The following is a 288,358-nucleotide window of genomic DNA, read 5'->3' on the forward strand; positions in this document are numbered from 1 at the left end:
ATTTAATTCTTATGTGAATCCGACAAAGTAGGTATTTTATTATTTTAATTTTATAGGAAAATATACTGAGGCACAGAGGTTGTGTACATTTTCTATAGATAAACAACTCTTAGATGGTAAAACCAGAATTTGAACAAAGGTCTGACTCAGTTTCTACTTCTCTTACTTTGCTGTGTAGTGAAAAGAATTTAATTAAGGGGAGAGACAGAACAGTGCACATGGAGGTTGAGACCAGGTGAAGTGGGGAGTGGGATGCAGGAGGCTGCCTAAGAAACCACACTGAAATTATTGGCTTTATGACCTAAATCTACAGATGAAGGTTATGAAAGAAGTAAATGAACAAATTAAATGAAGTTTTTTGTTTTACTCTGGTTTTGATTTTGACTTCTTAGATATTTTTCTTTCATATTTTACTTTTTTTCATATCATGGAAGCTAAGATTACTAAGTTTTAGTAATGAAAGACTTCTGATGGATATAGGTGGCACTTTGCCCTTAAAGGGGAAATGATTCTGGGTCAGATGTGGTTGCTTGCACCTGTAATCCCAGAACTCTGAGAGGCTGAGCAGATGCATTGCTTGAGCTCAGGAGTTTGAGACCAGTCTGAGCAAGAGTGAGACTCCACCTCTACTAAAAATAGACAAGTCACCTGGGCATTGTGATGGGCATCTCTAGCCCCAGTTACCCCAGCGGCTGAGGCAGGAGAATAACTTTAAATCAGGAGTTTGAAGTTACTGTGTGCTATAATGATGCCACAGCACTCTAGCCTGGCAATGGAGTGAGATTCTGTCTCAAAAAAAAAAAAGGATTCTGATGTCACAAGCTACACATCTGGAATACCAGGGCTGCTAATCTAGGAGTACACAAGAGCTCAGGAAGGAGACTTTCCACCCATGTGTCTGTTGTCCCACTGCAGTCACTGCATGTGGCATAGTCTACCCACCAGGAAAAGACACCACTTCTTCCTTATTTCTGCCATACCATTTATATGCCATGTATGATTTTTATAAAAAACTGAAATAATAATAGATTATTATATTAAAATAATAATAGATTTTAAATCCCCCAAATCAAGGACAAAAGGCAATTTTTGAATTCAAGCACATATCAAACTGGTGCCATGACCACACAGAGAAGACCTTTCTCAAGATTTTGAAGCATAGGAATTTGGCAACACATACTTTTTATGAGATATACTCTAAGGACAAAGGATACTGTGGAAAATATCAAAAGACTTCTGTTATTATGTCATCAATGAAAAGAATTTTGGAAATTTACTTCTGATATAATGGCACATAAATTATAAAGTAGAGTGAAAATGTAATTGGGGGGTGGTGTCTGTGGCTCAGTGAGTAGGGTGCTGGCCCCATATACCAAGGGTGGCAGGTTAGAACCCAGCCCCGGCCAAAGTGCAACAAAAAAATTGCTGGGCGTTGTGGTGGGCACCTGTAGTCCCAGGTACTTGGGAGGCTGAGGCAAGAGAATCGCCTAATCTCAAGAGCTGGAGGTTGCTGTGAGCTGTGACCCCACGGCACTCTACCGAGGGTGACAAAGTAAGACCTTGTCTCTAAAAAAAGAAAACAGAAAATGTAATTAGAAATCAGGAATTTCAGTGTAAGAGAAATGAAGTATAAATATAAAATCAAAGAGGTTAAGTAAAAGCCATGTAATCCTAAATATGAATTAGAAATGATAGTTCACATTCAAGAAGTAAGTTTTCTTTTGTTCTTTTTGTTTACTTGTTTGTTTATGCATATTTCTTAGCCCTATCCACAGATTAGACGTGGTAACAATAAACACCCTGTCTATACTGTGATCTCTAAATATAAATTCCTAATTAAAAGGAACTAGGTATATGCCTAGTAGAGGAATTATAGGATTGAAGGGTAGATATATTTTTAGATCTCTAAGTGTTCTCCAAACATCTTTCCAAAAGGAATGTATTAATTTGAATTCCCACCAGCAGTGTAGAAGTGTTCCCTTTTCTCCACGTCCATGCCAACATCTCTGGTCTTGGGATTTTGTGATATGGGCTAATCTTACTGGAGTTAGATGATATCTCAAAGTAGTTTTGATTTGCATTTCTCTGATGATTAAAGATGATGAGCATTTTTTCATATGCCTGAAGGCCGTGCGCCTGTCTTCTTCAGAGAAGTTTCTCTTCAAGTTCCTTGCCCAGCCTGCAATAAATCACATCATAACAAAGATATTTGTACTAGAATGTTTATTGCAGCCCAATTCATAATTGCTAAGTCATGGAAAAAGCCAAAGTGCCCATCGATCCATGAATAGATTAATAAATTGTGGTATATGTACGCCATGGAATATTATGTAGCCTTAAAGAAAGATGGAGACTTTACCTCTTTCATGTTTACATGGACAGAGCTGGAACATATTCTTCTTAGTAAAGTATCTCAAGAATGGAAGAAAAAAGTATCCAATGTACTCAGCCCTACTATGAAACAAATTTATGGCTTTCACATGAAAGCTATAACCCAGTTGTAACCGAAGAATAGGGGAAAGGGGAAAAGGGAGGGGAGTGAGGGGGGAGGTGGGCAGAGGGAGGGTGATTGGTGGGATTACACCTGTGGTGCATCTTACAAGGGTACATGTGAAACTTAGTAAATGTAGAATGTAAATGTCTTAACACAATAACTAAAAAAATGCCAAGAATGCTATGTTAACCAGTGTGATGAAAATGTGTCTAACGGTCTATAAAACCAGTGTATGGTGCCCCATGATCGCATTAATGTACACAGCTATGATTTAATAAAAAAAAAATAAAAGGAACTAGGGTTCTTTGGATCTATGGTTGTTTCTATATTTGTGGTAGGAAATGTACAAGAGGACCCTAAAATTTATTGTCATATCAGAAGTCAAGAAAGTTGTCAATTATTAATAGAGTCATGTCAAAAAGACTCAGGCGCCAATTTGAATAGGCTCAACGAGTAGTATTTTGGGACATTTTTCAATAAGCATGATACTTTGAATAACTTGAACCATATCTATTAAATATATAAAATCTAAGTTCATAATAAAACCAAATGACACTATGTGAGAAAAATGTATTTGTCAGCAATAAATGATGATATGAAACAAAATTTACCAGTTTAGAAACTGGTAAATAAAGAAAAAAATCTAGTGTTTATCTTGATTCTCTTACACAAATAGTAACTTGGCATAGGTGATGAGTAAAGTTTCTGGCCAACCATTTTTCAGTCTGATGCAGACAATAACAAAGCTGGGTGGGGCACCCGAGGCTTGGGCCGCATGTAGTCTTCTGGATCCTTGAGTGCAGCTTTTTGACTGAATCCAAATTTACAAACAAATTATTTTATTAAAAGGGGTATGGTAGAGAAAGATGACACTTTTCTGGTCTCCTTTGGTGCTTAAAAAAAAAAAAATCCTGAAATCAGAATTGTTTTTCACCCTTATTGGCACTACTGGCCTATTTTCTACATTATAGAAAACATAAGTGAGAGAATGTGCAATTAGCAGAACCAAATTCACACAAAATTGGAAAGAAAAATTATTTTTTCAACAAATTACAAGAAATAAAAGTGTCAGATTGAGGGATAACCTGTAGATTAATAAAACTAAAAGACAAAGCAATCTATTACAATGTATTCAGGCGTCCTCAAACTTTTTAAACAGGGGGCCAATTCACTGTTCCTCAGACCGTTGGAGGGCCAGACTATAGTTTAAAAAAAAAAAAACAAAAAACTGTGAACAAATTCCCATGCACACTGCACATATCTTATTTTGAAGTAAAAAAAAAAAATGGGAACAAATACAGTTACACCACCTCATGTGGCCCACGGGCCGCAGTTTGAGGACCCCTGGATAGACCTTAGTTTTATCTGAGTTTGAACAATTTGTAATAAATTAAAAAAAACTCTCTTGAGATATGGGACAGATAGAGCCACAGTCAGTCAATTGAGTAAAGTTAACCCCCTTAGTCCTTATTGTTTCTGGTAAGGTACCATCAAAGTATTGTTCCTGTACTTTAAGGAATCTATTTTTTAGAGATAGATGCTAGTATGCTCATAGATAAAATGCCATGATAGGCATAGAATAAAAATTACCTGGTAAGGTGGTATACATATGAAAAAGATTGGACATCAATTATCTTATAAAAATGATTTGGGAATTTTTCTTCTTTCTTCCATTATCTAAAATAAGTACTGAGGTTAGTGACCTTTAAGTGTTTGGTAGACTACCCCTGTGAAATCACCCATGTCTGGTATTTTTTTGTGAGGTGAGACAGACATGGATTGTGTCTTACTCGCTACTTTCCCATAGAGTGACCTTTCGCAAGTTACTTGAATACAACAGAGCCTCAGTTCAACTGTAAAATGACAGTAATAATGCCTAGAGCCCAGAATTATTGTCAAGATTAAATGAGATACCATGCCTTTTCTTATTATTTTTCTTCCCATCATCATAATAGGGTATTTACATATGATATGTCTGCTAGAATAGATTTATCTCCCCTTCTCTTTGCCTAATTAATTCATAACAATCCTTCACATGTCAATGCAATCAAAATTTCTTAAGCAAATCAATTCTGCTTCCTTTGCCTTCATACCCAGGTCAAATTGCCTTATTATGGTTCCTATAAAACCATTTTCCTCTCCTTTGTAGTTTTGATCACAAATGCAAGTTCACATTTATTAGTTAATATTTGATTCTTATCTGTCTTTCCTTTGACTCTAAGCTCCATGGCATCAAAGACAGTGTTTGTGTTTAGTGTGTAATTCTACTTAGCAGCTAAAATCTTGCTCGGCAGAATGTATATTCAACAAATATTTGTTGAATAAATAAACAAATCAATGAATAGGCAAATGAATTCAGCACAGTGCTGGACGCAAAGCCAACATTCAATAAGTGCTGGTTCCTACTGTTACTTCTGTTGTAATTATTTTTCTGATATTATACTCCTGAGAGGAAAGGGATAGGACTAACAAAAAAAGATAAAGGGTGTTAAAAGTAGGGTATCAAAAATAGCATGAAAATATTAATGTGTGATTTAGGATACCCATTCTTTTTTTTTTTTTTTTTTTTTTTGTGGTTTTTGGCTGGGGCTGGGTTTGAACCTGCCACCTCCGGCATATGGGACCAGTGCCCTACTCCTTGAGCCACAGGCACCACCATTCTTTATATGGTGGCTGAAGCAGAAACCCTACTATTCAACTTGAGCCATCATCTTTGAGGTCAAGTGAAAGCTATGGTTTGGTGGGCACTCATCCTGGGAAGACATATGCCTATGGGATGAGACCCTCTCAAATCCAAGCTGACCTGGTCAGCAGTTTGGGCAGAACAAGACTAGGAAAGGTAGGAAGTGCATTTTCCATCTTAGTCTCTCTGTGCTGGGATGGTTATCTCTTTTAAGTTCTCAGGGAGTGTGTTGAGTTGGTGCTAAATATGTTGAGCTAAGTTAGTCAAGAGGGAATGACACTTTGTCAAAAGATGCTTATCACAAAAGAGCAAAAGGTTAGGCTTTTTGTTACAAAAGTCTTGAAAGTATGTGAAACTAATGAATTGATTCACAGTTTTATGAAGACTACTATTTTACCAGAGTCACCAAAGTTCACTCCCTACTTTGAGGCATAGAAAAAAAACATGAATGTCATTTTACTTGGCTTCTGAGAAAGAGTCTGAAAAGGATCTCTAAACCATCTGCTAAAAGTTTATTTTGATTCTGCAAAAGGGAATGTTTTGCAAATATTTTACAAAACATCTAATGTAGTGGTTCTTAAATTTGGAGAATTATAGTTCTCTTCAAGGATAATGAGATCCAGACCCTTCTCTGAAAAAAAAAAAAAAATTTCATTATAAATGGCAAGCTTCCACAGTTAACTTAAGGATATTCATGGAGTTCTTGGAACTTAGCTAGATGTCCTGTGGTAGGAATAACCATTGTAGAACAATGGATTTATGTGTGTACTATAGATTAAATTCAGTTTTTCATGATGTGATAGATTTTTGTACTTGTCAATCAATGGCCATGTTGTTCATTAAAAACAAAAAACAAACAAAATACTGGAGAACTACCTAACCAAACAGCTGAATTAATGATGATATTTAATCATTTCAATTTCTTGCAATAGTGGAACAGCTATATCTATATCATAAATAGTGGAACAGCTATATCTATATCCTAAACAGCTATATCTAAATCATTTCAATTTCTTGCAATAGTAGAACAGCTATATCTATATGCTATATTGTAATTTTCAAAAGCATTTAGATCAAAAAGCATATACTTTACTGATACATATTGTTTAATATCTATATAAAATGTAAAATAAGTATATATTTTATGGATATATAAAAATGCAGCATGAAATAATAAAACACTGATAAAAATTGTAAACACTTCTGGCCAGGAAGGGAGGGAATTGAATAGGGGTAGAATAATGTTTTTAACGCCAATGCTTTCTTCATGACAAAGAGAGAAAGAACTGGGACAGTTCTTAGTATGATATAATACTAAAATATGACAAATCTGGACTGGTGGGTATAAAAGAGGTCCTTTTGTGATTGTTCTTCACATTCTATGTAAACATCAAAATAAAATATTAAAAAAATGAAAATAGCACACTGCCTTGCTAAAAAGGATGTCATGAAAAATGAATGAAAAGGTAAGTTAAAGCATTTTGAAAAGTGCAAATCTTGTGAAAAGTTTAGACAGGTGATTCTTCCACCTACGTGTAATTCATCTAATTTAAATTCAACCCAACAAATATTTATTAAACAGGGCTAATATCCTACTGAAACAAAGAACCAAGTAAGTGTAAGATAACAATCATAGACTTCATACTCCATGTGTTCTCACCTATGATATTGGTCAATAGATCAGGAGGTATTCTCCTCACACTTCCAGGAGTTCACAAAGGCATCCTGGGGGATATAATTAGGAGTGAAAGAAGTGTTTAATTTATTAGGTCTCTGAGTACTTAAAACAGTTCAACTAGAAGTATCATTTTTTTAATATACATATTACAAAAGATTTGGTTGGTAATATTGATCCACTATTAAAAATTTACTAAAAATCATTAGTTTAATCTTTTCTCCATGTTTCAAATACCACGATGGTAATTTGTTTTTGTTACTAAGTTTTCATTTCTCCTCATGCCACTGCTGCCCCGATTTTATTCTGGGGAATATCCTTTACAGATTGGATGCTGTTTGTTAAGATGTCAGTGAAATACTCTAGTCAGGCAAAAACCGATCTAAGAATCAAGCCCTATTGAAGGTGCTGTGACCAAAATGCACATTTGAATCACATTTGTGACCAAAATGCACATTTGTCCTGAGACTTTGACATCAGCACTTGATAAAGAGGGGACCAAACTCAGGACTGATCATGCAGCATACAAATATGAATCTTTCAGATTTCACCTCACAGGAGCAGGGACCAGGGACCAGGGTTTTCCTGGTACTTTGGAGCAGATAAATGGAGAAGAATGGAGCTACCACAGAAGACAGCAGAGTCAGGAAATGGAAAGACAATAGATTCTAATGTCACTTGAGCCTCTGGATATAGCTGTGACTTTTTAACCACATGAAATATTAAGCTCCCTCTTTGCTTTAAAAACACTGAAGAATATTGAGTTTTTAAAATTTTTACTTGCAAATGAAAAATGCCGACATCAAGTAGCTCTCGATGTTGCCATACCCCCATTTACCTTCAGTGATGAGGAACTGTCATGTGTAAGTTCCATCCTTAGACTGATGTGTAAAAAATTATTTTTTCTTTACCAAAAATTTGTCTCCTTCTAATTTATGCTCCTTGTTCCTGTTCTCTCATTTGGTGTCAAATGAAATATATCTGGTCCCTCACCTGGGCCTGTAGATATTTGAATATTATACTATTTCCTCTTTTCAACCTGCTCATCCCCTGGCCAGAGTTTTTTAATTATTAAGACTTCAAACCTAATTATCTTATCTACAAAATATTTCTAATGAGGGCATATCAAATAAGTATTATTTAGCATAATTGTTAGAATAAATTATCTTTAGATATCTCTATACAAGTTAAACTTTTTTCTTCCTTTCCCTTTTACTAAACCTCCAAAACAGATTATAAAATGGGTAATGATTAAAACATTCCATTTATACAGAGTAGTGTGAGTTCGTGTCTCCTAAAGTAACATGGAAACAGCTGTCAAACCCACTCACTTCATTTTTCACAAAATAAGAACAGCTGTTGAGCATCTTATAAACATCTAGGGCAAGTCATGAAGAAATTACAAAGGGAGTGTTTTTAAAGCAAGAAGTATATGTTCCCATGCTTGAAAAATAATAATAGAAAGTGGTAAACTCAGGCAAGATCATACAAGTTTGTATATGGGTTCCAGAGAAGACAAGAGACTTTCCCAAAGTCACAGAGATAGCAATAGATCTCAGGTCTTCAAGCTTCACCTTGTTTCTGCTTTGATGCCAATTTCACCCACAGCATATGATTAATAATCAAATAAATGGTTAGGATATCAAGTGTATTAAATTTGGAGGAGGGAAAGAAATGGAATTGGTAGGTAATTTTTGAGTTTGGCCAATAGCTGAAATTTAGCCAAGAACCTCATTCTGCCTTAAATTCCTAATCTAACTGAAACATAAATAAGATGAAGTTCTATGAACCAAAGAAAATTCTATCAGAGTCAAGTTACTCAAGCATTCATCCAAGCATATATTTGCAAAAGTCTTGCGTACTATAGACAAGACACCATGTTGAGTATATGCGCTGTGAAGGCAGAAGGTGTGGATGTGGGGTGGGAAAGAGATGGTGCCTATTCTTAAGAAGTTTACAAACTCTGTTGAAGTCCCTGAGACATATTTTTCAGTGATAAGTAACAATAAGTGCAGTGTTATGTTCTAACTCATTCTCACTGCTCAGGTTATGGGGAACTATTATTTGTCTCTAGAACATTGACCACACTGGCCTTAAGTGTTTATTGAATATATGTCTGGCTGAAAAGCTTAGAATATCAAATTATGACCTTAAATGCCTTCTTATCTTTATTTTTTCAAATACCACTCATTCTTCAAAATTTATCCCAATTCTCTACTTATCTACAAAGCTTTCTTTGAAGTCTTCTCCACTGACATTAACCTTTTAATGTATTATTGGGAAGGGTTTTTTTTTGATGCTTAAGCATTTGCTACATAATATGATTACTTAACTGCTTTCTGGGTTAAGCCTTATTTCCACAGCTACATTGAGCACCTGGGCAATAAACATCTTACATTGCTCTCAGTTTCTAGAACACAATTTAAGTGTTCCAGTATTTCAAAGGAACAAATGGATAAATGCTACATTTTACATGGCAAAATCTGAGTCTATTTGAGAACATTTCCTTTTGGCCATCTAAACCCAGTCTTGGGATGAAGTTGTGAGGAAATACAGTATATAACCTCTGTAAGTTGACCATGCAAGGGATATTAAAAAACTAGTCAACACATGGAGGTGGTCAACATAAGAAACTAGGACTATTCTACTGATATGTATTTGTACTTCACTTTCTTGTATAGCTTTTATTAGAGAGTATCATGTGAAATCACACATAATAAAACCACAGTAAAATCATACATATAGTATCATACAAAATCAGCACATTTGCTATTTTTTATGGTTTAATCATTCTTTCTGATAAAAGAGTCAATCTTACTCTGTTTCTTATTTTTATTACAAAAGTAAGCATAGAAAGATCTCTCAACAACGGCTACACCACTCAGCATAGCTGGTCATTTTTCCACAGCAAATGACTTCACCTGCATTATCAGATGCCTGAAATATCATCTTTTGGAGTCTCTGCCATTTTCTGTGTCATCCTTATTTGCTGTTTCCACTTCATCAACTGTTTCACGCAAATTTTATGCTGGTCTGTACCCTGGTCACTATCACTTGGAAAACTGCCTCTAGGTCAGGTCCATTAGAGATTGCCAAGTCATCATCTATTGTAACAAAATCTTCAAAATATACTCCTTGGAATTCTGCCATGGGAGATGAACTTTCTGATAGAAAAACACCATACTTTTAGGTAGTGAAAAATTCAATGCTTCTGTGTCATTTCTGGCTGAACTTTATTCCAAGCAGAACTGATCTAGAGGACAGTATCCAGAGCATTAACTCATAAAGCAGATGTAGTTGCTTCCACAGATAGACCACAGATTTGTGTTCTAGTGATGATACACTGCAGGAGCTGGTCTTGGTAGTGCATTAAAATATTTTAATGATGTCTTGATTAAGAAGTTGGATTTTTAAGGGCATGTTTGGAGGTAGAAATTTCAGTGTCACATTTGTGAGATGATTAACTTGTGGTGGCCAGGACAATTGCCTACTATCAGTAGAATATATCATTTCTTCTTCTTCATTTCTTGGCTAATACCCCGAACCCATTCCTCAAATAGGGCACCAGTCATCCACATGCACTTGTTTGATCTCAAAGTGGTAGGGAGGTATCTGGACTTCAGGTTCTTGAATGCACATGGCTTTCCTGATTTACCACTCACTGAGGGCATTAGCTTCTCTCTGGTTGGCCTAGCACAAAGAAAAACTATGAAACATTCTTTGGAAAGTTTTTTACTCTTACATTGGTCACCCTTCATAATAAGATTCCTATCAGGCACTACCTTGAGAAAGAGTATGCACTTGTCAGCATTAAAGATGTCATCATCTTTGAAGTCTCCAGCCAGGTCTAAGAACTCTTCCTCAGTTTCTACTGGAACTTCATTGGATCCACCACACAAGATTTTCTGGAAGGTCTCATGTTGCAGTTAAATTTCTCAAGCCAACCACTTGATGCTCGAAAATCTGCCACCCTGAATTCCTATGTGAAGTTTTTAGCAACTTCTTAGATCAACAGCCTAGATATTTAGGCATTAACTGCTCTCATTTATTTGAACTAGCTTACTGTGGCTTCATTGACTTCATCAAGGAATGTTTTCCTCCTTTCTGCTATTGGTCTCTGTGTTTCTTATCATATCTTTCTAAGTACTCATATTTATGTTTTTGTATATTGCTAACTGTGGTCTTGCTAACACCAAAATGTTCTTCCATTTTTCTTTGGCTTCTGCTTTCCAGAAAATATAGAAGATCAACCTTTTTCTTCAATGCCAGCACTTTGAGTTATTTCCCTTGGGCCACCATATCTCAATTAACTATAAAATTGTTCAGTAATAGTAAAACATATCTACAATTCAGACCAGTCTTTACATTGAAAAGTGTCTTCCTCAACACATGATAAACGACAGGACGTTAGACCTAATTCAACACATGGTAATAATAAAACATACAAAAAACCTATACTAAAGAAAAATACAACAAAAACTCAGGAACAAAGCCCATCCCTTATGACCCTTGGTATAGCATAGACTCAAATGGTCAAGTTATAGAGGGAAAATTAATATTGTGTGTCATAGGTCAAGTAATCAAGGTACAACTTACAGAGATGGAAAATATATAGAGGTCAGTCTTGCATTGAGTACATGTTGTGCACATTTGGTCCATGAAAATTAGGTCATTAATTAAGAAGTTGGTCAATATACGGAGGTGGCCAACTATGGTGGTTCTACTGTATATCTTAAGGGCAGGGATTAATTTTTATTTTTATTTTACCACATTTTACCTTGTAGAGGCAACATTCATTTTTCATCTACCTCACTTCCTACTGGCCTTTGTGGAGTTATGAAATTTGGTGATAAGAAATAACTAGAATCAAATTAGTCAAAATTATATGAGATTATCAATTGTTGAAGCACAATACCGTCCAGAAAAGTATAGTCTAAACTAACAGAACAGCTGTTGAAAACTACATCCAACTCATCAGTGATAGTACCTGAAAATGTAAGATTTCAATAATATGGTCTGTGTAGGGGGTATGAGAGATTTTCAGTGCTTTTAGTGAATGTGTAGAGTTTGTTCTTTGAAGAATACTTAAGTAGACAGTGTGGTTGACTATAAAAGCAATGAGCTAAATCATTAAGTGGGAGGAAGAAAATTTAGGCTGTAACAAAGCTTAATAGAATTTTAGTAGGCTACCAATAAGATTTAGACACATATAGGCCAATTATATGTATGTACAAGGTCTGATAATCAAGTTCATGAGCTTTCCATTTTGCGCTTACATTGGCAGCACTGTACAAACAACTTAGTAAGGTTTCATAATGTTGGTATAACAAAGTCTCAGTTTTGTTCATGTTGATGTGTGGTAGTGACTTTCTGAGTTGTGTTCATTATTGTGTGTTTTTGTGTGCCATTAAGAGAATGTCAGGGTTTGAATTAAAGCAACAAACAAACACATGTAAATTTCTCATTAAACTTGGCAAGAGTGGAAGTGAAATCAGAGACATATTAGTTCAAGTTTAAGGAGATAATCTCATGAATAAAATGGTGGTGTATAAACAGATTAAACCTTTTTTTGAGGGGTGAGAAAATGTCACTGTTGAAAAGAGCTCAGGGCAGCCAATAATGGGCAGAACTGACAAAAACATTGAATTGCATGTCAAAATCATTGGCTGACTTTGAGAAGCATAGCAGACCAAATAAGCAATGGTAGAGAAACAGTTAGGAAAATCTTAACTGAAAATCTTGGCCAATTGTTCATGGCTCTTGCATAACAACGGTGCACCAGCTCTCTTGGCACTGTCTGAGGGAAATTTTTAGTCAGTAAACAAATAACTGTCCTGGAACACCCTCCCTATTCACATGGTTTGGCCCCCAATGACTTTTTCCTTACTCAAAGATAAAGGAAATTTTGAAAGGTAGACATTGACATTTTTATGACATTCAGGATGTCAAGACATAATAGAAGGACAGCTTTAACATCCATTCCAGAAAAATAGTTTCAAAATTGCTTTGAATGGTGGACTGGCATCAGTGCATAGCTTTGAAGGTGACCATGGTATATTTAGCAATGAGGTATGTAGTACTTTTCCTAGGACAAGCTCATGAACTTAATTGTCAAACATCATATGTCTGTTTTTTCATGATATTGCATGACTTTCAGCCACAAAAAAAGTCAAAGAAAGAACTTACATGTTTGATCACTTAGATCTAACTGGTAATACCCTCTTTTTATTTATTTATTTATTTATTTATTTATTTATTTATTTATTTATTATTGTTGGGGATTCATTGAGAGTACAATAAGCCAGGTTACACTGATTGCAATTGTTAGGTAAAGTCCCCGTTGCAATCATTTCTTGCCCCCATAAAGTGTGACACACACCAAGGCCCCACCCCCCTCCCTCCGTCCCTCTTTCTGCTTCGTAATACCCTCTTAACTAGTGTGGAAGCTACTTGGAGAATCTCTCCTTAGGCAGAGTCAATTTTGAAAGATGACATTAGTCAAGATTAAAGACCATGAGCTGCCTTCAGAGAAAGCACCTCAAGGGAGAATTTTAATTTATTTTTGTTCTACTTAGTCTCTTATGGGATTATCATATGTTAACTGAAATAGAGCAAGAGAGAAAACAAGACAATGGAGTCCACTTAAATTCAGTTCAAGCTGAAGCATATCCAGATGAATGCTAATTAAATTATAAGTAGCCACATGTGTTTGTTTGAAATGAGTGAATCTTTTGTAAGTGGCAGATCTTTGTAGACTACTGTGAAAAAGAACATCCATGACTATAAATAAAGCAATGTACCTTTCAACCTCTCTACAAAAACAAAGCCAAAATGATGTAGTTTACCAGGGTTGAGTGTCAAGAGTCCTGGATTCCCAAACCCGTTGACCCTCAATTACACAGCTGAGCTAGAAAGTTCAACCGAGGCTTGGTGATAAGTGAAGGTAAAAGTGAATGGAAACTAGAAATAAAACTGGAGCCACACAAGCAGGGTGAATAGAGCAAAGTAACTTGCTCAAGTTTCAATGTAACAGAGAAATTTCATTTAGGAAGAACAGAGAAAAAGTTTAGAGCACTTCCAAAGAGAGATAGAAATGGGTCCCGCTAATGGTGGGAAGAAGAGGAGAGAGATGGAGACACAACAGCCAGGCAGAGGTATAAGTACCTTCTTTCTCTGCATTTGAATTTGGTTATAAATCTTTCATTGGCCTCTCTGTGCCCAAGAATTATTGCTCTTGTGTATTGGTCATAACTATTGTCTCTCTCTTTTGGTTATTGGTTACCTAGGTTACCTCACGCCTACATTCTTGTGGGCCCCCCAGACTTCCTTGTTCTGTAGGCCAGGCTTCCCTCCCATTCTCCTTGAAGCCCCATTCTTTGTGTTCCTTCTCACAGAAACCATGGCAAGAATAATCTTCACTGGCCCCTTCTCAGTCCACCATTGTCCTGTGTTCCTTTCTGCCCCTTAGCCTTTTCAGATGTGAGTCACATAATCAAAATTCCTTTCCTTTCACTTTGAATGCTAATACAGATTGTGATTCAAAGCACAAAACATTTGATAGTGAGAGGTGATGCTAAAAATAACAATCCAGCAAGGCGTGGTAGCACACAACTATAGTCCCAGTTACTCAGGAGGCTGAGGGAGGAGGATCACTTGAGTTCAGGAGTTTGAAGCTGTGGTGAGCTGTGATTGTATCAGTGCACTCTAGCCTAGTGACAAAGCAAGACCCAGCTTCACCACCACCACCACCACCACACACACACACACAAAAAAAAAAAAAAGAAGAAAGAAAGAAAAGAAAAGAAAGAAGACAGGGAATATTGAAATGTTTGTTGACTTTAAATGATCTTTATTATATTTTTGGTCCTATTCCAAGACTATTTTCAAACCCGAAAGTATTACTTGAAATGCAAAAATAACATATGTTTACTACATACCCTAGGAGCCAGTGGAAGATTTTCACTTTGATCTTTGAAGGTTTGCTGAAAAACCAGCTGACAATAGTCAAATTAACTGGAGAAAAGGCCTACAGATTTATACCGTGCACATGGGGGAGAACCTCAGAGTGATTACTCCAACCCTCCAGTGGGTTCAGAAACATATATATCATTTTGAGGTTACAGAGAGAATGGAGGTCAGATCATAGCAAAACTGTTAATAGGAGTGGAAGAAATAGAGCAAAGATGGTCTTGTTATGTGGGTGAAATCTCAGAGGTAGCAGCCATCAGAGAGAATAGATAAGTGTTTCTTTTAGAACTTTAAAGGTATCAGACTCTCAGTCTTCCCTAGATCTAGAGAAAGGAAGGTCTAAAAACCAGGCTGGATCAAGGCAGAGGTTTTTTTTTTTTTCCTTTTTTTTTTTTTTTATTGTTGGGGATTCATTGAGGGTACAATAAGCCAGGTTACATTGATTGCAATTGTTAGGCTATGTCCCTCTTGCAATCATGTCTTGCCCCCATAAAGTGTGACACACACCAAAGCCCTACCTCCCTCCCTCCGTCACGCCGGTCCCATATGCCAGAGGTGGTGGGTTCAAACCTAACCCCTGCCAAAAAAAAACCACAAAAAAAAAAAAAAAGAAAAGTCAGAGTTTTTATATGCACATAAATCTCCTTCACAAAAGACAGTTTTGCAAGCGCTACTTCTGTTTGCAGACCCTCAAAAGTATATTTTTGGGGGTAAAACAGTTTTATTTCATTCATATTGATAGTTTAAATATTAAAAATAAAGTATAATCAATAAGCTTTCATCAATGCTTCAATCACTTTCTTAGCTATATTTTTCTTTATAAATGAGTCATTGGTATCTTTTCTGAGGACTGTATTTCCTTTTTCTAATAACATGATATAGGTATTAGGAGAATTTTTCTCCCCTCACCTCAAGTTCAAGTCTGAATCTATTGAAATGAATTTACAATAAACAGATTAACAGGAAAAATGGTGTATAAATTTATGAATATATACATGAGAACAGTAGTCTTGCAAATATGAGACTCTTAAAGGGGGGGTCAAATGACAAAGTTTTTATATATTCTAAGATTTCAGAAAAAAATATGTGCTTGAGGCCTGAGAGGGGGAGGTGCCATGACAGCTTATGGGCTAGTGAAGGGAGAAAAGAATGGTGAGCAAAGGTTGGCTCATTAGGCTGAAGAAAATCTTTCAGGTGTAAACTAAAATAAAATCTGAAAGCTGATTGGACCCCGTCTTGGCCAAAGGGATACCCTAAATCTGAGTTGCTAGCCATGAGAAAGGAGATTAGACATGCTTCATCATGTCCCCATGCTTTCTTAGAGATGTCCTGTGTCACTCATTAACAGGCCTACTTGGTCTGGGCAGATGCCCTTAGTTTGTTTCTGATTAACAGACACTCATCCTAACTCAAGCATTCCTTTTCGCTGATTCCTGGCCTATTAGACAAAGCCTATTATTTTGTTTTCACATAACCTTTTTCAACTACCTGGCATATGCTACCTTTGTTTGTTTGTTTGTCTGTTGACTAGGGTAATTCCTATTTATTCTTTTAAGTTCATGTCAGGCAGTCTCTCTTCTGTGGAGCTTTCCCTGGCTGTTCCCAGCCCACCTCTCTCTTACCTTGAGTGCCCTCCCACATTTTCCCACAAAAGACATCGGGCTTTTCTCTTTCATATTCTGCTCACACCGTCCTACCATCCCTCTCCCCCACTGGACAGTGAGTACTTCATCTTCCCAGCCTCTCACACATAAAAGGCATGCTATGAAAAATTGATGGATAGTTGAATCAATATTCTTTGTTAAACAAAATACCAGCATCAAACATTGTATATATCCTAGTATTATCTTTTGGAGAATGAGAAAAAAAGGTTGCTGAGTTATCTTATTTTTACAACTTTTCATTCCATATATATTATCAGAGCACATTTTATATATACTTTACTGTATATATGCTAATAGAACCTTTAAAAAATGTTATCTTCTGGTAGAAAAATTTTTTCTCTGCCAGTGTTGCATAGCTGACTCATATTTTGCTACTAACTGAATGTCAGTTTATATAACTTTTTTTTCTACAAAGAGTTTCTATGACTATATGTTCCAGGTTATTATTACACATTCAGTTGTGTTACTAACATGCTCATTTAGGAGCTTTCATGTGCTGGACATTGAGGTTCTACCCTCAAAAAGCCCATAGTCTAGAGGAATAAATTAATGTATAGTAAACAATCCCAAATAAATAGTGTTTTAAGGCGTAATTGTGAATGCTTCTCCCAAGAAGATTGCTTGCTAACAACTGGAGTTAGGATACTTGTTTCCTGAGTATAAATCATCTTTATGCAAATATCCTCATACATAAAACATGCATTAAGTTTAGCTGAGCTATAGTAGAACTGGATTACTTTGCATTGGAAGTAAAGATACAGAGAGTCTGGGAGGAGGATGCTGATGGGACCATAGGACTAGAGGCTGCCCAAGGGGAAGGGCAAGAGAGAGTGAGAGACCCAGCAAAAGAGAAGATTCAAAGAAAGTTAATGGGGATAAGAGACATTCTGAATGTCCAATAAACATTTCTTGAACACTATAAAATCCTCACTTATTTTTGCCACAGACTTGTCAGTGAGGGAATTACTTTCATTAAAGCCTGGTAGACCTGACCGGGGTTGGAAAGATGAAGAGACTTGCTAAGTACGGGGTGAGGATTGGCAGAAGGAGAAGAAAGGCTGCACAGAAGGGGAGTCTACTTCCTTTGGGGCCTAATACCTGCACTGTTAGTAAGCAGGCACAGATATGTCCATAATGAAGTTTTTTAATAACTGGCATTCATTTTGATTTTTCAAGCCTGTGCCACATACTACCCGCTAAATGTTTTGAATGTATTAAATGTATTAACAGAATACATCTGTTAATAATATGAATGAATATACATAATAGTACAATATGGTAATACAATAAGAAACTTATTTGGAAAATACATGGTCATAGAAAAAGCCATCGGAAAGGACCAGTTGTATAAAAATGAACCAAATTAAGATGTAGTCAACAAGTGCTTCTGTTGTTCAAATGGTCCATGAAATACTGAGACTAAGGATGATGGGGTAGAAGATTGTCTTATGAGCTTTTTTTAAAAAACAAAGAATTTCTACAAATATATGTTAAAGAATATTATTACACATTCAGCTATTAGGAACTTTGATGTGCTGGGCATGGAGGTTCTAGCCTCAATGAGCCTGCAGCCTAGAAGAATAAACATTAATGTATAGCAAATAATCCAATATAAATAGTGTTTTGGGACTTACAATTGTGAATGCTTTTGATTCTTAAATTATTCAAACATTAGACTCTAAAGTAAACTGAATCATTAACACAAGATTTAAAGAGAAGGGAAAAAATCTCATTTATCTCATTTCCTGAGTACAAATCATCTTGTACAAAGAGCACAGGAATACATGTTTGCTACATATCTTGCTAGCCAAGATTTATTATGTCTTAGAGTAAGATACACATATATAGCCAAGAATTATGTCTCAGAGCAATGATTTAGGTATCAGAATGCCTAGGCAGAGGCTTTGACTTGTCATAATCTAAATGTATAGACTTTAGAAAGTCACTAAGCTCATCTTCTCACATAATGAAAGGGTTGCATAAGAGTAGGGGTTTCAAATATTCTCCAAAAAGGCCTTAATTGGTAAGGACTCTATTGAGCAGGACTCTGTGTCTTTTTTTTTTTTTTTTTTTTTTACTTTAGCAGAAACAGTCTTTATTGGTTGCAACACAGTGTAAAGAGTGGATAGGACACTCCAGGGGTGGTGGAGTCCGCAGACCCAGTCACCACCTTCAGGAAGACAGGACTCTGTGTCTTTAACTCACTCTTCTTTGCCAATTAAAGCAGCTCTGCATTTCCATATGGTATATGTTGTAATTATTTTCTGCTTTTTTAGGAAGGTTTACCACCATAATTAGATTTTGTCTAAGCCATGTTCCAACTCAGACACTGATATGCCTATGGGAAAGCATTCAGAGCTGAAAACTAGTGAATATGTCAGTGAAAGATCCACCTTGTTTTTAAGATACAATTCTATAAGCTCCTAAGGAAATCTTTATAGATTGAAATTTATGCTAGACTATGTATTTCTTAAACATGTTCTGACTGTATATATTTACTTATTTTTCTCTAATAGTACTAAAAATATTTATTATTCCTTTTCAAAATTCCAACAACTAATAGCCAGGATTTCATGGAAGCAGAATCTAATTAACATACTTAATGCATTCATCAACTATTAATTAGAACATTCTAGCAAATTGCCATCACTATACCCAAAAGTGGCTGAGTGCCTTAAATATTTTGGAAAAGTCAGGATTGCATTATAGACATGTTTTATATTTTTAGGGACCTAAAATTGGAAGTTAAAAAAAAAAAAAAACTTCACAACCTAATTTTTTTTGCTCTCAAGTAATTTGAAAAAGTTGATCTCCTAAGAGATTCGGGTCACCAAATGGCATCCTCAGGGGCCAGAAAAAAATCTTGCTATTTTCATGCATATTCTTCACATTTCTCTAAAGACTGCTATTGAAACTGTCCTTTACAAATTAATAAAGGGGTACAAGGTGATAACTGGAGAAAGGGCCTGAACTTTGCAAAGGTACAGGCCTAGCTAAAAGTTATGATAATCACCAACCTCTGTTCCTTAGTTTATTTTCCTTTAACTGTTACTTAGGAGTCACACATCTGATAGTCATAAATATTCTTAACTTTCAAAACCTAAAGGTAGATTTCGAGCTATCTTCCAGGTCCTGCGTTCCAATGGATTGGCCGATCTACCCAGACCAGTGGCTACTACCAAGAAACTGACTCCACTTCTCTGATGATTAAGGATGATGAGCATTTTTTCATGTGTCTGTAGGCCATGTGCCTGTCTTCTTCGGAGAAGTTTCTCTTCAGTCCCTTGCCCACTCTGAGATGGGATCACTTGTTCTTTTCTTGCTAATACGTTTGAGTTCTCTGTAGATTCTGGTTATTAAACCCTTGTCGGAGACATAACCTGCAAATATCTTCTCCCATTCTGAGGCTGTCTGCTTGCTTTACTTACTGTGTTCTTGGCTGTGCAGAAGCTTTTTAGTTTGATCAGGTACAAGTAGATACCCTACTTTGAGATTTCATCTAACTCCAGTAAGATTAGCCCATATCACAAAATACCCAAACCAGAGATGTTGGCGTGGATGTGGAGAAAAGGGAACACTTCTACACTGCTGATGGGAATGCAAACTAATACATTCCTTTTGAAAAGATGTTTGGAGAACACTTAGAGAACTAAAAATAGACCTGCAATTCATTCCTACAATTCCTCTATTAGGTATATACCCAGAAGAACAAAAATCACACTATAACAAAGAAATTTATACTAGAATATTTACTGCAGCCCAATTCATAATAGCTAAGTCATGGAAGAAGCCCAAGGGCCCATCAACACACCAATGGATCAATAAATTGTGGTATATGTACACCATGGAATATTATGCACCCTTAAAGAAAGATGGAGACTTGATCTCTTCCATGTTTACATGGATGGAGCTGGAACATATTTTTCTTAGCAAAGTGTCTCAAGAATGGAAGAAAAAGTATCCAATGGTACTTGGATGGTAGTACTCAGCCCTACCATGAAACTAATTTATAGCTTTCATATGAAAGCTATAACACAATTATAGCTTTCAAAAATATGGGGAAAGGGGAAAGGGAGGAGAGGGAAGGGAGGAGGATGGGTGGAAGGAGGATAATTGTTGGGACATGCACACACATGGTGCATCTTACAAGGGTACATGTGAAACTTACTAAATGTAGAATATAAATGTCTTAACACAATAACTAAGAAAATGCCAGGAAGGGTATGTTAACAAGTTTGATGAAAATATTTCAAATTGTATATAAAACCAGAACACTGTACCCCATGACTGCATTAATGTACACAGCTATAATTTAATTTAAAAAAAAAAGAAAGAAAGAAAAAAGAAACTGACTCCACTGATATTGTGACCTCTATCCAAGAAACAACTCAGCAAAGAAGACAATTTCTATCTCTATGGTTTTGCCCTGAATCAAGCTAATTATTAGACCAAATTGCACAACCTTTTGTCTGTCACTCTTCAAAAACTCTTTTCCCCCCAATTTTTGGGGAGATGAATTTGAGAAATCCCTTGTACATTCTCATATGGTACCTGTGATATTAAACTTCTCTGCCTGTAACTCTGCTGTCTCCATGTATTGGCTTCCTCTTGAGCAGCAGGTAACAAACCTAGCTGGATTGTAACACTATTTCCTTAGCTTAGTTACACTCTCTTTTCTGTTAATCATGAGCTCTTCTCTTTATAAACTTGTGTTAGTTAGGTTATGCCATGTTACAGTCAAGTAGGCATGGAAATGACAAGTCTGGTAAATGATACAAATGGCAGTCTCACTCTTTCATACCTCTTCATGACAGACATTGCTTATCAATCTTTGCACTGTTTCCCACTGCATCTTAGGTTCAAGACCTGAGTCTACTCTTATCTTTCCTTTCTAATATCATACATAACCCCAAGATTGACCATATGCACAAAAAATAATTAGTATGATGTAAGCACTCCAATTTGTACAAATAATCAACACATTGAAAATGGCATAAATATATTTATGATCTATGTAAAAAGACTTAATAAAAAAAAAGAAAGAAAGAAAGAAACCATACACACAAAAAGAATTCACATATTCAATTCACTTCCTGGATGATGTGTCTGGATTCTCCCACTCTTCTTTTATCTCTCTCACTAAATCTAGAAATAGTTACATTTTGGTTGACTCTAAACACAAACTTCACAACCTTGTTAGAAGCAGGCATAAATCAGCATATTGTCAGAGCTCCAAACCAGCAGCATGTAGTGTAATTAAACCCTTCCTTGTTCTTTACCAAACCCAATCTCCTTCCTACACACTCTCCCTCTAACTCTGATTTCTTCAGGGATGCCCTCCTCCTGAATGTTTAAATGCGGGCAATTACTTTATTCAGAGCAAGCCAACCGTGCAGAAATTAACTCTGTTGTTTACACCCTGCCCTCCCTGAACCCTACTTCAGGATACATGTTAATTACAACTGTCAGAGGCAACTAGTGAAGTAAATGGGGTATGGAGACCTGGCAATGGGTGTTTGGCTTATTTGAGCTCTGTGGGTTTTTCCCTACTCACCATCTGAAAGAGGCAAAGAGTTTGATTCTAAGGCAAGACAAACTATGCAAAGAAATGATTTAGCAAAAATACAGGAGTGCAGGCTTCTCAGTCAATTAAACTTAGATTCCAATCTGATCTCTCTATCACTTTCTAGAAACTCTGTCAATTTTGCTTTCTCTTCTCCTGAATGATATTAATAATTATTTCTCACAGCATTGATGCCCCTAATTAAATGAGATAATTAATGTGAAGTTCTCAAATTCTGGGGGTCGAAGTAATCATATTATAGATTGTTATCACATTCTATCAATATTTAACTTCATGTAGAGATGACAAGATCTTCTCATTAACCAAGAATGCCAGAAGGTCAACAATGTCTGGGCACACTAGCAGAATGATAGTGGCTGTCAAACATCATCTTGTAAAATAAGAAAAATAACGCATATCTCACACACAACCTATTTTATCAGTTCTAAGATAATAGTTTTCCTATATATTTTTATCATTTCTGAAATTTCAATAACTTAAAATTGATACATACAGCTAATGTAGTACTGCAACTATTTACTATTTTGTCTTGAAAAGTTATGTTGAAATCTACTAGGTATCTCAAAATCAATGGTGTTCTAATTACATAATTAAGTAAAATAGTTTTATTAAAAAATGGATTGCTTTTTGAGCTTCTAAGAAGATGCTTAGGATCACAAAATAAAAGCAGGACAATAACACAAGAATTGAAACCATAAAGTCTCTTGTACAAAAACTCCCTCCACCAAATCATGACACAATGAAAGTTCTCTTTGGACATCTAACTAAAATACTCTTCTGATTGTAAAAAAAAAAGGCTTTTAGGAGGTGGAGCAAGATGGCAGCCGAGTAACAGCTTCCTTGCACCTGGGCACCGTGAGTCTGGGGAGATAGGACTCCAGGCACCTCTGGCTGGTGGGTTCTGTCTATCATCACCCCTGAGAGGATATAGGGAGTCAGCGAGAGACTTCTGGACCCCAAGAGGAGGACTAAAACAGTGGAAAACCGGCAAGTGGTTGCGTGTGTTCAATCCGTCTAAACCCGCCCGCAACTTCCGTAGGCACGAGAACTTAAAGAGCAAGAGGAAGTGAAAGGAAAATTAGGGCAAGGAAACAGATAAAAGAAATCACTCAGGAGGAAGAATCAGCAGAAAACTCCAGGCAACATGAAGAACCAGTCCAGAACAACCCCAACAAGGGACCATGAGGTAGCTACTGCAGAGGATTCCACCTATAAAGAAATGTTAGGAAAGACAGAAAGGGAATTTAGAATACACATGTTGAAAACAATGAAAGAAATATAGAAACAATGAAGGAAACTGCTTATAAAGTGGAAAATAACCAAAAGGAAATTCAAAAACAGAATCAAATAAGAGATGAACGATATGAAGAATATAAAAAGGATATAGCAGAGCTGAAGGAACTGAAACAGTCAATTAGGGAACTTAAAGATGCAATGGAAAGTATCAGCAACAGGTTAGACCATGCAGAACAAAGAATTTCAGAGGTAGAAGACAAAGTTTTTGAGATAACTCAGATAGTAAAAGAGGCAGAAAAGAAGAGAGAGAAAGCAGAACGTTCACTGTCAGAATTATGGGACTTTATGAAGCGTTCCAACATACGACTTATAGGAATCCCAGAAGGGGAAGAAGAATGCCCCAGAGGAATGGAAGCCATACTAGAGAATATTATGAAAGAAGACTTCCCAAATATCACCAAACATTCTGGCACACTGCTTTCAGAGGGATATCGGATCCCAGGTCGCCTCAACTCTAACCGAGCTTCTCCAAGACACATTGTGATGAACCTGTCCAAAGTCAAGACAAAAGAAAAGATTTTGCAAGCTGCCAGGAGTAAGCGCCAGTTGACCTACAGGGGCAAATCCATCAGAGTGACCACAGACTTCTCTAATGAAACTTTCCAAGCAAGAAGATGATGGTCATCTACCTTTAATCTACTTAAACAGAACAATTTCCAGCCCAGAATTCTGTACCCTGCTAAGCTAAGCTTCAAAATTGACGGAGAATTCAAATCATTTATGGATATACAAACATTGAGGAAATTCGCCACAACAAGACCAGCTCTACAGGAAATACTTCAACCTGTTCTGCACACTGACCACCACAATGGATCAGCAGCAAAGTAAGAACTCAGAAATTAAAGGACAGAACCTAATCTCCACACTGCTGCAAAAGATAAAACTAAGCAATGGACTCTCACAAAATAAGATAAATAGAATACTACCACACTTATCAATTATCTCAATAAATGTTAATGGCTTGAATTCCCCACTGAAGAGACATAGATTGGCTGACTGGATTAAAAAACACAAGCCATCCATTTGCTGTCTGCAAGAAAAACACCTGGCTTCAAAAGACAAATTAAAGCTCCGAGTCAAGGGTTGGAAGACAATTTTTCAGGCAAATGGAATTCAGAAGAAAAGAGGAGTTGCAATCCTATTTTCAGATACATGTGGATTTAAAGCAACTAAAGTCAAAAAAGACAAAGATGGTCACTTTATATTGGTCAAGGGAAAACTACAACAAGCAGACATTTCAATTCTAAATATTTATGCACCCAATTTAAATGCTCCCAGATTCTTGAAACAGACCTTACTCAGTCTGAGCAATATGATATCTGATAATACCATAATAACAGGGGACCTTAACACTCCTATTAGAGAGCTGGACAGATCCTCTAAACAGAAATTAAACAAGGATATAAGAGATTTAAATGAGACCCTAGAACAACTGTGCTTGATAGACGCATATAGAACACTCCACCCCAAAGATAAAGAATATACATTCTTCTCATCACGCCATGGAACATTCTCCAAAATTGATCATATCCTGGGACACAAAACAAATATCAACAGAATCAAAAGAATTGAAATTTTACCTTGTATCTTCTCAGACCATAAGGCACTAAAGGTGGAACTCAACTCTAACAAAAATGCTCGACCCCACCCAAAGGCATGGAAATTAAACAATCTTCTGTTGAATAACAGATGGGTGCAGGAAGAAATAAAACAGGAAATCATTAACTTCCTTGAGCATAACAACAATGAAGACACAAGCTACCAAAACCTGTGGGATACTGCAAAAGCAGTTTTGAGAGGAAAATTCATCGCTTTAGATGCCTACATTCGAAAAACAGAAAGAGAGCACATCAACAATCTCACAGGAGATCTTATGGAATTGGAAAAAGAAGAACAATCTAAGCCTAAACTCAGTAGAAGAAAAGAAATATTGAAAATCAAATCAGAGATCAATGAAATTGAAAACAAAAGTATCATTCAGAAAATTAATGAAACAAGGAGTTGGTTTTTTTAAAAAATAAATAAAATAGATAAACCATTGGCCAGACTAACGAGGAATAGAAAAATAATCTCTAGTAACCTCAATCAGAAATGATAAAGGGGAAATAACAACTGATCCCACAGAGATACAAGAGATCATCTCTGAATACTACCAGAAACTCTATGCCCAGAAATTTGACAATGTGAAGGAAATGGATCAAATTTGGAATCACACCCTCTCCCTAGACTCAGCCAGGAAGAAATAGAGCTCCTGAACAGACCAATTTCAAGCACTGAGATCAAAGAAACAATAAAAATTCTTCCAACCAAAAAATGCCCTGGTCCAGATGGCTTCACTCCAGAATTCTATCAAACCTTCAAGGAAGAGCTTATTCCTGTACTGCAGAAATTATTCCAAAAAATTGAGGAAGAAGGAATCTTCCCCAACACATTCTATGAAGCAAACATAACCCTGATACCAAAACCAGGAAAAGACCCAACCAAAAAGGAGAATTTCAGACCAATCTCAGTCATGAATATGGATGCAAAAATTCTCAACAAAATCCTAGCCAATAGATTACAGCTTATCATCAAAAAAGTCATTCATCATGATCAAGTAGGCTTCATCCCAGGGATGCAAGGCTGGTTTAACATACGCAAGTCTATAAACGTTATCCACCATATTAACAGAGGCAAAAATAAAGATCACATGATCCTCTCAATAGATGCAGAAAAAGCATTTGATAAAATCCAGCATCCTTTTCTAATTAGAACACTGAAGAGTATAGGCATAGGTGACATATTTCTAAAACTGATTGAAGCTATCTATGACAAACCCACAGCCAATATTTTACTGAATGGAGTAAAACTGAAAGCTTTTCCTCTTAGAATTGGAACCAGACAAGGTTGTCCTCTGTCACCTTTACTATTCAATGTAGTGCTGGAAGTTCTAGCCAATACGAGTAGGCAAGACAAGGAAATAAAGGGAATCCAAATGGGAGCAGACGAGGTCAACTCTCCCTCTTTGCTGATGACATGATCGTATACTTAGAGAACCCCAAAGACTCAACCACAAGACTCCTAGAAGTCATCAAAAAATACAGTAATGTTACAGGATATAAAATTAATGTCCACAAGTCAGTAGCCTTTGTGTACACCAATAACAGTCAAGATGAGAAGCTAATTAAGGATACAACTCCCTTCACCATAGTCTCAAAGAAAATGAAATACCTAGGAATATACCTAACGAAGGAGGTGAAGGACCTCTATAAAGAAAACTATGAAATCCTCAGAAAGGAAATAGCAGAGGATATTAACAAATGGAAGAACATACCATGCTCATGGATGGGAAGAATCAACATTGTTAAAATGTCTATACTTCCCAAAGCAACCTACCTATTCAATGCCATTCCTATCAAAATACGAACATTGTACTTTCAAGGTTTGGAAAAAATGATTCTGCGTTTTGTATGGAACCGGAAAAAACCCCGTATAGGTAAGGCAGTTCTCTGTAACAAAAATAAAGTTGGGGGCATCAGCATACCAGATTTTAGTCTGTACTACAAAGCCATTGTGCTCAAGACAGCATGGTACTGGCACAAAAACAGAGAGATAGACACTTGGAATCGAATTGAAAACCAAGAAATGAAACTAACATCTTACAACCACCTATTCTTTGATAAACCAAACAAGAACATACCTTGGGGGAAAGAGTCCGTATTCAATAAATGGTGTTGGGAGAACTGGATGTCTACATGTAAAAGACTGAAACTGGACCCACACCTTTCCCCACTCACAAAAATTGATTCAAGATGGATAAAGGACTTAAATTTAAGGCATGAAACAATAAAAATCCTCCAAGAAAGCATAAGAAAAACACTGGAAGATATTGGCCTGGGGAAAGGCTTCATGAAGAAGACTGCCATGGCAATTGCAACAACAACAAAAATAAGCAAATGGGACTTCATTAAACTGAAAAACTTCTGTACAGCTAAGGAGACAATAACCAAAGCAAAGAGACAACCTACACAATGGGAAAGGATATTTGCATATTTTCAATCAGACAAAAGCTTGATAACTAGGATCTATAGAGAACTCAAATTAATCCACATGAAAAAAGCCAACAATCCCATATATCAATGGGCAAGAGACATGAATAGAACTTTCTCTAAAGACGACAGACGAATGGCTAATAAACACAAGAAAAAATGTTCATCATATCTATAGATTAGAGAAATGCAAATCAAAACAACCCTGAGATATCATCTAACCCACATCAGTGTGAGAATGGCCGACATCACAAAATCTCAAAACTGCAGATGCTGGCGTGGATGTGGAGAGAAGGGAACATGTTTACACTGCTGGTGGGACTGCAAACTAGTACAACCTTTCTGGAAGGAAGTATGGAGAAACCTCAAAGCACTCAAGCTAGACCTCCCATTTGATCCTGCAATCCCATTACTGGGCATCTACCCAGAAGGAAAAAAATCCTTTTATCATAAGGACACTTGTACTAGACTGTTTATTGCAGCTCAATTTACAATTGCCAAAATGTGGAAACAGCCTAAATGCCCACCAACCCAGGAATGGATTAACAAGCTGTGGTATATGTATACCATGGAATACTATTCAGCCATTAACAAAAATGGAGACTTTATATCCTTCGTATTAACCTGGATGGACGTCGAAGACATTATTCTTAGTAAAGCATCACAAGAATGGAGAAGCATGAATCCTATGTACTCAATTTTGATATGAGGACAATTAATGACAATTATGGTTATTGGGGGGGAACAGAAAGAGGGAAGGAGGGAGTCGGGTGGGGCCTTGGTGTGTGTCACACTTTATGGGGGCAAGACATGATTGCAAGAGGGACTTTACCTAACAATTGCAATCAGTGTAACCTGGCTTATTGTACCCTCAATGAATCCCCAACAATAAAAAAGAACTCCTTTAAGGAGGGGGGAAAAAAAATGCATCATCTCCTGTAAAAAATGAACAAAGCCATGCGCTCAGAATACTAACAAGATCTAATCACCCAAATTGTCAACAAACTTTCACTTTGAATTTTTCACTGTATTCTGGTTCTCCCACCTTGATTTTTCACTGTCATCCGTATTTTCTAACTATAATTTTTGATCACTTGTTATGTTTTAAGTACCTTGCTAAATGCCTAATCGATGCCATTTTAGTTTGCTGTCTATAGTGGATAAAATTAAAGATGAGGATGTTGAGGCTCTGAAAACTGAGACTCAGAGGGGGAAGTGATGGCCCTAGTCCCCTAAGATATGGTTCAAATTCAGGACTGACTCCAAAACTCATTCCTAAGCACTACCAGAGTGCCTCAATGATGGAGAAACGACTTCACTCAGCAAAGAACTGATACTGTCCCCATAGAAATAACCTCATCAATAAGACACAGCAGACAACAGAGATTGGAGATATCCAAGTAGCACCAGAGACGGTCAGCAGGTAAATATTAATAAGATGAGGGCAACCTCCTTCTACTGCAGTTTCTTCTCCTGAGATCTCCTAGGTGTGTGTATCACCACAAATATACTTACTCAGACTCCTTTGAGGATGGGAACAGGTATTTATGGACATTCTTCAAAGACTGAAAGGGAGTGCTCATGGCTGCATAGTATACCAGTAGAATTTTCACTTTCCTAAACAGCATTTTATAGAATGATGCCTTCCTTCTAACACTGACTACTCCAGTGCTATACTCACACATACCCCACCTACCAAACTTTATCTTCTACTGCTTGACACTGATACTCTGAAAGACTATGGAAGACCATGCCTTTTTAATTAGAATACGTTGCTTTCTACACTGGACTTCTTGGGAGGAAAAAGGGGGTTGACACTTACCAGGAGAATGCTACCTGGTAAATGTCAGCAAAATGTCTCTCCTCAAAATCAGGTCTGGCCAGTCATCACATCTGAAATTCTCACAGATGACTCTTTCCTTTGGAAAACAGATATGGCTGGGTAAGAGCTCTCAATAGTTTTATTAAACACCCAGCATCAATTTCTCCTCCATTCTTTATAGAACTTGATATCTATTCAGGTTTCAGTACTTCTCTTATATGACTTAAGGGAAGGTGACCTTACCCTTTACTCCAGGTACATATTCCTATTGGTCCAAGCCTTCAGTCCATGGTCTACATGGAGTGACTGATATTGCTCCAAAAATGACCTCATTTGGCCCACCTGAGAGTTCTCAGTATATGTGTTACGTTTGGAGGAATGGCTTCTAGTCTCTTTTCTGCAGGAGGCAAACAATGAGCTACCTGATTTGCTCCAAATTTCATTATCAGCTATGTTGTCCCCCACAAGATAGTCAACATTGCGATGAAATGAATACTAAGAAAGACAGCATGGAGACATGGAAAAAAACAGGTCCATAGTAACATTACTAAGTATAACCTGCTTCTGAACTTTGAGTTATACACATGTAAGCATCATGTTGTTCATGATGTTCATTAATGAGTTTATTTCTTGCATCCAAAACCACGTACCTGGACTCAGTGGTTGGAGAGGCATATATGAGTAATTAGCAACATGGAAGATGAAACAATAGTAGAACCTCCAGACTTGACCACTTCCCTACCTTGGCTACCTCAAGTTGACTTAATTTTCATAGACCAGACGTATATCACATGTACGTATCAGTATAGTAGTCCTAGTTCCTTATGTTGACCACCTCTGTATGTTGGCCAGTTTGTTATAGTCCTCTACCAGTGGTCAACTTACAGAGGTTTTATGTATCTTAGATGATGGCAGCAACATTGACTCAACCCAAATGGTCAGGCTAAAATTATTTTCCTTATTTATCACTTAAAAATTATCAGACACTTTTGTTTCCAAGATATTATGCATTCCATCAAATATACTGTATGTCTTGCCTGGGGCATACCATAACTGCCCAAATAGTTATGGCCCCACTCCAGTTGTTCACATTCATATCACAGAGATTTTTTAAAACCTTTAATGACTTTCCATCACACTTGAGTCAGAAGCTACATTTCTGATCAGCACACACACAGTCTTGTGTGACCTGCTATCTACATTCGCAATGCCATCTTATATACTCTTCTCCTGGTGCCTGTTCCGGGTCAGCCAAACTGGCCTTTCATTATTTTGCTTAAGTTTATCCCTGCCCTGGGCCTTTGCACTTTCCTCTTTACCTTTAGAGGTTTTTACTTGGTTTTATATGGCTGGCTTATACTCATCTTGAAGTTTCAACTTAAATAATTACTTCTTCAGGGAAGCCATGTTTCATCCATCATTCTCCTCTGCCCTGATCACATCATCCTGTGTATTTCCTTATTGTTCTTATTAAAATCTAATTGTATTTGATTGTTTATATATTTTTTGTTTGTTTGCTTAGGTCTGTGTCATTGTCAAGATAATCACCTATATGGAAATATCTTAATGGTTTGCCTACCTAAGACACTAAGTCAAGTGGTAACTTACAAGGGTGGGCTTAAAACTTGGCTGAAAATCTTTGATATTCCTCCAACTGAGAGGGGAAATCTGTGTTCCCTGCTCTTAAATTTGGTGAAGCTTTGACAAATATTGTACAGTAGAAGTAATGCTTTGTGACTTTTGAGAGTCAGTCATAAAAGGCTATGCAGTTTCTGCCTTGTTTGCTGAGAGTACTCTTTCATGGAGCACTCAGAAACCAGGTAAGAAGTCCAATTACGGGAGGGGCCTATGGCTTAGTCAGTAAGGCGCCGGCCCCATATACCGAGGGCGTTGGATTCAAACCCGGCCCCAGCTGAACTGCAACCAAAAAATAGCTGGGTGTTGTGGCGGGCGCCTGTAGCCCCAGCTACTCGGGAGGCTGAGGCAAGAGAATCGCTTAAGCCCAGGAGTTGGAGGTTGCTATGAACTGTGTGATGCCATGGCACTCCACTGAGGGCCATAAAGTGAGACTCTGTCTCTACAAAAAAAAAAAAAAAAAAGAAGTCCAATTACGCTGCCATGCTGGAGAGACTACACATAGATTCTTTGGTAAATAGTCTAAGATCATTTTCTTCACTGATCCCAGTCCAGTGAAGCATTCATCTTGCAAGAGGATCTTCCAATTTCAAGCATTCCAGACCCCAGCTTTTAAAGTAATCTCAGGTAATTGCTCAGAAATTGTAAAATAGTGGAGCAGAGAATAGATGCCCTGGTGGTACCCTTTCTGAATTCTTGACTCAGATAATCTACAAGCATAGTAAAATAATTGCTTTATACTATGCCCATTAGGATGTTTTGTAATATAATAATAGGCATCTGAAACAGTCTCCACCAAGTGCTTAGAACTATTTGCTGAATTAGAATGGCCACTCACCTCGTAGGAATGCTTATCTAGAGACCTGGGTTATAGTGCAAGATCTGCCACTACAGTATTATCTGACTGTAGGACAATCTTTTCCATCTCTGAGTCTCAGCTTCCTCATGTGTTCCTTGAGATAATAGGACTCTGTGGCCCCTTTCGCTTAATTTTTAGTCCATAGAGGAGAACTAAGGGTTCTAGCAGCAGTGAAGAAGGTATATAACCAGTACAGAATCTTCCTTCTCTGGGCATTAAAATCAGTTTATAACCCTTAGAAGCTCTGGGAAAATTGAGGATAATGAGAGGATCGAACAAGGCACATTTCCCTGACACAAGGAAATAATTTGTCTTTGCCCTTAAAGACATATAGAGAGGTAGAGCTTAGCAGACAGAAGAGGGAAAAGGCTGCACATGAATGACTTCTAAAGGTTTTCCAGTTCATAATTGAAACAGTTTCTTTGTTTCTTCCTAAGAAATGTCTCTTTCCACTGTATCAACTCCAGAAAACAGAAGATGGAACTACAACTGAAACAGAAATGTAGCAGAAAGACTGGTTGTTCTATGAGTTGTATCCAAGCTGGGAGGCCTGTGCCAGTCACCACTCTGACCTTTTATTGTGTAAAATGATGATAATGGTCCCTCTGGCCCTCTCTTCATTAGGAAATGGATGGGCATTCCCAAAAGAGACACAGGAAAATCAAGTGGAATGGGAATAAGATATAGGTCTCTTGATTTATATAACCCAGTGCATTTTACTTAATCAGTCCCCTTCTCTGACCATTTTACTAGATCTAGCCCCTCGCTGACCCTGTATGTACATGGGTCATCACAGAAGTTTTGAGACAGACTGTGTTGTGGTCCATTACTTCACTTCTAAGAAACTTGTGTTATCTCAAAATTTTCATAATGACCCACATACCACCTAGCATGGGTATTAGGTTCCAAAGAAGTGAAAGCATGGACAGCCAGATATCAGAAATGTAAACACATTTTTTACCACTGTTGAACTTTTTCTGGGATGATTCTCTAAGGCTATAAATTTGGAATTCAATTTAATGGAGAGCTAAAGGATGATAAAAGAAGTTATGGGAGAGGTTCATTCCCATCATGAATAGAGTAGGTAGAATGGTCATCTTTGCTTCTAGCCTTATTGGCTGCTGTAGTTCAGACTTCTGACTATGGAAAAAGCACAGTCTGACAAGTGCAATGATTTCTGTAGGAAATGTCATGCAGAAGAATCAATAAAGCAAATGGATCAGTGTGTGTGTGTGTGTGTGTGTGTGTGTGTGTGTGTGTGTGTGTGTCAGATGTTGCTTATATATCCCAGCCCTTCCTTATACTAAGTTCACACGGAGCCTTGTAATCTTTCTCAATACTACAGCAACAGCAGATTCATTTGAGCTGTTACCTGAAAACAAAATTATTTGTTATCTCTGCACCCAACTTCCTCACCAGAAGAATAAAGTGATTTTGAATATGGCCTGGTGTTCAATAATTTTTTTTTCTTAAATGAAGCCACCTCTAAAAGACACGAAAATGATATGTCTGAAATAAGAGGCATCCAAGGGAATGGAGATATTGTTTTTAAAAAGTTACACAATTATATACAGAAGCTAGGCTTCCAGATTTGTGTTTCAGTGCTTTTTGCATTTTACTGTGATGCCCCTAGGAATTCTTTTTAATAAGGATCCAATGGTCTATGGTTAGAACAGGCTAGAATAGCTGTAAGAAACAATAATTTCACATGATATGATTCTGTATCATTTTGCCTATTTGAATTCAAATGAACTTTCTGGAAGAAGTAAGTATATTACACACAAAAAATATTTTCCTGGGCGGCACCTGTAGCTCAAAGGAATAGGGCACTGGCCCCATATGCCGGAGGTGGCGGGTTCAACCCAGCCCCAGTCTAAAAATGCAAAAATAATAATAAATATATATGTATATTTTTCCCAATTGAATAGCTGATATACATGGTTCATTTTAGCATAAAATATATAAGAAAGTTTTAAAAATTAAAGTACTATGCAACATAAAGTATTATTACCATTAATAGTCTGAGCTTACCTTTAAAATCATGATTTACTTGAAAAAGTCCAAGAAGAGATGCTTCTGTTAAGATAATAGGAGGTGGATGTGTATTGAAAAACTGAACAGTTCTACGTGATCAATGTGGTTAAAATGAATGTAACTCTATTCAGTCTTCTGTTCTGAGAGAATGCAATCATAAATCAGAATATAAGCCAAAGAACGAAATACTGTGTGAATATACTGCAGGTAAACAGAGCCTATTGTTTGTCTGAGTAGCCCCATGAGAAGGAGGCAAATGCATGATGGTGATTGTACAGCCTTCCTGCCACCATCTCCATATCTCACATGTAATGGAGACATTACAAATTCATCACAGCACTAATTTCTGTCAAAAACTGACATGACTCAGAATCTTCCTTGATAAAGTAATCTGGACTATTTGAATGGCCAACTGGACTTGACATATGACATGAGATTTATGCATAGGAAACTGGGTACTAATGGTGGACTAGGAATTAAGATACCTGTTCTAGTCTTCTCTCAGCCACTGACCTACTCTGTACCATCAGCGAATTTATTCCCCTTTCTAGGTGCTAATTGCCCCGTCTTTAAACTGAAGGAAAAAATCCCAATATTAACTATATTAGAATCATTGCACGTTTTTTTTCCCAGAAGAAACCTTACAGATCAGTGGCATTTGGCAAGCCACCCAATGTAAGAGTTTAGAAAGTGGAAGTGGAGAAGCAAGAATGTTTGATACCACTTCTGTGGAGTTATGTTAAATTTAATAGTCAAAAGAAGCAGGATAACATATCAAATTATTGCCACTTTCCAATCCTATCCTGTTTCAACTTTATGCTGTTGTATTTTAGGTCATTACATTTCACACACAGAAAGGGTTATTATTAAACATATCTCAAACAAGAAGCAGTACAATTAAACAAAGTATGCATCTCAATTATTGACAAAGTTTTGCCATCGTAATGGTAGCTCGTGTATGCCAGCAGCAAAGAAGCCTGGAGAATGAGTGGTGGTGAAATCACAAAAGGGGCTTTTCACAGCTTGTTGAGAATTAAATATTCTTCTTTGCTACAAGTGGTCCAAAGCCTGGAAGAGGTAGTGGTTAGGTGGTGTAAGGTCTGGTGAACATGGTGGATGACAGGGAGCTTCCAAGTCCAGCCTCTGCAGTTTGAGCAGTGTTGTTTGTGGAACGTGGAGTTGAGTGTTGTCTTGTGAGAGGATTGTCCTATCTCTATTGACCAATCTCAGCTGCTTAATCACAAGCATCTCCAATCATTTCATCCAATTAGTTGCACTAGACATTCACTGTAATCATTTGCTCAGGTTTTATGAAGCTGGATGATATCAGTGCTAGACCACCAACCATACACTATTAGCTTTTGTTGAGAAATATTAGGTTGTGGACTGTGCTTCAGAAATTCATCTTTACAGAACTATTGTACCAAATGCCTGTGACTATCAAACAGAGTCTTTTTTTTATCATATGTAACAATAATATGGTCTACCTTTATGTCATGACAGCAAAGAAAGGCAAGCTTTGAGGTGTTTTCTCTTCTGATATTTCCTTAATTCACATGGAACCCATCTATCCAGCTTCTTTACCTTGATGATTCCATTTAATAGTCCAACAGGTAATATTGTTGGCATAATACCTTGCTGGTAATTCACATATGGGTTGAAAGATTTGCTTCCACTATAGCTTTCAGCTCATCATTATCCACCTTGGTCTCAGGTTGCCCACATGAGTTATTTTCAAAATTAAAATCACCAGAACAGAACTTCTCGCACTGTCAATGTACCATGCATTCATTACTCACATCCTTCTCAAATACTTTGTTGATATTTCTTGCTGTCTGTGCTACATTGGTTCCACAGTGGACACATTTTTGAAAATAACATGAATGTTTGACTTACTTACTTACCTATTACACAAAAATTGCTCTAAAATTTTTTTGGAAGATAATAACAGCAAAAACATGCATTTGAAGGATGGGGATGTAACTTCACAGTAAAAATAAGCCAAAAAATGTCAAGGTAAAATGTTAGAGATATCAACTGTCAAACTTTGTAGAGCTATTACTAGGTAATGAATGAGATAGGTTTTGTAGGTTTGTTCTTATGCTGAATTCATTGGTAAGTTGGAAGACGTAAATTTACCTATTACCCATAATAGCTTCTGTTTATAAATACAAATCAAATGTCAATTGTATTGTTGTAACTCAAGGACTTACTTAACAGCACCTATTCGTAAGTGTGAGTTGTACATAAGACAGATGTTTGTAACTCGGGGACTGCCTGTACTTAAGGAAATTGCACATTTCATACTTAATAACCTTAATAGCTTGAGTAAGATTTCTTGGGGGAATCTCAGAAGGAATGCAAAGGGCCTGATTAAAATCTGAAATTCTGGGTTTGCTACTCACTAGCAATGTGACTTTGTTAAAATAATTCCTCCTTTCATCATTTTCGATGAAAAGCAGAAATTTTTAATTGTGAAGGAGTTTAGTTGATTGATTTTTAAAAAAATTTTGGGCTAATGTGGGAGTACAAACAACCAGGTCACAATATTTGAATTTGTTAGGTAATGTCCTTCTTGCAGTTATGTCCTGCACCCAAAAGATGTGCCACACACTCCTGCATTGTGCCCATTAATTTGAAAATCACCATCAAAATAATGAAAAGAAAGCCACATATTGGGAGAAAATATTCGCAGAACACAAATCTTACAAAGTACTGGTATAGATTATATAAATATAAATAACTCCCACAACTCAATACTAAGAAAATAAACAAATTGAATAAAAAAATTTTTAATCTTTTGATTTGAACTGACATCTAAGAACAGATACAAATGGCAAATAAGTACATATAGCAGTGTGTGTACTCAACACCAATCATTATAGAAATATAAATTTTTAAAACATAACGTGATACCACTATACAACTATTAAAATGACTCCAGAAATTGTTTTTGACTGACAATGCCAAGTATGAGCAAAGATGCAGAGCACTTGGGACTCTGGTATATTGCTGGTGCTGTTGGGGCTCAGGGAGCCCGGTTCCCTCAACCCAGTTGACCTGGTTTGATCACTCAGCTGAGCTAAGTTCAACTGAAAGCAAAAGTGAAACTGAAAATAAAACTGAAGTGGCCCAGGACCTATGGGTAGAAAGTCATGTAACCTACACAACTTCCAGGGACAGAGATTTTTATTTAGGAAGAACAAAGAGAAAGTGTAGAGCACTTCCAAGGAGAGAAGGTGGGAGAGACCAGACAAGAGGCAAAGGCCTGCAGGGATATTAAATACTTTCTCCCTTTGAAATTAACTGCATGTCTTTCACTGGCCTCTCTGGGCCCCCAGGCAGTATTGCCTTTTTCTATTGGCCATTGATGGTCTCTTTCTATTGGTCATTGGTTAGGGTTACTTCATATCCACATTCTTATGGCCCTCCAGACTTCCTGGTTCAGCAGGCCAGGTTCCCCCCACCTACCCGCCTTAAAGCCCCTTTCTTAGTGTCTCTTCTTGGGTGGGAATGCAAAATTATAGGTTGGCAGTTTCTCATATTGTTAAACGTAGACTTAACATACTATCCAGAAATTCCACTCATAAACATTTATCCAAGCAAAATGAAAATAGATATCTATGCAAGGACCTATAAAGAATGTGTAGAGCAGCTTTATTCATAATCACCAAATATGAAAATAGCCCAAATGCTCATAAACCCATGAATGGAAAAAATAAGTATGGTATATCATAAAAAGAAACAAACTACACCATGCGGTTCAAATTCAAATGCATTAGGCTACGTGAAAGAAACCAGACTCAGAAGGCTACATACTGTATCTCATCGATATGACATTCTAGACAAAGTTGAATCAAAGGGCTAGAAAACAGATTAGAAGTTGCCAAAAGGTAAAGAGTGAGTATTTATGACAAAAGAGCACAAGAGAACTTTTTGGAATTATGGATATGCTCCCTATCTCTTTTCTAGTGGCCATTATATACTGAATTTGTTTGTCAAAATTAATAAAACCATATACAAAAAAGTGGTAAATTTTACTTCACATATATTAAAACTCAGCAAAACTGAATTTTTTGTGAAAAAAATAATAATTTCTACTCTAGGATGTGACCTATTACATCCTATGTTTCATACTTCCAGCCCCTAAGAGGGATAGTCTATTGTGCCATAAACCAATGAGCAACAAGATTCGTTCTCTCAAGTGAATCTACAGTATGTTTCCTAGAAAGTAAAGCTGATCCATGGCAGCTATTGGGTGGAAAGGTTTCAGAGACAGGACTTGGGCATCTATGCTGCTTCATGTTCAAGATGAATAGGCAAGAGATTCATGTTTAAGACAGCACAAAGCAGAGGGACCTTAAGAGAATTATTTGCTTAGAATCTGACTGTGTACTTACTTCCAGTTTCACTGGTGCTCTGAGAGGCTTCACACCCTGTCTTTGGCTTCTCTGACTTCTTTGTGACCTTCCCACAGATTGTCCTTTTGGGGGGGCCAGGATACGGTTCCTTGGAGCCAAACCATGGTCTGTTCAATGTGAAGGAATTTTAAAGGCATGGTTTAAATTAAGAGATCTCTGAAGTCACTTTCATGAGTCTATACTTTGTTTCCTGTGTCTAAAGCTAACTTAATATCACCCAACCAGTTTCTTTTCTTTTTTTCACCCAACCAGTTTCTGTGAGAACTTTCTTTGCCCATGTTCTCATCCATTCAATTTTCTAGATCATATAATTGAGTCCTGTGGTGAATTCTTGCCTTTTCTTCCTTTGTGAGATTTCCTTGATCTGTTTTCCCACCATCTTCACCTTCCTCTTTTACCTCCCTGCTGTCCTCTTTTAGAATTCTTTTTACCACTTATCAATGCACACTTAACCCTTCGTGCTCTCAAGATGAACTCTGAAGACTGACAAATTTCTAAGAATCTGTTCAGGTGTAGCTGTCTCAAGCAATTTTCCAAGAGGACTAAAATACCCTCTGGAGTTAGAATTGGTTTGAATCTCACCTCTATCAATTACTGGACATGCAACTACAGAAAAGTTGCTTAACCTTTCTGGACCTCAGTTCTTTCATATTTTAAATGAAATTAAACCAGATCATGTGTGTACTGAATTAGCATAGCTGCTTGGATATGATAATCGCTCAAAAATGTTATCATTGTCACACGAGTGGATTAATAAAATGTGGAGTGTTTGTATACCATGAGTTACTATTCAGCCATAGAAAAATTGGTAAACTAATATTTTTTTGTAACAACCTGGATGGTGAGAGAACCAGACCGACACCATCTTGGGAATTAGGCGCCATCTTAGGAGTTAAGTTTCGTTTTCTCTGCCATTTTGTTTATAAGTTTCACTTTCCTGGAAGAGTGGGCAATTCCCCGAAATCACGCAAATGCAACCTCCCAATCAGAAACCACCTTCTGCATCAGACCGTTTAACAACCAATCCCAGACTGCCCCCTGTCCTGAAACCTAGCCCACCCCACCCACTACCCCATATTATAAAAGCCCTGTGCCCCAGATCTTGGGGCTCCTGGCTTGGATCTGTTGCAGCAGAGCCCCCAGGAGCCCAAGCTTGAGCTTGCAATAAAAAGGTTCTTTTGCTTTTGCATGGGAATCAGCTCCTTGGTGGTCTTTGGGGACTTCGTGATCTGGGCACAACAATAGAACTGGAGACCATTTTTCTAAGTGAAATATTCTAAGAATGGAAAAGCAAATACCATGTATACTCACTATTAAATTGAAACTAATTTATCAATACTCATGTGAACATTTGGTAGTAAATCTCAACAGAAAGCAAATAGGTGAGAGAGGGCAAAGAGTAGGGGTAAATTCACACTTAACATGCCCAATGATGGGCATGCTTATAACTTTGACTCAAGCTGTACAAAAGAAAATCATGTAACCAAAACATTTGGACCCCCATAATATTCTGATATTTTTTAAAAAAGGAAAAAAGAAAGTTGTCAGTATGTCATTATTATCCTGAGCTCAGCATGCCCTTGCCCTGCTCCTAAAGCCTACCCACTGGTTACAGTGCAGCTCAGTCATTACCTTTTCCAGGAAGCCCTCCCTGACTTTTCCTACTTCCTAATTTTTAAAGTGATATAATATTTAACATATTACAAAATGATATATTAATGTATGCTTTCCCACAAATGTGAGAGCCTTAGCAACAAGAAAATGTTTTATCTGATCTCTCTTTCACTCTTACTCTCCAAAAACAATTCATCCAACTTACTTTTGATATTTTCTTCTAAAATACATCTCATATCCTGCCCCCTTAGCACTCAATCTCCAGTGAGATGACTATTTGTTGAAATAAGTTAATAAATAGTTTTACATAGTCTCTCAAACAGGTGGTCAAACTATATACCCCCCCAAAATTAGAGGGACTGAATGAACTGAAGTGGCCACCCAGGGGCACCCAGATACAAGCCTTGAACACAGGTATCCTCCTTGAAAGCTGAACACCTCAAAGACTTCTGTAAAGGGGAATTTGTTCTGTTCTGAAGTAACCATTTCCTAGATGGATAACTCTATTTAGTGTATAACCCTTCCACCTTTTATTGAGTTCAAGTCCACCTTTTCAACAACTTGTCTAGTAGCTAGTACAATTCTTAAACCACTCAGGATAAGCCTCATCCTTCACCCCCTGACATTCTTCCTGACACTTGAAGTCAATGATCTTATCTCCATCTATTCTTCCTTTGAACATGAGCAATGCTACCAGGATTATCAGATTGTAGCTGAAATAATTAACAATGGTTGGGAAAGTGTAACACAGAGGATTTCAGGCAAGGACAAAGAGTTGGTTTCTTCAGCAAAAGAAATGAAGGAGAGTTACACATCATATGATAGGGTAGAGGAATGTAAATGAAATGCTGGCTGTGGGGCATCTAATTGGGTGTTCCTTGCTACCTGGTCACATTGCCCAGCCGGAAGGGGACAGTAAATGAAATGAGCAGAATCTAAATTTAGAGAAGATCAGAGAAAATTCTTCTCTATACAGTGTGCAATTATCCACTACTGCAGGATATTTCTGAGGTAAATTTAAGAAAGAAGAATTTAGAAAAGAATTAGGCACTTACATGAATAAGAACACCTTGTGAAGTTACTAACAGGGATAACAATTACATGGCCAATTAGTCCCCTGGTGTTAGGGTATGCACTGAGCTCACACTGGGGTCAGAGAAGGAACTGCCTATGGAATAGTACAGTAGCATACAATTTTCCAGGTGCAGTATTAGATTTTTCTTTGACTAATTCCTCTGAATAATCTAAGGGGAAAACACTTTCCTGGGTATGGTGTGAATTGCTTCAGGTTGAGCTTTTGGATCTGGGTCAGAAATAGAAATGGCCTCTGAAAAACCTTCATACAAGCTAAGATCCAAAATAATCTTGAAATAACTTTTAAAAGTGGTGGTAGAGAAGGATAATACACTAGCAGTCTAAAGACCTGGGTTTCTAGTCCTATTTCATATTACCTGGGTGGACTGACTTGGAAGAGAATCACTTACCTTTTATATAAAATGGTAGGCATTGGGCAGCGCCTGTGGCTCAGTCGGTAAGGCGCCGGCCCCATATACCGAGGGTGGCGGGTTCAAACCCGGCCCCGACTGAACTGCAATCAAAAAAATAGCTGGGTGTTGTGGCGGGAGCCTATAGTCCCAGCTACTCGGGAGGCTGAGGCAAGAGAATTGCTTAAGCCCAGGAGTTGGAGGTTGCTGTGAGCCGTGTGACGCCACAGCACTCTACCGAGGGCCATAAAGTGAGACTCTGTCTCTACAAAAATAAAAAAAAAAATAAAAAAAAAGAAATGTTAATTAAAATGGTAGGCATTATCCTTGCCCTGTCTACGTAAAATGTAAGCCTATTTTTCCTAATCAAGCTCTATGGAAAGTACATGATAGTAGCAAACAACAGTTTTGCTATTGTCACCCAGGAGGAGAATCTGACTCTCACACACTTAACTTGGGTGCCCATGTTTCCTCACCACAGACAATCACCTCCCATCTTCATGTGTCATGAGGGCACTGAAGCTGACAACTCTGTCACACACAAGTCTCAGCAAACTCTTTGCATCCAAAGCTCCTATAACAAACCTTCTCTGTGAGTCTTGAAAATAGGAAAGGCTGAGGCTTAGATTCATGAGAAATCTCTATGTCAGTGGTTCTCAACCTGTGGGCCGCGACCCCTTTGTAACAATGAACATACATCACAGCATTAGGAACGTTGAGAACCACTGCCTATGTGAACACTTTTCTGTTTGACTCACATGCACAAGTTCCCTCAGGGAGAGGTCAAAGGGCAATGTGTACCACGAGGGAAAGTCAGCTTAGGGATATATTTTTACCTTCATGCATTCCCTTCCCTTCCTCCTGCCTTCCCATTCAAATGAACAAAAGAACAAAACAGTGGGCACCAGAATGAGAGAGATGGACAAAAATCACTCAGCCTTTGCTATGTGCAAAATGAGGAAAATGAATAAACACATGAAAAATTTATAATCTAGCAGCACCCTATAAAGGTATATTGGTGCTTCTTCTGTGTTCTAACTAAAGAATACAGACACCAGAGCAGCAATCTCCCACAAAACCCTTGTCAGATGCGCACTGTTACAGTTAATTTTGGGCTATCATAATAACCACAAAAGGGAACCACATCAAAACTCTCTGACTCAACCACTACTCTCCCCTCTTCAACAACACTGTCTCTCAACTGCCAAGTAATACAGTTAAATGTTAGGTTAGTTGCTTTGGTTTATTTTTTAATTAATTTTGGGTTTATTCTTAATACCAGAATTTCTTCTTCACTAGGTCCTTGGTGTTGAATATTCGAAGAATGAATCCACGGACCACAGGTCAGTGGTAAGACAGGATTTATTTTATAGAAAAGAATACAGAGAAAAACACCAGAGCTCCTGGTAGAAGGAAAAAATCAAGTGGGAAAAAATCTCTCTACCTAGGTTCTTAGAGGTACATATAGTCACATGGGTCCTTTGTAGTTACATCTGGCCAGGACTTAGTCCAAATGAATGGATACAGTCCCTTTTGCTGGGGTAAAATGAATGAGCACATCAATGAATGGATATACTCCCTTCAGCTAGAGGCAGGTGAATGAACGCATTAGAGAATAGATACAGTCCATTCATGAAATTCTCCCTGCCTAGGAAACTTACATGAAATTGATTAGGCCAAGGAAATAAGGGGTACCCTTGAATGGGGGAACCCTGTATCACCTTTGGGCCTGTGAAATGGTCACAGAGGTGTAGCTCGGCCAGAGGAGGGCTTTGTAGGTTCAAGGGTAGTTCTGGGGTTGGCATCGGCATCGGCATCAGCACAGGCTGGGCCGTGGTCTCTCTTAATTATGGAATATCTGGAAGACTACCATGCTTCAAATGAAGAAAGGCAAACTAGAGAAACAAAGCAACTGTTCCCTCCATTTCGTGAGTGCTGCTACAGGGGTGCACATTCAAAGTAGATGGCTCTAACAAGAAAGAGTATAGAGAGTTAATAATGAAAAGGGTGAAGAGATGTAACTGTGGACACGAGAGGTTTTATTTCCAAAAGCATTAGCTGCTCAAAAGCATTAGCAAGGAAGACGTCTTCCCAGTTGTTTTCATCAAGCTAAAATAACTCTGATAACACCTAATGAGAATAACAAAAAAAATTAAAATACCCAAAAAACAAAATAAGCATTAATTTTACCCATCAATAAAATGTAGAAATACTAAATAAATTGAAAGTGAATCTAGTTTAATGTCATTTTGAAAGAATAATATACCGTGAACAAACAAGGAGGATTCAGGCAGATAGCAGTGGTACAATATCAGGAAATCAGTGAGTGTAACTTGTCCACAAACAGACTAAAGAAGAATAGCATTATCAATAGAGGCCAAAATTTAATTGACAAAATTCAACACGTTATAGTTAAAAGCTCTTGCTTATCTATGAAAAGAGTGTCATTACTTTACCCTGAAAAGAAAAATGTTATCGGAAATTCACTATATTCACTGTCAAGGCTATACTGGAGGCAAAACTATAATGACATTTCAACTGAAATCTGGAAAAAAATTCTATCACTACAAAGCTCTGTATGTTTTCAACTTTGAGACAGCAATGTCATATAAAAAAATGGACAAAATAAGATAATTATTTGAAAAGACAAGACTAAATGTTTTGAACTACTGGGGTATTGGAAATAAGAAAATTTATATACTGTGCCTAAGGGAAAAATGAGATAATTAATAAAGTCCTGCCAGAGTTTGGTAAGCTGACATTTAAAAAAAGTAATAATAACTTGCCTACAAATCAGTACAAACAAATTAGAAATACAATTTTTTTAAATCTTATTTATTTACTAACCAAAAATAGAAAATGTATTGACTTGAACTAGAAATGTGGGGAATATATTTGATTGTTTGATTGATTGATTGATTCTATGTTGCTGTTATCTGGATTTTTTGTTGTTGTTGTTGTTGTTTATTTCAGATTAATAGAGGGTACAAAGAATTAGATTACAATGTTTGCATTTCTTAGGTACAGTCCCTCTTATAATTGTGTCTCACCCCGAAGAGGTGCGGTCTATACCCTAACATTGTGCCCATTATGTGGGAGCACAACCATCCTCCTAAATGAATATCTATTATAGACATAGAAAAAGATTGCAGAAGTGAAAGAGTTGCTTTTAAGTGGAAAATTTCAAAATTTCAAACATTTTCATTTTCTTCAATTTTTAAATTTGACACTATTCTCACTGAACCTCAATAGAAATTATTCTTTCTTCATAACGGAACAAAATGATTATAAAAAGAACAAATGAGAAAACAATTATCAAGAAAACTTTCGAACAGGAACAATGGTGGGTGATGCACACTGCCAGTCATGGAAAGTTTATATAAGAATTTAGTTATTTATATTATGGTAATGGCACCAGAATAGACAGACAGATGAATAAAACAGAAGTGAAATCCCAGGAACAGACGTAAGTATATAACAGAATATACTTAAAGATAAATGTGACATTTTGAATCTACAATTAAAGGATGAATTTTTCAATAAATTGCACTCAGATAATTCATTAACTATTTCAGAAAAAGGAAGCTGAATGTCAATTTCAAATAATATCTTCAAGTAATTTGGTACTATTCGAATAGTTAAATATTAGCAAAGAACTAGGGGAATAAAACTAGAAAAACATGTTTAAATAATTAGAGGGTAGGTGGAATTTCAAGGCACCAGATAAAGAAATCATAATTGAAAAGAATAAAAAAAATGGGGGTACATATGAATTTAAAATCATGGTAAAAAACAAAAATAAAAATATATTAAAAAAAAAAAAGCCACACAGCTTTGAAGAACATTAAAAGGTAACCAAAAAAGTGAGACACTTGCAGCATCAGTGACAGAAAAAGGCCAAACTCATAAATAGAAAAAAAAAATTATAACTTGAAAATAAAAGAGCCAAACCAATAAAATATACAAAAGAAGATTACATTATAGGCAATTTATGAAAGATAAAATAAAAATGTTGATGAATTGTATAAAAAGTAAGCACCTTAATAACATAAAACAAATAATAAGATATCCTTTTTCCACCTAACAAATTAAACTAAAATAAAATACATCAATATCCTGGGACAGATTTCATAAAGGACACATGCTCATACACAGCTGCTGGTATTTAAATTGCATTAAAAGCATCTAACCCAGTAATCCAATCATAAGAGATTCGCCTAAGAAAATTACTATGAATGTATACCAGCAGTTCTTCTTAAGAAAATTTATAAAATATTACTTAAATAATGAAAAAGTAATGGAGAAAAGCCCAAAGTATCCAACAGTAAAGGATTGATAAATACATATTGACACAATAACATTATACCATTTAAGAACATATTCCAGAGTATAGAACAGAACAATGTTTGTAGTAGACTTTTAAGCTTTAAAATCATGTTAAAACCAAATATATATGGTTTTAATCACATTAAATTGGTAATTTAAACTGCTTTGACCTATAAAAATAGCAATTTTACATGCTTCACACTGCTAATAAATTATTTAATGATTTTTTTTTTTGATTACCACATTTACAGTGAAAATAAAATTCTGGAAAAAATTTACTAAATATTGAACAGTGTTATAGCACCAACTAATTGATATGTGAAATTTTTTCCCCTTAAGGGTTTTTCTGTAGTTTATACACTTTCTATAAGTTTTAATGTCATTAAAAGATATTTCTAAAAAAAAAACGAAAGGAATACAAAAATACAGTGAAATTGTACTTTCCTAGCCATGTCCACAGATTCAAATGATACTCCTACTCACTGACCTTTTTCTAGAGTGATATCTAGCACAAATGATGTACACCCAGGAAGTTGAAGGATGTTGTTTTTTTCCAGCTCTAATAGCAGGTCCAATCTGTTTAGTTTGTTTCTTCACAGAAGTGGAACACAAGTGACCAAGGGAACAGCCAACCATGAATGCCAGAACTAGCCCTCACCCCACACACTCAGAGGTTACTACCATTAATCCTGAAATATCATTGCTTAAGAGATTTAAATATAACTCAATACAAAAAATTCCAAGAGAAGGCATTTAACAGGGATAATGCCCATCTAAAATTATATGGGACTATAGATGTTCATAGGAATGAGCACCAAAGAGATAATAACAGGAAGGCAATATTTTTTGACAGTTAAGGCCAAAAGGAAAGCACAAAGATTGTCATTTTCTGACAGTAAAAATTACATAAATCCATCTGCAGAGACAATTGTACTTTTTGTGGGACTAAACTAAAGCAAGAATTTACCAGGTACAAAGGGCATTAAAGGGATGCAGTGTCTCACTCCTCAAAAGAGTAGACCATGGGCCAGAAGCATTGGCATTGCCTGCCATGTACCTTGTTAGAAATGCAGAATATGGGCGGCGCCTGTGGCTCAGTGAGCAGGGCACCAGCCCCATATACCGAGGGTGGCGGGTTCAAACCCAGCCCCGGCCAAACTGCAACAAAAAAATAGCCGGGCGTTGTGGTGGGTGCCTGTGGTTCCAGCTACTCTGGAGGCTGAGGCAGGAGAATCGCCTAAGTCCAGGAGTTGGAGGTTGCTGTGAGCTGTGTGACGCCACAGCACTCTACTGAGGGCAATAAAGTGAAACTCTGTCTCTACAAAAAAAAAAAAAAAAGAAATGCAGAATACTGGGCTATTGGGCCATCCATCCTAGACATCCTGACTCTGCAGACTCCTCATTTAATAAAATTCTCAGGTGACTTGCATACCCATTCAACTTTGAGAAGCACTGATGCAGTGGACATAATACCTTCAGCTGTGATTTTGCAGTAGTACAGGAACACTGTTCAACTCTGGGGCAGGAAGTGATTTTATTAATAGACGAGAGCTTTTATCCCTACTACATTTCTGGTCCTCCACACCCAGAACCAGGGTCATCGGAGTCTTTTGGGAAAACTGTTGAGGGCACAGAACCACAGAAAATAACTAGAGAACCATTCTAGAGAAACAATTGGGTCAGAAGAGTTTTCTTTCTTTCTTTTCTTTCTTTTTTTTTTTTTCCTTACAGTCTTTGGCCGGGGCCAGATTTGAACCTGCCACCTCTGGTATATGGGGCCAGTGCCCTATTCCTTTGAGCCACAGGCACCACCCAGGACAGAAGAGTTTCTAGCAAGCATTTGAGCAGCCTTTTCTTATGAGATAAGGAGTAGTAGAAGTGGTCTGACATTAAAAAGGGCTTGGCTAATGCTCATTGCTAGAAATAAAAGAGAAAATGTTTTCCTAATATAAATAAGAATTTCCAACAAAATGTGTACAAATAGCCCACACGATCAGAACACTAATACTACTTTTACTACCATTTCCACCAGGCAGAACTGTTAATTCTGCTCTATGAGTTGTTTTTTTGCATCTTGCTTGGTTTTAGGTATTTCACCTGTATATCACTAATTTTGACAACCTATTGTCAACTCATATTAAATGCAAAGATATTAGGTACTTTATATAAGTTCATATAGTTGCAAGTGGTTCAACCAGCATTCAAATCCAAGCTACACCACTTCCACAATGAAGCCAAAGTTCGAGATGCTAAAGAGGGTTATCTGAATGCCATAGAAGGGCAAATTTAACACTTTCCAAACTTTCCTTGTTGAATCAAAGCCATACTAAGTGCTTTTGTAAAAACATGGGTTCTAGAGCCTCATTTACAAAGTCTGTTGAAATTAGGCCAAGTTAAGAGAGCAAGCTGGAAAACACACATATCTCTATTTTGAAAGATCCCTTGATATTTGAGCTGATCTATCATTTTAGACTCAGCTTTCTCCATTCTAACTTAACACGGGTGTGAGAAATGAAAATGCAATGCTTTAGGGCGGCGCCTGTGGCTCAAGGAGTAGGGCGCCGGTCCCATATGCCAGAGGTGGCAGGTTCAAACCTAGCCCTGGCCAAAATAAAAAAAAAAGAAAATGCAATGCTTTGCAGTTATTAGTTCTTCCCATATCCATCCCTGACTGTTATTTACTAATAAGAGGAAGCCCATCTCCTACAGATTCTCTAAGCTACTGATTCTCTACAATTCCACAACAGAGTAGTTGGCTCAGAAGAGACTCTAGATTCTAGATTACCTGTGAAATTGGCCCTCTAACCAAGGCATCCTAGTCATTATCTCTGTATTTTTAACCTTCCCATTCCCTAGAGATATTATGAGTCACTTTAAAGAAGACTAAATGTTTTTATCTTCTTGCAGAGAACAGAGGTGTTTTTAATAATAATTACACAAAATTTTAAAAAAGCAAAGGGCCAAACAATTTCTCTAAAAAGACATGTTCTCAATGCATTAGCAGTGTAAAAGGAGACAAATAGATTTCCTTTCATTTTGCTAATCATCTTTACTCTCATAAAGCTCAAGCTGGCAATTTCAATGACATATTCAGAAAAGTAACCACAGTATATGTTCTTTGAATTCTGACTGCTGAGTTGCCTCTGAATGTACTAATGAAGAAAATATGAAAATTCATTTGAATTCAAAATCATAGCTTGAAGCCTTATGTTCACAAATCAATTCAGTACACTATGCTTAAATAGTTTCTGAATGGATAAAGAACATATTAATACCCAGCACATTTAAAAAGTGAATAATGATCTAATTTCCAAATAATCACCACCTATGGCTAGTTTCATTTTCTTCTCAAAAGAAGATTGTACGTCTCTAGATAAGTATTATCTTTTTTTATTTTAATGGTTCAAGAACAATGTTACAATCATTCCGAATAATTTCTTATTGAAAATAGATATAGTGGGAAAAAATAAGAACATTTTTAAAAGATCTCTGTTAAATCTCAGTTCTATCGCCTTTTACCTATTTGAACTTGGACACGTTCCTTAGCTTCTCTGGGAAGTTAAGGTAATAGTATTTGCCCAAATTAATGTTATGAGCTTCACAAATAATTTACATAAAATATTTGACACTTGTCACATTGTAACCATTTGGTAAATGGAGTTTTTCTAATTCTGCCTTTTCACCATATTGGTAAGAGAGTGAAAGGATGTCTCTCATGTACAAAGTCTGCACCTCCAAATGAGTGCTGCCTTGTAAAGAGGCTTCCTGCATTGGTAGGCCACCAGACTGCCTCTCTAGTCCCAGAATTATAGGGAAAATGTTGCAGTCTTTTCAGAATATGAGTGTTTGAATTAGGTAAAAATTCTGTTTAAATCTAAGTGGGTTTGTGCTTGGTTTACAGTGCTTGAAGACAATTTCAGCATATTTTATGTATGTGTATTAGAGTCTGGCTTCTCTTGATAAGAGTTACGCATGTATCTTTCAATATCCTCAAAGAGAGAGCTTCTTGGCCCCCAGCATCCTACCAGAGCACATACTTCCCACAGTGCCGTAAAAACAGATGAAACTTGTGAACAGAACTGCCATCTTTGCCACCACTGAACAACGAGGACCTGAGTTTTGTGAGACGATGCCCTCTCCCCCATCTCCCGCACTGCTGTATAAAACTTCCCCCAGACTATGAAGCTAGGGAAGTGCCCCACAAGACGGAGTCTGAGCAGCTGAGCCGAAGCAAGACAGTCTGCTTAGCTCACATTCTTTCCCACACCCATCTTTGAGTATTAGTTAAGGTTTCACTGTGATTTTGAGGACGTTTGTCTCAGGGGACTCTGAGGAGTCGTCACACATAGACAATAGGTGTTGAGATATTGGAAGAGTAACAACTTGGATGATATGTTTTCTCTGATGATTCTGTTAGGTTTTTTGTTAAAATGAAAAACAACTTTCTATTGTTTAAACATTTTGCATTGTTAGAATGGAGACTATTTTGATGTTACCTCCTGTCAGATAAAGTTAAAAGTTTCCAGGTTGTTTTCCTTCTATTTCTTTATAAAAGTTTATTAGTATTGTAATTAAGGTAAAAAAGAATTAAGGCTGCTCTGACTGTTCTCCAGAATTACTGGCCTTCTGACAAATGTAGCTTGTTTGGACCTAAACCCCATCTTTGCATACTGGCTGTAAAGTGACAGGATAGTCAGACCTACTTTGTAGTAACAACTAGAGGCCGCCCCCTTCCCCCCAGTGGTCTGGAAATTGGCAGGAAGCATCTTTAAATTCTATTTGTACAATTCTCATCTGAACCACTATGCATCCCAAGGGAGGAACCTTATAGTTACAGGAAGAGAGTTTATATTTCTTTTCAAATTTGGAAGTAGAAAATTTGTTTCTAACCCACCAGAAACATCCCCAGATAGAATTTGTCTCATATAAATAAAAGCATCAACTACATACTGCCCCAAAGAAACCTTTGCCCCAAGGTTCCTAGCCTGTGCTCAGCCCCAAACATGTTGCAATTAACCTGGTCTCCAACAAGCCTGGTTTGCTCCTTCAGCTACAAAAATGGGCACTTTCTTCACCCTCAGTACCTGTGGGCTTACACTGAGAGGACTGGACAAGATGTTTTAGGGGGCCCTTTCAGACCTGTTACGTGCCAATGACTCCATTTGAATTTTCCATTTGTTTGAGTTTTTGAAGAGTTCAGACATTCATCTCGCTTGATACCGTCTCTTTACACTGTCCACATAACTCAGCCTTATTAATCAGTGAATTATAAAGTTCATACCCTGTTCTTTTGCTCAATTCCAAGTTGGGTTGAGCACTATTAGGTAAATATATTTAAGTACAGGGCTGAAGATAAGATACTATGCTCATATGAGAAGAAACAAGTCCATTCCTAGGGACCTAGAACTGGAGTCTTACTTGCTACCCCCAGACATGGGTAGTAAGAAAAAGTCCATTAGTTTTTCAAATATTGCCATTGCCCTATTCCCTCTTTTCCCTTCTAACACACAGTTCAAGTAAACTTTTGTTACATTTCTCCCTGTGTACTTTGTACAATGTTCCATAGGGTCTCGTTTTTTTTCTTTCTCTGCTGTATCCTGGTTTCTTTCCTCTCTCATTAATTCTCTCTTCAACTGCATCTAATTTGCTGCCAATCCCATCCACTGGATTTTTAATTCAGGTGCAATCTCTAGTTTTAGCATCACTTTGAATTTTAAAGTCTCCATTGTTAATAGTTACAATTTCTTCTTCAATGGATACTTTCAAGCCTGTCAGAGTCTCCCCCCCCCATTAAATATACTAAATTTAGGGTGGCGTCTGTGGCTCAGTCGGTAAGACGCCAGCCCCATATACCAAGGGTGGCGGGTTCAAATCCGGCCCTGGCCAAACTGCAAACAAAAAATAGCCAGGCGTTGTGGCGGGCACCTGTAGTCCCAGCTACTCGGGAGGCTGAGGCAGGAGAATCGCTTGGGCCCAGGAGTTGGAGGTTGCTGTGAGCTGTGTGAGGCCACAGCACTCTACCGAGGGCAATAAAGTGAGACTCTGTCTCTACAAAAAAAAAAAATATATATATATAATATAATATAATAATATTAATAATAATATAATATAATATTAATATAATATAATAATATTACCACTGGATGTCATACGGACTCAGTCTCTAAGGCTATTGTTTCTGCTGGTTCTTGTAGGCCTATTTTATTTACCTGGGGTTGTGGGATATTTATTGGCTTTAAAAATTATTTGCAGGGATTTTCTACGACTTAAAAAAAGGAATATTCTCTTAGAGAGGATATATATTTTCATTTTGTGTGGCACCTGGAGATGGATATAATCTGGAACTACTTTAAACTAAATTCAAGCACAGAGGGTTTCTGGAGCCATATTTACAATGTAAAACTGGACTGAAATTTCACTAGGGGACCAGCACATAATGTTCTACCTGACAGAGATGGGTTAATATCACACTCATCATTTGCTCATCCAAGACAATAATCATCCCCACCTTATGGGTGAGGGTAGGTGGGAATGACTGTTGTATTATTGTTTTCTCCCACCTACACTCATATCTAAGCCGTGTTTACCAGACTGCCCCCTTTAAGCTGGTCTTTAGTTTCTACTTGCTTGTCCCCACAGGTCTGAAATACAAGCTCTTTTCCTTCACCCCTATTTCCTCTGGATGGACAAATGCTCTCAGTGTTAAATGAGGTTATGGTGCTTTCTTACTATTCTGACATGCTCTCATCTCCTGGATCTTGGACTGCTAATTTTTCACAATCTCTTGGGTTCACAATGGTGTTAAGGAGAATTTTTAAATGTATTTTGTCTAGCATTTTTCTTTGTCCTTTGTGAGCTATGTAAAGGGTGCACACCTGGGGCTGCTTGTAGCTTTCTGGATCTTTGGTGCCTTTTGACTGAATCCAAATTTTACAGAACAAATCCTTTTATTAAAAGGGGTACAGCAGAGATAGATGAAGCTTTTCCTGTCTTCCTTGGTGCCTAAGAAAAGAATAATCTATAAATCAGAAGGCCACGGGGCTCCACCCCTTCTGGCTCATAACTGGAAAAAATATGGCAATAAGAAGAGTGACCCTGCAAAGCGCCTGCACTAATACCAGCTACACATTATGGGGAGGCCCCTGAGACATAGAGAAGATACCCCGCTCGGGGACAGTGAGGCCGGGATGCACACTCAGCTTCCTAATGTAGTCTTAACTATAATGAAACCATGATATTTACTGGTCCAATCCAGGCAGGAAAATGAAAATTGCTTCATTAAATAGAATGTGCCTATATGTCACTCTGTTGTCTGGCCATTATCTTTTTAGACTGATGCTTCCATGATTCTTCTCCCTGAAATGCCATGTTTGCTAGAGTTTTTGTCTCCTCCTACTAGAACTACACCTTACACCTCACGTTGTTGGCACATCCAAATTTTCTTCCAGTAAATGCCACTGCCCTATGCCCCTTGGTATGGGAAGCACTAGACACTTGGCTTGTTTTATCTGACCTGTCAATATTATTATTTTACAGTGAGGCAAAAATAAATTCGAGGCTCTGAGGAGTTAAATAATTTGGTTATCCCAAAGCTGGTATCTGATCTAGGCAGGATTTGATTCCTAATCTGTTTGTTTCCAATGTCTTTTTTCCTGACTCTTATCCTGTACTTATCTCCTGTCTCTGAATGTAAACACACTTGGTACAAACTTCCTGAGGTTCTCTTCCTTGTAGCACTGTTATCTTAGGACATGTCTTATCACTCCTAGTATACAATAAACCCTTTGACACACAAGATTATATCTCATATAGCAAGGCTCGGTGATATTTGCCTGTAGTAAGTGTATAATCTGCCTTCTGATGGTTACATAAACTGTTAAATACCAGTTGAATGATTTTTTTCCAAGGACTTAAATTTTTGAAATTTGGCTTTTTGGTTTCTTGAGATTCTTCATCAATGTTTAATAACTCTGTGCATTAGTACAATATGTACATTATTTATTCTTGGTGAAATGTTCTGCATTAGCTTGATGTCAATTGATTTTTAAAAGAGTCTTCAGCAGTGTTTTAATTACTGATTGTGAAATAAACCCCAGTTAACAAAATAGTGATCTGAAAATTACCAAGACAATACCATTAGTTATTGGGCACTTGGAAAGAGGCCCTGAAATTTATAAGGAAAAATGTTGGTGTTTCATGAATGCTGGAAAACAATTTAAGGTCATCCTTTCAAGTATCACAGAACCTATAAATGTAAAAAGTCTTTAAAAAATATTTAATAAGTGGGGAAAATCACATATACTTTTGTGATGGAGGATAATGCAAGAACTCACAGAGCTATCAGACGTATTGGGAGAAAGCAGGTGAGAACAGAGACTGGCAGAATGTCAAAACAGTTCATTCTGATGGGTTGCTACACTGGTTAAATTGTATAGGTCATTGTGTTAGCCCTGCTGGTAGTGCTCATCCTAAATAGGTGAAACTAATTACTCAGTAGGGCGACATAATGCACCAGCCTCTAAACTTATTTATAAAACCTTACGAGGTATCCTTTGAAAGAGGAACCTGGTCTCTAATTACATGAGAGAGAAATGTCTATTAAATTGAAAATATAGCCATTTGGAGGGACATTTAGTTTAACACACTACTTCTTATCCTACATGCAAAGCTAGCTAGCACCTTTAATTGTTAAAGCCTCCAATAAGACTCTAGGGATAAAAGGGTTTGTATGCTCTCCAAGGCTATACTGCAAAGTAGTAGGGCCCCTGGTGATACATCCTAACAACTCAACTGCCCTGCTCCTCCTTTTGCAGCATGCAAAGCTCGAGGGTTTCTTCCTCATCCTCAGTCTTAGTTTCCTAATCTATAAAAATAATTTGAACATAAGGATCTCTGAGGTTCATTGCAACTCTAAAATGTGTAGCATGATTGTCCACAACCATCCACCAGACTATTCTTCTGTTCCTCTTTTTATAAACTTCAGATCCTTTTTGTGACAAATAAAGGCCCTGTGGGCAGATCTGAAAATGTGGAGAAAGAAATGTATACATGTAAACTATAATGTGACAAGGAAAACTGTGCTGAAGACTGCGATGGAATAATGAGAGAACTGTTCAGGGGTATGCAAGATGACAATGAAGATGACAAACATTTACTGAATGGTTCTAAGTACTTCTCTAAGCACTTTGGAAACATAGTTTCAATTAATTTCCCAGAAAATCCTAACCGGCTAGCCCTATAACCATCCTCATAACACAAATGAGGAAACTAAAGAACAAAGAGTTAGAGGATTGCTTAGAATCATATAACTATAAAGTGGGAGAGCTGGGATTTTTACCCAGAGACGCTAGCTTCAAATACTCCTCTCTTCTCCAGACCAATTTTCTTCCTCTTTAAAGGTGAGTAATGTTTGAAATCAAATAATGGTATTGATGTTAATAAGAAGATAATATGGAGCATTGCCACTGTCTCTACAGGGTTACCAAGAGAAAAATAGACACAAAGGCTATAGCAAACATAAAATTGTTTGGTGGTCTTGGAATCCCAAGACCCAAGAAGCTCTGATAAGCTGGGCTGGAACATATGGCCTGAGATGGAGCTCTAAGAACATGTAAACTTGACCCTGCAGATCTACCAACCCAGATCTGTAATTTCAAAGCATATGAGTAAAGCCTCAAAACAAAAATTATGTGATCCTCTTGGGGTCAGGACACAATTATAAGAGGGACTTTATCTAACAAATGCAATCAGTGTAACCTAATTCTTTATGCCCTCAATGAATTCCAAACAATAAAAATGAAAAAAAAAATTAAATGAATCCTGGAAAACTGTTTGGACTAATTCTAACATCCCTCTGTTAAAATAGAAAACAGAGAGAGGGGAACATCTAGACACATTTCTTTGGAAGTGATAACATGCTCATCAAAAGCTTCCCAATTCATATCCTAGAATCTGGCAAATTAGATTTATATATTTTCCAGGAGTAGGGTACAGGATAAAGAATAGGGTGAGACAACAAAGACTTTCCTTGTTCCCTAGAGGTTTGGGAACATCTAAAATGTTTCTTGTTGAGGATAAAACTTGAAGTGAGCGTAGGATTTGTGAAGTTTGATATGAGAGGTGGGTATGACCAACAGAAAAGGAAATGTGCAAAGACAAGGAAACTGTAAGGCAAATGGAAAGAAAAAGAGTACATAGAAAGTAGTATTACGAGATAAGATAGAAGCAAAACAGAATGGATTCCTGCCAGAGAGGACTAGATGAGGAAATTACTACTGTCAACAGAAAAGAAGCCCCACTCTGTAAAAGAATTTAAAGAGGTTTTATTCTGAGCCAAATTTCATGGCCATGACCTGGAGCCACATACAAGAATTCCAAATGGAATTGTGGTGGTAGAGTCACAATTTAGTTTTATACATTTCAGAGAAATTATAGTTAAAGTCATAAATCAATATGTGGAAGAAACACATTGGTTTTGTTACCAGACAAAGGGATCCAGCCGCCTGTCACTTTGAGCCAACTGCAGAGCCGGGGGGAATTAGGTCTGACAAGCTTTATTGTCAGAAAGCCAGCAGATCTGGAGAACAGTGAGAATAGCCTTTCAAATTTGTTCTGTGTTACAATTCTAATTTTTTTATAATGAAATACAAACAAACCTAGAAAATTTTAACTTTATCTGACAGAAAACAACATCAAAGTAGTTTTCACTTTATAAGAAATGTTTAAACAACATAAAAGTAACCTTCTCTCTAACAATATAGTAATAAAAGTAACCTTTAACTTAGCAAATTATCTAAGAAACATCAAAGAAAAACATATCATCAAAGTAACTTTTGCTCTAACAATATCACAATACTTGTTGTCTATGTGTGATGACATAGACAAAGTCTTCTGAGATAAACATCTGCACAATCATGGTAAAACCCAGATAATCATGGGGTGCTTTGTGAAAAAAAATGTGAGCTATCACCTAACCCCAGTGAGAATGACCCACATTACAAAATCTCAAAGCTGCAGATGCTGGCGTGGATGTGGAGAGAAGGGAACACTTTTATACTGTGGTGGGACTGTAAACTAAATACAACTTTTTGGAAGGAACTATAGAGAATCCTTAAAGAACTCAAACTAGACCTCCCATTAGATCCTACAATCCCATCACTGAGCATCTTCCCAGAAGAAAAAATCAATCCTTTCTTTTTACCATAAGCACACTTGCACTAGACTGTTCGACACACCTCAATTTACAATCACCAAAATGTGGAAACAGCCTAAATGTCTACCAATCCAGGAATGAATTAACAAGCTGTGGCATATGTATACCATGGAATATTATTCAGCCACTAAAAAAAGATGGAGACTGGGTGGTGCCTGTGACTCAGTGAGTAGGGCGCGAGCCCCATATACTGAGGGTGGTGGGTTTGAACCCAGCCCCGGCCAAACTGCAACAAAAAAATAGCCAGGCATTGTGGTGGGTGCCTGTAGTCCCAGTTAACCTGGGAGGCTGTGACACCACAACACTCTACCAAGGGTGACAAAATGAGACTCTGTCTCTAAAAATAAAATAAAATAAAATAAAATAAAAAATAGATGGAGACTATACATCTCTGTACTAACTTGGACAGAGGTGGAACACATACTTCTTAGTAAAGCATAACAAGAATGGAGAAGCAAGAATCCAATGTACTTAATTTTGATATGAGAACAATTGATGACCTAATATATGGGGGGTGGGGGAATGGGGGAGCAGAGAGAGAGGAGGAGGGATGAGGGTGGGGGGTCATGGTATTTGGCACAGCACACCTCTTGGGGGAGGAACATATTTAAAGAGGGACTTTGCCTGACAAATGCAATTAGTGTAACCTGGATCTTTGTACCCTTTCTACCCCAATGATAAAAAAAAAGGGTGAGTAAGCGACTAGGTAAGCTATAGCTTCTGTTTCAGCTTAACTTCTCAGACTCCATCTTGTAGGTCATATTTCTGGCTTTAGTTTGGCCTGAAAAGATAGAACATATCAAACTGGGGACTTACAAGTTATAGGTGAGTTTAAAGATTATTCAGCCAACAATGGGCTGAAAAGAGGCTTTGTCTAATAAATCAGGAGTCAGAGAAAAGGAATACTTGAATTAAGGTAAGGATCTGTTAATCAGTGACAAAATACCAGACTCATGCCCAGACCCAAATAGTTTGTTGTGTATATTGAGGACCGGCAGGTATATCTTGCATAGACTTGAGCTTGTTAATGAGTCACAAAGGTCATCTCTAGGAAGGTAGGGGGACATGATGAGGCATGTCTGATCTCCTTTCTCATGGCTGGAAACTTAGTTTTAGGGGATCTCCTTGGCAAAGAAGGCGAGTCTAGTCAGTCATCCACTAGGAGGGGGGCTGCTTAAGATTGTATTTTTGTATACACTCTATAAAGTCTATCTCTACACATCACATTGGAACTTGGTCGGAAAAGGACAGCCTGTGCTTTGGAAAGCAACAAAGTTGTCAGAATTTTTCTATTTTATTTCATTTGACCAGCTACTGTACACAGCATAGAATCAGCCTGACTGCTTTGAGGAATCCCTGAGGCTGGTTCTAAAAGCTGAGTCTCATGGGATAGCTCTCCCTTCACTCTGCAAGTTGTCATAGTGAGAGGGCATCCCCCAAAGGTCAAGTAGAGTCTGCCTCATTCCCTTGCCAACCTTGATCATAACCTGGTTTGTTAAAAAGCTATTCCCTACATGCTCATCTCCTTTCTTGAGGCCTGAATAAGCAGATAATGCCTCAGGTGGTTCAGAAAGCAGGTCCTAAAGCACCAAGCATTTATCATCTCCCTCCTCAGCAAATGAAAAAAAAGAAAACCCAAAGACATGCTCTTTTTTCTACTGTAAGGAGGGTCCAGGATTGCCCAGTATTTACATAGAAGGGAGCAACTAAACAGAAGGATTGGCAAGATGACATTTCAAAAGTCGGTTAGAGAGCTTGGAAGATCTTCATTATCAGTCAGTTAACTGGTGACCTAGGGAGAGGCTGGATTCCCAACACAGGCAAGCAGTTATTATGCAGGCAAGGGACAAGAACGAGGAACACGTGCTATTTTTGATGATTGATTATTCCTTACCTTAGTCTCTGGCTGATCTGTAAATACCAGTCTTGGCAATAGAATAGAGATGAGAGGTACATTTTGGGCCTTTCAACACAGGAGAACTAGAGAGGTCAATAAACATGTGACGATACAGCTGGGTTCATAGAAGCTGGTGAACTGGAGGAAGGACTTCTACACTAGAATTCAAAATTCACTACTTGACAGAAATTCAGGGATTTTATACTGGCAAATTATAGTCAAAATGCAGCCTGAAGGCACATGTTGCTCTAATCATGTAGAAGTTTCAAGAAATAATCTGCATCAGGTGCCAACATTTAAGTATTTGGAAATTTCACATAGTAATCTAGTTTTCCAGCTTTTCTTAGTAATTGTCTGGAGCTGAGTACAATCTTCCAAATCCCTTTTCCACGGCCCTCACCATTTCTATTGTTCTCTGACAATAAAGCGAGGTCATTTTGCATTTATCTTGTTTGCACTGGGCTTTTTTCTTCCCTTCTCACAGTTGAGAGTTTTTCTCCATCCTCTTATCTTTAATAAAATGTAAGAAAATGAAAGACCAAAAGGGCTTCGTTTTTATACCTGACTCATTTACATGATCTGACAGGCCCTTGCAGGCATTAGGATTTATTTTCCCCTTCAGGGATAGCTTACTTTCCAAGTATGTGCCAGGCATTCTTCTAGGATCTTCTACATATATTAACTCACAAAGAAAGTATCTAGCTACTGTACAGCATTATTATTATGTCAATTTTCTAGATGAAGAAACCAAGGTGTAATATTGATAAATAACTTGATCATGCTCACACAGTGAATGTGAACCAGGGCTCAAACCCCAGTATTCTGGGCTTCAAAATCTAGTCGCAACCATTCTAATATACTGCTTTTATCAAAGCAATCCAATGGCAATAGAAAAAGACATAGTGAATATTAAATGTATCCTTGCCATTAGAAAGCAGGATGGGTTGCTATTGTGAGGGGACATTTAGGTGCCCCTACATTATTAAACAGTTTGTGAGGAGCAAGGTGCCCTTTGCACAAATAGAGAGATAGTAGAAGAAAGATATAAAGTACATTCTTCCTGAGTTCTAAAATTATAGCACATTTGTTTCCCATTATTTATGCTCAATTTCCCAAATTTTGTGTAATGAATTTTTACTGTTATTATCATCAGACAAAATAAGAAGTTACATTTGAGAAAATAGTGTGACTGCTCTAACTCAGAACATTAATTCCTTTATACCTCTCCACCTGAGCATCCTAGAGAGAAACCAGTAAGTAGGACAAAGGTACCAACCCACAGCCCTCTGCAAAAGCTGCTCAGATCCCAGCATTCTAATTCCCACCTCCCTTGGTAGCAAATGGGTTCAAGGAAGATGAACTGTAGATAAGACCTTTATCAGTATAGAGGACTAAGACTGAGAATTGTGGCAATAGCTATCTAGAAAACAAAATGCAATAAAAACTCATATATCTCTGGCTGTGTAATTATCCCTGGCCTCTTTCTCCAGCACAGATAAATGTGACCACTCAGTCAACAATTGGTTATTTTGGACCTTCCTTGGAAATAGCTTCCCTACCCATTTACAGAAAATAGATTTTCAGGTCTCATTCTCAGATGCTCCTTAAACAACCCAGAAATGACCTCATTTTCTCTCTAATTACATACCTTTTGTTCCACCCTTCCCCCAATTTATACTCTATGATAATAAACTACATGCTTTAAGTCTGACTTCTTAGTGCCAAATCTATTAAATATACAATAAAATCTGTGTGTGAAGGAGCAACTGAAGAAAATATTGTTGCATTTTGCAAGATAAAAAAGCACTTTCTCCTTGTCTTTGCCTTTACTGAGAGTGATTATGTAATTTTGGGTGGCAACTGGAAAAGAGTCTATAGGTTTCTAGGCTCTAACAGAACTACAGATCTTAGGCAAGTATTTGTATTTAAAATGTTTAATGCAAATGACATCATATCACCTTATGGGAAGTTATAAAAGAAAATAAAAATTAGGTCAATGTTAATGTGGGCATACCCGATCCTGAATTGGAATAAATTAAAAATATCTCTCTAACTTTAAGGATTATTCTCAAGAAAAGGAGGGGAGAAAGTGAGTTAAAAAAAAAAAAATCTGGATATGAGGGGGCGGAGCAAGATGGCAGCCGAGTAACAGGTTTCTTGCATCTAGGCACCGTGAGTCTGGGGAGATAGAACTCCAGGCATCTCTGGCTGGTGGGATCTGCCTATCATCACCCCTGAGAGGATACAGGGAGTCAGTGAGAGACTTCTGGACCCCGAGAGGAGGACTAAAACAGTGGAAAACCGGCAAGTGGTCGCATGTGTTTAATCGGTCTAAACCCGCCCGCAACTGTAAGTTCAGTAGCAGCAAGACTGCAAAAGGCCTTACCTGTGAACTGTTCTGGTGTCTTTGGAATTGGCACTCAGTTGAACTGCCTTGGGGAGAGCCTGAGCAGGAGTGTGGAGAACTTTGGCCATTGTCTAGGGCTCCAGTCTGAGCCGCTGAGCCAGACGGAGCTAATGGTGTTTGGCGGTGGCTCACAGGGAGCCATTGTGAGCGATTTGCCCTGGCAAGCTCCGCCCTCAGGGTCGCAGAGCTAGAATTGGGTGGGAGCTGGTAACCCAGCGACCAAGTAGCCTAAGGGTGGGGTCTGAGCCGCCTTGCAGCCCTAACCCCCGGGGGCAGAGTGAGACCAGTTTTGGCACACTGGGTAAGTGGATATCCACTTCAGCAGTGATTCCAGTGACAAGCACTTTCCTGGGAAAGCTTCTGCTCAGAAAGTGAACAAGTTCAAAGTGCCTTTTAAGTGGGCTGAAGACAGATTTAGGGTGTCTACCTGCTGGGATTTGAGAAATCAGCAGCCTCCAGTCATATCAGAACTGTGATTAACATCTCATACCCCAGAAGACCACATGTTGCCCAGATAATATTCAATAACATATACATACTGCTTTGTTTTGGGTTGTGTTTTTCTAATTTTTTTTTTTTTTGGTTTCATTGGTTTTTCTTTTGTTTGTTTATTTTGGTGTTGTTGATGTTGTTTTGTTTTATAAGTTTAACCTTTTCCATACAGATCCTTTTTCTTTCTCAATTTTTCTAGTTTAATTATAATTTCCCATTGCTGTCTTTTTCAATACTTAGAACTTCATTTTTGCTAGTGTTTCTACTGCTATTATTTGGTTTTTCACCCAATTTTATCCCGTAAAGTTTTCTGTTTGCTTGTTTTGGTTTGATTTATAGCATTTTCGTCTTTCCTCTCTACTGGGTGGAGGTGGGGTACTGTGTCTGATCAGGTTAGCAAAGAGCTGCTGACCTCAAGGGAACCACCAAACTGGGCACTCCCAGAAGGTGGGATTTTTTTTTAAGTTGTGTCAAAGTACCCTACTGTACACCTATATTGCCCTGTCTCCCTCTTTATGTGCCTCACTTCTTTTTGTCAATATTCCCTTTACCCAACCCCTCTCCTTTCTCTATCTTTCCTTTTTTTCTTATCACTCGGTCCTCCTTTCTTTCATCCCTTTTTTGCTCTTCAATCTTCTCACCCCTCTGGTCCTGTAACCCTTAGTCCACAGGCACGAGAACTTAAAGAGCAAGAGGAAGTGAAAGGAAAATTAGGGCAAGGAAACAGATAAAAGAAATCACTCATGAGGAAGAATCAGCAGAAAACTCCAGGCAACATGAAGAACCAGTCCAGAACAACCCTGCCAAGGGAACATGAGGTAGCTACTGCAGATGATTCCACGTATGAAGAAATGTTAGGAATGACAGAAAGGGAATTTAGAATACACATGTTGAAAACAATGAAAGAAATGATGGAAACAATGAAGGAAACTGCTAATAAAGTGGAAAATAACCAAAAGGAAATCCAAAAACAGAATCAAATAAGAGATGAATGATATGAAGAATATAAAAAGGATATAGCAGAGCTGAAGTAACTGAAACAGTCAATTAGGGAACTTAAAGATGCAATGGAAAGTATCAGCAACAGGTTAGACCATGCAGAAGAAAGAATTTCAGACGTAGAAGACAAAGTTCTTGAGATAACTCAGATAGTAAAAGAGGCAGAAAAGAAGAGAGAGAAAGAAGAACGATCACTGTCAGAATTATGAGACTTTATGAAGCGTTCCAACATACGAGTTATAGGAATTCCATAAGGGGAAGAAGAATGCCGCAGAGGAATGGAAGCCGTACTAGAGAATATTATAAAAGAAAATTTCCCAAACATCACCAAAGATTGTGACACACTGCTTTCAGAGGGATATTGGACCCCAGGTGGCCTCAACTCTAACCGAGCTTCTACAAGACACATTGTGATGAACCTGTCAAAAGTCAAGACAAAAGAAAAGATTCTGCAAGCTGCCAGGAGTAAGCAGCAGTTGACCTACAGAGGCAAATCCATCTGAGTGACCGCAGACTTCTCTAATGAAACTTTCCAAGCAAGAGACAATTGTCATCTACCTTTAGTCTACTTAAACGGAACAATTTCCAGCCCAGAATTCTGTAACCTGCAAAGCTAAGCTTCAAAATTGATGGAGAAATCAAATCATTTACGGATATACAAGCATTGAGGAAATTTGCCACAACAAGACCAGCTCTACAGGAAATACCTCAACCTGTTCTGCACACTGACCACTACAATGGATAGGCAGCAAAGTAAGAACTCAGAAATTAAAGGACAGAACCTAACCTCCACACTGATGCAAAAGATAAAACTAAGCAATGGACTTTCACCAAATAAAACGAACAGAATACTACCATACTTATCAATTATCTGAATAAATGTTAATGGCTTGAATTCCCCACTGAAGAGACATAGATTTGTTGACTGGATTAAAAAACACAAGCCATCCTTTTGCTGTCTGCAAGAAACACACCTGGCTTCAAAAGACAAATTAAAGCTCCGAGTCAAGGGTTGGAAGACAATTTTTCAGGCAAATGGAATTCAGAAGAAAAGAGGAGTTGCAATCTTATTTTCAGATTCATGTGGATTTAAAGCAACTAAAGTCAAAAAAGACAAAGATGGTCACTTTATATTGGTCAAGGGGAAAATACAACAAGAAGACATTTCAATTCTAAATATCTATGCACCCAATTTAAATGCTCCCAGATTCTTGAAACAGACCTTACTCAGTCTGAGCAATATGATATCTGACAATACCATCATAACAGGGGACTTTAACACTCCTCTTACAGAGCTGGACAGATCCTCTAAACAGAAATTAAACAAAGATATAAGAGATTTAAATGAGACTCTAGAACAGCTGTGCTTGATAGAGGCATATAGAACACTCCACCCCAAAGACAAAGAATATACATTCTTCTCATCACCCCATGGAACATTTTCCAAAATTGATCATATCCTGGGACACAAAACAAATATCAAGAGAATCAAAAGAATTGAAATTTTACTTTGTATCTTCTCAGACCATAAGGCACTAAAGGTGGAACTCAACTCTAACAAAAATGCTCGACCCCACTCAAATGCATGGAAATTAAACAAGCTTCTGTTGAATAACAGATGGGTGCAGGAAGAATTAAAACAGGAAATCATTAACTTCCTTCAGCATAACAACAATGAAGACACAAGCTACCAAAACCTCTGGGATACTGCAAAAGCAGTTTTGAGAGGAAAATTCATCGCTTTAGATGCCTACATTCGAAAAACAGAAAGAGAGCACATCAACAATCTCACAAGAGATCTTATGGAATTGGAAAAAGAACAACAATCTAAGCCTAAACTCAGTAGAAGAAAAGAAATATCTAAAATCAAATCAGAGATCAATGAAATTGAAAACAAAAGAATCATTCAGAAAATTAATGAAACAAGGAGTTGGTTTTTTTAAAAAATAAATAAAATAGATAAACCATTGGCCAGACTAACGAGGAATAGAAAAGTAAAATCTCTAGTAACCTCAATCAGAAATGATAAAGGAGAAATAACAACTGATCCCACAGAGATACAAGAGATCATCTCTGAATACTACCAGAAACTCTATGCCCAGAAATTTGACAATGTGAAGGAAATGGATTTGGAATCACACCCTCTCCCTAGACTCAGCCAGGAAGAAATAGAGCTCCTGAACAGACCAATTTCAAGCACTGAGATCAAAGAAACAATAAAAAATCTTCCAACCAAAAAATGCCCTGGTCCAGATGGCTTCACTCCAGAATTCTATCAAACCTTCAAGGAAGAGCTTATTCCTGTACTGCAGAAATTATTCCAAAAAATTGAGGAAGAAGGAATCTTTCACAACACATTCTATGAAGCGAACATAAACCTGATACCAAAACCAGGAAAAGACCCAACCAAAAAGGAGAATTTCAGACCAATCTCACTCATGAATATAGATGGAAAAATTCTCAACAAAATCCTGGCCAATAGATTGCAGCTTATCATCAAAAAAGTCATTCATCATGATCAAGTAGGCTTCATCCCAGGGATGCAAGGCTGGTTTAACATATGCAAGTCCATAAACATTATCCACCATATTAACAGAGGCTAAAATAAAGATCACATGATCCTCTCAATAGATGTAGAAAAAGCATTTGATAAAATCCAGCATCCTTTTCTAATTAGAACACTGAAGAGAATAGGCATAGGTGGCACATTTCTAAAACTGATTGAAGCTATCTATGACAAACCCACAGCCAATATTTTACTGAATGGAGTAAAACTCAGGCTTTTCCTCTTAGAACTGGAACCAGACAAGGTTGTCCTCTGTCACCTTTACTATTCAACGTAGTGCTGGAAGTTCTAGCCAGTACAATTAGGCAAGACAAGGAAATAAAGGGAATCCAAATGGGAGCAGAGGAGGTCAAACTCTCCCTCTTTGCTGATGACATGATCTTATACTTAGAGAACCCCAAAGACTCAACCACAAGACTCCTAGAAGTCATCAAAAAGTACAGTAATGTTTCAGGATATAAAATCAATGTCCACAAGTCAGTAGCCTTTGTGTACACCAATAACAGGCAAGATGAGAAGCTATTTAAGGACACAACTCCCTTCATCATAGTTTCAAAGAAAATGAAATACCTAGGAATATACCTAACGAAGGAGGTGAAGGACCTCTATAAAGAAAACTATGAACTCCTCAGAAAGGAAATAGCAGAGGATATTAACAAATGGAAGAACATAACATGCTCATGGATGGGAAGAATCAACATTGTTAAAATGTCTATACTTCCCAAAGCAATCTACCTATTCAATGCCATTCCTATCAAAATACCAACATCGTACTTTCAAGATTTGGAAAAAATGATTCCGTGTTTTGTATGAAACCGGAAAAAAACCCCGTATGGCTAAGGCAGTTCTTAGTAACAAAAATAAAGCTGGGGGCATCAGCATACCAGAGTTTAGTATGTACTACAAAGCCATAGTGCTCAAAACAGCATGGTACTGGCACAAAAACAGAGACATAGACACTTGGAATCGAATTGAAAACCAAAAAATGAAACTAACATCTTACAACCACCTAATCTTCGATAAACCAAACAAGAACATACCTTGGGGGAAAGACTCCCTATTCAATAAATGGTGTTGGGAGAACTGGATGTCTACATGTAAAAGACTGAAACTGGACCCACACCTTTCCCCACTCACAAAAATTGATTCAAGATGGATAAAGGACTTAAATTTAAGGCATGAAACAATAAAAATCCTCCAAGAAAGCATAAGAAAAACGCTGGAAGATATTGGCCTGGGGAAGGACTTCATGAAGAAGACTGCCATGGCAATTGCAACAACAACAAAAATAAACAAATGGGACTTCATTAAACTGAAAAGCTTCTGTACAGCTAAGGAGACAATAACCAAAGCAAAGAGACAACCTACACAATGGGAAAGGATATTTGCATATTTTCAGTCAGACAAAAGCTTGATAACTAGGATCTACAGAGAACTCAAATTAATCCACATGAAAAAAGCCAACAATTCCGTATATCAATGGGCAAGAGACATGAATAGAACTTTCTCTAAAGATGACAGACGAATGGCTAACAAACACAGCAAAAAATGTTCATCTCTATATATTAGAGAAATGCAAATCAAAACAACCCTGAGATATCATCTAACCCCAGTGAGAATGGCCCACATCTCAAAATCTCAAAACTGTAGATGCTGGCGTGGATGTGGAGAGAAGGGAACACTTTTACACTGCTGGTGGGACTGCAAACTAATACAACCTTTTTGGAAGGAAGTATGGAGAAACCTCAAAGCACTCAAGCTAGACCTCCCATTTGATCCTGCAATCCCATTACTGGGCATCTACCCAGAAGGAAAGAAATCCTTTTATCATAAGGTCACTTGTACTAGACTGTTTATTGCAGCTCAATTTACAATCGCCAAAATGTGGAAACAGCCTAAATGCCCACCAACCCAGGAATGGATTAATAAGCTGTGGTATATGTATACCATGGAATACTATTCAGCCATTAAAAAAAATGGAGACTTTACATCCTTCGTATTAACCTGGATGGAAGTGTAAGACATTATTCTTAGTAAAGCATCACAAGAATGGAGAAGCTTGAATCCTATGTACTCAATTTTGATATGAGGACAATTAATGACAATCCAGGTTATGGGGGGGAGCAGAAAGAGGGACGGAGGGAGTGGGGTGGGGCCTTGGTGTGTGTCACACTTTATGGGGGCAAGACATGATTGCAAGAGGGACTTTACCTAACAATTGCAATCAGTGTAACCTGGGTTATTGTACCCTCAATGAATCCCCAACAATAAAAAAAAAAAAAAAAAAAAGAATTTAAACAGTAAAAAAAAAAAAAAAAAAATCTGGATATATTGAGATTATTGAATTTACATGGGGACAATAAAAACAAACAAGGAAGAATATCACACCTCCTATCTTTGAAGAACAAGAACATTTTACTTGAGATTTTCTCTATGAAGCCTCTCAGAACCGCACATTTAGAATTCCTTTGTTTTCTGCAAGTCTAGAGAACCTTTGCATTTCTATTATAATACATTTTATTATGTGCATTTATTTACCTCTACTATTGGCTTGTAAGCTCTATGATTATATTGCAAAATGTGTGCTTTCAAAAGTGACATATGACACAAAGTGAGAGATTATAAAAGATCGAAGATGTGAGCCTGTGCTTTTGAGAACTGCTGGGTTGAAGAAAAGAAAATTATCTGTCTAGTCCAGATGTCCAGGCAGCTCTTAAATGCCACTTGGCAGGGTAATGTAGGAAGGGGACCATGTTCAGGAAGACATCTGCTTGAAAGGAGGGCTGACCTTCCACCTGTGACCGTGCACCATCTTTCTGCCAGCTGCATTTTGCTCTGCTAGCAGGATGCTTGTTTTCACTTGGCTGCTGACAGCCACCCCAACTTGTCACTCACCACTTACCCTCGTGCATTGAGCTCCAGGAATCTGGTCTTCATTCTGCTTCTCTAAAACCCCATTATTGTTTCCACCCCAGCACCCTTTGCCTTACTGTTCCCTCTGCTTGGGAAGCACGCTCCAAGATGTTTGCATGTTAGACTTCATTCCTTATTTGTGTTTAAGTTCTAATGTCAGTTTCTCCAAGTGACCAACTCTCACGACCCTACAGAATTAGCACTCCCTCCATGGCACCCTGCTTTGCCTTGCTGCTTATGTGTTTATCATTACTCGTCATTACTATGAACTGGTTTACGTGTTTATTCATTAATTTTCCATTTCCCTCCTGAATGTAAGCTACAAGAAAACCTGCTTTCTCTGTTCCTGGCCAGCATCATACTAGTGCCTGGAATACAGGAGGTACTAAATAAATGTTTATGTGGCAAAAAGTGGGAAGGGGGAAATAGAAAAGGGAAACATTTATTGAGCATCTGCTATGTACCTGGCACTGTACTGAGTGCTTTCAAATGCACTAATTCATTTGATTTCTACCATAAACTCTTGCCTTAAAATCCTTCTCTATGAAATTTTGAAAGCAAGCAAAAAGCTTCAGAAAGCTGGAATAATGTGTCCGAGCAAATGCTGAATGCATATTTGTGGAAGAAAGGTAGGCCAGCAAGCAGTAGCTGGAATGTGGTAGAATTCCTATTTGACCCATCAGGTCCATCTGATTCCAACGCTCATGTTTGTTTCCTTTCATCATGTAGTTTTCATGGACATCAACTTCTTTTTTGACAAAATGAGCAATGTATTCTGGGACTCTAAGTCTGACCTTTTGAAAGTGTCTTGCTGACAGTTGAAATCGATACTTATGTGTGTCAGGTTGTAACCTTCAGCACCACTCTGACACACTTCCCATGCTACACTGGCTCCTTTGATCCAAGCTAAACACTGTCATCTTCCATTTCACACAGAATGGACTTCAGGGTGAAGTTTGTTAGCATTAAGTCTCTCTCCAGTTAGGAGTCTCCCATCTAGACTTGGAGAATACCCATGACTTCAATTAGAATTCTTAAAAAATCAAAGAGCAGCTGTTTCCCCTTTGGCATCTGACATCTCCTAGGTCTTCTTTTTAACAATCACATCACCTGGATGCTGTGCTCCTGTTATATTCTGCATGGAATCTTGAATTGCTTCATGTGACCGCCACGGTCCAGGATGGTCTTCTCACTGACTGCTCCTCCACTTCAACTCTTCCAGTTCTTCTCATGGTATATTCCAACAATACATTTCCATTTTGTTTCCAATTAGTCGTCTCTGATCTCTAACATCTTCCTGCTTTGGCTTTCTGTCAAAATATTCTCCAATCACTTCTTCATCTGATATAATTTTACTTTGTATTTCAGATTTATTCCCCTAAATATAGCCTTGCCTGATCATCTAAATTCTCTTGGCCAAGTTCAATATCTCTTTATCAGTGAAACAAAGTACTTTGTAATATCTCTGCAGTAATTAACATTGCTTCTTTGTTGGGCTATTCTCGCTACTAGATTGCCAGCAATTTGAGGCACAGTATCTGCCTTATGATAGAAATAATAGCAGAAAGAGTTGACATTTATGTAGTGCCTAAGGATAGTTGGCATTGTATCAGATACTTTACATATCTCATGTCTCTTAGTTCAAGCAATCATAGTATAGTGTATTTTGAGCACATGTTGTTTGGAGGCATTGTACACTTAACAATGAATTTCTATGAAACTATATAATACCTATTATTATCCCCATGCCATAAATGAAAACCTAAAGTTTAGATACTTCAAATAATTCACTCAAGACACAGAACTAGAAAACATCAAAGCCACAATTTGATTCCAAAGGGAATGCTCACTCTAATATCATCTGTATTTTGTTTCTATCAATTTCTGCTGGACAAATGCATTTATTTCTAATGCTCAAGGTGATGTCTGAGACCATCCAAAAGCCAATGTTATCACCTTTTTCATCACAGCTGTCTGAAAACTCTCTAAGAAAACCAAACTAATGTTTTTATATTTCTGAAACTCATCCTGTTTATCCTGATACTTGGGTATCAGGATAAACTGAAAGGTTGGTACTCTCTTTTCTTGCCTAAACAAATATTTTCCCAAATTTCGGGTTCATATTTTAGAACCTCAAGTTAGAAAACCATAGTGAAGTTTTCTAACTTCACTGTCACTATCTGTATCATGAATCTTCATATATCACCAGCATGCAATCAACAGAATAAATAGGAAGAAATTAGTATCCTAGATTTCAGCTCTGGAGTCTGACTGCCTCACTTCAACTACCAGGCCAACTTCCCAAAGGCAATGTCACTTTGGGCCCAGTACTCAAGTTTCAACTTCCTTTGCTGTAAAATGAGAATAGCAATAGTGCCTAGTTTCATAGAGCAGCTGTGAGAATAAAATCAGAGAGTCCATTACTGACTTTAGCATAGCTCCTGTTTCATATTAAAAGCTCAATATATATTACCTCATAATATTAACATTGTTGAATAGATAAGCAATTATTAATATTAAGAGGGACAAAGTTTTTGAGTTTACAAATGGGAAAGCAAGTCAAGCAAGACTTATTTAGAGGCGTATTATTCAACTGAGAATTACAAAGTTTTTATTCTGACTCTCAACTTCAAGCAACCATTATTTAGATTTTTATATGTGACAGGTGTATGCAACTTCAAGGTATGAGCTCTTATTTAGTCTTCTTTCACACTCTTCACTATTACTAACCACATGCTACTAACATTTTGCCAAGTAATAAATTACAGAACTTTCCAAAAGACATCTTTCAGGAAAGTCTTAATATTTAGTGGAATTTTTCTCTGCCATGGGGTTGGCTTCCTTTGAGATTTAGAATAGGGCTAGAAAGTAGCAGTAGTATATTCATCAAGGAAGAGGAAGAAAGGAGGAGGAAATGAGGAAAGAGAGGTCTATTATGAATAATTTTAGAAATAGAATCACCAGACTTGCATATTCCAAGCATCTGGGGAAAGAAATCAGACTTGTTACAGGAAATAGCTGTTTACTGAAAGATGAAGGCACTTTGTTTTCCTAATCCAGGGCCTGCTAAGCCTTATGTTTCTCAGATTCACAGAAAATGCAAATCAATGAAAGAACAAAATCATTTTTTTCCCAAATTATCTCTTATCTAACCCAAGACAAACTTTCTCCAGACATAGAAACTGCAATGAACAGTTTCCACTTCAAAGGCCAAAAACACAAAGTTTAATGAATCTTCCAGTATTGTATAATACAAATTTATGACTCTTCTTTGATAGGACTACCATTAGCAAAGTTCCAAAATCAGTGAATTTTATCATCCTCTATCTAGATGCCCTTTCTGTTCTCCTCCCACATTAGTCATTCATCATCTCAACCATGGCTCTCAGGCCACACACCACCCAAGACAGGTGAAGGCCTCACCAAAGGGCAATATTTTACCTTGGGAAGTTTCTCAAAACCCCAAATTTACATTCTTCCTTCAAAATTCTGATTATTTTACTGTAAGAACCATAACTCTACTATAAGTTTCTTGATGGTAAGACTTTATGCATGTGACCCTCCTATCAAGGATATGCATAGCAGGTGATGCCAGTAGCTCTGTGAGTAGGACTCTGGCCACATACACTGAGGCTGGCGGGTTGGAGAGGGACTGGGCCTGCGAAACAACAATGACAAATGCAATAAAAAAAAAAAAATAGCCAGGTATTGTGGGGATGCCTATAGTCTCAGCTACCTGGAAGGCTGAGGCAAGAGAATCACTTAAGCCCAAAAGTTTGAGGTTGCTGTGAGTTGTGATACCATGGCACTCTACCACAGGTGACATAGTGAGACTCTGTCTCAAAAAAGAAAAAAAAAAGGAAAAGAAAAACAAGAATGTGTATAGCAGAAGATCAATACATGTTTGGTAGACATGTAGATAAATTGAAAAATATAAAGAAATTCTCTAAATTTGAGAAAGGAAGAATTTAGACAAAATAACTCCTGTTATGGCCATATGGTAGTTCTCCATTGACACTTTTATTTTAATAGGATGTCTATATTTTCCCAAATGCAGCATTTCTAGAGAATTTATGTGGGGCAAGGTTCTTTCCTAGGGCACCCCAGCAACACTCTGTAGACAGCTATGCATACCACACTTTTGAGAAGCCTGTCTCCTAAAAAGTGAAGGTGGGATTACATATTGGAATTTGCTCTGATTTTGATGAGCTCATGCTTTCTCCTAACCACTTTCAATGGATATATTAACACAGAATAACAACAATAATAATGATAATAAGAGTAAAGGCCTAAGTCCCACACTCTATGGAAACCTTTCATTTGTTCTTGCAATCCCATTAGTAGGTACCTACCAAAAGAAAAAATGGCATTTGGCCATAAGAACATTTGTATTTGAATGTTGATAGCAGCTCAATTCACAATTGCAAAGATGTGGAATAAACCCAAAGGCCCTTCCTCCGTGAGTGGATTTAAACTGTGGTATGTGTACAACATTCTGCCATAAGAAGATGGGGATCTTGTATCTTTTGTAACAGCCTGTAAGGATTTGTAACAGCCTGGAAGGAAGAATCACAAGAATGGAAAAACAAACATCACATGTATTCAATACTAGGTTGAAAGTAGTAGATTAAAAACCATATGCTCATATGAGAGGAAAACTCAAATTCAAGAAGGAGAGAGAGTTTGGTAAGTTCTCATCCAGTGGGTACAATGCACAGATATATGACATACTTCCTGGACAAAGGACTACTTCATTCTGGACTTTAGCGGACAAATGCAAACAATGTAACTTACACATATGTACCTTCATTATTAATCTGAAATAAAAAAATAATAAATTTAAATATTAGGGATGAGGAAAGAAGCTTCGCTAGATAAGAAAGAGAATTTGAGTTTAAAATACTTAATACAGAACAGTATTTATAGAGCTAATTGATTAAGCTAAAGGAAACTAGAATTAAAAACTCTCAAGGGGAAGAGAACTATGAAATATCAATCTTAAAAGGATTATAATAGGCTAAAGACTGTTATAAAAGAGTTTTGCATCATGAATGTGAAGACCTGAATTTCAGTTTTGGCTCTACAAGTAATTTTGTCCCAGCGTCTGAGGCTATTCATTCTATCACTCTACACCACTCACCTCATCTACAAAGGAGAAAGTCAACTGCAGAGTGTGTGGGATTGCTCATTTTAATAGGAAGGAGGCTACATTACCACTAAAGAAGCATCATTCTAGAAAAGTTAGTCAAAACTCAGTGTGAACAGGCATTCTCATTCCTCTGCCCTCACAGTGAGAAGGATCAGAGGGTCAGATGAGGCTCCCTACTTACAGGTTTGGCCAAGCTCTCTTTGATCCACTCTCTGCTCCCTTTGGGATTTTGTAATACCCAAAGTTTTGAGGAGACCAGTGATTAACACTCTTTTTGAAGCCTACCGACAGATAACATGGTAACCATGGCTTTGTGGTGACATGAACAGTTGTTCAAAGTCAGAACTATTTCGGTTTTCCCTTCCTTTTCAATTTAAGTTTCTTTCCAAAGGGCTATAAACTATTCTGGTTGATGCAGTTTCCTTTTATCAAGGTTCTTTCAGATGAAAGACAAGGCAAATATCAGCTAATGTGACAATGGTATTTGAGTACTTTGCTGTCCTGTTTGCTGACCCAAGAAACATCTGAGAGGATGCCTTAAGCTTGCCTCTACGGTCTTAGTGTTTATGATGTAAACTTTTTAGAGCAATGCCATCTAATAGAAATATAAAGAAGTTTATATATGGTAGACACAAAAGTAATTTTCAATTTTCTAGTAGCCACATTAAAAAAAATAAAAAGAAATAAGTGAAATTAACTAGTACATTGCATTTAATCCCCTATACCTACAATATTATCATCCCAAAATAGAACTGACATAAATGTTGTGATATTTTACATTATTTCCTATGAGTCTGCAAAATCAGTGTGTATTTTTCACTTATGACACATTTCAATTCAGACTAGCCCTATTCAAATGCTCAGTAGCAACACATAATGAGTGGTTACTGTTTTAGACAGAATAGCTCTAGACTAAGACTGCTTCTATCTGTTCAGTATATATTTTATTAGCAGTGATTTCAGTGGCTTTTTCTAGCAGGAATGAAAATTTAACAGAGTAGGATATCAATAAATATTTTCTGCTTTGGAAATAAGAAAGCTTGTTATTTACAAAGACTTTGTGATTTCTTAAATTATTTTTTTTTGGGGGGGAGATGCACCATGAAATAGCATGAAAGAAGCATTGTATTATACTACAAAGAAACAGTGATGAGTCATGACAGAGATGACTATTAGAAATAGAAATAATATTCTTTTAAGCAATTTATAATCTAATAGAGAAGGTAAGACAAATACTTTTAAAAATCTTTAAATGTCAGTAAAAATGAGAGAAAACAACCAATACATTCAGAAGAAATTAAAGAAACAAAGTTCCACCTCTCAGATAGTTAAATATTGTACAAATTGCTAATGTGCAAGGTTGGAGGGAAGGTGTATAGAGCGTCTACTCTGATATGCTAATAGAAGTAAAAGTGACATATATTTATGGGGACAATTTTACAAATATCCATGAAAATATATCTTTCAACATAGCCATTCTGATTCCACATCTTGAGAAAATTAATGGAGAAGGGCATGAAAATGAACACAGAGGATATTTACTTCACTGACAGGAGACAACTGAAAATGTAGAAACAACTTAGGTTTCTACTAGAGGACAATAATTCAGTATAGTATAAATATATTTATGCAGAGTACATAGGTACTTTTGATAGAATATTAGACAGTTGTTTAAACCCTAATGCAGCTTTTATATTTCTTGAAATATATATGAATTTATTAGGTGAAAAATAAGGTTATGGAAATGGATATGCAAGATATAATTTAAAGTACATACACACATCGCAGTGGGGATATTTAAGTTCTGCTTTATACTTTTTGGAAAAATAGTATTGAATATTTTGAACATTGAACAAGCATACAATGTGTGAATTAGAACAAGCAGTAAGTCTCTTTACAATGTGAAAAAGAACTATACTCTGGAAACTTGAAGAATAACCAAAAGAAAAAATAAAAATTTTCTCATGGGCTGTTGAAGTTAGAAAAATTTTCTTCAAAGAGCAGAGTGCTGACTAAGAAGAAAACACAAATTATTCTCCACTCAAAAGTGCTAGATTTTCCTGTGACTCATTTGTTTCTAAAGTGACTTAGATGCAAGGGCTTGGGCTTTTTAAACTTGAAATTTAGGAGGAAAAATCCAGTATCAAAATAGAACTGTATCATGATTTCCCATTTGACAGGCTTAAAGATTGCAACCTCCACTGGGATGTGTACTCAAGTTTACCTGCCAAGAGTGAACCAGGGGCAGAATAGAAGTGTTGAACAGAGAAATAAAGTAATAGCAAAATCCTTAAACATAAAGTCAGCTCAGAGAAAGGTCGAAGGAGGATATTTCACCCAAAGACCAAAACACAGGCAGGACCTGGGGAAAAAGAACACGTTGTCTTTGGCTCTGTGAGACCCAGTCTTTTTTTTTTTTTTTATTGTTGGGGATTCATTGAGGGTACAATAAGCCAGTTACACTGATTGCAATTGTTAGGTAAAGTCCCTCTTGCAATCTTGTCTTGCCCCCATAAAGTGTGACACACACCAAGGCCCCACCCCCCTCCCTCCATCCCTCTTTCTGCTTCCCCCCCCATAACCTGGATTGTCATTAATTGTCCTCATATCAAAATTGAGTACATAGGATTCATGCTTCTCCTTCTTGTGATGCTTTACTAAGAATAATGTCTTCCATTTCCATCCAGGTTAATACGAAGGATGTAAAGTCTCCATTTTTTTTAATGGCTGAATAGTATTCCATGGTATACATATACCACAGCTTGTTAATCCATTCCTGGGTTGGTGGGCATTTAGGCTGTTTCCACATTTTGGCAATTGTAAATTGAGCTGCAATAAACAGTCTAGTACAAGTGTCCTTATGATAAAAGGATTTTTTTCCTTCTGGGTAGATGCCCAGTAATGGGATTGCAGGATCAAATGGGAGGTCTAGCTTGAGTGCTTTGAGGTTTCTCCATACTTCCTTCCAAAAAAATTGTATTAGTTTGCAGTCCCACCACCAGTGTAAAAGTGTTCCCTTCTCTCCACATCCACGCCAGCATCTGCAGTTTTGAGATTTTAAGATGTGGGCCATTCTCACTGGGGTTAGATGATATCTCAGGGTTGTTTTGATTTGCATTTCTCTAATATATAGAGATGATGAACATTTTTTCCTGTGTTTGTTAGCCATTCGTCTGTCATCTTTAGAGAAAGTTCTATTCATATCTCTTGCTCATTGATATATGGGATTGTTGGCTTTTTTCATGTGGATTAATTTGAGTCCTCTATAGATCCTAGTTATCAAGCTTTTGTCTGATTGAAAATATGCAAATATCCTTTCCCATTGTGTAGGTTGTCTCTTTGCTTTGGTTATTGTCTCCTTAGCTGTACAGAAGCTTTTCAGTTTAATGAAGTCCCATTTGTTTATTTTTGTTGTTGTTGCACTTGCCATGGCAGTCTTCTTCATGAAGTCTTTCCCCAGGCCAATATCTTCCAGTGTTTTTCCTATGCTTTCTTGGAGGATTTTTATTGTTTCATGCCTTAAATTTAAGTCCTTTATCCATCTTGAATCAATTTTTGTGAGTGGGGAAAGGTGTGGGTCCAGTTTCAGTCTTTTACATGTAGACATCCAGTTCTCCCAACACCATTTATTGAATAGGGAGTCTTTCCCCCAAGGTAAGTTCTTGTTTGGTTTATCAAAGATTAGGTGGTTGTAAGATGTTGGTTTCATTTCTTGGTTTTCAATTCGATTCCAAGTGTCTATGTTTTTGTGCCAGTACCATGCTGTTTTTGTGCCAGTACCATGCTGTCTTGAGCACTATGGCTTTGTAGTACAGACTAAACTCTGGTATGCTGATGCCCCCAGCTTTATTTTTGTTACTAAGAACTGCCTTAGCCCTACGGGGTTTTTTTCCAGTTCCATACAAAATGCAGAAACATTTTTTCCAAATCTTCAAAGTACGATGTAGGTACTTTGATAGTAATGGCATTGAATATGTGGATTGCTTTGGGAAGTATAGACATTTTAACAATGTTGATTCTTCCCATCCATGAGCATGGTATGTTCTTCCATTTGTTAATATCCTCTGCTATTTCCTTTCTGAGGATTTCATAGTTTTCTTTATAGAGGTCTTTCACCTCCTTTGTTAGGTATATTCCTAGGTATTTCATTTTCTTTGAAACTATGGTGAAGGGAGTTGTGTCCTTAATTAGCTTCTCATCTTGCCTGTTATTGGTGTATACAAAGGCTACTGACTTGTGGACATTGATTTTATATCCTGAAACATTACTGCATTTTTGATGACTTCTAGGAGTCTTGAGGTTGAATCTTTGTGGTTCTCTAAGTATCATGTCATCAGCAAAGAGGGAGAGTTTGACCTCCTCTGCTCCCATTTGGATTCCCTTTATTTCCTTGTCTTGCCTACTCGTATTGGCTAGAATTTCCAGCACTACGTTAAATAGTAAAGGTGACAAAGGACAACCTTTTCTGATTCCAGTTCTAAGAGGAAAAGCTTTGAGTTTTACTCCATTCAGTAAAATATTGGCTGTGGGTTGTCATAGATAGCTTCAATCAGTTTTAGAAATGTGCCACCTATGCCTATACTCATCAGTGTTCTAATTAGAAAAGGATACTGGATTTTATCAAATGCTTTTTCTGCATCTATTGAGAGGATCATGTGATCTTTATTTTTGCCTCTGTTAATATGGTGGATAATGTTTATGGACTTGCGTATGTTAAACCAGACTTGCATCCCTGGGATGAAGCCTACTTGATCATGATGAATGACTTTTTTGATGATAAGCTGTAATCTATTGGCCAGGATTTTGTTGAGAATTTTTGCATCTACATTAATGAGTGAGATTGGGCTGAAATTCTCCTTTTTGTTTGGATCTTTTCCTGGTTTTGGTATCAGGGTGATGTTTGCTTCATAAAATGTGTTGGGGAAGATTCCTTCTTCCTCAATTTTTTGAAATAATTTCTGCAGTCCAGGAATAAGCTCTTCCTTGAAGGTTTGATAGAATTCTGGAGTAAAGCCATCTGGACCAGAGCATTTTTTGGTTGGAAGCTTTTTTATTGTTTCTTTGATCTCAGTGCTTGAAATTGGTCTGTTCAGAGGTGTATTTCTTCCTGGCTAAGTCTAGGGAGACGGTGTGATTCCAAATATTGATCCATTTCCTTCACATTGTCAAATTTCTGGGCATAGAGTTGCTGGTAGTATTCAGAGATGATCTCTTGTATCTCTGTGGGATCAGTTGTTATTTCCCCTTTATCGTTTCTGATTGAGGTTACTAGAGATTTTACTTTTCTATTTCTAGTTAGTCTGGCCAATGGTTTATTTATTTCATTTATTTTTTCAAAAAACCAACTCCTTGTTTTATTAATTTTCTGAATGATTCTTTTGTTTTCAATTTCATTGATCTCTGATTTGATTTTCCATATTTCTTTTCTTCTACTGAGTTTAGGCTTAGATTGTTGTTCTTTTTCCAATTCCATAAGATCTCTTGTGAGATTGTTGGTTTGCTCTCTTTCTGTTTTTCGAATGTAGGCATCTAAAGTGATGAATTTTCCTCTCAAAACTGCTTTTGCAGTATCTCACAGGTTTTGGTAACTTGTGTCTTCATTGTTGTTATGCTGAAGGAAGTTAATGATTTCCTGTTTTATTTCTTCCTGCACCCATCTGTTATTCAACAGAAGATTGTTTAATTTCCATGCCTTTGGGTGGGGTCGAGCATTTTTGTTAGAGTTGAGTTACACCTTTAGTGCCTTATGGTCTGAAAAGATACAAGGTAAAATTTCAATTCTTTTGATTCTGTTGATATTTGTTTTGTGTCCCAGGATATGATCAATTTTGGAGAATGTTCCATGGGGTGATGAGAAGAATGTATATTCTTTATCTTTGGGGTGGAGTGTTCTATATTCGTCTATCACACATAGTTGTTCTAGGGTCTCATTTAAATCTCTTATATCTTTGTTTAATTTCTGTTTAGAGGATCTGTCCAGCTCTGTAAGAGGAGTGTTAAAGTCCCCTGTTATGATGGTATTATCAGATATCATATTGCTCAGACTGAGTAAGGTCTGTTTCAAGAATCAGGGAGCATTTAAATTGGGTGCATAAATATTTAGAATTGAAATGTCTGCTTGTTGTAGTTTTCCCTTGACCAATATAAAGTGACCATCTTTGTCTTTTTTGACTTTAGTTGCTTTAAATCCACATGTATCTGAAAATAGGATTGCAACTCCTCTTTTCTTCTGAATTCCATTTGCCTGAAAAATTGTCTTCCAACCCTTGACTCGGAGCTTTAATTTGTCTTTTGAAGCCAGGTGTGTTTCTTGCAGACAGCAAATGGATGGCTTGTGTTTTTTAATCCAGTCAGCCAATCTATGTCTCTTCAGTGGGGAATTCAAGCCATTAACATTTATTGAGATAATTGATAAGTGTGGTAGTATTCTATTCATCTTATTTTGTGAGAGTCCATTGCTTAGTTTTATCTTTTGCAACATTGTGGAGGTTAGGTTCTGTCCTTTGATTTCTGAGTTCTTACTTTGCTGCTGATCCATTGTGGTGGTCAGTGTGCAGAACAGGTTGAAGTATTTCCTGTAGAGCTGGGCTTGTTGTGGCGAATTTCCTCAATGTTTGTATATCCGTAAATGATTTGAATTCTCCGTCAATTTTGAAGCTTAGCTTAGCAGGGTACAGAATTCTGGGCTGGAAATTTTTCTGTTTACGTAGATTAAAGGTAGATGACCATTTTCTTCTTGCTTGGAAAGTTTCATTAGAGAAGTCTGTGGTCACTCTGATGGATTTGCCCCTGTAGTTCAACTGGCGCTTACTCCTGGCAGCTTGCAGAATCTTTTCTTTTGTCTTGACTTTGGACAGGTTCATCACAATGTGTCTTGGAGAATCTCGGTTAGAGTTGAGGCCACCTGGGTTCCAATATCCCTCTGAAAGCAGTGTGTCAGAATCTTTGGTGATGTTTGGGAAATTTTCTTTTATAATATTCTCTAGTATGGCTTCCATTCCTCTGGGGCATTCTTCTTCCCCTTACGGAATTCCTATAACTCGTATGTTGGAACGTTTCATAAAGTCCCATAATTCTGACAGTGAACGTTCTGCTTTCTCTCTCTTCTTTTCTGCCTCTTTTACTGTCTGAGTTATCTCAAGAACTTTGTCTTCTACCTCTGAAATTCTTTCTTCTTCATGGTCTAACCTGTTGCTGATACTTTCCATTGCATCTTTAAGTTCCCTAATTGACTGCTTCAGTTTCTTCAGCTCTGCTATATCCTTTTTATCTTCTTTATATCATTCATCTCTTATTTGATTCTGTTTTTGGATTTCCTTTTGGTTATTTTCCACTTTATTAGCAATTTCCTTCATTGTTTCCATCATTTCTTTCATTGTTTTCAACATGTGTATTCTAAATTCCCTTTCTGTCATTCCTAACATTTCTTTGCAGGTGGAATCCTCTGCAGTAGCTACCTCATGGTCCCTTGTTGGGGTTGTTCTAGACTGGTTCTTCATGTTGCCTGGAGTTTTCTGCTGATTCTTCCTCATGAGTGATTTCTTTTATCTGTTTCCTTGCCCTAATTTTCCTTTCACTTCCTCTTGCTCTTTAAGTTCTTGTGCCTGTGGACTAAGGGTTACAGGACCAGAAGGGTGAGAATGTTGAATAGCAAAAATGGGATGAATGAAAGGAGGACTGTGTGATAAGAGAAAAAAGAGAGATAGAGAAAGGAGAGGGGGTGGGTATAAGGAATATTGACAAAAAGAAGAGAGGCACAGAAAGAGGGAGACAGGGCAATATAGGTGTACAGTAGGGTACTTTGACACAACCTTAAAAAAACCCCACCTTCTGGGGGTGCCCAGTTGGGTGGTTCCCTTGAGGTCAGCAGCTCTTTGCTAACCTGATCAGACACAGTACCCCACCTCCACCAAGTAGAGAGGAAAGACAAAAATGCTATAAATCAAACCAAAACAAGCAAACAGAAAACTTTACAGGGATAAAATTGGGTGAAAAACCAAATTATAGCGGTAGAAACACTAGCAAAAATGAAGTTCTAGTTATTAAAAAAGGCAGGAATGGGAAATTATAATTATACTAGAAAAATTGAGAAAGAAAAAGGGATCTGTATGGAAAAGATTGAAATTAAAAAACAAAAGAACATCAACAACATCAAAATAAACAAAAAAAAACAAAAAAAAAAAAGAAAAAAATACACAACCAAAAACAAAGCAGTTTGTATATGTTATTGAATATTGTCTGGGCAACACGTGGTCTTCTGGGGTATGAGATGTTAATCACAGTTCTGATACAACTGGAGGCTGCTGATTTCTCAAACCCCAGCAGGTAGACACCCTAAATCTCTCTTCAGCCCACTTAAAAGGCACTTTGAATTTGTAAGCTTTCCCAGCTTTCTCGCTGGAATCACTGCTGAAGTGGCTATCCACTTACCTAGTGTGCCAAAACCGGTCTCACTCTGCCCCTGAGGGTTAGGGCTGCAAGGCAGCTCAGACCCCACCCTTACCAGCTCCCACCCGTTTCTAGCTCTGTGACCCTGAGGGCAGAGCTTGCCGGGGCAGATCACTGACAATGGTTCCGTGTGACCCACCGCCAAACACTATTAGCTCCGTCTGGCTCAGTGGCTCAGACTGGGGCCCTAGACAACGGCCAAAGTTCTCTGCACTCCCGCTCAGGCCCTCCCCAAGGCAGTTCAACTCAGTGCCAAGTCCAAGGACACCAAAACAGTTCACAGCTTAGGCCTTTCTGGTTTGCAGTTTTGCTGCTACTGAACTTACAGTTGTGGGTGGGTTTAGACGGATTGAACACACGCGACCACTTGCCGGTTTTCCACTGTTTTAGTCCTCCTCTTGGGGTCCAGAAGTCTCTCACTGACTCCCTGTATCCTCATAGTAGTGATGATAGGCCGATCCCACCAGCCAGAGATGCCTGGAGTCCTATCTCCCCAGACTCACGGTGCCCAGATGCAAGGAAGCTGTTACTCGGCCACCATCTTGCTCCACCTCGTGAGATCCAGTCTTACTGGACCTGTGGCTGACCGTTGGTGTCCCCACAGTATTCGTTATGTTGCAACCTAATCCCCAATGCTAGAATGTTAAGAGGTTGGGAGCTGATTACACCATGATGTCCTGATGGGAGCTGATTACACCATGAGCGTGGAGCCCTCATGAATGAAATTACTGCCCCCAAAAGAGTCCTGATGGAGCTTTACTGCCCTTCCACAATGCAAGAACACAGTAAGAAGGTGCCATCTACGAAGAATGAAACCTCCGCAGACTCTGAATCTGCCAGTAACTTGACATTGGACTTTTTGGCCTCTAGGTCTGTAAGAAATAGATGTTTCTTGTTTATATGCTTCCCAGTGTGTGATACTTTGGTTACAGCAGCCCATATCCATGTGCACTGAGACAGTACATCAGTTGTCCTCAAACTGCGGCCCGTGGGCCACATGAAGTGGTGTGAATTGTATTTGTTCCTATTTTGTTTTTTACTTCAAAATAAGATATGTGCAGTGTGCATAGGAATTTGTTCATAGTTTTTTTTTTTTTTTTTTTAAACTATAGTCCGGCCCTCCAATGGTCTGAGGGACAGTGAATTGGCCCCCTGTTTAAAAAGTTTGAGGATGCCTGCAGTACATCTTGCCCCACAATCATGGCACCCCACCTCCCCCATTCTTTTGTATCTCACTTCCAGAAGCCAGGATCAAGTCCACATGATCTCCCACCTGGAAAATATCCATTGCTTCCCATCACATCACAAGTCTCTTCCTCTCAATCTTTCTAGGCACCGTCATTTCCTGACTCTAAACTGCTAAGAGCTCCTCAGCACCTTCTGAGTAGCCCAGAGGCCACATATGCATAACCAGAAAGTCAGGCCCTGAAAGGTCTGAAGTTTCTGTCATTGCTTTTACTTTGTTTCCAATAGTGGTTAAAAAAATTGTTGGTCACATTTGAAATGTAGATTATTTTATGCAGTCTCAACTCATACTCCTGAAGAATTAGAAGACGAACATCACTGAGCTCTCATTCACAAGATGCAGAATGTCCTTGAACTGATTGTTCATTGCCTTTTTCACCCAATGCAGCTTCCTTGACAATTCACTTTCCTTCTTGTTTGCTTCCCTCTCCTCCTCCCTCTACCCACCATTCCCCCAGCTTGTTTCACTCATTTATATCAGCTGTTTTGTCATTACAGGAACAGAATTGACAAGCCTTTCATAGTGTAACAAAGGGCCGTCACAACATAACACAACCTACCTTCCCAGATGTGTTTCCCGTATGACTTCCTCGCGTATTGGTGTATTCTTTATGTACCCTCGACATGATTGTCTCTCTTCCATACCTCACATCCTGCCCTCATATCTCAAAAGCAATTCTTAAGTTTTATCTATAATGTTGCTACTTTGTATGTTAGATATTCTCAACAGAAATGAATATTTTCTCCTCTAACTGTGGTCAGAAATTAGCATCCAAGTCTTCTATCTGATAACTAGGAGCTAGCTTGTGTGTGCGCTCTGCTACCTGGTAAGTGTTCTGCCCAAAAATTCTGTATTGCAGAGAATAATGGTGAACAAAATATTATTGAGGGATCCATATACAAATGGGTCGGTGTGGGTCTATGTTTCTTATCTGGACTAGCGTCATTAATAGGTCATTCATGGAACAGGGAGCAGCCAAATCTAAAAAGCAAGATCTGGGTATGGATGGATAGGTTGACTGGGTGGTTGCAAGAAAGTCACTCAAGTGACAGCCAAGGAACAGCTTCTTCCTAAAGCAAGAAAGATTCGATAATGGTCAAGGCTATTTTCAAGTAAATGTATTATTATGATTACAAAAGACCTTTGCTTATTCTACTTTCTTATTGAAACTGGAAAAAAAAAAAAGTTTAGTTTCTGGCCGGTTTATAATATTAAGTTTTCTAGTTCCCTTGCTTGCTGAAGAACATTCCTCATATTTTTTACTTTCAATAGAGACAAGCTTTTTTCCTGGGAAACAGACATATCAATTTTCTCTTGTGCACATAGGCAGTCAGTAATGTCTTTAGTAGTTCTGATTTGTTTCTCAATTATCATGTGTTATCCATCAGCCTTCACTAAATGTCTACTCTGCTCACTCATTCTATAGACAGAGTTTAAATATTTCTTATCTCGGTCACTCATTGAATAGGTTCTCTGCTTGTCTCTGAGTTAAAAAGAAAACCTAGGTTAAGACGCACAAGTGGAGAGAGGTTAAATGATTTATCCTTGGTCATATTTAGCCAGAGGCAGCCCCGGAGCTAAATTTCATCCCTGCCTTTATTCACAAGAATATTCCACTACCCTATAAAAAGGAAAACTGTCTTCACTTCAGACCCTGGAGGTTATTAAACCATTCACCCTAAATTTAAACCAGGAATTTTCTGAAATACCTATTAATTACATAGGATTCAAATGGCCATAGTTCATAAGTCATCAAACTCTAGCATTTGAGTCAAATTTGGCCTGCCTCTTAATTTTATAAATAAACTTCCTGGTATACAGATACGGAAATTTGTTTATTTATTATTTGTAGCTGATTTACTGTGAAAAAGTACTTGACTAGTTGCAACAGAGACCACAGGGCTACAAAACCTAAAATACTTATTATCTAGTTAAAAAACAAAGAAAAAAAAACAAATAACAAGGCTGGGCTAGTGGTTCACATCTGTAATTCTAGCAATCTGAGAGGCCAAGGCAGGTGGATTGAGCTCAGATTGCTTGAGCTCAGGAGTTTGAGACCAGCCTAAGCCAAAGTGAGACCCCATCTCTACTAAAAGAAGAAAAAGTAACTGGGTATTGTGGCTGGCACCTACAGTCCCAGCTACTTGAGAGGCAGATGCATTGCTCAAGCCCAAGAGTTTGAGGTTGCTGTAAGGTATGATGATACCATGACACACTACTCCAGGCTACCCACTGAGATTCTGTCTCAAAAACAAACAAACAAAAATTTACATTTGTCTGCCTTCTTCATTAAATGAATAAATTCCAAATACCAAAAGCAGATAATCCCCTTTACAGAACATCGAAACCCACAAGGTAAAAGCAAATAAATATATAGACAAATAAATAGATGGATGAGGATTAACTTGGGATACACAGACCTACAGTAGTTGAGACTGGCCTTGCCAAGGTCATAGATATGGGAACTGAATCTAGGAACTTGGATTTTCTTGGCGGGGGCTCCTGCCTAACCTTGCTTGTGGTTACTTTCGGGATTAAAATGTGAATTTGTTGGCATCCCATTTTATCTACCCATCTTTTGTTCTCCACAAACTTTAAAGAGAAAGTATGACCCCTGCATGCCTCTCTGAGCAATTGGTGAGTCACATGAATTCAATGTCTGTGCAAAGATACAGTGAGGTATCACTCACTCAAGACTGCATCCAGTGGCCCTCACCTATCCTGCAGGATTCTGCTGCTCTTACACTCACTAAACTGACAGTGACTGTGCAGTGACAAAAGGCTGACATCAATCTGACGTGTAGTTAATGGAATAACAGATTTCTGCAGCTCCCAGAGGCAGCAGGAAAAGGAAATGGAAGAGATGGATCACAGTAATAATCACTTTCTGGTTTAACCATCAAGTTAGTTATGTGCATGATTATGGAATATTTGGGGGGTGGGGATAAAAGAAAAAGATATATGCAACTTCCCATGTAAGGTACATAAAAAAGTTTACATTCATCCCAGTGAGGTACAAAAGCCAGGGCTTTGATAACTGACAGCAACCATAATGTCTACTTTGCCACAATGTTGTGTAAATTTAATGTAGTACAGTACCTTATTGCCAACGTAGTATTTTATATACTTTCATTTGAAGATACCAAAAGGTACTATTAGCCTGAGCTACTACCACAGTGGTGCTTGATGTCAGTATTGATTTAGCTAGCATTAATTTTATGTTGCATGGGGGTGTGGTAGGGACTTGAACACAGCTCTTATAAAGGAAATAGGACATTCACTAATTACATTCTCTAAACCTCTTGCGATCTCTACTCATCAATATGCACAATTTAAATAATTTCCCTCATACGGGATTTTGCTTTCCCTTGCTAGAATTTTGTATAATAAATGTGACACAATCCTGGGTATGTTTTTTATATATCACTTACATCAGTGGATATCAAACATTATTTCAGAGTCAGTTATTGGTTGTGGGAGGGCAGTGGGAAAAATGCAAATTCCTGCTCCAAGTGTGGGGTTTTGAATGCAAAATGCACTTCCCAATTGGCCCTTGGAAAATACTGTCATAAATATGACTGGTCAGAAAGAGTCCTATTGTTTCTACCCCCTTAACATCTGTAATTCTTTTCTAATCTTCTCCACCTCCCCATAGTCACAGCATTGGGCTCCTTAGATCTCCCACTAGGATTCTGGGAAGAGCCTGCAAATTAATTGACCTGCCTTCAGTTGTGTGTAACTCACTTCTTTAAACGGCCCTTCCTGAGCTGGTTCCTACTTTCCTGTCTGATTCTAGATTCTACCCCTGTGGATAATCACAACCCTTCATACCAAAAATACCAAATACCAAAAGCAGGTAATCCCCTTTACAGAACATCGAAACCCACAAGGTAAAAGCAAATAAATACATAGACAAATAAATAATGGATGAGGATTAACTTGGGATACACAGACCTACAGTAGTTGAGACTGGCCTTGCCAAGGTCATAGATATGGGAACTGAATCTAGGAACTTGGATTTTCTTGGCGTACTCTGCCTACTCTGCCTACTTCAGGCAAAGCAAACCACACAGTCTTGAGAAATTCATTCATAGTTCTGTGTTTTGGTTCTCTCATTAGTCACAGTGTTTGATTATACATTTATGTGATCATTCATTGAAGACTAGTGTCTACACTACACTGTAAGCCCCGTGAGCAGGGCAGTGTCTATACAATCCTAGTGTCTAACACATTCTATGCCTTAGATATGCACTCTTAAAATCGGTGCTATTAAGTGAATGAAATGTAATATAAGCCAGTGTGTATGCTTCATGTCCAAAAATATGTTAATTCTCTTGTTTAGGATTATTTCTCTTTATCCTCCTGCCTACTTCTATCATATTATGTAAGTCCTAGTTCAAGTGTTCTAAGCATGCTATGCCCCTCTTTTCTTTTATTTTAAGAAAATTTCCAGCCATATAACTTTCCAGCCTTGAGATGACTAAAGCAGTCTACTGGTTCCTCCACTGTGCTTGTACACGCTTCTCTAGTTACATTAGTACCTTACATTGCAATTGTTGGCTGACTTGTGTCAGCTAGGATGATATGACATGAGAGAGCATGGGTTGTATTTCAATAAATTTTAATTCCCAATATCTAACAAGTGCCTAATAAAGAAGATGTGCCCAAGTAATGTTGGTGACTGAGTAATGATGTGAGTGAACATGTCAGCGAATCAATGGGTGAATCAGTTAATGAATTCATGACCATAGTCCAGAGTGGCAAACTTTTATGTAAGCTGCTCTTGATAGCAACTGCAAGCTGAACTGGACCTCAGGTGTCCATTCAAACTGGGAACATGTTTGGGTGTCTCCCATAAGGATCATCACCAGTATCTGGAGGACCCCTAGGGCTGGGAGCACTGTAGAAGAAGGTCATAAGTTATTCTCTTGGAGTCAGTCTTCTGAAAACAAGGATCAGTACATGCTACATGTTTCCTCATAGACTTTCAGTTAGCTCTCAGTGCCTATAAAAGAAAGTTCCAAGAATTTACTCTGTCATGTAAGAGTACTTAATATCAAGGTACAAAATATTTTTTAGTCTTTTGCTCTCTCATGTCATATCATGTCCTAGCTGACACAGGTCAGCCAACAATTGCAATGTAAGGTACCTTTCACTCCTATAAAGATGAATGGATGTCATTTGAGACTATTACAACTCCAATATTTTAGCTCATCTCCTCCAGTCAGTCATAACCTGGCCCCAGTTGTAGCTCCATTTCCCCGACAAAATCCCATTCATCCCTCAACGTATCTAGTGCCACCTCCTCCATGAAACCTTCCCTCTCTCTGCCTGTCTATATAAGCATTCATTCTTTTGATGTGTGTATAGTATGAGTGAGTGGCAAAGTATACACATTTCAGACTCGGACTCCTTGGGGTTGACTCAGTTCTACAATCAATCTGTTCTCTAATTTGGAGAATTCACTGCCATTTTAAACCTCAGTATCTTCACCTGAAAGTGGGGTCTGTAATAGTAATAACCTCAAAGGAGATTTGTGAGCTAAAGCCAGGAGGTGCTAATCCATCCAGGCATCACACATCATGCCTGATAGGAAGCAGGCCTTCTACAAATCAGCTATTTCACTTCTCTTTGGACTTCCTTCGTTCTTCCATCCCCACTGTTCTTTGCCAACATGCGAAAGTCTGACCATCATTTTCACTGAAAATGTCATTAAAGATACTATACTGTATCGATCTTTCATTCTGTTTTATTCCATTTTGATACCTTCTCTAAAAAACCTTTAGTACTTTATCTCATGATGTTCCACAGAAGTATGTTTATTTTTAGTATTCTCAGGATATTGGTAGCTGGCTGACAATTTCTGAGCCTTGGTTTCTTCAACTAGGACCTGAGATAATAACCATTATGCTAGGAGGATGTGACAATTTAATGACAAATGCATAAAGAATGCCAAAGGCTATAGTAATCTTCCTGGCATGCCCTACCCAGGGTAGTCATTGAGGACATGAAATCCTTGAGGAGTTTTGGGAGTAAACATTGTACCCCAGAGCTGTGTATAAAAGTTGGGAAGAACTTAAGACTTACTGTAAAGTCACTTTTCACTTTAGAGGTAAGGATACCAGCAATTGCATTTGCTTCTCTGGGCCTGGAAGTTCACAAAGAAAGTGAATCCAAGTCTGCCATAAAGTAGTCCTCAGTTTATATCTGACCCCAGCATGCCAGCTTCATGCTCTATTTTCCTTTTTTTCCAACATTGCCTCTTGATTGGAATGCCGCTGTGATCCATAATCATGTCAGTGATTAGCAAATATTTTGAGAAAATGAATAAATGCTTGATGTAACTCTGGGTGTTATGTGTTTCCTCTTTTATCATTTACTGCCAGAATGTCATTCTCATGTTGCTTTCTGGCTGATCCAGCTCCAAGACAGAGAAAAGTTGTTTTAGAAAGACACATTCAGAACATATCAAGGAGCTGAAAGGAGGCAATAGAGTCTTTCCTTGGTCTTGTGTGTTCCATTTCCTTTTCCTCAAGCAATAAGCAAAGAATAAATTCTACTGACTACCTAGTAAATAGGACAGGGGTCTTTTATATTTTGTAAGTCTGCTGTAATTTTTTTTCCTTGTGGGAAAGGGAAGTTTGAAGTGATAGTAGGGAAAGCTCATTTTCTTCTCTCTATAACTGAGACACATGTGGGATTTACTGATAGGATTCAGGATGCAAGTCATTTCAGCAATTGGACAGAGCCACAGACTGGTCCAGGAAACCTTAAATTAAAACAAAGAGGTTTTTTTTTTTTTTTTAATTCCCATTTTCTAGGCCTCAGGGATAATTTGCCAAGACTAGAATAGTAATTGGGGAAAAAATAGTGAGATCTAAAAAGAATGTGCATTTCAAATCACTTCCTAGGGAGGTTAGAAGAACTTGGCAAAGGCTGAGGTTAGAGCTGAGTGCTGAAGCCCAACTTACAGGAGACTGTACCTTGGCAGCCCAAACTGACTGAAAAAGACATTAAGGGGCTTCTGCCCTTTCTTGTCCCTCTTCCTGAACTTAGCTCTGCTGAGACCTAAGGACACCAATCATGTCTCATATGTTTGCATGAATGTGGATACAAGACAGAGAGAGAGAGAGATCACTTTAGAGAAATGGGATGATGTGTGCAGTTTTAGTTAAGAATCTTCAACTAGGAGACAGGAAAACTCAAATTCATGTTCTGGATCCACCACTAATGGGCCCCATGACCTAAGACACTTTCTTCCTCCAGCTTACCTTCAGTCCTCCTGTCTGTAATGGGAATGAATTAGATTAATGGCTCATGATCCTTGATGCACATTAAAATTACCTAAAAGATTTTTCTTTAAATACCAATGAATATACTAACAAGATCAATTAAATTTGAATCTTGGAGTTAAAGTTGATGCATCAGGATTTTTTAAAAGTTTCCCAGGTAAAGGCAGGCTTGAGAATAACTGGGGTAGATAATCTTTAAAACATGGAGAGTGTCAGAGTCAATTGAGGAGCTTGATAAAAGTCAAATGTGCTAGGATGCCACATCAGTTCAAGAGATGAAGTAAGAACAAAGAATTTACATTTTGAACATGTTCCCCGGGGAATTTTTATGAACTGAAAAACTTAAAATACTTGCCTAAATGATCTTTGAAAACACTTTTAGCTTTTACAAATTATAATTCTGTGGGCTTCTAAACTGGAACAAGTCCACACTAAGGGAAGAAAAATTGAAATACAAATGTCTAGATTCTAATCAACTACAGAGCAACAATGTTGGCTCCAAAGTTTGGAAGGGGATGAAATTGAAATCCAGTGAGAAGGCCGGGCGTAGTGACTCACACCTGTAATCCTAACATTTTGAGAGGCCAAGGTACTTAACAGTTTAGCAAATGTGGGTATTCAGAAATATTTGTCCACGTTAACTTTTTTGTTATCCATTAGGCAGGGATAAATATAGCAGAGACACTGCCAACATATCCATTAATGAAGGCAAAACACTTAACATGTGGCAGTGCCTGGCACAGAGTAGGCAAACGGTAACTAAAACTAATCATCGCCATCACCCAGATTGCCACATAAACCATGTTTTCTCCTTCTCTGTGAATTTCTAAATATCCACCTTCCAGAGGTAAAAGGAAGTCCTACCTCTTCCATGAACATTCCTGGGATGGCTCCTGCATTCATCCCTATCTCCTAACACAGCATCAAGGGCAACATGGTACATTTTGGCTTATAATGTGCATTGTGCAATGTGTATCTTTTCTGTATAATGTTCCATACATGCACAGTGGACACATTTCTTTAATGGAATGGTATGCTTCTGACAACATTTTGATTTAATTTGTTTGGGGAGGAGAAAAAGAGAATAAAGAAGAAAAGCAGCAGGACATTTACTATGAAATGTAACTTTCTTTGCTCAAAAACAACTATTACATCTTCCTTCTCTGCACCGCATTATCATTTGAGAAAACATCCCTCTTCCCACCTTAGATTCCATAGATATATGTGCATTTAGCTGACTTCACGTCTAGCTCTCGGGATGGGAGGAAACTCGGCTGGGCCAATTAGCAGCTCCCTGAAAAAGTGATATGATTAGGAATAGGATACATGTCCTAAAAAAATCTCAAATAGAATAATCTCCAAATTAGTGCTAGACAAGTGAGAAAAAAATAACCCATTTCTACTGGGGATAGACACATGACAGTTTTGGACTGATGCTACTGGTTAGTGTACTGCCATCACACAGTAAGAGTCTAATAATAAAGCTAAAGAAGAAGGTAACATTTGTGATAATATGAAACATGTGAATCCCTCTGTACTTGAAGTCAGTATAGTGTTTTCTTTTTATGGTGTGTCTGTGGATATTTATTAACTATGAAAACACATAAAAAAATTGATATATTATTTGTGGTTGAATATATGTGCTTTCAAATATCAAAACATGAATTGGAAAAATACTTGCTAAAATAATAACGGTGGCTCTGGAAATGGAGGGAAATGTTAGGAGCTAGGAGTAGCTTTATGTGCAACCTGGATGGAGTTGAAACATATTCTTCTCAGCAAAGTATCACAAGAATGGAAAGCAAATATCAATATTAATATGTACTCAATATTAATATGAAGCCATATTCGTGCCCACATAGGAGAAAAAGTCACTTCAATTCAAGTTGGGGGAAGGGGGATATTGGTGGGTTCCCACTGAATGAGCACAATGTAGGGGTGTATGGCACACCTTTTGGGTGTGGGCCATAACCGCAAGAGGGATGCTAACAAATTCAAATTTTGTGACTTGATTGTACCCTCACGTTAACCTGAAATAAAACAGCCAATATCATGTTAAATTTTTCAAATACGGAAGATAATAAAGCCTCTCCTTTGTTTTGATTTTAGGGGGCGGCACCTGTGGCTCAAGGAGTGGGGCGCTGGCCCCATATATGGGAGGTGGTGGGTTCAAACCTGGCCCTGGCCCAAGAAAAAACAAAACAAAACAAAACAAAAACTGTTTTGATTTTAGGCAGTTTAATCCAAATTTATGTCATTTGCCAGGAGTGATTAAGTGTCTCGCTAATATAGATGGGGACAAGTCTCTAGACAAAAGTCTATTACATCATCATGATCTAAATTTGTCATTATCCCATGATCTCTCAAGGAAAGAAAAGAGGCAGAAATATTTGCTATATACCTATGATGAACCAGGGTTTATTCATTAAATACTAATATCTGCAATGACTCTATGATGAAGGCATTCTCATTCCTATTTTACAGAAGAAAAAAGTTAGACTAAAGCATTCAGAAGATTTTCCTAAGGAAGTGACTTAGAGAAGAGTAGAAAACCTCTGAGAATTTGCAGCTCTACAAAAGCAATGTCAAAAGATTTTGGCAGTGCAAAAACTGTCAAAAACAACATTTTTAGAAATCAGGAAATTACCCAAAGGCTTGCAACAATCTGAAGAGTATTTATTCAAGGAACTGGATACATAGTGGTAAGGACAGCAATATTTGTGGCATTTTAACTTAAACTAATCCCACCCCCAACTCCTTAGCACCATGGTATCCTGGAAAATCAACTTATAACTATATTAGCTGTGAAAAAACAGCAGTACAGCAGCCACTATAGGAACAATAACAATAGCCCTGGAGTTCCCGAAAAGGCCTATCCTCAGATAATTGTCACACTTTGACCTGTCTGGTAGCTATTATACTAAAAAGCTCTGTTTTCAGGCCTTATTTTTACATGACCTGTTTCAGAGCTCACTTTGTATTAAGAGTCCTACACACAGGCATTTATTTAAAATAATCAGTGACAACATTTAATATTGCAAATGTTTGAGGTGAACTTAACAGTGTGGCTCATGAGACTTGACCAAAAGAATGGAATAAAAAGTATCCAGTGTACTCAATACTATTACGAAACCATTATACAATCATCTACACTTTCATATGAATGTTAAAACTATAGTCCAGAAAGAAAGAAAGGAAGAGGATGGAAAGGGGAGGGGAGGAGGGAGGGTATTTGGTAGGACCTTATTTATTATACATAATGCAATTGTACATTTTAAAACTATTAAAATTAGAGTATAAATTGTCTTACCACAACAAATAAGTGATGGTTACGTTAACAAGTTTGGTGTAAACTTCCCACATTGTATATCAAATTAGCACATTGTACCCCATAAATGCATTAATGGACATAGTTATAATTTAGTAAAAATTTTTTTTTTGAAAACAAAAGTTCATAGGGAACTTTGAAAAGCTCTGACACAGGGGTGCCAATCTTTTGTCTCTAATGCACATTGGAAGAGTAAGAGTTGTCTTGGGTCACACATTAAATACATATACTAACAAAAACTGATTAGCTAAAAAATAAAAAAGATTTCTGTGTGTGTGTGTGTATATATATATATATATATATACTTTTTATTTTTATTTATTTATTTATTTTGCAGTTTTTGGCCAGGACTGGGCTTGAACCCACCACCTCCAGCATATGGGGCCGGCACCCTACCCCTTTGAACCACAGGCACCACCCCATACTTTTCATGTTATCTGACAGATAAGCAAAAAAAGTCCTCACAAAAGCAGCATGTGGCCCATGGACCCCAGTTTGGAAACCCTTGCTCTGACATAATCCTGGGAATTTGGAAGATCATGCACAAGCAGAGGTCTGTGAACGTGCCAAGGAAACACCTGAGAAAGACTTGCGGCCGACCTTTAGGCTTTTCCCAAGTAGAGAGTGAATGTTTGGGCAGTTGTAGACCACCTGCTGGAGCACTACATGTATACTCCAACAGACAGCTCAGAGACTATTAGCTCCAGGATTTTTAGGAACTATCTATCCCCAAAGCTAAGGAAGCAGAGACTTCAGTGAGCTTACCTGACAAAGAATACAAAACATTAGAGAACTAGTGCAGAAAAGTCACTCAATAAGCAACGACAATAGTAACAAACTCGGGGGGTGGGGGAGGTGGAAATCTCATTTTCAAGGTAATCACATTATTTAAAATATTCAGTTTCAATACCAAATTAAGAGACAAGCAAAAAAACAGGAAAGTATAAACCATACCCAGAAAATTTAAAAAGCAATCAGTAGAAATTGTCCCTAAAGGAACCCAGACATTAGACTTATTCTAGGCACATTAAATCAACTATCTTGCATATGTTCACAGAGCAAAAAGAAATGGTGCATGAAGATCTGAAGCATGAAAAGTGTGTCTCACTAAATAACAAATATCAAAAAATGAAGCCTATTATAAACAAAAAATTCTACAATTGAAAAGGAAGGTAATTGAAATAATAAAATTCACTAAAGGGGCTTAATGGTATAATTAAAGTGTCATAAAAATCATCGATTTGGTTTAGAAAAAATTCTGAAGTATTGACAAGAAATTAATGCTAGTGTTCAGCAAGGTTCTAGGACACAGTAACAGTATGCAAATACAAAATATTTGTCTATATGTTAAGAAACTCAGAAATAAATTCCATTTATAGTGGCATCCAAAATATAATACTCAGAAATAAGTTTAACGAAAGAAGTGTAGTACTTTTACACTGAAATTATAAAACATTATTGAATGGAATTTAAGACATCTAAGTAGATGAAAACATATCTCATGTTAATGGATTGGAAGACATATGTAGTTAATGACAATGCTCTCCAATTTTTATATTCAATAAAAATACTACCAAAATTTTAGCTACTTTTTGGGGGGTAGAAATTGATAAAGTGACAACTCTAAAATTCAAATGGAAATAATAGGGACCCCAGGTAGTCAAACCAATACTGAAAAAAGAACTAAGTTGGAGGACCCACACTCCCCAATGCTAAAACTTACTACTAAACAACAGTATTCAAAATAGTGTTATATTGTCATAAGACTCAACATCAAAGATCAAAAGAATAGAATTCAGAGTTGAGAAATAATACCCCATCTTATGATTAGCTGTTATTTGACAACAGCGCCAAGACAATTCAATGGTGAAGAATTTCAACAAATGATACTGGCCCAAATGCACAACCACATGCAAAAAATTGAAGTGTGGATTGCTTCTTCATCCCATACAAAAACTAACTCAAATCATAGAGCTAAATATAAGTTCTAAAATTATAAAACTGTTAGAAAAAATATTCAGTAATTTTTCATATATTAGATTAGGCTATTGTTTCTGAGATACAATGCCATTGGCTCAAACAACAGCAAGAAATAAAAAGAAGTTGGGCTTGATCAAAACTGAAAACATTTTTCTTCAAAGGATATCATCAAAAGAGTGAATAGACAACAAACACACAGAATGAGAGAAAATATTTACAAATCATTTCTTTTTTTATTAAGTCATATACACATAGATCATGAATACATTTATGCATATCACAAATCATTTATTTGAAGAAAGACTTTTGTATAAAATATATAAAGAATTCTTATAACTCAACAACAAAATTATCTTGATGAACCCAATTTAAAAATGGGCAAAGGATTTGAATAGACATTTCTGTAAAGAAGTTATACAATGGCTAAAAAGCACAAGAAAATGTGCTTGATGTCATTAGCTACCAGAGAAATGTAAATCAAAACTACAATATTACTTTATATCATCCAGGAAGGCAATAATAATACCACCACCACAAAGGGATAATAAAAAGTGTTGGTGAGGATTCAAAGAAATTGTAACTCTCATATATTGCTAGTGGAGATCTCAAATGGTGCAGCCACTTGTAAAACACTTTGCCATGTTTGAAAAAATTAAACAGAGTTACCAAGTGACCAAACAATTGCATTCTTGGATATACCCAATGCAACTGAAATATATCTACACAAAAACTTCTACCCATGTGTTTATACCAACATTAAACATAACAGATAATGAGCAAAAACAACCTAAATGCCCATCAGTTGATGAATAAACAAAATATGATATCCTTCAGATCAAATATATTCTGCCACATAAAGAAATAATGATGCGCCTGCTACAAAATGCATGGACCGGGACATGGGCTAAGCAAAAGAATCCAGACTCAAAAGGTCACATATTTTATCATTCCATTTTAATGAAATTCACAGAATAAACAAATCCATACATTAGTGTTTGCAGATGGGGTACAGGAGGAGAAATAAGGCATCACCATTAATCAATAGGGTTTCCTTTGTTAAGGCAATGAAAATAGTCTAGAAATAGATGTGGTGATAGATGAACATTTTTGAGTATTTTAAAGAATGCTGCATTGTAGACTTCAAGAAGGTAAACTCACACCTCTTGGGGGTGGGACATTGTTATAAGAGGGGCTTTACCTAGCCACTGCAATCAATGTAACCTAATTCTTTGTACCCTCAATGAATCCCAAACAATAAAAAATAAAAAAGAAGGTGAGCTCTAAGGCAAATGAATTACATCTTCATTAAGCTGTTCCTTTTTTAAAAAAGTAACTTACTCAATAACATAGAACTAGCAACGAAAATTAATCTTGGATTTAAAAATATGTTTACATAACTAAGTTCTGTGATTTATTACATCCTAATACTTTCTAGGTTTGTTAACTGTACCTAAGAGACTTTAGGTAGAATAAAGTATTTAGAGGGCCATCATACTATATTTTAGTTTCAGCCTTCATGCACTTCTGAAAAAAAAATAGTGTTTTATGAAGAACATGAGCCTCAGAGAATTATAAAAGATGCTCAGAAATTCCTGCCCATGTCTATAAAATGGGAGAGGATATGGCTTACCCAAGGTACACTTTCCCTCTGAGAAGTCAAGAAACCTTGGAACAGAAACCACAATGAGACTTGGTTGTGGAAATTAGAGTTGAGAAACTTGGAAAAGAACACACGCTGCTATTGTTCAAGTACTGAAGGTCAAATTGTGCCCTCAGAGCATCAAATGATAGTGTAACCTGACTTATTGTACCCTCAATGAATCCCCAACAATAAAAAAAAAAAAAAGGAGTTCTAGGCGGAAAGCCAAGTGACGGCGGGCAAAGTATCCGGGCGTTTTCTTGGTTGCTTTCTTAAATTGGAGCTTTTTCAATGAAAAAGCAAGAACATTGAGCATTGTTGATTTTTTTTTTTTAAAGGCAGTTGAGAAGTTTGACAGCTCAGGGTAGAAAGAATAAGAGGTGCAGGAAACTAGTAATTACTGCTATCCAGAGACAAAGACATGTGCGTGTGTGCTCCACTCTTGTGCGTTTGCCATTATTGAGTTTCTAGTTCATAATTTAATTTCTTCCTGCCTGCCAACAAAGGCAACTTTCTCCTATGACACTGGCAAAGGGGAAGTTGCAGAACAGAATAGACATCAAAGTTCATTGTCAGGTGGAAATTTGCCAAATGCATAGATCTAGTTTTCAAGGAAAAAAAACAAAAAAACAAAATGACTTATATTTATTCAAAGTAGTAGATATTTGTATCTTGGAGGTACATATAATTTATTCTTTTTCTCCTTCAAGTCTAAATTCCTCCTCTACTTTTCAAATATTCTCCATATATAAATGATGCCTACATATGTGTTTTCATCATAAATGTGATGCCACTTTTAGATGTTCTATTGGTGGAGCTATATCCAGAACATGGTCATGAGCCACAAGGAGTGGGGGGAGGAAAAGGTCAAAGGGAAGCATGAACAAATGCCACAAAAGTTAACACAATTTTCTCATAGGAGAGTATTGTACTCTGAGGGTTCTTCTTATATTTAGTTTAGATACAATTATAACATATGTGGCCATTTCATAATATTCAAGTGGAAGTGAAAAAGACCATACTAGGAGCCAACGTGAAGATTTGCCCAGCTCTTGAGTCTTACAGAATGGAGCTAGAATTCTATGTTTATCCTTTATTACCTATACAGTCTTAGGGCAGTTTCTTAAATTTCCTGAGGCTCAGTTTTGTCAAATGCAACAGTACCATTTTTTTTAAATTTCTGAAAATTAGAGAATAAAAAATATGTATATAAGAACAAATCTGGAGGCATCACTTTCCCAGACTTCAGGCTATAGTGATTAAAATAGCATGGTGTTGGCATAAAAATAGAGACATAGACCTATGGAACAGAACTGAGAACTTAGAGATGGAATCAACCTCATATAGCCATCTGATCTTTGATAAAGCAAACAAAAGCATACACTGAGGGAAAGAATTCCAATTTAATAAATGGTGCTGGGAGAACTGGACAGCCACATGTAAAAGACCCACAACTTTCACCACTCACAAAAATTCACTTACAATGGATGAAAGATTTAAACCTAAGACACAAAACTATAAAAATTATAGAAGAAAGTATGCAAAAACTCTTATAGATATCAGTCTAGGGAAAGAATCTATGTAGACGACCCCAATGGCAATCACAGCAACAATAAAAATTAATAAAAGGGACCTGGTCACGTTAAAAAGTTTCTGCACAGCTGAGGACATAGCAAAGCCAATGACAACCTACAGAATGGAAGAAGAGAGTTGCTACACAACTGATAAAGGACTGATTACCAGAATCTACAAAGAACTCAAGAAAATCAATAAGAAAAGATTGAACAACCTGATACAAAATTGGGCAAGAAAATCAGCACATTGTACCCCATAAATGCAGTAATATACACAGTTATGATCTAATAAAAAAGAATACATATAAATAAAAATTTAAAAGAATAAAAATATGAAATTGGTCAAGATACATGAAGAGAAACTTTTTTATGAACATAGACTAATGGCCAAAAAATACATGAAATCAACTAATCATCAGGGAAATGGAAATCAAAACCACAATGAGATATTACCTAACCCCAGGGAGAATAGCTTACATCATGAAGACCCAAAGTAACATCCTTTCTGCATGGATGCAGTAAGGAACACTCACACACTGTTGGTAGGACTGCCAACTAGTTCAACCTCTATGGAAAGTCATATGGAGATTCCTCAAATTACTAAAAGTAGACCTATCTTTTGATCCTGCAATTGCTCTATTAACTATTTATCCGAAGGGGGGAAAATAATTCATAAAAAAGGCACTTGTGCTCAAATGGCAATAGCACCACAATTCACAACAGCAAAGATGTGAAAACAACCCAAGTGTCCATCAATACATGAATGGATTAATAAATTGTGGTATACGTATAGCACAGAATACTATACAGTCATAAAAGATGGAGATCTAGTATCTTTTGTAACAACCTGGATAGAATTGGAAACCATCTTAAAAGTGAAGTATTACAAGAACTGAAAAAATACCACATATACTTAATACTCAGTAGGAACTAGTTGATCAACACCCTATGTGCTCCTGTGGAAGCAAATATTGATGAAATTCAAGTAGTGGAGAGGTGGATAACAGGATAAGTAAATTCCCACCCAGTGGGTATATTGCTTGGGTATGTTTCACACTTTCTGGGTGAAGGACAAACCTATAATTCTAACTTTAAATATACTAAAGCAAATTATGCAACCAAACCACACATACCCCCATAATATTCTGAAATGAAAAAATAAAATGGTCAAAATAGTAAAAAAAAATTATGTACATACACACATACATATACTATTTTCACACTGAGGATAAGAGTCACATGTAACATATATATTATATATATGTGTGTGTATATATATATATATATATATATATATATATATAAAACCCAGGATGTATTTGAGAACATGGAGTTCTTCAATATATGAATAAACCATAGCCATTATTCTAATTCCGCGGTTTATGCTTTTTTTCAGAATGCAATAGAACTCTTTCTATGAAAATATCCAAGACACCAAAGACAAACTTGGTCAGTCTGGTTAAAATACAGTGGGAGAGAATTCGAATGGCCAGGAGCCCTCCATTAAAACCCTTAGGCTCGGGCGGCGCCTGTGGCTCAAGGAGTAGGGCGCCGGTCCCATATGCCAGAGGTGGTGGGTTCAAATCCAGCCCTGGCCAAAAAAAAAAACCCTTAGGCTCCCATTCAATGTGGTCTCTGAGGAGTTTGACAACCATGAACACCACATGTCATCATATCCAGCCCCTCTTTTTAACCAAGAGATCTGGGAATAAGAGGAGAGGAAGGAAACAAGTTTCCCAACATTATGAGGACTATTTATTTGTTGGTAAAGTAATTAATAAAACCCAAGTCCAATTCCTATCCTCGGGTCCAGTCCCCTGGTCTCATCACTGCCAGGTTTTCTCAGTCCACTTTCTACATATTGTCACTGTTAACAATGACACAAAACTAACAGCTTGAAAGAGAAACTGCATCAATAGAAATAGGTACTTAGAACATAGGGACACATAACAAGACATAGTGAGGGAGAAGACAGGAAAACTAAAAAGATAAAGGGCATTAATCTATGTTTCCATCAGAGGAAATTTAGTTTAATGACAAACATAACTACATGATTGTATGGAGGACAAGAACATAGATTTCCCATGATAACTTTAGTACCAAGGAAAATTCCAAAAGTTGTATAATAAATAAACCCCGTGTAAGAAGTTAGGAGAGTCTAAAGGGTATTATGCAAGGAATAGAGATAAAATTTAAAAGATAAACAGTTTGACGTTTTGAGGACAAGTCTCGGTAATTTGAAAAATTCACTTTTTATCAATCACTACATGTCTCAATGCTATTAGTTCATTAGTAAGCTTTTTCTATTTGTGTGAATATATTTATAAATAATTTTTTATCAGATAATACCCATTGGTTGAGAAGATAAAAATTATCTCCAAAGCAGTTGTATACTTGTATATTAGGAGCTTTAAGAAAAGCTCTTATCTGTTAAAGGACTGATGAGGAGAGATAAGTCTCTCTTTGTGTCTTCCTTTTTTTTTTTTTTTTTTTTCCCGGGCCGGGTTTGAACCTGCCACCTCTGATATATGGGGCCGGAACCCTACTTCTTTGAGCCACAGGCACCACCCATCTCTTCTTATGTCTTCTAATGATGGATTTATGTGAATCTATAATATCTTTTGATATTAAGTGCTAAACACTGTCCCTCAATTTCTAACCAAACACAGTAATCCCATCTTCTACAGCACATTCTCCAACTTCTCACAGCACACACTCACCTCTCTTAACCTGTTTTAATCATTTAGCATCAACATGCCTGTAACAGTCCTTAAATTGCCTGTTTTGTACTCTATACAAATTGTAAATTACTCATTAATATTTTGTGCATGTATCTTACTATGCACTTAAAGATCACTTCAATAAAGATTCAATGTATGCTATCTCTTTACATCATCTAGAACATATAATACTCATAAAATATTTGAATCAATAAATGAATAAATGAATAAATATACAGTGAATAAATTTAGCAGAAGTATTCAAAACATTGAGTGAAAGTAACCCTAATCTAATTAATGCTTCAAAGATGTTTACATGTATATGAAATTAATTCACACTTTTCATTCATGAGATACTGGTTTGTTCTACAAGGTCTTTGTAATTCAGAAAATGAAGGCAATGAGAATAAGTGTTGAGTTCTTGACCAGGTCAACGACTGACTCAATTTTGAGCAGATCATATCACATCTATGCCTTACTCTCTCCATCAGTTAAATAATTAGGCTGGGTCTATGAGGTCCCTCCCAGTTTTGACATTATTTGGTTTATGATACAATGGCAAATGAGGGAAAATAACCAACCACTCCCTAGCAAGGTAGAAAAAGGTCCTAGTTTGTTAGTTTTACTCAAGGCTTATGATTTCAAAACCTGACTACTCTTCAGAATTACTCATGGAATATTTAAAAATATGAAATTATAGATTGACACTTATTATATTCATATTTCATTTGTATTTTAAATTTTGCAAATTTCCAGAGCTATACTCTTGAGTCTGTGGTTTTCTTATATGTAGATACCAGCATAGAAAATCCAACTCTGTAATAATAAACATAAATGGGCACAGCACCTCACAGCACAGTACTCTGGATGAAAGCCTGGACTCTTGGTGTAACAAGAAAGAATTGCCAAGAAAACTCTGAAAAAGAACAACAACAAGGGAGACTAGTCATACAACAGATAAAAACCCATTCTGAAGACTCTATAATTAAATTACATTGGCACATGATTACACAGAAACACCCACAGAACAAAGTTAAAATCCAAACTTTATGCACCAAACATAAGAAGATTTCACATATGGTAAAGTATCAATTTCTAATGACTAGAATAAAGATTCACTCTCAAAAAAAAAAAAAATAAGATACTGAGGAAAATAGACACCTGTGGAAATAAGATAAAAGTTGAACCCTTATTTCACACCACACACCAAGGAAAATTTACAATATTAAGTTGCAAGGGGTAAAGGAATTTATATTAAATACTTGAAGAAAACACAGTGTACTTTAAAATAATGATTTTGATAACTTTAAAATCAGAGTGTGAAAAGCCTTTATAACAGATTCAAAATATAGCATCCACATATAAGTGACCTTTAAGTTCTAATAGGTGATTTAAAAAAATACTTTGTCACAACAATTTTAAAATAACAAATAATAATAAAAATATTTCAACTCATATTATAGACCAGCAGTACCCAATCATTTTGGTGCCAGGGACTAGTTTTATCAAAGACAATTATTTCCACAGAATGGGGCTTGGATGATTTCAGGATGATTCAAACACATTACATCTCCACCTCAGATCATCAGGTGCTGGGGTCCTGCCCCAGTGGGCAGGGTCCCTTAATACCTGTGGATCTGGAGGCGACTGACTGAAGAAATATAAAGTTAGAAATGACAAGAAAGAGACAAGACACACAGAATAGAATTTTCAAAGGTGGGAACTCAAGGGAACACTGCCCACTTGTGGGGTTCTGATGGTGGCTCCAAGTACCAGTTCTACTCAGCTTTTATTGAAGGCTATTTGTTCATTAGCCCAAAGGGTAACCTGAGGAAGGGAACAAAGATGCCAGCAGTTTCTCTGAGTAAGCATATCAGCTCCTACCATTTCTATAACCATTAACCTTAAGGGTCTGAGCAGCCTTGAGAAATCTGGAACCTAAGCCTGGTGTGGGGGCAGCCTCCTGTCCAAGGTCACACACACAGATTCCTAGGGAGGTGATAATCTTCACTAGTTCAATGTGGAGTAAAACACCATTGGCATCTCCTCTGAAGAATTGGTGGGAGAAAGGAATTTTCCTCTCATCAGACCGCTGCAGAGGGTCTTACGCTGCAGTAAGGAATATAAGACCTCCTACCTGTATTTCAGGGCTCCAGCTGTTTCCCTTGATCTCTGCCCCAGCCAAAGACAAATCTCCACAATAGGCATTTGCTTTGTCTGTTTACTGGGCAGGAAATGGCCTAGTTAATGTATCTTTCCAGGCCTTGCCATAGCATCTTCTGTGGCCATTATTCCTCAGAGTGTTTACAGACCCAACAGAGATGATAGTAAGCTATATCCCCAATAGGCAAGAGCTCTAGGAAAAGCAGGAAACTCTCAGATAAGAAATTTAGCAGGGGCTGGTTTAAAGGTAAACTAGCTGACTTTTCTTTGTTCTGCCTTACTCAGCTTACTTTTTTATTTTCCCCTTTTTCTGGCGGTGTTTTCCCTTGCCAAGAATGGAGTTTTTGGTCCCCATTCCACCTACAATCAGGCATTAGATTCTCAGAGGGAGCACAAAACCTAGGTCCTTTGCGTGTGTAATTTTTAGTAGGTTTTGTGCTCCTAAGAGAATCTAATGCTGCCACTTATCTGACAGGACGCAGAGCTCGGGCAATGACACAAATAATGGGAAGGGGCTGTAAGTACAGATAAAGCTTTGCTCTCTCACCTACCACTCACCTACTCTGCAGCCTGGTTCCTAACAAGCCACAAACCAGTACTGGTCTGGTATTGAGGATTGCAGTCACAGACAAAACTATGATAGTCTATCTAAAATATAAAGACCAATCAGAAAACTAGACAAAACAAGCAAAGAACACAATAGGAAAAAAAATGGACAAAAAATATGGAGAGTCCACATAGATAAAAACGGTGACCTCATGCAAAACTATTCAACCTGACTCTTAAGAGAAACACAAATTTGAATAACATGAGGAATTTTTGGTACCAAGAAGGGCAGAAAAGTAAATGTTGGTGACAACTCCTATAAATAACAATTATAAACAATGCAGAAAATATAAAGAATGACTATTTGAAGACATTGGAGTGCAAATAACAGCAATCAGAAGGTCAAGGGAATTCAACCATGAAAGAAAGCAATTCACTTGGTGTTGCAGCCCCTATGGCCCCTATGGCCCCTATGGCCCTGGTCTTGATCTCCGTATGAAGGAACCAGCCATGACACGGATTTGAAGTACAAGCTTGCAGGAGGCGGGCTAACCTTGATTGCAGGATAGCCCCAAGCAACCTCTGCAGTAACCTTTTATTGAGGCAGTACAGGACAGGTGAGGGGAGTATTAGACAATGACTACATGCCTAAGGATCGCCATGGGCTCAGGTTCTTTCTCTGCAAGGAGTACCTGTGAACAAATTGCCCATGGGTCCGCCTCCCAGCTGCAAATCAACTTGCTCAGAGGTCTTCCGGCTTTTGGTGTCCTCTACAACTTGGTAAGACCTACATAGGATTTTGCTCCTCTGGAAGATGCTTTTCTGTCTGAAAGGTGGAAATTGGCTAGAACTAAAGAGACAAAGAACCTGAAGTCAACATTTACCACAGCACAGATTCCATGTTCCTAAAGCAGTTGGAAATATCTCTGTGTGTGCGTGTGTGTGTGTGTAAGATGCAGAAAGATATAGCCTAAAAAAATTAGTGCTGATCTATCCATTGTAGAGATAGGGTATTTTATTTTAGCTCTATATTTTTCTAATGCTCACATTCACTACTTTTGTAAAAACAAAAATGAAAACTAACATGGATTTGGGATTCAAGTTGTCTCAGCTACTGAGTGATCTTGAGAACATTATTTAGTTTTATCAAGTCTCTTTTCTTTTCAGCTGACAGAAATTGTTGTGATTTAACCATTTATTATTCTTATGATGTTTAATGGATAATATGCATTTAAATCTCTTAGCACAGTGTTTAACACTGGCACTGAATGTTAGTGATCATCATCTTCATTCTCATCATCATTATTGGTGTCTATTACATTTGTCCATTGAACAAATGAGTGACTCAATCAATGAACAAGATCTGCCTAATAACCACAAGAGGAATTGGCCCAGCATTTGGTTCTCCCATGCAGAGCAGCCATACTCAGTCCTCTGAATAGCTGCCAAGGATTTTCTGGCTGGGCTGGCTGAGGTAGGTTGACAAGATGACACTGATGAGAAACAGGCTAGCAAGCACTAAAGAGCAAAATCACCTGCACAGTCACATGCCTCTGCCCCTCTGGTCACAGCAAGGCAGCACACATTAGGGAGGCAAAGCTGTTAGTGAACTTAAGGAAATTAAAATTAAGTGTAGGTCAAAAACAGAGGTTAAAAGGGACTGTATACAAAAAAAGAGTGATAGCAGTAAGTGGGAATTCAACCTATTGGGTTCTTATTAAAGTAATCTTATAAATGCCTTTCGTTTACCTCCCAAAATGTTTCAGTTGAGTTAATTGGCACAAAATTTTCTCTTGTATATACTGAAATTGTAGTCAATCTCCCTTGAGTTTAAAGGAGAGATTAATGAATGAGAGGGAGAGCAAGAGAGGGGAAAGGGACGTATTTTAATTTTACAAAGGGATGCCTTTTATGAAATTAATCTCAGAAGACTGGTCTCCCCTCATGTATGACATGTAGGAGGAGATTTACTATAGAGACTGCAATTAATAGCTGTAGTATGACAGTAGTAATTGTGGCAACATAATGGCAGAGTAGCTGTAATGACAAAGACGGAGAGTAAATTTGAATAAGTTCTCCATTTACTAATAACTGGATCATCAAGTGACCTAAGAATTGGTGCTCTCTGCAATTTACAGAGGACAGAGCTTACTGACCAGACCATTGTCAAAACTCCTTCAACTTGTCCTTAGTGTGCCAGCTTAAAACCCAGAAGGCCTATATCTTAGTTTCTCCACGTTGTTCTTCTGCTACTGTCCTCCAAACATGCACCTATTTGCCTGTAGAATTCTAGTCCAAATGTGGAAATACAAACTGTGTATGAAATACCTCAGAGCATTTCCTACACTTCAGCCTCATCTACAACTTTCCAATGGCCACGTTCACCAAGAGATCTTATACAGATCTCAAAATCAAGGTGTCCTAAAACCTTACCACCACACCCTACCCTTAAACCTGCCCCTCCATCAGAGTTTTTGTGTCTGTAAACAGCATCACCATTCTTCCAGTCACTCAGACTTGAATCTTGAGAATCAGTTCACATTTCCTTTTGGGGTTTCTCCAACACTCCTGATCAAACCATTTCAGTTTTCTTTTACTGATTCTTTTGCTTCTCCTAGATAACTATTGATAGTCATTTTGCAAGGGGATCTCTGCCAATCACATTGTTTTAAATATTAAATGAATTTATCTGCTGGTAACAGTCACATGAATACTTCCAGTTGGTCGTATCAGCTGAACTCCAAAATTATTATATATGACTTTTCAGTATCATCTTTCAGATGTTTAATAAGCATCTCAAATTTAACATATTCAATGTCAAACTCCTAATTTCCCTTCCTTGCCACAGCTACTATTCCTACAGTCCTCCCCACCTCAGTCAATAAATGTCATTCCTTCAGTTATTTAGACTGTTTTACCCACATAAGCCCTCCTTACTCTTCCTCAACAAACACATACATACTCCTGCCTTAAGGCCTATGCCCCTGCTGTTCCCTCCATCTGGACTACTTTCCCCCTAGATCTAACATCACTCCCTTTCCTCAAATGTTCCCTTATCAACATAATTTTTCTAGCCACCCTACAGGAAATAACAACCATCACCATCATTCTCTACTCCTTACTTTATATTTCTCCATATACTACTCAATATCTGAAAGTGTTTATATTTGTTATTAAATTTTTCTTTCCATTTACTAGAATTTGAGTACCATGAACTTAGGAACCTTATCTATTTTGATAGAGTGGGATCTGGTATATAATAAACACTCAGATATTTTAATAAAATGCCCTTGAATGGCTATCACACATTCGTTGAAATCTAGGGAATATCACTTATTATAGAAAAGGGCTGTTTTCTTGGAGGGAGTATGTGTTTGCCAAAAATGATCCAAAATGAGCTGAGGGAAGTAGTGAAAAATAGAACTCAGGCTCTCTACCCACCATACAGGTCTGGATTTTGCCAGACACCAACTTTTCTTCCTCTGGTAGCAAAAATAACTCTGGAGAGTTGCTATATTTAGAATGGAAATGTATGGGAAGCTCAGGCTCCTGAGTCTAAGGCCCAGGTGGATGATCAACAGCAACAAACAGCCAGCCCCGTGAAATCACAGCTCAACACTGGCAGGCAGGACTGCTCAGCCCCCACATTGATGTACAAACCACTTTGGGACAAGGCAACAAATAACTCTCTAACCCAGTAGAAGCAACCTAAGCCAGAAGGCAGTCTAAAGGGGCAGCATTTTCTGAGCCAAATGTCTTTGTTTGAGTAAAAAAAAAAGTCACAGGACTGTGAAATCAGAGCTATCATCAGTGGGGAAAAAAAAAAAACACAGATTACACTGTCCAATCTTTGAAGAAGAAAGTGAAGTCCAAAAAGAAGAAAGGACTCAGCTAAGGGCACACAGGGGTTCAGTTGCAAAACATGTGCTTTTGGGATTAAGACCCAAATCTTAAGCCTGCTGCATAATCTTCCAGTCTCTTTTTGGTCATAGTCCTAACTCACTACATTCTATCTTTTAGTTTCCCTGATGTCAACCTTTTTCGTGACACAGAGGGATGCTGATATTTATAAGACACATTGGGGGAATGATGCAAGACTTCTTGTATTTGGAGGTCACAGGCACTAGCATCCTAGCCCACTGCATAGACCCTGGCCCCCTGACTAGAATGTTCCACTGGGAAGCACCACCCTTCCCTCCATACAAGTACATGCTGTCCACTCCACCTGGAATGCTCCTCAACTTATTATCTTATACTTACCTTTAACTTACCCCCTCAAAAACCTTTCATCCAAGTTTTCTCTACAGAAGTCATCCCTGTGACCTGTTCTTCTAGATAACTGAATTGTCTTCCTGTGCAGCATTAGTCGCTTTGTAAATACATGTACATTTGTGTGATTATTTCATCAACATGTATTTTCTGGTGAGGGAGTGGGCTGTCAGATTATGAAAACAAGGACTGTGTTTCTTTTGCTCATAATTATGCCTCCAGGCATTAGCAAATAGCTTATAGGATGTCCTCAATAAATATTGACCAAATGGTTAGAGTTCATATCTCAGGATTTCTTGATGAGTATTTGCCCTTGTAGACCTTTTTCTAACCAGGTATCTTGAACTTATTTAGCCACCAGGACTTTTTTTCCCTGTGGACAATTCTATTAATATTTGCAGGAATAGTATTCTTTACAGCACATTTTTGGAAAGAGTTGGAAGACCTAGATTCTCGTCCAAACTGTTAATTACTTTCTGCAGCACCTGAGGGAAGTCACAGACCCTCTCTGCTCTTCAGTGGTCTCATCTGTCAAGATAATATCCCCTTTCAACCCTAGTACTCCATCATGATATGTTAGAATACTTTTCTTGGGTATTTCTATTACTTTTCTCCAAGGTACATACGCTACCTATTTCCTTCTGACTGTGTCAATTAGGCTATCTGTTTCCAACATTCCCAAGTCCCTCTCCTTTTCTTTTCTTTTTTTTTTATTTATTTTTATTAAACCACAGCTGTGTACATTAGTATGATCGTGGGGCACCATACACTTGGTTCATAGATCGTTTGACACATTTTCTTTTTTTTCTTTTTTTTTTTTTTTTGTAGAGACAGAGTCTCACTGTACCGCCCTCGGGTAGAGTGCCGTGGCGTCACACGGCTCACAGCAACCTCTTAACTCTTGGGCTTACGCAATTCTCTTGCCTCAGCCTCCGGAGCAGCTGGGACTACAGGCGCCCGCCACAACGCCCGGCTATTTTTTGGTTGCAGTTTGGCCGGGGCTGGGTTTGAACCCGCCACCCTCGGCATATGGGGCTGGCGCCCTACTCACTGAGCCACAGGCGCCACCCGACACATTTTCATCACATTAGTTAACATAGCTTTTGTAGCATTTTCTTAGTTATTTTGCTAAGACCTTTACATTCCACATTTACCAGGATTCACATATACCCTTGTAAGATGCACCACAGGTGTAATCCCATTAATCCCCCTCCTTCCCCCTCCCTCCCCCCTCCCTCCCCTCCCTTTCCCCTTTCTCCCTATTCTTAGGTTAGAAGGGAACACTTTTGCACTGCTGGTGGGAATGCAAATTAATACATTCCTTTTGGAAAGAGATACGGAGAACACTTAGAGATCTAAAAATGGATCTGCCATTCAATCCTGTAATTCCCCTACTGGGCATATACCCAGAAGACCAAAAATCACACCATAACAAAGATATTTGTATCAGAATATTTATTGCAGCCCTATTCATAATTGCTAAGTCATGGAAAAAGCCCAAGAGCCCATCAATCCATGAATGGATCAATAAATTGTGGTATATGTACACCATGGAATATTATGCAGCCTTAAAGAAAGATGGAGACCTTACCTCTTTCATGTTTACATGGATGGAGCTGGAACATATTCTTCTTAGTAAAGTGTCTCAAGAATGGAAGAAAAAGTACCCAATGTACTCACCCTTATTATGAAACTAATGTAGGACCTTCACATGAAAGCTATATCCCTCTCCTTTTCAAAACTGACTTGTCCCATTTACTAGGAGATTCTGATTTCCTCTACAGTTACTCCATTCAACTCAGTCATATTTAGCCTAAGCGGCAGTTAGTGGCTGGGTGAGTAATTCTTCATGGGCAATCATTATTATTTTAGTACATTTTCTTGGTTTCTTAATCCAAATTCAAGAACCATGGCAAGGTCAGTAGAGAAAGTATTTTGGAAAAGAGAAGACCATTTAGTGACACAAGAATCACTTTATATAGTCCTCTACATAAGTGTGATGCTTATAACAGGTAATATAATAAATAAACTAATGGAATCTAAACAGTTTATGGCTCTCTGAGTCTTCCTAGACAAAAACCCAAACTCTGCTGTTTCCCCAAGGAGAGGAAGGCACCCAGACAGTAAGCCTGTTGAGTGAACAGGAAGATGGATTGAGCTAATGTGAGCCTGGCAAAGCCTGCAAGGGCACTGCAGAGGAGAAGACAGATACCAACCCAGTTCAGAACACACAGTGGGAACATCAGGAATACTGTTGCAAAGAACAGAGGTGGAATCCAACCCAGATACCTCACAGCTGGAAGTGAAAGCTCTTCTCACTGCTAAAATGTCATAGTAAATGACACACAGGCATGGAAATTCACCAGTCCCCAGAGGAAGAAGTACCCTTGCACACTCACTGAGTTTGATTTTCTCATGTGAAAGCCCCTTTTGGACTCAAATTAGAAAGCATCCCTTCAAACATCTCATCTGAAGCAAGGCCTTATAGAGCCAAAGAGCTCTTCAGCCCAGTGGTAAGTGAGGGCTCCAGATCACCTAGTTTGAACCCCCATTTTCATGAGTACTCCTCAGATTCCAGAGCACCATCTAGTTGCAGATCTGCTCTCAATGAGTCCTTCTCTATGGCAGGAACTGGCAAACTTTTTCTGTAGTGGGCCAGGAGTAAATACATTAAGATTTGTTGGCTATTGTCTCTGTGTTGCAACTGTGCTAGGATAGCATAAAAGCAACCATTGATAACATGCAAATGACTTAACATGGCTGTGTCCCAATAAAACTTTATTTAAAAAGAGTTGGTGAACTGCATTTGACTCGTAGGCTACAATTTACCAATCCCTACTTTATAGCAATACAGAAAAATATATTCAACACTTCTTCTCTTCATTCACTTAAGCCTAGTACTGCATCAGGAAAGATCTCTAAAGTCTCCAGACTCACAGAGTTGTAGTAAGTGCCCTATGTCCATAAGTCCTTTTCTTTCCCAGGTCACACCTTACTCTAGTTTTCCACTAAATGTCATCATAGCCAAATCCACAGCCCTTATTAATTTAGGGTTCTATTCCAGGATATTCCAGGCACAGCTCAATGTGCTGACCTAGCCAGTTGATAAGACAGAACTATGTCTTCCTCCTTCCACACCTAGGACCCTTGTAATTATTTTGGACCTACCCTGATAATCCAGGATAATCACCTTAGTTTAAAGCTAGCTAATTACCAACCTTAATTCCACCTGCATTTTTAATCCTTTCTTGTTACATAATATGACACATTCGTAGATCCCAGGGATTAGGACGTGCACCTCTCTAGAGGCCATCATTCTGCTTACCAATACACAGAATGTGATTTGTAGTCTACAAAGTCAAAGGGGGGAAGTAAGAGACAGCAAAACATATGGGTAAAAGAGATGAGTACAATGTAAGTCTTAAGAATAAAAATTTTGTAATTATGCTATCTGGGTTTAAATCCCAAGTTGCCACTTAACTAGCTGTGTGACTGTCAGCCACTTACTACCTCAGGATGCCCATTAATTAAATGGTAATTATAATAAAGTCTTATAGTGTTTTGAGGAATGAGGGATTCATGTTAAGAAATTTTTACAGTGTAAGGGAAACAGTACAGTAGGCACTCTATAAATGTGATCTATTAGGGGATGTATATGCATACATCAGAATCTCTCTATATAAGTAGATCATATTTTACTGTACTTCACTTTATTATAATTCATATTTTTTAAGCAAAGTAAATTTCAAAGGATTCTGTGTAGAGTGAATTTATCAGTTTTGCTCAGTTCATGTCACTGTGTCACAAGAATTCATATTTTTCATTATGATTATATTGATTGGTGATAGTGATTTATGATCAGTAATATTCGATGTTATCATTGTAATTGGTTTTGGATGCCATGATCTATGACCATAGAAGAAACAGACTTTGTGTTGTGTGTGTTCTGTCTGCGCCATTGACCATTTGTTTCTCTGTCTCTTTCCCTCTCTTTTGCCTTATCCATAAGTCACAACAATACTAAAATTAGAAAAATTAATAAATCTACCATGGCCTAACTGTGTAAGTAAAAGACTTACCTCTCTTTCACTTCAAGTAAAAAGCTTGACATAATTAAGCTTAGTGATAAAGGTATGTCAGAAGCCAAGATAAACCAAAGCTAGTCCTATTTCACCAGACAGCCAAGCTGATGATGCAAAGGAAGAGTCCGTGGGGGAAAGTAAAAGTGCTACTTCTTTGAGCACATGAATAAAAAAGGGATACAGCTGGATAAAAGGGATACTTCTTTGGACAGAAGATCAAGCCAGCTGCAATATTCCCTTAAGTAAAAGCCTAATCTGAAGCAAGGTCCTAACTCTCTATGACTACCCCCAACTCTGACAATCATGGTAGATTCTGGGGAACCAGCAAAAGTAGCATCCTAGGTAGATTAATGAGCAAAGCCAATTGCAGAAGAAGGAAACTTGCAAGGAGAGAGCTGAATAATTTCCTAGATCTGCTCCAGGACTGCTAGAAGACTCAAAGTGCTGACGGGGCAGCTTTATCAGACATCTTTTTCTTCAGTTTTAAAACACTCTAATTGCTCTGGGTTCCTGGGAGGCTGGTGGCCTCTCAGAACTGTTGAGGTCAGCCTGTCTTTCTTGCTCCCTCTGCCTGTTTTTTTTTTTTCCAGAAAACAAAATAAACTATATAAATGTAGTCTAGAGGAGTATCTTTTAAACATAGCAGTGGGCACAGGGAAGAAGGAGAAAGACAAGTGGAAGGAGGAAACTGCAGAAAGCGACACAAATGGTTGAGAAGAGTGTGAGGACACCTTCTCCTCTCCACAATCAACTTGAACTGAAATCATTCCCTTTATCTTTACCATACTCCTAACCTGTATTCATTTTAATAATACAGTTTATTGAATGCTCACTATATGCCAGAGATCATTCTATATATTCTACATATTTTACTTTTTTTCTGAGCTCAAGTGATCCTTCCCCCTCAGACTCCTGAGTAACTGGGACTACAAGGTAAGTTTTTTGTAGAGACAGAGATCTTGCTTTGTTGCATAGGCTGGTCTTGAACTCCCAGTCTCAAGCAATCCTTCTGTCTCAGCTTCCACAAATGCTGGGATTACAGGCATAGGCTATTTTTCCTGGCCTATATACTTTACCTGTATTAACTCATTTAATCTTCACAATACCTTGGAAGTAACTATTATACCCATTTTATAGATTAAAAAACTGACACAAATAAAAATTATGCAAGTTGTCCAAGGTAATACAGAACTAGGATTTTTTTTCTAAATACACACTTAAAATCATAAAGTATATAAAATCTTAATTTAGAAATTATTTTTCTACTTTTATATATCAAGAAACAAATTCTCTATGAAAACATCTTGCACATCAGTTTTATAGCCATGTGTGGAGTCACTTTTTGAATCATCAAAAATAATATTCCTGGCTTCTTTTTCACCTATGTTGTTTGAGCAGCAATATTTTTTGAATCTGTTTCTTATTCAGATTTATATTGATTTAGAAAATGTTATCAAACCCCCCAAGAAACTATTTGAACAATATTTGGACTTTTCCCAACATATTCATGAAGTATATTTTTGCAATCTCCTTTATGCAACTTAACTGTATTGTTTCATAATTTTTTATCAAAATCATATATATGTTTAAAATGCAAAATATTACTACAAAACCTACATTTTTTTGAAAGTATTATATGTAGAGTCTTTTTCCAAACTCCTTATTCCCCACACACATTCATTCCCTCCCTACTCCCTTTGCTGGTTACCTCTCCATTTCCACGTGATACACTTATTATGTTATTGCTTGATTTATCAAATCTATTATGGAAAATGAGCACTTAGCATTCTTCTGACACTAGTCTCCCACCTGTCTCCAATGTTCTTCTTCTACTGTTATATGATAACTTTTGGTTAAATAGCCAGAGTTTATATTAATGTGGATAAGTATGTATTATTTCCTGCCAAGAAATTATGAACTATAAGGTGAGATAATTAAGTACACAAATTCATCCTAAAAAAAAAATGTGCTACATCCCTCATTGCTGATTATCACCATGGTCCCCTTCAAAATATTCCTCTTGGGAAGCTATGCTCTGATACTAGTGCCTTCTCCACCCTTCCAAAGTACTTTTTCTAGGATGAAATCGTGAACCTAATTGTCCAACCTCATATGACATTGTCTATGTTTGTGTTTCTTGGGATTAATAATTCCCTTTTTTTCTTGTGTTATTTCTCTGTGCATCGATCATTATAAACCCTCTCAAACCCTGACTTTGTAAAATACACTTCTCGTGTGGTCAACTGCATTAGTTGCTTACTTGTTTCATCATTTTCTGAAGGACTTGTCACCTAGACCCATCTATCCTCCTACTTCCATACATGAATGGAATGGCCCAGGAATCCTAAACAATTTCTGTCCTAGGTCATTTCTTAGCTGTCTTTTAAGGTAAGTTCATTATCTCACTTCTGAATTAGACCTTCCATTTTTTAGATCTCATTTATTCCTTCTTTTGTATCGCTACTACACTTCATAGAATATATCCTCCCTCAACTCCTGAGAAACGAATGTTATAGGCAAATTTCTCATGTTACTTTGCGTATGTACCTTTACACTGACTGATAATTTAAGTACGGAAATATAGGTTGACATTTTCTCTCAACTTTTAAAAAATTCCATTCTAAGCTGAGAAAGGGAAGGAGGGATGGGGTGGGGGGACAAGGGGTATGGTACATCTTTTGGGGGAGGGACACAATTATAAGAGGGTCCTTATCTAACAAAAGCAATTAATGTAACCAGGCTCTGTGTACCCTCAATGAATCCCCATCAATAAACAAGAAAAAATTCCATTCTAATTTTATCATTTAGAAATATTGTTTCTGCTCCTGATTTCCTCATTCCCTCCTCTTGCTTGCGCACTATGGGCTCTTTTTATGTTATGGTTTTCAAAATTCACAATAACACAGTTCTTTCAATTTAGAAACATCTTATTCATGTCTAAGAAACTTTTTCCTACATTATTTCTGACCTTTATTCTTACATGGAATGGTGGCATCTAGAAATAGTTTGCTAATTTTATTCTTTTACTTTCCAACTCTTTGCTTTTTGTTCTACTTTATAGATTTCCTTAGTTTTTATCTTCCATCTACTTAGGTTTTCTTAGGTTTTCTTTACACTAGGCTTTTCCCAAGCCTAGTGTAATGACCCAGCATAGACTTCCTGAGCTCTATTTCTGACTTTATAACACCAGTAAATAACATGAAATAAAAAAAAAATTGCATCTTATGTTAACTCTAACTTTGTCTCCCTTTTGTACCCATTCATTTCTTCTAAAACCTGCAAGCAGCACTTCCCTGTCTATTTAGTCTTCTCTGTTCGAAGGTCATAACAATTAACCCTATAGCCTCAAGTACATATCCTAAAGCAATTCACTTCTGCTATTTCTCACTGAGATAATATTACAATCAACATTCAGCCATCATTGTCTACAGAAAATACCCAGAAGAGAATAACCAGGTGACCAAGAAAACTGTGAATCTTGACGTGTGAAGAACACTTTAAAAAGTAGAATTTCTTATCCAAGGGAAGGGATGACTCATAGTCAAGCAAGTAAATTCTTTGCCCTTACTAGTAATGGGGACCATAGAACCCCAGGGTTGATATAAACCTTATTTTAAGCTGAAGACATTTAGAATTCAAATAGACCTAAAAAAGAAGGCTTCTTGGAACTGCACTCATCTAATCAAAAGTAGAAACTTCTGGGAATTGAAGATGCCATAATTTCTCTCTTTAGGGTAGCTTTTACTCCTAAGGAGAGCAAGAGTAAATCTACCAACAAATCCCTCTATAGTGGAGGTTTATGACAGTGAAGAAGGTGGAAAAACCAGTCACACCTGTACACCATGCACAAAGCCTTATCACAAACTTTCCTTTTTGCTATTTAAATAGATTTTAGGTGGCACAATGGTTTTAGTTACATGGCTGAATCGCATAGAGGAGATGTCTAGGCATTTAATACACCCAGCACCTGAATAACGTGCATTTACCCAGTAGGTAATTTCTCACCCTGCTCCCTCCTCTCACTCTCCCCTTTCTGCATCACCAAAGTCTATTAAGTCACTCCGCATGACCCTGGATGCCCAAAGCTTAGCTCCCACTTACAAGTCACAACATGTGGTATTTAGCTTTTTGCCTCTGGGCTTTTTAACTTAGAATAATGGCTTCCAGTTCTACCCAGGTTGCTGCAAAAGATGTTATTTCATCTTTTGAATGGCTGAATAGTATTTCACATTTGACTTCTGCAATTACAAGAGGTGCATGGGACTTTTTAAAATAAGATGACATTTTTCTTTGGGTCAGTATCCAGTAGAGAGATTTGCTGGAATGAATGGTCAATTTACTTTTAGATCTTTGCAAAATCTCCAAACTATTTTCCATAGACTAATTTACATTCCTACCAAAAGTATATAAACATTTCCTTTTTATGGCATCTGTGCCAGCATCTAGTGTTTTCTCACTTTGGGGTAATGGCCATTTCAACAGGACTAAAGTGGTTCAATTCACATTTTCCTAATGGTTAGTGATGTTGAACATTTTTTCATATATTTGCTGGATATCTCTCTTCTTTCGAAAATTGTTCATGTCTTTAGCCCACTTTCTAATGGGGTTATTTGTTCCTTGCTGTTTTGAGCTCCTTATAGTTTCTGGATATTAGACCTTTTTTAGATGCACAGCTTGCAAATATTTTTTTTTCCATTCTGTGGATTATCTATTTATTCTGTAACATATCTTTTGATATCTAGAAAATCTTTAGTTTAATTAAGCCTCATTTATTTATTTTTGTTTGGGTTATATTTGCTTTCGGGGTCTCAGTCATAAATTCTTTGTAGAAGTCAACACGAAAGACAATTTTTCCCAGGTTTTCTAATATTTTTATGGTTTCAGTCTAACATTTAAGTACTTAATCCACCTTGAGTTAATTTTTGTAATATATGGAGGGATAGAGACCCAGTTTCATCCTTCAAGAGGCTATTCAATTTTCCCAGCCCCATTTATGGGACAGATCATCCTTCCCCAGTGTATGCTTTCTCTGCTTTGTTGAAGATCACTTAGGTGTAGGCATTTGGCTTTAATTCTGGGTTCCATAGTCCACTGGTCTATGTCTACTCTACCTTTATACCAATACCATACACCAGGCAATGTGAATATTCTAGATTTGTTCTCTCTGCTTAGAATTGCTTTAACTTCAGGTTCCTTTTTACTTCCATATTAATTTTTGGGTTTTTTCCCCCTAATTCTGTGAAAAATGATGTTGGTATTTTGATTAGAATTTCATTGAATCTATAAATTACTTGGGGCAGTATGGATATTTTAACAATATTGCTTTTTATAATTCATAAGCATGGATTGCTTTCCCATTTGTTTGTATCATTTCTGCTTTTTTGGTCAGTGTTTTATAGTTTTGCCCATAAAGATCTTTCACTTCCTTGGCTAAATATTCTAGGTATTTTTTTTTTTCAGTTATTGTAAATGAGATTGAGTTCTTGATTTGATTTTCAGCCGGGTTATTAGTGTACAGAAATACTATTGATTTGTGCATGTTGATTATGTAATGTGAAATTTTACTGAATTCATTTATTAAATTCTGGAAGTCTTAGAGGAGTCTTTATAGTTTCGTAGGTATAAGATCATATCTTTGACAAGCAGGTATAGTTTGACTTCTTTTTTCCCAATTTGGACACTGTTAATTTCTCTTGCTTTACTGTCCTGGGTAGGACATCCAATACTGTGTTGAATAAAGTGGTGAAAGTGGGCAACCTTGTCTTGTTCTAGTTTTAATGGGGGATGTTTCAATTTTCCTGATTCAACATGATGTTGGTTATGGATTTGCCATATATGGCTTTTCTTATTTTGAGGTATATTCTTTCTAAACCTAACTTCCTAAAGATTTTTTATCATGAAGGGGAGCTGAATTTTATCAAATGCTTTTTCTTTTTCCCTTGGCATAATCAGTTTTGTTTTTTAAGATTCCCACGGTGAGTACATTAACTGATTTGGGTATGTTGATCCATCCTTACATCTTTGAGATGAAACCCACTTGACTGTCGTGAATTACTTTTTGAGGTACTGTTTGATTCAGTTTGCTAGTATTTTGTTGAGTACTTTTGCATCTATGTTCACGAGGGATATTGTTCTGTAGCTTTCTTTTTGTGTTGTATTTTTTTTTCCTAACTATGGTATGTGTATTAGTGTGATACTTCATAGAATGAGTTAGGGATAATAACCTTCTTAATGTTATGGGGCAGTTTCAGTAGTATCAATGCTAGTTCTCTGCAGGTCTGGAAAAATCTGGCTGTTAATTTCTCTGGTCTTGGGTGTATTTTGTTGTTGTTGGGAGTTTCTTTTTTTATTATTATTATTGTTGTTTCAATCTTACTACCCATTATTGAAAGATTTCTATTTCTTCCTGATTTAAACTTGGGAGGTGGTATGTTTCCAAAAATCTGTCCTTTTCCTGTAGATTTTCTAGTTTATATGCTTAAAGGTTTTCACAGTTGTCTCAGATGATGTTTTGCATTTTTGTGGTATCAATTGAAATGGTTATTTTTTCATTTTTGAATGAGATTATTTGAATCTTTTCTGTTTCTGATTAATCTAGTTAGTGATCTATCAATTTTATTTATCTTATCAAAAACAAACTTTTTGTCTTTGATCCTTTGCATTGTTATTCTGGTTTCCATTTCATTTGATTTTGCTCTAATCTTTGTTATTTCTTTTCTTTTGCTGGCTTGGGGTTTGGTTTCATTTTGTTTTTCTTGTTACTTGAGGTGTGACATAGGTTGTTAATTTGTGCTCTTTCTGTCTTTTTGATAGGCATTTAGTATATGAACTTCCCTCTTAACACTCCTTTTTCTGTATTCCAGAGATGTTTGAAGGTTGTGTCTCCAGCATGTAATTAAAAAATTTTTATTTCCATCTTGATTTTGTCATTGATCACCTAGAAGCTGGGTGTTTAAATTACATGTATTTTTGTTGTTCTGAGAGTTTGCCTTATCATTGATTTGATTTTGGTCTGAAAAGATACATGGTAGGATTTTGATTTTTAAAAATTTGCTAAGACTTGTTTTGTGGCCTATGATCTCTTTTAGAGAATATTCTGTGTGCTGATCAAAGGCATGTATATTTCATAGTTTGGGGGTGAAACAATCTACACATGTCTGCTCAGTCCATTTGTTCTGAATCTCATTTAAGTCCCCTGTATCTTTGTTGATATTCAGCTTTGCTCTAATTCTGTCAGTGGAGTTTTGAACTCTTCACTATTATGTTGCTGTTTATTTCATTTTGTTAAGTCTAGTAGTATTTGTTTTATAAATGTGGGATCTTCAGTGTTGGGTGCATAAATGTTTAGGATTATTGTATCTTCTTGTTGAATTGATCCTTTCATTGTTTATCACCATCTTTGTCATTTTTTATTGTTGTTGATTGAAAGTTTATTTTATCTGATATGACAACTAATTCTGCTTGCTTTTGCTTTCATTTGCATGTTATTTTCTCCAACCCTTTACCTTGCTTGAGTCTGTGATTTTTACAAGGTAAATGGATTTCTTTAAGAAAGCAGATGTTTGGGTTGCGTTCTTTTATCCATTCCATATAGCTGTATATTTTTGGTCAGACATTCATACTATTTACATTCAGTCTTAATACTGATACGTGAGACATTGTTCCAGTCGTTATGGTCATTGTTACCTAGTTACTTAAAATTCTCCCTTATCAGAGCTGTGATTTTTTACTTTCTAGTGTTTTCATTCTGGTGAATATTGACCGTTCTTTTTTTTATTTAGACCATTTTTGAACATTTCTTACAGGGCAAGTCTAATGGTGACAAATGCCACAATTTGTTTTTGGTAGTCTGTGAAATATTGATTTTTTTTCTTAATTTAATTTACAAAACTTAGTTTTGTTGTATACAAAAGTCTTAGCTGACAGTTATTCCATTTAAGAAGACTAAAGATGGGACCCCAATCCTTTTTGTCTTACAAAGTTTCTGCTAAGAAGTCTGCTATCAATCTGGTGGATTTTCCTTTATAAATTACTTGATGCTTTTTTTCACAGCTTGCAGAATTTTCTCCTCCACAGCCTTTTCTTTAAGCTGTGAAATTCTTTATTCTGCTTGGTTTAAGTCAATTGTTAAGGTGTACCACTTTATTTGCAATTCTCTAAATGACAGAAGTTCTATTATCTATTTTTTAATGATCTATCACTTTAGTAAATTTTGCATTCATATCAATTTATTTATTTATTGGTTTCTTTTGGTTGGTTTTCAACTTTCTCATTAATCCCATTGAATTTACTGGAAATCCATCTTTTGAATTCCACATCTGACATTTCAAAAATTTATTTTTGTTTGGAGTCTATTGAGAGGGCTAGTGTGATTCTTTGGGGGTGTTGAGAAAATTTGTTTTTTCATATTACAAGTATTTCTGTGCTGTTTCTTTCTCATCTAGAATCTCTTCCTTCAGCTGAAATCAGATAGCTTTGCAATTTACCTGTTCTCTTTTGGGAACTCTGCTGCTCAGTGTAGAGAGAGAGAAATACTCAGTTAGGTCTCCACTGTGGTTTTGCTGATGATTGGGGTAAGTTGGATCTCAGATCCCTGGGAGATTATGTGTAAGCAGTGGTGGACTAGTTTAGGTAATCCCCAGATCCCAGGCCTTTGTATGTCATGCTTTATTCTGGGGAGGCCAGACCAAGAATGAGATGGCAAACTTAACCTCAAGACTTTCTGAGTTCAGGTGCTGGCTATGATAGTGAGAAGTGGTGTAATCCCTGTGATCTGTGAAGGAATGAACAGGCAGGAGCATGGAAGACACACTGTGAGCCTGCCTAGGAGGGATGGACTGCTCATGATAAAATTAGGGGTAGGCAGCTGTGAGACACCCACATCAATCATGCTACCCTCTTTTCAGTCACAGTGGTCTCTGTGTTGGGGCATAAAAGCACCAGATTCCAAGATCCCACACTGACCCAGGTGTAACAGACATGGTAGGAGCAGCTCAACTCACTGGGTACAGACTGGCTATGGACCGTCATGCTGAATTGCTTCAAAGGGGGAGTTTTGGTTGCACCAGATACTTGCCTAGGGAGAAGAAGCTCCTGCCAGAAGAGATAGGCAGTTCAGGGAGAGGACCATAAGCCCCACCCTCCTTCAGGGAAAGCAGTAGTTTTAGTCCTTGGGGAACACAAGAAAGGATTAGCTGTGGCTTTTCCTCTGTATTCCTCCCAAAACCCACTTGTTCTTATCATAAAGGCCTATCACTTCTTTACAAGGTAAATGGATTTCTTTAAGAAAGCAGATATCTGGGTTGTGTTCTTTTATCCATTCCATATAGCTGTATATTTTTGGTCAGACATTCAGACTATTTACATTCAGTGTTAATACTGATACGTGAGACATTGTTCCAGTCGTTAAGTTCATTGTTACGTAGTTGCTTAAAATTCTCCCTTATAAGAGCTGTGATTTTTTACTTTCTAGTGTTTTAATTCTGGTTATTAGGTAATTTGTTAGGTATATAAACCTCTAAATGTAACCATTTATGAGCTGCTACCTTGGTTAACTCTCATGTACCTACAAATAAACATTTTTCTCCTATTAACCTGACTTATTAGTTTTATTCACAAGCCTCCAGATACAACAAATTTTTCCTTTCTGACACCATGCAACATCCAGTCCTCTCCAATTGGTAATGACTCCCTAGTTCTCCTTTGGAAACCATTCTTCTTCCCTCACTCTCAGTCCATGTGATTCAAATCACACTGACTCCACTCATCATTTCCAGGTACGAACACATGACGTGCATCTAGGAGGAGTCACCTCAGCCAGTCAATGAGAGCATTGTTTTTCTTGACTGGATCAGCAATATATCTAACGTGGTAAAAATAAACAATAATTTGGGGACTCTCAGATTTTTCTGGAAAGATATCCATTCTGTTCCAGTGGTGTAGCATGTAAGACATGATTTTTACCACATGAAGGATCTTGTCTATTAATGACGTCAACTCATAGGAGTGGCAGAGAAGACAGAGACAGATTATCAACTGTGACAGTTAACCCTGAAGACATTTATACCTGAAGCTATTCATGATGTGACTTTTCATTAATTTGATAAACAAATTTTCATGTTTTTGAAATCCTGTTTCTGTCACTTTCAAGTAAAAGACTCTTAACTAATTCAGTGGGCATGAAAGCTGCCTTTATGGGCATAAAGTAAAAGCATAATTGAACTGAATTCATTCAGTGGGAAAATATTTTATGCCCATTATGTGCAACAGTCTTAGAAATTTCTTTTAAAAACTCTTATTGTCACAGACAACTCATTCATAAGATGACCTTGGCCTAGATAATAAAGGAGCATTTTATTATATCTGGTACTTGAAAGAATCTTTTTTATGAGAGTAGGATTAAAGGATAATCTCTTATACTTAGATAAATATTTATAGTAATCAAGTTCTTATTTATTTCAGAAAGGTAAATGCTTTAAAAAGGAAAAAGGACTTGTCCAAGAAACTCCAGAAGACAGGAAAGAAAAGAGAGGCAATCTAGTGTAAGAACATAAGCCCTAAAATTAAAGTGATCAAGTTTTAAATCCTGGTTCTGCTGCTGATAAACTGTATGTGCTTGAATAATTTACTTTATCCTTTTTGTTTCAGGTTCCTATATGGTAAATCACCAACAATTGTCACAACTCACAGACTGCTTTAAGGATTAAATAAGATACCTTATTTTTAAAATTTAGCATCTTTTCTGCCACAGATTTTATTACTGACATCATCATCAATAAATTGAGTTTGAAATTAATGATCCAATAAAACATTAACCTTGATATGATTTTTCCACCATTATGTTCCATTTTAAATTTTGTTATTTCTTTCTAAAGTACATGATAAAGATCTGTCTGCTCTCTGTCTTATGTGATTTAGGTTGATAGAACAAGGGCTTGCCTAATGGCTTTTACAATATGAGAATGCTTTTTTAAAAATAATAATGATAATAAATCACATAAAATGGTTGGAACAAGATGCTGGACTAGAGGCATCTTCTTACCAGTCACTCGCAATGAGACAAGAAGAGAGGATTTCAGCCATCCTACCCAGAAACATCACTGTAGGGAATCAGTCAAGCAGTAGGAAGCTCCAGAAGCCAACATGGAGGTCTGGAGCTGAGAAAGACCATCACAGAAATCAACTGCCTAGGTAAGGGCAGAGGCTTGCTGGCCCTCCTACAGAGTACTGGAGACAGAGAAGGGGATATCTTTCAGTTTTGATTTTGGACTGCACTGATTGATGGAGCTGTCTTGGAAGGGCTTAAGTGCCCTATGTAAACTCAAATAGCATTCAATGGCTGGGATTGAATACTGAAAAGGGTGGAACTTCCATCAGCTTTGCTACCAGCAGGGCACTTCCATTGTAGGAAGACTGTTCAGGAAGAACAGTTTGCAGAGTTCTAGAGCATGGCTGGCAGTGGTGTACTTGCAGAGCTCAGGCAGCCATCCTTGAGGTAAGTTGAAGATCCTCCACACACCCAGGAAGGCCACTTTGTTTGCAGGGAACACTGTTTAGAAGGTCAAAGAAATCAGGCAAGAGCTTCAAGATCCCAATCCCACAGGGACTAGATGCTGGCAAAGCAAACAGGTCCTGATTGAGGGCAAATAAGTCAGGAAGACAGGACTGGATCTCCTTAGAAACTAGAGAATAGCTTCTGGCCCCCATCTTATAAAGCAAAACCAGTGTGTGTGTTTTCTACCTCCAAACAGCAGAGCACCACCTGTTGTCCAGGTGACATATTGGAATACACACACACTTTTTTTTTTTTTTTAATAAAAGGAAGGGCTTTATTTACCAGCCAGGAGTTTAAGGCATAAAAGAATTCCAAATGGCCACACTCCCTGACTGGCTTGGTCTTTCCCTTTTCATCAACAGTCAAAAAGTTCCAACCCATAGGTATCCTTCTCATTGGCCAGTTTGAATCAAGCAGGAGATGCTATTCCATTCCCTATAGCACCACAGGATTTCAAGTTAAGTTTACAAATTCCCAAGAGCTGAGTCACCATAGAGAGGACACTGCAGGTGTATCCTTGTGGACTCCTTGAGAAGACCTGTTCTAGACCCATCCTTCTCAGGTATCCTCTTTCATTCCCCCCTTTTGAAACTCCAGTATATTTTAATTTGGGGTCTCAATATCAGCTTGCTTCTGCAGGTGCCAATATTAATTACTTTTCAGCACTGAGATTTTAGGAACTATGATTTTTCTTGGGTTCTGTACTCAGGTCTAAAGAGTACCATGGTGGTGAGTTAATATACATACAAGTTTTTCCTTTTCCCTGTGTGACATTTTCCTCCCCCTCCTTTTCCCCAAGTCCAAAGTCCAATTAAGACATGTCCCTCGAGGTGTTTCCTTAGTCTTCAGCCCTGCATTGACCAGCCATTGACCAGTATATGGCTGGAGCAGGGCATGTTGACCATACTAAAAGTTACCTTAGTTTTTAGAGTTTTGTTGTTTTTTATTTAGTTTGGTTTGGTTATAAGTTTCCTTTTTCATTTTTACTTTCTTCAATTGCCAGTATTCCTTCATTTTGTTATGGGTTTTCAGTTCCTTCTAATTTTTTTTTTTTCATTTCTCTTTCTCTTCTTTTTTCTCTTTTGGTAGAAATTTTTCTACTTTACCCCATAAATTTCTTATAAAACAACTAATATATTTCTTTTCTTCACTGTATATAATTGTATTTTTAATTGTCTGTATCTATTTTTTTTCTTTGAAGGCTGGTGGTTATGGCATTGTTCTGCTTGGGGGTAACATGACATTCTAACCGTCCTTATAGCTATTGCCTTCGGAAAGACAGTATTGGCAGGTTCCCATTGCAACATACTGCAGATTGTTTTATATCTTCAGTGGAGAAGTGGTTATGTTTTGTCCTTCCTTTTCCCTCCTTTTTCCTTCCTTTCTGCTTTCTCACTTTTGCACTCCTCTTCCTTTTTGCATTACACAAAAAGGTCACTTTAACATCTAAGCTCAGAGAAGAGACAATTTAAAGTGAAGGAGGTAGTGGGAGAAAAAAGTAAGGAAGGAAGTAAACAAGAAGAAAACACACATAAAGAAAATTTCTGGCAAAATAAAATACTAAAACATAGCAACCATCATGATATAGCTACCACAGAGAATTCCACCTCTAAAGAAATTATGGAAATGATAGAAAGGGAATTTGAAATATGGATGGCAGAAACAATAAAAGAGATTGATGAGAAAGTGGAAAATAATCAAAAGGAAATCCAAAAATAGAACCAAAAAAATGGATGAAGGATATGAAGAATACAGAAAGGATATTGTGGAGCTTAAGAAATTGAAGGAGTCAATCAGGAAAATTAAAGATGCAGTAGAAAGTATAAATAACTGATTAGACCATGGAGTAGAAAGAATCTCAGAGCAGTTAAAGCTCTTAAGTTAACCCAGGCAGTTAAAATGGCAGAAAAGAAGAGAGAGAAAGCAGATCATTCACTCAGAGAATTATGGGACTTCACAAAGCATTCAAACATACAAATTACAGGGATCACTGAATGGGGAAGAAGAGTGTCCCAAAAGAATGAAAGTACGACTGGAGGATATAAAAAATGAAAATATCCCAACTATCACTAAAGATTCTGAACACTCCTTTTACAGGGATATCAAACCCCAGATCATCTTGACACAAACAGAGCATCTCCATGACATTGCCATAAACCTGTCCAAAGTCAAAATGAAAGAGAAAAGTTTGCAGGCAGCCAGGAGTAAGCGCCAATTGACCTTTAGGGGCAGATTCATTAGGGTGATAGTAGACTTTTCAGCTGAAACTTTTTAAGTCAGAAAAGAATGGTCAACTACCTTTAACAGTCTTAAACATTTCAGTCCAGAATTCTGTATCCTGCTAAGCTAAGCTTCAATATTGATGAAGAGATCAAATTTTTTGCTGATATGCAAACATTGAGGAAATTCACCACAAGCCCTGCTGTACAGGAAATTCTTAGACCTTTGCTTACCTTGATCATCACAATGGACCACCAGCAAAGTAAACTCAAAGAAACTAAATGACAAAATCTGGCTTCCACAATGGCACAAAGGTAGAAACTTAGCAACACATTTTCACAAAATAAGATGACTAGAACTCTACCTCATTTATTTTCTCAATAAATGTAAATGGATTGAATTCCCTACTGAATTGGCACAAGCTGGCTGATTGGATCAAAAAGCATAAACCATCTAGGAAATACACCTAACCTTGAAGGACAAAATAAGACTCTGGTTGATGAGATGGAATACTTCAGCCAAATGGGAATTAAAAGAAAGAAGGGGTTATAATCTTATTTTCAGATAAAAGTAAATTTAAAGCAACTAAAATTAAGAAAGACAAAGATAAGCACTTCATACTGGTTAAAGGAATACAACAAGAGGACATTTAAATTCGAAATATTTATGCATCCAACTTAAATGTTCTCAGATTTATGAAACAGACCTTCATTGGTCTGAACAATATGATATCCTATAACACCATTAGAACTGGGGACTTTAACACCTCTATGACAGAACTAGACAGAACCTCTCAACAGAAACTAAACAAAGATACAAGAGAAAACAAAGATACAAGGGACTTAACTGCAACCCTTGTACAACTCTGCTTAACAGACATATGCAAAACATACAATGACAAAGCTAAGGAATATACATCTTCTCATCAGCCCATGGAACATATTTCAAAATAGATCATATCGTAGGATACAAATAAAACCTCAACAAAATTAAAAGAATTGAGATTATATAACTTGTATGTTCTTAGAACACAAGGCAATAAAGGTGGAAATGAACTCCATCAAAAATTTTCATCCTCACAAAAGGTATGGGAATTAAACAACTTTATGTTAAATGACAGTTAGGTCAAGGAAGAGATAAAGGAGGAAATTGTTAAATTTCTCAAACATAACAACAATCAAGCTACAAGCTACCAAAACTTGTGGGATACTGCAAAAGCGGTTTTAAGAGGGAAATTTATCACACTAGATGCCTATGTCCAAAAAGCAGAAAGAAAGCACATCAACAACCTAATGAATCATCTTAAGGAAATGGAAAAGGGAGAGCAATTCAAACCCAAACCTAGAAGAAGAAATGAAATAATCAAAATTAAGTCAGAAATAAATGAAATTTAAAACAATAGACTCATTCATAAAATTAATCAAACAAAAAGTTAGTTCTTTGAAGAGATTCAAAACTTAAAGTTGATAAGCTATTGGCCAGATACAGAAAAATAAAATCTCTAATAACCTCAATCAGAATCAAAAAAGGGGAGATAACAACCAAATACCACCAAGAAATAAGAGATTACCTCTGACTACTATAAGAAACTCTGTGTCCAGAAATTTACAATGTGAAGGAAATGGACCAATACCTGGAATCACACTATTTCCTAGACTTAACCAGGAAGAAATACATCCCTTAAACAGACCAATATCAAGTACGGAGATTGAAGAAAGAAAAAATCTTCCAACAACACAATAACAAAAAGCCCTGGTGTAGATGGCTTCACACCTGAATTCTATCAAACCTTGAAAGAAGAATTTGTACCTGTACTACAGAACTTATTCCAAAATATTGAGAAGGAAGAAACTTTCCCCGACATGTTTTATGAAGCAAATGTCACCCTGATACCAAAACCAGGAAAGAACCCAGCTAAAAAGAAGAACTACAGACCAATTTCACTAATGAATATTGATATAAAAATACTCAACATAATCTTAACTAATAGATTGCAGCTACACACTTAAAAATTATACATCATGATCAAGTAGGCTTCATCTGCAGGATGCAAGGCTAGTAAATTCATAAATGTCATTTATCATATCAATAGAAGCAAAAACAAAAACCACGTGATCCTCTTGATAGCTATAGAAAATGAATTTGATAAAATTCAGCATTTTTCTTAAAAGAACACTGAACAAAGGCATAGGTGGCATATTTCTTTTTTTTTTTCAAATAATTATTTTTTTAATCTCAGGTAATGTAAAGGTACAAAGAAATAGGTTACAATGTTTGCATTTGTTAGGTAGAGTCTTTCTCTTAATTCTGTCCTGCTCCCAAGAGGTGTGCCATATACCCTAATATTATGCCCAATAAGTGGGAGCACACAGCTCCGCCTCCCTTTTCCCCTCTCCCACCATGCTACTTCCCCCTCTTCCATCTTGAATTGATTTGGGTTTTCTCTTATGTGGGCAAGTAATAGATCATCCACTGGCTTCATATTAGTATTAAATACATTTGATACTTCTCCTTCTTGTGATAATTTACTAAAAATGTGTTTCAACTCCATCTAGGTTAGTACAAAAGATGTAAAGTTTCCAGCCTTTTTAATGGCTGAATAGTATTGCACCCTATACATACACCCAGGTTTGTTAATCCGTTCCTGGCTTGGTGGGCATTTAGGTTGTTTCTGCATTTTGGTGATTGTAAACTGAGTTGCAATAAACAATCTAGGCAAATGTCTTATGGTAAAATTATTATTATTTTTTTGTCTAAGTAGATGCCTAGTAATGGGATTGCAGGATCAAATGGGACGTTGAATTTGAGTTCCTTGAGGATTCTCCATACTTCTTTCTGAAGAGATTGTGTTAGTTTGCAGTCCCACCAACAGAATAAAAGTGTTTTCTTAGATAAATAATTTTTTAAAAGACAAGAAATGCCAAACAATTGTGCTTATGATTAGTTCAACATTAGAAAACTGTCAAGGAAGAGAAAGTCATCCTTAACACTTGGTATATTCAGTATTTCTTGGTTGACTTTTCCTTCCTTTTGAATGTTTTTTTTTTTTTTTTTTTAGTTGTTGGGGATTCATTGAGGGTACAATAAGCCAGGTTACACTGATTGCAATTATTAGGTAAAGTCCCTCTTGCAATCGTGTCTTGCCCCCATAAAGTGTGACACACACCAAGGCCCCACCCCCTCCCTCCATCCCTCTTTCTGCTCCCACCCCCCATAACCTTAATTGTCATTAATTGTTCTCATATCAAAATTGAGTACATAGGATTCATGCTTCTCCATTCTTGTGATGCTTTACTAAGAATAATGTCTTCCACGTCCATCCAGGTTAATACGAAGGATGTAAAGTCTCCATTTTTTTTAATGGCTGAATAGTATTCCATGGTATACATATACCACAGCTTCTTAATCCATTCCTGGGTTGGTGGGCATTTAGGCTGTTTCCACATTTTGGCGATTGTAAATTGAGCTGCAATAAACAGTCTAGTACAAGTGTCCTTATGATAAAAGGATTTTTTTCCTTCTGGGTAGATGCCCAGTAATGGGATTGCAGGATCAAATGGGAGGTCTAGCTTGAGTGCTTTGAGGTTTCTCCATACTTCCTTCCAGAAAGATTGTACTAGTTTGCAGTCCCACCAGCAGTGTAAAAGTGTTCCCTTCTCTCCACATCCACGCCAGCATCTGCAGTTTTGAGATTTTGTGATGTGGGCCATTCTCACAATAATGTGGGTTAGATGATATCTCAGGGTTGTTTTGATTTGCATTTCTCTAATCTATAGATATGATGAACATTTTTTCTTGTGTTTGTTAGCGATTCGTCTGTCGTCTTTAGAGAAGGTTCTATTCATGTCTCTTGCCCATTGATATATGGGATTGTTGGCTTTTATCATGTGGATTAATTTGAGTTCTCTATAGATCCTAGTTATCAAGCTTTTGTCTGATTGAAAATATGCAAATATCCTTTCCCATTGTGTAGGTTGTCTCTTTGCTTTGGTTATTGTCTCCGTAGCTGTACAGAAGTTTTTCAGTTTAATGAAGTCCCATTTGTTTATTTTTGTTGTTGTTGCAATTGCCATGGCAGTCTTCTTCATGAAGTCTTCCCCCAGGCCAATATCTTCCAGTGTTTTTCCTATGCTTTCTTGGAGGATTTTTATTGTTTCATGCCTTAAATTTAAGTCCTTTATCCATCTTGAATCAATTTTTGTGAGTGGGGAAAGGTGTGGGTCCAGTTTCAGTCTTTTACATGTAGACACCCAGTTCTCCCAACACCATTTATTGAATAGGGAGTCTTTCCCCCAAGGTATGTTCTTGTTTGGTTTATCGAAGATTAGGTGGTTGTAAGATGTTAGTTTCATTTCTTGGTTTTCAATTCGATTCCAAGTGTCTATGTCTCTGTTTTTGTGCCAGTACCTTGCTGTATTGAGCACTATGGCTTTGTAGTACAGACTAAAATCTGGTATGTTGATGCCCCCAGCTTTATTTTTATTACTAAGAACTGCCTTAGGTATACGGGTTTTTTTCCAGTTCCATACAAAACGCAGAATCATTTTCTCCAAATCTTGAAAGTACAATGTTGGAATTTTGATAGGAATGGCATTGAATAGGTAGATTACTTTGGGAAGTATAGACATTTTAACAATGTTATTCTTCCCATCCACGAGGATGGTATGTTCGTCCATTTGTTAATATCCTCTGCTATTTCCTTTCTGAGGATTTCATAGTTTTCTTTATAGAGGTCCTTCACCTCCTTCTTTAGGTATATTCCTAGGTATTTCATTTTCTTTGAAACTATGGTGAAGGGAGCTGTGTCCTTAATTAGCTTCTCATCTTGACTGTTATTGGTGTATACAAAGGCTACTGACTTCTGGACATTGATTTTATATCCTGAAACATTACTGTATTTTTGATGACTTCTAGGAGTCTTGTGGTTGAGTCTTCGGGGTTCTCCAAGTATAAGATCATGTCGTCAGCAAAGAGGGAGAGTTTGACCTCCTCAGCTCCCATTTGGATTCCCTTTACTTCCTTGTCTTGCCTAATTGTATTGGCTAGAACTTCCAGCACTACGTTGAATAGTAAAGGTGACAGAGGACAACCTTGTCTGGTTCCAGTTCTAAGAGGAAAAGCTTTCAGTTTTACTCCATTCAGTAAAATATTGGCTGTGGGTTTGTCATAGATAGCTTCAATCAGTTTTAGAAATGTGCCACCTATGCCTATACTCTTCAGTGTTCTAATTAGAAAAGGATGCTGGATTTTATCAAATGCTTTTTCTGCATCTATTGAAAGGATCATGTGATCTTTATTTTTGCCTCTGTTAATATGGTGGATAACATTTATGGACTTGCGTATGTTAAACCAGCCTTGCATCCCTGGGATGAAGCCTACTTGATCATGATGAATGACTTTTTTGATGATAAGCTGTAATCTATTGGCTAGGATTTTGTTGAGAATTTTTGCATCTATATTCATGAGTGAGATTGGTCTGTAATTCTCCTTTTTGTTTCGGTCTTTTCCTGGTTTTGGTATCAGGTTGATGTTTGCTTCATAGAATGTGTTGGGGAAGAGTCCTTCTTCTTCAATTTTTTGGAATAATTTCTGCATTACAGGAATAAGCTCTTACTTGACATTTTGATAGAATTCTAGAGTGAAGCCATCTGGACCAGGGCATTTTTTGGTTGGAATATTTTGTATTGTTTCTTTGATCTCAGTGCTTGAAATTGGTCTGTTCAGGAGGTCTATTTCTTCCTGGCTGAGTCTAGGGAGAGGGTGTGATTCCAAATATTGATCCAGTTCCTTCACATTGTCAAATTTCTGGGCATAGAGTTTCTGGTAGTATTCAGAGATGATCTCTTGTATCTCTGTGGGATCAATTGTTATTTCCCGTTTTCATTTCTGATTGAGGTTACTAGAGATTTTACTTTTCTGGTCCTCATTAGTCTGGCCAATGCTTTATCTATTTTATTTATTTTTTCAAAAAACCAACTCCTTGTTTCATTAATTTTCTGAATGATTCTTTTGTTTTCAATTTCATTGACCTCTGATTTGATTTTGGATATTTCTTTTCTTCTGCTGAGTTTAGGCTTAGATTGTTCTTCTTTTTCCTATTCCATGAGATGGCTTGTGAGATTGTTGATGTGCTCTCTTTCTGTTTTTTGAATGTAGGCATCTAAAGCGATGAATTTTCCTCTCAAAACTGCTTTTGCAGTATTCCACAGGTTTTGTTAGGTTGTGTCTTCATTGTTGTTATGCTGAAGGAAGTTAATGATGTCCTGTTTTATTTCTTCCTGCACCCATCTGTTATTCAACAGAAGTTTGTTTAAATTCCATGCCTTTGGGTGGGGTCGAGCTTTTTTTTTTTTTTTTTTTTTCTAGAGACAGAGTTTCACTTTATCGCCCTTGGTAGAGTGCCGTGGCATCACACAGCTCACAGTAATCTCCAACTCCTGGGCTTAGGCGAGTCTCCTGCCTTAGCCTCCTGAGTAGCTGGGACTACAGGTGCCCGCCACAATGCCCGGCTATTTTTTTGTGGCAGTTTGGCTGGGGCTGTGTTTGAACCCACCACCCTCGGTATATGGGGCCGGCGCCCTGCTCATTGAGCCACAGGCGCTGCCCATGGTTCGAGCATTTTTGTTAGAGTTGAGTTCCACCTTTCATCCCTTATGGTCTGAGAAGATACAAGGTAAAATTTCAATTCTTTTGATTCTGTTGATATTTGTTTTGTGTCCCAGGATATCATCAATTTTGGAGAATGTTCCAAGGGGTGATGAGAAGAATGTATATTCTTTATCTTTGAGGTGGAGTGTTCTATATGCATCTATCAAGCACAGTTGTTCTAGGGTCTCATTTAAATCTCTTATATCTTTGTTTAATTTTTGTTTAGAGGATCTGTCCAGCTCTGTAAGGGGAGTGTTAAAGTCCCCTGTTATTATGGTATTATCAGATATCATATTGCTCATACTGAGCAAGGTCTGTTTCAAGAATCTGGGAGCATTTAAATTGGGTGCATAAATATTTAGAATTGAAATGTCTCCTTGTTGTATTTTTCCCTTGACCAATATAAAGTGACCATCTTTGTCTTTTTTGACTTTAGTTGCTTTAAATGCACATGTATCTGAAAATAAGACTGCAACTCCTCTTTTCTTCTGAATTCCATTTGCCTGAAAAAATGTCTTCTAACCCTTGACTCGGAGCTTTAATTTGTCTTTTAAAGCCAGGTGTGTTTCTTGCAGACAGCAAATGGATGGCTTGTGTTTTTTAATCCAGTCAGCCAATCTATGTCTCTTCAGTGGGAAATTCAAGCCATTAACATTTATTGAGATAATTGATAAGTGTGGTGGTATTCTATTCATCTTATTTTGTGAGAGTCCATTGCTTTGTTTTATCTTTTGCATCAGTGTGGAGGTTAGGTTCTGTCCTTTAATTTCTGAGTTCTTACTTGCTGCTGATCCATTGTGGTGGTCAGTGTGCAGAACAGGTTGAAGTATTTCCTGTAGAGCTGGCCTTGTTGTAGTGAATTTCCTCAATGTTTGTATATCCATAAATGATTTGATTTCTCCGTCAATTTTGAAGCTTAGCTTAGCAGGGTACAGAATTCTGGGCTGGAAATTGTTCTGTTTAAGTAGATTAAAGGTAGATGACCATTGTCTTCTTGCTCGGAAAGTTTCATTAGAGAAGTCTGTGGTCACTCTGATGGATTTGCCCCTGTAGGTCAACTTGCGCTTACTCCTGGCCCGCTTGCAGAATCTTTTCTTTTGTCTTGACTTTGGACAGGTTCATCACAATGTGTCTTGGAGAAGCTCGGTTAGAGTTGAGGCGACCTGGGGTCCGATATCCCTCTGAAAGCAGTGTGTCAGAATCTTTGGTGATATCTGTGAAGTTTTCTTTTATAATATTCTCTAGTATGGCTTCCATTCCTCTGGGCCATTCTTCCTCCCCTTCTGGGATTCCTATAACTCATATGTTGGATCGCTTCATAAAGTCCCATAATTCTGACATTGAACGTTCTGCTTTCTCTCTCTTCTTTTCTGCCTCTTTTACTATCTGAGTTATCTCAAAAACTTTGTCTTCTACGTCTGAAATTCTTTCTTCTGCATGGTCTAACCTGTTGCTGATACTTTCCACTGCATCTTGAAGTTCCCTAATTGACTGTTTCAGTTCCTCCAGCTCTGCTATATCCTTTTTATATTTTTCATATCATTCATCTCTTATTTGATTCTGTTTTTGGATTTCCTTTTGTTTATTTTCCACTTTATTAGCAGTTTCCTTCATTGTTTCCATCTTTTCTTTCATTGTTTTCAACATGTGTATTCTAAGTTCCCTTTCTCTCATTCCTAACATTTCTTTATAGGTGGAATCATCTGCAGTAGCTACCTCATGGTCCCTTGGCAGGGTTTTTCTGGACTGGTTGTTTTTGTTGCCTGTAGTTTTCTGCTGATTCTTCCTCATGAGTGATTTCTTTTATCTGTTTCCTTGCTCTAATTTTCCTTTCACTTCCTCTTGCTTTTTAAGTTATCGTGCCTGTGAACTAAGGGTTACAGGACCAAAAGTGTGAGAAGGTTGAAGAGCAAAAATGGGATGAAAGAAATGAGGACTGAGTGATAAGAAAAAAAAATGAAAAATAGAGAAAGGAGAGGGGTTGGATAAAAGGAATATTGAAAAAAAGAAGAGAGGCACAGTAAGAGGGAGACAGAGCAATATAGGTGTACAGTAGGGTACTTTGACACAACCTTAAAAAATACCCACTCTGGGGGTGCCCAGTTGGGTGGTTCTCTTGAGGTCAGCAGCTCTTTGCTAACCTGATCAGACACAGTACCCCACCTCCACCAAGTGGAGAGGAAAGAGAAAAATGCTATAAATCAAACCAAAACAAGCAAACAGAAAAACTACGGGATAAAATTGGGTGAAGAAACAAATAATAGTGGTAGAAACCCTAGCAAAAATGAAGTTCTAGTTACTGAAAAAGGCAGGAATGGGAAATTATAATTAAACTAGAAAAATTGAGAAAGAAAAAGGATTTGTATGGAAATGGTTGAAATTAAAAAACAAAACAACATCAATAACATCAAAATAACAAACAAAAAAAACAACCAAACCAAAAAAAAAAAACCCAAAAACACAACCAAAAAGAATGTAGTATGTATATATTATTGAATATTGTCTGGGCAATACGTGGCCTTCTGGTGTGTGAGATGTTAATCACAGTTCTGATACGACTGAAGGCTGCTGATTTCTCAAACACCAGCAGGTAGACACCCTAAATCTCTCTTCAGCCCACTTAAAAGGCACTTTATACTTGTAAAGTTGCTGAGCAGAAGCTTTCTGAGGAAAGTGCTTGTTGCTGGAATCACTGCTGAAGTGGCTATCCATTTACCCAGTGTGCCAAAACCGGTCTCACTCTGCCCCAGATGGTTAAGGCTGCAAGGCGGCTCAGACCCCACCCTTAGGCTACTCAGTCACTGGGTTACCAGCTCCCACCTGATTCTAGCTCTGCGACCCGAAGGACAGAGCTTGCCAGGGCAGATCACTCACAATGGCTCCCTGTGACCCAAAGCCAAACACTATTAGCTCCGTTTGGCTCAGCGGTTTAGACTGGGGCCCCAGACAACGGCCAAAGTTCTCCGCATTCCCGCTCAGGCTCTCCCCAAGGCAGTTCAACTGAGTGCCAAGTCCAAAGACACCAAAACAGTTCACAGGTAAGGCCTTTCTGGTTTGCAGTCTCGCTGCTACTGAACTTACAGTTGCAGGCGGGTTTAGACGGATTGAACACACGCAACCACTTGCCGTTTTTCCACTGATTTAGTCCTCCTCTTGGGGTCCAGAAGTCTCTCCCTGACTCCCTGTATCCTCACAGGGGTGATGATAGGCAGATCTCACCAGCCAGAGATGCCTGGAGTCCTATCTCCCCAGACTCACAGTGCCCAGATGCAAGGAAGCTGTTACTCGGCTGCCATCTTGCTCCGCCTCCCATATTTCTTAAACTGTTTGGAGCCATGTATCATAAACCCACAATTAATATTATACTGAATGGAGTACTACTGAAAGCTTCTCCCCTTAGAACTGGAACCAATCATAAATGGCCTCTATTGCCACTATTATTCAACATGATTCTCAAAGTTCTAGACAATGCATTCAGGGAAGAGAAGGATGTAAAAGGCATCCAAATGAGGACAGAGGAGGTCAAACTCTCTCTCTTTGCTGATGATATAATCTTATACTTAGAAAATCTCAGAAACTCAACCACAAAATCCTGGAAGTGATCAAGAAATACAGTATCGTCTCATGGTATAAAGTCAATGTTCATAAATCAGGAGCCTCTGTATATGTAAATGACAGCCAAGTTGAGAAGCTAATCAAAGACACAATTCCCTTCACAGTATCTTCAAAGAAAATGAAATTCCTAGGAATATACCTAACAAGAGAGGTGAAGTAACTCTACAAAGAGAATTATGAAACCCTAAGAAAAGAAATAGCAGAAGACATTAAGAAATGGAAGAACATACCACACTCTTGGCTGGGAAGAATCAACATTGTTAAAATGTTTATTCTATCCAAAGCAATTTACAGATTCAATGCAATCCCTATTAAAATACCAATAGCATACTTTGAAGAATGGCAAAAAGCAGTTCTTCATTTCATATGGAACCTGAAACCCCTATATAGCCAAGGCAAATTTTATAATAAAAATAAAGTATTTCATATTTCGTGTTGTCATATTAACTTTAATTCTCTAAGTGTTAATAGTATACAATGGATATTTGTATATTAAACTTAAAAAATAGAATAATGGTAAACATTAAAAGAAAAAGATATACTTTGGGTATTAAAAAAATAAAGCGAGAAGCATCACTCTACCAGACTTTAGGTTATATTACATATCCACAGTGACCAAAGCAACATGGTATTGGCACAAAAGTAGACACACAGACATATGGAACAGAATAGAAAACCAAGAGATAAAACCAGTCTCTTATAACCATCTGATCTTTGATAAACCAAACAAAAGCATATACTGGGGAAAAGAATCCCTATGTAACAAATGGTGCTGGGAGAACGTGATAACCATTTCAGTGTAAAAGACTGTAACTGGACATGTACCTTTCACCACTCACAAAAATTGACTTAAGATGGATAACGAATTTAAATCTAAAACATGAAATGATAAAAATACTAGAAGAAAGTTTGGGAAAAATTCTTGTAGATATTGACCGAGGGAAAGACTTTATGAACAACACTTCAGTGGCAATGACAATAATAACAAAAATTAACAAATAGGACTTAATTAAGTTGAAAAGCTTCTGCACAGCTATACACAAAAATTAAAGCAAATAGGCAACCTTCAGAATGGGAAAAGATATTTGCATATTACAAATCTGACAAAGCCTTGATGACTAGGATCTATAGAGAACTGAAATTAATCAACATCAACAAAAAAAGATCTACCAATCTCATTTACCACTGGGTAAAAGACATGAACAGAACCTTCTCTGAGGAAGACAGATGAATGTCTAACAAATATATGAAAAACTACTCATTGTCTCTAATCATCAGAGAAATGAAATTCAAACCCACCCTGAGATATGACTTAACCCCAGTGGAAAATAGCACACACCACAAAGTCCTAGAGTTGCAGATTATGGTGCAGATGTGGAGAGAGGTGAACACTTTTACACTGTTGGTGGGAAGGGAAACTAACACAGCCTCTTTGGAGAATCATCAAAGAGCTCAAATTAGGTCTCTCATTTGATCTTGCAATCCCATTTACAGGCATCTACCCAAAAGGAAAAATAATCTCTTTATCATAAGGACATTTGCACAAGATTGTTTATCACAGCTTAATTTACAACTGCCAAGATATGGAAACAACTTAAATGCCTATCAACCTGGGAATAGATTAACAGAATGTGGTATGTATATACCACGGAATACTATTCAGCCATAAAAAGATAGAGATTTTACATCTTTTATATTAACCTGGATGAAGTTGAACCACATTCTTCTTAGTAAAGTATCACAAGAATGGAAAAGCAAATTCCCAATGTACTCAATACTAATATGAAGCCAGTTGATGATCTAATACATGCCCACATAATAGAAAAATTCATTTCAATTGAAGTTGGGGAGAGGGAGATCAAGGGATGAGAAAGGGGGAACAAGGGAGGAGGAGGGGGGAATGAAGGAGGAGGAAGGGGGATTGGCGTACTCCCACCTAATGGGCACAAGGTAGGAGCATATGGGACACTTTTTGGCTGTAGAATACAACTACAAGAGGGAGTCTACTTAAGAAACATAAATACTGTACCTAGTTGTTTGTATGCCCCACAATGACCTAAAATAAAAAAAGAATAAATATTATTTGCCTAATAGGAGAAAAATAATTTATATGGAGATATTTTTCCTGTGCAAAAGTGGTGCTATAGAGACATGTCTGTGAGGCATTTACCCTGGGACTTCTCAAACCACCAGATAGGAAGCCACCTACCTTAACTATTTAAAAAAAAAAAGTCTAAAGCTAAACTAAGGGTAATTTCTAATATAGTCACACATTTGTAAGTATATGAGAATCAATCCATAACTGATGCAGTACTCAGAGCTATTGAGAAAGTGAAATTTCTATTTCTATATGTGATATTCCCACATATAGAAGCCACACCTTTGTCAAATTTGTATTTATGAATATAATTTTCTACTACACAGCATCAAAATAGGCCAGAATCCCATCCTTGGGACTTGAAAACATTAAAAACATTGGGTTCCATTGTTGGCAAGACAATAAACCCAAAGCTTTGTCTTTTAAATTAGAAAACAGAATTCTAAAATAATTATAAATAATAAAAGGTATTATTTTAACTTGATTTTTGATTTATTTTAAACTAAATGAAAATAACCTAAAATTACCATAATAGATTTAAATTTAATCAAATTGTTTTATTCTATACATTGTAGTTCACATATCCAATTTAGCTACTTTCTCACTTTAGGCAAATTTATTCAATTGATTTGGAAATATATCTTTTAGGCTAATGAATAGATTTGTGTGTGTGTGTGTGTGTCCATGAGTTTACAAAGAATAAAGAAAATTCTCCTGATCTTTTGAGTATTAACTTAAATGAGCAACAAAAATTATCTAGTCCAATCTCTTTTTATTTGCCAGGCAAGGAAACTTAGATCCAGAGAGGCAAAGACATCCTTGAATCTGTTGCTGAAAAGGATGCACCAAAAAACTAGATTTATCTAACTCTAAGAGAAAAGATTCAGCAATGTTACATAGAAACAATTGATCTGATTTTTCTCACTATTGGTTTTTCAAGTACAAATGTTTGACATGTTCTTATTAAATGTTCTTCAACATTTCCACCACCAAAGACCTAATATCTTATCTCCCTACAGTCTCCATTTGTTGTGGTGTCCATAATTTACTTTAAAATATTTCAGTGTAGACTGTGTGATTAGCATTAGTTTATGACCTGAAAACTAGTTAATATTTTCAGTATCTTAATCAAGAATATATGCTCCAAGGATAATGTTTGATGGGCAATTAGAAACTCAACACAAGGTTTTAGCTACCTTCATCTCTAATCAAAATCAGAGGTTTGATTAACTAACATAAGGGATATTAAAAACATCTTTCGATGAAGATCAGTAAGAATATAGCAAGCTTAGAAAAAGACACCCTTTCAGAAGGATGAAAGGAGATTAGGATTCAAAAGTGTATCTCAGTTCAGAGGATTTGTATCACTTGACTCCATCTAGAAAGCTGGAGAGCCCCACGACTCAGTCTCTTTTCTCTCTAGTGAACTTCTCAAGTGGTTGGGACTTCGTTTAAAGAAAACATGTTTCATGACTGTTTGCATGTCTAGTTGTTTATATTCATGACAGATGTAAATTGCTTTCCTATCGCATATACCTCAGTTGTAACATCATAGAAGAAGAAATCTATAAACCTTTACCTATCTCCACATCGTGGAGGTTACAGACATAAGAAAAAGCACCCAATAATCATGAGCGACTAAATTGGCACAGACCAGTTTGAAGGAGCTCTCTTCGGAATATTTTGGTTTTTGAACAGTGGCTGATTGAGCACTATTTAGGATGTTCTGGGGCAGAATTCAAGAATAAATTAGGGAATAGATTATTATCAAGTGGTTCCTGAGCCTGTGTGGGTGGGAATTACCTGAAGAGGTTTTGTAAACACAGATGGCAGTCTAGCCCCCAAATTACTGAATTACAGTTTCCAAAGATGAGACCTGGGTATAGTCCCCGAGGTGGAACTTAAACGTCAGGTTGATATTAATTTATGAGCCAGCTGGCCTTTGAAACCAGAGAGCAAGATAATCCTTCAGTTTCTTTTATAATTTTATGTCTATATGACTCTTACTTAAAAAACTCTGTGGAAAGTCATTTGAAATAACCACAGTAGAGAAGGACAGCTAGAGACAGGAAAGAGAATTAAATGGAGGATCATGGAGACAGAAAATGAATATTGGGGGATGGGAGGAAGCTGAGAAGAATTCTAATTAAGGATCTTCTTGTAATCTGGGATAATGACAAGGACCACCAAACACCTTCCTTTCCTTGGAACTGAAAAATTAATCAGAAGCTAACAGCATACCTTTGCCAACTCTCAGTTAAATCCCTGGCTAGAGTTTGTCTTGATCAAATGAATTCTAGTTATTCCTCCTAACCCTTGTTGGCAGAACACAGGACATTTACCATCTGTTCAGCTTTGCATTGGCAATAGGTAAATACTTTCTGTTTCCCCAAGGCAATGAGCAGAAAGAACTAACAAATCACAACACAGCTGAGGGTGGGGCTCCAAAGTCTGACTATGTGATGCCCCTAAAAAGAATTTCGGCAGCTAGAGGTATCTAGCTGGGGGCTAGGATCTGACTTCTAGGAACTGTAACAATGGAGTTCTCTGATGGTGGAAATTCAGAAATCTCTCTTACATTAGTTTTCAGCCTTTGCTCTTTCTTTCTTTCTTTTTTGAGACAGAGTCTCACTTTATCACCCTTGGTAGAATGCCATGGCCACCTTTGCTCTTTCTTCAAAGTGTTTAGATGCCGCCCTTTAACCTAAAGGTTTACCATGAGGTTATTTTTTGTCAAGTCCACTATAGCTGTGACTGAGACACAAGGTTCCATGCTCATACGAAGCTTACAGTTTAGCATGGAAAACATTTGAATAGGTAATCAATAATGTTCTAAGTACTATGAGAGGGATAGAGATGCTCTTCAGGCACCTGGGATGGGCTGCCTCCCAGGCCTAGGGTGGGTGTTATGAGTAAAGGTTTCCATCATAGTTTTTCTTAGAGACTTGTACAAGTCATCTGGTAAAAGGAAGTAACATTGATTGAGAAATTCCACCAAATAATCAACAATGCTAAGATGCCTAAAACACAGAGGCAAAGATAGATAGAGGTAAGAGTTGAAGCTAAAACAATAGTTTGAGTAATGAAGGTCTTCTCAGGCCATGCTAAGGAGTTGGCATGTTACACTAGGGGCAATAGGAAGACCCTCAAGGGTTATAAGTCTGGGAATAATAAGACAAGACCCGTCATCTGGCCACAGTTTTCTACCCTAAAGGTATTTATTCATTATTCATTTGGCAAAGATTAACGGCATATCTTATGTTAGACATCACCACTATAGAACAGAGAAGTGCCACGATGGACATTCAGAACAGGGCTATGTTCTCATGAAGCAAAACACACAGACATACACAAAGAAGGCTACTCTGATAGGAATAGTATAAGGAGAATAAAATGACTGACAGAGACAGAGCAGGCCAAGCTGTTTTGCGCAGTGGAGACAAAAAAAGCCTCTGTAAGGAAGAGATATTTGAGATAAAACATTCACATGAATGTCTAGGTAAAGGGTGTTCCAGGCAAAGGGAACAGCAAGAGCAAAAGCCTTGAATTTAAAAGGATCCTGGTGTGTTAAAGGCCAAGAAGTACTATTAGTGTAACTTGAGTGTGATGAGCAACAGTGACTGCAAGGTTGCACTGGTGTAGTAATATCCAGCACTTTGTTAGTTCTGGCAATACAGCAATGAACTTCAGGGAACATTTTTCTTCCACATATTTCTTCCTACTCTGCTGCTTTGTTTATAGTTTTCCTACGACAAAAAGTCTCCCCTTATTTCTTTATTATTTTTTATTTCTTCTCTGTACCCTGGCCCTTTCTGATATCCTCCATGAATAGGGTGACCAGCTTTCCTGGCCTAGTTTTAACGCTAAAAATCCCATATTCTTGGAGCCCTCTCAGTCCCAGACAAAAACAGTAGGCTGCCCTATTAAAGATGCCTCTTCCTGATTACCTCAGGCCTAGAATATCATAGATACTCAAAGTATATTTCTGATACCAGTCTTTCTTAAGAAATGGGTTTGGAGAAGCAGGCGAGAGCCAGATCACAAGGAACTTGTGGATCATGACAAAGAGTTTGAACCTTACTCAAAGAATAGAGGTGTTCTGCCCTAAAGCATCTGGATGCCATATTAATTACCTACTACTACATGACAAATTCTCCCAAAATTTAATGTTTAAAACAACCAGCATCTCCTATTTTCTCTCACAGTGTTTGTGGGTCAGGAATTCAGGTGTGGGTTAGGAATTTAAGTGTGAGCTTGTACATTCTGGGTTAAGTGTCTCACGAAGTTGTAGTCACATGTCTGCCAAAGCAGCAGGCATTTGAAGGCCTCACTGTGCCAGTGAGTCTACTTTCAAAGCAGCTCACTCACATGACTTTCTGACTGGTGCAGCCAGTAGCAAACCTCGATTTCTGTCAATTTGGACCTCTTCCCACAGCACTTGAACATCCTCCCCACATAGTGGTTGACTTTCTTCAGAACACATGACCAAAGAGGTACAGACAGGAACTTGATACCTTTCATCACTAAGTTCACAAATTACATCGTGTCGCACATTGTCAGTATCTTTCTTTTGCTTATAGCCTTGATTCACTTGTGATGAGATTGGAGTTCGGCTACAACAGATGTCCCTTAAAAATCTAACCCGACTAACTCACTGGTTAAGGGGGTAAATAAATGATTTAATATATACTTTACACGTCAATTTCTACTAATAAATTGCAACTTTTGAGCTACTGATTCAGCACCTACAGATGCTGCAGGTGTCTGACAGCATCTGTGCTGTTCAGGTGTCTGACAATATTGATGCTAAAGTTATGCATGAATATTATCTTCCAGAGTCATCAGATCTCCATTCATCACACAATCGACTGTATAATGCCCATCCACTCATTCCACTAATTCTCACTGGAAGTCTTACTGTAGAGGAAGACATATTCAAGAAGGAAAAGACACACTTACCAAGATGTAGGATTTGTCATTACCTTGCAAAGGTGATGGGAAATTTGCCTATCTCTTTAGGAAAGATTCAGGGAAAGCTTTGAATCATAAGAGGAGTTGTGGCTTTTACCTGGAATAACTCAAAGATAAGAGAGCTATCTCACAACATTCAAAAAGTAAAAAGACCTTGAGGCAGACCTGTTCAAAAAATCAAGAAGACAGAATACTTGAAGTGGAGTGAATAGGAGAGTGAACTTCAGAGAGATAGCCAGGGGCCAGATTTGCCCGGCCTGTGATAGAGATTAAAACTTTGGATGTATTCTAATGTAATGGGAGACACCAGAGCATTTCAAACTAGGTGAAAAGATATTCTGACTTCTTTTAAAAGAATCACTTTGCCTGTTATTGCTGCTCTATAATCAGTCAAAGGGATCTCTGTAATGTATCTTAGGTATTCATATCTCCCTCTCCATTTCAACAAGGTCACCATTTAAATGTCACTTTGCCAAGTACCACCCACCTGATCACTCTATGTAAAATAGCATTCTACCCTCCTCACTCTCAGGTCCCTTATACTGCATTATTTTTCTTAACAGTACATATTGTCTGTTGCAACAGTAAACACAGGGTGAAATATGTATACACATTTAAAAGATGTTATCTATGTATTACTTTTTGAAGTTGAGTTGAAAGTACCATTACCGATCAAGTGTACCTAGACATGCTACACAAATCTATTTTATCTGCAGTTCGTACACTTTTTGGGAAAAATCAATTTTACTTCCAAGAAGAGTTGCTTCAAATAAATATACATTTTTGGCATCCCCAGTATATTCATATGTGTTTTAAAAAAATATCTATTTCCCCTTCTCCATAGCAGGTTGTTGTTTAAAGCATTGTCACATGCTAAAATGCAGCATGGGATATGTTCGCAATTAGTGTTTGTTAAGTTAATGAATCTCAAATGCCAACTGAGATTCTTTTTTTCATGTTACCCACTTCTCAAGCTAATTGGTTATAAAGTGTGCAAGAAATTACATCATATGACACTGATGAGCTGGCACGGTCATCTGGAAAGGTAAGTTGAAAGCAATTCTTAAACACTATTTGGGATCAATAGGAAAGAGCATCACATTTAAATACTTATTTGCATGAAGAGTGTGATGACCAGCCCCCTGGGTATCTTCCATCCCTGCATTGGTGCTTAATTTTACCTTAGATATGACGCAGCACTCTCTGATTTTTATTTTAATTACATATGCTCATGCTTATCTTCCCCATTTAACAGGAAGATTTTTAAAGCCAGGAATTAAGAAGGCAGCCTTTCAAGGCCAGGAATTATGTGTCTGTGTCTTAGTTTCCTCATGTCCAAAACAGATTTGATAATGTTATCTTTTTTCATATTTGAATACAATAATTATAGAAGATAACACATTTTAATCACTGAGAATAGAACCTGCATCACAGAATCTTCTCCAAAAATGTTAGTTGCTTCTATTACAACACACGTAGTGGCGATGGTAATGATTATAATACATATTTTTGACATCCAGTACTAAATACAAAGCCTCAAATACAATAGATTATAGTTAATAAATAAAGACTGGTAAAATTATTCCTGAGGCTAAAACCAGAGAGCAAGTTGTTTGCAGCTTAATGGAGTCTTAGCAAAAGATAGAGCAGCACTTTGAGAGATTCATTGAAAGTATAAGTTCTCATGAGAAGGAAGCCTCATCCTAGGTGAAGAAAGTACATAACAAAAAGGCGAATGATCATCACCTGGCCTGTCTGGGCTGGATGCTTAATGATAGATGGAAGGAAAGCCTTCAACTCTTTGCACCTGTGCTAATCACTGTGTCTCTTCCTCACCCAGAATTCAAGCACACTCTATGAGATGCTGTGCAAAGATGCCCCGCTGACTTAGTGCCTCAACTCTGGGAGATTTTTGGACAGTGAGACAAGATCTAAAAACCTCTGGGGATAAGCATCAAATGTCCATTTTCTCTCTCAATCAGAAGCAATTTAGGCATACAAGTACTGCTGCTACCCCGGTGTTGCAGAATAAAAACTGTTCTGCCTCTCTTCACCACCTGTCCTGAACTGGTTACAGCCCCAGGTTAATTAAATTGGAGACCTCACTCCCTGCCCTTGAGGTATGGCCTGTAATTACCCTGCTGTTTAGCAGTGTCAAGTCTTTGGTCTTCAGAATGTTCAAAGTTCATTCAGTCCTTGAGAATGGGGAAAATAATGTAATAATATAACTATAAGCAACTCCATTTGGAGAAAGACAGAAAACCTGTGTGGCACTAAATACAGTAAAGGATTCCTTCATGCCAGTGAGGTCATGCACAAAATAATGACATGAATCTTCTACTCCATGCTAAGCATAATGATAGACAGTCTCTTAGCAATAAAAACAAATCAGACATGGCCTCCACCTTCAGGAATCTTATCTTCCAGGGTAAACAAAACATATTCATAAACTAATAAGAAAGCAAGTGCTTTTGACCAAGAAAAAAACTATATAGATTCACAGCAAGATATTTAAAAAGTGAAGATTCCAGGCTTTGGGTCCAAATAGATTAGGATTTGAATTTGGCTCTCCAGCTCCTCCTCAGCGGTATGACTTTGAGCAGTTACTTCTCCTGGAGGACTCTCAGTTTTCCTATCTGCTAATAGCAGGGCCCACCTCAGAAAGATATTATGAGGACTCAATAAGAAAACATTATAAAATGCTTTAATGCATTGGCTGATACAGAGTATCCACTCAATGCATCCTTTCCCTCAGCAAATATTTAATGGGAACAACACACACACAGTTCCAGCTTTCACCTGGCTTATATTCTAGTAGAATCAGATGATTGGAAGATGATAACTGCTAATATCCCTGGGGGTATTACTGTGTGCCAAATACAACAATAAAGCAAGTAAACAGGTAAGCTCAATACTTCCTAATCAACAAGATTTAAGAAGGAAATTAAAAGAGGTATAGTGTTCAGGACTCAACTGCCTATTATCTAGGCTGAGGTCTGAAGAACCTGCCATGCAAACACCTGAAAAATGACATTTCAGGCAGGCTCAACTCAATAAATGATGAACAGTATCATTAATATGGAAACCAGTTCCTAGTTTTTGGAATACAATCTAGAGGGGTTTGAGAAAGTGATATGCCAAAGTGGGCTGGTGAGGACGGGATGTGAGTAGAGGAAGGTCTTGCTGTCTATGTTGAAGGTGAGTAGTATTTAGCAAAGAAGATCAGATTAAAAACCAGACTCTACACATTTACTTAGACACATGTTTGGAATAATTTAATGCCACTCTCACTCATTTACATGCTGTCTGTGACTACTTTTGTACAACAGCAAATTGAATAGATGAGGCACAGACGTTACAGCCCATCACCTAAAATACTTACTATCTAGACTTTCACAAAAAATGTTTTGCAAGCCCTGCTTTAGAGATTATAAAGCACACCTTAGTAAATAACACCCATGGAGGCACTCTAGCTCATTTGGGTGGGCTGTATTAGAAAGCCCTGTCACAGCACTGTCAGCATAGAAGTGTAAACATCCACAGTGGTTTATCTCCAGAACCCAATGTGATGTCCAAGACTCCGGGGCTGGTTCTCACTCAACATTGGTTGCATGTAAATGAATGAATAAAATTATTCAGATGGGTTTTTAACATAAATTAATAAGATCTTCCCCACTCACTTTACTAATAAAGACTTAAAATAGGCAAAGTAAAAGCTAAGCCTGGAACCAGGTCTCTAGTTTGATAATCTTTCTCACCACACGTCTACTCAAATCAGTCCACCTATCAGCTCATCTCAAACCTCATTATCCTTGCCATCAGCAACTTCTCAGCCAAGCCTCAGTCAAGCCTTCTTTCACTTACACCTGGCATATACAGTGTCTGACACTGACATATACACTCCTTTTGCTGTACCCCTGCTCTAACTCATCCACAATTCTACTTGGTCCTGATAGGATGCATGAGTGTTTGGTAGTGAGCATTGCCATCTGGCAATCACTGGAAGCTCCCTGCCAAGCCCTCTAGAAACATCCCAAATATATGCCTCTTCCATTGTATGGGGAAGGAAAAAGTTCTACCAGGCAGGAGCTTATTGTTTCTCAGTACATATTAGGAACATAAGAAAGCAAAACATATTCTCAGATCCTACACATATTAGAGCCAGATGATATGTAACCCCAAACAGCAAACTAAGGAGCAGGAGTCAGAGTTAGCCTGAGGATGTAGTGGAATAGGAAGTAAAGAGTTTGGACTCTTGACACTGATATCCAAGTTCAGGTCCTGGATCTGCCATTCATCAGCTATGTGACCTTGGACAATTTACTTGACCTTTCTGAGCCACTGTTCCTTCATCTGTGAAATGGTAATGATGCTATAACACATTTCATCAGGTTATCATGAGACCTAAATAAACCAGAGCAATTTGTGCAAAGCAATCATGAAGGTTTGTTTTAATAGAAACCACCTGTTAGTAAAAGATAATAATGATATTGAGGGGGTGGTATGGTGGTGGCTCTTGATTTCTGATATCAACCAGATGACTATGTAAGGTATTAAACACCTCCAAACCTCAGCTTCTTCGTCTATAAAACAATTATTTTCATCTTTAAGAACAATAACACTACCTAGTTTTCAGAACTTCTCTGAAGACCTAGGAAAGCACTTAGCAAAGCTTTTGGCATTTATTAACCAGTCATTAAAGGTCACCACATCAAATCAATCAAACAAGACTTTAATACCTTCTTAGAAAACCTCACATACCATGCTCATGGCTGGGAAGAATCAACATTGTTAAAATGTCCATACTACCCAAGGCAATAAATAATTTCAATGCAATCCCTATTAAAGCTCCACTGTCATACTTTAAAAATCTTGAAAAAACAATACTTCATTTTATATGGAATCAGAAAAAAACTCGAATAGCCAAGACATTACTCAGAAATAAAAACAAAGCAGGAGGAATTACACTACCAGACCTCAGACTATACTACAAATCGATAGTGATCAAAACAGCATTGTATTGGCACAAAAACAGAGAAGTAGATGTCTGGAACAGAATAGAGAACCAAGAGATGAATCCAGCTACTTACAATTATTTAATCTTTGCCAAGCCAATTAAAAACATTCAGTGGGGAAAAGATTCCCTATTTAACCAATGGTGCTGGGTGAACTGACTGGCAACCTGTAGAAGACTGAAACTGGACCCACGCCTTTCACCATTAACTAAGATAGACTCTCACTGGATCAAAGATTTAAACTTAAGACATGAAACTATAAAAATACTAGAGGAGAGTGCAGGGAAAACCCTTGAAGAAATCGGTCTGGGCGAGTATTGTATGAGGAGGACCACCTGGGAAATTGAAGCAGCCTCAAAAATACACTACTGGGACTTGATCAAATTAAAAAGCTTCTGCACAGCCAAGAACACAGTAAGTAAAGCAAGCAGACAGCCCTCAGAATTGGGAAGTTATTTGGAGGTTATGTCTCTGACAAAGGTTTAATAACCAGAATCCACAGAGAACTCAAACGCATTAGCAAGAAAAGAACAAGGGATCCCATCGCAGGCTGGGCAAGGGATTTGAAGAGAAACTTCTCTGAAGAAGACAGGCATGCGGCCTTCAGATACATGAAAAAATGCTCATCATCTTTAATCATCAGATAAATGGAAATCAAAACTACTTTGAGATATCATCTAACTCCAGTGAGACTAGCCTATATCACAAAATCCCAAGACCAGAGATGTTGGCGCGGATGTGGAGAAAAGGGAACACTTTTGCACTGCTGGTGGGAATGCAAATTAATACAGTCCTTTTGGAAAGAGATATGGAGAACACTTAGAGATCTAAAAATAGATCTGCCATTCAATCGTGTAATCCCTCTACTGGGCATATACCCAGAAGACCAAAAATCACATCATAACAAAGATATTTGTACCAGAATATTTATTGCAGTCCAATTCATAATTGCTAAGTCATGGAAGAAGCCCAAGTGCCCATCGATCCACGAATGGATTAATAAATTGTGGTATATATACACCATGGAATATTATGAAGCCTTAAAGAAAGATGGAGACTTTACTTCTTTCATGTTTACATGGATGGAGCTGGAACATATTCTTCTTAGTAAAGTATCTCAAGAATGGAAGAAAAAGTATCCAATGTACTCAGCCCTACTATGAAACTAATTTAGGGTTTTCACATGAAAGCTATAACCCAGTTACAACCTAAGAATAGGGGGAAGGTGGAAAGGGAGGAGAGGGAGTGGGGAGGTGAGTAGAGGGAAGGGGATTGGTGGGATTACACCAGCAGTGCATCTTACAAGGGTATATGTGAAACTTGGTAAACGGTCTGTGAAGCTAGTGAATGATGCCCCATGATTATATCAATGTACACAGCTATGATTTAATAAAAAAAAAAGAAAACCTCACATAACTTATATGAAAATTTTAAAGAATGATTATGATTATAAATCCTATTTTGATGCACTAAACTGCTCTGCACATATTGCAGGTTGTCAGGATTTACTACTCAGCTGAGGAAGGCCGTCTAGTGTCTGTTTACTTGGCCTGTGATTCACTCACTGGTCATTCATAAGAGCTAAATGTTTTAGTGGCCAGGTGCTATGTGAAGCCAGGGAATAATTAACCTATGATCCATGAGTTTTAATTATCATTATCAAATCTCACCTATTATTTGCAAGCAACTCTTAAAAAGCCATATGGCATAGCAAAAGCATTTGGGGCTGAAACATATTGGCCGGGTGACTCTTCTGTGTTATTCTACTCCCATGATTAGGTTCATGGCGAGAGAAGAGGCTTGGCAAGTTTCCAGACTAAAAATTTAAATTTTGCGGGGAGACAAGATGGCGGAATGAAGCCAGCTTTCAACAAAGGCTCCCGTCCAGAAGGAGAGTTAAGGGACAGGAATTTAGTAAGTATCCTGGTGGACTTGAGCCTCACCAAGAGAGAAGGCTGAAGAACGCACATCAACACCACTGAGGCAAGTTGTGATCACAAGGACGCAAACAAAAGGTACAAAATCCACCACCAAGCGGACGGGAGTCCCCCTCCCCCATGAGACCGGCTCAAGAGACCCACAATTGAACAAGCGGGCAGAAATTAAAGGCCCTCCCACTACACTCCACGGGAGAGACCTTCTAAAAACTGGACCTACCTCCCCTACTGGGGTGCCGTGGCGTTCTCCTGATGGACATAGGGCTGAATAAAACTTTGGGAATCCTTTGCCGGCAACCCTGAATCCCCGGCGCTCCCCTCCCGCCCACTGAGGTCTGGAGGCCTGTCCCCCAGGACTTGGATCCTTGGGTGATTTCTCAAGGGGAGTGGACAGTCCCCGAGTTGCGACTGGTCAGCATTGACTCTGAGGTACGCAAGTGAGGAGAGGGCACCGGGCTGAGGGGGAGTCACGCCTCGTGGCACTTCCCTGCGGTGCAGTGCAGCAACCCTCCCCGGGCATACGGGGCCCAAAACTGAATAAGACTCTGGCCTCCCCGCTGAGAGCTGAGAACCCCTACTCTCACTCGGGGTCGGAGGGCCTATCCCCCAGGAGTTCGGCTCCTTGGGTGATTTCTCGAGGGGAGTGCACAGTGCCTGAGCTGCGTCAGGTCAGCGCTGACTCTGGGATACGTGAGCGAGGAGAGGGCACTCTGCTGAGGGGAAATCAAGCCTTGGCGGCACTTCCCTGCGGTGCAGTGCAGGAGCCCTCCCCGGACCGTAGTATTGCGTAAAACTGAATGAAACTCTAGCTTCCCCCCACCACTCCCAATCGGGGTCTGGGGGCCCATTCCCCAAGAGTTCTGATTCTTGGGGGATCTCTTAAGGGGTGTGGACCCAGCACAAACTGCGGCCACTCAGTGCTGACTCTGGGGCGCGGGACAGAGGAGAAAAGGGTCGCCTGAGTTCCCACACCAGAGCAGCAGTTCCCTGGAGGTAGATCAACAGCCGTTTTTTCTTTAACGGAAGAACGCTCACTTCTGGATATTCTGAGGCCACACCCCTGTCTCCCTGGGCAACCAGAGGAGGCCACCGGGTGACACGGCTCACAAACCCGGGAAGCTTCCAGGGCGGGGCCGACCCAGAGAGGTGTTCAGACGCAATTCTCTAGCAGCAAAGACGTTTGAACTCAAAACAGCCCGTCCTCTGTAGGCGACGACAGGAACAGAGACAGAACCTCACAAAGTTGTCTGTTCTGTTCTGTTCTGTTAGCAGCATCCATCAGGGACGGGGCTAAGCCTGAGTGAACACCTCCTTCCCGTCACCTGCATCAAACACTCAAAGATGTCAGGCCACATCTCCTCCTGCTAGATAGCGGCAGTCTGCGGGGGCCTGCCAGACTTCCTTGCGATTCACGCAGGTGCAAACCCCTGGAGTGTCTGTTCACTGCAGGCAACTGGGTTAGCCATCTGCAGAGATACCAGTTACTGGGTCCGACGGAGGGGCAAAGTGGGGAAGGAGACGTCAACCTTCCCAGACTGCTCTGTTTGCTGGGTGGCTCCTCCTGACTCCACGCTGCACTGGGGTGAACTGTGTCAGAGGAGTCACCAGGCCCCTGTGATCCAGTTCCCAGAGACCTCTTGAACCCTTCCACCCAAGACAAGTGCCGATTGAGACAGTTGATTCGGACCTTTTGAACTGGGCTAATAGACTGAGGACTTTTCAGGCGGTGCCCTGGGTGTGCGATTGTAGGAAGGTTTGATTCTCCTTTTCCAACTGGGGCCAGAGGTGGGCAGGCGGGGTGACTTAATTGCTGATTTTTCCACACAGCTGAGACTTCAAGCCAGAGTAGAAGTTGCAATAGGATCGAACAGAAACCAGCTGAAAACAAGACAGAACCACTTTGCTCCACCACACCAGACAGGGCCCCAGTTTCTCAGGCCACAACACTGTACGGGCCCTCGATAAAACCCCAGGGGAAAAACCAAAGGGAGTAAACCATGGGGCGGAATCAGCGGAAAAACTCTGGTAACATGAATAACCAGAATAGATCAACCCCCCCAAGAAAAGATACGGCAGATGTGATTGAAGATCCCATTCATAAACAACTGGCTGAGATGTCAGAAGTCGAATTCAGAATTTGGTTTGCAGACAAGATTAATAAAATGGAATTAGGAATTCGAGGAGAAATTCAAAAATTGTCTCAAGAATTTAACGAATTTAAAGACAAAACCACCAAAGACTTAGACACACTGAAACAAGAACTTACAGCCCTCAAAGATATGAAAAATACAGTAGAATCCCTCAGTAACAGAATGGAGCAAGCAGAAGAAAGGATTTCTGACATTGAAGATAAAGTCTTCGAACGCTCCCAATCTCTCAAAGAGGAAGAGAAATGGAGAGCAAAAACGGATCACTCACTCAGAGAACTCTCAGATAATTCGAAAAAAAAAATGTAAGGGTTATAGGAATTTTGGAGAATGATGAAGTGGCTGCCAAGGGCACAGAGGCCCTTCTACATGAAATTATGAAAGAAAATTTTCCAGACATACCCAGAGAATCTGAAATTCAGATAGCAGACAGCTTCAGAACCCCAGCACGATTCAACCCCAATAAGCCATCTCCCAGACATATCATAATTAGCTTCACTAAAGTTAACATGAAAGAGAAGATTCTCAAAGCAGCCCGGCGAAAGAAAACTATAACGTACAAAGGTAAGAATATTAGAATAACTGCAGATCTCTCTGCTGAAACTTTTCAAGCAAGAAGAGGCTGGTCATCAACGTTTAATCTCCTAAAGCAAAAAAACTTTCAACCCAGGATCTTGTATCCAGCTAAACTGAGTTTCATCTATGATGGAGAAATTAAATACTTCAATGACATTCATATGTTGAAAAAATTTGCCATAAGCAAACTAGCTCTTCAGGATGTTCTCAGACCTATCCTCCACAATGACCAACCCAATCCTATACCACAAAAGTAAACTCACTCAGAAACTTCGGATCAAACTCCAACTTCCACACTGGCGAAAGGATTAAAAATGTCCACTGGTCCTTTGAAAAACTCGATACCCAAAATTTCACCAGACTTATCAATACTCTCCATCAATGTGAATGGCTTAAACTGTCCTCTAAAGAGGCATAGGTTAGCTGACTGGATACAAAAACTCAAGCCAGATATTTGTTGCATACAAGAGTCACATCTCAACTTAAAAGACAAATACAGACTCAGGGTGAAAGGATGGTCATCCATATTTCAGGCAAATGGTAATCAGAAAAAAGCAGGTGTTGCAATTTTATTTGCAGATACAGTAGGCTTTAAACCATCAAAAGTAAGGAAGGACAAGAATGGTCACTTCATATTTGTTAAGGGTAATACTCAATATGACGAGATCTCAATTATTAATATCTATGCACCCAACCAGAATGCACCTCAATTTATAAGAGAAACTCTAACAGACATGAGTAACTTGATTTCCTCCAGCTCCATAATCGTTGGAGATTTCAACACTCCCTTGGCAGTGTTGGATCGATCCTCCAGAAAGAAGCTGAGCAAAGAAATCTTAGATTTAAACCTAACCATCCAATATTTAGATTTAGCAGACATCTACAGAACATTTCATCCCAACAAAACTGAATACACATACTTCTCATCAGCCCACGGAACTTACTCCAAAATTGATCACATTTTAGGTCACAAGTCTAACCTCAGTAAATTTAAAGGAATAGAAATTATTCCATGCATCTTCTCGGACCATCATGGAATAAAACTTGAATTGAGTAACAACAGGAATCTGCATACCCATACAAAAACATGGAAGTTAAATAACCTTATGCTGAATGATAGCTGGGTCAGAGATGAGATTAAGAAAGAAATCACCAATTTTTTGGAACAAAACGACAATGAAGACACAAACTATCAGAACCTCTGGGACCCTGCAAAGGCAGTTCTAAGAGGGAAATTTATAGCACTGCAAGCCTTCCTCAAGAGAACGGAAAGAGAGGAAGTTAACAACTTAATGGGACATCTCACGCAACTGGAAAAGGAAGAACATTCCAACCCCAAACCCAGTAGAAGAAAAGAAATAACCAAAATTAGAGCAGAATTAAATGAAATTGAAAACAAAAGAATAATACAACAGATCAATAAATCAAAAAGCTGGTTTTTTGAAAAGGTCAATAAAATAGATAAACCTCTGGCCAACCTAATCAGGAAAAAAAGAGTAAAATCTCTAATCTCATCAATCAGAAACAACAAAGACGAAATAACCACAGACTCATCAGAAATCCAAAAAATCCTTAATGAATATTACAAGAAACTTTATTCTCAGAAATATGAAAATCTGAAGGAAATAGACCGATACTTGGAAGCACGCCACCTTCCAAGACTTAACCAGAATCAAGTGGAAATGTTGAACAGACCCATATCAAGTTCAGAAATAGCATCAACTATACAAAACCTCCCTAAAAAGAAAAGCCCGGGACCAGATGGTTTCACGTCAGAATTCTACCAAACCTTTAAAGAGGAATTAGTACCTATATTACTCAACCTGTTCCAAAATGTAGAAAAAGAAGGAAGACTACCCAACACGTTCTATGAAGCAAACATCACCCTGATCCCCAAACCAGGAAAAGACCCAACAAGAAAAGAAAATTATAGACCAATATCACTAAGGAATATAGATGCAAAAATATTCAACAAGATCCTAACAGACAGAATCCAGCAACACATCAAACAAATTATACATCATGACCAAGTTGGTTTTATCCCAGGGTCTCAAGGCTGGTTCAATATACCTAAATCTATAAATGTAATTCAGCACATAAACAAATTAAAAAACAAAGACCACATGATTCTCTCAATTGATGCAAAAAAAGCTTTTGATAATATCCAGCATCCCTTCATGATCAGAACACTCAAGAAAATTGGTCTAGAAGGGACTTTTCTTAAACTGATAGAGGCTATCTACAGCAAACCCACAGCCAATATCATATTGAATGGAGTTAAATTGGAATCATTTCCACTCAGATCAGGAACCAGACAAGGCTGCCCATTGTCTCCATTGCTTTTCAACATTGTAATGGAAGTTTTAGCCACCGCAATTAGGGAAGAAAAGGCGATCAAGGGTATCCATATAGGGTCAGAAGAGATCAAACTCTCGCTCTTCGCAGATGATATGATTGTATATCTGGAAAACACTAGGGACTCTACTACAAAACTCCTAGAAGTGATCAAGGAATACAGCAGCGTCTCAGGTTACAAAATCAACATTCATAAATCGGTAGCCTTTATATACACCAACAACAGTCAAATTGAAAAAGCAGTTAAGGACTCTATCCCATTCACAGTAGTGCCAAAGAAGATGAAATATTTGGGAATTTACCTAACAAAAGACGTGAAAGATCTCTATAAAGAGAACTATGAAACTCTAAGAAAAGAAATAGCTGAAAATGTTAACAAATGGAAAAACATACCATGCTCATGGCTAGGAAGAATCAACATTATCAAAATGTCCATACTACCCAAAGCAATATATAATTTCAACGCACTCCCTATTAAAGCTCCACTGTCATATTTTAAAGATCTTGAAAAAACATTACTTCGTTTTATATGGACTCAGAAAAAACCTCGAATAGCCAAGACATTACTCAGAAATAAAAACAAAACAGGAGGAATCACACTACCAGACCTCAGACTTTACTACAAATTGATAGTGATCAAAACAGCATGGTATTGGCACAAAAACAGAGAAGTAGATATCTGGAACAGAATAGAGAACCAAGAGATGAATCCAGCTACTTACCGCTATTTGATTTTTGACAAGCCAATTAAAAACATTCAGTGGGCAAAGATTCCCTATTTAACAAATGGTGCTGGGTGAACTGGCTGGCAACCTGCAGAAGACTGAAACTGGACCCACACCTTTCACCATTAACTAAGATAGACTCTCATTGGATTAAAGATTTAAACTTAAGACATGAAACTATAAAAATACTAGATGAGAATGCAGGGAAAACCCTTGAAGAAATTGGTCTGGGTGAGTATTTCATGAGGAGAACCCCCCAGGCAATTGAAGCAGCTTCAAAAATACACTACTGGGACTTGATCAAACTAAAAAGCTTCTGCACAGCTAAGAACACAGTAAGCAGAGCAAGCAGACAGCCCTCAGAATGGGAGAAGATATTTGCAGGGTATATCTCTGACAAAGGTTTAATAACCAGAATCCACAGAGAACTCAAACGCATCAGCAAGAAAAAAACAAGGGATCCTATCACAGGCTGGGCAAGGGATTTGAAGAGAAACTTCTCTGAAGAAGACAGGCATGCAGCCTTCAGATACATGAAAAAATGCTCATCATCTTTAATCATCAGAGAAATGCAAATCAAAACTACTTTGAGATATCATCTAACTCCAATGAGACTAGCCTATATCACAAAATCTCAAGACCAGAGATGTTGGCGTGGATGCGGAGAAAAGGGAACACTTCTGCACTGCTGGTGGGAATGCAAATTAATACATTCCTTTTGGAAAGATATATGGAGAACACTCAGAGATCTAAAAATAGATCTGCCATTCAATCCTGTAATTCCTCTGCTGGGCATATACCCAGAAGACCAAAAATCACCACATAACAAAGATATTTGTACCAGAATGTTTATTGCAGCCTAATTCATAATAGCTAAGTCATGGAAAAAGCCCAAGTGCCCATCGATCCACGAATGGATTAATAAATTGTGGTATATATATACCATGGAATACTATGCAGCCTTAAAGAAAGATAGAGACTTTACCTCTTTCATGTTTACATGGATGGAGCTGGAACATATTCTTCTTAGTAAAGTATCCCAAGAATGGAAGAAAAAATACCCAATGTACACAGCCCTACTATGAAACTAATTTGGGACTCTCACATGAAAGCTATAACCCAGCTACAACTTAACAATAGGGGGAAGTGGGAAAGGGGGGGGTGGGTAGAGGGAGGGGAATCGGTGGGATCACACCTGTGGTGCATATTACAGGGGTATTTGCGAAACTTGGTAAATGTAGAATGTAAATGTTTTGGCACAGTAACTGAGATAACGCCGGAAAGGCTATGTTAACCACTGTGATAAAAATGTGTCATATGGTTTATGAAGTGAGTGTATGATGCCCCATAATCATATCATTGTATACAGTTATGATTTAATAAAAAAAATAAATAAATAAATAAATAAATTTAAATTTTGCATGTAAATATACATGTGCACAGACATGTGGTTACCACACATGTGTGTGCATAGTTCACACAAGGGCAGCTTGCTACACGCAGCACCCTATAGATAACAAGGGCTAAAAGGTCAAGCATACTCCACGCTCTATCACTCACTAGGCTTCATGAACCCAGGCAAGTCAATGGCTCTCCATGTGCCTACTTTTAAAATTTATTAGGAGAATAGATTTCAAATGCTCTTACCACAAAAACAGTTAACTATTTGATACGATGAATATGTACATTAGCCTGATTTAATCATTCCACATTATATTCTGCAATCATAACATCACTTTGCATGCCATAAATATATACAACTATAATTTGTCAATACAAATAAATAGGTGGAATAAAAGAAAAATCTACCTGGTAGGGTTGTGGCAAGAGTAACAGAGGAGATATGTAGAAACCTAGCCATAATTGACAATCAAAGTAAGGTTATAGCTGGATTAGTACTATGAGTTTTTAAATGAACCCTGTTGTTTTTTGACATGTGGCTGAGCCTCAGTTTCATCATTAATAAATGGAGCTAAGAAGACCTATCCCATAGATTCTTTCAACAAATATTTGTCAAGCCCCTCCTCTTTTATAGGCATTGAGTTATTTACTGGGAACACAATAATAAACAAAAGCACAACTATTTTTTTTTTTATTTTGAGGGGGTTTATTTTTTATTTATTTATTTTTTTAAGTACAACTATTTTTCTGATGGTGCTTAAAGTCCAAGGGAGGAGAAATAAAAAACAAGGGTAAATATAAGATGACTGCTTAGAATAAGTGCTGTAAGTTGAGAGTCTACAAAGAGAAAATTTATTTTGGAATAGGAAATAAATTATTTTATAAACAGGTGACATTTAAGTTTAGATCTTAAGAACTAATAGGAATAGCAAAGCACAGGGTGGTAGGAAAAGTGTCAAACAAAGAAAACAACATATAGGGACCCTGTCTGGGATTCGTTCATTTGTTGAATAAATAGTTAATAGTGAACAACTATTTTCTAGACTCTGGGGACATAGTGCTGACAAGATAGGTAATTTTACACTGTATGTTTCTTACATCAGAGAAAAAAAAAGTATGATAATGCACTTAAATCACTTAGCACAGAGCATAGCACAAAGACAACACTTCATACATCATTAATAAATAAGATCTCTAGTGAGTAATAATGATTATAAAAATAAAATACGTACCCCAGAGCATTTCTTCTCAAAGTAAAATATTGAAATAATTTTTGGGGCGGGGTTGGAGGAGGATTGCCTGAAGAAAAAAATGCACAACTTTCTGTTTTAGAAAGCAAAATCACTTTTCAGAGTTGGAGGAACCTGATTGCTATTCAAACTTCTCTTGGATTTGACCTCCTAGTAGGGGGAAGATTTGACATTAGGTCTGTGAAGTAGCAATCCATATCACTGATCCCTTGCTCAGGTTGGGACAATGATAGAGGGGTTTACCTCCCAAAGCCCCTGACTGTTCAATTTATGGAGAGATACAATGATCAGTTGGCAGGACTCTAAGAGAAAGATGTCCAGTCTCCCAGGTGTCAACAGCTAACATAACCACTGAAGTCTCCACAAAATCAGAGATTTTAAGTGCTGGGGAAGACAAAAATGGATAAAACCCACAAGCAAGTGAAACATTATCCTTTTCCAGAAACGTGGACAACATGTGGAAAGGCCTTCTCTGGCCAAGATCACCTCCCCTACTGACGCCCAGAATGCCACTGGTTCTTTGGTTTGCGCAGAAGTGTCTTCTTGTAATCACCTGGCAAGAGACATGAGGCAGTACATGATTGTAACTGGGAAGAAACATCATTATCTGTACATGGAATTAGAAAGAACTTTGAAAGTGCAATTTCAATCTGCTCCTTTTACTGAAGCACTTGAGGGCCAGAAAAAAGTGACATACCAAAGTTACATGTCTTCTGACAGTGGCAGATCCCAGACCAAGGGTGATTTTTTTCCCTTGGAACTTATATCTGCAAACCTGCATTCTCCAGATTATTTTGTTTTCCCAAGTTACTTCTTCTTGGGAAAGACATTGGACAATAAGGAAGCTTTATACTGTTATACCAGGAGCTGGTAGTTGAGACAGACATAAGGAATAAGACAGAACAAGGCACTCAGATTAAGGAGCAAAATTCCCTTGTGTTGGCCCATTCTCAAAAGTTGAGTTTTTAAGCTCAAGTCCCTGGGAATCTTTCCTCTGGCATCAACAACCAGCTAGTAACAAGCAATTGAGCAACGCCATGTCTAAGGAAATGTCTGGGGCCCGTGATCAACAAAGATTTAAGTACTTCTTATTTGCTACTGATTTCTTTCACTGAAATGCACTGCAGAACTCAGCCAACATAAGATCATAAGAGAGAGGATGGAGAGGGTCAAATATTTTCTCCTGAACTTCTCTCTGTTCTCAGTTCCAGAGAATGAGGTTCTTGGCTTTGACAATTAAACTTATAGTATACAGTCTCTCTGAAAGTTCATGCAGTAATAGTGGGGCTCTATCTTAAAATATCTTTTCAGAAAATTCTAAGCCAATTACTCCCACTCAAAACTACACAAATACATGGAAATTAAACAACCTGATGTTGAATGATGTTTGGGTCAATGAGAAAATCAAGATGGAAATAAAAGGTTTTTACACTGAATGACAAGACAATAGAGACAGGAAAGGCAGTGCTAAGAGGGAAGTGCAGAGAGCTAAATGCCTAAAAAAAACAGACAGAAAAATCACAAATGAACAACCTGATGTCATATACCCCAAGGTACTAGAAAAATAAGAATTAACCAAACCTAAAGCTAGCAGAAGAGGAAAAATAACAAAGATCAGAGGAAAACTAAGTAAAATGGAAATGAAAAAAAATAATAGAAAGGGTCAAAAAAAGTTGATTCTTTGAAAAGATGAACAAAATTGATAAAACAGTAGATAGATTTTAACCAGAAACAAAAGAGAAAGATTTTAAATAATCTCAACCAGAAACAAAAAGATGTTATTGCAACCAATACCACAAACCTGCAAAAGATCATTTGAAAACTACTATGAATACATTTAGGCACACAAACTGGAAAATCTATAGGAAACAGATTGACTTTTGGAAACATACAACATCCCTATCTTGAAGCAGAAAGAAATAAAAACCATGAACAGACCAATAATGCATAGCGAGATTTAAACAATAATAACAACAAAAACTTGCAACAAAAATAACAATAATAAAAATAAATAAATAAAACAAATAAACAAATAAATAAATAAAAACAATAATAACAACAACAAACTCTCAAAAAAAAAAAAATAGGCTAGGAGCAGATAGATTCATAGCTGAATTCTACCAGACCTATAAAGAACTGGTCCCTATGCTACTAAGACTGTTCCATACCACTGAGAAGCAGGAATTCCTGCTTGATTCATTCTACAAAGCCAGTTTTACTCTTGTACCAAAGCCAGGAAAGGATGCATACACAAAAAAAGAAAAATACAAACCAATATACATCACAAACAGAGACACAAAACCGTTAAAAATTGGAGGAAACTGAATCCAACAGCACATCAAAAGGCACATTACAACAATAAAGAATAATACATATATCACACACATACATCTGTATACTAGGGAGTCCTACCAAGACAGACAGGGCAACTTTGATGGAACTGGACACCATTATTCTAAGTGAAATATTTTAAGCATTGAAAAACAAATACCACATATTCTTACTTATAAGTAGTCATAAAGTAGTATAAAGAACATTGAAAACTAAGACAGGAGAGTGGGGGGTTGAGGTATAAATATATTTGTTGTTTATAATAAAAACTATTAGATAAAGGGTAATTAAAGAATTGCCACTTGAAATGGGCACTGAGATATTATAGCAAACTATAAACAAAAATACTATTAATTGGGGCTTTATTTCAAAAATTACTTTTTCATGTATTTAACAAGTTTTAGGTTATAGCTATGCACTAATGGTTAGAATGACCAAGGCATGGGTGAAACGTTGGGGATGAGCTTGATGTACTTAAAAAAAAAAAAAAATATATATATATATATATATACACACACACACATACACATATATATAAAAGTATATATATGATAGTATGCAAACAACATCTTTTAATTCATAATTAATCTGATGTTTTACAACATTTCTGAGTCTTCTTAATTTATCTAAGTGCCTCTGTTTTACCTTTTTATTCAAGTCATCCATTTTTGAAGCCTGTATTGTTTTATCATACATGGGGATTTTTATCTTCCTCAATAGATTGGTCTCACTCTGTCAAAACATTATATGTCAGTAATAACAGTGGGTTTATCACCAGATATTTTATCATCACCTTCATAAACTTTAAAAATCCTGCACCTTTTGCAAGATTTGCAGATTTCCTTTGTAATTGTTAAAGAACTTCCATTGTGTTGTCTGACATTTAAAATGTGCAACAGTCAGCAAGAGGTTGACCAATACAAATGCAAATAAATTTTTATTTATTTATTTATTTATTTTATTGTTGGGGATTCATAGAGGGTACAATAAGCCAGGTTATACTGATTGCAATTGTTAGATAAAGTCCCTCTTGCAATCATGTCTTGCCCTCATAAAGTGTGACACACACCAAGGCCCCACCCACCTCCCTCTTTCCCTCTTTCTGTTCCCCCCCATAACCATAATTGTCATTAATTGTCCTCATATCAAAATTGAGTACATAGGATTCATGCTTCTCCATTCTTGTGATGCTTTACTAAGAATAATGTCTTCCACGTCCATCCAGGTTAATACGAAGGATGTAAAGTCTCCATTTTTTTAATGGCTGAATAGTATTCCATGGTATAAATATACCACAGTTTGTTAATCCATTCCTGGGTTGGTGGGCATTTAGGCTGTTTCACATTTTGGCGATTGTAAATTGAGCTGCAATAAACAGTCTAGTACAAGTGTCCTTATGATGAAAGGATTTCTTTCCTTCTGGGTAGATGCCCAGTAATGGGATTGCAGGATCAAATGGGAGGTCTAGCTTGAGTGCTTTGAGGTTTCTCCATACTTCCTTCCAGAAAGGTTGTACTAGTTTGCAGTCCCACCAGCAGGGTAAAAGTGTTCCCTTCTCTCCACATCCACGCCAGCATCTGCAGTTTTGAGATTTTGTGATGTGGGCCATTCTCACTGGGGTTAGATGATATCTCAGGGTTGTTTTGATTTGCATTTCTCTAATATATAGAGATGATGAACATTTTTACATGTGTTTGTTAGCCATTCGTCTATCGTCTTTAGAGAAAGTTCTATTCATGTCTCTTGCTCATTGATATAAGGGATTGTTGGCTTTTTTCATGTGGATTAATTTGAGTTCTCTATAGATCCTAGTTATCAAGCTTTTGTCTGATTGAAAATATGCAAATATCCTTTCCCACTGTGTAGGTTGTCTCTTTGCTTTGGTTATTGTCTCCGTAGCTGTACAGAAGCTTTCCAGTTTAATGAAGTCCCATTTGTTTATTTTTGTTGTTGTTGCAATTGCCATGGCAGTCTTCTTCATGAAGTCTTTCCCCAGCCAATATCTTCCAGTGTTTTTCCTATGCTTTCTTGGAGGATTTTTATTGTTTCATGCCTTAAGTTTAAGTCCTTTATCCATCTTGAATCAATTTTTGTGAGTGGGGAAAGGTGTGGGTCCAGTTTCAGTCTTTTACATGCAGACATCCAGTTCTCCCAACACCATTTATTGAATAGGGAGTCTTTCCCCACAGGTATGTTCTTGTTTGGTTTATCAAAGATTAGGTGGTTGAAAATGTTAGTTTCATTTCTTGGTTTTCAATTCGATTCCAAGTGTCTATGTCTCTGTTTTTGTGCCAGTACCATGCTGTCTTGAGCACTATGGCTTTGTGGTACATACTAAAATCTGGTATGCTGATGCCCCCAGCTTTATTTTTGTTACAGAGAACTGCCTTAGCTATATGGGTTTTTTTCCGGTTCCATACAAAACGCAGAATCATTTTCTCCAAATCTTGAAAGTACGATGTTGGTATTTTGATAGGAATGGCATTGAATAGGTAGATTGCTTTCGGAAGTATAGACATTTTAACAATGTTGATTCTTCCCATCCATGAGCATGGTATGTTCTTCCATTTGTTAATATCCTCTGCTATTTCCTTTCTGAGGATTTCATAGTTTTCTTTATAGAGGTCCTTCACCTCCTTCGTTAGGTATATTCCTAGGTATTTCATTTTCTTTGAGACTATGGTGAAGGGAGTTGTGTCCTTAATTAGCTTCTCATCCTGACTGTTATTGGTGTACACAAAGGCTACTGACTTGTGGACATTGATTTTATATCCTGAAACATTACTGTATTTTTTGATGACTTCTAGGATTCTTGTGGTTGAGTCTTTGGGGTTCTCTAAGTACAAGATCATGTCGTCAGCAAAGAGGGAGAGTTTGACCTCCTCTGTTCCCATTTGGATTCCCTTTATTTCCTTGTCTTGCCTAATTGTATTGGCTAGAACTTCCAGCACTACGTTGAATAGTAAAGGTGACAGAGGACAACCTTGTCTGGTTCCAGTTCTAAGAGGAAAAGCTTTCATTTTTACTCCATTCAGTAAAATATTGGCTGTGGGTTTGTCATAGATAGCTTCAATCAGTTTTAGAAATGTGTCACCTATGCCTATACTCTTCAGTGTTCTAATTAGAAAAGGATGCTGGATTTTATCAAATGCTTTTTCTGCATCTATTGAGAGGACCATGTGATCTTTATTTTTACAACTGTTAATATGGTGGATAACGTTTATAGACTTGCATATGTTAAACCAGTCTTGCATCCCTGGGATGAAGCCTACATGATCATGATGAATGACTTTGTTGATGATAACCTGTAATCTATTGGCAAGAAATTTGTTGAGAATTTTTGCGTCTATGTTCATGAGTGAGATTGGTCAGAAATTCTCCTTTTTGTTTGGGTCTTTTCCTGGTTTTGGTATCAGGGTGATATTTGCTTCATAGAATGTGTTGGGGAAGATTCCCTCTACCTCAATTTTTTGGAATAATTTCTGCAGTACAGGAATAAGCTCTTCCTTGAAGGTTTGATAGAATTCTGGAGTGAAGCCATCTGGACCAGGGCATTTTTTGGTTGGAAGCTTTTTTATTGTTTCTTTGATCTCAGTGCGTGAAATTGGTCTGTTCAGGAGCTCTATTTCTTCCTGGCTGAGTCTAGGGAGAGGGTGTGACTCCAAATATTGATCCATTTCTTTCACATTGTCAAATTTCTGGGCATAGAGTTTCTGGTAGTATTCAGAGATGATCTCTTGTATCTCTGTGGGATCAGTTGTTATTTCCCCTTTATCATTTCTGATTGAGGTTACTAGAGATTTTACTTTTCTATTCCTCATTAGTCTGGCCAATGGTTTATCTATTTTATTTATTTTTTAAAAAAACCAACTCCTTGTTTCATTAATTTTCTGAATGATTCTTTTGTTTTCAATTTCATTGATCTCTGATTTGATTTTCGATATTTCTTTTCTTCTACTGAGTTTAGGCTTAGAATGTTCTTCTTTTTCCAATTCTGTAAGATTTCTTGTGAGATTGTTGATGTGCTCTCTTTCTGTCTTTCGAATGTAGGCATCTAAAGCGATGAATTTTCCTCTCAAAACTGCTTTTGCAGTATCCCACAGGTTTTGGTAGCTTGTGTCTTCATTGTTGTTATGCTCAAGGAAGTTAATGATTTCCTGTTTTATTTCTTCCTTCACCCATCTGTTATTCAACAGAAGATTGTTTAATTTCCATGCCTTTGGGTGGGGTCGAGCATTTTTGTTAGAGTTGAGTTCCACCTTTAGTGCCTTATGGTCTGAGAAGATACAAGGTAAAATTTCAATTCTTTTGATTCTGTTGATATTTGTTTTGTGTCCTAGGATATGATCAATTTTGGAGAATGTTCCATGGGGTGATGAGAAGAATGTATATTCTTTATCTTTGGGATGGAGTGTTCTATATGCGTCTATCAAGCACAGTTGTTCTAGGGTCTCATTTAAGTCTCTTATATCCTTGTTTAATTTCTGTTTAGAGGATCTGTCCAGCTCTGTAAGAGGCGTGTTATGGTCCCCTGTTATTATGGTATTATCAGATATCATATTGCTCAGACTGAGTAAGGTCTGTTTCAAGATTCTGGGAGCATTTAAATTGGGTGCATAGATATTTAGAATTGAAATGTCTTCTTGTTGTATTTTTCCCTTGACCAATATAAAGTGACCATCTTTGTCTTTTTTGACTTTAGTTGCTTTAAATCCACATGTATCTGAAAATAAGACTGCAACTCCTCTTTTCTTCTGAATTCCATTTGCCTGAAAAATTGTCTTCTAACCCTTGACTCGGAGCTTTAATTTGTCTTTTGAAGCCAGGTGTGTTTCTTGCAGAGAGCAAATGGATGGCTTGTGTTTTTTAATGCAGTCAGCCAATCTATGTCTCTTCAGTGGGGAATTCAAGCCATTAACATTTATTGAGATAATTGATAAGTGTGGTAGTATTCTATTCGTCTTATTTGGTGAGAGTCCATTGCTTAGTTTTATCTTTTGCATCAGTGTGGAGGTTAGGTTCTGTCCTTTGATTTCTGAGTTCTTACTTTGCTGCTGATCCTTTGTGGTGGTCAGTGTGCAGAACAGGTTGAAGTATTTCCTGTAGAGCTGGTCTTGTTGTGGCGAATTTCCTCAATGTTTGTATATCTGTAAATGATTTTATTTCTCCGTCAATTTTGAAGCTTAGCTTAGCAGGGTACAGAATTCTGGGCTGGAAATTATTCTGTTTAAGTAGATTAAATGTAGATGACCATTGTCTTCTTCCTTGAAAAGTTTCATTAGAGAAGTCTGTGGTCAATCTGATGGATTTGCCCCTGTAGGTCAACTGGCGCTTACTCCTGGCAGCTTGCAGAATCTTTTCTTTTGTCTTGACTTTGGACAGGTTCATCACAATGTGTCTTGGAGAAGCTCGGTTAGAGTTGAGGCCACCTGGGGTCCGATTGCCCTCTGAAAGCAGTGTGTCAGAATCTTTGGTGATATTTGGGAAATTTTCTTTTATAATATTCTCTAGTATGGCTTCCATTCCTCTGGGGCATTCTTCTTCCCCTTCTGGGATTCCTATAACTCGTATGTTGGAACAATTCATAAAATCCCATAATTCTGACAGTGAACGTTCTGCTTTCTCTCTCTTCTTTTCTGCCTCTTTTACTATCTGAGTTATCTCAAGAACTTTGTCTTCTACCTCTGAAATTCTTTCTTCTGCATGGTCTAACCTGTTGCTGATACTTTCCATTGCATCTTTAAGTTCCCTGATTGACTGTTTCATTTCCTTCAACTCTGCTATATCCTTTTTATATTCTTCATATCGTTCATCTGTGATTTGATTCTGTTTTTGGATTTCCTTTTGGTTATTTTCCACTTTATTAGCAGTTTCCTTCATTGTTTCCATCATTTCTTTCATTGTTTTCAACATGTGTATTCTAAATTCCCTTTCTGTCATTCCTAACATTTCTGTATAGGTGGAATCCTCTGTAGTAGCTACCTCATGGTCCCTTGACGGGGTTGTTCTGGACTGGTTCTTCATGTTGCCTGGAGTTTTCTGCTGATTCTTCCTCATGGGTGATTTCTTTTATCTGTTTCCTTGCCCTAATTTTCCTTTCGCTTCCTCTTGCTCTTTAAGTTCTCGTGCCTTTGAAGTTGCGGCGGGTTTAGACGGATTGAACACTCGCGACCACTTGCCGGTTTTCCACTCTTTTAGTCCTCCTCTTGGGGTCCAGAAGTCTCTCGCTGACTCCCTGTATCCTCTCAGGGGTGATGATAGGCAGATCCCACCAGCCAGAGATGCCTAGAGTCCTATATCCCCAGACTCACAGTGCCCAGATGCAAGGAAGCTGTTACTCGGCTGCCATCTTGCTCCGCCTCTCGCAAATAAAATTTTTAATATGCATGTGAGTTGGGTTGAAATTAATAAAAAAATTCATTTGAATTTATAATGATTTTTATCATTGTGTGCTTATTCAATCAAAATAAATAAAAAGTACAACAATCATCATGATGGAAATAGAATTGGGGCCTTGATTTTTTTAATAATAGAGAAATCTTTCTTTCCTTAAAAAAGAAGGCAATAACTGATCTATTCCAAAGTTTTTTATAAAGCAAGATCTCTGGACCAACAGCACCACCTGGGAACAGACAAGAAGTTATTAGAAATTCAAATTCTCACATTATTGAATTAGAAACTCCATAGGCACAGCTCAGGAATATTTGCTTCAAAAAATTCTCCAAGTGAGAGAAGGGAACACTTTTACACTGTTGGTGGGACTGCAAACTAGTATAACCTTTCTGGAAGGAAGTATGGAGAAACCTCAAAGCACTCAACCTAGACCTCCCATTTGATCCTGCAATCCCATTACTGGGCATCTACCCAGAAGGAAAAAAATCCTTTTATCATAAGGACACTTGTACTAGACTGTTTATTGCAGCTCAATTTACAATCGCCAAAATGTGGAAACAGCCTAAATGCCCACCAACCCAGGAATGGATTAACAAGTTGTGGTATATGTATACCATGGAATACTATTCAGCCATTAACAAAAATGGAGACTTTACATCCTTCGTATTAACCTGGATGGATGTGGAAGACATTATTCTTAGTAAAGCATCACAAGAATGGAGAAGCATGAATCCTATGTACTCAATTTTGATATGAGGACAATTAATGACAATTATGGTTATGGGGGGGAACAGAAAGAGGGAAGGAGAGAGGTGGGTGGGGCCTTGGTGTGTGTCACACTTTATGGGGGCAAGACATGATTGCAAGAGGGACTTTACCTAACAATTGCAATCAGTGTAACCTGGCTTATTGTCCCCTCAATTAATCCCCAACAATAAAAAAAAAAAAATTCTCCAAGTGATTCTGATGCATACTAAAGCATTGATTCAGTTCAATCTTATTCTACTGATAAAGAAACTAAGATCTGGGGAAGAAAATGCAATGCTATTATGGAATTGCAAGAATAGGCAAGAATCGGATAAGCACCCTCCCACCTCTGGAAGAGCTGCACCGGGACCCGTGATTGGCACCCCCCCGGACCCTGGTAAGAGCTAGGCCGGGACCCTCCCGGACATCCAGAAGAGCTGCACCATGACCTGCTATCAGCACCCTCCCGACCTCCGTAAGAGCTGCGCCCACCAGAACCCTGGTAAAAGCTGTGCCAGGACTCTACCCCACCTGATGGGCCTCCCCATGCACTGACCAGGAACTCAGGAAGCTACACAACCCCGCATCCTTCCTCCTGTACCCTCTCTGCCTCCACACCACCCACTCCTCTGGTCAGGGAATCAGGTAGCCACGTGCGCTCCAGAGCCCTCCCTCCCTCTGTGTGGAGCCCTTCTCCTGGCTGGAGACTGCTGAAGCCTTGGGCCCTCTGAGCCAAAGTCGCTGGGCACCAGGCACTCCCAGAACTGTGTGCACCACCCCCCACCCTGCTGCTGTATCCAGGGGTGTCACACTCTGGAGCTGCTCCCACAACCAGAACTCCCTGGCTGGGACAACCCCAGCAGAGCTACACAGGGTCACTCCCTACAAAGATCCAATAACAATAGAGTGATGTCCCCAGGGTCTAATCTTGAAGAGACACCACCCCAACTCTGAGGACGGCCTGAGTCAATGGTGAAAAACAATCATGAGACAAAATAAAAGGAAAAAATCTGGCAATATGAATAATCAGAGTAGATCAACTCCCCAAGGAACAATGGGGCAGACACAGCACAAGATCCCATGCACAAACAAATAGCTGAGATGTCAGAAATCAAATTCAGAATCTGGACAGCAAATAAGATCAAATTAGAATTCCAAGCAGTAACCCAGAAGATGTCTCAAGAATTCAAGGAATTCAAAGACCAAATGACCAAAGATTTTAACACATCGAGACAAGAAGTTGCAGCCCTCAAAGATCTGAGAAACACGGTAGAATCCCTCAGTAACAGAATGAAGCATGCAGAAGAAAGGATTTCTGACATTGAAGACAAAACTTTCAAATGCTCCCAAACTCTCAGAAAGGAAGAGAAATGGAGGGCAAAAACAGATCACTCTCTCAAAAAGCTCTGGGATAATTCAAAGAAACCAATATTTGTCTTATAGGGATACCCGAAAGCGATGAAGTGACTTCACAAGGCACAGAGTCTCTTCTTCATGAGATTATGGAAGAGAACTTTCCAGACACACCAAGATTTCTGAATTTCAGATAGTTGACAGTTTCAGAAGTCCAGCACGATTCAACTCAAATAAGACATCCCCCAGACATATCATAATCAATTTCACTAAAGTTAATATGAAGGAGAAAATTCTGAAAGCAGCCAGATGAAAGAAAACCATTACCTACATGGGGAGAATATGAGAATAACTGCAGATCTTTCTGCTGAAAATTTTCAAGCTAGAAGAGGATGGTCATCGACTTTTAGTCTACTAAAACAAAATAACTTTCAACCCAGGATCCTGTACTCAGTTAAACTGAGTTTCATTTATGATGGAGAAATTAAATACTTTAATGACATTCACATGTTGAAGAAATTTGCCACTACTAAACCAGCTCTCCAGGATATTCTCAGACCTATCCTCCAAAAAGACCAGCATAATCATCCACCACAAAAATAAACCCACCCATAAAATTTTGATCAAATTCCAACTGCCACAGTCGCAAAAGGATTAAAAATGTCCACCGGACTCTTGAAAGGCTTACCAATATTTTCAATTAATGTGAATGGTTTAAATTGTCCTCTAAAGAGGCACAGGTTGGCTGACGGGATACAAAAACTCAAGCCAGATACCTGCTGCATACAAGAATCTCATCTTACATTAAAAGACAAATATAGACTCAAGGTGAAGGGATGGTCATCTACACTAAAGGCAAATGAAAAGCAGAAAAAAGCAGGCGTTACAATCCTATTCACAGATGCAATATGCTTTAAACCAACCAAAATAATGAAGGATAAGGATGGACACTTCATATTTGTTAAAGGTAATACTCAAGATGATGAGATTTCAATTATTAATATTTAAGAACCCAACCAGAACGCACCTCAATTTATAAGAGAAACTCTAACAGACATGAGCAACTTGATTTCCTCCAGTTCCATAGTAGTTGGAGATTTTAACACACCTTTAGCAGTGCTGGATAGATTCTCCAAAAAGAAGCTAAGCAAAGAAATCTTATATTTAAACTTAACCATTCAACATCGGGACTTAACAGACATCTACAGAACATTCCATCCCAACAAAACTGAATACACATTCTGCTCATCAGCCCTCGGAACATACTCCAAAATCAACCACATCCTAGGCCACAAATCTAACCTCAGCAAATTAAAAAAAATAGAAATTATTCCTTGCATCTTCTCAGACCATCATGGAATGAAAGTTGAACTCAATAACAACAGGAATCTGCATACCCATACAAGAACATGGAAGCTAAATAACCTTATGCTAAAGGATCGATGGGTTATAGATGAGATTAAGGAGGAAATCACCAAATTTTTGGAACAAAACAACAATGAAGACACGAATTATCAGAACCTCTGGGATACTGCAAAGGCAGTCCGAAGAGGGAAATTTATAGCACTGCAAGGCTTCCTCTAGAAAATGAAAAGAGAGGAAGTTAAAAACTTAATGGGACATCTCAAGCAACTGAAAAAGGAAGAACATTCCAACCCCAAACCCAGCAGAAGAAAAATAATAACCAAAATCAGAGCAGAATTAACTCAATTGAAAACAAAAAAAATTATACAATAGATCAATAAATCCAAAAGCTGGTTTTTTGAAAAGGTCAATAAAATAGATAAACCTTTGGCCAACCTAACCAGGAACAAAAGAGTACAATCTCTAATTTCATCTATCAGAAATGATAAAGATGAAATAACAACCGATCCCTCAGAAATTCAAAAAATCCTTAACAAATATTACAAGAAACTTTACTCTCAGAATTATGAAAATCTGAAAGAAATCGACCAATACTTGGAAGTACGCCACCTACCAAGACTTAGCCAGAACAAAGTGAAAAAGTTGAACAGGCCTATATGAAGTTCTGAAATAGCATCAACTATACAAAATCTCCCTAAAAAGAAAAGCCCAGGACCAGATGGCTTTACGTCAGAATTCTACCAAACCTTTAAAGAAGAACTAGTACCTACATTATTAAACCGCTTCCAAAATATAGAAAAACAAGGAATACTACCCAACACATTTTACAAATCAAACATCACCTTGATCCCTAAACCAGGGAAAAACCCAACAATAAAAGAAAATTATAGACCAATATCACTAATGAATATTGATGCAAAAATACTCAATAAGATCCTAACAAAGAATCCAACAACACATCAAAAAAAATTATACACCATGACCAAGTGGGATTTATCCCAGGCTCTCAAGGCTGGTTCAATAAATGTAAATCTATAAATGTAATTCAGCACATAAACAAACTAAAAAATAAAGACCATATGATTCTCTCAATTGATGCAGAAAAAACTTTTGATAATAACCAGCATCCCTTCATGATCAGAACACTTAAGAAAATTGGTATAGAAGGGATATTTCTTAAGTTAATAGAGGGCCATCTACAGCAAACCCATAGCCAATATCGTATTGAATGGAGTTAAATTGAAATCATTTCCACTTAGATCAGGAACCAGGCAAGGTTGCCCATTGTCTCCATTGCTCCTTAACATGATAATAGAAGTTTTAGCCACTGCAATTAGGGAAGAAAAGACAATCAAGGGTATCCACATAGGGTCAGAAGAGAGATCAAACTTTCACTCTTCGCAGATGACATGAACGTATATCTGGAAAACACTAAGATCGTATATCTTTTAGAAGTGATCGAAAACTTTTAGAAGTGATCAAGGAGTACAGCAATGTCTCAGGCTACAAAATCAACACCCTTAAATCTGTAGCCTTTATATATACCAACAATAGCCAAACCGAAAAAACTGTCAAGGACTCTATTCCTTTCACAGTAGTGCCAAAGAAGATGAAATATTTTGGGAGTTATATAACAAAGGACGTGAAAGATCTCTATAAAGAGAACTATGAAACTTTAAGAAAAGAAATAGCTGAAGATGTTAACAAATGGAAAAACATACCATGCTCATGGCTGGGAAGAATCAACATCGTTAAAATGTCTATCCTACCCAAAGCAATATATAATTTTAGTGCAATTCCTATAAAAGCTCCATTGTCGTATTTTAAAGATCTTGAAAAAATAATACTTTATTTTATATGGAATCAGAAAAAACCTCGAATAGCCAAAACATTACTCAGCAATAAAAACATATATGGCAGGAGGAATCACGCTACCAGACTTGAGACTGTACTATAAATCGATAGTGATCATAACAGCATGGTACTGGCACAAAAACAGAGAAGTAGATGTCTGGAACAGAATAGAGAACCAAGAGATGAATCCAGCTACTTACCATTACTTGATCTTTGACAAGCCAATTAAAAACATTCAGTGGGGAAAAGATTCCCTATTTAACAAATGCTGCTGGGTGAACTGGCTGGAGATCTGTAAAAGACTGAAACTGGACCCACACCTTTCACCATTAACTAAGATAGACTCTCACTGGATTAAAGATTTAAACTTAAGACATGAAACCATAAAAATACTTGAAGAAAATGCAGGGAAAACTCTTTAAGGAATCAGCCTGGATGAATATTTTGTGAGGAGGACTCCCCAGGCAATTGAAGCAGTATCAAAAATACATTACTGGGACCTGATCAAACTAAAAGCTTCTGCACAGCCAAGAACATAGTACGTAAAGCAAGCAGACAGTCCTCAGAATGGGAGAAAATATTTGTAGGCTATACCTCCAGTAAAGGTTTAATAACCAGAATCCTCGGAGAACTCAACGTGTTAACAAGAAAAGAACAAGTGATCCCATGTCAGGGTGGGCAAGGGACTTGAAGAGAAACTTCTCTAAAGAAGACAGACGCATGGGTGGCACCTGTGGCTCAAGGAATAGGGCGCCGGTCCCATATACTGGAGGTGGTGGGTTCAAACCCAGCCCCGGCCAAAAAAAAAAAAAAAAAAAAAGAAGACAGACGCATGATCTACAGACACATGAAAAAAAGCTCATCATCCTTAATCATCATTGAAATGCAAATCAAAACTACTTTGAGATATCACCTAACCCCAGTAAGAGTAGCCCACATAACAAAATCTCAAAACCAGAGATGTTGGCGTGGATGCAGAGAAAAGGACACACTTCTACACTGCTGGTGGGTATGCACACTAATACGTTCCTTTTGGAAGGATGTTTGGAGAATACTTAGAGATCTAAATATAGACCTGCCATTCAATCCTATAATTCCTTTACTGGGTATATACTCAGAAGACCAAAAATCACAATATAACAAAGACATCTGTACCAGAATGTTTATTGCAGCACAGTTCATAACTGCTAAGTCATGGAAGAAGCCCAAGTGCCCATCGACCCACGAATGAACTAGCAAATTGTGATACATGTATGCCATGGAATATTATGCAGCCTGAAAGAAAGATGAAGACTTTACCTCTTTAATGCTTACATGGATGGAGCTGGAACATACTCTTCTTAGTAAAGTATCTCAAGAATGGAAGAAAAAGTATCCAATGTACTCAGCCCTACTATGAAGCTAATTTATAGCTTTCATATGAAGGCTCTAACCCAACTATAGCATAAGAATATGGGGGGGGAAGAATATGGGGAAAGGGCCAAGGAAGGGGAAGGGAGGGGAGAATCAGAGTGGAGGGAGGGTAATGGGTGGGGCCACATCTACGGTGCATCTTAGAATGGGTACAGGTGAAACCTACTAAATGCAGAATACAAATGTCTACATACAATAACTAAGAAAATGCCATGAAGGCTACATTGAACAGTTTGATGAGAATATTTCAGATTGTATATGAAACCAGTACATTGTACCCCTTGATAGCACAAATGTACACAGCTATGATTTAACAATAAATAAATAAAGAATAAGCAAGAATTGAGTTCTGATTGCATTCTGGTTCCTTCCACCTTTCATGTAATGCTCTAAAATACTATGCAAAGTTATACAAAGTAAACTATTTAATTATCAACACTATTCTAAATAGTTTTATCTTCATTGTATAGATGATAAAATCCTCAGAGGAAAGTCTCACCTAGTAAGGGGTTGATCCTGGATTCAACTTTATTTTTTAAAATCAAATTCTGTATTCATTTAACCAAACTGCAGAATCTTATCTAAACCATCCTTTTATAAATTCTCAGAATACAGAGCAATACCTTATTTATATATTTCTTCATTGTCAAAACATTTGAATCACCTTTATAAGATCATCCCTTGGTGGAGGAAACAGCACATTTTGCAGAAAGACTATTTTTGTCTCTATACTTCTATAGTGACAATCGATTACATTTACCACTTTTCTAAACATCAGTAACAAATGAAAAAAACAATCTATCTCTATCAGACTGGCCAGAAAGGCTATTTTTTTTCCTCATTGTTATGTATAAGATGCTCGTTTTTGTACATTTGGGGGCTGTTGTTTGGATTTTTTAATATTTTAAATAGTGTTCATTTATTAAATTTGAAGCTTCAGGCTATGTTAGGCAGTGGTATAATTTTAGAAATCTGCAAAAAATTAAAATTCTATGTGACAAGATAATAATACACTAAAACATAGATTCTCAGTAAAAAGTAGTTTTTCTTCTTAACAATTATCATCATCAATAACCACTAACACTGAGGGCTTACCATCTTTGAAGAGCTGGACAAGGCACTGTATATTTCTCACAAGAATCTCATAATGTTAGTATCATCACTGTCCCCATTTTAAAGATGAGGAAACCAACTTTCAGAGATGAAATAAATTGCCTAAATTGACAGTCTATAAATTGCACTGCCAGGACCCAGATGATAAGCACCACATTACAGTTTCCCAAACCAATAATTTTCACTGCCCTGCCTGTGCTTACAGAGCTTCCCCTTGGAGTGCCAAATGTGTAGGCCGATAAACAAAAGCCCCACAACCTGACCGTGGTTTGCTACTTGTTCAGATTGGGTTTATGATTATTTCTTTTGTGCCGCTTCTGTTCAAGTCAGCTTATATTTTCATTATATTAGCCATTTCTAAACTCCAGGCAATTCTCTCACTACATCACTAATATAACTTTCTCCATTCCACATCTCAACTGAGTCTACTGTCAACACAATTTTGTTCAGCTCTTTGAGAGTTTCTAGTCTTGGTAATTATAATTTCCACTTATCCTTAAAAGATGTTCCAAGACCCTCAATGGCTGCCTGTAAACTCAGATAGTGCTAAACCCTATGTATGCTTTCTTCCAATACATACATATGTATGATAACATTTAATTTATAAATTAAGCACTGGAAGAGGTTAGTACTACTAATAAAATAGAATTATAACAATATGCTGTAGCCAGTGTTATGTGACTGTTATCTCAATTATCTTGTTGTACTGTGTTCACACTTCTCATGATAATGTGAGAAGATAAAATGCCTACATGATGAAATGAAGAGACAGATGCAGCCTCTTTAGTAATTTTTATATTTTCAGTCCAAACTTATTCCTAAGTTGGTTTAATAATCCTTTACTTGCTATGAATGTCTCCATGTTGCTTGTTTTAGGAGATCCCTTGCTAAAATCTTCATATAAGCCCAATGCTTTCTGGCACAAGACATTGCTGTCAATAGAACACATTTCTGTTCATGCCTTTCACCCACAAATTTAATGCCTTTTCTATTTTAACTAAGCACTTATCCCACACTGTGGCCTTGCCTTTGCAGTTTGAGGTGCAATAGCAAAACCAGCACAATTTTTTTTCTTCATAATTTGTGGATAGAAGATTCATTCTTATGGTAGATTTTAGCATCCTGAGCAGATGATGCTTTATTTTATTTCCTGAAGTCAAGGATATTTTCTTTTCCTTCCTTTTCACTTAAAGGCAGTACCTTGTGGCACTCTTTAGAATGTCCCAATGTCTAGCATCACTACTCTTACGCCTGGGGCCATTATTAAGTAAAATAAGGGTGACCTGAACACAGGCCCTAATATACTGCAACACTTGATGTGATGACCAAAATAGCTACTAAGGGACAATGAGATGATAAATCTGCAGTGTGGACACTCTAGATACACTTGATTTTAGCCGAAAGGCCAAGAGGTGATGGACACACTAGACAAAGGTCTGATTCGCATTCCAGGAGACAGGGAGCAAGCCTTGGTCACACTCCTCAGAAGGGTACACAATTTAAAATTGAGGAATTTTTTATTTCTCGAATTTTGCATTTAATATTTTTTGGGGGGTTGCTGCAGGTACTTGAAATCCTAGAGAGTAAAAATGTAGATAATGGGGTATTACTTTAATAATAAAAATATCCCTCATCAGTGGTGCTATCGTGAGAATGAGATACAGTCCCAGTGATCCAGTTTGTATCCATGGAAGTCAGCAGGGGTGGTATGGAATTTTATTCGGCTATGCTCTGGTTCCTGACCTCAGTACTGCTTTTACACTCACCAGATGGCAGAACCCTCTTGGGCTGCATGTGACTGAGTCATTTAACTTCAGAATAATATAGTAACAGGCTGTCAATTTAAAGAGAGAAGGATACACAAAAATTTAGACCACAAAGAGTGTCATGAATTATTGTTTCAGATTTTGTCCCTATGCTGAAACTTGCCCAGAAATCCTATGGTTCTTCTTTCTACAGCTCGATTGCCACTATATTCATTATTTTGTGATGTTGGTATTTTTCCCATGTGTTCATATAATAAACTCATTTCTTAAATTGGAAATTCCCTTGGAGTAAGAATTAAGATTTCATTTTTTGATTGCAAAAATGCAACAGACTCTAAACTGGATTCCCTTTGGCAATCATGCTATCATGCTCCCATCCAGGCCCCACACACTACCAGAGTAAACTAAGACATAAATTGTCCAAAAATAATAAAAGGAAAGATTGATAAATTTGACTACATATTTAAAACTTCTTTTGGGAAAAAAATGCTTTAAAGAAAGGGGATTGCCTACTAAAAACACAGTGGGAATATGAAAGATAAATGGATAGTTTATTCTTTAAAAGAGTGTCTTAGAAATCAATGAGACAATGGGGCATACAGGAAAATGGAAAAAAAGCAACTCAAAGAAAGCCAAAAAACATGAAAAGATATTCATCCCTGATTTTATTTGAAAAAAAGTAAATTTAAAGAATGACTTGACATATTCTACCTGTCTAGTTAGAAAAATACTTTAAAATTTGTAATGTCTATCCTTGACAACATTGTGAGTCAACTTGTATATTTCACTCTTGAATGTATGTAAGTTATAGTGACCCCTGGGTGATATTAGTGCATTTTAAAACTTTGCTGTTTGTTTTTTTACCTCCATATACAGTAAATAAATTGGCATAATATGTCAGTGGGCAATGTCAGAATATTCCTCCAAAAGTTAAATGCACACATTCTGTAACCCAATGATCACAATGGTAGCAATTTTCCTATGGCTCCTAAATATAAAAAGGAATATCCACTGAAAAATTATTTCCATGGCTTAATACTAGAAATAATATAAACATATAAACCTACCCATTCAGAACTAAGAACACTGTCATCTAAATTAGAGGTCAGCCAACCGTTTCTGCAAATGGCCAAATATTATTTAAAGCTTTGAAGCCCATACAATCTTTGTCACAGCTACTCAATTCTTCACAAAAGCAGCCACAGACAATATACCTGCATAAATAAATGGATATTGCTGTATTACAATCAAACTTTATTTACACAACCAGTGGAAGGACAAAAGCAGCTAGATCCATGATTTGCTGATGCTTGATATAGAAGATGAAAGGATCTTTAAACTGGGAAAATATGAGGAAATATTAAACTGATGTTTCCCCCCTCAAATTATGTTTTCCAGCAATTGTCTCTGCCCCCACCCCTTCTTTTTGAGGCAGAGTCTCACTCTGTTGCCTTGGGAGGAGTGCCATGACATCATCATAGTTCACAGTAACCTCTCTTGGGCTCAAGTGATCCTCTTGTCTCAGCCTTCCAAGTAGCTGGGACTACAGGTACCCACCAAGATACTTGGCTAGTTTTTCTATTTTTAGTAGATACATGGTCTCACTCTTGCTCAGGCTGGTCTCAAACTCCTGAATTCAAGCAATCCACCTGTCTCAGCCTACCAGAGTGCTAGGATTACAGGTATGAGCCACTGCCCACCCCAGCCTCTGTCTCCACTTTTATCCCTAAAAATGATGAGTAAATGTACTCCAATAGGAAGAGAAAGGAGGAGGAGGAGGGAAACGGAGAAGGTAGAGGAGGAGGAGAGAGGATATGTGGGAGGAGGTGAGGGAGGAGGAGGGGGGAAACGAAGGAGGTAGAGGAGGAGGAGGAGAGAGGAGATGAGGGAGGAGTAGAGAGAAGGTGAGGGAAGAGGAGGGAGGAAGTGAGGGAGGAGGAGGGGGAAGAAGTGAGGGAGGAGGAAGGAGGTGAGGGAGGAGGAGGAGGGAGGAGAAGGAAGAGAAGGGGAGAAAAAGAAAGGCCCTGCTAAGAGAGAAGAGAATAGGGGCTCTTTCATGTCTAAGTGTTAAAGGAGGAGGACAGATTGTAGGTTGGGAGAATGAGAAGTCAAAGATGTGAGTTCTTCTGGGAAGAAATCCAAAAGAAAAGAATATTAGAAATGTGGGAAAACCTAAAAACAGAGGTACTTGTGATCAGCAATCCATTTGGATTCCAGAATGACACCTCCATGTTCTATAGGCCCACAGCAATAGAATTGATCATAAAAAGTAAATAGGATAATGCATGAGGGATAGAACAAGAGAATGGTTCAGCACTCCTAAGTCTCACTCAATTCCTGCTTCAGATCCCAAATGTGGTCAATCTGCTATTCATGGATTCAGTATCTACAAATTCACATACATGCTAAAATGTATTTCTAACCACACAATCAATACTTGCCATGCTTTTGTAATAATTTGAGGCCATGCACAAATCTCCCAACTTGTACACTCTCAGCTGAAGTTGAATAAGGTCTAATTTCAGCTCTTATTCTGTAAACAAGTATCCTCTTTAACAGTCTATTTTATTCCACATTTTCTACAATTTTGTACTTTTGTTTAGTGATTTTACTGTTTGCATAGCCCCTAACCATGATGCCACAGTACTTTGTAGGTGTTCCTTAGCAGAAGGCAACTGTAATGCGCCTTAAGAAGAAAATGCAGTTGTTAGATAAGCTTCATTTAGGCATGAGTTATAGTGCTGTTGGCTGTAAATTCAACATTATTGCATCTACAATGTATGTTAAATAAGGTGTCTTTGAACAGAAATATCCATAAGACAAAGTTACATATTGATCAGTTCACAAAAATGTTGTGATCAGAGGCTTACATTATCCTAACACTCTATCTCCCTAGAGGCAATGATAACATATGCTGAAGTCAGTGTTCATATTGACTTTATGGAATATAACTACCATAAATAACAAAATCAACCATAGAATAAAAAATAACAAGTTTCCACATAAATCATAGGCACACAGAACATCACTGAGCTGAGAGTCAATCAGTCCTTTCCATTGGGGCCTTTAAGAAGAACGGGCTAGATCTCTACTATAAGGGGTAGGTAGTTGAGGGCAAATAGGCAGCCTAATTCAGGGACTGGGATAGATAATGTGGCCAGATTTAAGGTCTATGGTGCCATCTAGAGTGAAGATGATCCAAGATAGCAAGAACACCTGCCTGGGGTCTGGGTTACTCATATGGATACCCTTGAACACCACAGCATGTATTGCCAAGAACCAGGCCACACTAACCTAGCCTCCTCACAACAGAGGCTCACGAAAACCCAGATGAAGACCACTCCCCTGCCAACCTGAAGTCCTGGTCCTTTTCTGATACACCAAAAGCTATCCTGTGGAGCAACTGGGAAAAACCCCAAAAGACCAATAATACACCCAAATGAGATAGAATTTGTCAAATAGAGACTTTGTAAAACCAAAAGAAACCATTTTTAATCAGAAGGGACTGTGATTCAGTAAGTTGGCAATGTTTACGTTTTATCTCCTTTCTCCTGGCTCTGATACCCCATAGCAGAGCAGATTGTAGGTTGGGAAAATGAGAAGTCAAAGATGTGAGTTCTAAGTTTTGCTACCCCATCTACAAGTACAGTAGGGGGTAAGGCTTATTGAAAAACTTAACTGAATTATGGAAACTTTTAAAAAGCTATAATTCCTTATGCATTTTTGTGTATTAGTCTGTAATTCTGCCATAATTCTATAAAGTATTTAAAGGAGAGAAGAAGCTCTATTCATGCCAGAATAAAAATATGTCCAAAATATATTTTTTAAATATAAAGGGTCCAATTTTAGGACATTTTGTATATAATGCCTATAACTATGGTTTGAATGTTTGTTCCCTCAAAAACTTATGTTGAAATTTAAGTGTCAATGTAACAGTATTGGGAAGTGGGACATAATAGGTGTTTAGGTCATGAAGGCCCCACCTTCATGAGTGGTGAATGCTATTTTAAAAAGGGATTTTGGAAGTGGCCTCTCTCCCCTTGCTTTTTAGCCTTCTACTAGGCAAGGATACAGCAAGGAGGACCTTCTGGTGTGTCATCTGTACTTTGATCTTGGACTTCATGGACTCTAAAACTGAAAAAAAAATACAAAATTTGTCCATTATAAATTTTTCAATCTGTATTACTCTATTTATTACACCCGCACAAAGTGGACTAAGATAGAAATTGGTACCAAGAGTGGGTGTTGCTATCGGAAATATCTGAAAATTTGGAAGTGGCTTTGAAACTAGGTAAAGGGTAGAAGCTAGAAGTATTAGGAGGATTGGCTAGAAAAAGCCGTATTGCCATAAATGGAACATTAAGGGTGATTTTAGTGGGGATTTAGAATAGAGACATAGGGAGAATTTGAAGCTTTTTAGAGATTAAGTTATCATGATCAGAAAGTTGGTAGAAATATGGATGGTAAAGGGAATTCTAATGAGGTCTAGCATAAAAATATGCCTAAAACATATTTTTTTTTTTTTGTAGAGACAGAGTCTCACTTTACTGCCCTCGGTAGAGTGCCGTGGCGTCACACAGCTCACAGCAACCTCCAGCTCTTGGGCTTACGTGATTCTCTTGCCTCAGCCTCCTGAGTAGCTGGGAGTACAGGTGCCCGCCACAACGCCCGGCTATTTTTTTGTTGCAGTTTGGCCGGGGCTGTGTTTGAACCCGCCACCCTCGGCATATGGGGCCGGCGCCCTACTCACTGAGCCACAGGCACCGCCCCTAAAACATATTTTTAAATATAAAAAATCCAGTTTCCAGACATTATGTATAATGCATATTACTATGCAAGAAAATAAAGGGTACAGTACTGGAAGCTGGAGGAAGGGCCATCTTTGTTATAAAGTGGCTAAGAACTTAGTCAAATTGTGTCCATGCCCCAGGACTTTATGGAAGGCTCAAGTTAAAAGCATTGAACTAGGATGTCTGGCAGAAGAAGCGAAGTGTTAATGGAGCTACATGACTTCTCTTAATTGCATACAGAAAAATTTAAGAGAGATATAATTTAAATATGAAATAAATAATCAAAAGGGAAGTAGAATACATGTAGATATTAGGAACATTCTCAGCCTGGCTATTTAAAAGAGTGAAAAAGTATAGTCAGGAGAGAAAAACAAAGGTGTGGCCAAGCAACTGTTTTAAGGAAATGAGTATAGATAGAACACAAGATGCTGTTCACCAAAACAATAGAAAACGACCCATTACAGGCCCACCACAGGCTTAGAATGCCAAGAATTTGAGGGCAAAAATATTTCCAGAGAGAGGCCCAAGACACCTATAGGATCTCAACATTCACTGCCCTGCAAGTGTCTGCTCCCTATAGACCAGTGCAGCACCCAGAGACCGTCCTGCTTGTTGCTTGAATGGATCAAATTGTGGCTTCAAACACCACTCAAGAAAGTACAAGCCATAAACCTTGGCAGCATCCACCTAGTGTTAATTCTGTAGGCACTCAGAGCTAACCTGTAGAGCCACCAGTGTGCAATACCAGCCTGGGAGCGTTACAGGCCTGAGGTCTAACCCCTGAGAGTTGTTGCATGGGCTGAGCCCAGCAATACCATGTGGGAGAGGATGCCTGAGGACTTAGGGGCCTGGACTCTACTCTAGCATGCCTAGAAGGTAGAAAAGGAGCAAGGAAAGATTATTACAGACCCTTAACGTATTTAATGTTGTTTAGACTTACTTGGGACCTATTACTGCTTTCTTTTCTGTCGTTCCCTTTTGGAATGCTAATATCTGACCATTTTAAGTTCATGCTGAAACAAGTTATTAATAGAACTGTTCAGACTATTGGCATGGAAAAAATATATTTTTGTGGGGGACAAACATAAGTTTTGGGGACCCAGGAGCAGAATGCTAGGGTTTAAATATTCGTCCCTTCCAAAACTCTTGTTGAAATTTAATTGCCATTGTAACACTATTCAGAGGCAGAGCCTTTGGAGGGTGATTGGGCCATGAGGACTCTACCCTTAAGAGTGGGATTGATGCCTTTAAGAAAGGGTGAGTTTTTTCCCTTTGGTTTCTTTCTCCTTCTGCTTTCTTTTTACTTTCTTTTTCTTTATTTTTTTTTTTTACATTTATTGGTTTATTATAAAGGATACGACTCTGAATCAGCCAGACAGAGTCCTTTAGCTTTCTTCCATGTGAAGGCAAAGGTTTTATCCCCTCCTGAGGCTGCAGTCTTCAAGACGCCATCTTGGAATCAGAGTTGCCAAACCCATGGGTGGTGCCTGTGGCTCAAAGGGGTAGGGTACCAGCCTCATATGCCGGAGGTGGTGGGTTCAAACCCAGCCCTGGCCAAAAACTGCAAAAAAAAAAAAAAAAAAAAAAATCAGAGTTGCCAAACCCAATAGTACCCTGATATTGAACTTCCCAGCCTCCAGAACCACAAGTCAATACATTTTTGTTTATGAATTAGCCAGTCTCTGGTATTCTGTCATATTAATTCAAACAAAGACCCATTAAAAAAAGTGCATTAAAAGCATAACTATACACGTTTATTATAAATGCATGCAGTATTTCTGAAAAGATGAACAGAAAAATGTTTAAAAATACTTTAGATTATAAGCATCGTAAAGAAAAGACTGTGTCCGTCTTATTTCCATTGTTTGCTGTGCCTAGATGCTGGTATATATATATTATTTTAATATTTATTGAATGAACAAATGAACACAAAGTTCTGACAAGTAAGTTCCAGAACTTGCCACCGTGAGCTTACATTGGCATTACTGAACAAATGACTCGGTAAGGGTTCATAACCTTGGTATATCAATGTTTCACAGCAGTGTCCATAACAGCGTGTGGTGGTGTCTTGCTGAGTGGTGTTCATTATTGTTGTTGCTTATTTTTTTTGTGCCATCGTGAGAATGTTGAAATTTGAATTAGAACAATGAGCAAACACTAAATTTCTTGTTAAACTTGGGAAGAGTGAAAGTGAAATCAAGGACATGTTAGTCCAAGTTATGGGAGATAATGCCATGAAGAAAATGGTAGTGTACAAATGAATTAAACATTTTTTTTTTTCTGAGAGAAGAAAGCCTCTCTAATGAAGAGAGGTCAGCATGGCCAGGAATGAGAACTGACAAAAACATTGCAAAAAAATTAATCAAATTGTGCATCAAAATCTTTGGCTAAGAGAAATACAGAAAACCAAGTAAACATCTATAGAAAAACGGGAAAATCTTAACTGAAAATCTTAGCCTGAGAAAAGTGTGTGCAAAAATGGGTTCTACTGTCATAACAATGTACCAGTTCACATGGCACTATCTATGAAACAGTTTTTATACAGTAAACAAGTAACTATCTTGGCATATTTCCTACTCATCTGATCTGGCCCTTGATGACTTTATTCTGTTCACAAAAATAAAAAGAACATTGAAAGGAAGACATTCTGATGACATTCAGGACATCAGGGTAGTATGATGACAGCTCTGATAGCCATTGCAGAAGAAGAGTTCCAAAATTTCCCTGAAGGGAAGATTATGCTCTGCTTTCAGTGTATAGATTCCAAAGGGGAGTACTTCGAAGGTGACTGTAGTGTGATATTCAGCAAGGAGGTATGTAGCACTTTTTCTCGGTGAAGTTTGTGAACTTAATTGTCAGGCCTTGTGAATAATTGAATAAAAAGGAGAAAGGAGAGAGCATCATAGACCTTAAATAGCAAAATGAACTGCAGACTGGCAGAGAGAAGCCTATGAGCAGCACATTTTCTAATTTTTTTTCTCTCATTGAGAGTCAACTAGATCCCTGTCCCAGGGTCCTAAGAGAAAATCTTTTGTATGCATAACTGAATAATCAACTATTTTTCATAAGCCACCTGAAGCTACTTTCTGTTAGAGCTCTAACATATCTTCCTGAACCCTCAGCAATAAAGCCTAAGGATTATTGCTCATTTACAAAGGCATATAGATAACCTTTCACAATTTGGCTCTTACCTACCTCTGCATCTTCTCCTCCTAATTCCGTTACCTGCTCCCTCCTTACTTTAACCATACTCTGGTTCACCATTGCAGCCTTCTTCATTAGGCTAGCATTTCTTCTCAAGAAAAGCTCTGTGTGGCCATTGCAGCCACTACAACATCTCAATGAGGATTTCAGCACGTGCCTCTCTATAAAGGGAGCATTCATTACACTATAACACATTGGTCTTCCACATGTTTGATTCTCCTGCTAGACTGCAGCTTCTTTGTGAAATAAGTCCTTTCCTAATTGTGGATTTATCAGAACGTTTAGTACCTCTCACATGATTGCCACTCCATAAATATTTATTGAATCAATTATTATACACATAGCCATAGTCAATAGAATCTCAGCTTTCTTATTTATTGGTTAAAATGCCTAAGAAAATGCAGAATAACGAAAGATGGGCTAATCTGATATATTTATATGTCCTAAAGTCCAAATTTTAAAATATACAGTTAAAATTGGTGGATTCAATGACCACATAACAGATACCTCAAGACATATCAAGTTGGAGAATGCCAGAAGAGGCAAACTAAATATATTTTATTTGAAACTATTAGTTTAGCAACTAGATATCAGACAAAGCAACGCTTGTAACTGTAGGTTTTTTGTAGTTATAAGTATAAAAGATAAAAATGATAGAAAAATCTATCAAAATTATTGTATCCTCCCTGCTTTAACCAAGTTGTTGTATTTTTACTTTTTATACTGCCTCACAAGATGATACTTCATAACGTAAACCATCTCCTGAATTTAAAGTTGATTAAATGTAGATTTTGATAGAACTAATATGACCAAGATCAAAAAGTCAATTAGCAGCTAAGCTGGGACTAGAATTCTCTACTTTATGCTTCTTCCTTTGATCTAAACTGTTTTCCCCTATCCCTAATAGAGAGCTTTCAGCTTAACCTCAGTGCCTTTCACCCCTGAGCCCCACCTAGAATGTGATATTGCTAGACTGCCAAGCTCTAGCCCCTGAATAGTGCAGGTATGTAAAAGCCAAAATAAATTTTATTGGAAACTGATTTTACAGGTAGAAATCAAAATGACATCAGCTACAATAAATAACCACAATGTAGTCTTGAAGCAAAGGTTGGCTATGTCTTGAGCAAGGTCAGTTTTTGGCATCTATGTGAAATAAATATAAGGCAGCTTATCTTTTTGAAAGCAGAAGACTATAAAAACACAATTGCCAGAATGGGAGAAAATTGAAGCTGATTTCCATGGCAACAAAAGAGTTACACAGATGAAATAGTGGCACATAAAAATCGATGTATGTTACATTAAAAATAGAAAAATGGGAAATAAACAACAGGGGATTGATATTCATCAATAATTCCTTTAGAGAGGAGGCTACTACTGAGATACCTTGAGTTTGAAAGCCAGTAGGAAAACTGTTTTCTACTGGAAGTACTATTTCTGCTCATTGCAGTATGTAAATGCCTTGATGGTTATGGTTCCTCTATACTAGTGTGGACTGGAATCTTTGTTTGTCATTTGAATAATTTTCTATGGCAAACTTTTATGGGTTCTTTGACTCCTTAAGTGAATGATTTGAGCTGAGGTTGTTAGACACCTTAACAATGATAGAAATTCTCAAAATTGTCACTTTCCTCTATCCCACTAACGTTACCTTACTTCTGTCTTTCTTATCACCTTTACACACAGGGCCCTTGCCCACTATGATATATTCTGCACTTCTTTAGTGATTTTATCTTTCTAAAACCAATCTTAGTTTAGATACACCTATAACCATTTTTATGAATCCCCAATGCCAAGCTCCTTAGCATGACATATCATATCACCAGTTTATATTTTAACCCCTAGAATACTCCCCATTGTACATCAATTCCATGAACTCTAAGCATACCATCCCTCAATGTTTTATAATTCCTTGGAGCTCTGGACTTTGTGCATGCCACATTATTGTCCCACCTGTCTCTTCACAATCCTCCACTCCTTTTTCTCCCTCACTTAGAGGGAGAACAACTTCCTCCAGGAAGCCTCTGTTGCCTGCTTCATACTATGGGTCAGGCATGCTCCCCTAGCACTCCTTGCACACAGTGATTAGAAACACTTATCATACCATACAGCAATTGCCTTCTCACTTGCCAATCTCTGCTAGGTTGGTAGCTTGTTGTGACTTATTTGTCACCATGGCGCTAGTTTCTGACACACAGCACACACTCTATACATATTTATGGACTGAAATGAACTCAATGTAAATATCCCCTAAGTGTTTGCCAAGATTTCTCTTGTTCCTGACTTAAAAATCATTTGCTTTAATAAAATCTCAATCTACACGGTAAATAGTTCAAAAATTTAGAATGTTCTTCAGTATCATTTTTTTTAATTTCATATATTAAAACATTTATGTATCATTATTTTATGTTTCACTATTTAGAATTCCCATAACTATTTACTGATCTCCTCATGGCCTCTTTCTGTAACTCAGTTGCTTAGGAAAATAAAACATAGGAACATATGGAAACATAGAATCAAATAGTCTACATTTCATGTACATTTGGTATGTATCCACCATTTGGGGCTGACCTTAGATTAGATCAGGTATCCTCAAACTTTTTAAACAGGGGGCCAATTCATTGTCCCTTAGACCATTGGAAGGCCAGACTATAGTTAAAAAAAAAAAATGAACAAATTCCTATGCACACTGCACATATCTTATTTTGAAGTAAAAAAACAAAACGGGAACAAATACAATCACACCGCTTCATGTGGCCCGCGGGCTGCAGTTTGAGGATGCCTGGATTAGACTAAGAAGAAAATGAGTGAAGACAGAGAAATGAAGACAAAGAGAAGAGAAAGCCTTTTGCAGAATGCATGCAAAAACATTCACAGTAACTGATTAATAATAGTTGAAAACTGGGAGGGAGGGGTGGGGAAAGGAAGAGCAGACAGATGGAAGGAGGGAGGGGGTGGGGTCTTGGTGTGTGACACACCTTTTGGGGGCAAGACACAATTGTAAAGAGGGACTTTACCTAACAAATGCAATCAGTATAACCTGGTTTCTTGTACCCTCAATGAATCCCCAACAATGAAAAAAGAAAAATAGTTGAAAACTGGAAATAATATGACATTAGCAGTATGGTAGAAGAGGAAGATCTGAGCCTTCCTTACCTCCACAAAGGTAACGTTATTCAACAGTAATTTATGGACAAACTGCCTTTGTGAAACATCAAATTGAAAGCCTTCTGCATCTTGACGTAATGTGAAACCAGATTCAGTAACACAGTAGTGACATTTTGGAAACTTTCACCAGAGATTCTGCTCCCAGTTTATCATGATATAATTTGGAAGTGACTCCCCAGTTCCTAGTTTATACAGAAGAGAAGGTATCAGTGCCTCAGTTTTCACAAAGTATTTCCCAGAATACTAGCTTCTATATCATCAATCCTGGAACTCTGACAGGTCCAGAGCAGTGCAGCCACTCAGGGACAAAGCACAGTGTATGGGTTGGTTGATGCCATCAAGTAAGCAGAAGAAAAATCTTAACTTTAAATTTCATTCTAGGAAGGAAAAGAGTTGAACTATACAGTCAATACCCATCTTCTTCAGGGTTGTCCAAAGAAATAGCATGTGTCTCATCAGACTTCAGGGTCTTATATAGCCTCTTAGAGGAAAATAGAGATAGTATCTTGGGCTGGTAGACATCACAACTTACTTTCCCCTACCCATCAACTCAGCACAGAGCACGCACACAAAAACACAGCTGCCTGCTTCTCCTGGAAGTACAAAAGAGTTAGAAAAGACACCCAGAATTCTATGTTGGACTGGTTGTGCAGGTCTGTTTCTACATGAGGGGAATTTGTTAAGACTGAGGGAGGTGCCAGCTTTGTCTAATGTGCCTACAACAAAACAGAGTCAAGGAAAATGAAGAATCAGCAACAATGTTCCAAACAAAGGAACAAGACAACAAGGTGTTCAAGACCTGATTCCAACAAAACAGAATTATATGATGTACTTCACAGAGAAATGAATCTCATAAAGATACTCACCAAAGTCAAGAAAAAAATGCACAGACAAAGTGATAATTTCAGCAAAGATACAGAAAATATAAATTAAAAAAATCAAAATTATCGAATTGAAGAACACAATGAGGGAACTGAAAAATTCACGAGAGCAGTTTTGAAAAGGTTAGATTAAGCATTAAGAAAAGATGAGAAATCTCAAATAATTCAGAGGAGCAAGCAGAAAAAAAAGAATAAATAAAACATACAGAATTTACAGAACATCACTAACAAAGCTGTGTACAGATTATTAGAATTTTAAATAGAAATGAGAAAAAGAAAAGACCAGAAAGCTGTATAAAAGATGGCCAACTGCGTTATACCTTTCATATGAAAGCCATAAATTAGTTTCATAGTAGGGCTGAGTACAGTGAATACTTTTTCTTCCATTCTTGAGATACTTTACTAAGAAGAATATGTTCCAGCTCCATCCATGTAAACATGAAAGAGGTAAGGGTACATGTGAAACTTAGTAAATGTAGAATAGAAATGTCTTAACACAATAACTAAGAAAATGCCAGGAACGCTATGTTAACCAGTGTGATGAAAATATGTCAAATGGTCTATAAAACCAGTGTATGGTGCCCCATGATCACATTAATGTACACAGCTACGATTTAATAATAAAATAAAATAAAAAATAAATTAAAAAAAGATGGCCAAAAATTTCTTGGATCTTGGGGACAAAACATGTTATCAAGATTTAGGAAGCCCAAAAGACGCCAAATACAATGAACCCAAAGAACTCACATCAAAATACATTATGATAAAATTGTCAAAAATAAAAGAGAATTTTGAAAGCAGCAAGATTAATGTGTCACACACAAAGCAACTACTATAAGACTTTACCTCTTTTATGTGTACGTGGATGGAGCTGGAACATATTCTTCTTAGTAAAGTATCTCAAGAATGGAAGAAAAAGTATTCAATGTACTCAGCCCTACTATGAAACCAATTTATAAATACCCACACTTCAATATGAATGCTAGAACATTCATATGGGTGGAGGGAGGATAATTGGTGGGACCACACCTATGGTGCATTTTCTAACAGTATATGTTAAATCTACTAAGTATAGAATATAAATGTCTATGTTAACCAGTTTGATGAAAGTTTTTCAAACTGTATATAAAACCAGCACATTGTACCCCATAGCTGCATTAATGTACACAGCTATGATTTAATTAAACAAACAAACAAACGAAAGACTATCAGTAAAACTTTTAGCAGAAAATGGCTTGGCACCTGTACCTCAAATGACTAAGGCATCAGCCACACACACTCGAGCTAGAGGGTTCTAATCCAGCCCAGGCCCCACCAAACAACAATGACAACTAACCAAAAAATAGCAGGTGTTGTGGCAGGAGCTTGTAATCCCGGCTACTTGGGAGGGTGAGGCAAGAGAATCGCTTAAGCCCAGGAGTTGGAGGTTTTTGTGAGTTGTAACACCACGGCACTCTACCCAGGGTGGCAGCTTGAGGCTCTGTTTCAAAAAAAAAAAGGAAAGGAAAGAAAGAAAAAGAAAACCTTGCAGGATGGTATGGAATGATATTTTTACAAAGTAGACAGAAAAAAAAAATCACCAACCAAAAATATATCCACAAAACTGGTCTTCAAAAACATGAAAGACTTTCAAAAACAAAGATTTCCCCATTAAAAACAAAATCTGAGCAAATTCAGTATAACTAGATCTGTCTTACAAGAAAAGATAAGGGACATTTTTTAAGTTTAAACAAAAGAACACAAAACAGCAACATGATAACACAAAAATAAATCTATAGATAAACATAATACAAAATCCAATATCACTGTGAAGGTAGTGGGTAAAAATATATTCAGTTCAGAAATTGAAAGTGTATTAAAAATAACTGAGTTTGACCATCTCTGCAAATTCTATAGTCGCTTTTTTTTTTTGCTTTTGCTTTTTTTTTTAATCATAGCTGTGTACATTAATGCAATTATGGGGTACAATGTGCTAGTTTTATACACAATTTGAAATACTTTCATCAAACTGGTTAACATAGCCTTCACCACATTTTCTTAATTATTGTATTATGACATTTATATTCTACACTTTGTAGATTTAACATGTATCCTTGTAAATGCACCGTAAGTGTGGTCCCACCAATTACCCTCACTCCACCCATCCTTTCCCCTCCCCTGCCCTCCCCCTTCCCTTTCCCCTTCATCTTGGGCTGTAGTTGGGTTATAGCATTCATATGGAAGTGTGAGTGCTTATAAATTGGTTTCATAGTAGGGCTGAGTACATAGTATACTTTTTCTTCCATTCTTGAGATACTTTGCTAAGAATATGTTCCATCTCCATCCATATAAACGTAAAAGAGGTAAGGTCTCCATCTTTTTTAAGGCTGCATAATATTTCATGTCAACAAATGGAAAAACATACCATGCTCATGGCTGGGAAGAATCAACATTCTTAAAATGTCCATATTACCAAAAGAAATATACAATTTTAATGCAATTCCTATTAGAGCACCACTGTCATACTTTAAAGACCTTAAAAAAATAATCATTTTATATGGAATCAGAAAAAACTTCAATTACCCAAGACATTACTCAGAAATAAAAACAAATCAGGAGGAATCACTCTACCAGACCTCAGACTATACTTTAAATTGATAATGATCAAAGCAGCCTGGTACTGGCACAAAAACAGAGAGGTAGATGTATGGAACAGAATAGAGAACCAAGACATGAACCCAGCTACTTACTATCATTTGGTCTTTGATAAGCCAATCAAGAACATTCACTGGGGAAAAGATTCCCTATTTAACAAATGGTGCTGGGTGAACTGACTGGTGACTTGTGAAAGACTGAAACTGGACCCACACCTTTCACCGTTAACAAAGATAGACTCTAACTGGATTAAAGATTTAAACTTAAACTTACATGAAACCATAAAAATATTAGAAGAAAGTTCAGGGAAAACACTTGAAGAAATCGGCCTGGGAGAATATTTTATGAGGAGGACCCCCCAGGCAATTGAAGCAACACCAAAAATACGTTACTGGGATCTGATCAAACTATAACGCTTCTGCATAGCCAAGAACACAGTAAGTAGAACAAGCAGACAGCCCTCAGAATGGGAGAAGATATTTGCAGGTTATGTCTCTGACAAAGGTTTAATAACCAGAATCTAAAGAGAACTCAAACATATTAGCAAGAAAAGAACAAGTGATCCCATCTCAGTGTGGGCAAGTGACTTGAATAGGAGCTTCTCTGCAGAAGACAGGCACACGGCCTACAGACACATGAAAAAATGCTCATCGAACTTAATCATCACAGAAATGCAAATCAAAACCACTTTGAGATATCATCTAACTCAAGTAAGATTAGTCTACATCACAAAATCCCCAAACCAGAGATATTGGTGTGGATGTGGAGAAAAGGGAACACTTCTACACTGCTGGTGGGAATGCAAACTAATACATTCCTTTTGGAAAGATGTTTGGAGATCATTTAGGGATCTAAAAATAGACCCACCATTCAATCTTGCAATTCCTCTACTAGGTATATATCCAGAAGACCAAAAATCATGCTATAACAAAGATATTTGTACCAGATAGTTTATTGCAGCCCAATCCAAAATTGCTAAGTCATGAAAGAAGCCCAAGTGCCCATTGACATATGAATGGATTAATAAATTGTGGTATATGTACACCATGGACTATTATGCAGCCTTTAAAAATATGGAGACTTTACCTTTTTCATGTTTATATGGATGGAGCTGGAACATGTTCTTCTTAGCAAAGTATCTCAAGAATGGAAGAAAAAGTATCCAATGTACTCATCCCTACTATGAAACTAATTTATAAGCACCCACACTTCCAAATGAAAGATATAACCCAACTATAGCCCAAGATGAAGGGGAAAGAGGAGAGGGGGAAGGCTGGGTGGAGAGAGGGTAATTGGTGGAACCACACTGATGGTGCATTTTATAAGGGTACATGTTAAATCTACTAAGGATAGAATATAAATATCTTAACACAATAACTAAGAAAATGTGGTGAAGGCTATGTTAACCAGTTTGATGAAAGTATTTCAAGTTGTATATAAAACTAGCACATTGTATCCCATAATTGCATTAATGTACACAGCTATGATTTAATTTTAAAAAAAGAAAAATCTCTAGAAACTTTTGAGCCTAATTCCCTCCTGTATATGTTAGCAAGGAAGACTTACATTTTCCCCACATTTTCCAAAAGTATGGTACAGTGAGTCTAAATGTACCACTCTTTTTTTCCTCACCCTAACCCTTCTAGGTTGTTAAGCCTAGACTAAGGTGGAAAAATAACAGGGAAATTTCTGGGCCGCAAGCTCTCAACAAAATGGAATAAAGTCTGGTTCATTCCCAAGATATATGTGAAAGTATTCACTGACTTCTTGGTTGACTCACTCCCTAAGAAATGGAACTGGAGTTACCAACTGTCCCAGGACTGACCTTTAAGAAATAACAGGTGGGGGGCGGTACCCATTGCTCAGTGAGTAGGATACAACCAGGCTGGTGGTTTTGAACCGGGCCCAAGCCAGCTAAACAACAATGACAATGGCAAAAACAACAGCAACAACAAAAATAGCTGGGTGTTGTGGCAGGCACATGTAAGTCCTAGCTACTGGGGAGGCTGAGGCAAGAGAATCACTTGAGCCCAAGAGTTTGAGGTTGCTGTGAGCTGTGATGCTACAGCACTCTACTGAGGGAATGATAGTGAGACTCTGTCATAAATAAATAAAAAGAAATACTAGAGGGGGAAAGTACTGAAACAAAAATGTATGACTAACTGCAAAATTCTGCTTCTGTACAATGTTTGCTAACCTACCCAGATGCACTTGGCCAGCCTGCATGCTAACCAGGATGCAAACCAAGCCTTAAACACCCACCTAAAAACTCGACCCCTTAAGCTCTCAGGGCTGCTCTCCGAACCTCTGTGTTGGGTGTGTGCCATTGCGTACTGGCTCTTCAATAAAAAGACTCTGCTGTGAAAAAAATAATAATAAAATAAAAATAAAAATAAAAAATTGACCTGCCATTCAATCCTGTAATTCTTCTACTAGGTATATGTCTAGAAGACCAAAAATCACTTTATAACAAAGATATTTGCACCAGAGTGTTTATTGCAGCCCAATTCATAATTGCTAAGTCATGGAAGAAGCCCAAGTGCCCATCATCCATAAATGGATTAATGAATTGTGGTACAGGCGTTGTTTTAATTAACCATAAATTGAAAATATTTGAACAATAAAAATTAACAATATAACCATAAAAATACCCCCCAAATTCCCACATAACAGCTATTTACATTGAATTAACATTATATTAGGTATTATAAGTAATCAAGAAATGATTCAAAGTATATGGGAGATATGCATAGGTTACAAGAAAATACTATATCATTGTATATCAGAAATTCAGTATCCACTAATTTTGCCATCAATAAGGGATACTGAAACTCGTACTCCATAGATAATGAGGAATGATTGTATAACTAAAAATATGTTAATAGTAACGCAGTATGAACAAAAAGTAAAACCTGTCAACTATAATAAAGTTTGCATAAGGGGAGTGGAGTTAAAGTGTAGTTTTTGAAATTTAAGTCTCAGTTATAGACTTATAAGATATTTTATGTAAGCCCAAAAATTATCAGAAAAGAATTTATGTAAGTTATATTAAAAAAAAGAAGAGAAAGGAATCAAAGCATAAGAATATCAAGTCAACATAAAGTAAGATAACAAGAAAGGAAAAGAAGATAAAACAACTACAAGGCTAATAAAAAACCTCTAAAAAGTGGTAATAATAAATCCTTACCTATCAATAATTACTTTAAATGTGGTACATTAAACACCCCAATAAAATCACATACAATGGCTGAATAAATTTTAAAAAGTTAACTATAGGTTCTCTATAAGAATCTCACTTTAGATTTAAACATACAAGTTGAAAGTAAAGGGATGAAAAAATACTTCATACCAATAATAATTAAAAGAAAGAAAGGATGACTATATTTATATTAGAAAAAATGAAGTTTAATTCAAAAATTGTCATAGCTTTCATGGGGCCCAAGTGCCCATTGATCCACGAATGGATCAATAAATTGTGGTATATGTACACCATGGAATATTATGCAGCCTTAAAGAAAGATGGAGACTTTACCTCTTTCATGTTTACATGGATGGAGCTGGAACATATTCTTCTTAGTAAAGTGTCTCAAGAATGGAAGAAAAAGTACCCAATGTACTCACTCTTATTATGAAACTAATGTAGGACCTTCACATGAAAGCTATAACCCAGTTACAACCTAAGAATAGGGAGAAAGGGGAAAGGGAGGGGAGGGAGGGGGAGGGAGGGAGGAGGGAGGGGGAAGGAGGGGGTTAATGGGATTACACCTGCAGTGCATCTTACAAGGGTATATGTGAATCCTAGTAAATGTGGAATGTAAAGGTCTTAGCAAAATAACTAAGAAAATGCTACAAAAGCTATGTTAACTAATGTGATGAAAATGTGTCAAACGATCTATGAACCAAGTGTATGGTGCCCCACGATCATACTAATGTACTCAGCTATGGTTTAATAAAAATAAAAACAAAAAAAATTTTCATAGGAAACAAAGAAGGACTTTATATGATGACAAAAGGTCAGTCAAGCAGGAAGATATTACAGCTACAAATCTATATGTACCCAACAACAGAACATCTAAATATATAAAACAAAAATTAACAGAATGAAAAGGATAGATGACACATAATAATCGTAGGATATACCAATACCCCATTTGTAATAATATATAGAAACTGTAGACAGAAGATTAATAAAGACAAAAGGGACTTTAATAACCCTACAGATCAAATGGGCTTAACAGGAATATATAATACAAATCATTCCATGCAACAGCAGCAGAATACACATTCCTCTCAAGTGTACATAGATCTTTCTCAAGAAAAGATTATGGTAGTTTATAAAATAAGTTTTATAAAATTAAGAAGTTGAACTCATATAAAATACCTTTTACATAGTATAACCAGAATGACATAAAATAATCAAATTTATTGTTTGAAAAATTCACAAATATTTGAAATTAAACAAAATGTTCTTGAACAACCATTGGTTTAAAGAAAAAAATAAAACAGTAAGTAAAAAATTTCAAGACAATCCTAAACAAAATACAACATACCCAAACTTACGGGATGCAGTGAAATCCAAATTAAGGATGAATCTCATAGTGATAAACATCTACATGAAAAATAAGAAAGACTTAAAATAAATGACCTAAATTTATACCTCAAGGAACTAGTAAAGGAACAGAATAAGTAAAAAAAAAAATAAATAAATAAAAAATAGCAGAATGGCTTTGTTATTTTAATATGAATTGCATTGAATCTATCGATTGCTTTGGGTAGTATTCATACTTCAGCAATGTTGATTCTTCCAAACCACGAGCTTATGTTCTTTTATTTGTCAGCATCCTCTGCAATTTCTTTTCTCAGTGTTTCACAATTTCTCTGTAGAGATCTTACACATCTTTTGTTAAATATATTCCAAGGCATTTCATTTTTAGTGTTATTCTGAGAGGTTTTTTCATTTTCTCCTCATTTTCAAATATCTGTATAAATTTTCCGATCTTGAAAAAATATTTCTCTTTTGTATGGAACCAGGAAAAAAAAAAGAATATCTAATACAATTCTACAAGATAAGAACAAGTCTGAAGGAATCACTTTACCAGACTTGAGGCTATGTTACAAGTCTATAGTGAACAAAACAGCATGATACTGGCATGTAGAGGCAAGTAAAGACATAGATCTATGGAAGAAATAAAATCAGCCTCATATTGCTATTTGATATTTGAAAAAGCAAACAAAAGCATATACTGGAGAAAAGAATTCCTATTAAATAAATGGTACTGGGATACCTAGTTAGCTACATATAAAAAAACTGAAACAGGGCCTATATCACTCACCACTCGTAAAAATCAACTCATGATAGATAAAAGATTTAAACATAAGACATGAAACTATAAAAATTACAGAGGAAAATGTGCTAAAAACTTTTTTTTTGTTGTTGTTTGTTTGTTTTTGTAGAGACGGAGTTTCACTTTATTGCCCTCGGTAGAGTGCCGTGGCCTCACACAGCTCACAGCAACCTCCAACTCCTGGGCTTAGGCGATTCTCCTGCCTCAACCTCCCGAGTAGCTGGGACTACAGGCGCCCGCCACAACGCCCGGCTATTTTTTGGTTGCAGTTTGGCCGGGGCTGGGTTTGAACCTGCCACCCTCGGTATATGGGGCCGGCACCCTGCTCACTGAGCCACAGGCGATATCAGCTTAGGGAAAGAATTTATGAAGAAGACCTCAAAAGCAATTGCAGCAACAAAAATATAAAGGGGATCTGATCAAATTAAAAAGTTTCTTCACAGCTAAGTATACCATCAACAAAGAGACAACCTACAGAATTGGGAAAATATTTGCGTGCCATGACTCTGACAAAGGGCTAATGACCAGAATCTACAAAGTACTTAAGCAAATCAACAAGAAAAGATCAAACAAATCCATTGCAAACTGGGCTGGAGACATGAATAGAAACTTTTCTCATGAGAACAGACAAATGGCACACTAATTCATGAAAACAATGATCCTTATCCTTAATTATGAGATAAATGCAAATCAAGGATTTTGAAATATGACCTAACCCCTGTGAGATGGTCCATAACATAGAGCCCTAAAGGAACAGATGCTAAGATGGGTGCAGAGAGAAAGGAACACTCATACAGTCTTGGTGGGACTGCAAACTAGTACAGTCTCTATGGAAATAAGTATGAAGATTCTTTAGAGAACTAAAAGTAGACCTCCCATTAGATCCTACAATTTCATTAAAAGGTATTTATACAAAAGGAAAAAATACATTTTATCATACAGACTTTTTCACTCTAACATTTATAACAGCACAATTCACAGTTACAAAGATGTGGAAACAACCAAGTGTTTTTTTTTTGTTTTTTTTTTGTAGAGACAGAGTCTCACTGTACCGCCCTCGGGTAGAGTGCCTGGCATCACACGGCTCACAGCAACCTCTAACTCTTGGGCTTCCGCGATTGTCCTGCCTCAGCCTTGCGAATAGCTGGGACTGCAGGCGCCCGCCACAATGCCCGGCTATTTTTTGGTTGCAGTTCAGCTGTGGCTGGGTTTGAACCCACCACTCTCAGCATATGGGGCCAGCGCCCTACTCACTGAGCCATAGGCACCGCCCCCAAATGTTCTTTAACACATAAGTGGGTTAATAAATTTTGGTATATCATGGAACACTATTCAGCCATAAAAAATGGAGATTATGTATCTTTTGTAACAACCTGGATGAAATTGGAGAACTATTTCAAGAATAAAAAAACAAGAATCACATATACTCAGTACTAAACTGAAACCAATAAATTGACAACTACATGCTCACAGGAGAGAGAAATCCAAGTAGGGGGAAAGAAGGAAATGGGCTGGGTAAATTCCCACTCAACAGGTATATTGAACAGGTATATTTCACATTTCCTGGGTAAAGGAACTACACAACTACCATTCAGATTTTAACCTTGTGAAGCAAACTATGTAACCTAATCATCTGTACACTCATATTAATCTGAAAAAAAAATTAACAGAAGAAAGAAAATGACAAATTTAGAGCAGAAACAAATACAAGTAAATATAGAAAATACAAAAATTAAAAAGTGTTTATGTGAAAAATTAACAACTTTTCTAGAATAATTAAGAAAAGAAAAGCTTCAAATAAATACAATTAGAATTCAAAGAGGAGACATTATTATTATTTATGATACCAAAATAGAAAGGATCATAAGTGACTACTATTATACACCTCACCTGGATGGTCTAAAAGAAATCTTAGGAAAGTATAATCTACATACAATAAAGCATAAACAAATAAAAATTCTGAACAGACCTATACTAATATAGAGATTGAATCAGTAATTTAAACCCTTTCAAAAATGAAAATTTCAGGACTATGTAGCTTCACAGGTTAACTTTACAAAACATTAAAAACAAAAAGAATTAACACCAATCTTTTCCAAATTCTTTCAAAAATATCAAAGGTGAGAGAACACTTTCAAACTCATTTTATGAGTCTAGCATTACTCATATACCAAAGCCAGACAAAGATATCACATAAAAGAAAACTACAAATATTTCTGATTAATAAATGTAAAAATCCTTAACAGCTTAAAAGCTTACTAGTAAACAGAATTTAATAGCCTATTAAAAGAATCATACATCATGTCAAGTGGGATTTATCCTTGAGATGCAAATCTGATTCAAAGCACAAAACTTAATTGATGCGATACAGCATATTAACAGAATAAAGGGGAAATTGCATAATCATTTCAATAGAAGTAAAAATTGACAAAAATTAATGCTCTTTTATGTAAAAACTCTCAACAAACTAGCAACAGAAGGAAATTGTCCCCAAACAATAAAGACTATGTATGAAAAACCCAGAGCTAATGCCATGCTTAAAAATATTAAAGCTTTTTCTTGTAATATCTGGAACAAGAGAAGGATTTTCACTCTTGCCATTTCTATTTATCACAGTACTGGAAATCCTGCTCAAAATGATTAGGTAAGATAAATAAAAGTATCCAAAAAGTAAAAAAAAACTAAATCTTTTTGTGTTTGCAACTAACATGATCTTAATAATATATGTAGAAAGACTTAAAGACTCCATTAAAAAAACTGTTTTTTTCTCATAAATTTAGTAAAGTTTTAGGATACAAAATAAACATATAAATACCAGTTGTATTTCTATACATTAACAACAAACTATCTGTCAGGGAAATTAAGAAAAGAAGTCCATTTCTTTTTTTCTTTTTTTTTGAGACAGAGCCTCAAGCTGTCACCCCGGGTAGAGTGTTGTGGCATCACAGCTTACAGCAACCTCTAACTCCTGGGCTCAAGCGATTCTCCTGCCACTGCCTCCAGAGTTGCTGGAACTACAGGCGCCCACCACAATTCCTGGCTATTATTTTGGTTGTAGCCGTCATTGTTGTTTGGCAGTCCTGGGCTGGATTCGAACCCGCCAGCTCAGGTATTTGTGGCTGGCGCTTCAGTTGCTTGGACCACAGGCACCAAGCTAAGAAGTCCATTGTTAATAGCACCAAAAAGAATAAAATAACAAGGAATAAACTCAGCTAAGGATGTGAAAGACTCAGAAAAACTACAAAATTTTGAAAAAGCATTATTATCTTTGAATAGAAGACAATAATATTAAAATTTCTATAATGCCTAAAGTGGATTACAGATTCCATGCAATCTTTATCAAATCTAAATGGCATTATTTGCATAAATAGAGAAAATTAAAATGCACATAAAATCACAAAAATTATCATTAGGCAAATCAGTCTTGAGAAAGAATAACAAATTCCAGACTTCAAAATACATGTATAATCCAAAGCTGTAGTGATTAAAAAATGGTATGCTACTGGAGTAAGGACAATCACATAGACTAAGGGAATTGAATTGAGTTCTAAAAATAAACCCACAAATATAGGGATATGTAAATTAAAACCACAGTGAGATATCATCTCATACCTTTCAGGAACAACAAACAACAACAAGAGCAAAAAAACAAACAAACAGAAAAATACAAGTTCTGATATGTTTGTCGCTTAGACACTGGACCCAGTGCTGTGATGAACTAGTCCACTGATCCATGGAGCTACTATAGCTTTATATATACCTGCTATCTGGAACCTTATTCCCTCGATTCCCTATCTGTTCCGTAAGTACATACAACTGGCACACCCTTACCAATGAGGTCGTGAAAGCATCTGCATTTCTGTCACTAATGCCGTTGGTATTCTGGACCCCAGCATCTTGGCTCCTCCACTTGTGCTTGTACTATAGGCCTCCTCCCTTTCAACATGTGTATTTGACACTATTGTCACCACAAGCATATTATAAACTGGACATAGCAAGAAGAGAGGCCTCCTCAGCAAAACTTCCCTGCTGGGAGAAATACATACTGGGAGGTAAACAGCATGTGCCACTGAAAATTTCAACAGCTTCTGCTGTCACTCATCCTTAACCTTGGTACTGAGAATACCTTCAATCTTTTCCAATGTACAGTAAAGCTGTCACCTTAGATGAGAGAGCTGCATGGAGACTAAAGTGCTGTGTGCTTACCAGAGACATAACCATTACACTTCACCAAGAAGCACCCATGCGCCCCTCCCACAGAGGAGGTTTGTTTCCCACAAAACCAGCCCATCAAGTTTAGAAGAGATAATCATTTAATCAAATGTGCAAACAGTCATCAAGGTAACAAAATATACATATATATATTTTTGTATATTTTATATGTATATATATATATATTTTTTTTTTTTTTTAGACAGAGTCTCACTATGTTGTCCTAGGTAGAGTGCCGTTGGTGTCATAGTTCACAGCAACCTCAAACTCTTGAGCTTAAGCGATTCTCTTGCCTCAGCCTCCCAAGTAGCTGGGACCACAGGTGCCCACCGCAATGCTCATTTTTTGGTTGCAGTTGTCATTGTTGTTTAGCAGCCATTTTTTGGTTGCAGATGTCATTGTTGTTTAGCAGGCCCAGGCCAGGCTTGAACCCCTCAGCTTCGGTGTATGTGGCCCGAGCTCTACTCATTGAGCTACAGGCACCAAACCATCACAAAAAATATTTTAAAACAAGGAAACAACACCACTAAAAGACCAAAAGAATTTCCCTAAAATCTATGAATTTCCTGAAAACTAATTAAAATAATAACTTTAAGGAGACTCAGGGAACTTTAAGAGATCAGAGAATGGAGAAATAATTCAACAAAACAGGAACAATAATACAAGAAAAAAATGAAAAGTTTAATAGACAGATTAAAATCATGATGAAGAAAAAAATAAATCAATCTAAAGGATACAACAAATGAAATGAAAACTATAATAAAAAAGGTCAACAGCAGGACTTCTCAAACAGAAGAAAAACTATGTGTATTCGAGGACAGGTTATTAGAAAATACACAGCCAGAGAATAAAAAGAATGAAAAACAATGAAGAAGGCCCATGGGATTCTGGGGACATCAAAAGAGAAAATATTCAAATTACAGACTATAAGAAGAAGAAAAGAGAAGGTAAGGGGTAAAAAGCTTATTTTTAAAAAATAGCTAAAAAATTCTCAAATCTAGGGAAATATATAAAAATAGGAAGCACATAATTCCACAATCATATTCACCCCAGGTAAGATTAAACCAAGCCATGTTATAATTGAAATGTCAAAAACAACAAAGGAAAAAATTTAAAAGTAGCAAGAAAAAGCAACTTATACACAATGGAATTATCATAAGGCTATCAACAGATTTTACATCAGAAATTTTTTAGAACAGGAGAGAGTGGGAGAAATGGTAGAGTTGGACATTGGGCATCATTGCCAGGTGGAACGCTGTCAGCAGTAAGGTGATCTGAGAGGTGCTCATCCCTAACCACGGGAGACCCATTCTGCTTTGTCTCCATGGATGGTGGCTTCAGATTTTCTTCCATTTATTTGTGATGGAATACTTTACCAAAACACAGAAACAAGGAGTTTCATGATTTTCCTGAGGTGACTATAATCAATGAAAAACTGAAGACAGATAAGCATAAGTCTTACCCATGCTCATTCAAGGACTGTGTTGAAAGAGAACTTGTGGCAGTTACATAACCTTATTGTGAGAACTTTTGCCTAAGACACTATCATCAGTCAGATCATGAGTGTGAAAAACTGGAAATCCCAAAGCCTCATATGGCCGCCACTCAAAAACTTGTTAAAAACATTATTGATTCCAAGACAGGAGAGACAAGTAAACAATGAAAAAAATGCAAAAAATAGTGAAACCGCTATAAAACTTTCATTGATGAAATTGAAAATTTGTGCTGATGGGGGTAAATCATTGCCTCAGAAAGAAAGAATTTACTTCCAGGTTTTTAGGTTTTATAGCTTAAGGGGAAAAAAGAGAAGAGCAAAACAATATTCTTTTGGAGCACTGGGATGATGATAAACTCTGTAGCTCCTCTAACCAATCTTATAAGTGACAATAACAAATTAACAGCTAAGAAACTGAGATTATGTCAAGTTATTTCAAGAGAAGACTTACCCTTGGATCATACTTTGGAAAACTGGATTGCTAAGGATGATTGTTTTATATAACGATGGAACTATTTTCTTGGAGTACCTTAATGATGATGAACAATTTTTAATAAATTTTGATTCTTACTTAGAATAGTCATTCAGTGATCTAAGCCAGAAATCACAAGAAAACTTCTATGTACATTTTAAGTTACCACTTTGTAATATAAATACTATTTTTGTTATTTTTAGCTTATTTCCATTTTGTAATTTTTTACACTATTGGTATTCTATTAAATTTGATTTTTTGTGTTTTTAAAGTGTTAACTATGAACTAAAATTCAATTATTAGCAAATTCTTATATTTTGTTTTTATTAGTTATGCTGTAGTAATAAATACACAATGATATATTTCCTATGGGTTAATGTGAGCTGTTGATTGGCTGTAGCAGTGTTTCACATCATCATCATTCTAGGATCCCAGCATCAAAGCTGAAGGAACAACCTTTTGGAGGACTTCACCATTCTTATGGAAGAGGGAGAAGAGATAATAGCGATTTCAGTCCTCTCTTAGAAAACATATGCATCATTTGCCTTCTTTTTTTTTTTTTTTTTTGCAGTTTTTGGCCAGGGCTGGGTTTGAACCTACCACCTCTGGCATATGGGGCCAGAACACTACTCCTTTCAGCCACAGGCACTGCCCTGCCTCATTTTTTAAATTTAAGCAAATCGCATTGCCAAACTTACCATCATAGAGCTAAAAAGTATAGGTTTATGATCTACTTAAATTATGATGTATCAGTTTTTATGTGCACATGAATTACAAAAATTTAGAGATTATCTCATTCAATCTTATAAAGTTTAAGATTAGGAACATCAGGCCTAGGAAGGAAAACTGGTTTACTAGGTGTCATCTCACAGCACTGGGACATATTTCTGATTAAAGATCAGATTCATCTTTTTTGTTAGTATGAATGTATTATAAACAAAATGAAAAATGAGGTATTTCAACTTTAAAAACATGAAAAAGGAAAAAAAAATCCTGCCAAATGAGTACTTTTACACAGAAAAGCTTTCCTGTTGATAAAGATAAAAATTATACTAGATTCACAAAACCTAGGGAAGTTCATCATTACTACACTTTCTTTACAAGAAATACAAAAGGAAATTGTGCAAGCTGAAATGGAAAAATGCTTATTAGTAATATAAAAACATATAAAAGTATAAAACTTATGGCTTTATAAGTACTTATAAAAGAAAGTACATGGTCAAATGCAGAATATACTAATACTATAAAGGTAGTAAGTCTCCAATAAAAGGTTAAAGGTCGTATCTCTAATACAAAGGGTGAAAGACAAAACTATTAGAGTAGCTATACCTATAATAATTTAAGTGATGCACAATGTAAAAAAATATAAATGGTGGCTTCCAAAACATAAAATGGCAGAGAACAACAGCATAGAGTGTTTGTTTACTGCAATGAAAGATTAAAGTTAGATAGCCTGTTAAAAGTATAAAATATTTTACCTTAGTCTCAGAGTAACTACAAAGCAAAAGCTTCTAGTTTAAAAATAAAACATAAAGAGAAAGGAATCAAAACACAGACAGCAGGAGAGAAAAAGAAAATGATTTGTAAAATTAAAAAATAATAATAAAATAGCAATAGTAAGTCCTCACCTATCAACAATTATCTTGAATATAAATAGAATAAATTCTCCCATCAAAAGATAGAGTGCCCAACTATATCAAAAAGTAAGACCCAGTCATATGCTGCTTCCATGAGACTCCCATGCACATGCTTTAATGTAATAAATAGAAAAAAGATATTACATAGAAATGAGTAGGCATAGGTACCCTTAGAACACACAAAATAATTTTTATATTAAAAACTACATAATGAGGCAAAGATGGTTATTATGTAGTCAATTCATCAAAAGAATATAACAATTTTATATATACACACACACACACACACATACACACCCAACATTAGAGCATCTAAATACATAAAACAATAATTAATAGATCAGAAAGGAGAGATTGGCAACAATACACTGATAGTAAGTAACTTTAATGCCCTACTTTCAATGGTTGATAGATCAAAAAGAAAATCAATAAGGAAACATTTTATTTGAACTATAACAGATAGAACTCACAGACATTCAGAACATTATATCCAACAGCAACAACATATACATTCTTCTCAAGAGGACACAGAATTTTTCAGGGTAAATCATACATCAAGGTACAAAATAATTTCTTAAATTTAAGAAGATTGATATTATATCAAGTATCTTTTCTGCCACAATGGCATGAAACTAAAAACAAAATCAAAGACAATTTGAAAAATTTACAACTATGTAGAAATTAAATAACATGCTTCTGAAGAATATAGCGTCAAAAAATAAATCAAAAGAGAAATTTAAAAAATATCTTGAAGTAAATGAAAAAATGGATACCAAAACTTGTTAGATACATCAAAAGTAGTTATAAAATGAAACTTTACAGTTATAAATGCCTACATTAAAATATTTTAAGTAAATAATCTAATGTTATAGCTAAAGGAATTAGGTGTAGGAATTAGTTCTCAACACAATCCAGCAAACCAATTTAAACTATCCATTAAAAAGATCATTCAAGGGATTCAAATTGAATTTGCATATGATTCAACATATGCAAATCAATGAATGAGATACATCATATTAGCAAAAAGAAGGGCAAAAAACATAATTATTTCAATAGATAGAGGAAAAACATTGGGCAAAATTTAACATCCTTTAATAATAGAAACTCTTAACAAATTAGTACTGAAGGAATGTATCTAAACATAGCCATGCATAAAAACCCAAAGATAACATCACACTTAATGGTGAAAACCTGAAAATGTTTTAAGATCAGCAACAAGACAAGGATGCTTACTCACACCACTTCTATTCCACATAGTACTAAAAATCTTAGCCAGAGCAATTAGTAAAGAAAAAGAAATAAAAGACATAAATAAGAAAGGAAGAAATTTAAAAGACTATATTTTCTGATGTCATGTTCTTATATAAAGAGTAGACTCCACCCCCAAATGTAAGAAATAATAAACAAATTCAATAAAAATGAAACACATAAAATCACACAAAAATCAGTCATTTTCTATACAGTAGGAAGAAACTAGAAATCAAGAAAACAATTCTATTCACAAAAGCTACAAAAAATTAAAATACTTAAGAATAAATTTAACTAAAGAAGTGAGTGATTTGTACATGAAAACTTTAAAGCATTGATGAACAATATTAAAGAAGACATAAATAGATGGAAATGTATCCTGTGTACGTGGAGTGATAGTTATTATTGCTAAAATACCTATACTACCCAAAGGGATCTATAGATTCAATGGAATCCCTATTAAATTTTCAATGAAATTTTCACAGAAAGAGAAAAAAAAAATACTAAAATTTCTGTGGAACCGAGAAGACTTCTCATGACTAAAATGATCTTGAATAAAAAAAAATAAAACTGGTGGCATCGTATTTCCTGATCTCACAGTAACTACAAAGTTGTAGTAATCAAAACAATGTGTTACCACCATAAAGACAGACAAATAGTAAAATAGATCATAATAGACAGCCCAGAAATATACCCACCAGTTTATAGTCAACTGATTTTCAACAAAGATGACAAGAACACAGAATGAGTAAAAGACAGCATCTTTAATATGTGGTGCTGGAAAGCTAAAAAGCCAGAAGCAAAGGAGTACAATTGCATCTTTATCTCTCACCATATACAAAAGTCAATTCAAAATGATTAAAGATTGTCATATTGGATTACAGCCTGTTGAAAAAATGGATTAAATGTTTAAATGTAGGATCTGAAACTGTAAACCTGCTAGAATAATACTTATGAAAAATTCTTCTCAACATTGTTCTGGCTAAATGCTTTTTGAATATGACCCCAAAAGAACAGGCAATAAAGGCAAAAATTGATAAATTGGATTTTGTCAACCTGAAAGGTTTTTGCACAGCAAACAGTCGAGAGAGTTAAGAGAATACCTACAGAATAGGATAAAATATAATAGGATAAAATATTTTCAAATCATACATCTGACAGAGTTAATAACCTCATATTAGAAACTCAACTCGATAGCCAGTAAAGAACTTGATTAAAAATCAGGCAAAATACCTGAATATATAATTTTCCAAGAAAGATATACACATGGCCAATAGGTATATAAAATTGAACATCACCACTAATCATCAGGAAAACACAAATTACAACCACAATGACATGTTACCTCATATCTCATTATGGTTTTTATAACCTCAGAAGGGTTATTATCAAGAAGATGAATCATTTGTCTAGGATGGAGAGAAAAGGAAATTCTGATACATTATTAATGGGAATGTAAGTTAGTGTAGTTTATGGAAAATAGTATAAAGGTTTCTGAAAAATTTAAAAATAGAAATATCATCTGACCAAGAATCCCACCTTTGGGTCATGTCAAAAGGATATGAACTCAGTATGTTGAACAGCTATCTACACTTTCTTCTTCATTGCAGCATTATTCACAATAGCCAGTTTATGTAATTAACTTAAATGTCCATCAATGAATAGATAAAGAAAGGTGGCATATATACACATTACCATTCAGCTTTAAAAAATTAAGGAAATCCTGTCATATGCAATAACATAAACAAAACTGGAAAACTTTATGCTAAGTGAAATACACTAGGCACAGAAGGACAAATGCCACATAATCTCATTTGTATGCAGAATCTAAAAAAAAGGCAACTTCAGGAAAACAGAATGTAGAATGGTGGTTACTAGTGTTGGAATGGGCATGAAGGAATGGAGAGATGTTGTCAAAGAGAACAAAATCTCAGACAAGAGAAATGAGTTCTTTGGAGCTATTGTGTAGCATGGTGATTATAGTAAATAATAATGTATTATGTTTTTGAAAATAGCTGAGAAATCAGATTTTAAATGTTCTCATCATTTAAAAAAGTATGTGACTTGATTGATACATTAATTAGCTTGATAGCTTGATTTAATTATTTAACAATGTATGCATATATTGAAACATAACATTGTATACCATAAATATATACTATTTTTATTTGTCAATAGAAAAATGGTACAATTAGTGTGGAAAAGGGTATGAGATTTCAAAAATATTAAAAAGAGACATACCAGGTGGTACCTGTGGCTCAAAGGAATAGGACACTGGCACATTAATACCAGAGGTGGCAAGTTCAAAAAACTGCAAAACATACCATATATTTCAGCAATTCCACTTCCACTTTAGGTATTTATCCTAAACAATTGAAATCTGGGTCACAAAGAATACTCCTAAGTTCATTACAGAACTCTTTACAACAGCCATGATGTGGAAACAACCTAAATGTTCTCTGACATACAGATAAATTAATGAGACATAAAGATAAATTAATGAAGAAAATGTGGTATATATGCACAAACGTACACAAAAGATCCATAAAACAAAAGGTTGGTTTTTGTTCTTTGAAAAGTTGAACAAAATCAAACTTTTAGCTAGACTAAGGTCTAAACAAATAAAATTAGAAATAAAAAGAGATATGACAAATAGGACCACAGAACTACAAAGAATTATTACAGACTATTACAAAAAACTACACTTCAACAAAATGGAACACATAGAAGAAATGGATAAATTCCTGGAGACATACATGCATCCTACCAAGACTACATCATGAAGAAATAGAAGAAACCCTCAACAAAGCAGTAACAGGTAACAAGACCAAAGCTATAATAAGTCTCCTATAAAAGGAAACCCCTGGACCTCCTGGCTTCATGACTGAATTTTATCAAACATTTAAAGAGTTGATAGTATTTCTACTCATGTTTCAAAAAATAGTTACAGAGAAAGGAGTACATCCAAACTCATTCTAAAAGGTAAACATTACCCTAATACAACAACTAGACAAGAATGCAATGAAAACAACCAAAACTACAAGCTAATAATTAGTTGTGGACATAGATGCAAAAATCCTCAACTATGTACTAGCAAACCAGTTTAACAAGACATTAAAGGCTTGGTGCCCATAGCTCAGTGAGGAGGGTGCCAGCCACATACACCGAGGATGGCGGGTTCGAGCCTGGTCTGGGCCTTCTAAACACCAATGACAACTGCAACCAAAAAATAGCTGGGGTTGTGGCAGGCACCTGTAGTGCCAGTTACTTGGGAGGCTGAGGCGCCCACCACAACCCCAGCTATTTTTTGGCCCAAGAGTTTGAGGTTGCTGTGAGCTGTGATGTCATAGTACTCCACAGAGTGCAATATAGTGAGACTCTGTCTCAAAAAAAAAGAGAAAAACAAAAATAAGACATTAAAAAGATCATTCACCATGATCATGTGAAATCACAGGGAAGCAAGGACAGTTAAACATACACAAATCAATAAATGTGATAAATAACATAAATAGAACCAAGAACAAAAACCATGTGACCTTTTCAATAGATGCTGGAAAAGCATGTGATAAAATCAATATTATTTTATGATAAAAATTCTCCAAAAAATGGATATGAAAGAAACGTACTTCAAAATAATAAGGACCATATACAACAGACCCACAAGTAATATCATACTGAACAGAAAAAAAAAAAAATGAAAGCATTGCCTCTAAGATCTAGGACAAGACAAGGATGCTCACTTATAACATTTTTATTCAAGATAGTGGAAGTCCATGCCAGAACAAGTAGGCAAAATACTGAAGTAAAGGAAATTGAGATTGGAAAGGAAAAAGTCAACCTCGCCTTGTTTGTGGGTGGCATGATCTTATACTTAGAGAAATGTCAAGACTCCAGGAGAAAAACCAGTGGAACTGAAAAATAAATTCAGTGACGTTTTAAGTACAAAATCAATATATAAAGATCAGTAGCATTTATATACATCAACAGTGAACAATCTGAAAAATCAAGAAAGAGATCCACTTTACAATACCTACAAAGAGCGTAAAATATCCAGGCATCAATTTATGCAAAGAATTGAAAGATTTGCATAAAAAACTGCAAAACACTGACAAAATTTAAGTGAACACAAAAAATAAGATATTCTATGCTTATGTTAGAAAAATATTGCTAAAATATCAATACTACCCAAAGCAATTTCCAGATTTAATGCGATCCCTATTGAAATACTAATGACATTTTTCATAGAAATAGAAAAAAATCATAAAATGTATGCAAAAGTGAAAAATACATTAAGTAGACAAAGCAATCTGGAGCAGAAATAATACATCTAAACACATCATTGTACCTTACTTTAAAATATAATACAAAGCTATAGTAACTAAATTAGCATAGCACAGGCATAAAAACAGACACATAGACCTATGGAAGAGAATACAGAACCAAGATACAAATTCAAACATCTACAGCTAACTCATTTTTGGCAAAAGTATCAAGAAAATATAATGGAGGAAATATTAAAAAAAAAAAACAGTACTGGGAAAACTGGATAACCATATGTAGAAGAATAAAATGAGACATATCTCTCACCACGTACAAAAATAAAATTAAAATGGATTTAAGGGTGGGCTGTAATGCCACAGCACTCTACTGAGGGTGACCAAGTGAGACCCTGTCTCAAAACAAAACAGGATTAAAGGACTAAATATAAGATTTAAAACTATGGAATTACTCAAAGAAAACATTGGAGAGATGTTCCAGGATCTTAGTCTGTGTAAAGATTTCTTGAGTAACACTGTAAGCAGAAGCAACGGAAACAAAAATAGACAAGAAAGCTAAATTAAGCTAAAAAGGACACAATCAGCAAAGTGAAAAGATAACCTTCAGGATATGAGAAAATATTTGCATGCTACAAATCTGACAAAGAGCTAATAATCAAAATCTACAATGAATTCAAGAAAATAAACTGGAAAAGAGCAAATAAACCTATTGAAAACTGAGCAAGAGACATGAACAGAATCTTCTCTCATGAGGACAGATGAATGGCCACCAAATGTGAAAAATTGCTCATGATCCCTAATTATGAGGGAAATGCAAATTAAAACTACTTTGAGGTATTACTTAACCCCAGTGAGAATGGCCCATACCACAAGGTCCCAAAGTAACAGATGCTGGCATGGGTGTGGAGAGAAGGGAACACTCACACTATTGGTGGTAATGAAAACAAGTACATTTTTCAATGAAAGAAGTATAGAGATTTTTTTTTTTTTTTTTTTTTGGTAGAGACAGAGTCTCACTTTATAGCCCTCAGTAGAGTGCTGTGGCCTCACACAGCTCACAGCAACCTCCAACTCCTGGGCTTAAGCAATTCTCTTGCCTCAGCCTCCCGAGTAGCTGGGACTACAGGCGCCCGCCACGACGCCCGGCTAAGTATAGAGATTTTTTAAATAAGTAAAGGTAGACCTCCCATCTGATCCAGAAATCTCATCACTAGGCATCTACTCAAAAGAAAAATGTCCTTTTATTTTTGCAGTTCAATTCATAATCACAAGATGTGGAAACAACTTAAGTGCCTTCAATTCATGAATGGACTAACAAACTTTATCCTGTTTTGTTTTGAGACAGGGTCTCACTTGGTCACCCTCAGTAGAGTGCTGTGGCATTACAGCTCACCCGTAAATCCATTTTAATTTTATTTTTGTACATGGTGAGAGATACTTCTCATTTTATTCTTCTACATATGGTTAATCAGTTTTCCCAGTACTGTTTGTTTTTGTTTTTGTTTTTTAAAAAAAACTTTCCCCCATTACATTTTCCTGATACTTTAAAAAATAAAATCCTGGCATTTGCAGCAACCTGGATCAAATTAGAGTTCATTACGTTAAGCAAAAGAAACTAAGCACAGAGAGATAAATATCACATGGTTTCACTTATATGTGTGAACTGAAAAAGTGAATTAGATAGATAGAAAGTAGACTGGTGGTTACCAGAGGCCAGAAGGGATTTGGAGAAAAGGGGAGATGAAGAGAAGTTGATTAATGGGTACAAATATAAGTTGTAGTGTTTGATAGTTCAGTTGGGTGACTATAGTTTATAATCTATTATATAGGATGTCCCAAAGGTCACCATACATACATAGAGAAAATGGGAAATTAGAGCTAAATGTACCTTTATTTATAAAATATGCATTACAAAAATTTACAAAGTATTTACAAAATATTTCTCTACATACTGACATATAAAAATCACATATTTAGGGTTGGCACCCATAGGACAGACTACATAGAGGCTGGCGGGTTCAAACACGGCCCAGGCCAGCTAAACAATGACAACTGCAACCAAAAATAGCCAGGTGTCATGGCAGGTGCCTGTAGTCCCAGCTACTTGGAAGGCTGAGGCAAGAGAATCACTTGAGCCCAAGAGTTGGAGGTTGCTGTGAGCTGTGACACTACCGCACTCTACTGAGGGCAACATAGTGAGACTCTGTCTCGAAAAAAAAAAAATCAAATATTTAAACTATGAAATATACTATAAAATATGAGTTTGTTAATTTTTCCTATGTATGGCAATCTTCGGGAACCTTCAAAATAGAGGAGAATAATTTGAATCTTTTTAGCATAATGGAAGGATAAGTATTTAAGGCGATAAATATCCCAAATATTCTCATTTGATCTTTATAATTTGATTAAATTATTACATGTATTCCCAAATATGAACATCTATTATATATCAATAACAAATAAAATAAATCAATTATATATTTAAATATGCATAGGCTATTACATGTCAATCATATTTCAATAAAAGTATTTTTAGGTAGGAAATTAATTGAAATATTACAACCATAAAGTCCCTACAGTAAATATAACAATCAATTTGTAGCGAAAAACAGACTTACATAAGGATGCAAATCTCAATGTGTGGACTCAAAATGGAAGACAAGCATAACTCAATAAAGAAAATTAAGTAATACAGAAGGTGGATTACTTAACCCACCTTTATCTTTTAAAAAGATAAATCAGTAAATATCCAGTTAGAAAACTAAGAAGACATTACTAATACCAAAAATAAAAAGGGGGACATCAAAATGGATCCCATGGATATTAAAAGGATAATAAAAGAATATTATGAACGAATTTGTCCCCAAATCTGATAAGCCAGAAGAAAAGAACAAATTCCTTGAACGCCACAGTCTACCAAAATTCTCACAAATAGCCATTCTGAATAGACTCATGTCTATTAAAGAAATGAATAATTAATAATTTTCCAAAACATAAAGCACCAGGCCCACGGGTTCATTTCTGAATTCTACCAAGCCCTAAAGGAAAAAATTATTCAATGCTATATATAATATCTATCAGAATATAGGAGCCAAAAGAATAGTTTCAAATTCATTCTATGAGGCCAGCATCAACCTAATACCAAACCAGACAAAGATATTACAAGAACAGATGCTGGCGTGGATGTGGAGAGAAGGGAACACTTTTACACTGCTGGTGGGACTGCAAACTAGTACAACCTTTCTGGAAGGAAGTATGGAGAAACCTCAAAGCACTCAAGCTAGACCTCCCATTTGATCCTGCAATCCCATTACTGGGCATCTACCCAGAAGGAAAAAAATCCTTTTATCATAAGGACACTTGTACTAGACTGTTTATTGCAGCTCAATTTACAATCGCCAAAATGTGGAAACAGCCTAAATGCCCACCAACCCAGGAATGGATTAACAAGCTGTGGTATATGTATACCATGGAATACTATTCAGCCATTAAAAAATGAAGACTTTACATCCTTTGTATTAACCTGGATGGAAGTGGAAGACATTATTCTTAGTAAAGCATCACAAGAATGGAGAAGCATGAATCCTATATACTCAATTTTGATATGAGAACAATTAATGACAATTAAGGTTATGGGGGGGGAAGCAGAAAGAGGGACGGAGGGAGGGGGGTGGGGCCTTGGTGTGTGTCACACTTTATGGGGGCAAGACATGATTGCAAGAGGGACTTTACCTAACAATTGCAATCAGTGTAACCTGGCTTATTGTACCCTCAATGAATCCCCAACAATAAAAAAAAAAAAAGAGAGAGATACAGAGATGGAAAAGTGAAAGTTGTGGCAAATATTATTTCAGTAACCGAATAAAGATTAAATACATTCACTTATTCTTGACTTTATTGAATGTAGCCATTTCCTCCTTGATTGGTAACAGAAGTCCAATTTTCTTCAGCAGTAAGGCAGATGGCAAAGGGTTCAGCAAAGATAGGCCCCTTCCTCAGCCTCAGGGGATGCCTTTTGATGGGTTTAAATTTTGATTGCTCTAAGCTAATGGTGATGATTTAATTCGTCTTTTCCAGCAATTGGTTTGGGGCAAGCAAATGAATTGGTTCTGGATAAGAAGACATTAGAGGAACTCTACTGTCAAACTTTGGGAAAAAATTTCTTCCTGGATAAAAAAAATAAGCTCATAGAGGCAAAGGACCAAATCTGTCCATCTCCCCTCCAAAGCTGACATCCAGGGCCGTGTGTTTGTTGCTATGGCTGGCATCTTGGGTCCCTGACAGTAAGCCAAGTGACTCACAGAAAAAAGTTCCCAAACCCATAATCATCAAGCAGCTAACTTAAATCACATTGGAACTCCCTGCTAGTTCAAAACTTTGAAATTAGATTACAAATATTTTACTGTGCAATTCTATTTTTATTGACTATTCCGTTTCCTGAAAACTTGAAACATCTTAATGGATATAAAAATCAGTCTTACTATAGATCTGACTCTAGAAAATGGAGACAAGTGCATAAAGAATTACTGTAGAAAGTGTCACAGATGGGACGAAGCTAAAATGCTGTGGAAATTCAAGGACAGGTGCAATTACTTATGGCTATTTTGTTTGTCCTTGGTGTGGGAAGGGTGAAGAGATAGGGTCAAATAAAAGGATAAGGCAAAGCCATTGTCAAAATAGCTTTTGCAGTGAACTCTAAATGATGAGTAAAATTTCACTATACAAAAATGATGTACCCATTGTAGGTAGATAATACATCAGGACCAAGATATGAAGATAATAAAATGTAAGCCTTGTGTTTGGGAGGCACCTGTGGCTCAGTGAGTAGGGCGCTGGCCCCTTATACCAAGGGTGGCACATTCAAACCCAGCCCCAGCCAAACTGCAATAACAACAAAATAAATAGCTTCTGCACAGCCAAGAACACAGTAAGTAAAGCAAGCAGACAGCCCTCAGAATGGGAGAAGATATTTCCAGGTTATGTCTCTGACAAAGGTTTAATAACCAGAATCCACAGAGAACTCAAACGTATTAGCAAGAAAAGAACAAGTGATCACATCTCAGGCTGAGTAAGGGACTTGAAGAGAAACTTCTCTGAAGAAGACAGGCACACGCCCTACAGACATATGAAAAAATGCTCATCATCCTTAATCATCAGAGAAATGCAAATCAAAACTGCTTTGAGATATCATCTAACTCCAGTAAGATTAGCACATATCACAAAATCCCAAAACCAGAGATGTTGGCGTGGATTTGGAGAAAAGGAAAATTACTGCTCACTAGAATTAATTATAAGAACTTAGGAACTCTATAAATCCGAGGGTGTTTCTAGCATTGGCTTTTCCTTCCTTGTCAAGGAAGACAGATATTGTCTAACAGCATTTCCACATGAGAGGCAGAGTTTAGCAACAAATGGTCCTTTGGTTTAGGAATTAACACAGGTGATGACAGGCTTTTCTAGAGTTCTAATAGACATCTCTGGGTGGGGGCACACTAGCCATGTTGAACTTGGGTCTTCTCCATTGGTTTTTATACTTAAGCCTTAATCACAGAAGGGTCTGGAATCTATGTCACATGGCAAGTAACAAGCTCCATAAAGCTATGACAGAAGATTATTATTGGTCCTGTTTGGCATTATAACAAAGTAAATAGATATTGTGCTTGAAGGTAAAATGGCATGAATTTAAAATCCTGATTCCGCCTCTTACAAGTCATATAACATAGAATAAGTTACTAAACCACTAATTTATTCAAATGAATATTATGTGTAATGCTGACCCTAGCTTTCTTGAATGAGGTGAATACAACTATCACTATACACATAAACATCCAGCCCGGGAGCAACTCTAATACATGTATGCACTCTGGTTCTTAAGGGAAGAGTGGGAGAAAAGAATGATCTGCATATTCAAAAACATATCAGAACTAAGTTTTGCTTAAAATTGAGAGGAAAAAATGTGATGACCATTAAAACCCAGAAAATAATAAATCATCATTTATTTTTCAGATCAATATTACAACTGTTTATAGCATTGATAAGTTCATATGCAAACCCAGAAAGCTTTAAGAAAATTGTTGTTGAAGGTTCAGTGATAACACAAAATGAAGGAGGGAGGAGGAGGAGCCGGCAGGCAGCAGAGGCAGCAGCCAGCTGGCGTGTCATGGAGGTCAGGCACCATGCTAAACAATTTATCTACGTAGCATGTTACAACTACCCTCTGGGGTAAATACTATTGCTGTCCATGTTTTATAAATGAAGAGAAATGAGCTTATAAATTAGCATCCTCCACTCCTCATATTGAATAAACCATGAGTCACGACCCACCCCACAAGCTTTCCCCTATCATGTGGACAACCCACCCCACAAGCTCTCCCCTACCATGTGGACAACCTACCCCACAAGCTCTCCCCTACTACGTGGACAACCCATCCCACACCCACAAGCACTCCCCTACTACGTGGACAACCCACCCCACAATCACTCCCCTACTACATGGACAACCCACCCCACAAGTTCTCCCCTACTACATGGACAACCCACCCCACACCCACAAGCTCTCCCCTACTCAAGGACAACCCACCCACAAGCTCTCCCCTACGACGTGGACAACCCACCCCACAATCACTCCCCTACTATGTGGACAACCCACCCCACAAGCTCTCCCCTACTACATGGACAACCCACCCCACACCCACAAGCTGTCCCCTACTACGAGGACAATCCAACCCACAAGCTCTCCCCTACTACATGGACAACACAGCCCATAAGCATTCACCTACTATGTGGACACCCCACCCCACAATCACTCCCCTACTTCGTGGACAACCCACCCCACAAGCTCTTCCCTACTATGTGGACAACCCACCCCATACCCACAATCACTCCCTTACTACGTGGACAACCCACCCCACAAGGACTCCCCTACTACGTGGACAACGCACTCCACAAGCTCTCCCCTACTACGTGGACAACCCACCCCACACCCACAATCACTCCCTTACTACGTGGACAACCCACCCCACAAGCACTCCCCTACTACGTGATCACAGACTAGAGTGAAACCTGCATTTTCTGACACCATCTCCCAACAGTATCCCTTCCAGCTATAACATCCAGTGACCCTATGTATTTTAAACAATTTCTGTCTGCTACAACTAGTTTTAAGTGCCAGATATTTTTTAATCTCCACAGAAACAGACTCAAAGGATAATATGTATATAAACACACTTTCCTTTTCAAATTTAGTCAGCAGTGTTGCGCTTACAAATTGTATCCATCCATTATTTTAAGCACAAACTAAAGCAAACCTCCAAAACCAGGGGAAGAGTAACAGCACTGATAGGCACTAAGAACATTTGTAAACCCAGTCTCTCTGTGGGTGGTTAAATTGCTATTTAAAAACCATTTAGCACCAGGCTGCCTGAAGAAAGAAATAGGGTGATGTGGGATAGATAGGTCTTTTCCCCCTCCCTGTAAAAATAATCTTTTGTGCTGCCTCTACTAATAGGATTTATTTAAGCAGTAGTTATGGAGATATTCATTAGAAGAGATAGAGGTTGAACTTACTTGCAGGGTTATTTTGCTTCCCAGGTATGTCAAGCCTGGTATTAAAATAAGAGTTAGAGTAAGACTGGTCTGTTACTTTTGTTCTGTTACTCAGCCAGAAGTGTGGCTTTGGTCACAACTATAAAGTGAGCATGGTCACAGTGCCGATAGCTCAGGGAGGATGAGAGTATTAAGTGAGATAACATGCAAAATGTCCACCAGATAGCGGGAACTTAATGAATGCTAATAAGTACTTAGAAATAGAAGGCTAGTGAATCGAAATCCCTAAAGAAGATGTAAAGTACAGATTAAAGAGGAAATGTGCACAAGAAGGTGGAGAGGCATGAGGGGTGTTTCACTCTGAGACTGACGAGACGGTGGCAAAGGGTTTGAGTGCAGATGCACATGGAGGTAGAAGGCAAGACAGAACTTGTTCGGGGGCCTCTGCTTCTTAATGATCAAGGAAGCAAGGCAATCAGAGAATGAAGGGAGTAAGAATTACATGGGGCCCCTCATGCTAGAGGAGAAAATCTGTAATAGGTGTTGAAGGCAGAGGAAGAACAGGAAGAACAAAAGGATTTGTTGGCAAAACCTGCAGCTGATCTGAGATGAAAGGCTATGAGTTTGCAAGAGTGCCAGTATCCAGAACCATCGGACGTTTTCACAGCAAAGCCCAGCCTCCTGGATAGTCACAGAGAGAAGCAGATAGAAACACTGATCCAAGCCTATGATATTCTGGGGGAAAGTGATGAAAGAGGAGGTGTCCTGAAAAGGGTCCACACAAGGTAACAGTCTAACAGAACTTTCCCAGATATTTTTACTACTATGGCACACAGAGGAAGAAACGACAGTTCTACTGTAGCAGGAGAAAAACAGACTTAGAGCTTACTTAGAAAGTGACTAGCAGAGGAAATGGGATAATTGCGTTTGTCAGGTAAGAAAAGCCCTTTCTGAAGAATGACATTTATGTTGCTCCCTCAGTGGTTAGGACCCATGCATGGAAAGGTTTGTGAGAAGAGCATTTCAGCAGAGGAATGAGGGGAATGAAAAGTCCCTGGACAAGATTAAATTTGGCTAGTTCCCAAAAACAGAAAGAAAAAGGTCTAGGACGCTGGAGACCAGTAAAGAAAGAGGACATGTGTTCTATGATGAGATGAGAACTAGAAGTGGGCAGGGATCAATCACACACAGGGCAGGGAAAGAGACAATTAAGAATGTGAGTTTTAGTCCATGAAATTTTAAGTATCAACATGATGCACTGTATGTGTCAAATGCATGATCTGACAGATGAGGGAAGACTAGACTGGGGCTGAGAGCAAGAGTGCAAGGAAGGAAGGAAGTGTGGAAGACCATGACCTCACAGCCTCGGTAAACATTATAGAGGCCTGAAGTAGACAGTGGCCACAGAGAAAAGGAGAAGTCGACAGATCCTGGACATGCAGTAGAACTTCTGCAAGTTGACCTCCCAGGTAACTGTAAGAAACTGGTCAATATACAGAGGTGGTCAGCCTATGGAGGTAAGCCTTAGTACATGTGCTGCACACTGGGCTATGAAAATTAGGTCAACATAGGGAGGTGGTCAACACAGGGAAGTAAGTGGTCAATTATGGCGGTTCTATGGCATTTTGTAGGTTACACTGGGAGAACTTGATTGACTGGATGCAAGATGGAATGGGAAGAACAGAATAGTTCTTCTAGACATTTGAATCAAGCACCTGAGTGAACTATGGTGCCCTTTATTGATAGGAAGAAGCAGGTTTGCAAGGGAAAAATCAATAGTCCTTCTTTTCAGACATTAAATTTAAGACGTCCACCACATTTTTAACTGGACATGGTTGTCAAGAAAATAACTGGATACACAGCTCTTGAGTTCCAGGGAGAAGGCATGCTGAAGGGTACAAACATAGGAGCCAGAAGAGAAGTGGTTCAAGCTACCAAATCCAGGTGAATTGGTGAGAAAATATAGACAGAAGTGGAGGAGGCCTAGAGCAGAGACCTACAGAGAAACCCCAACACAGCAGCTCCCAGAACCTGAAACAGGGTTTCTTCCTACCCCCTTCTCCATACACCACACACATTTTTTTTTTTCTGGTTTTGGTGAGGATGTGAAGAGATGTTTTGTTTTTTTTTTTATTAAATCATAGCTGTGTACATTAACACAATCATGGGGTACGATGTGCTGGTTTTATATACAATTTGAAATGTTTTCTTTTTTTTGAATTATTATTTTTATTTATTTATTTATTGTTAAATCATAGCTGTGTACATTAGTGAAAGCAAGGGGTACAATGTGCTGGTTTCATATACAATCTGAAATATTCTCATCAAACTGTTTAACATAGCCTTCATGGCATTTTCTTAGTTATTGTATGTAGACATTTGTATTCCGCCTTTAGTAAGTTTCGCTTGTACCCATTCTAAGATGCACCATAGGTGCACCACACACATTTTTTAAATCTCATCTTTGCTCATCTAAGACCTGCTCCCTGAAACACTTGGCTCCCCAAAACATTCTTCTGGCCTTTACAGACCTAAAATCCATGCATGGTTCTGAGACAAGCATGAAAAACCTGGAAGATATCAGCACACTTAGACTTTTCCTACCTCTGCTACCCAGAACAGTGATAACATGAGCATAGGCTGAGCAACTTTTAGGTGCCAGGAATACAATATGGCCACAGCCTATGTTTCCCTTTAATTCCTAGATTTCAACCTGAGGGGTAATAGCATTATACAAAGGAGAAAAAACTTTCAATGACATGACATACAGCAACTAAGCAACAGCTCTGCGAGTAGGGAACAATTTGCCGTTCTGTATGTGTCATTTTTTTTCTGCCATATTGTCAAATAGGCTGACAAGTGAAATGCTCATCTCTTCAGTGAAAATACAAACTCTACAAAGTGAGGGATCAAGAAAGTCAGCAGGCTCTTGGGCCATACTGAGACCGAGCAAATCACTTAATTCCTCTACACCAGTTTCCTAAGGTGGGGATGATAATGTTATATATTCACAACACAGGATTATATGGACATAACAGTTTGCATTAAATGTGCAAAAGTGTTCAGTACACAAAACAGATATGAGATGACGTGTTCAGAAAGCCAGCCTTCAAGTTCAGGGTCCTTCAAGGTCCAGAGTAGTAAATGGTTCATTCAGACAGAATTACATTTAGAACAGACTTTTTTAAGGGGAAAGCTCATCAAATTGTTAAATTATTTGGTGAATGAAAAGCTTCATTAAATCCAAGCTCATAAACATCTATCAGATTGTTCCAAGCTTTAGTCCAGATGTTAAATTTTTCTTTTCCAAGTTACCCAGAGGGATTTGGCAAGCCATCCTGCTTATAGTTTCTTCCTTAGATTAATAGTCTTATTGACCAAAAGCTGGGGGAAAACAATTATGAATGTTAAACCTCTTTTTAAAAATAAAAATGTACGCTTCTAGAAATAATGTGATTTACCCAATCCCTACAACCTACTACACACCCACATTCTCCTTCCCTACAGTTTGTCAGTCTTTGTTTCTCCTGTAGAATCTACACATAAAAGGAAAAATATCTATAGAATTCTAGGATATCAGTTTTGGAAGAGAAATTTAAGGTTCAAAGAACCATACAAACTTATTAGGAGTTCTCCCACTTCCTCTGTCTTTCCCTCCTTTCTTCCATGTTCCTGTATCTTTCTGGTATGGCTTCAACAAAACTTAGTTCCCTTCTTCAATCCTCCTTGTAGGGCAAGTGTCTTTGTCTATAGCCATTCTCAAATATTTTGAATGCAGAACCACTTTCTACTCTTCAAAATTGTGTACAAGAAATAGATAAAACCAATATAAACAAAAACTATCAACATGTCCATATTAGAAAATAAAACAAAAAGAAATACTTATGTGCTAGCTTATTTATATTTATTCAATTTGTTAATGCAAAATTTTTAAATCATTTCCAAAATAAAAAAATATTGAGTGAATGTGACACTATTTTACATTTTTACAAATACCTTTATTTGGCTTAATAAAAGAGAACTGATTCTGTATCTTTGTGATATGTTATTTTGGTTGAAATATAGGAAGAAAATCTCATCTCACAAAGAAGTAATATACTCATAAAATAAATAATATAGTAGTCATTCCAAGATAATCATGGGTGTTCTTCTTTGATATTATACTAAAATTCAAGAAGTAGATTTTTAAGGATTATTTTCATTGTGGAATGTGAAACCATATCAATAATTTTTTTTAATTTATAGCATTCAGATCTGCTGGTCATCTTGTACTCTGACTGTACCTTTTATTCACGCATGGTTTTGTAACATGGGTATTGGCCATTTGAAAATATTGTTTCCCTGACTGGTGCATATATTCTGAATGATGACACAAATCATTTAAAATACCCCAAATCTCATTTATTAATATTTCCAATTGTATCAGAACAGTCTGAGTTCTGGGAAGCTGTAAAGCTCACTGATGAAACAGGAGTTTTCTAAAATTCTAAATTTTGCTTCAAACTCAACGTTCTATCTTTGGCAACAAATATTAACAAGTTGTTTTCCTCAAAGCTTCAAACTCAGTCCATTAACTTTTTAGAAGATATTGGCCAAATATCCAAGTTTGCATAACCATAGTTTGTCTATAGGTGTCTAACACACCATATCTATTCCTTTAAAAATGGCATTACATGAAAGAGCTGCTAGTTCAGCTTGTAGTTCAAATAATGAGGGATTTTTCCTGAAACAAATATTATACTTCAGTATGGTGTGAGAGTGCTTTACAAATACTTCTCAATCTGTTATATTACATAGTATAATAAAAAGATGTATAACCAAGGGTCTAGATTTAATAATACTGATTTTTACTGCTTCATGCAGAACAGTCTAAGGGAAACTGATTCTTTTTCATCTTTCCCTTTTTACTATGTTGCTACTATGCCCTAGTAAAGAATAAAAAGACCCCACACATGGTTTGGTGCCTTTGCCTTACATTGCCTGCTAAGGCACCTCGATGTTTTTCCCATTAGTCAAATGTCAGCAGTGGAAAAGAAGATGATGTCCTGGTGTTAGTACAAATCACAATTTACGAACCATTGGGATACAAAGTGATGCAGATCTTGGTAGCAAAATGGTGCCCTTAAAAATGAAGAGGAATTTAACAAAGCTTTTCAAGAACAAAGATACACTCACTATGAGTATTAAAGGAGGCATTTTTAATTTCTGTTCATCAAGGGGAGATAAATACATGCAAAAGAAGAAGACATTCTTCCTCGGCTCCCCTACACAAAGAAACAAGACACTCAAATACTCATACTGCACAAGGACCTAAAACCTTATGCCAATTATTTCCAAAGATAACGTGTTTACAACAATAGAGTAGAATAATCCCCTTCACTACATACACCTCTTATGTTTGGCTTCCTACACACCAGGCACTGTTTTAGGCACATACTTGCATCATCTTTAAGCCTCACAACAAACCTACACTGTAGGGAGTGATACATTCACCATCAACAAAATGGCTCAGAGAGGTTTAGTAACTTGTCTGAAGTTAGATAATGACGGAACCTGGATTAATTCCCAGTCATGCAGACTCTACAAACCCGCTTTTTCAAAAGTCAGAGTCATACTTCCAGACCCAATTCTTTGGCTGACATGGCCCTGAAATCTGGAGATAATCCCATCCAATGAGAGAATCAAACTCCAGGCCATCATAGAGAAATGGTGTCTTGGCATGGCCCCCTCCTAACTTCCCAAATAGCTTCAGAGATAGGAAAGTTCCTTCATTAGCATAAGAATGAAGTTCTTGGTAATTATTTACCAAAAGATGTTACGCCCAAGCCTTTCTGTTGTTGATCTGTTCACTTTCTATTAGAAAATTAATACAAGATGGTTCAGGCCTACCATTTGTATAAGGGATAGCAAAAGTTAAATGTCTGTCTCACCAAAACTACTGAGTGTACTCTATCTACTGGAAGCTCATCATGCTAAGAGCATCTCATTATCCAACAAATCAGTGGCTTGTCATTCTCCCTGTACGCCAGACCTGTGTCCATACTGGTAACTTCTCTCCTGTTCCCACTGTGGCTAAGCTCTCCTCACTGCTCAGCTATCATCTTAGAGGTTCTGTCATTCAGGAAACCTTCACACACTGGGTTGGAGTGCGGTGGCCCTTCTTGTTCTATTGTGGGATGCTATACGTGTTCTTATCAAGGGGAGATTGTTACTTAGTGCCTATATCTCTATATTTCAGGGTAGATTGGAAACTTCATGAGGCGAGAATTTGTTTTGTCTTTACTGTCATATCTCTGGAATCAGGTTCATACAAGAGCTCTTGAGAGGGAAGAAAAAATGAATTAAGGGGGAGAGAGAAAAGCTGGTATCAGCAAGTGGTAGTGAGCTGTTCTGCTATCCTGTAGGATATGCCCAAGTCCTCAGATGACCCTACTAGCTAAGGTGCCCCTTAGGAAGGCAGCAATCTTAAATCCTCAGGATAAATATTTTTTTTAGGAAGAAGAAATTGTGTGCTCAGGTTTCTGGCAAGCTGATGAGGGCTAGTATGCCTACCATTCCTCTTTCTGAATATTTCTGAAGAGAGATGAAGGGAGGCTCCTTCCCCCTTGCATGATGAGGTCTGAGTTTTCACATAGTCCTGTAAGCCTGCTCCGGACACATGTGCCACTCTTTACACCTTCCATTAAAGTATGTGTCATATCTCTTTGTTTATTCCTCTGTATGTGTTCCTGGGGAGAAGAATCATGGTCTTATGTGACCTTTTAAAAACACCTGTCACAGCAGATGACCATAGCAGGGTCTTTGTAAAGCTTCTCTTCATTGAATTAGCAGATCTTCCCAGGTAGATGTGTAAGTCATGGGGGCAGAGACTCTCTGCAAGCCAGCAGAGTTTCCCTTACAAGAACAAACAGTTCCAGACCAGAGTCCAGAGATTTCACCTACAAATCAAGGCAATAGAGAGTACACCCATTAAGTGACATAAAAGCAAACAGAATATTTCATACTAGCGACATGATGAGTCCGCATTTTAAAAGCTTCCATTTATTAAATGCCTTCTTCATGCCAGGAATTATAAAAAAAGATTGATATAAATTATGTATTTATCTACATTTTAGAGAGGATAACTGAGGATCAATGGTTCCCATGATATCACATGACTATTGAGTTACAGAGAAAACCTGAGACCCTAGTCTGTCTGTTTCCATAGCCTGTGATTTAAGTCTCAACAGAGCCCTGCCCTCCTTGCCCTGCCTTGTCATTGTTCAGTGTTGTACCACATGGTCCACTTCTGAGCTGGCCAGGAGACCCTGCAATGAGTATGTGGAAGGCTATAGGACTATTAGGCTACAATCCTAATTCATGTCTATCTGTCTAATTTTTATTATTTCTCTTGGCCATGATAGATCAGGTGTTTCCCTCTCTCCAGTTTCAAGTCCTCAGGAATATGTTATCTGAAGTTCAAAGGGAACAAAGAGTGGTTGAAACAGAACTGCCCCTTCTTCTGGTTTTATTTTGCTCCTTCATTCTTAATAGACAGAAGAGAAAATGAGACCCAGGTTACATTATACACAGAAATCGCTTCATTATTATTGTTGCCCATGTGTTCTTGTTCAATTAAAAAGCAATATGGTCCCAATTTGATAATTTGCATACATGCAAACACACGACTGTACCACACATACATACATACATACATACACACACACACACACTTAAGTGATAACAGTAGTTCACTGGTTCACTGGATAGTGGGAATAAAGCATTTATAATTTTTCTTCTTCATTTTCCATCATCAATGTTACTTTTATAATCAAGAAAGTAAGGCATTATATACTATTCCAAAAATCACAGTGGATGAGGAGTCAGAAGAGCTGACAAGAATGACCCTTATTTCTACCAATAGCAAAACCTCAAGCAAGCCACTTAATTTCTCTGGGATTTGTAAACTATTAAATGTGAAGGCTGATTCTTAACGGCTTCAAAAGAATTGTTGCAAGGATTACAGAATTAATGTACAAAGTGCTTTTTAAAGTACATGCAAACCTGTGACAGTATTCTTTCTATGTAATAGTTAAAGTTACTACTTGGGAACAAGAACAGTTTTGGAAACTCTGCTGACTCTAGCAAAGATTTGAGCAATAGTTTCTCTAAAAATAAATAAGTACTTGAATTCAAATCTTTAAAATGATATGGCTTCCTCTGGAAGTTTACATAATTCTTTCACTATCCTAGATATTTACTAGCAGACAGACGTCCTCAGAGGTACTAATGGGTTTAGCCATTATTAAGTGAAAGGGCAAAGAGGAAAAGAATATGAAAAACGTGGTTGAGACATCCTATTTCTTCCCAGATATAAAAGTCACAAGACATAGTATTAAGTAACAAAGGTGAATGCCCCCCCAAAGGGAAAAATTAGATTTTTCTGTTTTAAAGTGTTTTTCTAGGTGTATTTTTATTTTGATTCAAAATATACACTTTCAACCTTTTAATATACTGGGTTATTAAGGAAGAGAAGGTAGGCTCAAAGAAGCTGAGACATAGAGATGGGGAGGAAGGGTCAAGGGGAAGGTTAAGTATGTTTTGTTGTTTTTTTTTAAGAAGCATGACTATCTTTTTCCATTACTCCAGACTATTTCTTCAGAGAGCATATCAAAAATTTTGTTTTATTTTTCTTAAGAACAATAGATAGACAAAAAAGGGATTTTTTGCAGAGAATGAGATCAAATTTAATTTTTAAGTGAGATATGCAGAATAATGGCTTCCATAAAAGCTGAAGGCTTAAGGAATGTGCTGTCAATGCCTATATTCTTAGTGTTCTAATTAGGAAAGAATGTTGAATTTTATTGAATGTTTTTCTGCATCTATTGAGAGGATCATATGGTCTTTGTTTTTGCTCCTATTGATATGGTGAATTATATTTATGTATTTGCATATGTTAAAACAGTCTTGCATCCCTGGGATGAATCCTACTTGATTGTGATTTATGACCTTTTTAATGATAAGCTGTAATCTATCCATTTGGATTTTTTTAAATTGGTCTGTAGTTCTCCTTTTTAGTTGGGTCTTTTCCTGGTTTTGATATCAGAGTGATGTTTGCTTCATAGAACATGTTGGGGAAGATTCCTTCCTCCTCAAGTTTTTGGAATAATTTCTTCAGTATGGGTATAAGCTCTTCTTTGAAGGTTTGATAGAATTCTGGCATGAAGCCATCTGGAACAGGGCATTTTTTTTTATTAGGAGATTTTTTATGGTTTATTTGATCTCAGTGCTTGAAATTGGTCTATTCAGAAAGTTTATTTCATCTTGATTAAGTCTAGGAAGTGGGTGTGATTCCAAGTATTGATCCATTTCTTCTACATTGCCAAATTTCTGGACATAGAGTTTCTTATAGTATTCACAAATAATCTCTTGTATCTCTGTGGCATCTGTTGTTATTTCTCCTTTATCATTCCTGATTGAGGTTACTAGAGATTCTACTTTTCTATTTCTAGTAAGTCTGGCCAAGGGTTTAACTATTTTATTTACCTTTTCAAAAACCCACTTTTTGTTTCATTGATTTTTTTAATTTTTTTTTGTTTTCAATTTCATTAATCTCTGATTTAATTTTTGCTATTTCTTTTCTTCTGTTTGGTTTAGGGTTAGATTGCTCTTCTTTTCCCAGTTCCATAAAGTGCTGTATGAGTGTTCTGATGCATTCACTTTCTTGAAGGTATACTTTTTTTGAGGGTACACTTTTTGGGGGCAGAACACAGTTACAAGAGAGTGCTTATCTAACAAAAGCAATCAGTGTAACCTGGTTCTGTGTACCCTCAATGAATCCCTGAAAATAAAAGAAGAAAGAAAGTAGAAGGCTGTGTGTTTAAATGATACATAATAATTACATATGGGATACAGTGTGATTTATGATACATATATACAATGTATAATGATCAAATCATAGTAGTTAGCATATCCATTACATCAACCATTTATCATTTCTTAATGTTGGGATAATTCAAAATCCTCTCTTCTTTCTATCTAAAAATATAAATTACTGAATTATAGCCTTCTTACAGTGGTATGGAACACTGGAACTTATTTCTCCAAACTGATTTCACATCCATTAACCACCCTTTCCTCCTCCCTTTCAGCATCTAACAACCACAACTCTCCTCTCAACTTCTGAGCTCACCTTTCTGTACCTGCCGCATGAGTGAGAAGGCGTGGCATTTATCATTTTATGGCTGACTAATTTTACTTAACATAATGCCCTTCAGGTTCAGGTTTGTGTTGACCAAAATGATATTTCACTTCATTATGGCTGAGTGATATTCCATTGTGTTTATATACCACATTTTTTCCATTCATTGATGGACATTTGATTCCATATCTAACTATTGTGAACATTTTCCTTTGGATAAATACCCAGTGGTGGGATTGCTGGACCATGTATTTATTTATTTATTTATTTATTTATTTATTTATTTATTTATTTATTTTTGAGTCAGAGCCTCAAGCTGTCACCCTGGGTAGAGTACCATGGCATCACAGCTCACAGCAACCTCAAACTCCTGTTTGGCAGGCCCATGCTGGATTCAAACCTGCCAGCTTTGGTGTATGTGACTGGTGCCCTAGCCCTTGAGCTACAAGTGCCAAGCCAAGGACCACATATTTTTATTTTCTTTTTTTTTTTTTGAGGACTCTTCATGCAGTTTTCATAATAGTTATACTAATTTACATTCCACCTCACGAGCATAAGAGTTCCCTTTTCTCTACATCCTCACCATCATTTACTGATAATAGCATTCTAACTAGGATAAGATGATATCTCATTGTGGTTTTGATTTGCATTTCCCTGATGGTTAATGATGTTGAACATTTTTGATATATTTATTGGCCATTTATATGTTATTTTTTTGAGAAATGTCTATTCAGATCTTTTCCCCTATTATTTAATGCAATTATTGAGTTTTGCTGTTGAGTTGCTTATATTTTCTGGATATTAATCCCTTGTCAGATGGATTGTTTGCAAATATTTTCTCATTCTGCTTGTTGCCTCTTTAGTGATTCCTTCCTTTGCTATGCAGAATCATTTTAGTCTGATATAATATTTGTCTTTTTAATTTTTGTTGCCTATTTTTTTTTTTTTTTTGCAGTTTTTGGCCAGGGCTGGGTTTGAACCCACCACCTCTGGCATATGTGGCCAGTGCTCTACCCCTTTGAGCCACAGGTGCCGCCCACCTATGCTTTTTAAATATCATCCATAAAATCTTTGCCCAGTCCAATGTCCTAAAGCATTTCTCCTGTTTGCCTCTAGTAGTTTTATAATTTCAGGTCATAGATTCATGTCTTTAATCCATTTTGAGTTGTTTTTTTTTTTTAATATGGTGAGAGATAGAGGTCTAATTACATTTTTCTGCATATGAATATTAGTTTTCTTTGCACCATTTACTGAAGAAGCTGTCCTTTCCTTTGTCAAAAATCAGTTGACTATAAAAATGAAGATGTTTTACTGGGTTCTCTATTTTGTTCCATTGGTCTATGTGTCTGTTTTTATATCAACACCATGCTATTTAGGTTACTATAGCTTTATTGCATGTTTTGAAATCAGGTAGTATGATGCCTCCGGTTTTGTGTTAAGCAAAAACCTAATGAATAGAACAAAGGAGGTGAGACTCATACTCTGTTCCATTCTCATCAAATTATTTTTGGAATATTGTGTTTATTTCCAAGGGCCAAGGCCTAAAAGGTGGGAGGGAACAGAGTGGATCCCCTAGGCAGGATTACCTCTCTAGTGAGAGGCTTAGAACCCATGTCCTATCAGAATCAATTGAACTTATGGAGATTTTTACTTAGAAGAAAGACAGTGCGTGATCACTGAAGTTAAGAAATTGAAGGACTGCCTAGACTTCTGATCATCTCAGAGGGCAAACCAGCTTGAGGCAGACTTGGTAAAGAAAATACATACATTTTACTTCTTTCATTGGGTTATTCCTCACCGGTTCATGATTCTCCAAAATATAAAATCAAGATTGAGAATCTTAGTATAAAACACTCTAGGAAAAACTTTAATTAAAAACGGATATAACTATATAAATAATTTAACCTGAAAACATACTTCTGACCCAGGAATAAGTGTTCAAGAAAAACAGTGAGTTTAAATTTTTTTTTTTTTCTTTTTGCAGTTTTTGGCCGGGGCTGGGTTATGGGGCTGGCACCCTACTCCTCTGAGCCACAGGTGTCACCAGAGTTTTAAGTTATTTATGTAGAGTTAATCCCAGAGTTACAGAAATCTAAAACAACACACTATACTTATTTAACAAACAAAATAGAAGTAGATAAAACATTCCTTAGACAGAACTGCTTTTTGTGGTGTAGTAAACATAAAATAAGTACATGACTGCTTTTATTCCTTCAAGCTACATTCTGTTAATAAAAAAATTTTTAATAGTACTAGCTTTTGTATTATAAAGAGGCCACCCTTAATATGAAAAAAGCTATCAGAAGAAAAGATAATATAATTTTTATGTAGAAAAGATCTGTAATTTCCTTTATACTTTTGTCAAATATCATTATATCTATAACTTATAGGACTAGAATATGAAATGGCAATTAAGGTATACATTTTATGACTTTTTATTGTGTAAAATATATACATCATAAAATGTAGCATTTTGTCAATTTTTAAATACATATTTTGGTGGCATTAATTATATTCACATTGCTGTGCAACCATGATCACTATTTATCTCCACATTTTTTCATTTTAAACTGAAACACTGAATGCATTACATAATAAATCCCCAGCTTCTGGTAATCACTATTCTTCCCCTGTTTCTATGAATTTAACTACTTCATGTACTTCATATGAGTAGAACCATACAACATATGTCCCTTTTTGTCTGACTTATTTTAGTTGGTGCGTTGTTTTTAAGATCCATTTTGTAGTTTGTATCAGAGTTTCTTTTCTTTCTTTTTTGCGATAGAGTCTTGCTCTTGTTGGCTAGAGTTCTGTGGCATCAACCTAGCTCACAGCAGCCTCAAACTCCTGCGTTCAAGTGATACTCTCCCTCGGCCTCCTGAGTAGCTGGGACTAATGGGCACCTGCCACACCACATGGCTAACTTTTTTATTTTTAGTGGAGACGGGGTCTCACTCTTGCTCAGGCTGACCTCAAACTCCTGAGTTCAAGGAATCCTCCTGCCTCAGCCTCCCAGAGCGCTAGGATTACAGGTGTGAGTCACTGCACCCAATCCAGAATTTCATTTTTTGATTAGTCTGTATAATATCTCATTGTACATATATAGCATGTTTTGTTTATTCATCTATCATTAGACATTCCAGTTGTTCTACCTCTTGGCTATTGTGAATAGGTTGAAAAAAATGTGAATGTTTAATATCTGCTCAAGCCCCTGTTGTTGATTATTTTGGGATACACCTAAAAGTAGAATTGCTAGTTCATATGATAAAACCATGCTTAATTTTTTTTAGAAACTGCCATACTGTTTTTCACAGTGACTGGAGCATTTCACAATCCCACCAGCAGTGTATAAGGGTTCCAATCGCTCTATTTCCTCACCAGCACTGTTATATATATGTATATATATAGTAACAACCATCCAAATATGTGTAAAATCATAAAGGGTAAATTTTGACAGGAATATGTTTTATGCTGAAAATGTACTTGCCAGAAAATTTTGAAATTTTCTACATTATTTTCCTTCCATTTAAAGTATTTGACCAGTTTGTATGGCCCAAGGGCTCCAAATACTATCAGTTACCAATAATTTCTTTCTCTAAGTCACTCGGGAGCTAGAGCTATGAGTTCTGGACCCATATTTACCAAAAGAGGGACATGTAACCTTAGACAAATTCATCTTGTCTCTCCAAGGCTTACATTTACTTATAAAGGCCTAGACTACATGATTTTTCAATTATTCCTAAAACAAAGACAAGTTCCTCAACACAAACTTTCAAGGTCCGGTACAATCTTCCTAACTGGTCTCTCCAGCCATCACCCCAAACCAACTTCTTATTTTTTTAATTGAAAATTAATATGGGAGTACAAATTTTTAGGTTACCATGTTCTTACTTCCAAGGAAAAGTTCAAGCTGTACAAAAGCCCTTCACCCAAGGGGTGTGCTGACTACCCTTGCACTGTGCACATTAGGTGAGATCCTGCCACCAAATGCCCCCCCTCCAATTATCCTCTCCCTTCCCACCTTTCTCTCCCTCTTCACTCCTCCCCTCTTGCTACACTATTTTTGTGTTTTATCATTTGTATGAGCATGTAATTGTTTATATATTGGTTTCATATTAGTATTGAGTACATTGGACATTTCTTTTTCATTCTTGAGATACTTTACTAAGAAGAGTGTGTTTCAACTTCATCCAGTAAACATAAAAGATGTTAAGTGTCCATCATTTCTTATGGTTGAATAGTATTCCATGTTATACATATACCACAATTTGTTAATCCATTCATAGGATGATGGACATTTGGGTTGCTTTCACGACTTGGCAATTATGAATTGAGCTCCAATAAACATTCTGGTATAAATGTCTTTGTGGTAAAATTATTTTTGTTCTTCTGGATAGATACTTAGCAATGGATTGCAGGATAAAATGGAAGATCAACTTTTAGTTCTTTGAAATTTCTCCATACTTCTTTCCATAAAGGCTGTATTAGTTTGTAATCCCACCAGCAGTGTAGAAGTATACTCTTTTCTCCACATCCAAGCCAGCACCTGCAGATTTGGGATTTTGTGATGTGGGCTAATCTTCCTGGAGTTAGGGGATAACTCAGAGTGGTTTTGATATACATTTCTCTGATGATTAAAGATGATGAGAATTTTTTCATGTTTGTCAGCTATTTGTCCATCATCTTTGGAGAAGTTTCTGTTCAAGTCTCTTGCCCACATAGAAATGGAATTGTTTGCTTTTTTTCTTATTGTTTGGGTTCTCTATTGATTCTAGTTATCAGACTTTTGTCAGATTCATAACACATAAAAATATTCTCCCAGTCTGAAGGCTGTCTGTTTGTTTTGGTTGTGGTACCCTTATCAGTGCAGAAGCTTTTTAGCTTGATCAAACCCAGTTATTTATTTTTGGTGTTGCTGCAATGACCTATGGGGGCTTCCTCATAAACTCTTTTCTCAGGCCAATATTTTCAAGTGTTTTCCTCACACTTGCCTCTATAATTTCTATTGTTTTGTTTCTTAAACTTAAATCTTTTATCTAGCAAGTATCATTATTTTTATTTTTATTTTTTTTAGTGGTGAGAGATGTGGGTCCAGTTTCAGTCTTCTACATATGGTTAACCAATTCTCCCAACACCATTTATTATAGGGATTCTTTTCCTCAGTGCATGCTTTTGTTAGGCTTATCAAAGATCAAATGGCAACATGTGCCTGGGTTCATCTTTAGATTCTCTATTCTTCTTTTCTTTTTTGAGACAGAGTCTCACCCTATCACCCTTGGTACAGAGGAGTGGCATCGTAATTCACAGCAACCTCAAACTCTTGGGCTCAAGCAATCCTCTTGCCTCAGCCTCCCAAGTAGCTGGGACTACAGGCACCCACCACAACATCCAGCTGTTTTTTATTTTTTTTATTTATTTTTTTTTTTGTAGAGACAGAGTCTCACTTTATGGCCCTGGGTAGAGTGCCATGAAGTCACACGGCTCACAGCAACCTCTAACTCTTGGGCTTACGCAATTCTCTTGCCTCAGCCTCCCAAGCAGCTGGGACTACAGGCACCTGCCACAACGCCCGGCTATTTTTTGGTTGCAGTTTGGCCAGGGCTGGGTTTGAACCCACCACCCTCGGCATATGGGGCCGGCGCCCTACTCACTGAGCCACAGGCGCTGCCCCCAGCTGTTTTTTAGAGATGGAGTTTTGCTCTTGCTAGTGAAGAGTCTTGAACTAGTGAGCTCAAGCAATCCACCTGCCTCAGCCTCCTAGATTGCTAGGATAACAAACATAAGCCACTGTGCCTGGCCCAGATTCTCTATTCTATTTCATAGATCTACATATCTATTTTTTTTTGTACCAATACTATGCTGTTTTGATCACTATGGACCTTTTGTATAACCTGATGTCTGGTAGCATGATCCCTCCAGATTTGTTTTTATTTCTAAGGATTGTATTGGCTATTTGTTTTTGTTTTGTTTTGTTTTCTGGTTCTATATAAAATGAAGTACTATTTTTTCAAGTTCTCCAAAGTATGATATTGGTGTTTTGATTGTGAATGCATTAAATCTGTAGATTGTTTGGGTAATATGGACATTTTAACAATATTGATTCTTCCCAGCCATGAACATGGTAAGTTTTTCCATTTGGTAAAGTCATCTATTTCTTTCTCAGGGTTTCATAGTTCTCTTTACAGAGATCTGTCACATCCTTTGTTAGATGAATTTCCAGGTATTTCATCTGTTTTAGAGTTATTGTAAAAGGTATAGAGTCTTTGATTTTGTTCTCAGCTTGACTGTTGTTGGCATATATGTAGGCTACCGATTTGTGGATATTGATTTTGTATCCCAAATAGCTCCTATGGTCCATGGTTCTCTTCCAAGAATTTTATAGTTGAGTCCCTGAGGTTTTCCAGGTATAAGATCATGTCGTCTGCAAAAAAGTGAGAGTTTGACCTCCTCTGTCCCAATTTGAATGCCTCTGATTGCCTTCTGTTGCCTGACCGCAATGGCTAGGATTTCTAACACTATGTTGAATAGCAGTGGTGACTGTGGGCATCCTTGTCTTGTTCCAGATCTGAGTGGAAATGATTTAAGTTTACTTCATTCAATATGATATTGCTGTGCATTTGTTGTATTTGGCCTCTATCAGTTTAAGAAATGTCATACCTAAGCCTATTTTTTAAAAAGCATTTTTATGAAAAGATGCTGGCTATTATCAAAAGCATTTTTTCTACACCAATCGAGATAATCATATGGTCTTTGTTCTTGATTTTATTTATGTGGTGCATTGTATTTATGGATTTATGTATGTTGAACCAACCTTGCATCCCTGGAATAAAATCCACTTAATCATGGTTTATAATTTTTTTAATGTGTCATTGAATTGTGCTTACTAAGATGATCAAAACTCCACCATACCTAACAATTCTCTCAATAAATGTGAATGGCTTGAATTCTCCTCTAAAGAGGCACAGGCTTAGGGGAGCAGGGTTGGCACACCTTTGGTGTGTGAGACATAACCACAAAATGAACTCTACCTAACTAAATCAAATATTTTGACCTGGTTGCTTATAACTCCACATTAACCTGAAATAAATTTACTCAAAAATTAAAATAAATAAAATTGGCAGCGCCCATAGCTCAGTGAGTAGGGCTCCAGCCACATACAATGAGGTTGATGGGTTTGAACCCAGTCTGAGTCAGCTAAACAACAATGACAACTGCAACAAAAAAAATAGCCAGGTATTGTGGTGGGTGCCTGTGGACCCGGTTGCTTGGGAGGCTAAGACAGGAGAATTGCTTGGGCCCAAGAGTTTGAGGTTGTTGTAAGCTGTGACACCATGGTACTCTGCTGAGGACAATGTAATGAGATTCTGTCTCAAAAAATAAAAATAAAAAAATTAAGAGTTACATGATGGGAAAAAAACAGAAGAATCACAGGGTAGATGACTGGATTCAAAAGCTCAAACCAGATATCTGTTGCCCCCAAGAAATACACCTAATCTTAAAAGATAAAATGAGACTCGGGCTGAAAGGATGGAAAACAGTAATACAGACAAATGAAAAGCAGAAAAAAGCAGTTGTTACCATATTATTTATAATACAGTTGGATTTAAACCAGCAAAAATAAGGAAAGACAAGGATGTACACTACATACTTGTCAAGGGAAGCACACAACATGAAGATTTTCAATAATTAACATTTATGTTCCCTACCTGAATGTGCCTCAATATAAAATAAACCCTAATTGATCTGAACAATGTCATATCTTCCTTCAGTATAATAGTTCAAGATTTTAACATCCCTTTGTCAGTACTGGAACGATCCTTCAAGCAGAAATTAAACAAAGAAATAATGGACTTAAACATGACCCTAGAACAAATAGACTTAACAGACATATGCAGAATATTTCATCCTTATAATACTGAATACACATTCTTCTATCAGTCTATGATCATCCTCCAATATTGATCATATCTTACCTAATGTAAGACACAAGTCTAACCTCAACAAATTCATAAGAAAAGGAATTATTCCTTGTATTTTCTCAGATCTTCATGGGATAAAAGTTGAACTCAATAGCAATAGAAATCTTCATACTCAAATTAAATCATAGAAACTAAATAACCTTTTATTGAATGATAGCTGGATCAAAGATGAGATTAAAAAGGAAATCATTTAATTTCTATAACAAAATGATAATGAAACCACAAACTATCAACATCTGTGGGATATTATAAAGGCAGTCCTAAAGGGGAAATTTATAGCTTTAGGAACCTTCACCAAGAAAACACAATGAGAGCAAGTCAATAGCCTAATGAACCATTTTAAGCAACTGGAAAAGTAAGAATAATCCAACCCCAAACCCAGCAGAAGAAAACAAACAAAATTAGAGCAGAATTAAATGAAATTGAAAAACAAAAGAAACATTGGGAAGATCAAGAAAATGAAAAGTTGAATCTTTGAAAGGATTAATAAAATTGATAAACCCTTGGCCAGACTAACTAGAAACAGAAAAGTAAGATCTCTAGTAACTTTAATCAGAAACTATAAAAGGGAAATAACAACAGATACCACAGAAAAAGAAGAGATCCTCAACAATTACTACAAAAACCCCTATTCCCAAGAAATATGGAAATGTAGAAGAAATGGACCAATACATGGAAGCACACCACATTCCTAAACTCAACCAGTAAGAATTAGAAATTTTGGATAGATCCATATCAAGCACTGAAATACCATGAACTATACAAAATCTAAAAAAAAAAAAAAAAAAGCCCTGGACCAGATGCTTGAATAGTAGAATTCTACCAAACCTTCAAAGAGGAGCTAGTTCCTATATTGTGTAATCTATTCCAAAACATAGAGAAGGAAGAAAGCCTGCCTAACATGTTCTGTGAAGCAAATATCACCCTGATCTCCAAATCAGGAAAGGACTCAACAAAAAAAAAGAAAACTATAGACCAGTATCATTAATGAATACTGAATGAAAAATATTCAATAAGGGCTCTGCTCCCATAGCTCAATGGTTAAGGTGCCGGCCACATACACTGGGGCTGGTGGGTTTGAACCCAACCAGGGTCTGCTAAACAACAACAACAACAATAACAAAAATAAAATAATAAAGCCTGGTATTGTGTTGAGTGCCTGTGGTTCCAGCTACTTGGGGAGCTGAGGCAAGAGAATCTCTTAAGCCCAAGAGTTTGAGGTTGCTGTGATCTGTGATCCCATGGCACTCTACCAAGGGCAACATAGTAAAACTCTATCTCAAAAAAAATATATATATATATATATATTTTTTTTTTTTTTTCTCAGTAAGATTTTAGCAACTAACTACCTTCTTGTTCTCACAAACCACTACACAGACCTCTCTTCAGCCCTTGATCTTTCCTTGTTTTCTCCCCCCACAGGGCATTTGCACCATGTTTCCTCCTTCCTATGCAGTTTCCTCTTTTTGGAATCCTTTCACATTTTCTGCTTACTGCCTAAATCCAAGTAATTCTCCAGAATTTAGCTTGTGTCATTTTTCAGGGATACCTTGTCTACTGTTCTCTTTGAATCAATATAAATCTCATGGGATTGTGTATGAGTTTTAGAGCATCTCTTTTAGATATATATTCACTATATAATGTATTTACAATATATATAATGTATTTTTGCAATTAATGCATGTAGTTCTCTGGACCATCCACTCCATGGAGACAGACACCAATGACTACTTTCCATGGAATATCCAGAGCCTCATCCAGGGCCCAAGGCACAGATAAAACTGGTTGCAAGTAGCAACAAACCTTACTACTCTAAATTGTTCAAGTAAAAGAAAGGTTTAAAACTCACAGGCAGAGCTAAATTTAGATACCTCTTAAGATAAATTCAAAGGCCATTTTTTAATATGTAAACACCCTTTTATAAGTTCTGAATGCAGTGTTTCTCTGTGTCTCCCTAGTAACAGGTTAAGGGCCCTAAAGGTAACTGCCAAGATCTCAGGAATGAAGTACCATGGAGCACCATGCAGTTCCAGCTTTATCTTTTTAACATTGGTGTGAGCACCATTACCACTTGAGAGCAAAACATGAGCCCTGCTGTGCAAATGTATAGCACTGGAAAAATCAGAGTTCCTTTGTAGACTATTAATGTGCGTTGGCAGAGAAAAGTAAAGCCAATTTGCCCTGCTGAGAGCATACTTCTTTTCCTTCCTGTGGCTTTGTCAGGTGCAAGGAGAAAAACATCACCCCTACCCTCTAGATCAGGCATCCTCAAACTTTTCAACAGGGGGCCAATTCACTGTCCCTCAGACCATTGGAGGGCCGGACTATAGTTAAAAAAAAAAAACTATGAACAAATTCCTATGCACACTGCACATATCTTATTTTGAAGTAAAAAACAAAAAGGGAACAAATACAATTCATACCGCTTCATGTGGCCGGCAGGCCACAGTTTGAGGATGCCTGCTCTAGATTAAAAAAAAAAAAGAAGAAGAAGAAGAAATCACGTGTTCTTTCCTCATCTCTTGTGTATTTTTTCCAGTTATTTAAACTAATGTTTTAAAATGCAAAAACCTGCAACTTACAGATTCTTTGATTCTCAGATTTAGAAAAGATCTTAATTACAACTAGCACAAGCTCTGAGAAACTTCATTTACTTATTTATCCATTCAAATAGTTATTGTCAATGTCATACAATCTAAGAATCTCTTCTGCCACAGTGTCTTCCAAGTTCAAACCAAACCCAAACTTGTTGCCAATGAATATTAATCCCCAGGTCCTATTTTCTGCCTTTCCCAGCTTTCCCTTTTCCTAGCTTTGATTTAAATTAATTTCTAACCAATGAAACAACAAAGAGAGAGACAAGATGTGGATTAAAAGCTAAGAAAAAAATTCTGAAATGTTATAGTTGATACAGAATAAATATCACATGCAAATTGTGAATCAGGGTACCACTAAAAATTATTTTCATATTGACTTTTCTCTTCTACAGGCCCTTTCATTTTATCTAAAAGATTCCTATATGGTTTGTAGAGTGTTATGCATTAGAATTTCTAATGCACAAAGAAAGAGCTAAGAACTCTTTAAATGTCACTGGTTATGATTACTGGTTCAGAGGAACAGAAGAAGAATAAGACTAGTGGATGATGGGCAACCACATCTTTACCCAGCTGTTTTAAGTAGCTGGACTCCACTATATGCCAGGCATTTTGCAAGTGCTTCAAACAATCTGCACATTCCATTTAGTCTTCACATCAACTCTGTAAAGTAGATACCGTTTTCCTCATTTTTTCCCATGGGTCAAAATGAGCTCAATGAGTTAAATAATTTGCCCAGTCACAGAATTATTTAGGGGAGAATTTTCGCCTTGCTCCAACGTCCACAATTTCCACAAATTTGATGCAGTCTCCCACAAGGATAACCAGGTATTCTTTGAGTGAAATTTTCCTCCCTATTCATGTGCTAAGGTACCTCCACATGCCCATATCTATTTACTATCTTGGAGGCTGTAGAGAAATAAACAAAAAAGGAAGGAAAGAACTTCCATGCTAATGAAAGGTCAACCAATGAAAATGATTTGATAAGTGGAGATATATTTTCTGTAATACCTTATTTACACAAACATGTATTTTTTATGTATTTACATAAACATGTATTATTTTAGTTAGAAATAAAGCTATTAAGATTATACAAGAAAAAGAATATACATGCTAACTTATGCACATGCTTTTCACTTCTGACTGCCTGTAGCCACACGTTCACCAATTTTAACCAGCAAACATAACATGTTAAGAAAAACATGGCATACAGCCCCACTTACACTTCATTGAACTGGAACACCCTCCTAAATGCATAATTATTCCAGCCATTCCTTTAATTAAAGACTGAGGGGCTTCCACCCTTCAGCAGTGCTGGCCAACTGCTGAAAGACAATGTCAAGACTTTCCCCATCACACCAAGCTCACCTCTTTTCCTTGCCTTTGTACTCTGCAGCTTTGTAAGACCCAAGCCCAAGAAAAACAATAAAATCATTCAGCCCTGTCACACCCCTGAAGTGTTTTCTTGGCTACCAAATCACTGTGTAATAAGGAAAATGGAAAGGCAAAAGCAATAGCACATGTTCCCAGAAGTTTCAGGGAAGAAAATATGGGCAAAAAAGGCTGGGAAAATCAGTTGACTTTCTCATGTAAGTCCCAGAATTTAGCCAGTAATTAAGGGTAAATATTCTTTATCCATCCCAAGACCTGGAGGTTAATGGGAATTCTGTATTGATGATTTACCTTAAGCCACTAGGGCAGAATATGTGCTAGAAATTCTTTACTATATGTAAAGAATATCCGCAAAGGAAGGGGCTGCACAGTCTTGTACACTAATGAACCCCACTGTGGGAGGAACATGTGAGCCCAGGCCAGGTTGCCACCTCATCATCTCCCAGGCAAGTGTAAGAGACAGGCTCTCAGATCTTCTGGGGAAACTATATGTAATAAATTGAGATAGATTTATAGATCTATATTCTGTAAAACATGGAAACTAAGGATAATGCTAAGAGCTAATACTAAAGCTGCTCACATGAACTGGGCTAATTGTTTATATTTGCTTTGTTTCACAAAAACCCTGTGAAGCAGGTGCTGTTATGATGCTCATTTTACAGCCAGGAAATGAGGGCACAGAGATGGAAATTGCCCAAGGTCACTCCAGAGCCTACAGCCTTGATCTGCTGCTTTATGATATGCTGCTTTGGTACGCTGTTTGCCACCCAGGTGCTCTGCATTGATTATAGAGATGGGGTAGAGAGCAGGAGGGGACAGGGGAAAATGTTAATTTAAAAGGATGACCTAAAGCTCGGCACAAACAAAAGAGGAAGAGATATTAACTTGGTCCCTGGGTTACAAACATCGCAGGCTAAGAACATCTTTCAGTGGCTATTAGCTGTGTGACATAAGCATTGAGACCACCAGAGCTTTGCTGTCTCATCAGAGAAAGGAAGATGGTCAGAACAGCTCCAAGTTCTTAAAGGAGCAGCACATATGCAGCACCTGGCACAGTTTCTGGCACAAAATCGGTATCCAGAGGTAAAACAATTTAGCTTGACTGTGAGGGGTGTGTGTTTGTGATTCTATCAAGACCTGAAGATAGAGAAAAAGATGGTGGGCATCAGATGGAATTTGCACTAAGGATTTCCATTGCCGCTCTGCTTTTGTTTAGAACATTGAATGAATGCATGGGGTGAACTCTATGAGTATGAAATCACATTCCTGTTGGAATGGACATTTGTCCATAACTCCTGGATTAGATGATCAGTAGATTCATTTTGGGGTTTTGTTTTTTCCTACAACAACACACTGCTTGGGGAAAATGACACATTCCTATGTGTATTCCCATGAACAGTAGTTCATAATAATCATGGGTCTTTATAGGATATAAGTGGATATGAGAGGAAAACACACACAGTAGGACCTTCAGAGAGGAAGGGACCTGTGTTTCGGAGAAAAGCTCACCAGGTTACTGCAATACACTCCTCTCAGGGTAGGGGGTGAGCAACTTGCAACCTCTCATCCCCAGAGACTCCAGGGAGAATGCTAATTATCTGAAATAAAACTAGGAAAATGACAGTTTTTCACAGAACTAAATGTTCCCTCTTAATACCCTTTATTCTGTGCTAACGTGCTTCCTACATTGAGATATTAAAATATCCTTCCTCATAAACATTAGTGATTGTAGATAGCAGTGTTTTGTTTCTGTTGTTTAAACCATTAACAGTGTATGTGGGGGATGTGTTTGGCTAGTCCATGTCAGCGACTTTAATCTTTTTTTAAACTTCAATCCTGAAATCCAAATATATGGAAACTAATTTCCTAAATCAATACCCTATGTACCATACAAAGTAGAAAAGCGCTGGATAAAGTACTAAGTCTTATTTAAATACAAGTATTATCAAGCATTGCCCCCCAGAAAGTATTATTGCAATATCAGGCAATCTGGGGTTACAAATGAGATGGGTTCTATAGGTTTGTTTTTATGTTGAATTTGTATGTAAGTTATAATAGGTACATTTACTTATTATCTATAACAGTCTCCATAAGTGTGTTATATGTAAGTGGGATGTTTGTAATTCAGAGACTACCTGTATTCAACAGCCCTTAATGGAGGTTATGGCATGTCAAAAAGTTTTATCTGAACATTTTTTGACCCTACTTCTAATTTCATGGCTTATTCCTGGTATCATTCCTTTCCTAATCACTAATTTTTATTCTTCTTTAAAGACTGGAATTAGCCTTTCTTGTTGACAAAATTCACCACTTCCCCTAGCTACAAACTAAAGACGACTGCCAACTAAGACCCCAGGACAGTCCTCCCATTTATATACATCTATACTCACATAAAATTAAAGAATTAAAGAGGATAAATATATTTACTGCACTGATATCAAATTTTCTATCACATGACAAACTTTGTATAGTCTTGATTCAAGCACCTAGTGGCTGCATGACTTTAATTAATCTCTTTCTGAGTCTAAGATCTAGAAAATGAGTAAGTTGAAATAGATGAACATAAAAAGCAAAGATCCTTCACCTAAGCTCAGGAGTTCAAGACCAGCCTGAGCAAGAGCAAAACTCCATCTCTAAAAATAGCCAGGCATCAGCACCCAGCGCATGGTATGCAGAGGAACCAGTGGAGTTGCACTCAATCCTGCATCCCAACCAGTGGTCCCAGAGAGCAGTCAAAGAGGCCATCAAACTTGGGGATGGCAGCACATTGCCATCTGCCTCTCGGTAAAGGAACTTCAGTCTTGATCACACTGCACTGACAAACTTTTAAAAACATTTGCCACTCTTCCCTTTCCCTCCCTCCTGCTTCCACCTGCCCGCCAGGTTCTAAGCGCCTGTGAGACCGGAATTGTGTCTTCCTGGTCACTAAATCACCTAGCATGTGGGGGCTGTAGGAATGCAGGTGGGAGCCTGGCTTCAAGAGCAAAAAATTAGTGAAATGAGGGAAGCCAGTGGAAGACTTTTGTGGAGACCCCAGGCTATAAAAAACTGGTAGGTTTCATCAGATGATGCTAAGACATTGTCAAAGTTGTAAGTGACTATCCAAGATCATTTCATTCTAAAGCCACAAAATAAAAATGACATTGCCAAAAAAAAAAAAAAAATAGCCAGGCATTGTGGCAGGTGCCTGTAGTTCCAGCTACTCAGCAAGTTAGGGCAAGAGGATCACTTGAGTGCAAGAGTTTGAGGTTGCTGTGAGCATGACGCCATAGCACTCTATCAGGGGTGACAAAATGACTCTGTCTCAAAAAAAAACCAAGATGTTCTCATTTCTGCCTAATTAAGGAGAACTGAGAACATTTCCTGTCAATCTCTAGGAAACACACTCATAAATTAAAAGGCTCCCCCAGACCATTACTTCACAATAAGTAATTTCCATTACTACCAATCCTCCATCATCGTAGATACTTCCTTTGCCTCCTAAAAGATGGAATCATTTTTATTTGCTCATTTTTGAGAAATTAGCATCTGGTAAACCTGGTTAATGTTGAGTCATTGGTGCCCCTACTCTAGCTAACCTCAAATGGAGATGTGTGTTTTTCCCGTATTCATACGTTAAGGAATTGTTAGCCAGGTAATAAAGCCTCTCCCTTGTGGTTTTACATTGCCAAGGGCTATGTTTGGAAACAGAAACAGCAAATCACCTAGTGATTTCTTCCAGCACCATCTATCAGTTAAGATCCTTAGAATCAATTGGGAGAAGCTGAAGAAGTGTCGTAGAGTAAGCCCATCTAGGTCCAGCTTCTCCTCCTTCCTGGTTCTCTCTGGGCCCCAAGGGACACAAAGAACCATCATGCCAGGCTTCTCTTCCTGGTCATTTTAGCATCCTCTCCATGTAAGAGCAGTCTTCCTACTGGAGGCCATCTAATACAACCCAACCTCTTATCAATGAGGAAACTGAGGTCAAGGAAAGACACAGATGGTGTCTAAAATGGTCATCATAAGTAGCTCATTCTCACAAAATACCAAACTGCAAAGACAGATATCTGTAATTATTTTCATGTTGAATCGTGATTCTCTGTAATATCTGGCAGCATCTATTATTCCCATTGTACTTAGGATAAAACTAGGGCATAGAGAGCATTAAGTGACTGACCTGAGAATCCACCACTGGCAAATGCTGGAAGGATTTCTCTGAACTCCTAACACCGCCTCCTCTCTCTCTCTCTAATGCCCTTATTTGAATCCTAGTGCTGAGCTCATCTTTGTATCATTAGAAGGGGGTCTAGGGCGGCACCTGTGGCTCAAGGAGTAGGGTGCCGGTCCCATATGCTGGAGGTGGTGGGTTCAAACTCAGCCCCGGCCAAAAAAAAAAAAAAAAACACACACACAAAAAAGAAAGGGGTCTAAGCAGAAGCTTGTTGACACGGGTGGAACTATGTATCCCCCAAAATATATGTTGAAGTCACAGACACTGTTCACATCTGTGAACACAACTTGATTTGCAAATAGGGTCTTTGCAGATATAAAGATGAGGTAATGCTGGAGTGAGTGGGCCCTTAATCCCACATGACTGGTGTCCTTATAAATCATGACAGAAATACACACACCCAGAGACCCCACATAAAGAGGCAAACATGCGGAGGAAGTTGGCCAGGTGACGATAGAGGCAGAGATTGGAGTTCTATAAATGCAAGCCAGAAAAAGCCAAAGACTGATATTGTAATAACAATCTAGAAGCTGGAAGAGTGAGAGTGATTTTGGACTTTTAGTCTTCCCAACTGTGGGAGTATAAATTCTGTTGTTACAAGCCCCCCCCCCCCCCAGCGTGTGCTTGTTTGTTAAAGAAACCCTAAGAGACTAATACACTTGCTGGTCGTGCTCTAAAAGCTCTCAGGTGCTGCTAATGGCAGTGTGAAAATGGTTGTGAAGCTGCTTTCCTCCTCTCACCTCTCCTTCTCTCCTGTTGTTCTTCTTTGCTTCCTTTGTGTAGCTTTAGCAGCAACTCATTATCCACTTCTCAGTGGAGGTTATTTCACCTGGGAAGCTTTCCCTGACATCTCCTAGGGTTCTATTCCCTGGCATGTTGTAGGGTGTGGGGATTACAGAAAGGCTGTTCAGCCAGGAATGCAAATTCTCAAAGAGCCTACACATTTAAAAATCTACAACCCATATGAAGAAAGAAAACATTCATCATCTTTTTAAAAGATTCTATGTTCTTTTCAAATGGTTGTTAAAATTATTCTTCCATTTTCAAGTTGACGTAGGGTGCTGTGACCTCAGAAGCCCTAGGTCCATCAAACTGTTCTTGTGGTTTCCTGGATCACCTCCTTAATTGCCTACCTTTTCTCTTCCACTACTGGCTTGCATGGGCCAGTAAGTCTGTCTCCTCCCCCCAGTGCTTGGCACACTTGGAAGTACTTGGAAGTACTTAGCTTGAGGACAAATACCAAGTGAGCAAATGAAAGAGTAAGAGACAAAAACTGAGTGGCAGCTCTTAGAGGCACAGTTTGATGTTACTGGTGAAACATGCAGAATTACTTTCTAGAAAAAGTGAAAGCTGATAATGCCGGATGGATTTACAAAACCAACATCTTAGGGTCAATATTTTAACCCTAACATATAGCTAAATTCGTAGGAATCTCAGAAGTGACTGCTCTCCTCCTTACCTTCAAAGTAATACCTGCTCACCTTTCTAGGCCTAACTCTAACTTTATTTAGCCTGCTATAGCACCCCGAGATGAAGCTTTATTTTTTTTCTTAGGAGGGTCACCAGCTGACACTTCAAGTTTGCAAAAATGTACATTCCTCTGATTCTATTAACATAGCTACAAAATGGTTTTGAGATAAGGGCAGGAACAAAAGCGGAGGCAGTGGCCTGTTTTCAGGGCAGAGAGTGAGTTTCTAAACAGAAGGTGCTAAATGAGGTGAAGACAAACCCAAGGTTTCTGGAATGACGCCTGCAGGCATGCCACTGCCCTCTGGTGAGCTACTGTTTTCCAGACTTCAATTTTTAAAAAGTCAACTAACTATTGAACTCTGAAAAGCTAAACCAAGGCAGGACAGTTTATGTATGTGCCCAGCACTGTTAGGATTTATCCATGGAATAGGTGGTTTGTGAACACTGGTAAGAAAGAGTGTAGCCAGCCCTGGATGCAGGTAAATAAGAATCTGCCCCTCCTGCTGGCCTTGTACTACTTTCTAGAATAAGATACTGCTGGGGGTGAATTTTTGCTAAAGCCTGTTTCCTGTTTGCCTCCTTCAAGTGGGATAAGATAGGTGGAGAGGATAAAGGTATAACATCTGAGAGTTCTTGTAACCAATACAAGGGTCTCACTGTGACCCGGATCAGCAGAGCAGGGCAGGGGGCACTATCTGGGGAGGATGTGCCCATTTACAGGGAAACCCCATCTGAGCGATGGGTTAAGCACTATGTTTGACCAGTGTTTCTGAGTCTTGGATGTGCATAACAATTACTTGGCAATCTTGTTAAAAATTCAGATTCCAATTTAGTAAGTCTAAGGTAAGGACTTAGATTCCACATTTCTACCTAGTTCCCAGGTTTTGGTCTGTGGGTCAGACTTTGAGTATCAGGGAGTGACAAAGCAAGTTTCCACTTGCAAGAGGATTCATGACAGGATTATTTCACAGACAAATGTATTTTATGTGTACTTTTTCTGGAATTAGAACTATGCATTTGCCATATTTAGAAATGCCTTTTATTCAGAAATGCCTTTTTTCCTACCTTTTAACATCTCTGAAAACAGTCTACACTTTGCTGACCACAGAGCTTTATAATCTGTCACTCAAGCCAGGCTTGAGTTGTACCAACATGATCATTGCCTGGGCTTGTGAAAACAGCAACTAAAGCATCAGAACTTCAGGATGGGTTATCAGCAATATAGAAGAAATTCTCGAAGGTACAAAAGAAACTCTTTTAACCACAAGAGAACAAAGGGTTGTAGGAGGGAGTGGAGCAGCAGTGAGTCAGTCATGTCCCACCATTCCTGAAGATGACCTTGAAAGTGGGCTTGCTCTGTGTAGTAGAAAAGCTGCCTTCAGAACACAGCACCTATGGCTTCTGCTCCTGTACAGATTTCTTTTAGAAAATGCTTTATCTTGATTGCCTTTGGTAGCAGGGAGAATAATTTCATGTGGTAAAAATTGACAACGATGACTGAGTTAAAAGGGAATCAAAAGAGTTGGATGCTGAATGCGAAATTTTAAGAACAGTTTATTTGTTCACATGTGGTTTTCATCTGTGCACAAGAGTAATATAAAATGTCTCCAAATAAACCTAAAGTATATGAAGATATAATACTCTATATGATGAAATCAGTGTATCACATTTAATCAGTAGCCTTTTTCTTCTATAGTGTGCAGTATAAAGTGATATGTATTTTTACAATCCATGGCATCTTAGATTTGATTAAATGTAGTAAAAAAAAAAAAAAGTTTTGAGTACTAAGTTGTCCTAAGTACAAATAGGACACTAAAGTATGAATTTTCTTGCAAACCTTCAAATAGTTAACATATGGTGCCCCTTCACAGTAAGAGATTAATAAGTTTGTGTTAAAAGTTTTCTCTTTTCTCCATTTTGCAGAAAAGAAGACTGAGGTATCAGAGAAGGTAATTTAAATTTCCGGATCAAGTTTAGACAAAAGTCTCATCTTCCACTGTTAAGGAAGCTATAGTTGAGTAGAATTGACATCCAGCTGGCTTTTCTCTACTGGACAGTATCTTTATAACAGTTCTCAATTAGAGGTGTACCACCTGCCACACCTTAGGGATGTTTGGAAAAACACTGCTGTGTTTGGGTTGTTACATTTGATTATCACAAAGACTCAGAAGTGATCCTAGATTTTAATGAGTATGACCCAAACCCAAAACATTCTCAGGGCTTGGTATAGTTCCTCAAAGGTAAAAGGTTCCTTCATAAAGACTAACTACCTCTCTTCCTCCACTGAGAAACCCTGTGAGATATTTGACATTAGAAAGTACCTTATTATAGAATCCTTAGTAGTGCTGTGCCTATTTACTCCAGAAGTTCTATTCTATTTAATTCTGACTTAGGAAAATGTCGCCCTACATCTAAATCCACTTGCTCTGGAAGCTTTAATTATTATGCATTCAGAGTTGCTAAGAATGTAAGACTATAGTTTTATTAATGCAATAAAATAGATTTCATCACTGTTAATTTTGCACTCTAACGTGTTAAATGGGCCCTTGGCAGCCCAACTGAGGTACAAGACAAATACACCACAAGAGGAACACAAAATTGTTTCTGCTAACTACTGAATCTGAGGTTCATAGATGGCATTCAGCCTCCTTTGGAGCCCAGAAAGATAAGGAGGGTCCTTGTAGTCTTTGTACCTCTTTGCTAGCCCATCTCTTCAATCCCTGTTTCAACAGTATTAGAGTATACAGACCTTACTATAATCAGGTTATTATCACCATCAAAATACTCAGGAATAGCACTATGATCAAAGCTTTATGTGGATTATTTTATGCCTTGGAGCAACCCTCCAGATTGTTTGCTACTTCACAAATTGGTAACCTGAGGCTTAGAGAAGTAAGAATTCTGTCCCCATGGCTTGAGGCAAGCAGGTGAAAGAGCTGGAATGTCAATGCAGGCAGTGGGTTTCCAAGCCCTCCCCTGTTTTCACCATGCTCAGCTATGGGTTCAAAACATTCAAGGGTTCTCTTTACACATGGAAGGAAATTTTGTGCCCATGGTATCTTCCTACCCCTTCCAATCTCATTTTGTTCTCCACTTCTTTAAATGTACCCTGAGTTTGACACCACCTTTGATTTCATACATTTAGTCATGTGCCCCCTCAACAAGACACCATTCTCAGCGCTCTGCAATCTCAGAACATAGCAAGGCTCAGGACAAACACACCACTTGCTACCTACATGAAAGTGGCCCTCACTCCACCCCTGGTATTACTCGCCTTTCTGTGTTTTTGAAGACTGAACACCTCAACTAATTGTCTTACCCAACTTCACCTTAGATACAATGGTTTTCTGTACCACTCTCTTCTCTAATGGTTTTACATTCCTGATGGATAGAAATGATCTCATTTATTTGTTTCTGTTCAATATCTAACTTAATGTTCTACATATAGTAAGTGGAAAAATAAGACAGGGGCAGGTATGGAGAGATAATTTTTTAAATTATAGACTCCTTCTGAATAGAGGCCACATCTAATTTAGCTTTACTAGGATAGATGCAGAAGTTGGACTGTAGTCATGAAATTTTTATTCTCCTCATAGTATCTTCATAGCCATAGTTAGCCATGACTCTATAACCCAGTAACCAGTAATGACCCACTTTTATGGGCATCCAATGACAATATGGGTCACAGTAACAGGTGAACAGTCAGTTATACTGCACGCTGACCTGCTACCTGGGCTAAATTTCAGTCTCACCATCTCCTATGTAACAACACTTACAAACTCATTGTCTGTTCATTTCTCATTTGAAACACTTTGCATACTTTTCTACATGATCTGTACACTGTGATGGTATTAGGGCTTTTCTTAATGTAAAGCACCCACTATACTAAATGCTAACCCAATAATAGACTCAATTGGTGGGAACAAAACAGGAGCTTCAATTCTAAAATTAGGGTCACTATTCCCATGTTCACACTAGGCAATTCTAACTCAGTGAGATGATTGGCATATTGCTTTGCCCTCCTTTATTTGCAATGCATTGGATAAAAATATGTGCTGTATCATGTGGTTTTAGGACTAAAGACACTATATAGACTGTGCGTGGTCAAATCTCTTCTTCAACATTTACCATCTATGATTTAGACCAGTGTTTTTAAGACATGAGTACAGGAGCTGAGGGATGTGCTGAGACACAGATTGTGACTCAGAAGGTCTGGGGTGGGGCCCAATATCCTGTGTTTCTGACCCCAATTTTGGAACCAAAGCTCCTATTCTATTCCCAGCTGTTGAGCCTGTTATTGTGTTTGTGCATTTGGTAAAGTGGGTGATATACATTAACAAGACCCCTGATACCATCAGAGTGAACATGCCGTGGATAAAGTGTCCAGGTGCTACCAAGGCTGCTCGCTAACACCACTCTGATTGCCAGTGTCTGAGACTAGAGCCCTAATTAGACAACACCTTGGCCACATGCCAGACTATGGGACACAGAGATGATGTCCCACAATCTCTGTGTGGGACACAAATATCTGCATCCCAGTTCCTCACCCTAAAAAGTTCTTGTGAAGACTCCAGAAATTTGCCATATAAAATAAAATGCACTTAAAAAGGTCCATGGAACATGAAAGCACTCAATATATATCAACTATTTTCCCATAATGTTTATTATAAAAAGGTAAATAGAACCATGTTTCTTACAACACCGTTTCAACAATACATCAAGGGTATTCTTAAATAAGTATTCCATGATCAAACAAGTTTTGGAATGCTGCCCCATATACCCGTTCCTGAAGATGCACAAAAGATAATCACCGAAGCATTCTCTAAAGATCTGTAATGAGGAAACCTATATAACGGGCATTTGCCTGGCATTTCTCAAACATTGATGATTCTTGGTATCTGCTTGGTATTTTTTATCATTGTTGTTGTTACCTTTGTAATTAAACTTTTGTTACTTACATCCATTTTAAGAAGATGAATAGGCCTGGCTCATGCCTGTAATCCTAGCACTCTGGGACACTAAGGCAGGAGGATTGTTTGAGCTCAGGAGTTTATAAACAGCCTGAGCAACAGCAAGATCCCATCCATAGCCAGGCATTGGGGCAGGTGCCTGTAGTCCCAGTTACTCAAGAGTCTGAAGCAGAGGGTTGCTTGAGCCCAGGAGTTTGAAGTTCTGAGATACGATGATGCCACCACACTCTAGCTGAGGGCAAGAGCGTGAGACTGTTTCCAAAAAAAAAAAAAAAAATATATATATATATATATATGAGATCCTATATAGTCTTTACTCAGTTTTCTCCAGTGATAACATCTTGCAAAACTATAGTACAGCATCTCAACCAAGCTACCAACACTGATACAGTCAGAAAAGTTACATTTCCATCATCACCATGATCACTCACCTGGGCGTTCCTAGTCACAGCCACTTAACTTCTATTCCTACCCTGTCCTTAACCCTTGGCACCTGCTAGTCAGTCCTTTATTTCCAAACTTTTGGTATTTCAAAAAGGTCATTATACAAATGTCATCATAGGATATGACATTTTGAGATTGGCTTTTTTTTATTTTTTTATTTTTACATATACATGTGTTAATTAGGATTCCATTTTTTTTTTGCCTTCACAAAATTAAAAAGACTTGAAATTTAGGCTCAAGCAGCTAAGGTGCCAGCTACATACACCTAAGCTGGCGGGTTCGAATCCAGCCCAGGCTCGCCAAACAACAATGATGGCTATAACCAAAAAATAGCCGATGTTGTGGTGGGCACCTGTAGTCCCAGCTACTTGGGAGATGGAGGCAGGAGAATCACTTGAGCCCAGGAGTCAGAGGTTGCTGTGAGCTGTGATGCTACAGCACTCTACCCAGGGTGACAGCTTGAGGCTCTGTCTCAAAAAAAAAAAAAAAAAAAGATTTGAAATTTAGTAACAATAACAATGTTTAAGATAAGGACTAGAAACAAAAACCTCATAAAGAATGAACAAACATAAATACATTAAGAAAAGGAATCAGACAATTGCTACATCGAAATATTAAGTGATAATAATAATAATAATGCAAAGAAAGTAACATTCACATTGTCAAATAAGAGTATGTCTATTATAGAATGCTTTGAGCTGAGATTCAGTATAGAAGCATCAGTTAATTTCTTATTATTTTTTTAAGTAACAAAAAATAGACAACTAATATTAATAAACAAAAATAAAAGATAATTTCAAAAACCAGATCATGCCAAATCCTATAGACAATAGAAAAAGAAGAAACACATCAAAATCATTCTGAATATAAAATTGGAGAAAATATAATATTATAAGGGAGAAATTACAAACATATGTCACTTATAAATGAGGATACAATATCCTAAACAATATATTAACAAGTTGAGTCAAAAATTAATGTTCAAATAATATACTTTGGTCAAAATTAAAACCAATTTATGTGAAAATTAGTCACTATTTTCTTTTCTTTTCTTGTTCTTTTTTTTTTTTTTCCTTTTCTTTTCCTTCATCCCTTTTCTCCTTCTCTATCTGGTCTCCCCTTCCCCCATGCCCCACCATGTCATTAATTGTCTTCAAATCAAAATTGAGTATGTAGGATTCATAGTTCTCCATTACTGTGATACTTCACTAGCAATAATGTGTTCCACCTCCATCCAGGTTAGTACAAATGCTGAAAAATCTCCATTTTTTATGGCTGAATAATATTCCATGGTATAAATATACCACAGTTTACCAATCCCTTCCTGGGTTGAAGGACATTTAAGTTGTTTCCACATTTTGGCAATGGTAAATTGGGCTGTGATAAACAGCCTAGTACAAGTGTCTTTATAATAAAAGCGTTTTTTTCCTTCTGGATAGATGCCCAGTAATGGGATTGCAGCATCAAACAGGAGGTCTAGGTTGAATTCTTTAAAGTTTCCCCATACTTCCTTCCAAAAAGGTTGTATTAGTTTGCAGTCCCACCAGCAGTGTAAAAGTGTTTCTTTCTCTCCACATCCGCACCAGCATCTGCAGTTTTGAGATTTTGTGATATAGGTCATTCTCACTGGGGTTAAGTGATATCTCAGGATGGTTTTAATCTGCATTTCTCTAATAATTAGGGATGATGAGCATTTTTTTCATATAAGTGCTGGCCATTCATCTATCATCTTTGGAAAAGATTCTATTCATCTCTCTGCCCCATTGATATATGGGATTGTTGGTTTTTTCTTGTGAATTAATTGAAGTTCTGTATAGATCCTGGTTATCAAGTATTTGATTCAAAATATGCAAATATTCTTTCCTATTGGGTAGGATGTCTATTTGCTTTGGTTGTTGTCTCCTTGGCTGTACAGAAACATTTCAGTTTAATTAAATTCCATTTGTTTATTATTGCTGCTGTTGCTATGGCCATGGCAGTCTTCCTCATAAAATCTTTCCCCAGGCCGATATCTTCCAGTGTTTTTCCTATTCTTTCTTTGAGGATTTTTATTGTTTCATGCCTTAAGTCCTTTATCCATCTTTAATCAATTCTTGTGAGTGGAGAAAGGTGTGGGTCCAGTTTCAGTCTTTTACATGTGGATATCCAGTTCTCCCAGCACCATTTATTGAATAGGGACTCTTTCCCCCAAGGTATGTTCTTGTTTGGTTTATCGAAGATTAGGTGGCTGTAAGTTGTTGATTTTATTTCCTGGTTTTCTATTTGATTCCAAATGTCTATGTCTCTATTTTTGTGCCAGTACCCTGCTGTTTTGAGCACTGTGGCTTTCTAGTACAGCCTGAAATCTGGTTTGGTGATACCCCCGGCTTTGTTTTTATTACTAAGAACTGCCTTAACTATACGGGGTTGTTTCTGATTCCATACAAAATGCAGAATCATTTTTTGCAGGTCTTTAAAACAGGATGTTGGTATTTTAATAGGGATGGCATTAAATAGGTAAATATCTCTGGGAAGTATAGACATTTTAACAATGTTGATTCTTCCCAGCCATGAGCATGGTATATTCTTCCATTTGTTAAAGTCTGCTATTTCCTTTCTTAAGGTTATATAATTTTTTTTATAGAGGTCCTTCACCTCTTTTGTTAAATATATTCCCAAGTATTTCATTTTCTTTGGGGCTATGGTGAAGGGAGTTGTGTCCTTAATTAACATCTCATCTTGGCTGTTGGTGTATACAAAAGCAACTGACTTGTGGACATTGATGTTATATCCTGAAACATTACTGTATTTTTTAATGACTTCCAAGAGTCTTGTGGTTGTATCTTTAGGGTTCTCTAAGTGTAAGATGATGTCATCAGCAAAGAGGAGAGTTTAACCTCCTCTGCTCCGATTTGGATGCTCTTTATTTTCTTGTCTTGTCTAATTGTATTGGCTAGAACTTCCAGCACTATGTTGAATAGTAATGGTGACAGAGGACAACTCCAGTTCTAAGAGGAAAAGCTTTCAGTTTTACTCCATTCAATAAAATATTACCTGAGGGTTTGTCATAGATAGCTTCTGTCAGTTTCAGAAAGTGCCACCTATGCCTATACTTCTCAGTGTTCTAATTAGAAAGGATGCTGATTTTATCAAATGCTTTTTCTGCATGTATTGAAAGGATCATATAGTCTTTGGTTTTACTTCTGTTGATACCATGAATAATGTTTATAGACTTGAGTATATTAAACCAATCTTGCATCCCTGGGATGAAACCTACTTGATCATGATGTATGACTTTTTTGATGATAAGCTGTAATCTATTGGCTAGGATTTTGTTGAGAATTTTTGCATATATATTCATTAGTGAAATTGGTCTGAAATTCTCCTTTTTAGTTTGGTCTTTTCCTGATTTTGGTATCAGGGTGATGTTTGCTTCATAGAATATGTTGGGGAAGATTCCTTCCTTTTCAATTTTTTTAGAATAATTTCTGCAATATAGGAATAAGCTCTTCTTTGAAGGTTTGATAAAATTCTGGCGTGAAGCCATCCAGACCAGGGCATTTTTTTGTTGGAAGAATTTTTATTGTTTCTTTGATCTCAGTGCTTGAAATTGGTCTGTTCAGGAGATCTATTTCATCTGGGGTAAGTCTAGGGAAGGGGTATGATTCCAAATATTAATCCATTTCCTTCACATTGTCGAATTTCTGGGCATAAAGTTTCTGGTAGCATTCAGAGATAATCTTTTGTATCTCTGTAGATATTGGTCCCCTGGTCACCTCAATTCAAATAGAACTTCCCCAATGCACATTGTGATGAATCTATCTAAAGTCAAGACAAAAGTAAAGATTTTGCAAGCTGCCAGGAATAAGCGCCAACTGACCTACAGGGGCAAACACATCAGGGTCACCTTGAAATTCTCTAATGAAACTTTTTAGGCCAGAACACAATGATCATCTGTCTTTAATCTACTTAAACAGAACAACTTCCAGCCCAGAATTCTATATCCCTAAGCTAAGCTTTAAAATTGACAAAGAAATCAAATCTTTTATTGATACGCAAACATTGAGGAAATTTACCAAAACAAGACCAGCCCTACAGGAAATATTTCAACCTGTCCTACACACTGACCATCACAATGGACCTTTAGCAAAATAAACACCCAGAAATTAAAGGACAGAACCTAGTTTCCACAATGATGGAAAAGATAAAACTAAGCAATGGACTTTCACAAAATAAGATGAATAGAACACTACCACATTCATCAATTATCTCAATAAATGTCAATGGCTTGAATTCCCCACTGAAGAGGCATAGATTGGCTGATTGGATTAGAAAACACAAGCCATCTATTTGCTGTCTGCTATGACTATGACTACTATGACTAAAGCTGGCCTACACATCTGTGTATGGGTTTTGGTGTAGACACACATTTTGATTTCTCTGGGATTAATGCCCATGAATAGTGATAGGGAAATTTCAGGTTTAATGTTTTTGTTGTTCTGCTTTGTTTTTCATTCTGTTTTTTTTTTTTTTTTTTTGGCCGGGGCTGGGTTTGAACCCACCACCTCCAGCATATGGGACTGGCGCCCTATCCATTTGAGCCACAGATGCCACCCTAGTTTTTCATTCTGAATAGGTAAAATGTTTCCTAGGATAGATGTACAATTGTACATTCCCAAAGCTGTGTATGAGAGATCCAATTTCTCCATATCTTCATTAGAGTGTTTTGCTGCTTCTACTTTTTATTTAGTCATTCTGATAAGTGTGTAATGATCTCTCATTGTGGCATTAATTTGTATTCCCCTAATGGTTAATGATCTTAAATACCTTCTTATGGGCTTATATCCCATCTGTATACTCTTTGGTGAAAAGTCATATCATTTTCCTATTTTCCAATTAAATGATTCAATCCTACAAGGTTTTATGAGTTCTTTATATATTCTAGAAAGTAAGCTGCTTGCTAAATATGTAATTTGCAAATATTTTCTTCTTGTCTATAGTTTCTTTTCCTCCCTTTAACAGTCTTTTAAAGAGCAAGAGTTCTAATTTGATGAAGTCTAACAATTTTTCATCACAAGTTGTATTTTAATGTTGATTCCAAGAACTTATCTGTATAGCCCTAGCTAGTAAAGAGTCTCTCCTATATTTTTAAAAATTTTATAGCTTTACATATTACAATTGAGTTCATGATCCATTTACAGTTAATAGTTGTAGAAGGTGTGGAACATAGGTTATTTATTTATTTACTTCTTTGATCTATGGATGACCAATTGCTCCAGCACAATTTGTTGAGAGGAGCATCTATCTGGTCTGCTGTCTTGTCTCTACCTTTCAAACTCTTATTCTTTTTATATAATATCCAGAAATTTTAGTTGTACTTACAGGAAGGAACAGTGAAAATTCTACTCCATCCTTCTGGAGGCAGATGTCTCCATTAGCATTTAGTTCTAAAGACCCCTATAGTTTGAAAGAACTGGATGAATACCTGCAATATCAGAGATAAGAGACATCCTCATAAAGGTGGGACTTTAACTTTGTGTAAAAGTAGGATGAGTGATAATGCATATAGTTATGATTAGCATGCTCAAAAATGAAGGCAAATGTTTCTGAGCTCCTCTAAGACATCTCTTTGAAATTTATTTTTAAAGAACATTTATGTTCTGTCCTTTGATTATATGTACCCACAAAATGTCTCATTTTCTACTGCTTGTACTATCAAAGTATGCCTTTGATAAAAATTCAGCTACTTAATTCTGTATTTCCAAAAGTACCATCTTAAAGGAAATAGTACCATCTTGAACATGCATCTTTTGGCAGCACTTCAGAAGACTCAGGTTTGCCACAAGCTGGTCAGGTGCACAAATATAAAGTAATTCCAAGTTCAAGTACTACTTGTGTTTATATACCAAGATTATTACCCTCATCTCTAAAGTGAGGTTTATACTACTTCCCTCATAGGACACTTGAGATTTAAAATGAGAAAGAACAGAAAACTAAAATACAGAGGCACTTTGTAAAATGTGGCTTAATTATAATAGAATAAAGAGGGACAGTCATTCTACCTTCTACCTCCAGCAGCTTCAAATTGGCAGGGGAAAAAAGGGGGGTGATAAATAATGTAATAAGTCCATATAATTCATCTCATTTTTTTTGTGAAAAATATAATTTTCCTTGAGGATTTTCTCATTTTTCTTTTATCAGTCATGGACATCTTGGTGTATTATGTGAAATTAAATGAGGGTTTAAACCATTAACCAAAAAGGACATTATGTCCTAAGCAACAGATAGAAATTGACATTGTGAGAAAAAAGATTTGAAAGAGTATTGCCATGAGAAATCCTTTTGGACAATGTGACTCGAGTCAGCTCTAAACCTACCTGGGAATGTACATACCTTGTCAAAGTTGCTAATTGAAATTATTCATGTATTTTATGAATACTTACTGTTTCTACTATGTGGAAGGTACCATTCTGGATTTGGAGATATAGCAGTAAACTATTAAAGGATAATTTTCCCCAAAAGGGAGAGTGAGATGAGGGATAAAAGTTAACCTATCAGTTGCAATGGACACTATTCTGGTGATGGACATACCAAAACCCCTGACTTCGGCATTAGACAATTCATCCACATAAAGGAAAAAGAAACAAAACACTTACACTTTCTAAAATTTTTTGGAATTAAAAAAGGGGGAAATTAGGCCAAGGAAATCATTCTACATACAACACACCTACCATGAATGTGCTTTGTTACAGCTCCTGCCTGTTGTTAGGTATGTAGCTCAACTTCTCTGTCCATTCCTTTATCCCTAATACTATTCATTCACTCACACCTTATTTCTTCACTCAGTGTAGGTGGAGAACCAAGAATAACAATGCATTTTAGAGGAGTAGTTCTCTCCTTGAGTCACTCCCAGATGGTAGGGAGTGACAGTGAGTGACCACACAGACGTCCACACGCAGCCACATGACTCACATAGCACGAGGTACAGGCAGCAGGAACAGCAGTGTAAAGTGGTCGCCAAGGAGCCCCAGAAAGAGAATTTCAACATAGGCAGTGCTGGGGCTTTTTTTATGTAGAGGTATCATTTGAAAAGACTGAGAATGTGGGGACATTTACTCCAACCAAAAGGAAACACAAGCAAGCATTTGAGTGTAAAACGGTCACGCGTGACAGCGGGTACCTGTGCCTTTCCTTACCCAGCCATTATTTTCATTCTGGTATAAAGGCCTGATTTTCCTTTGAGGAACGTTTCCCTCATTTGTGCTCAGGTGATTCTTTGTCCTTGCCTCCAGAATGTCCCCTAGAGAACAAAAACTGGGCATGCTCCCTGTAGCCATTTATCTCAATTCAAAAAGGAAATCAATTCTGAACTATTAGAAAAGTGCTCTCTTCCACAGAGATTGCTGGGCTGGGGATGAAGCTGAGGGTGCTGACAGCTGCGTACCTAGTGAGAACTGGCCCGAGGATAACACCAACACAGAAGCACAGAAAGTCAGAGCCAGAGAGATTTTTGAGGTTTAGAATACCTAGATGGAGCTAGGCCTGAGTTAGCCACAGTTACTCCTAATATCTCTGCCACTGTGCTGGAGTCAAGAAATTTCCTTTTTATTCCAGCCAACATGCCGTATGCTTCTTTTACTTAAAACTGAGCTATTCTTATTTTTTTTTTTTTTTGTTTGAGACAAAGTCTCACTATCTGGCCCTCAGTAGAGTGCTATGGCATCACAGCTCACGGCAATCTCAAACTCTTGGGCTCAAGCCATTCTCTTGCCTCAGCCTCCCAAGTACCTAGGACTACAGGTGCCTGCCACAATGCCCGGTTACTTTTGGTTATAGTCGTTGATTGGCAGGCCCGGGCTCTGGATTCGAACCTGCCATCTCCGGTATATGTGGCTGGCACCCTGTAGTCCTACAGGCACTGAGCCAAAACTGAGCTATTCTTTAATCATACGGGTATATAATAAAATTAAAAAGTTGATAATCCTAAAACAAAGAATCCATGATATATAGAACAGTGTGGAATAAAACTGAAAATTCACTTGGTACAAGAAGGATTGAATGGAAGACCAAATTATATGAATTTTACCCTAAGGCGGGAATCCTGAAACTTTGGCATATGTCATAATGACCTAGAGAACATATTAAAGAACACATTGCTGAACCCCATCTGAAGGGTCTGACATGAGGCCTCACACAGCAGCCAATGCATGGTCGGGGCAGGGATCTATGGTACAGGCCCAGGACCTCTGCCTTGATTGTGTGGATCAAAGCATGCAGTGAAGAAGGCAACAGTCAGGGGAAGCTAAAGGTGGCAGGTCCAGATGCATGCTGGAGGGTTAGAAAGGATTTCAGCTTCTCCTGGAGCAAGGGAAGCAAATACTGTCAACATGCCATGTCTTAGCTCTGCTTTCCTCTGTGAAGGCTTTCTTCTGGGGTAAGGCTCTCCACCAAATGATGACAAAGATGGTCCCCAGGACAGGCTCACATTTTCTGATCCATAAGAGTGTAACGTTGGATTTTCTTTCTGTTAGTTTTTAAATAAAGTGTAAAAATTACACTCATTGATATGACTTGGGCCACACACCCAACTCTAAACTCATCACCCGTGACAAGGGAAGAGAATGGACTAGTTGGCCAGGACATTTTTGCAACTGAAAGGTAGCCTTACCTGAGACACATATCTTAGGAGTGGGGAGAGGAATGGTTTTTATTAAGGAAATAGATTCTGAGCAGACAAAACTCAGTGTCTACTTTAAGACATGGCACAGATTGTCTTCCATGTCCTTAGCCCTTTCTCAAGGAAGCCTTCCTCAGCCCACACTAAAGAGATGCTCCTTATGCTGTCATGTTTTGAACCACTTAAATAAAATAGTGTTAAGAGGATGCATCTGAATAATCCAGCATAGAAGTGGGTTAATGCTTAACCAGTATGAACAGGAAGATCACTGATGCTGTAAGTTCTGAGATCTTGATAAAAGGCAGGGACATGAAGGCAGGACAGGGGAGGAAAAGGATGGGGAGATAGAGGAAATCAAGGAAATAAAGGAAAGGGCTGAGGGAAAGAAGTCCTTCAGGGTAATGCTGGCTTAGCAGGGGTTTTCTGCTGCTCATCACCTCTGAGTATATATGAAGCAAGTGAGAACACACTTTCTTTGTGAGATCTCTTCCTTCTAATAATATTTTCATCTCACAGGGCACCTCATTTTTTAAGACCTGAGAGAGTGTAACAACCTCAGTGTTCCTATTGAAGGAAGTAAAATGTTTTACTCCCTCTTCCCACAAAAAAGATTTGACATATTGAGATGGTTGCCAGAGAGTCAGAAAAGAAATTTGGCCCTGCAAATCTCTCTTTTGTAGGGGATATTTGGATCTAAAAAGATTTTGTATTAATGCAGCCAGGCCTTTCCTTGCCAAGATCTAGAAAAGATTAACTAAGTCTGACACTTTAACAATCTTTAAGAAACATTTATCATCTATTCCTTCTGAGGGCTGATACTTATGTGGCAAAACCACCTTTTCAAACTAAACCTCTTCCCTTCCTTCCATAGCCTGTCTTGCCACTATAAACTGATTTACCTCTATAACCTGTTGATAGCCATGGTCTGAGCTCCCATTCTTTCCATAGTCTCAAGATGGTATATTCACTTTGGTACTTCACTGGGGTGTTAGAACTTCATTCTGAAGGCTCTTATGCACATGTTTAAAAAAAAAAAAATGCATGCTGGCTCAGCTCCTGTAGCTCAGTGGATAGGGCGCCAGCCACATACACCAGGACTGGTGGGTTCAAACCAGGCCCGGGCCTGCCAAACAACAATGACAACTGCAACAACAACAACAACAACAACAAAATAGCTGGGCATTGTGACAGGCGCCTGTAGTCCCAGCTACTTGGGAGGCTGAGGTAAGAGAATTGCTTAAGCCCAAGAGTTTGAGGTTGCTGTGAGCTGTGACCCATGGTACTCTACTGAGGGTGACCTAGTGAGATTTGGTCTCAAAAAAAAAAAGAAAGAAAATGCATGCCTTTTCTCCAGTTAATTTGCTTTTTGATATTTGATTTTTAAGTGAACCTTCAGAGGGCCAACTAAGGGTCTGCCATGGCCCCTCCATTATGATATTTGAATCTATCTTCTCAAGGGAGAGAAACTGAGGCAGAAGAGTTGGGAAAGCAGACATCTTGGAATTATCTCATGTAGGCTAGAATTTGGAAGAAGTGGTTAGTGTTCTAAAAAATTAGCACTAATTTACTCTATCAAACACCCTTCTTTTAATACAAGATGTTGTGACAATCTGTTCCCAGTCAGGGTACATATAGCTCACTGAATGACAGTGTCAACAAAAAGATGTTCAATTCTCTCATCTCAAAATCAACCCTTGTTTCTTCTCGTTTCCAGGATGTGGTCAATATTGGGAGAAAAAATCAAGAAGCTCAACTTTCCATTTTTATGAGAAAGTTTACTTCTCTTCCAAACAGATTCTGAAAGTAACTATCATAATTTCTTTTAAAAGTAAACAAATAAATAAATAGAAGAATTGATTATGTTGCCTGCCTCAGATTCTGGAGATAACACAGACCAGACAACCCAAGTTCACTGCTATTTTCATGCCAGTCTGAAGGTGGGAGGGAAATTACTCAAGGACACAAGAGTGACTCAGACTGGCAATTTTTGATGTTGGTAGAGAAAGTCAATCCAGTGTTCTTTTTAAAAAATGTAAAAAACTGATAAAGGAACTAAATGAAGACACAGCTCTCACATGTATCACATTCCAAACCCAGTATAACTGAGGCCTGCACAGCCAAAAAGAATTAAGAACAGTATTGTGTTCATCTGGTTACTACAGCTTGTAGTAAGTTTCAAACTCAGGTAGTAGGATGTCTCCAGCTTTGTTCTTTTTTTTTTGGTAGAGGCAAAGTCTCACTTTACTGCCCTCGATAGAGTGCTGCGGCGTCACACGGCTCACAGCAACCTCCAGCTCCTGGGCTTACGTGATTCTCTTGCCTCAGCCTCCCGAGTAGCTGGGATTATAGGCGCCCGCCACAACGCCCGGCTATTTTGTTGTTGTTGCAGTTTGGCCGGGGCTGGGTTTGAACCCATCACACTCGGTATATGGGGCCGACGCCCTACTCGCTGAGTCACAGGCGCCGCCCCAGCTTTGTTCTTTTATCTCAAAATTGCCTTGGCTGTTCAAGGTCTATTGTGCCATATACATTTTATGATTTTTATTTTCTATTTTTGTGAAGAATGTTATGGATTACATTCAACCTGTAAATTGTTTGGGGTAGTATTGTTATTTTAACACTATTACTTCTTTCAATCCATGAGCATGAAATATCTTTCCATTTCTTTATGACCTTTACAATTACTTTCAATGTTTTATACTTTTCTTTGTTTAGAGCTATCACCTCTTCGGTTAAATTAATTTCTAGGTATTTTATATTCTTGGTACCTATTTATAAGTGGGATTATTTTTTAATTTTATTTTCAGATAGCTTGCTGTTTGCATATGTAAATTCTAATTTTTATATATTGATATTGTGTCCTGAAAATTCACTAAAGTCATTTTCCAGTGCTAACAGTATTTTGGTGATTTCCCAGTATAAGATCATGCCATCTGCAAATAAGGCTAATTTCACTTTGCCCCTTCCACTTTGAATGTCCTTGATTTCTTTCTCTTGCCTAATTACTCTGGCTAGAATTAGACAAATGGAATAAAACAGAGAACCCAGATAGAAAAACACATGTTTACAACCAACTCCTCTTTGTCAAAGCCACCAAGAACATGTAATAAGTAAAGGGTAGTTTCTTCAACAAATGATGGTGAGAAAACAGAATAACCATAAACAGAAGTGTAAAACTAGACCCTTGTCTCCCACCTGTATAAAAATCAAATAAAAACTGATTAAAGACTTAAATCTAAGACTGGAAAAATGAAACTACTGACAGAAAACACTGGGGAAATGCTTCAAGACATTAGTCTTGACAAAGATTTTTTTTTTTTTTTTTGTATAAGACCTCAAAAGCACAAGCAACCAAAGTAAAAATGGTTGAATTATAAGCTAGAAAGCTTCTGTGCAGCAAAAAACAAAGTAAAAAGAAAACCCACAGAATGGCAGAAAATATTTGCAAACTATTCATCTGACAAGACATTAACAAACAGACTGTATAAGGAGTTCAAACAACTCAATAGCATAAATAAATAAATGATTTAAAATTGGGCAAAAGAGTTGAAGAGGCATTTCTTCAAAGAAGACACAAAAATGGCCAACAGGTATATGCAAAAATGTGCAACATTGCTGATCAGAGAAATGTAAATTGAAACTACAATCTCATTCCAGTTAAAATGTCTTTTTATCAAAAAGATAGGCAAATAATGACGGCTGGTGAGGATGCAGAAAAAGGGGAACACACGTACACTGCTGGTGAGAATATGAATTAGTAGAGCTGTTACAGAAGACAATATGGAGGCCCCTCAAAAACTAACGGTAAAAGTAGAACTACCATAGGATTCATCAGTTTCACTACTGGGTATGTATCCACAAGAAGAAAAGAAATCAACACACTGAAAGACATCTGTGCTCTCATGTTTACTGTGGCAGTAATTGCTGAGTGCAGTGGCTCATGCCTGTAATCCAAGCACTCTGAGAGGCGAGGCAGGTGGATTGTTTGAACTCAAGAGTTCCAGACCAGCCCGAGCAAGAGCCAGACCCTATCTCTAAAACTAGCATGGCATTGTGGTGGGAGCCTGTAGTCCCAGCTGCTTGGAAGGCTGAGAAAAGAGGATCACTTGAACCTAAGAGTTTGAGGTTGCTGTGAGCTATGACGCCATGGCACTCTACCCAGGGTGACAGAGTAAGACTCTGACTATATATATATATATATATATATGCACTATTATAATAGCTGAAAGATGGAATCAACTTAAATGTCCATTAATCAATGAATGAAGAAAATGTGGCATATGTATATAATAGAATATTATTCAGCCATAAGAAAGAATGAAAACCCGTCATTTGAAACAACATGGCTGAAACTGTATGTTATTATGTTAAGTGAAAGAAACCAAGTGCAGAAAGGTAAATATTGAATGTCTTACTCCTATGTGGAAGATAAAAAAGTGTATCTCATGAAAATGGGGAGTAGATTGGTAGTTGCCAGAGGCCAGTGGAAGAGGAGATGGAGAAGAGCTGATTGATGGGTACAAATATGTGGTCTGTATTTCTTATACAAATACAAGAAATAAAAGAAATAAGACCCAGTGTTAGATCAGTAGGGTGGCTATAGTTTAAAATAATCTAGTGTATGTTTAAAATAGCTAGAAGACAAGAATTTAATGTTTCTAGCATTAAAAAAAAAAATCGAGGTGATAGATATCCCAAGCACACTGATTTGATTTCTACAAAGTATATGAACATATTAATTTCTTATGTGTATTCCAAACTGTGTATACCTACTACATCAATAAAAATGTAGTAATAGTAGGCATGAGAACATTTGAGTAAAAAGCTATCTTGAAAGCAGTTGTGCAATATTAGATTTTTCATAGAAATTCTATCTCCCAACACAACTCCTATTGATTCCTCAAAATCCTATTTATAATGCTACTTTTGTGGCCCTATCTCCTTTATAACAAGTGCTGCCTTAGATAGAAATGATTTTTTTCCCATAGTTCTCATCCTCATTAGAGTTTTCATTTAGTTACCACATTAACTGCTGTTTATTTTTGTTTGTCTAAGATGTGCCTGGCACATGAGTCATTGTCAAGATTGGTGAGTACAGTGAATATATGTCCTGAGAAATCATTGTGAAAACTACATTTCCTAAAAGACAAGCATCCTGAGATTAGAGTCACTGCACTGTTTTCTTGATAACATTTAACCTACGTGAGTCCCACAAATCTTTATCCACAAATTAGAGATACCAATAGTTACTTTAGCAGAATTCGTGTAAAGACTACCTGAGATAACTGAGTCAGTAACTGCTTCATGAACTGCCGAGTTATAAGAAGTCACATAGCCTAAACTCCGACTTGAGACACTAACCTGTGAAGGAATCCCAGGTAGAACTGGGACCTGCTGTTTTCTGGGTTTTTACTCAGGAGGCATTTGGTTAGTGTGGACATCACAATTTCAAGCCTCACTACCATAAACCATGTACACCAGGTGTCAGGTACTTGTTCATGCAATTGGCACATATCTATTATATACCTACTGTGTTCCAGACCCTGTTCTAGGCACTGAGTATAAATGAATGAATAAGGAAAACGTAATCTCCTACAATTCAATAATCCAGCAAATTATCTTACTTCTAACTTGCCACACTGTTCTTGAATTTCCTGCCACAAACCTAGTCCCCATCCCTAGATGTTAAGATCTTTCAGAATGGAATTGTAATATTGTGTATGACTAACTCTTGACTCTTGAATATAGTGACTGAAATATGACCTCACAATAAATATTTGCTAAATGAATATTACCTGGTCCCTGCCATGACCACACACACCTGAGTCACCTTCATTGCTTCAGCTGTGTTGGCAATGACCACTTTCCGCTGGTTGAGTAGAGATGGGAACTAGATTTCTCAAAAGAACTTTATCACGACACACACATTCATATTCCTTAAGGACAAACTTTAAACAGTAAATTAATAAAAGCAGCAAACATATACTGAATCCTTATATGTGTCAAATTCTATTTAAAATGAGCTACTTGGTGGGACTACACTACTATGGTGCATCTTACAAGGGTACATGTGAAATTTACTAAATGTAGAATACAAATGTCTTAACACAATAACTAAGAAAATGCTGTGAAGGCTATGTTAACATGTTTGATGAAAATATTTCAAATTGTATATAAAACCAACACATTGAACCCCACGATTGCATTAATGTACATAGGTATGATTTAATTTTAAAAAATTTTAAATGATCTACTATTGTAGCCATGTATATTTTAGCAATATTCTATTGTTGTTCACATTTTAGAGATGAGAAGGGTGACGCCTAGAGAATCTAAAAACATTTTCCCCTAGACCAGTGGTTCTCAACCTTCCTAATACTGCAACGTATTTTCATTGTTAAAAAGGGGTCATGACCCACAGGTTGAGAACTGCTGCCCTAGACCAACAACTAAATAGATGAGGTGACAAAGTCAGTAAGTAAACCCAGGGCTATTACATTAAGCATATGTAATATGCTATGAAGCATAACCATTATGCCAGGTTATTGTTCCATGAAAACAACCAAAACAAAACAAAAACCTAGAAGTTGGTGTGTTCATATAACACAAATTCTTTATAACTAATGTTCTCCCAAACCAGACAGAAAAATTCTGTTCAAAAAAAGTTTTCTGGGCAGTTAACTCTGTCCTATTTGAGTAAATTAGCCCCCAAATTCTCTTTTCTTAAAGTTTGTAAGTTCTGGACAAGCCTCATCCCCTAAATTTCCTTTCCTTAATTTCTCTTCCCTCCAAGGTGCTGACATTGAATTTCTTGCCAATTAATGACATAATAGGTAAAAGAAAGAAATAGCACTTTACAATCAAAGCCCTTTAGATTTAGAAGGATCCATGATAGTAGGAGGCATTTTGTGGGGGAAGGGGGGCATCTATTAATGAAACGTTAGCACATGTAATTTTCATAAACCCCAGAGCCTCCTGTAGCCCTCTATGGTCTAAATTGCACTTATTGACAAGTACATATCTATTCTATTAATAGCAAAAACATAAGTAACTCAATATTAACTTGAGTCTTAAAGATTGTAACCCACAGAAAGTTGTAAAAATTGTTATATTCCACTCAATTTCTAATTTGCACTCAGAAACCTATTTCCCAAATAGCCACCTATCCCAAACTGTCAACTGGGGTTCCACCTTCTCCCTAGTGGCAGTCTCAACCTTGCCTAGTACACACTATCATCCACTTTTTATAGTCCTCCCTTCTGACGAAGTAGCCCTACCGTCCCCCTTGGTTAAAGACTGGGGAGGGGGCCAATGAAGTGTCAGTAGTGTATTAACAACCAAGGTACATGTAAAAACAGACAATGCGAGCATTTTGGAATGGGGCTGCACATTTCCTCAGGTTTAAAAAAAAAAGAAAAGAAAAGATTTTTCTCCACACTGGCCATTTTTTCCAAACTGAGAATCGAAGACCCTGAGAGGCAAAGATGAAATCATCTGACAACAGCTCCAGACCTTTGAATGGAACCTGTAACTTCTCCATCTCAGGCCCTAGGACTTCCCAGAAGCCTATATTTCTATAAAGCCAAAAGGAGACATGGTGGGTGGCGTCTGTGGCTCATGGAGTAGGGCGCTGGCCCCATATACTGGAGGTGGCGGGTTCGAACCCGGCCCTGGCCAAAAAAAAAAAAAAAAGAAAGAAAAAGAGATGATTGGCTGAACCACAAGCCTATTAGGTCTCCACAACAGTTTCCTGGGAGACCATCTGATATAATAGAGCAAAGCTCTCTGAACTGCAGACACCAGTTTTTCCCGCTTGAATTCACAGTGGGGCCTGGAGAACAGCAAAGAAAAATACCTCCACTTCTTAAGTAATCATTGAACCCTTCCCAGATCTGTGCTTTACACTCCACAAATGGCCCAGCTTTATTCATTTAATCAATTGCATTATACGTTTATTGCCTCATTTTTCACCCTGTTGTAGCGATTATTACTTGAATAAGTCTTAGTGAATTGGAAATGAGCAAAAAGGAATCACTTAAAGACTTATTAGGAAGACATGTTTTCTTTGCACTGATCTAAAATCATCATGTATCATGAATAAACTCAATTCTTCCTTGTTTATGTCAAAAAAAAGAAGGCAATGTTGTTCCAAAATATACTTAACTATTATAAAAGATTCACTCTCATGAATCCTTAACCAATATACTTTATTCTGCAAGAGGACACCCTTGTTGTGAAAGGACAAGAGATGTTGATGTGAATCACCCTGACCTTGTTTGCAGCCAGTGTTCCCTCTCCTGATAGTAGCCTGTGTCAACCTGACAGTGAAGTTGGGGCAGCAACATCTAACATTTTTTATCTCCCTCCCTGTTGATCTCAGCTGTTTCACCAACACTATCTCAAATCCTCATAATACCTGGCAAGGAGACAGGGAGTATCATTCCTATTTCATCAATTCATTTTATTTGCCCAAGGTCATACAATTTATCCAAGGCATAGTAAGAGCCCTGAATGTATGATTTTTAGTACTTAGGCCAAAGCTTCTGTGGTATTTAGAACTTTTGCAATTAGAAAGAACAGGAAAATGACAGTGTTTAATTGATAAGAATTTTCTGAGTTATTACAAGTGTAAATCTATAGGCTGGGAAGGCTATTGGCATAGATGGGGAGGGTAAAAAGGAGAGGAAGGGAGAGGAAAAAAGAAAGAGATAATGGGGAAAGGAAGAGAAAAAGGGGGTCCGGAGATAGTGGGGGGAGGGGTGATGGCAGACAGAACTAGATGAGAGAGAAGGGAAGGGGAAAGGAAGAGGTTGGAGAGCAGAAAGTGGGGAGGCAGGAGGGGAGAGGAGGGAGGGAGGGGCAGGGAAGGGAGAATAGGAGAAAAAGGAGTAAGATTAGGGAAGGGGAGGGAAAGGAAGAGGAGGGAAATCTATAGGAATAATTAACTAAAGGCCTGCCAGGACTGGGCATCAAACATATTTACAGAAGAGTAAGATGGTGAGTTTGTTTCAAGTAAAGTTCCTGGCAGTTTCACCCACAGATCAGTCAAGGAGAACTTCAGGGGGTCAGAGGACAGAACCACAAAGCACCCTGCCTGACTGTGCCTGGGAAAGGCACATTTCTCTCAGGCTTGCCCAAGCAAGCTTGCTTCAGGCAGAATTCAAGCCGGCAGGAGAAGAGCAACATTTAGTCTAGACATCAAGAGAAATGGAACTCATGACTGACTTTTCTGCCCCACAGGAGTGATAAGAGCCTTTGCCTTTTAAAGTTCAATGAGAAACACATTAGCATGTCCGCTATGGGGAGCCGTTCTGGCTGGCACAGCAGTGAACACACGGCTGGAACATCATCTGGAAGGCTGAGAAGCTTCAGCAACCCACCCCTCACATTTACCATCTGCTCCGAGCCCTTGGGAGTACGCATTGGAAGATGCCTTGGCACAGTGGGGCATGCGAGTTTACAAACACGTCTGTCTCGCCTTTGGATAGCTCTTCTGATGCTTTCTCTTACTTGTCTACTATTTAAGAAATTTAGTTATAAACTAATATTAATATGCAAGAAAGTAAAGATAATCAGCCTAATAAATATTCACATGCCCACCGCCTGGATTTAACAATCTAACATTTTTCCACAATTTTTTTCAGAATTTTTACTTGAAAAAGTATGTTACACACACACACACACACACACACATATATATACACATACATATACAGCAGAACCCCCCTTCCTCCTACCTTTACCACCACTCCCTGACCCCATGTTTCTCCCTTCCTGGAGAAAAACCATGATTATGAATTAGGTGGGTATACCTCCCACCCCCATCCTTATGGACCTTATTAAATATGTGTATCCATAAATAATAGATACTCAATTTAACACTGTGTATTTTTAAACTTGTCATATAGGTCACATCTTTTTACCTCTTGCATTTGCAATATGACATGTTTGAGTTTTATCTGTTGACTCATGCAGATTGAAAGTATGAAGTTACAATTTATCAATTTATTCACTGATTGACAGACCTTTTTTTCTGGTGTTGGGGCTCAGAAAATAGTGCCCCAAAATGGAGTTGTCAGAAGCAAATGTTTCCTCTGACCTTCTCCTGTCCTCGTATCTCTTAGTCCCCTTTTTCCCTGAGGCTAGCTGGAAAAACTAGAATCCTACTTCCCAAGACAGGTCACAGAAACCAGACCCTGTTTTGTCTAAAAGCCAGCCATAATGCCTAAAATTATTCTGTGTAAAAACTGGCCATGAATGATCTGACCTACCTTATTTGACTGTAGATCCCAAGACCCCCATTCCAATAAGTGTCCTGCCCCACATCTAGGAGGAAGGAATGCATGCTCTCACAGAGACCAGGAAGAATCCAGACAGAACCCCAGATTGACCTTCCTGGGTTTCCCATCAATCTTTTTTTCTTTCTTTCTTTTTTTTGAGACAGGATCTTACTCTATTGCCCGAGTGAGAATGCAATGGTATATTCAGAGCTCTCTGCAACCTCAAACTCCTGGGCTTAAGCAATCATCCTGCCTTAGCCTCCCAAGTAGCTGGAAGTACAGGTGTGCACTGCCATGCCAGGCCAATCCACTCATATTTTTACTGGCTATCCTTAGTTTGGTGAAGAGCATAAAAATAGACAATTCTCCCTATATTTTGTGGTCTTCATTTTGAAAACTGTCATGCCTACATGTCAAATACATTTGTATTTCTTTTCTGCAAGTAATCTGCCTTATGTCAATGATTATTGCTATGGTGAAAGCTGTGCATAGGGACCAAGGCCAAAGGCTTCTGATGTATACATGATAAATATGTCTGTATTTCTTTTGTGCAAGTAATCAGTCTACCTCATGGCAACAACAATGCAGTAAACCTTCTTGGTGATGTCTCCTTTTGCATAATGAGGTGGTTTTTCTAGATATATACTGAGCAGTGCCATACCTGGGTGTCAGGTTACGTGTATTCTACCTTCATGGGCACTCCCAAGTTGCCCAATGTGCACAATGCATTAATTTCCCTGAGCTGCATCCAAACACTCACTCCTTTATAAGATGAATATAATGTTCCAACTAGTGTCATCTCCTTACCAGAAGCCCAGTGAGTTTCTATAGAGGTGTAATGAAGAGTCCAACTTGCTTCAGGTTTGTGCAGGTGTGGTAGGGGAAATCAGAGACTTAAATTCTGTTATAAGCTCCTCCCCTTACTACCTGGGTGATCTTGGACAAAGTAATTTCAGTCTCTTACCCACATATGTAAAATGAGGAATCAATTACCACCATCTGTTTGACACAGTTACTATTACAACGCATTGAAGGAAATAATGCATACCTAGCACTTGGGCATGGTGCCTGTCATCAAGACTCTCTTTTGTGGTTTTTAATTGTTGTCCTCCATGCTGTAGAAGCCAAGGTGGTTTTGAAGTGGCTCAGAGGATGCAGAGATGAACAGATTATGAGAAACTAGTGACAAAGAGTCATTTGCCAACTTTTCTCCCATGCAACAAGGTTTCACAAAAGGGAAATGGAAAACATCATGGGTATAAGAGCCTGAGCGGCAATGAAGGGAAATGCAGTATGTCCTGCTTAATTCATGCTCCAGGACAATGTGTGGGCTCATTTTTCCTTCTTCTCTTTTTGTTTAAAAAAAAAAAAAATCCAGAGAACACATCATAGGGGCTCTTTGAAACAATATTCCAAGGAACTCAGTGTGGCAAGGAAACCTGAAAGGAAACACCTACTGGTTTGCATTAAGCCTCCAGGAGACTCTTGATTGCCCTTCATAAACCTGGGTAAAGCTCCCCACACCTCTGATGGTGACACATTTCTCTAGAGGCCACAGGAATAAAAAATTAAAAGGTTCTCTCTAGGATGTTAGCAGAGGATGCCAGCACTTAAAACATGAGTGGGAGGGAACCCAAGAAGGAGAGAGAGATGCTGAGAGAATGAGGGACTCAAAGCAAAGAGCAACAGAGCACACGAGAAGGCTGAAGACCTATGTTTCTACCTACATAGGGCAACCTGCAGGATATTTTTTTTCTCTGAAAAAATAAGTAATTGATCACCTGCACCAATAATGCATCCTCTCCTTTATTTTACAAGAAATAAAAGCACATTAAATAGATGCCCAGAAGTGCAGTTGCTTAGGAATTCTGATCAGGAGACAAAAATAGGATGCCAGTTTATTCAGTCATTAATAAAAGTGTTGGAGGAATTAGACCTAGGCATGTTAGGATTTGGAACAAAAGAACGATCCTGTGAGTTGTGGAGGCTAACAGCGTTGACATTCCTTCCTGTCTAATATGGAGGAGTTTAACTATGAATAAAGACCCTGATGGGAAAGGTCAAAATAAGCATTTCAGGTACTGTGCCCTTTTTGCCTTCTCTCATCTCTCTATGTCGAGCAGGATAAAATCCGCTAAGCCTAAAATTATAAGACCAATTAGCAGGATGGATGGGAAGACATTAAGAGAGAAATGTTCCCAAGTTCAGTAAAATCTCATTAATTTCAATCCTGTTTGATAAGTTGAACATAAGCTAGAATGAAATCTACGATATAGTGCAGCTACGAAGACCGTGGACTTAGGGGAGAATGACCTGTTGATAAACTTCCTTACACCTCAGTCTTCCCAAACATAAAATGGGGATACAGAATAGGGACTTCTGGGTAGTTAACATGAGTCCTAGCATGTAGCCAGTATTTAATAAATCAGAGCTTTTTTTATTAATAACCATTGGAATAACTTAAGTCATAGAATTGTAGAATTTGAGCCCTAAGAGGCCTCAGCAGTCATAAGGTGCAACACTTCATTTTCCAGAAGATGAAAGGGGCCCAGTAAGGTTCAGCGACTTGTCTGAGGTCACTCAGACACTTGCCCCATGTCTTCCAGGTCGCCTCACCCAGAAAGCTTGACATTCATGAGCCACAGGGTATTAAGCACTTTTGGGCAAAAGGAAACTGTCGTTAGAAAGGAATTAATGTCTTCATTAAATCAAGGCCACACAGAGCTCTATCTAGAAATGTTTGTTAAGCAGCTAGTTCAAGATATTACAGCACTTAAACAGTGCTGCTTTAAAATAGCACATGAAAAGCAAGAAAACCCAAAAACTCAGACTTGCTAAGCATCTTTTTTCCCAGAGGTCCCCAAAAGTAATGTCTTTGATTTAGTTTTTCTGCCTTGTACATGTACCTCAATTTTTTTAATCTACTTTTACAGAAGTTAAGGGTAGAAGGAAGGAGGAGAAAGGCAAGTAGAGAATTGAGAGGAGGAGAAGGGTAGAAATACACAGAAGAGAGCTTTGTTAAGTATATGTGAATTCTAGTAAATGTGGAATGTAAAGGTCTTAGCAAAATAACTAAGAAAATGCTACAAAAGCTATGTTAACTAATGTGATGAAAATGTGTCAAACGATCTATGAACCAAGTGTATGGTACCCCACGATCATACTAATGTACACAGCTATGGTTTAATAAAAATAAATAAATATAAAAAAATAAAAAAATGACTTACCACTCAAAAAAAATTAATTAATTAATTAATTAATTAAAAAAAAAAAAAAAGAATCCGGTGTTAGAACAGCCACAGGAAGCTGAAGGCCAGGGGCGGTATGGGCAGCAGCCAGCTGACCTGCCTACTGCTCTCAAGTCAGACTCCTGCTCAACAGTCACTCTCTACCTCAGTGTAGGGTAGTTATATTTAAATATATAAAATTTAATATTATTTTATTAACTTTGTTCTTCAGCTAAATGCTCTTGGCTTGACTTAAGCCATATTTTGTTGTTGTTTTGAATTTTTAACTAATACCTTTTGAAAGTGATGGTACTGGACAAATCAATAACATCCTCATGTGTTCTAAATTTTTTAAAATAATTCATTTCTTAATAGGTATCTTTGGTGTGTGCATGTGCACCACATGCAAAGGGTCTTACAATTTCATTTTAGTGGAAAACACATTCATTTGTGATGGTTTCTACATTTGCCACAAAAAGCATAAAAGCTTCTCCTTTGTTCTTTTCCTTCCCCCCACTTCCTTGCTTTTTTAATGAAGGGTCTAAAACAAATGAAAAATACTAATGAAAAGCCACTTGTGTTGTTCTGAAGGTGAGATTAGGGCTTACTCATATTTTTTAATGCATTTTTGTATATATTCTCCCACCCCCGATCCTCAAAAAAAAAGCATTATATTAATGCCTTTATTCCTATCCTGACAGCCACACATTGGCCATTTAGACCCTGGGTTCACTGGGCTTCAGTCTGAGCATCAGCTGCCAGCCTCTAACAAGCTGTGCCAGCATTCTCACTTCTATCCGGGCTGCTTGTGGCCCAGGGAAAAGGAAAACAAATGCCGCTAATGAGCCAGAAAAATAACACGCTTGTAAGAATCAGCACAGGGATTAGATGTTTCCTATTCTTAGGAAAAGGAAAAGGAAGGAACTCAAGAAAAATGCCTGTCCTCAAAACTCACAACACACTAGTAGCATCCTGAGTTTTTCTTTCTTTTTTAGTTTTTTTAACATCCAGCTGTGACAAGTGCCTGCCTTTGGAGAAACAGTGCAGCAACTCTGTAACCACATGATTGAAACTTCAGTCTAAGTTGTCTGGAGGTAAAGTTTCTATATCTGAGGAGCCATGAGTGGACGGATGAGAAGCCTTATGGAGCCCAGAGGAGACAGCAACCTCATTCTATCAGCCACCAGCCAGGTGCCTGCTGTCACCCAGACGTCTCTGGTTTGTGTTTTATGGGGTTTCCTTTTATTCCATTAATGAAAATGGATAGCTTGAATTCAGCATCATCTCTCAAAGAAGGTATATCCATAGAGGCTGACAGCAAACTTGATTGCTAGCAGTGGAAGGCTAACACAGGTACAAATCCCAGTCAAGAGTACCACTTCACACCAGAACAACCAATCCTTAGTGATGACAGTAAAACTTAATTGCTTTTACTTATCCAGTACATTAGTTTCCTAAGGTGTCATAACATGTTACCACAAACTGATAGCCTAAAACACAAATTTATTGTATCACAGGTCTGAGCCAGAAATCTAAAAAAAAAAAAAAAAAGAAAAGAAAGAAAGAAAGAAAAACCATCAGTGTTGTGGTTCCTTCTGGAGGCTCTGAAGGAGCATTTGTTCCCTGCCTCTGTTCCAGCTCCTGGTAAATGCCAACGATCCTCTGCATGCCTTGGCTTGTAGATAATGTTGCTCAAATCTGTGCCTCCATCCTCACATGGCTGTCTCTGTAGATCTCTGCTTGTTTTCTAAGGACACTCATCCTAACCCAGGATGATCTCATTTTGAGATCATAAATGTAACTGCATCTTTAAGGACCACTTTTCTAAATAAGGTCCCATTTACATATTCATCATTGTAGAAACATCATTTGGAGCCACCATTTCAGCCCATAAACATAGCACCTCTCTTTTGCTTTAGCAAATTTTGATTCCTCTACTTCTAGCCCGGTTTGGGTTCACCTGGACTCCAAGGGTGGCTTTTCAGCTCAAAATCAATAGTCCATTCTCATAGCCTCACTGCCTCGATAAGTCTGTAGCCCCAGCTTTCTAATTACATTAGTCATGAGTCATGTGGTAGTAATACTGGAAATAAAACCTTTTTCTCCTGGAGTGGGTAAGACTGCAAATGTTGGGAAAGTTAGAGGACAGAAATGTCCCAGAAAGAGGACAACTCTGTAGAGAATATTAAAAGGATGAGGAAAAACAGAAACTTCCTAGACCCACTTGTGCATGAAGCACCCTGAGATTTCAGTTACATGGTCCACGTAAGGGCCCCTTGGACTTCATCTAGTTGGGCGGAGTTTCTTTCATTTTCCAAGTGATTTTGAAAAACTGACTAATCTGTTATCATTCATTCCACAAATATGTGCCAAAATGAGCCATGCATGTTCCTAGTCGCTGTGGATAAAATGATAATGAAAGACATAGTCCCCACCTTCAGAGAAGTTATAGTCTTATGGGAATTTGGGGGATGTTGTCATGGGATTGTATGGCAGGTAGAGGGGAAGCTTTAAAAACCACCCAGAGTTCCATCCCAGCTTTCACAGAGGCATAGAACATAAGAGAAAGTTCTAGAAACCAGAGGAGTCTGAGGGCTTTCTTATTAATTTGAAAACTTTCAAAACTGTCATCATTCCTAATGCTCCACAGAAAGAGAAAGGCGTGAAAATGAAGGGTAGCCAGGGAAGACAAATTGCAGATTGCCTGGCTCTCTACAGCCAGGAGGGAGCCTGCCCTCTCCCCAGGGTATTTTTAGCTTTCTATTCTTAGAGATGAGCATAACGTTCTGGGCTGCTCAGTCCATCTAGATTAGGAAAGTCCAGATATAAGAGGAAAATATAGCACCAGGGGCACCAGGAAGGCACAGAGTGTCCCACGAAAGAACCTCTATTGGGTAATCTCTACAGGAAAACTCAGAATAGTAAGCTGGTTAAATGTATGTTAATATGTAACAGTTATGGGCTATAATTGTGTAGCATATTTAAAATATCATCTCTCCCCAATTAGACTGTAAATTCCTTGAGTATAAGAACTCTGGAGGAGATTGTTCTTTCTTTTTAGCACTCTGTCTGTAAGCCTCCTCATATATAAGCGAATCCTGCTCTTTCCAAACCCAGCCTGAGTCCTCCGTAGGAGCTAGAAGGCCAGATAGTCTTCCTTCCAGCATCTCTGTGGCAAGGGTATGGGTGTGAGGCCCAGGCTCTGCCAACTAGACCCATTAACATCAAATGTTAAACTCTACATGAATGATGGGAAGAAGGGAAGCCATTGTTCAATGGGTGACAAAAGTGTTCTGTTTCTTTTTAAATGGGGGCTGTGTAAAGGACCACTGCTTTCATTAGCACATGGTGAGACATCTGGCACCCAATGACAGTAACATCGGAACATTGGTACCCTGCCGTGTGATTTTAGATGATGCTCCTGTCTGCATAGCCTCTGAGCCTGCTTCTTCAGCCTTCCTGGAGAGTCCTATCTTCTTACTAAATTCCTTCTCAGTTTACTCAGAAAGTTGGTTCCATTGTTTGCAGCTAAGACCTCTGACTTAGCTAAATGACTAAGAAGCAGAAACTAACAGAGGAAGTATTCAATGAATATTTATTAGAATATTTTTTCTCCTTTGAAACCACCCTACTCCACGTAAATTTCAGCAGGCAAGTACCATCTTTTCTTTTTCTCCCCCCAGCAGTTTGGAAATGAGGCCTAGAGAGCTGAATGACTTACAAAGTCACTTGGCTGGCAGTGAGCAACCTCTTTTTTCTTTCTTTTTCTTTTTTTTTTTTAAACACCATATTGAGCGGTGCCTTTGGCTCAGTGAGTAGTGAGCAGGCCCCATATACCGTGGGTGGTGGGTTTGAAACCAGCCCTGGCCAAACTGCAACAACACCAGCAACAAAATAGCTGAGCTTTGTGGCAGGCACCTGTAGTTCCAGCTACTCGGGAGGCTGAGACAAGAGAATTGCCTAAGCTCAAGAGCTGGAGGTTGCTGTGAGCTGTGATGCCACAACACTCTACTGAGAGGGACAAAGTAAGACTCTGTCTCTTAAGAAACAACACAACCCCCCCCCCCAAAAAAAATAAAAAAAACCTACCCTGTATCTGGGACCACAAACACTGCAGCTTAGGAATGCAACTCATACAAAGAATCAAGGCATCTCTTGATACTGACCCAGATGTTCTTATTGAAAGTCACAAAATAAGGTGAGATTAGCCTGGTAGTCCTGTGGCACCTCCTAGACCTGGGCTGAGTGTCTTCAGATGGGGCATGCACTGCTCTGCTCACAGCTGTCCCTGACCCCTACTGTCTCTTGTTCTGCCCTCTTTACTCAGGCGTGTCTACCATCTGGCTACAGAACTGTACCGTTCTACCTCTGGGGAATGCAGAAAGCCAAGAAAACAGACCTTCAGGTTTTATTCCTTCCACACTAGAAAAGTATTCTGGATCTAAAGTATGGAAGTCCAAAACATAAAAAAAAAAATCAAGTTTAAGAAGTTAGGATTCTGGCTAATGTGTCAGGATCTAAAAAGCAATACAGGTCAGGAGGAAGTGGGGCATCAGTATTCCTTGCCCTGCTTCACCTTATTTTCTTTCTTTTTTTTTTATTTATTTTTTTATTGAATCATAACTGTATACATTGATATGATCATGGGGCATCACACACTCGCTTCATAGACCATTTGACACATTTTTATCACAATGGTTAACATAGCCTTTCCGGCGTTATCTCAGTTACTGTGCCAAAACATTTACATTCTACATTTACCAAGTTTCGCAAATACCCCTGTAAGATGCACCACAGGTGTCATCCCACTGATGCCCCTCCCTCTACCCACCCCCCCTCCCTTTCCCACTATCCCCTATTGTTAGGTTATAACTGGGTTATAGCTTTCATGTGAGAGCCCCAAATTAGTTTCATAGTAGGGCTGAGTACATTGGGTACTTTTTCTTTCATTCTTGAGATACTTTACTAAGAAGAGTATGTTCCAGCTCCATCCATGTAAACATGAAAGAGGTAAAGTCTCCATCTTTCTTTAAGGCTGCATAGTATTCCATGGTGTACATATACCACAATTTATTAATCCATTCATGGATCGATGGGCACTTGGGCTTTTTCCATGACTTAGCAATTATGAATTGGGCTGCAGTAAACATTCTGGTACAAATATCTTTGTTATGTTGTGATTTTTGTTCTTCTGGGTATATGCCCAGCAGAGGAATTACAGGATTGAATGGCAGATCTATTTTTAGATCTCTGAGTGTTCTCCATGTATCTTTCCAAAAGGAATGTATTAATTTGCATTCCCACCAGCAGTGCAGAAGTGTTCCCTTGGTCTGGGTGAGTATTTCATGAGGAGAACCCCCCGGGCAATTGAAGCAGCTTCAAAAATACACTACTGGGACTTGATCAAACTAAAAAGCTTCTGCACAGCTAAGAACACAGTAAGCAGAGCAAGCAGACAGCCCTCAGAATGGGAGAAGATATTTGCAGGGTATATCTCTGACAAAGGTTTAATAACCAGAATCCACAGAGAACTCAAACGCATCAGCAAGAAAAAAACAAGGGATCCCATCGCAGGCTGGGCAAGGGATTTGAAGAGAAACTTCTCTGAAGAAGACAGGCATGCGGCCTTCAGACATATGAAAAAATGCTCATCTTTAATCATCAGAGAAATGCAAATCAAAACTACTTTGAGATATCATCTAACTCCAGTGAGACTAGCCTATATCACAAAATCTCTCTCCTTATTTTCTAACCCAGAATCTTATTTTTAAAAATAACGTTCAAATGAGATCATGCAGAGTACTTTTAATTTTTTTCAATCACAGTTTCATTTTTCTGATTACAGAAATCTCATCCATGGTGTGGTTAATGTAGGAAATAAAAAAGCTTAAAAATAATAGAAACAGCATACATACCACTTGACTGATTTATAAGCCCAAAGAAAATTATTGGTGGGGGGGAATGCACCTCGTATTTCAGATTCTTCCAAAGCCCTCTAAATTATAAAGTTCTCTACCAATGTATCTTTTTGTTAATGTTTCATATCTATTGTTCAACTCCTATGTGTTATAGATATAGACAATTTAGAGTATTAAAAGTTAAAAGTGAGCATCTGGAGACCTAGAATCTAGGCAGAGGAGGTACCACAGCCCTGGAAGATATTTCTGAGAGAGTCAGAGGCAGGAGGAGGGGAAGGAGGAGGTTTCTCTGACAGTCTCCAGAGAGGATGGAGGTCTACAGAAAATTCCATGTGTTTGAGGCAGGGATGAAATGATGTGGAATAAGTGCCCCAGAGCTTGGGATGGAAATAGATACGTGCTGTCAGGAAGGAAATATGAAGGCATTGAGGCATGATGCAGTGAAAAGAACCACCTTCCGGGGGGATAGGGGGATAAATATAGCAGATTAGATCCACCCTCCACCCCCAAGAACGAGAGTGATCAAGGCAGAAACATTATACAGTAGGGAAGTAAAATATTTCCAGGAGGGAGGAAAGTAAATGAAGTAGGCCAGGCAGGTATGTGAAAAAAAAAAAAAGATACAGAGACACTTTGCTGAAATTTTAAACTGAGAAATATCCTTCCCACAGAGACTTAGTCTGACTTTCCAGAGAATCTCTTGGAAACATGGCAGCCTTGTTTACTTATTTTTAACTTTCACAGTAGGAAAAAGAGCAGGTCAGATAGGAAAAAGTAGGAAAAAGAGCAGAGCAATAACTGGAAAATTATGATGGACCTTGTTTTCATGGAGATAATGAAACATGGTGTGAAATTAAGAGATTGGCGAACTCAAGCCTATTTGAAGGACTATGCTAGCTAAGGAGAATAAGGAATTAGGATAAAAACAGCATCATCAGATGCTCCAGTTTTTCCAAGATAAGCCCCAAATATGGATGCTTATGTGCATTTTTATAGTTTTTAAAATTGAGTCAAATTTTATTTTAAAATTAAACCTATTAACTATATTAAATGCACTACTCTACTCTCATTTTCATGGAGATAAAGAAATTTCACTGCCCATTTGACACTACAGCCTCACGCCCTTCCAGTTCTCATACCATACCAAGACAGCCGTGTAGGGCCCAGAGCCATGATCTGTGCCTTTCTTTCTATGATGCACGGTGATGAAGTATAATTTATAAAACAAGTGCTTAAAGGGGACCTCGACAAACTCAAGCACATGACCTACAATCATATACACTGGAGAATAGTTCTAGAAACAGACAAATAATGTGGCATGAGCTGGTAATAAAATATTATTATTCATAAGTATACATTGCTTTCTAGTTTACAAGATATTTTTACATGTACTTACTATATCATTGGAGCCCCATGTAAATTCCAAAAGTAGGCCGAAAAGTATTATTAACAACATTAATGGTGGTAGGGGGCCTGAGGAGAAGGAAGAAGAGGAAAAGAGAGATGAATGGGTATGAATGCCGACTGCGAGGTTATATGACTTGTCAGTATCAACATAAAAATAAGCACTGGGGAGAACGACTCATTGTTTTAAAAAAGGACACGATTTTATGCTATCGCTTATAGAAAGCACAATAAAACCAGTGGGTTTTTTCCCCACTAAAAATACTTTGACAAAAATATTGAATTCAATAGACTAAAATGGCTGTGGGGGGGTGGGGGCAGGAGGCAAGAAGAAAGTAGTAAAAGATTTTGTTTCTTGCAAAATTTACTCGTGCTTTGAAGAATCAATGTTAACACCTAAATCTATTTCATGGAAAGGATTCAATTTTTTTCACTTAACTTCTAACTGTAATAAAGGCATAGAGTAATATTTCAGATCAATATAAAGTAGAATTTAAAATAAAGAGCTATTCTCATAAAATAAAGTAACATTGTGGGGTGGAGAGGAAAGGCGGGGAGGGGACTGGTGTGCTCTAAGCAGTGGTTCTCAACCTTCCTAATGACACAATGTATTTTCATTGTTAAGAAGGGGTTGCAACCCACAGATTGAGAACCACTGCCTAAAAGGCCCAATGTCCTGGGTGAAGGGCTCAACTACAACTTGGACGTTATCTAACACACACAATGTATCCTAATCATTTATATACTGATATTAATTTGAAATAAAAAAAAAAGGACATCAAGAGTCCGGCTGTTGTGTTCTAGAACCAGCACGGTATGTGACCTGAGTCAGTCAACAATCATTTGAGACCCGGTTGCCTCTTTTTAAAATGACTATAGTAACACATATATTTGTGAAAAAGGGAGTTGGGTATATAAATAAGAACTTTCTACAAATGACCAAGCCTCTACAGACATACATGTAAGGTAAGGTAGACTAACATGATTCGAAGATCAATAAATACATACAAATTTATTTTTTCTTAAATTTAAAACTCTTATTTTAGAGTTCATGGACCTTACGTTATCTTGCCAATCTCACTCATCCCTGCCATGTCTCACCATAAATATCTTATATAGGTATTGAACATATATATATATATATAAATCCTGTGCCATAGGTGCTTTCTATCTGAGTGCTAAGAGGCCCCCCCAAATTGTATACTCCTAGAATTAAGAATTAGATCAGGTTTAGCACCTGTACTCCCAGCTACTTGGGAGGCTGAGGCAAGAGAATTGCTTAAGCCCAAGAGTTGGCGGTTGCTGTGAGCTGTGACACCTCAGTACTCTACTGAGGGCAACATAGTGAGACTCTGTCTCAAAAAAAAAAAAAAAAAAGAGAAAAGAATTAGATAAAATTTAGTTCAAAATCTGATTTCCTAAAGCTTACCCTCTTTGATTCTATTTTCTCAACCAGAAAATTGAGATCCTAAGGCTTACTTCAGAAGTTGTTTTACAGGCAGATAAGGGATGTGAAACACACATCAGAGCCTAGAATAAAAAAATTACCCAATAAATGGAACTTGTTATTTTTGGTTTTGATACAATTGTTTTTCTGTGACTATCATTAGGAAACTCTACCATAGGCTGAGTGTGGTGGCTTACACCTGTAATCCAAGCAACTTGGAAGGCTCAAGCAGTAGAATCACTTGAGTCCAAAGGTTTGAGGCCACAGGGAGCCAAGCTTCCACTGCACTCCAGCCTGGGTGACAGAATAAGAGCTTGCCTCCAGGGTCGGGAATAGAAGAAAGAAAAAAAAAATTAACCAAATACCTCTCTAGCTAGAGATTTCTCTCCAATGATATGGACCAGTTCACCCTTGGTCATTCCTTACTGTGTAGTCTTACCTACAATCAAGTGTGTGTGCCCTGTAGTCAGCGTAGCAATTACCATGTCCCAAGCTTCTTCAGGGCATGAATCATTCATTTAGTAACTACTGATATTCTCTATGACAGATATTTTTTCAGACCTATGACTCTCAGACAGGCTGGCTCCCTCTGCTCTCATGAAATCTACATTCTGAGGGGAGGCAGTCTATCAATAGGTACACACAGCAGAGGGTATAGATGAAATAACCAGGGGATAAGATAGAGATGGCACAGGGTAGAAAAGACAAGGGCAGCATTAGATAGATGGGCAAGGAAGGGCCTTTGAAGATAAAACCTGAGGAATCTGGAGAAGCAGCTGCAGACGGACCTGAGTGGGGAAAGCAGTGCAGGCACAGGAAGCCCAAGTTCAAATGCGCTGGAAGAGGAACCCACTTTGTATCTTTGAGGGACAGCAGGAAGTCTTGGGGAGCCATGTTAGGGGCTAAATTACACAAAGTGCAATTGGAGAGGAAGGGTGGGTCCACATCTCACAGCACTTTAAGGAAATGCCTGTGACTTCACCGAGACTTTCATCATTTCCTGGTGGCTGAATAAGAATAGTTTCTGTTTCTTTTTCTTTCTTTCTTTTTTTTTTTTCAACCTGATTTCATCTGGGTCATCCTTGCCTTAGCTACTTACAAGAAGATACCAGGTGTCATTTCCACATTCCCATTCCCCCAGTCACCTGAATAAAAGGAATGGCAGGTGAGGAACCCATAACCCCTTTCAAAGTCCTATCCTTCCAGCTACCCTGTTGCACTCAGCCCAACGTTGACAGCTCAGAGAGGATTTCCTCAGTCCATATTCCACTTCTCTCTGGCATTTTAGAAGTTGGCTCTATTGCCCAAGGGAGACATTTTAGGAGAGGTTTCCATAGAAACCAAAACTTTCTCTCCAGCAGCTCATGTAGTTTATCCCTTTATTTTAAAATACATTATTATTATTATTTCTTTCAATCAGCTTTTGGGCTTTTGCTTCCTTGGGTTTGAAACCATTTCTCTAGGAATGTGAGGTTTCTCATTCTCCATTCAACAATCCCTCCTAATTGCGCTTCCAGGACTGACAGACTAATAGAAGCTTTGCTGCCATAATTATTACTCAGATTAATATTCACACTGCCCCTTCGCACCCTCAGGTGGTTTGCCTCTACCACTAGTTTATCGACAGCACACACAGCCTCTTCTTGTGATACTGACCTCCTATTCTGGATTGCCACATCTGAATCTGAAGCCATTTGCACCTTTTTTCTCATTCACACACCCTTAGGTCTTACCCATTTTGGGCACTTAAAGCATCATTTTTTCGAGATTCCTATTTCATATCCATTCTTTATTTACATGAAGCAGTAGTTCCCAAAGTGGACATTACTCTGGCCTCTCAGGACTGGGTTGGATTCATTTGTTACAGTTTCCTCATAACACTTCTCCAAATTATAATAAAATTATTGTTTTGATGGTTACACATTTGATGTCTATCTCTCTGTATTAAGATATAAACTCCATGAGGATTTGTGTCTCTGTATCTATAGTATCTAGCAGTGTTGTCTGAAAAAAAAAAAAAAGATTGCTATATTAGGGAAATAGTAAGTCTAAGAAAAAAAGAGGAATCAAGTAGCTAAATAAATTCTGCTTTGTGTATTCAGGAGTAAAACTTGTTTTCCTCAAGGTAACAAGAATATACGAGCAGTCCCCGGGTTATGAATGAGACAGGTTCTGTAGACTTGTTCCTAAATTGAATTTGTATGTAAGTTGGAACAAACACATTCACCTATTACCTGTAATAGATTCCATGCATGAGAGTTGTACAGAAGTCAGATGTTTGTAACTCTAGGACTGCCTGTAAAACAACTGAGCAAAACAAATATGTTGTAGTTTTAATGAAACTACATTCAACATGGAGTGGGGCAAAACATAAGAAAAGTAGATTCGAGAGCTGGACACAGTGGTTTTCAGTAGGAATAATATACCTCTCCACCTCCACAGTTCTATGTATACATCTGAGCAACAGGTGAGTAGGAGTATGAACCTAAGCCAGACTTCAGATTCAGTGTTGAAAGACAGACAGTGGAAGAGAAACACAAACAAAGGACACGAAGAGAGAGAAGCTGAAAGGCAGAAGGAATAATAAGGAAATGAGAAGGAAATGAGGCCATGCCCAAGGAGGAAGAGAAGGAAAGGGACCCACATGGAAACTCCAAGTCCACTGTGTAGGAAAAAGGTAAGGGCTGAGAGGAGAGGCCTAGAGAAGAGATCCAACATGCGCTTTCAGGAGCACAGAACTCCCTACAATTTTCGATTCTGCTCTAAGTAAATGGATCATCCGTGCAAAATACCAGCCATGAGGTTGATGCGTGAGGTGATTTCACTAAGTCTGTGGGTCAAGCCTAATTGTAAGAATTAGGGTTTATCGAATCTATTAAGTACACTGGGTGCCTTAGATACATTGATGTACTAAATCCTCACAAGAATATCTTATCAATGGAGAAGCAGGCTCAAAAACTTTTCAGCACTTGCTGAAAGTCACTCAGGTAAATGTGGCATCTCATGACTCTGACTCTAAGCTGAGCTCTCTCTATAATGCTACACTGGCTTGGCTCATAAATGGGACTTCAAAAAAATAAATACACACATACCTGCAAACAAAAGATGATTGTCATTCTGTAACACAATGGGAAAGTGTAGATGGGAGGTGCACTCCCCCCAGGTGCGTATGTGCGGCACTCAACTGAACTTTCCAATAATGGAAAAGCTGCTGCAGAGGGTACGTAGATTTTCTCTGAGGAAGTAATTCCTCTTTGGGGGATTCAACCTGATGTTCTTTTTAAAGAAAATCTGATCATGTTATTCATCTGCCTAATACCCTGCAGTGATACCCACTGTACTTAGAGTCCTCACTACGGCCTGCAGGCATCAGTATCACCTAGTCCCTGCCAGCTCTGCAGCTACCTCTGGTCCTCTGGTCCCAGCTTCTGAGCTCTCTTCAGCTATGTGATTTTCCTCTTCCTGTTCACATGTCCCCAGAACTTTACATAAGACAATCTGCCTTTATGGAAGGTTCTACTTTCCATTCTTCAGCTGGCTTCAGGTGACTTCAGTCTTCAGAAAAGCTTTCTCAGATCTCATGACATAACTCAGGCCCACACTTTTCTCTTTCCTATAGCACCCAGGACCCTGCCTTCATGATACCCCATTTTCCCGAAAATAAGACATCCTCCGAAAATAAGACCTACTTACAAGAAAGATAAGACGTCCCCTGAAAATAAGACCTAGCACATCTTTGGGAGCACACCTTAAAATAAGACACTGTCTTATTTTCGGGGAAACAGGGTATGTGACATTAATTGTGCATATTCATTCATATGATGATTTGGTTAATGCCTGCCTATCTCAATACACAGTAGACTCCAGGAGGGCAGAGAGTGTATCTCTTATTCCCGGGGGTATTCCAACCCATAGTATAGTTTCTAAGACATAGAGTTATAAAAACTCAATTTCACTGTTATTGTTGTTGCTGTTGATCATTAAAGTGATTTTTATTTAAGAATATTGTGGAGGAAATACTCAAAATAAATGAGGTAGTAAGATGACCACCGAGGAAATTCCGGTTGTGGCCATGACCTAAGCTTTTAAGCTTTATTTATAATTTTACTTCCTACAAGAAGTAACTTATTATTATTTGGACAAAAATGGAAACTGTCCCCCATTCAGCACCCCACCCCATCTCTCTCTCTCTCTCTCACACACACACACACACTGTTCTCCACAACCTTTTTACCCTACCCCGTGGGTTTCTTATAATTTTGTTTTCATGATTGTTTTACACATATTCCTTCTTTGTTCCAAACACCCTAGAAAGCTGAAAGCTATAGAAATCCAGGTCCTCAGCTACCGTGAGGAAAATGAAAAACATGATGAATCACCAACAGAATTAGCATGAAAATTGTCTCTGAGCCAGGCTGGGTGCAGGTCTGCTCAGAGTCATCAAGACGTTTCTGCACAAACAATTGTAATATAACCATCCTAGGATTTTGAATTCATGTGGAGCCCAAGTCAGAAACCTGAGTTTCAGGAAAACAAAGAATCTGTTATTATGCAAATAATTTTAGACACTAAAAAGGAGAGGAAATGAAAAGATAAGCAAACACAGACTGCACAATGCCACCTGGCTTCTAAAATAGTTCCCTCTCAAAGTTTTAATAGGTGTCAGCTCATCTGAAACAAAGGTCTCTAATCACATAGAAAGTGTTTTACACAAATGACTTCATTTTCTATTTTGATAACTTTTCCAATGGTGTGATTGTGCTTTCAGAGAAAAGAATAACAGGAGACCGTGAATGTTTTCCTTGTATTGGGAGAAATTTCCACCTCTTCTGCCAAGTAAGTAATGGTCCATCCACCATGCTCCATGCTTATTTATCCAGCACTGGTTCTGTGGCAGGCACAGTGCTTGACACTGGCGGATAAAGCATGGAACAGATATGGAAGAGGCCTGTTTCCTGGAGTCAGCAGTCTTACACAGGTATAAACCTGTATGCAGCTCTTTCACTCCAAAGATGTTTGCCTTGCTATTAAAATACCACATCATGGCACTTTATGTTTCATAAATTTCTTCCCCATACACAACTTATTGTTATTGTCTCAACAATCCTGTATGGCCAGCAGGAGCATTAAGGATTTTTTTTTCTGTTCGGCGCCTGTGGCTCAGGGAGTAGGGCACCGGCCCCATATACGGAGGGTGGCAGATTCTAACCCGGCCCCGGCCAAACCACAACAAAAAATAGCTGGGCATTGTGGTGGGCGCCTGTAGTCCCAGCTACTAGGGAGGCTGAGGCAAGAGAATTGCATGAGCCCAAGAATTTGAGCTTGCTGTGAGCTGTGATGTGACAGCACTCTACTGAGGGTGACATAGTGAGACTCTGTCTCAAAAAAAAAAATAAATAAGGCTTATATGATTGGCCACAAATGTTCTTGCAACCACACCATTAGCAACAAAACAGAGCAATGTTTAATAAGCACTTATAAAGGCTAAGAATTTACATGCATTTTCATAGTTAATTTTTGTAAAAAACCATAGGCACTGATGGCTTTATATCATGTATGATTATACACTTAAAAGTCTTAACACAATAATTAAGAAAGTGTGGTGAAGGCTATGTTAACCAGTTTGATGAAAGTATTTCAAGTTGTATCTAAAGCCAGCACATTGTACCCCAAAAATGCATTAATGTACACAGCTATGATTTAATAAAAAAATAAAAATGTTTTTGAATGGCACAACTGAGGGTCAGAGTCTGAGTTATTCACTTAAAGAGTTGCACCTATGCAACATGACCCTACAGCTGATATTCAACAACAGCAATGTACTGTCCAGATAACATAAATTGGTCATATTCCTTATTTCAGTTGGAATAACTGACATTATGATCAATTTCAAAATAGAGAACGTAGGCCTGTAGAGTTTAAAAGC

At 37.5% G+C, this 288,358-nt stretch overlaps 1 pseudogene; it reads left to right on the forward strand.

Annotated features, from left to right (window-relative positions):
- The first annotated feature begins 202,801 nt into the window (after positions 1-202,801).
- LOC128569282 (AN1-type zinc finger protein 1-like) lies at positions 202,802-203,662 on the forward strand (annotated as a pseudogene).
- The last annotated feature ends 84,696 nt before the right edge of the window (positions 203,663-288,358 follow it).

This window comes from Nycticebus coucang, chromosome 17 (genome assembly GCF_027406575.1).
Source record: "Nycticebus coucang isolate mNycCou1 chromosome 17, mNycCou1.pri, whole genome shotgun sequence".
Taxonomy (NCBI): domain Eukaryota; kingdom Metazoa; phylum Chordata; class Mammalia; order Primates; family Lorisidae; genus Nycticebus; species Nycticebus coucang.